Raw genomic sequence first — 288,358 nt, forward strand, 5'->3', positions numbered from 1 at the left:
ATCTATGCCTCCCCTGAACCCAAGGTGTTTGTATTCCGAGTGACTGATGACCTGATATTTCAAAAGAGATAAATATATGATTTTTATAATGAGGTAGCCCTCTGCGGTCACGATGTTATTAACACACGCTCGGTGGCAAGTGAAAAGCTTGGCCTTCATCACGTAACAAATTGCTCTCCGGGTGAAATTATTTTTAATGGTTCTCTTGATTTATAAGTACTAACTTTTAATGACAAGTCTCTCGTTACTGGTGGGAGAAATGGAAAGGATCATGATGCTGATGACTGTAATATTTGTTAACGCACAGTATGTGCCAAGCACTTCACTAAGCACTGGGGTAGATACGAGATAATCAGGCCCTACTTGGGGCTCCGTCTAAGTAGGAGGGAGAAGAATCCGGAGCTGCCAGAAAAGCAGCAGGACATCCTCTTCTGCCTGTTATTATCACTATTATTATTGTCAATGTTAATTGTGGACTTATTCATTATAACTGTGGTATTTGTTAAGCGCTTTCATTGCGCCAAGCACTGTACTGAGTACCGGAGTAGATACAAGCGGTGCTGGGCACGTAGTAGATGTTTAACAAATACCGTAATTATCAGTTAGGCTGCTCACAGTCGCCATACCACCTGGGACTCACTGTTTCCGTTAGAGGGAGAACTGGCGGTAAATGGCCATTCTGCAGTTGAGGAAACTAAGGCACAGAGAAGCAAAATGACTTGCCCGAGGTCCCACGGCAGACAGGCGGCAGAGCCGGGGTGAGAATCTAGGTTTTCTGACTAGCTGGTCTGTGGTTTTTCCGCTGGGCCCTGCCTGGCGATTGAGTTATCCCCGACTGCGTCTTCCATCCCTCCCCATCCCACCCCACCATTTCCTCCTAACGCATCTCAGAGTTTGGAGGGGAGCCCAGAACTCCCTGCTCTGTCCCTGCAGTGGAAGTCCCAAACCGTAGGTGCTTCTCACATTCTGTCTCCCTAGGGCTTAGTAAGCTCTCAGTAAGAATGACTGATTGGTTAGGTTGGGAGTTCCCCAAGGGGGACCTAATTCCCACCTGTGCATTCTCTCCCGGCACTTAATACCGTGCTCCGCACAGAGTGAGTTCCTAATAGACGCTACTGAATAAATGCTAATTCGGACTGAGTGGATTTGGGGTCTGTCGAAGAGAGCCAGGCCATTGGCTGCCTGAACGTAATCAAACAGTGGTGTTAACTGAGCCTTTGGGGAAGCAGCGTGGCTCAGTGTAAAGAGCCTGGGCTTCGGAGGCAGAGGTCATGAGTTCTACTCCCGGCTCTGCCACTTGTCAGCTGTGTGACTGTGGGCAAGTCACTTCACTTCTCTGGGCCTCAGTTACCTCATCTGTAAAATGGGGATTAACTGTGAGCCTCACCTGGGACGATCTGATTACCCTGTATCTCCCCCAGTGCTTAGAACAGTGCTCTGCACATAGTAAGCGCTTAACAAATACCAACATTATTATTACTGTGTGAAGCACTTACGGGCTTGGAAGAGTCAGTAGGCACACCCCCTACCCTCAGAGAGGTTGCAATCTAGTGGGGGACGCGGACCCGAGAAGGAATAAAACTAACCCCTGCAGTCAAGAGTTCTGTTTTCCAATATTACGCCCTGGTAAAAGTTACATTTGGTTTCACCCTGCAAGTCACGTCCTTTTATGTTACTTGCATTTCAACCTTCGCGTCTTCAGGGACACCGCACCCTGGACCACTGACATCAACTGCTTCTGGGTGGGCAGAAGCATCCAGGAGGCTGATTGCCTGCTAGGGGATCGGGGGCCACCTACCTCCGCCCCCTCAACAAACACACACCGTCCATCGTGGCTCAGTGGAAAGAGCATGGGCTTGGGAGTCGAGGTAATGGGTTCGAATCCCCGCTCTGCCACTTGTCAGCTGTGGGACTGTGGGCAAGTCACTTCACTTCCCCGTGCCTCAGTTACCTCATCTGTAAAATGGGGATTAAAACTGTGAGCCCCACGTGGGACAACCCGATCACCCTCTATCTACCCCAGCGCTTAGAAAAGTGCTCTGCACATAGTAAGCGCTTAACAAATACCAACGTTATTATTATCATGGGGAAGAAGGGGCAGCATCTGGGTTCAATCAGTTAATCAATAGTATTTATTGAGCACTTACTATGTGCAGAGCACAGTACTAAGCGCTCGGGAGAATAGAACAGAATTAGCAGACAAGTTCCCTGCCCAAAACGAGCTTACGCTCTGCCTCGTGCCTGGATCCGTGAGCAGTGATAATAATAATAATAATAACTGTGGTGTCTTGTAAAAACTTACTATATGTCAAACACCGTACTGAGCGCCAGGGTTGATACGGGATAATCAGGTTCCACATGGGGCTCACAGTGGGAGTAGGAGGGAGAACAGGTACTGAATCCCCATTTTGCCGATAAGGGAACCGAGGCACAGAGAGGTGAAGTGACTGGTCCAAGGGCACCCAGCAGAAGAATGGCAGAGCTGGGATTAGAACCCAGGTGCTCTGACTCCCAGGCTGGTGCTCTTTCCACTAGGCTACACTGCTTCCCAAGGAGGGAGGAGGGAAGGAGAGAGAAGTCTGGCTAAAGGGAGGCCCTGAAAGCAAAGGGATATTCTAATTACTCACTTTCTTCTTCATTTGAGAGGCCATATTGATTGAGGAAGATAGTTAACAGGAAACCTTTCTGCAGGCAGATGTCAAGGAAGTGGCCCAGAAGGCTGGGAAAGGAGAGAGATGAGCTCCCTGACAGTTCAGGCTGAACCAGCTTATCCAACAGGGTTATTTCTGGATGAGCAAGAAAATGAGCTGAGTGATTCAAACATGATAAGAAACCTATTTCTAAACATCCCAGGGAAGAGTCGATAGATGTCGGGAAAATTTCCAGCAGGAGCTTTATGATCGGAATAATGGTAGTGCTGTTCTCTCTGGGGCAGCATCCTGGCCAACCCACTTCGAGATTTCTCCAGGAGCTGGGCCAGACCTACCCCTCCCTCTTCTGCCTTTTTAGAAAGAGCTGAGATTCTGCCCGACGAAGCTCAGTAGATGAGATGAGGCTGGGACCGTCGTCCTCCCCTCTTCCTTCTCCTCCTCCTCCTCCTCCTCTTCCTCTTCCTCATACCCCAGGAGGGTCGGGGGGCTCTACAGCTTGGATGAACTTGTCCTCAGTGATCGTAGGCCCACGGCTGAAGTGGAAGACTTTGGAAATTCTGACTGTGTGGGTGGAGAGGTGGAGAGAAGAGAAGATGGAGGGACAGAGGGAGGGAGGGTAGGATGGAGGGATGATGGACGGAGAGATAGACGGATGGAGGGATAGAGGAACGGAAGGATGGAGGGACGGAGGGAGGGATGGTTGGATAGATAATAATGTTGGTATTTGTTAAGTGCTTACTCTGTGCAGAGCACTGTTCCAAGCGCTGGGGTAGATACAGGGTAATCAGATTGTCCCACGTGAGGTTCACAGTCTTAATCCCCATCTTACAGATGAGGGAACTGAGGCCCAGAGAAGTTAACTGACTTGCCCACAGTCACACAGCTGACGAGTGGCAGAGCCGGGATTCGAACCCACGACCTCTGACTCCCAAGTCCGTGCTCTTTCCCCTGAGCCACGCTGCTTCCCTCGAGGGAGGGAGGAAGGACTGACTCTTGCCACCTTCCTACTTTCTGAGTGGGGCAAAGTCATTCATTCATTCAATCAATCGTATTTATTGAGCACTCACTATGTGCAGAGCACTGTACTAAGTGCTTATAATAATGTTGGTATTTGTTAAGCGCTTACTATGTGCCAAGCACTGTTCTGAGCGCTGGGGGAGATACAAGGTAAACGGGTTGTCCCGTGTGGGGCTCACAGTCTTAATCCCCATTTTACAGATGAGGTCACTGAGTCACAGAGAAGTGAAGTGACCTCCCCAAAGTCACACAGCTGACAAGTGGCGGAGCCGGGATTAGAACCCACAGCCTCTGACTCCCAAGCCCGGGCTCTTTCCACTAAGCCACGCTGTTTCTCTAAGTGGCCTGCCCTCTGTGCCTTGGATGGACAGACCAAAAGATTGTTCACTTTAGATCCATCTAAGCCAGAAGCAGCAGGCTACACCACCCTAATGATGGTAGTATAATAGTACTTGTAGAGTAGTCCTCCTCCTCTTCCTCCTCCTCCTCCTCCTCCTCCAACCCAGTCCACGCACTTCGCTCCTTCAATGCTAACCTTCTCCCTGTACCTCAGTCTTGTCTCGCCACTGACCGCTCACCCACAACCTCGCTTCTCTCCTTCTACAGCCCAGCCCACATCTTCGCTCCTCCAGTGCAAACCTTCTCACTCTGCCTCCATCTCGTCTGTCTCGCCGCCGACCCCTCGCCCACAACCTGCCTCTGGCCTGGAACGCCCTCCCTCCTCAAATCTGACGGACAATGACTCTCCCCTCTTTCAAAGCCTTATTGAAGGCACATCTCCTCCAAGAGGCTTTCCCCGACTGAGCCCCTCTTTTCCTCTTCTCAAGCTCCATTCTGCATCACCCTGAGTTGCTCCCTTCATTTACCTGCCCATCCCCAGCCCCACAGCACTCATGTACCTATCTGTAATGTATTTATTTATATTAATGTCCGCCTCCCCCCTCTAGACTGTAAGCTCTTTGTGGGCAGGGAATGTGTGTGTTGATTGCTGTATTGTACTCCCCAAGCACTTAGTACAGTGCTTTTGATTCAATACCATTGAATGAATGAATGAGTGAAAGAGAGAATTTATTTATATTAAGTCCACCTCCCCCCTCTAGACCGTAAGCTCTTTGTGGGCAGGGAATGTGTCTGTTGATTGCTATATTGTACTCCCCAAGCACTTAGTACAGTGTTTCGATTAAATATCTATACAATTGAATGAATGAATGAATGAGTGAATATTAGTAGTATTTATTGAGCACCCATCGGGTACAATGCAGTATTCTAAGCATTTGGTAAAGCACGGAAGAAACCCAAGTCATTCCCTCCCCAAAAGGAGCTTACACTCTAATTCCAGCTTGTGAGCTTGTTGTGGGCAGAGAATGTGTTTGATGTTCATTCGTTCATTCATCCGATCGTATTTATTGAGTGCTGACTGTGTGCAGAGCACTGTACTAAGCGCTTGGAAGGTACAATTCGGCAACAGATAGAGACAATCCCTACCCAACAACGGGCTCACAGTCTAGAAGGGGGATTCGGACGACAAAACGAAACAAGTAGGCAGGCATCAATAGTATCCAAATGGATGAATAGAATTATAGATATATACACATCATTAATAAAATAAATAGAATAATAAATACGTACAAATATACACAAGTAATAATAATAAGACGTCTGCAGTCTAGCAGGCCCTCCACAAATCTCTCCTCTTCCTGGGGTTCTCTCCCTGGACTGTCCACCCCAGACAGCCCCTGGCCCCCTAGGTGAGTCCCCCCCACTCAGAAATCCCAAATTAGGATGCGCAGGAGTGGGTGATAGGCTCGTCTTGCATTCCAAGGCAGCTGAAAGACTCCTAGCAACAGCCCCGTGGAGCGCCGGGGAGCATCACCGATGAGCTGTTCCCTTGGCAACGCTCCGGAAGCGGCCGAACGACAGGTTGCCACTCCTGAGGCGGCCTGCCGGTGCCTCCCTGGTTCTCTCAGGTAGCCCGCCGGTGGCTGGCTCGGAGTGGTTTTCCATCTTTACAGTGAGTGGCAGCTGGCAAGAGGCCGGGGTCGCCCAAGGAAGAGAAGGAGAAGGAGGAGGAGTGGGAGAGGGGGGTTAGGAAAGCCAAACCGTAGCCGGGTTTCATGATTCTCGGGATGGTGCGGGCAGCGACGGACGGGGCCCGTCCCCTTCCCTCTCCCGTCGGGGTTGGGTCCACCTGACCGCGCTCGGGCAGGGGAGAGCACCGGAGGACCTACAGACAGTGGGCTCATTTTAAGGCCTGGTAAATTTTTCTCACGGAGAAGATCCGGGCATCTCTGCTTGGCAAGAAGCCCGATGCAACCTCAACTAGCAGTCCTGGGACGGTCAGCTACCCAGAGACAAGCCCGTCCTCCGGGAGCTGACGATCCGGGCTGAAAATGACCATGCGGGTAGACACGTTGAGAAAGACACAGAACACATATACTTTAAACCATGAGTGACACTGAATGGAGCCTGCAGAGAAACTTCAAGAGCAAAGCAGAGAAGCAGTGTGGCCTGGCGGATAGAGCAGGGACTCGGGAATGAGGACCTGGGTTCTAATTCCGGCCCCGCGGCTTACCTGCTGTGTGACCTTGGGCAAATCGCTTCACATCTCAGTGCTTAAATCGCCTCAGCTGCAAAATGGGGATTAAGAATGTGAACCTCATGTAGGACATGGACTCTGTCCAACCTATTACCTTGTATCTCCCCCAGTGTCTGGCACACAGTTAAATGCTTACAAAAAACCCCCTAAAAATGTTAATTTCAAACACTTGCAGGGCAAGAAACGTGTCTCGTTTCTGCTGTACTCTCCTAAACAACTAGTAAAGGGCTTTCCTGAAGTTGGCTGAGAACAGTATATAGTGGTGGTATTCGTTAAGTGTTTACTCTGTGCAAAGCACTGTTCCAAGCGCTGGGGGAGTTACAAGGTAATCAGGTTGTCCCACATGAGGCTCACAGTTAATCCCCATTTTACAGATGAGGTAACTGAGGCACAGAGAAGTGAAGTGACTTGCCCAAAGTCACACAGCCGGCAAGCGGCAGAGGCGGGATTCGCACCCATGACCTCTGACTCCCAAGCCCGGGCTCTTTCCACTGAGCCATGCTGCTTCAGTGTTTGCTATGTGCTAAGCATTATACTAATCGTGGGGCGCATACAAGATAATCAGATGAGACACAGTCCCTGTCCCACATGAGTCTCACTGATCGAGTCAGAAGGAAAACAGGTTTTGAATCTCCTTTCTCAAATGAGGAAACTGAGGCCCAGAGAATCCAGCCATCAATCAGTGGTATTTATCGAGCACTTAGTGTGTGGAGAACACTGTACTAAGGGCTTGGGAAAGTACAACAGATCTTTGTGATCCTTCACCACATGGAGCTTACAGGGGGAGACAGGCTTTTAAATAAATTAGGAATAGGAGAAATAATAAAGTGATGACTTGCCCAAATTAGAACCCAGGTTCTCTGACCTCCTGGCCTGTGCTCTTTCCACTAGGTCCCACCGCTTCCCTTCGTCAGGGGTTTGAACTACCTTCTTGGCCAGGGTGGGAGGCTTTGAGGGAACGGTCCTCCGAGAGGGCAGGCCGCCGGCCGTCATCGACTTCGTCTCCAGTTGAGATGAACGTCGCGACGTTTCTAAACTCACACCGTTTCAGCTTTACAACCCGTCCCGCTCGACTTTACAACGTCAGCCTCTGAGCTGGAACTAGTCCTAAGACCGCTTTGGAATTATCTGCTTCTCGTGGTTTCTCCCGGTTCATCCCCGGCTCCTTCAGGGGAAGAGAGAAGAGTGAGGACGTTTGGTTCCGAGCGGTGGGAGCCGTGCGTGAAGATCCTGGAGGGAGGGGGCAGATCTGGTGCGGAAGGATGAAGAAGACCGGACACCGCTGAGGGTGAAAGGAATGAAGAAGTGAAGGGCCCCGGGCCTTCCCGAAAAGCAGGATGGTGTAGTGGAAAGAGCACAGGCCTGGGAGTCAGAGGATGCGGGTTCTAATCCCGGTTCAGCCACTTGTCTGCCCTTGTGACCTTCACTTCACAAGTCACTTTGCTTCTCTGGGCCTCGGTTACCTCATCTGTAAAATGGGGGTTGAGACTGTGAGCCTCACGTGGGAGAGGGATTGTGTCCAACCCGATTTGCTTGTATCCACCTCAGAGCTTAGTACGGTGCCTGACACATAGTAAGTGCTTAACAGACACCATTATTATTGTTGTTGTTGTCTGCTGTGTGACCATGGGCAAGTCACTTTACTTCTCTGGGCCTCAGTTACCTCAGCTGTAAAATGGGGATTGAGACCGTGAGCCCCACGTGGGACAGGGATTGTAACGAACCCGATTTGCTTGTATCCACTACAGTGCCTGGCACATAGTAAGCGCTTAACAAATATCACAATTATTATAATCATTCCACCTGGGCCTCCTGGAAGTCTCGAAGGATGATCCCGCTCTCTCCGTCCTCGTGACTCTGCTAGGAACTTCTCCGGGGCCTTTCTCCCACTGGCTCCGGGCATTTCACGGACGTGATCTCATACCAGTGAAATAGAAGTGGGGATGGGGGCGGGGGACCCACAGGGATTGCGATGCTCATTTTACAGCTTAAGCAACTGAGACCCAGGTCGGGGTTGTGTTATGTCTGAGAAAAGCATTGCGTAACCACCACCACAAAGAGTCCCCGCTCTCGGCACGTTTCGTGCACGCGGGGCCGGGGTTAAAAACTGTTCCCACACACTCTCAGACTCCACCACGTCTGAGACTCTGAACCTATTTCATCTCTTTTGCCTGTGTTGTGTTTTCACGTTTCCGCACTCCCGAAGGGTCCGTCCCCACTCCCTTCTCCCCACGGTAAACTCTGAGATCGTGGGCCCCACGAGGGACAGGAACCTTGCCTGATTCTCTCCCAGTGCTTAGCAAAGTGCTCTGCACACCATCAGCGCTTGATAGTCGCGATTGAATGAATGAACGAATGAATGAACTACTATCACTCCCGGCTAAGCAAGGTCACGGGGACCTTCAGTGCCGGATTTTACTAGGTTCCCCAGCCTCGTCTCCGCACCAACTGTCGGGGCCATCTGCCTTTAGTCCCGAGCACCGTTCGGGCCAAGTCGATTGCTCTGACATAGCCGCGGAGGGGAAGGGATGGAAGCGATGCTTTTCCGCAGGCTGTCAGAGGTTCCTCCCGGCCGGCCTGCTGATGGAGAACTCCGTCGGCTGCCGGTCTGCCTCCGGAGCCGTCTGCCAGAGTTTCTAAAACCCAGGACCGGGGAGAGGGCGGGGGTTACCTGGGTGGCGCGGGGAGAGGACTCCTCTTGGGTATTTCCTTTCTTCTCGAGCCGACCTCTTCGCTCTGGAGACAAAGGGCCGGGTTCGGCCTGAACCTCAACTTTTTTTCCGAGAGCCAGAGAAATCTCATTAGGGAAATGAAGGGGAGAATTAGGTCACATCTATAGGACGCCAAGATTGGTTCCTCCTTTGCTTATTGCTTTCGCAGAGCAGGCTATTAAATTTAATATATAAGAAATAATCTGCTCTGTGCACTTGCTTGATCACTTTATTAACACAAAAGATAAATTTAAGCCACCGTCTCATGGCAAAAAAGGAATCATTTTACATTCACCTTCTAATTAAAATGAAAGAAGCCACTAGATACAAGGACACACCAACCCACTCAATTAATTAACATTTATTACAATCAGAAAACAATCCAATTCAATTAAAATGTTTCCACAAAAGTAGTTTAATGACTTTCCAAAAAATAAAGCACATCAGACCGCGGCATTTATTATGCTAAGACAGAGCTTAGTGAGGGGAGCCGAAATTACATTCTTGACATGTGCACCAGGATCTTTCTAATCCGCCACAGGGAGAAGAAAGGTTTCAGATTTGGAAGGCAATTCCGGATCTTTGACTTTAAGTAGCACCTTGAGCCTAAATCCCCAGAATTGCCTCAGAGCAGCCTCAGGAGGAACAGCACGGCCTAGCGGACGGAGCGTGGGACCTGGGAGTCAGAAGACCTGAGTTCCAATCCCGGCTCCGTCACACGTGCCTATGTGACCTTGGGCAAGTCATTTAACTTCTCTGTGCCTCAGTTACCTCATCTATAAAATGGGGACTCAGTACCTGTTCTCCCTCCTATAATAGACTGTGAGCGCCGAGTGGGCCAGGAACTGTTTTTCATCTGATTATCTTGTATCTTCCCCAAAGCTTAGAACAGTGTTTGACGCATAGTAAGTGGCTAACAAACACCACAATTGCTATTACTGTAAATAAGCACAAACCCACTTGCCAGCCTGTTTTTCCTCCAGAGATCCATGGTTAGTAAAATGAATGAAAGTACCATGTGCTATTACTTGCCCAGGGACTGAGTAGCCATTACCGAGGTTGCACCTACCTGGGACATCTTCAGAAGGTAAGTAAGGTGAAGTGTTGCTGTAGAGAGAGGCCACAAGGGATTTTCCAAAGATGGAGGTCATCCGGATCCCCTCAAAGATGGCTGTCGAACAGCTCTTCTAATAAGAAATATAATAATAATAATAGCTAATAATAATAATAATGTGCTTATTGTGGTGCTGAGTACTGTAGTAAGCTCTGAGATAAATACAAGATACTCGGGACAGACACAGTCCATATCTCATAGGGGCCTCAGGGTCTAGAGGGGAGGGAGAACAGGTATTTCATCATAATTTTACAGAGGAGGAAATTAAGGCAAAGAGAAGCCACACAGCAGGCAAGCGGCAGAGCTGGGATTAGAACCCTGGACCTCTGAGCCCTAGGACCACGCTCTTTTATCTAGGTTGCGCTGTTTCTCAAAGATGGCGGCCACATGGCTCCTTTCAAAGATGGCGGCCACACAGCTCCTTTCGAAGAAGGCTGTACCATTGCATGGCCCTCCTGCAAAATAGCGGTTCTGCAACTACTTTCAAATATGGCAGGGTGACAAAAGTGATCCATTAGCAGGACGTAACTTGGCATCTTAGCGTCGAGCTGCCTGGGGTTGAGGAGCAACCGAAGACACCTGTGTCAACAAAACGTTGCATTATTTAATTTAATAAGTTCATTACTTAACATTTGTGCGTGTGGCCAGTGGGAGTGACAGAGTCACATGGGGAGGAGGGGGTCCCGTTCCGGAGCCCCCGTCAGGGCAGCCGAATGTCTGTAGCCGGGACCCAGATCCACCCTGCTATTCATCAGGGCAGCTTCCCGTTTAGGAAGCTGCTCGATGCACGTTCGCTTCCAGCAGATCCTGCTCTAGACGGGGACCAGATGACGGTGGAGTTTTGTCTGGGAGAAGTACGAGCCACGATACACAGGGCTGTTTAGCAGACAGTGGTCCGGGGCTGCCGATTTGCAAGGGCCACTGTTTCTGAGCCTCACTTCTCCCGGCCAGCAGCCCAGCTCTCGCCTGTCTCCGAGCCCAGCCCCGGGAGCGGCGACGTCACCCCCTGACAAAGCAATCCCCCTCCTCACATCACTGAGCCCGGATCGAGTCCAGGGTCATGTCGGGCCTCAGAACCAGTGACTCCCAGGCTCCTGGCAGAAGGGTTGGGGTCCTCAGGCAGCAGCACCTCGAGTTCCACTCTGTAGATCGCCCACAAAATGCCAATTCGCCCAGGGCTGCTGGAATGTTCCATCGGCCCTCGTAGTAAAGATGCTCGACCATGGTAAGCAGAGCTAGTTTGGGGGAGATGGAGGAAGACAGGTGGTGTGGAGCGAGTTTCCTCTTCCAAAGCCTAGAACGGCCTCGGGAGCCCTGAGGGAGCTCAGTGAACACTCGCGGACCGACCGACTATTGACAAGCTGAAGCTTCGGGGTCACCACGGGCTCAGATCATCCGGCAGCCGAGCACGGCTGTCGGAAGGGCCGAGCTACGTGGCATCCCTTGTGAAATGGTGGCTTCACCCTATCCGCTGTTCGGATGGAGATATTTGAACCGGGACCTTAAGGTAGCGAGGCCACTTTCCGCACGGTAAGTCGGTCGTCAATCAGTCGACGGTATTTATCGAGCGCTTACCGTGTGCCGAGCGCTGTACTGAGCATCTGGGAGAGGACGGTAATACAACAGAGTCGGAGGAAATGTTCCCTGCCCACAACGAGCTTACCATCATCCTCGGGATGGTTTTAGCGGGAGGGGGGTAGAGGTCGGGAGGACCAGGTGTGGGGTTAGGAGAGACAGCCCGGGGACGACGACGCCTTTAGAGCTAAAGCAACATAATGGCCCAGTCAACGCGGAGCGGAGTGGAGCCAAACCCCGAGGATGCTCAGCAAAGCCAAACAGCACTCATTCATTTACTCAAATGGTCCCATTTTGGCAACAACACGCCTGCTTATGGCAAACGGAGTAATCTAAACGTGCTATAGGGAAGGCTAAATTGATAATTACGATGTTAACTGTTGGTGGGGAGGGAAAGAGGAAATCACCATGAATTGCCGCGGAGTTATCATCGGAACCAACGCCTGGCACATCCATCTCACGCTCAGTGGCTGACAGGATAGCGATCGGTCCCAGAGGCAATAACAGCTACTAACTTCTGCCTCAGCCCCTCCGTCTTCTCACCACTCACCTGGGAGGCATTTTCTGATGGCATCGATCCATCTCCATGCTGTCTTTCAGCACTTCATGGCCTCCCTCTCCATCCCAAATGACTAACCGGTGACTTCAACCTTGGGCACTTCCCCACTCCTCTCAAGAACCTCCGGCGGTCGCCCATCCAGCTCCACGTCAGACAAAAACTCCTTAGCTTCATTTTTAAAGCACCTTGCCTCTCCTACCTTATTTTCCTGATTTCTTACTACAAACCAGCCCACACACTTCGCTCCTCTAATGCTAACCTACTTAGTGTATCTAGATCTCATCTATGTCGCCACTGCCCTCTCGCTGACGCCCCGCCTCTGGTCTAGAACGCCCTCCCCCTTCATATTCAACAGAGGATTATTCTCCTCCACTTCAAAGCCTTATTAAAAGCATATTCCCTCCAAGAGGCCTTCCCTGACTAAACCCCCATTTCCTCTTCTCCCACTCCCTTCTGGGTCACTCTTGACCTTGGATTTGCACCCAATATTCACTCCTCGGGTCCACACACTTATGTATGCATCTCTAATGTTTTTATTTATTTATTTATTTATTTATTTATTTATTTATTTATTTATTTATTTATTTGTTTATTTATTTATTCAGATTGATGACCCTCTCCCCCTCTAAACTGTAAGCTCATTGTGGGCCGGAAACGTGTCTACCAACTGTTATACCGCATTCTCTTAAGTGCTTAATACAGTGCCCACCGCACACAAAGTGCTCAATAAATATGATTTATTGATTGGGCAGAGCCTTCTAGGGGTTGAAGGTGTTACTTTAAGGGCAGGGAGGAGCATTAGAGGACGCTGATGATGTCGCCCTTCTGCTCCTCAATAGCTACGAGTCCTTGACAGCCATTACTCCTCCTCATCACGAAGGACAGTGAAGAACAGTCAGGTGCTGCTAAGAGGAGCCAAATAAAGACACTCTTTCTTCTCCAAACCTCACGAGCATGTTCGCAGTCTGCAGTCAGAGAAACAGCTCTGATCTTAATGGCACAATTGAGAGAAGAACTTAGGGATAGGAAAGCCCTTTGAGATCCCTTGGTTGTGCCCTAGGATAATTCCATTGTAATAATCATAATTTTGGTGTGTATTAAGCACTTCCTCTGTGCCAAACGCTGGGCAAGTTAAAACATAAGCAGATCAGCCTCAGTACTGTCCCACATGAGGCTTACAGTCTAAGGGGGAGAGAGAAGGAGAACAGGAAGTTTTCTTTTATTGGTATTTGTTAAGCACTTACTAAGTGCCAGGCACTGTACTATTTGGTGGGGTAGATCCAGGCTAATCAGGATAGACATACTCCATGTCCCACCTGGGGCTCATAGTCTTAATCCCCATTTTACAGATGAGGTAACTGAGGCACAGACAAGTGAAGTGACTCGCTCAAGGTCACACAGCAGCCGAGTAGCAGACCTGGGATTAGAAGGCAGGTCCCCTGATTCCCAGACCTGTGCTCATCCCACTAGGCCACACTGCTCCTCCTGGTGTTTATTGGATATCTACCAAGAGCAAAGCCCTGTCGGTCCATCAGAGTTCATGTTTCCTACTGTGCATTTACACCATTAACGCCCCTCCCCACCCACTGCAGAAAGGAAGAGACAAAATAACGGAGGCGGAGTCCACTGGACTCCGTAGACCCCGGTGGAATGACAAGCGGCTCACCCCAAGGAATTCCACCTCTTCTCTCTGAGTAGCACCCTGAGATCATTCTGTGCTATTATAAGTATAAATCTCCTCTACACGGTCCATAATTTATCTAAACGTCTGTCTCCCCTGAAGACCGTAAGATGCCAGATCTACCAGCTCCGTTGTTTTGTATTTTCCCAAGCATTTAGTACAGTGCACACGCTAAGCTCTCAGTCAATCGATCAATTGTATTTATTGAGCATTTACTGTGTGCAGAGCATCGTACTAAGCGGTTGGGAGAGAGTAAAACAGAGTTGGTAGACATGCTCCCTGCCCACAGGGAGCTTACAGTCTAGAGGATGAGCTTACAGTCTAGTATAAATATCATTGATCGGGCGATCAATCAATCGCCCGATCAATGATATTTATTAAGTGCTTACTGTGTGCAGAGCACTGTACTGAGCGCTTGGGAGAGTACGATAAAACAGAATTAGCAGACTTGTGCCCTGCCATAATGACTGATGATTGAATCCTGGAGCTCCCCTGTGGAGATGGGAGGACAATGGCCCTGCATCAAGGGGAAACAGGAGGTTGGAATCCACAATGTATTTTCCCAAATAAGAGAAATGGAAACAGATCTAGTTTCCATGCTCAGGAGGGAAAGATGTCTATCTGATAGTCAAAGTCCTATAGGAAGAACTAGCTGGAAAGGCTTGGCATTCCGGCCTGGGCTTGGGATGGTTGCCGGATGGGAAAAAGTTTTCATTTCGGGGTAGGGGACCACACCTACTTGGTGGGAGGTGGAGGGGGATGGGATTGAGCTGTTGAAAGGTGGAATTATTTTTCAGAAATCCCCTTAAAGGCCTCAGCCACTCCCTTCACCCACATTTAGTACAGTGCTCCGTACACACAGTAAGCGCTCAATAAGTACCTCTGATTGATTGATTTTCCACAGTGGGGTCAAATCTAGAAGCAAAACTTCCACTTGGGCTGGACCGGTGGGCGGAGACAATTGGGGTTGGCGGGGGTGGGACAAGTGGAAGATTCCGCGGGCCAAGACGTTGAAAGGGAGGCTGGGGCGGGCGGAGGCAAATGATGTAGTTAATGGATAGATCCTGGACCTGGGAATCAGCAGGTCATGGGTTCTAATCCTGACTCTGTCACTTGTCTGCTGTGTGGCCTTGGGAAAGTCACTTCACTTCTCTGTGCCTCAGTTACCTCATCTGTGAAAGGGGGATTAAGGCTGTGAGCCCTGTGTGGGACAGGGACTGTGTCCAACCTGAGATGTTTCTATCCACCCCAGCACTTAGTGCAGTGCCTGGCATATAGTAAGTGCTTAACAAATATTATTATTATTATTATTATTAATAAACTGCTGGTCAGGTCAGTCAGCTTTCTCTTTGGAGACATCATGAGGAGGAAGAGGAGCATGAAGAGGAGCCAGGAAGCTGGCAGAGGCAATAAGCGATCCAGAAGGGTGTTCCTCTGGCAGTCAGAACGTCCTCCAAAGTTCACAAAGGTTAGAGAATTTGTACTGACCACAATATCCATCTCAGGGGTGAGAGAGCAGATTCTCAGTTTTCCCATTCACCGATTCGAGAAGCTTTAACTGATGACTTGCGATCTCTCCTTCCAACTGAGGTTCCCAACTCCTTGGGCAGCAGTGGCGTTTCTGCAATACATGAGACTGCTCGTTTAAGAGAAGGAATCAGGTGCTTGGTTTTGGAGAGAAAAATATGTCTTCCATCTGCTCCCCCCATATAAAATTACTCAGGAACCAACTAGAGCAAATTCAGGTTGGCCTCCTCGGGCCCCCCAGCCACCGCCCCACCACACACATCAGTTAATTCAAGGTGTGAAATTAATAGACTCTCCATAGCGGAGGTTAAAAGAAATCACTCCGCTGAGACGGTGTCAGACTTCGGCAGAATGGCAAAGCGGTTCGCCTCAAGTCGGGATCATATGTCAATGGCCAATCATGTCTCGGGCCCCAAATATTCAAGGAAGAAAATTATTATCTCACAGGCAGACACTTAACGAGCAGTTTAATGAAATCACAAGAGCTTGCACTTCGCCGAACAGTAACCAAATCGTGACGATCGGTAGAGCCCGGAGTCGGGGGTAGGTGGAGGGAGGATTTTCTCTTTCCCGTCCAATAATAGAGCAGAAGGGAGGAAAGGGTCTCCAGTTTTTTCCAGATGGAAATGTAGTGAGCCCCATTTTGTAGTATGAGCCCCCTGAGGGATGGGAACTGTGTCTAACCCCCCCCGTGTATTCTTTAACGGTACTTAGGGTGGTACTCCGCACAGAGTAAAGCTTAAATATTCTTAATCGTAGAGAGGCCGCCTGCTGAACAGAACAGGAGCAGTCTCTGTCCTGGCATCAGACCACTTGATGGAACTCCCTATGACAATGCACAGCGGGGGCCATCTTGATCGACCAATCAGTGGTATCTATTGAGCGCCTGAGTGCCGTGTGCTGAACTAAATGCTTGGGAGAGGACAACGGGAGCAAGATCCATGTTCCCTGCTCTCAAAAAGCTTGCATCTCCTCTCTCAGGGTTAACCCTGCAGGGGCCGTAAGCAGGTCAGCATGCTTTCTTCTGAGTCCCAGCGGCTCTATGACGACCAGCCTCTTCCCATCCCAGGGAGCTGTCTGCTTAGCAAGATGAACAAAGAGCCGAACTCTGGAGTTTGCCGAACCTCATCGCGGCTCTCCAGGGCAATCGGACTTTCAGCTCTGATGCGGCTTCATCCTCGGGTACGATTGACCCTTCCGCGGCTGAAACTCCGCCACTCACAGCCGGTCACCAGGCCGATCTATGCCCGGGCCCCCCAGTCAGTCATTTTGAAGGCCAAACGGCAGGCTCGTCGACCCCATCCCAGAGTCTCAATTTCGTCATGGCGCTCGACCCTCAAATCACCTACTTCTCTCTTATGAGAGAAGCCTGTTTTTTCCCTTCTCTCCACAGCCCACTCGGGAAGAGGGAGCTTGAGTCGAGGCAGTCAAACCACGCACACTTCGGTGCCGGTTTTGTTTAGAGGGGCCAGAGCAACCGGAGGCAGAACACCCGCACGATTCTTCTTACCAGCTTCGTCTGCCAGTCCTTGGATCTCTCACTGCTCCTCCTTCCCCACCTCAGAGCCGCCCAAAACGGGACCCGACTGGAAGCCCCGGCTGGGCCGATCTACCTCCTGGCAATTCTCTTCTGTGGAAAAGCACCAGCGGCCGCAAGATTTAGCCAGCTCTTTACCAGAGAGCCTCTTCCTCCAGTAGCCGGCGTATGTGTGGAAACGCCGGGTGTGCTTCTGAAGGGAAGGGGGCCAAGAGCCCGGCATTAAGTCCACTGCTCCCCAAAGAGCCACGAAGACGACGCCTGCAAATTACAGAGCGGGCACCGGTGGAAGAACCGAGGGGCCGCAAAGGGTGAAGCAGGACGTGCGGCGGAGGCTTTTGCCGTCACACGGCCCTGCAGACGGCCCTTGACGCGGGCACTTTCATCCATTCCGCCCTAATCAATTAGCATCTGTAGCTACTAGCGATGGCTATCGAGTCTCTCCCACCCAACGAGACCATTTGATCTCACCGTTATTGAAGTGTGTCTGCATGATCGGGGAGGACCCGGTTTATCCCATCTGCTTTCATATGGACGCTCTACTCGGGCCGTATGCTTCGAGGAAACAGATGAGATGAGACGCGAATCGGGGAGCAGATGAATGCCTCAGAGGTTTCTCGCTCTGCCACGCAGAAGAGCAAAGCATTTTATTTCATCCCCGCAGGTCACTGGGCCCGGCCGAGCCCTTTAAATAGTTCGAACACCAAAGCCACCTTGGCGGAGGCCCTAGCGTACTAGGGGTGGCCACCAGAGGACACCCTCACACCGTAAAAACCACTCAATAACCCAAGGTGGGGAAACATCGAAAATCGATACCAATAATTTTCGGAATTTCCACCCTCAGTATCTACGTCTTCTCTTTGGCTGTCCAGTCGTTTCCGACCCACAGCGCCGCCACGGACCCATCTCTCCCAGAACGCCCCAACTCCATCCGCAATCGTTCCGCTAGTGGATCCGTAGAGTTTTCTTGGGGGAAAGATAATAATGATGATGTTGGTATTGGTTAAGCGCTTACTACGTGCAGAGCACTGTTCTAAGCGCTGGGGGAGATACAGGGGAATGAGGTTGTCCCACGTGAGGCTCACAGTCTTCATCCCCATTTGACAGATGAGGGAACTGAGGCACAGAGAAGTGAAGTGACTTGCCCACTGTCACACAGCTGACAAGGGGCAGAGTCGGAATTCGAACCCATGACCTCTGACTCCCAAGCCCGGGCTCTTTCCACTGAGCCTCGCTGCTTCTCTAAGATGGAAGTGCTTTACCACTGCTTCCTTCGGAGCCAGTATCTATGTACCTATCCAGAAGTTATTGTAATGATTGTGTCCCCCTCTTCGCTGGAAGCTCCCGGTGAATTTCTGAATTCTGATTTTTTTCTTTTTTAATGGCATTTGTCAAGCGCTTACTCTGTGCCTACAAAAACATTCGGTCCACGCCTCCCCACTCCTCCAGAACCTCCAGCGGTTGTCCACTCCCCTCTGCATCAAACAACTTCTTACCATGGGCTTTAAAGCAGTCGTTCTTACCTTCCATCCCTGATTTTCTACTACAATAATAATAATAATAACGTTGGCATTTGTTAAGCGCTTACTATGTGCACGGCACTGTTCTAAGCGCTGGGATATACAGGGTGATCAGGTTGTCCCACATAAGGCTCACAGTCTTCATCCCCATTTTACAGATGAGGTAACTGAGGCACAGAGAAGTGAAGTGACTTGTCCACGGTCACACAGCTGACAAGTGGCAGAGCCGGGATTTGAACCCATGACCTCTGACTCCCAAGCCCGGGCTCGTTCCACTGAGCCACGAACCAACCCGTACACTTTGCCCCTCTACTGCCAACCTACTCGCTGAACCTCCTCGTCTATCTGGCCACCGACCTCTCGCCCATTCCCTGCCTCTGGTCTGGAACACCTTCCCTCTTCACGTCTGACAGACGATGACTCTCCCCACCTTCGAAGCCTTATCGATGGCATATCTCCTCCGAGAGGCCTTCCCTGACTAGGCCCTCACTTCTTTGTCTCCTACTCCCTTCTGCATCACCCCTGCCTTGGATTTGCAGCCTTTATTTACTCCTCCCTCAGCCCGACAGCACTTATGTACACAGCCATAATTTATTCATGTCTGCCTCCCCCTCTAGATTCCAAGCTCCTTGGGGGCAGGGAACGTGTCTACCAACTCCGTTATATTGTACTCTCCCAAGCACTTAGCACAGTGCTCTGCACACACTCCACGCTCAGTCAACACCACTGATTGATGTGCCAAGCGCTGTTCTAAGGGCTGAAATAGAAACTACTTAATCGGGCCAGAAACAGTCCCTGTTCCACATGGGGGTCTCGGTCTAGGTAGAAGGGAGAACAGGTATTGAATGCCATTTTTCAGGTGAGGAAACTGAGGCACAGAGAAATTAAGTGACTTGCCCAAAGTCACGCAGCAGGCAAATGGCAGAGTCGGGATTAGGATCCAAGTCCTCTGGCTCCCAAGCCCAAGCTTTATCCACTAGGCCACTCTGCTTCTCAAAATACCTGGATAACCTTAAATCTTCTTCTTCTAGGATTCAGGTTTCAAAATTTGGGAGGGTAGGAAACACTAGATGGAGCAGAGATACAAATCCCTTTTTTAGGACCAAATAAGGAATGGGGTAGCACATAGGGAACTTAACAGGGAGATACTGAAGACTCAATTTATCAGTCAATCGAAACAATCGTCTGTATTGAGCTCTTACTGTGTGCAGTGCACCGTACTAGGTGCTTGGGAGAGTACAATATAAAAGAGTCATTTCCTTTTTCACCGGGAGCTTCCAGTGAAGAGGGGGAGACAATCATTAAAATAATTATGGATATGTACATAGGTGCTTGCACGGAAGGAAGCAGTGGTAAAGCACTTCCATATTTTCACCAAGCAAATTCTACAAATCCACTACCAGAACGATTGCGGATGGAGTTGGGGTATTCTGGGAGAGATGTGTCCGTGGCGGCGTTGTGACTCGGAAACGACTCGACAGCCAAAGACAAGATATAGATACTGAGGGTGGAAGGAAATACAGTGTTCAGTTCCAACCACAGAGACAACGCAGAAAGGAAAGGGAGTAGGGGAGATTGTGGCTTAGTTGGGGAAGGATTCTTGGAGGAGATGTGATTTTAATTTCCATTTTGCCAAGAACGGTAAAGAGATCTCGCTGTCTGACCTTGATGAGGACGCCACCTCTTTCTGCCTCAGGAACAACTTGGAAATTAGCCAAGGGGCTTCTAGTTTTCTGGTCCTGGAAGATCATTTACTGCCATCTGCTTCAAGACCCTCCCTTCATTAAAATGTGAAAAACGAAATGAAGCAAGTCCAGAATTGGCTTTCAGTGTAATAAAACTAGTTTATTTACACAGTAATATGACTGCCACAAGAGTACACAGCAAAGTACCACAGCAAACCAGAGTGTAAAACCTCCTGATGATAGAAGGAGGCAATGAGTGAATACATTTATAAACACGTAAGAATGTGTAACTAGAGATATGAAGCATCAGTTAAAGCATGGAAAGAAAATTTCCAAATGAAGCTTACACAGAAAAGTGCGGGGCAAAATTCAAATATTAAAAAACTTCATTTTTGAGAGATTGGGGGAAAGATAATCCCAGTTATAAAAATATGGAAAGGGAAGGAATCACTCTTTCTTTACTGATCTTACACCTAAAATGACCTGCATAATTTCAAGAGAAAAATCAAAACCAAGCCAGTTCTGGCATAAAACTTTCTGAATCGGGTAAGGGTGAGTCCTCCTATTTGACATAGATTTTCCTGAAGTAGTGTATTTTTTTCTTTCAAATTTCCTCCCCTGAAATATAATATTTGAGCAAACTCACCACACACGCACACGCGCGCGCGCGCACACACACACACACACGTGACATGTACACCCCATGACAGGGACAGAGTGGATTTTCAGGAGTACAATAAAATTTGTAGTAATATATATATTTATAGTCTATATATTTCTTTTACATAAAAAAATTTCCAACTTCTTCTGAATCCCTGAAACCTTCTTGGATTAAAAAAAAAAATGCAGAGGGTGGGATGGAGGTGGCCGAGCCGAAATTAGACAAGGTTCTTCTGAGAAACAAAATGCACCAGGAAGGGAAAGGAAGAGTATATCATGCCCTCTACAGATTGCTCCCACTCTAAAAGCTTCCTGCGACCGAAGCAAACTCAGTTCAATCTCAAACAGCTGCTGGGAGTAATGTGGGCAGCTGGATAGCACCTTGAATATTCTGGGCACTTAATAAATATTAAATGATGAGGGATGATGAGTGGTTAAACACCTATGCGTGAAGGCTTATAAAAATGACTACAATACATTAAGAAATCTCCCAAGGGCTCTTTACACAAACCTATCCCAACCATTTCTCCCTCTGAAAATCCTTCCCATACAGCGCCAAAAAGAATGAAACTTACACAAGCCTGGCCTGGAAAATACCGCCAGGCCACTCTTACTTGGGAGGGGGCCGAGGCCGCGAGGCCACTCCTGTTTTGCCTAGAACTTAGACTTTACATTCTGCTCAGTGGTCTTCTCAAAATGGCTTTAAGACAAAGTCTTTTCTGAACCTGGGAGTTTCTCTCCATGAAGTTGCTCTGAACCGATCAAACTGAATGCAGCTAATTGCCCTCCTAGGGCACTGGCAGTAACCCTCTTGGAAGCATCGGAGCCAAAGCTCCCTTTAGCATCATGGTGAAAAATCTCCATTTCTTTGGTATAATCCCAAACTGCAGCCTGTAAATGCAAATTCCTCTGGGAACCCCACATGGAATCCTGTTTGGTCCTCTTAAACTCTCTGTACAATAAGAGCAGTAAATAGACTCAGAGCTGCAAAACACTTTTTAAAGGATCCAAGTCCGAACCCAAACTAGATAAAAACTAATCGCTAAGTTTTCTGGGAAGCAATCATTAGGCTGGGCAGGAATCGATTCTTAACCACTCGTGGAGGGGTATAAATGAAATGCTATTTCTTGAGAAAGAAAAAGAAAAGGAAAAGAAAAAAGGAATGGAAAGAAGGAAGGAAGGCAGGCAGGAAGGCAGGAAGGCAGGAAGGAAGGTAGGTTACTGGGGGGCGGAGTTGGACTGCCCCAGAGCAGCTGGAGTTGGAAGCCAACGTCTTCCTAAATGTTTTTACTTCTTCATCCGGACATCTGGATCGTTAAAATAACAGAGGCAAATCTCCATAACATCAAAGTTCTGGTAGATGGGCCTACACTTTCCAGATCCTTGTTTGGATTCTAGTCTGCTAATGGACTCAAAACTGGAGAAAACCTGGTAGAATTTCAGCCCTGAGGATGCCACTAGGCCAGTTAGCCTCTTTGCAGCCTAAGTTGTTAACAGCCCATTTCTCATCCCAGAAATATTCCCAGTTCAGGACTGGAGATCTGGTCCCGAACTCCTGGTCTTTTACCGTCTACTGGCCCAGAGAAAGCCCACCATAGTAGTTCTACAAAGACGGGGTTTTGGGACACAATTTTGAGATACCTGTCTTAATATTTCTAGGTTTGAAATCTCCTGATGCAATACGGCCACTACTCATTAGACCTGATTTTAGATGCTAAATTAGATTCTCTGAGTTTCTGAGGGACTAGCTTGAGGAACCATCTTGTTTTTCACGTGTCAACCCTTTGGACATCTATGGACGTGGTAGCCATAGACATCTTGGTTCTCCCAGACTTGACTCGAGAGTCTTCATGTTCTGGAGTCAAGGGGCCCCTAATTCTAGATTACTCCAGGACTTGGAGGAACCCATTTGATCTCCCCAGCAAGGGGCTGACTGGGCTTCGCAGGTTTGCACTTCTCACTTCTGGGTAACTAATCAGTTCCTAAATCCTAAGAAAGCATAGATTTGAAAAAGTTTATTTTTTTCCTTAAACCAACTCAATAACCTAACACCCTCTTGAACCCTCCTATTTAATGACGGCGGGAACACCATTAATTCTCTTCCAAGAGCAGACTTTGAGTCTGCCAAGGTACTCACCTCTCCACTCAGCCTCTGATCCAGGCTCTTCCCCACCCAGCCTTCTCCACTTCCTCCTCACCCAAACGGATCGGAGAGCTTTGGCTCGACTCTATTCAGCTTCAAGAAGCGACTCGCTTAAAGGCCTCTTCAGAGAGCGGCTTCATTTCTCCACCACCTTGACACGGATGGGCACATGTCCAGTGTTGTTAGTTATAAAAAACAATTGCGATTCTGTGGACTTGGAGCTGAAGACACTGCTTTAGACAAACGGAAAGTGCTCTACTTAAAAAAACTCTAACCCGAGAGTGTGTGCCAGTTGGGCGAATGAAAGCAAGGCCTCCATTACAACTCGCAGAAGATTTTTCATATTTGCCACTAGGTAATGGAACACCAATAGGTTGCTTTCTTCTGGAAATAATTTTTGGTGAGGACCAACGGGATGCAGTTCTCTGACAGGGTGCTGGCTCCCTTTTTTCTCAACTCGCACTGGCACCGCCCTGAGAGAAACTTGGTGGTGACCCTGCCCCTTATCTCTGGAAAGTCTCAGGTTTCTGCAAGTAGCCAGCTGGCATTCATTTCTGTCCCTTAAAGACAATATACAAAAACAAAAACGAACCCCCCTCAAAAAACCCTTCTGCAATAACAACAAAAACCTAAACAAAACAAGATTGGAATAATCACATCTAACTTAGAGAGGTGCTAAGTTTCCTCAGTGCTGCACAATAAAGAGCTAGGTAGTGAAAGTGTGGCCATGCTGATTATACTAGAGAGCTAAAATGAATACTGGATCAAAGTCATCACAAAAAAGGGAAACAAAATTACCCATCTAAAGAACAAAGAGGAAAAAGGCTGGGGGCCAGGTGCACTGAATATTCCACCTCATAACTGTGCATGTGCAAGTCGAAATGAAAGTGACAGTAAGAAATGCCCTCTCGATTCCACGAGCCGTCTGGTGGCCTCGAAGAGTGGGCTAGTGAAGGGGCCGCTGGTCTGGGTGCCGCCGAGGCAATATAGAGCTAGGCGAAGAGTTCTGCGCACCAGGGCTACGTTAAAGAAGAAAGGCAAAGCCAAACCATGCAGATAGAGTAAGCGCCTTCAGCGCAGCGGGTAGTAGGGCTGGTGATGAGGAAAACGGGCGGCTATTCAGAGAGCGGGTTCTGCTTCGGGGCCGGAAGCCCCCGAGTCTCAGGTTCTGTACTCCCACGAGCTGCGTAGGGTCACTACTAGTGCAATGTTTCTGTACAAGCTTCCCAGCACAGCCAATCTGAACTGGTTCTTAAAAAGCACCCTCGGCCAGGAGCCTCCCCCGTCCTCGGCCAGGAGCCGCCCCCGCCCCGCCCCCAGCCATGCTGACGGAGGTCACCAACAAGGCTCCCAAATGCCGACCCCCTTTCTGCTTCTCTATTTTTACTTTTTTTCTTTCTTTACAAAAGATAATTATCACAATAAAATACATTCTCCTTCTCCTTTCCTGATTCCCTCTCTGATACAGATGAATCAAACGAAAGGCTGTTAAAAAAATCACAAAAGTTTAGAAACATTTTTTTAAAGGCCACAGATGTGCTCTGTAATACTGCCACAGTCCATCCCGATTTCCACATTTCGCGGAGCTCGGCTGGGTGGGGGGACCCCCCCACAGGAAATGCTGTGGGGACTTTAGGGTCCTTTCTGTCCGGGAGGGCAGAATGTCTCTTGCCGACCTCCTGCCCTCTGGACTCTTCTTCTGTCTGAGGTCCCGGCCGCTGGTCCCAGCATCCGCACACAAAGTGGCTATTTTGTTTTCAAGGCTGAAGTAAACCGATTCCTCACAGTTTGGAGCAAAGACAGACGGACACATAGCGATACAAGTAAAAAGCACTGATCTCAGCGTGTTTAGGTGCCGGGAAAAGGGGGCGGCGAGGGTAAAGGGGGCGGGAGAGGGCGAGGTTTTCTACAGGTCTTGCTTCAGGTGAAGTTGCAACGTAAACACTGTAATATACAGCTTTAAAAAAATACATAGAAGAATTGCACATAGATCCATAGGAGTAAAGCACGGGCTCTAAACGAGGCCATAGGCTCTCTGCCATCCTCTTAACAAATCAAATTCCCTTCCGAACTTGGCCTTCGCGACTAGTTACCGGAGAAGTGGAGGCCGGTAATGCCGAGCGGTCGGGCAACTTGTCCGAGGAAGAGGCGTCTACTATACAGGCCAGGTGATTGATCCAGGGGAGGAGGACAGCAGCTGCAGCAAGAAGAGTCTTTCCCCTCTTGCCTTCACCTCGAGAGCCAGCCAAGCAGTTCTTCTCCCTGCGAACGGCTCTCAGAGCTCGGCTGAACGCCAGTCCCCTGCAAGAGCCCCGTCTGGAGCAGTCGGTGCGCTCGTTAACACTGGCTACCGAGAAAAGGAGAGATCTGATTATTGCTAAAGGGGAAGGAGAACCACGATCGGGGCCCTGCTCGCTGTGGCTGCTGAACACGATAGCTCCGGCGGCCCTCAGGGAGCTGTCGTTTAAAACAGCCGTTCCCCCCCGCCCTCGGCCCCCGGAGAACTGCACACACAGGATGGCCATCTCCACCGGACCCCGCCGGCAACGAGGAGGTCAGAGCAGAACAATGCCCTTACCCCACCGAGACGTCAGGGACCCCGATCTGACAACGCTCCTTAAGAGGCCACGAGGGGCCGATGACCGGAATCTCAAACGGCAAGGATCGTGTCTGGTTGCGGTGGGAAGAGGGGAGTGGTGGGGGAGCTGGATGAGATGGGGTTCCGGTCCTTTCAACCACCGGATCGAAGGCTAGTTTCGAATGGGACCTTTCATTTTTCTCTCCAACGTCTGCAATACATCGATGCAGCCTCTGGTCACACCATTATGATGACGCTAATAGTTCTACAGAACTACTAATCAGATATACATATTTCAGAGAAAGAAAGAAAAATGAACATTTTAATTGTCTCCTGGTTACCATCATTAGTTAACATTGTTTTGCTGCTATATACAGTAAACCTCTGATGCTGAAGTGGAAGGTACATCCAGCGTGAGTGGGATATTTAAATGCAGCTCACTGTACTCTTCTAAACAGAGTTATTCGCTTAGGTTGTTTTTCATATACACACACACACGTATGTGTATATATATATATATATATATGTATATTTATATATATATTCATAGAAATATTAGAGTGGAAGGTATTCAGCTGGAGGCACCTGTTTGCTCCTGCAATTTCATTTCAACAGCTGGAATTCTGAGGCTGAATAGGACTCCATTATCTTTCAAGTTGGAGACAACCAAATGGCTTCCCGCTTGCTCGGGGACGGTAGCCGCGAGAACTCGTCTCTTTTCGGCTCTCGCGCCAGTGGGCAGAATGGGGCGCTTCGGGGCAGCGGCTTTAACGGGGCTGGAGGATCTTCACCACGCAGCTGAGGGATTCCGTCGTGGCGAAGGCCAGATACTGGGCACAGAGCCAGTCTTCGAGGTTGATGCCACACTCCCTGTCCAAGGACTTCTCGGCAAACCTGATCGTCAGCAGGGTCCGCCTGATGTCCAGCCAGTTTTGGAGGACGGCACTTCTCTGCCCGGCGCCGGAGGAGGTGGAGAGTTTCTGGAACACATCCTCCCGAGGACCCCAGAGGAGACACTGCAGGATCCCCTTGGCGTCGGAAATGAGGATCCGCTCCGAAGGGTTGGGGTTCAGGAGGCAGCCGGCGAGCTGCTCCAGGCCCGGGGAGTAGGGGGAGCGGCGGGGGATCCGGGGGAGGTCGGCCCGGGTGTACTCTTTCTCCTTCAGCTCCGGATTCTCATCGAAAGGGTTGGGGAGGTGCAGCATTTCGTAAATGAGGATGCCCGTCTGGAACTCGTCGCACTTTTTATACTGCGTGGCCGTGATGATCTCCGGGGCCAGGCGGGACTGGTCCCGGAGGACCTCGGGATCGACCACGTGGCTCTTCTGCTTGGCCTGCGAGAAGTTGCTCACGATCAGCCGGTTGATCGGCGGCCCCAGGGAGGCGGCGGGGAGGCCGGGCTCCCCGGGCTCTCCGCTCTGGGGGCCTCTCCCGGGTCCGGGGCGGACGAGCAGCAGGTTTTCCAGCCGCAGGTCGCAGTGGGTCACGTGGTAGGGCTTCAGGTGCTCCAGGCCCGAGCAGAGCTGTAAAAGGAGCAGGCACACTTGCCTTTCGTACATCTCCGCGTCCTTCCCGTGCTGGGCGGCCCCCTCGCGGACGAAGTCGGCTACCGTGTGGTCTGGGACCTCCCGGGTGATGACCACCACGTGACTGCGCTGCTTGCTGGCGGCTCCTTGGCCGCTGGAGCCGGCTGCCTCCGCCGGCGCGTCCCTGCTCTTCGGCTCGGCTTCCCCCGCCTCCGCGTCGTCCTCCTCTTCCTCGTCCTCCCCCGCCTTCCCGGAGGCGTCGAGGTCTGCCCAGGGAAGAAGACGAGTGGGGACTTCGGCCAGGAAATGGCCACAGTCCTGCTGGATGTTAAAATTCACCGCCAGACTCTGACGGACGGCTAAGCTGTGATAATACTGCTGGGATTCTTTCTCTTTACTCTTGCAGATCTGGAAGAAAAAAAAGGAAAAGAAAAACCCGAATATGGTTAGCACGTTACATTCTCTTCAACGCCGATTTTACGTTGAACAAATGGAGATTGGCTCTATGCTCACCGGATGAGGAACGGGCTAAAGCGTTCTCCTAAGGTCACTCGTGAAAATCGCTCACCCATCCGCCCTACTGAACGGGGCTGGAACTTCCGCTTTTAAACAACTACTGAGCAATGTGAGAAGCAGCGTGTGGCCTGGTGAAAAGAGCACGGGCCTGGAAGTAAGAGGACCTGGGTTCTAATCCTGACTTGGCCACTTGTCTGCTGTGTGACCTTGGGCAAGTAACTTCATTTCTCTGGGCTTCAGTTCCCTCATCTGTAAAATGGGGATGAAGACCCTGAGCCCTGTTGGGGGACAGGGACTGTGTCCAACATGAATATCTTTTATCTTCCCCGAGTGCTTAGTACAGTGCCTGGCACACAGTAAACGCTTAACAGATACCATTAAAAAAAAAAAATCTGGCCACCGAGTAGGGTAAGAGTGATCACGCTGGGTTACCCGCTGATGTCAATTTAAAATCAGAGTCCCAAGAATAATAATAATAATGTTGGTATTTGTTAAGCGCTTACTATGTGCCGAGCACTGTTCTAAGCGCTGGGGTAGACATAGGGGAATCAGGTTGTCCCACGTGGGGCTCACAGTCTTAATCCCCATTTTACAGATGAGGGAACTGAGGCCCAGAGAAGTTAAGTGACTTGTCCCAAAGCAAGTCAAAGAAGGGAGCCTCTACTAGGGAGGCGGAAGGAGGGACGGACACCGGGGTCGGCTACGCACTCTCGTCCTGTGTGTGTTGCTGCGACCCTGCTCTCACCAGCGTCCCGAATGAGGGTGGCAGAAAGGTGAGCTCACGTGGCATCACAGGTGCCCAGACACCGATGTGGGGGCTGCCCAGAGTGACAACCTTGTAACTCAAGTCTTTAGTGGACCTCACCCAGATGCAGGACCTACCGTTGGTCAGGGGCATTCTCGTGTTTCTTCTGGAACACCGATTACCTACTTGATGGTGATAGCAATTATGCCCATGATCCTTACTGCCTGAGCCAGAACAACAATCGGTCGTATTTATTGAGCACTTACTGTGTGCAAAATACTGTACTAAGCAACTGGCAGAGTTCAATACCACAGAGTTGGCAGACACGTTCCCTGCCCACAAGGAGATTACAGTCCAGAGGGGGAGACCAAAACTAGAATAAATAAATTACCGACATGTGCGTAAGTGCCGCGGGGCTGAGGGTAGGGAGAATAAAGGGCACAAATACTAGTGCTGTGGAAACTGATAAGCTGATCCAGGGTTACTGAAAACTAAAGTCCTAGGCTAATATGTCCGCAGAAACTTTCGGTTCTATCTCATTAGGACTCATTTAAACCACAATACTTAAGTAATACGGCCTTACACAAAGTATTAGTGGTTACAAAGACCACATAAAGGTTTTAGGCCTAAAACACTAGTAATAGGCTCTTCCAGATACTGAACACTTTCTGTCACTGTCAGAACATCCTCCACCATTATATTTTGCCATTTTTCTGGGACAGAAGACTGAAAATTGGTGTTTTTTACGAACAAGTGATCCAATTCCTTAGTGTGATTATTACTCCAAGTTAATAATGCTGAGTCCTGGAAGATTAAATTCTCTCTGCTAGTGACCGTAAAGACCCAATGCCAAGAAATTATTTGCAATTACCCTTTTAGCTAGATGAATATTTTAATCAATTAATCAATGGTATTTGTTGAGTGCTCACTGCGTGCAGAGCACTGCACTAAGCTCTTGAGAGAGTACCACACAACAGAGCTGGTAGACATGTTCCCTGCCCATAATGAGCTTCGATTCATCATCTTCCTCATGATTCTGAGGAGATTCTCAAACTGGAAATAATGAAAGCTTCCCCTGCAAACAAATTTCTGGTGGTGTCTACTATGTGCATTTATCAGTCACACTTTAAGATGGAAAGCTTACAAAATGCATTTTCTAGATAATTTTCTTAAAAACAGAAAAATGCTTCTTTTTCTAAAGAGGCTCCTGCCTGACACCACCCGCCCCCCCCCCCCCCCCCCCGCCCCCCAATTAGAAGAGAGGTAGATTCTGATTTTACAGTCAGATGGATCTTTTTTTAACAACCAAAGGCAAGGGGAATCTCCCTCATTTTGTATATTTATACATATTCATTACTGTACAAGTGCCTTGGTGCCAGAGAAGCAGCGTGCCTTAGTGGATAATAATAATAATTGTATTTGTTAAGCGCTTACTATGTGCCAAGCACAGGCCTGGGAGTCCAAGGGACCTGGGTTCTTATCCCAGCTCTGCCACGTGTCTGCAGTGTGACCTTGGGCAAGTCACTTAACATCTCTGTGCCCCAGTCCCCTCATCTGTAAAATGGGGATTAAGAAGGTGAGCCCTATATGAGGCAAGGACTACGTCCAACCTGAATACTGTGCATCTACCCCAGTGCTTAGGACAGTGCCTGGCACATCGTTACCCCTTAACAAATACCATTAAAAAAAAATCCATCATGTCCATTTAGAAGATGAGAAGAATTCTGGATCACTTTGATTTGGGGGGCAAGGGGTGAAAAGTGACACATGGGCAAGGAAAAACAACAGGGTTCCTAATTGGTTTATACCCATCAAAACAGTTCCAATTAAACACACACATCTAAGGAGATTTCCATAATCGGATTTCTCATATGATGGGTATCTCATAAATCTTTATTACGGAGCCCGTTACGATGTTAATTTAGATAGCAGTATTAAATTCTAGGAAATAATGTTCTATGCACTTTGCAGGAGCCGTTTTTCAAATATTAATAACCGACTGTTTTAGTTTTTTAAAACTCAAACGTTCCCGACTTGGGTGACAGATTTCTAGCCCCAAAGAGTTGTCTCGGAAAGCAGGGCTCCCTCGGTGGTACAAATGACCCAACCTTGTACCCCAGGATCGTCCTCCGGTCTAATTCGTTGTCCACCCAGGAAACGACCAGAATGGCTTCCCTCCTTGGCATTCTTCCTTTACGTTCTCCCTTCCTCGCAAAAGCAGCCGAGCCCTTCTTCGCCACGGCGGCGATGCGGCATGGATGGACCACAGTCAGTCGGGGGATGCTGCCGAATGATTAAAGGATCCCCTCACGGAGAGAAACCGCCTGGACGGTGGTTTTGTTTCCTGATTTCTGGGAGCAGACCCCGAGTTACCGGTCTGGGTACTACTGTGTGTTGTTCTCTTTTGTCTCGGAAATTTAAGTAGATGTAATGTGATCTTTTAACCTTAGTTAAAAATTGGTGCTAATCTGAGCAGATTCATTCTACGCTTGACTACATTTTCTGAATGAGCACGAAGCTCAACTAGGCCTCCTAATTCAGCAACACTAGAGGGAGCTGTTATATCAAAATACCGTAGTGCTCTACTATAATTTAAATATAAATGTTCAATGAGAGGGGAAGAGAGAGAGGGGGAAAAAAAAAAACCCACCACCCTCCACATACCAAGGTTCCTTCTCCTTGCAAAATACGCCATAATGACCCCTCCTGGGTATGGTACAATAACATGACTCGGAGAAGCCGGCATGAAAGATTCCACCGAAGGTGTTGACCAAAGTACATAAACGGAAGAGAAAAGTGCGGAAAAGCAAGAGGCCAACCCTAGCCTGGAGAGGCGAGGAGGGGCTGCTTCCCAGGGTTCCATTTACAAAGAAAATCTCAAATACATTGAAAGCGGCAGCCAGGTTATTGGATAGCTAACCCGCTAAGCACACATTCACACAGTTACTATTTGTATAATGCACTGTCACGGCAATAGCGACGAGGAAAAATTGGGCATTTGGCCGAGTTAATAAAGAAGCAGGGGGGAGAAAGAACAACTCTCCGTACTTCGACATTTGTCCGGGTGCCTGACGGCTATCCGGACGGCCCCGTCACTGGGGTGTTGTCGTGACCCTGGATAAATGCTCGATTCTTAATTTCGGGCTGGTGGGCTCCTTTAAGTCTGACAAATCTTCAGGGAGAAAGTGGGGGGGGGGGGGGGGGGGGGGGGGGGGAAATGGACTTAAAGGAAGCCAGGCCAGATTACATTCGTCTGGAATCTTTTCAGATCTAGTTTAATGCCTCCACAATGGATTTAAAGAGATCCATTGTATTATTCACAAAACCAAGCTGATAGGAGGAGGAGGGCCATTTCCCTGCTTCTCCTGGGGCCTCCGAAAAGTTGAATTTCAAATATCCATTTTGGTGCAGGGGCTCGTTTCCCGTGTTGCTCATGGCAACTGCTCTGCATACCTTAGTGGCAAATTTGCCATTATAAGGCTTTTTATAGTTGTAATAATAACCCAGGCCTACACATCTAAGTTTTAAAAGTGGAATGTGCGTGCGTGTGGCTTCGGCTGTGAAGAGTCCCATTAGCTACCCGAGCAGGCGGGCAGGTGAGGTACTCCTGGGTTGGTGATAATCAAAATGAGGCGACAAGATGAAGCGGTAATGAATGGTACAGGCCTGTAGACTGTATTTTTAAGGCCTGCTCTGCCTGCCATCTGAGGGTGTCTGTGAATCTTGCTACCCTTCCACAGCTGTGGAGGGTGGGAGGGAGACCTATTTTCAGACAATAGAGGGGGCCCCCTCTGGCAAGCCAAGTTTAAGTGCTGAAAGGATGTTTGAGAGATAAAAAAATACGATCCCTTCCCCTCCCCTCCTGTTCTGCCTCCCTCCTCAAAACCACAAAGCGCTAGGGCCAAGGAAATCCCCGGTTTTGAATGGGGTGGCCAATGGGGTTGATAACTGGTGGGGCTAGGGAACGGGAGCGGGCAAAGGAAAAAATAATTGTGGGATCTGTTAGGCGCTTACTATGTGCCATACACTGTACTAAGTGCTGGGGGCGATACAAGCAAAGAGGGTTGGACACCGTCCCCGTCCTACATGGGGCTCATAGCCTTAATCCCCATTTTAAAGATGTAACTGAGGGACAGAGAAGTTACGTGACTTGCCCAAGGTCACACAGGAGACAAGTGGCAGAGCTGGGATTCGAAGTCAGGTCCTTCTGACTTTCAGGCCGGTGCTCTCTCCACTACGCCATGCTGCTTCTCTAAGGAAAGGCATTATCGATCAGTCAGTCAGTAAAACTAACGGTATTTATTGAGAGCTTACTGGATGCAGGGCACTGAACTAAGAGTTTAGGAAAGTACAATATAACAGAGTTGGCAGATGCGCTCCCTGCCCACAAGGAGTTTACGGTCTACTGCGGGAGGCAGACATTAAACTAGATTAGGGGATAGGGACAGAGTGCAAGGAGATTTACACAGGTGTTACGGGTTTGGGGTGATTACGAATAGAAATTCTCCTTCTCCCAAATGAGAATTAGACAACAGAGCTGTTCTGCCCCTGCAGTCCATCTTGCAATGCTCTCTACGGTCCTTTTCAAGTTTCTTTCCTCTCCCCCCAAAGATATCAACAATTTCCACAAGACCACAGTCTTCAAAAGCACTCTACATTCATGCTGATTTTTCCATCGCGGGGCCAGTTGGTCTCTCTAGCGTGCCTTCCGCTGACTTACATTTTACCAGCCGGGAATCTCATTTCTACCTCATCCTATGTGCTTTACTGGGCCTTAGTGAACCTTAAGTGAGATGGATATTGCGGGGAATGAATTGTACAGTGATGAAAATGAGAAACACTGAGGATCACAAATACTGTACCATCTGTGCATTACACAAAAGCACAACGGCAAATGATATACACTGTAGAATGAAAACCTGCTAATCCTAAATTGATATCTTGAATTTGGCCTGACCCGACGATAAGCGTCCAGTCTGATCACCGATTGGCCTCGTCATCCTAATCCGGCCTCGGAATAAATACTGCTCTGCTTTTTCGTCAGGGGGCCAAAACAAGGAGACTCGGTGCCGTTGCAACTCTACTCAGAATGGATTAAGTGTTCAATATATAAAATGCCGCCTGGGTCCAAACTACAAAGTACCCTGGGCTGTGATGATCTGCTGGGAGACCTGTCAGGGAGGCCATGCAATTTGGAGCTTAAATTACTGCAAAAATGTTCACCAACCCCAAGAAACCAGTTTCAGCGTCTGGAATAGAAATTGGAGAAGGCAACTCGATAAAATTTTACTATTTTATTTGCTATTTTGAGGTTTATGCCCCAAAGCTCTTTTCGGACCACATTCTGCATGATAACCCGTAACAATGCATTCCTGAGGCTGCATCTCGGGCACTAAAACAAGAACAAGCTGGGCACGCTCGAGGTCTTTCTATCTTTTTTTTTTTTATGGGCGAGGTAGGTAGGAGCAGGTTCTACCGATTTTTCAGGTGGCAAAGACTGAGCCCAGAGCGATTCAATAACCCACCGGGGGACCGAATCCATAATCCTCACTCCCAGGCCTCCTCCCACAGGGAAGTTGGGCTCCTCTGCTGTTCCCATGTGGCAGAGCCGTCTTGCAATGTGGAATCTCATTCTCCTAACCCAATATAATGTGAGGACGTGGGGCACTTTGGAATGCAATCAGCCCTGAAATGAGGTAGCTGCTGATCAAGGACGGCGCTGTGCTCTCTGTGTGTGCGTCTGTGTGTGTGCGTCTGTCGGTGGGGCAGCGGGTGGTTTCTGATGAATCACTTCCAGTTCGGTTTCGGTGCTAGGGGTGTTTATTGTGAATTATGGAAGGGGAAGTTTCTATCTTGTCACTAAATCAGTACTTAATTATCTCTGTCCGTTTGCTGGGCTAGTTAATTTCCACCAATCACATTTATTTCTACTGAAGCTCTTTTATTTCTCAGCATGCTCAAAATGAGATAAACTGAGGCTCTCCACTAAAAACTGCAGCATAAGAAACAGGCTCCACGGTTCCCCTTGTTGGAGACCTGCCTGCATTGCCAAAGAAGTCTGATATTTGTGACGATTCTGCAAATCTTCTTTTCCCCCGCAGAGAGCAGGCGCTAATTCCTTGGAGAACGATTAGGGGAGAAGCTAATAGCTTCCCCTCTCCCCGAAGCTTTTCTGGCTGGCACAGACAGCTGTGGCTAGACCATTCCGGCCCCTTGGAAGCCAGAAGGTGGACCCAAGAGGTGGACCCAAGATGGCAGCCCAGCTCCACCTCTTGGCCCTGCCAGAAGGACCCGGCCCCAGGCCTGGTTCCGGGGAGCCCGAGGATGAGCGGCCCGGCTCGGACGGACACCTTCCCTAACCGACGCTGCAGCTCATCGCCGTCATTAGTAAACGGCAAGTGACGCCGAGGAAAGGCCAAGCGTGAGCTGTGGCGACGCCGTCTCGCCTGCCTCAGCTGGCCGCCGCTGCTTCCCGATGATGGCAATGGGGGAGGGGTGGGAGGAGGAGGAGCCCGGGTAGGACTGGTGCATAACAGATCTGGGTGACTTTCTCACGGACGCTGGGGCCGAGAGGGGTTTCCGTTCGGCCCTGCGGTCCGGTGAGACGAGCAAAGCGCCGGTGCCGTAGGATGGGGAGGGGGAGGGAGGAGGAGAAAAAGCGTGAGATGGTGAAAAGACAGCATGGAGGATAAATCAATTCATGAGGCACCTTCTGTGAACAGAGCACTTTAGTAGGCATTTCAGAGTAAAATAGACGTAAGAGACAGTCTCAAATGCTCTTTCCCCCTTCCCCGCCCGGTCCCCCACACTTTTCCTTCCCCCTCCTCTTCTCTTCATTATCCCGCCATTTCTCTCCCCTCCAATACCACCCTCCGGACTCAGGACGAAAAGGTGGCACCCTTTGCTCCTTGGATAGGCACACCGGTTGGACTCTGATAAACTTCCGATCGGCTGGAAACAGATTTTATACAGAGAGAAAGAAAACGAACAGTCGCCTGTATTGGCCGGCTGCTGGTCTCTTCACCTGTCTCTGCAGAGGTAGGATTCATTGCTCCCTTCCATTTTAAATATTCTTCTAAAGTTGCGAAATCCATTGTGCATTTCTGAAAGGGTTCAGAGGCACCTTCATCAAAGGGACATTTATATGCGGAATTTAGTATAACACATCCTTCCTAAACCCTGCTGGCAACTCACAGTACATAACCACCTGCCACCTGTTCTTTGCAGATTACTTTTGCATCATTACAAGCAAAAAATCAATACCAGCCCATTGATTTGGTAACCAGACAAGATTGCCAGGCAATAATACATAAAGTTATTCAGGCCTAGTCCTCAATTGTTTTGAGACAACAGATAGTTCAATGAGCCTTCTTGTAATAGGCACCCATATTGTATTTGTGATCTTTGGGATAATAATGCACCAGGATGGATGGACCCACCATAACCCCGATTGATGTGGCAGCTCTTCAATGCCGCTCTCAACCTCAAAACCTCTTTACAAATTCAGTAGAATGTATTCTCAACTTATCAGCCTCCTCGCTCCACAGGTGGCTCTTCTGTTTAATTTGATAAGAAGCTGTGCTTTAACTCCTATTCAGGTAAGAGTATCTTCCGACTGCAAATGGAAAAGCTGTTAGGCCTGCAGAGTCCTGGAGCGAGCCTTAGTGGTGACCTACCAGTGGCAGAACCTGGTTCTAGCTCCACCCCTTAGACTATTGATAAAGAGTAACAGATGGATTCAAAATCACCAGTCTAGACTAGTCCCACTAGACCATTAAGTTCCTTCTGAGCAGGGAATGTGTTTACCAACTCTGTTATATTGTCCTTTCCCAAGTCCTTAGTAAGATACTCTGCACACAGTAAGTGCTCAACAAGTACAACTGATTGATTTATCACAGTTTCAAAGACAGGCTGATCCCACAGAAACTCCCCCAAGATGAAAGACAGTCAGTCAGTCGTATTTACTGAGCGCTTACAGTGTGCAGAGCACTGTACTAAGTGCTGGGGAGAGTGCAACGTTAACAATAAACAAATTTCCTGACCACAACTAGCTTGCAGTCTAGAGGGGAAGACAGACATACAAATATATAAATAAATTACCGATATGTACGTAAATGCTGCAGGGGAGGGGTGGCGAATAAAGAGAGCAAGTCAGGGCGACGCAGAAGGAGAGAGAAAGAATGGAGGGGTTAGTCAGGTAAGACCTCTTCGAGGAAGTGTGCATTCAAAAAGCTTTGAAGGCGGGGAGTGTAATGGTCTGTCTGATGTGAGGAGGGAGGGCCAGAGGCAGGACACGAGCGAGAGGGTGGCAGTGAGATAGACAAGACTGAAGTACAGTGAGAAGGTTAACATTAAAAGAGCGAAGTGTGCGAGCTGGATTGAGATAGGAGAGAAGCGGGGTGAGGTTGAGTGTGCAAACTGGGCTGAGATAGGAGAGTAGCGGGGTGAGGTAGGAGGGGGCAAGGTGATTGAGGGCTCTAAAGCCAATAATGAAGAGTTTTTGTTCATTTCGGAGGTGGATGGGCAACTCCTGGAGTTTCTTAAGGAGTGGGGAATCATGGCTCAGGACGAAAAGGTGGCACCCTTTGCTCCTTGGATAGGCATACCGGTTGGACTCTGATAAACTCCCAATCGGCTGGAAACAGATTTTATACAGAGAGAAAGCTTGGGCAAGCAATTTCTTTTCTGTTATTAGCCTCAGTTTCTTCATCCATAAAAGAGGATGATCAAGGAGGCCCTGCCAACTCTTGACAAATATTAGACTAGAGAAATGGTGTGACAAATTTGGTCCCATTACCATTGAGGGAATGAAAATTATATATACTGATGATGAGAGCGCTACAAAACATCAAATAGGGGATGGCAAGGGCCGGAAGTTAATGATGTAAGGATTAATAATCTATTTTAAACTTACAGGAAGCAGATGAGACGCACAGCCAGGAGCAGATGCAGGTTGGATTTTTGTTTTAATGGGGGTATTTTTTTTCAAGCGTCAGGGCATAATGAACAAGGCCTGCAGTGAAGGGCTGAAATGAACGATGGCACTTTTACTGCCATTCACCGACAAACACTGTGTCGTGTTTAACTTGACCGCTGTCTACCCTGGGTGTCGGTTAGGACTGAGAGAGTGTTTTAACCTCCTTCTTACCTTAACTGCGTAGTTGTTGAGCGGATCTTTTGCATACGAAGCTGGGTAGTAAACGGCATCGCCAGCCTCACAGCACGGCCTGTCACTGGACAGCCTGAAGTCTGACCAGCTGTCCACTCCAAACCGAAGTTGATCCTTTTGTCCGGCCATGAAAAGATCTTCACATTTGACTGCCAGTTTCTTCAGCGAATCTGTGTGGAGGCTTCGGATCTGTCCCATCATTTCCTCCCGGTTCTCGATTCCTCGGTAAAGTGCTTGCCTCTGTGGCTTCTGGATACTTTTGCCCCGCTGGCCCTGGGGGTCGCGTCTCCCTGTCAGGGACTCCGTGCTGTTGGAGAACCGATCCTTAATACTGATAGTGGTTAAGCTGCAAACGCTGTTGGCGGCTGAGGCGGAGGGTCTCGTTTTCCGCGGCTGTCTGTCCAAGGAATCGCCGGACTCGTGGTCCAATCCCTTGAGTTCCGAGCTGACTGAAGAGCCGACACTGCTGTCATCCCAGTTTGGGTCAATATCGTAGGTGGGGTTGGCCACGACGTACAAGGCATTCTCCAGGGACCTCTGGAGATCTTTGGGAATCGGTTCGGTGTTGGCTCTCATGATGGTTTTCTTCGGCAACGGCGGTGGTGTGGGCTGGCGATCTTTACTTGCTTCCCGTTCTGCCGTTCCTCCAAAAACGATGGCATCATCTAAAGCTCCCTTGGGTTGCCGGGGATGCTTGGGGGGTATCATGGCGGCTCTGGATTGCCCTGCATCACAAAAATACAAAGAAACATTTTAAAACCCTGTAGGTCAGGCAGAAAGGGAGAGAACGACTGGATGGTAGAGGTGGGTGCTTTTCCATCCGGGCCACTACCATCATACGGCACACCAGGTGCTGCTGGGCAAAGCCCTCTGGGTAAACTACGACAGCATTTGCTCCTCTGGCAGACAGGAGAATAATGGGTTTTCTTGTTTGCTTTAGATAACTGCTGGGTTTCTTCAGTGCCGAGAAGTTATTTACAGCCGAGGTGTGCGATGTTCCTGTAAACGTTTTAGTTCGTCCTTTGAGTCTATCAGCTATTTCCCACTTTTGCCGGAGGGGGTCCAGCGGTACCAGCTAAGGAAGGGGAGAGGTCAATTATCATTAGATTGGTCCTCTCAAAGAACAAACACAAAAATGGGATGAAAGGCATTAGCTGGGGAGCCAGCCATTCAGTTCTGGGGCGGGGGGTGGGGAAATGGCAAAAATATGATACCTGGGAGATGGGCTCTTGGTGGGTACAATCACGAGGGGCAGGCAACAACTGAATACAACCCCAGCTCTCATTAGACTTTGCCTGTAAAATCACACTCTGAGCCTATTCTAGGAAGCATGGTGGGGGTGAGTGTGGTCGGGGAGGTCTGCGGATGAAGCCGTTACAGTGGCATCTTCAATTCTGTGGGAATTGTAATAATTGAAATGAAACCAAAGCTGAGACGAGGAGTGGGAACTTCAGTGTCCTGACTACATTTCTATCGGGGGAGCCATATTCTGCTCTATTAACTTCCCTCTTTCATTTCCCTTGCATATTGTGCTTTGCTAAGGCCAATATTCAAGAGTTCTGAATGCAGCTGTGTGGAAAGTTACTTGGTTCCATTGGAAAGATGGATGGATTTGGAGGAAGAGTGTGAGAGGGGACAGACAAAGGAAGGGGAGATAGGCATTAGGAGCCCAAACTTGCACAAATCTCTGATTTAAAGTCAGATTAAAGAAACAACCTTTAAGCTCGCTGTGGGCAGGGAATGTGTCTGGCATACTGCACTCTCTCAACCGCTTAGTAAAGTGCTCTGCAACAGTAAGTGCTCAATAAATACCATCGAGTGACTGACAAACAACCTGTGCATGAGGCTGCTTCATATGAAACGAAAACCCACTGAATTTTCACCCTTGATTGTCCACTGAAATTCAGATATTTATCAACTTCTTAAGGGATGGAGGGAATAGAGATGTTTGTTTTGAAAGAAGGTCATCATACTCCCCCTGCACTTCCCCCCCACCCTTCAGAGCTCCTCGCTCTTCCAGACGGAAAACCCGATACGAAAAGAAAAAAAGAAATGATGTGATCAATCTGTCGTTCTTGTAGCCACCAAAAATCCCTCTTTAAATTAAAAAGAACATTTTTTGTGGAGTAAAAGTTGAGATTTTTGAGAAGTTATTTAATAGATTTGCTTCAATTCCTGTGAGATTTATCAATTACAAAGGAAAAGTAGGAAGCTAATTTCTGTAAAGCATCGTTGCTAGCAAAGAATAATCCACCTCCTCTTAAATGCAAAAATTCACATCTCGATGAACATAAAACATACCTAAGCAATGACAGCCTTTGGGACTGTTGGATAAGGATAACCAGGCTTCTTTGGGGACTATAAATGCTTTGTGAAAGCTTAAGAAAAAGAGGAGGCCTTTACATTCTAGTTTTAAAAATGAAACCATATCTTTTCTCGTGGACTCCATGAGCCAAATACTATTAATAATGACTCTGTAAGCTGAATGAAAGGCGGTGAATGCTCTAAAGGAGTGAAACAATGAACAGAAAAGGCTATTTTAACATCACACCCTATTAATAACGCCAAGGGCAGGCTTCAATACAAACGACGATTGTAACTGTAATAATATTACATTTCCCAGAACACCACTTGCTCCAAAGGTTCCAAAAGGGCTTTAGAAACTAAAACAACACACAAAGTGTTGAAAGAACTGCTTTGCCCATCACTAAAGTGAACAATATTTTAACAATATGCTGAGTTACACTTTGTACTATTGTTTAGAACTGGAAGCTAATAATAGCATCTCAGGGTTTCAACTGTGTGAGCCATCTAGGTGAGCAATCGATTGACCTAGAACTCAATTAACACATAAGATTCACAGTTCAACTCTCACAGTCTAAGATCAGCTCCTCCAACGATGAAGCACCCCGTAACATCTCCATGAGCGTGTCAGGACACTGGTTCACTGGTGATTGAATCGGGAAAGTAACGAAATGAAATCAGCTACACTCCTTCCTTTGCAGCTAAGTTTCCCTAAGATGTCTCCTTTTGCAGAAGAGCTTTTTAGTGAGAAGTGGCAGGATCAGACCTTATTCCCAAGAAGTCGGACAATGCTTCACGATAAATCATTTTATTTTTTAAGAAGAGACAATAAGATGATTTTTTTTTTCTTGACAGGCCCGGGAAACACATCAAAGCTATTTACCGCATCCTCAATATACCTAGCATAGTCTTTCAGTGAGGAAGAGGCTAAAGAAATTCACACCAAGCCACACCTGTTGCATGCCCCCTTCAAAGCAGAGTTTGGGGTGAGAGGTAATGGAGAGGTAAAACTGCTCTTCCCACCCATTTCCCCAAATAAAAATGTCTAAACGGGAAAGGAATGGGAGATTCAAATCCTTCTATCGTACCTCTTGCGGAGTCAAGGTGAAAGGAAATTAAGAGGGCCTGCTTCTGCTTCCTACTGATCCAATGTCCAGCTTTCTACTCCATCACTCAGAGTGCTTGCCTCACCTCAAATACTCAGAAGTGTGACCATGAGTTGCCCAGAAAAATACTGGCCCAAGTGACAGGAAGGGGGATGAATAGAGGCAGTTACCTCTTGCAAATCGCAGGAATACAATCACCCAACAGCAGGATGGAACTTGACAAAAAGACTTCCAGGAGCCAGGAAATAGTTGGGCACTTTTATACTCCAAACATTCCTCCGAATGTGCAAGAAGGTCAGGGAATTCTACCAAGTCTGAAAATATTTTCCCCCCACGAAGACAAGTCCTTCCATTTGAATTCCAACCATTTGAAGTGATGTTTTAAAAGTGTGGTATCTGAGGTGTTTTCGTTTTAAACTCTTAACCCTGTACATTCCTCTCATGCCTTTGAGGCCAGCTCTTTCAGCTCAGCTTTCAAAAGGCCTGTTGCAACACTGCATTCTCTACGTTTTTGTGGCACACTAGCTCTTTGTAGAAAAGGAATAATTCCGGCTCTAGATCTCTCTCTCGCTTGCCCTCTCAAAGCAGTGGGTATTGGAACCAGAGGTTTGCCCTTCTCCCTCACTTCACTGCTTCCACCTTATGTTACCTCTGCTATTTCCACCTTCTATTATTACCAGCATTTCTGTTACTGCCCCATATATTGTCTTGAATGGTACCTAGAGCTGAAGGAATTCGAGAGGAAGTATTTGATGGGCAAAGATTACCAGTTCAAATAAACCTCTGGGACTCAGTTATCAAAAGGGCCAGTTTCCTCAAGAATGGTAGAAGTGTATGATCAGTGAAATTGAAAAGAAATGGATAGCCATATAAATGCTAAGAAAAACACGACCCTCGTCCAGGTATAATCCATTCAGAGGCCTGTGGTGTGCTAAGAATTAGTTAACTAAGGGTGATCTGTGGTTACAGTGGGCGGGAGTGGTTTGGATAATTTAAAGCCTCGGATATGCCCCGAACCTCATTTTAACCAAGAGTTTCATCCTCCTTCCCACCAAGTTGTCAAGTAGAAAATGAACCAAGCTGAGTTTTGCCTCCTTACTTTTCATTTTATCATTCTCTGCAAAGATAGTAAGCAGAAAAATGGCTAACGGGCAGGCAGGAAGAGATGCAGAGGGCACTAATAAATCACAACCAGTGAAATGTACAAATGGACCTGACGGATCACGGATAGAGAAATAAAAATCAGAATAGTCTCTGATTACCTCACTCTTTACTTGAGAACTCAATCAATCAATGGTATTTATTAAGTGGTTACCTGTTGCAGAGCAGTGTACTAAGCGATTGGGAGAGTACTATACAAGAGAGCTGGCAAACACGTTCCCTTCCCATAACGAGCTAAGGTCTAGAGGAGATGAGTGGTTTTCATCTTCCAAAGTAGAACAGGGTACCAGTCAAATATTCCTAAAACATGGTTTAGCATTTATTCCAGCGTCATTCTTACACCTAACTACTGCTACTCAAATGCAAGCAAATGTCAAGTCAATAGGGCCCTCATTTCAACTTGAATTTCTTGGCTCTGTCTCCCTACTTAACCTTAGCCTTCCTCACCCTTGCTACATGTGGGTGTGTCCCAAGCTCAGGTCTGGAACATGCATATGTGACTGAATAAGCGCTGCTGGTTATGTGACTGCTTTCATGTTTCTGTTACTTATGGTACTAAAGCATAAGTATGGTCATGTGTGCGTTTTGAGTACTTTATAGGGTCCCTATGTGTATTTGCGCCTGTTCTACCTGTCCCATTAGATTTTCAATTTCTTACTTGGTAATTCTCCACACACTGGGCCATGAATACATCATCCACCCTTTTCTCTCAATGGTACATAGATTTCATTGACTTCTCATATTCTTATAGCTCCACCTTTATCCAGGACATTTCCACTTTAAACCGTAGAGGAGAAAAGATTAATTTCCTCAAATTAATAACTCTGAAGCCTGCTTCCCATATGTACATTCAGAGCATGGTACAAAATGCAAATTCGCGAGCACCTAAAAGGCTAAATTTTCATAAAGTTTTATTGAACACAACTTCCTTAAGTGTAGGAATGACTTATTTGGGGGAGTAAGCTGTCTGGAGGCAATTCCAATGTTCGTAGCCCCAAGAAATTTTAGTTTACAGAAACCTTATTTTAAACAAGCTGTAAAATTTGTATTCCTACTGGTAAAAATGTAAATCTCTATTAAGAGCACAGTCAATTAAGATTTATTCTTGATTGGAAGATTCTACTTTAAAATTGAAGCCCAAAATAACTTCCTCAACTTGAAAACCGTGGCTTTTAATCCTCAGATTTGAATCCAGTACCTCTTTTCCTTTTGGTCTATATTATTAATTTTGAGATGACCAAAACCCATATTCCCTGAATGGAGCCTTGAATGCCAAGTTGCAGCCCACAATTTATAAACTCCTGTGCCTGGCATTTATAATGGAATTATACTATAATTAGAAAAGCATGATGACATTCTTGTACAACTACTGTTTAAAATTCTCACGCTCTAAATCAGACTACAACTAAACAAACAAAATTCTGTAGACCGAAGTTACCCTGAACAGGGCACTGAGCCAAATCATGGTCTCTGAGGTTCTTTTCCTTCGATTTTCATCAGTCCAGGAAGGTCAGGATATGTTCTATATTAGTTAAGGGACATTGTTGCTCGTGGTGAAATTTACAAGGGAAAAAGAGGACAATCTTATAAAACTTCTCGACCTGGAAACCACTGGCTCTAGGCCAGAGTCAAAATGGACAGGCTGGTTTAATTGAACACTAAAGAAAATTTAGGTTGGAGAATTCAATGCCGTAAACTATTAAGAGCAGCCCTGCTTCCCCAATGCAAGGGACCAAACCATCCCTAGGAAACAGTGAATACAGTCCTCACATTTGGGAGGGAAGCCTATGGATTATGGTTGTGTTCAGTGAGATCTTCAAAAACTGAAGACATTTCTCTATGATTCTACAACTTTAAAACCCTCTTAAAATCATATACCCTTCAAGAGGCCTTTCCTGTCTACGCCCTCATTTCCCCTGTGCAATCTCCCCTCTCCATCAACTTGGCTGTGTACCCCTTAAGTACTTTTGATACTCGCCCCAGTCCCACACATATAGTCTTGCACTTATACTCTACTATTTACCCTTTGTGTCATTTATTTTAATGTCTGTCTCCCCATGTAGACTGTAAGCTGCCTGTGGGCAGGGATTGCCTCTACCAACTCTACTATATTCTACTCTGTCAAGCATTTAGGATAGTGTTCTACACACAGGAAACACTCGCTACCGTCGGTCGTTCAATGGCAAGCTGGATCCACCGATGTTGAGGTTACAGTGGCCACTGAAACAGATTGCACCTGCATTAAAAAATGTGAGAGGACTCAGTCTGATTTGTCCCACTGTGGGTAACCCTGACAAAAGTATACAGTCAAAATACATCACTTCAGTTTGATTCCTTGATACCTATACTTCCAGAGATACCGGGTGATTAAGATTCTTCTTCAAAAACTATTTACATGATAGAATTCTGCGCATCTTTATGAACCAAGGAGGGCAAAAGTCACCAGTTTATCATCTGTTAAGTTTCTGTTCTTTGTGGCCGAATGAAAAAGAACAAAATCAGATTATTTTAAAAAAACCACATTATCTTTAAAACTTCTGGTCTTGATGGAATGAATGTGTAAGAGATGGAAGTAATGACGGAGGGGTGAAGGACTAAGATGATATCTTATTACCCTCATCCCCGTCATCATTTGGATGAAACAGGCCTTATGAAATCAAGTTTTGGATTAACTACAGAGCAGGGATCTTTCAAACAGCTCACGTCCCTGCATCCGGAACAAAATTTCCACAGTTACAAGTTCAAAAGCTGATTTGTGGAGTTCTAAACCACACTGTTGGAAACAAATTCATATTCCAAAATGCAGCAGATTTTTATTAAATATGACTTTCCAAAACAACTAACCTTTCAAGAACCCAACCATCCACAGCTAAACAAAAATTGGTCTACCTTAAAATAGATGTGTCCAGGAAACAGTAGCCATGCTAACTGAAAAGAGGTTGCTAATCTAGGCAGAGAAATGGGGAAGATAATCCAATAGTTCTTCCGGGAAAATCCAATAGCTTTTATGGGAAAGGAAGTGATTCACATCGACTGAATTACAAATACTGACTGCATCTTTATAACAATGTGACGTGGTAACGCCTCAAAGGTGAAACGACTGAAAAACCGATATTCTGAACCAGGGACACTCTGGATTGATTATGTGCTGTGAATAAACATCTACCAATGGGAAGTTTAAAATTTAGGACATGTCAGAGCTGATAAAGAAAGGGAGGTCTAAAGAAACCTTCTTTGTGACATGCCAATCAAGCTAAGGAGCTTGAATCTGGGAGCTCTCCAAGGCCTCTACTCTAAGGGCTCTCTACATCCCTGAAAAGTCATTATGGGATCATTCAGAGTGCCTCCGTGCTGCTAAAGTATGTAGATGGCTCCAGCTTCATCAGAGACAAGGAGGCGAGGTACTCTGTAGAGATGGCACCTCTGAGGATGAAAGATAAAAAACTTGAAAACATGAGGATGTAGACTTTGTTCTAATTTTGGAAGTCAGAAGAGGGAGAAATGATAAAGCTCTCAAATGTGAAGGCGTGTACCTTCTGAGATCTAGAAGCGGGAAGGAGATGTTCAGGATATTGCACAGTCATTTTGTCAACAGATGTTACACCAAGGAAATGTAACAGGAGTTCTAAAATGTCAATGCCCTCAAGAAAAGAACTGAGAAAATGGACTCTGGAGACTCTGGAAAATGCCAAAGAATCTCACTGCGCTGCACTGTCAGCTCGTTGTGGGCAGGGAACGTGTCTACCAACTCTGTTATACTGTACTCTCCCAAACACTTAGTACAGCGCTCTGCACACAGTAAGCGCTCAAAAAATACCATTGATTGACTGGCAAGATTCTAAAAAGAATCCTTTAGGACTAGCTACTGAAGATTATTAGATGCATGCATTCTAAGAACTACAATGGACCACTGAAGCAAGAGAGGTCATATTTTGCTGCCCATCAGACATAAATGAAATGCAAAGGACCATCCAAGAAGATATCCATACCGTTCTTCTTCACATCACTTTGCCATTACCCATTTAGATAGCCTATGTTTAGATCCTTGCTCAAAAAGACTTTTTTTTAAATGGTACTCATTAAGCACTTACTATGTGCCAGACACTGTAGCACGTGCTGGGGTAGATGTGAGCTAATTAGGTTGGACACAGTCCTCGACCCACACGGGGCTCACAGTATGAATCCCCATTTCATAGATGAGGTAACTGCAGCACAGAGAAATCAAGTGACTTGCCCGAGGTCACACGGCAGACAAGTGGCAGAGCTGGGATTAGGACCCTGATCCTTCTGACTCCTAGGCCCGTGCTCAATCTGCTAGGTCATGCTGTTTCTCCATTAAAATAAATGACAGATAGGTACATAAATTCTGTGGGGCTGAGGGTGGGGTTGCTATCAAGCGCTTAAAGGGTACAAATCAAAGCGCAAAGGCAACACATAAGGAAGGAGGAGGAGGGGAAATGAGTGCTTAGTCAAGGAATAGACTTCATTGAATTGATGTCTCTTTCTAAGAAAGGATGATTTAAAAAGAAAAGGCAAGAGAGGCAGTTCTTAGATATGTGAGAAAAATGTAAGGGTGGCATTATGATTGATGCATGCATTTCTTTTACACTAGTTCGTACTTTGCAAAAACATCCCAAATCATCAACTTTAAATGATTAGAGCTAATGACTTTTTAAAAGGAAAATGCCATAAGGTATCATTAATATAGTTGAGATATTTTAATTTTGAATGAATGTTTCAATTATAATTCTCAATATATTATCTGGGGTCATGCAAACTGCACAATAATTTCATAAAATATGTTACCCAGGACTATGCCCTTCCAAAATTTTAGAGAATGGAACAAATCGTGGCAAAGTTCTCAACCATACTGATCTACTGCAATCAGAAAAACGGCACCATTAATTTTTTTTAAGGGAGATGAATTGCCAAATCATTTTTTCCTGGTCCTTTTACATAAGTCCTTGGAAAGCGAGAAATAAAACATTTTCTTTATGGAGTACCTACCTGTACATTGGTTTGTTATTGCTAGATGGTTCCCAGAGATTCAGTAAAAAGCATTTTCCACAAAATACGTAAAATTGCATTTCTATCTACCTTCAGAATTCCCTTAAAGGATTTTCCATTTCAAAGATTATTAGCTGATCTAAAAGACTGATTTTCGTTATGACGTTCACCCATCTGACTGGGATGAGGGGGAGAAAGATAAAGAGCTGAGAAATTAGCCTGAAGAAAGATAGTTTTAATAGTGTATATTTCAGCCGTTCTTAAACTGGAGCATAGGGAACGTCAACGGGCCGCGAGGATATCATCGTCATCAACGGTATTTATAAATAATAATTATGGCATTTGTTAAGCGCTTACTACGTGCCAGGCACTGTACTAAGTGCTGGGGTAGATACACGCAAATTGGGTTGGACACAGTCCCTGTCCCGTGTGGGGCTCACAGTCTTGAGCACTTACTCTGTGCGGAGCACTGTACGAGAGCTTGGGAGAGTACGAAACAGCAGAGTTGGTAGACATCCTCCCTGTCCACAAACAGCTTACAGTCTAGTGAAGGAGATGGGCGTCAATGGCCCCATCTGGGCTCACCCTGCTGCGGCTCCTGAACCTTGCCCTCTCCATGGGCTGTTTGCCATATCTAGATGGGAACCTTTACTTTTTCTTTCCATCTGATGCACAACAAGGAAGAACTGGAAAACTATCGATGGGAACTTGCCGCTTACCTAGGTTGCTATACGTTGCGCTACATGAGCTCGCATCAGAAGGATCGGAAGTTTCCTCCTTTTCTTCCTCCCGCTCTGGGGTCTGCGGAGGCGGGACTGGCAGGACCGAGGCATCGCCATTGCTTTCTTGCTTCAGTAGGGCAGCTCTTGAGACGCGAGGAGAAGGGATGCGAGGAGAAGGGATGCGAGGAGAAACCTTCTCCACTGATGCCTCATCTGACCCTTGACTGAAACAAATGAGACAACTGTCATTTCTGTTCCAATTTCAATATCTACCTGTCTTGTTTTTCCCAGTGCAACTGTGGCAGAGAAGCTCCGGGAGAGCAGAGAACTTTCCCCGTGTTGTCCCACCTGTACTGCAGTGGGTTAGAGCCGGGGCATGAATCCCTTTCTGAACATTTAACATTTGATGCTGTGCTTTGGCCCCACTCCTCTATGATTTCATTCTGTTCTGGAGGAGCAGCAGGAGGGAGCTTCTGAATGTCTGGAGGAGACAGTCTGTACTCTTGATTGATGATCAGGAGTACAGGGTCGAGAATATGATTCTATCTAGGAGAGTTAAAAATGGAATCAAATCGACCAATTTGGCTGCTGAAAGTGGAGAAAGGTGGTATTTGCAGGCATCACCCTCAAACCGCAGGTGAATGGACCAGGTCTGCTGGGAAGCTCCAAACACACTCTATGAGAAGGACAAGTTCTTTCTTATGTATTAAAAGCTTCTTTCTTTCCAGAATTCCCAACAGGGAATATTATCTGATTACCAGGCCATTACCAACCTCCCTTCCCCTTCCAATTCCCTTTCTACCCATACCTCTGACTCAGCCAATCCCCATAAGCATCTCTACCGTCCTGAATTCTTCCTGAACGTCTCCTCTTCAGCTGCTCTGTTCACAGTGCCTGGCTTGCATGGTGATGGCTAGCTAGATGAGGGGGAACGGGTGAATTTCACACTCCCAAAGATGCATTTTTTCTGGTTTCTCCACCCTAGCATAAGTGAATCGTAGCTCCTTGGACCTATCTCCTCACTCTCCTCTTTGGTTCCAACATGCTGACTGAATTTCAGTTTCTCTCCTTGCTGGCCATTAGTCCAAACTTCAGAGAAAACCTGTACTGCCTTCTGCTTCAGGAGCCCACAATCTATCTCGATCGCAGAGGCATGACCCAGGCACCACCGAGAACCAGAGAACTTACTTTAAGTGAGAATACGTGCGGGGAAATGGAGCTCTTCCCATGTACACTGGAAGACAACTCCATTCTTTGACCCTAGCCATAAGAGGTGCAGGAAGAAAGCCTGGTTGGCTTTGCTAATGGTCTAAAGGTGAAGCCCCAATCAATAAAGTTGTACCATTACGTGAGAGGAAATAAAGACACTACAGTAATTAACGGTTACATAAGCTACTTGAGGGCAGGGATCATATCTACTTACTCTATTGTACTTTCCCAAGTGGTTATGAGAAATAGTGTGACTTAGTGGAAGCAGCGAGGGACTGAGAGTCAGAAGACCTGGGTTATAAACCCGGCTCCACCACTTACCTGATGTGTAATCGAGGGCAAGTCACTTAATTTGTCTGTGCCTTGGTGACCTCATCTGTAAAATGGGAACTAAATCCCGATTCTCTCTCCCTTTTAGGCTTTGAGCCCCATGTAGGTTAGGGAACGTATCTGATCTGAATGTACCATTAACTACCTCAGTGCACAGTGCTTGGCACCTAATAAGTGCTGAACAAATACCACAATTGTTATAGTCACTTAACTTCTTGGTGCCTCAGTTTTCTCATCTGTAAAATGGGGATTAAAACTGTGAGCCTCACGTGGGACAAACTGATTACCCTGTATCTACCCCAGCGCTTAGAACAGTGCTCGGCATATAGTAAGCACTTAACAAATACCAACATTATTATCATTATCGTTATGGTTGCTCTGCACAGAGCAAGCGCTCAATAAATGCCAGTGATGGACTGATTGTGAATGGATTTAATGGTCATTTGCTGAGGAAGCATTTTTCCCATTTTAAACTCATTTTAATCTATGTAAGTTCAGAAACGGGACCTTTTAAATCACATCTCCTCCATGAGGCTTTCCCGTTTAATTTCTAAACCGTCCACATTATGCGGTCCCAACTGCTGCTGCTTCATTTCTGCGCCATCTTCATATTTGGGTATTCACAACCTCCCACAGCATATCTACACATTTTACATACCCTATTCCTTAAGCACTATCGCATATCCACTCTTCCTTCTTCCTCCTACCGGTAATTTTTTTTATGGTATTTGTTAAGCACTTATGCGCTAGGAACTATACTAAGCACTGGGGTAGATATAAGATAGGTTGGACAAAGTCCCTGTCACACACGGGGTTTGCAGTCTTAATCTCCATTTCCAGGTGAGGGAACTGAGTCACAGAGAATAATAATAATAACAATAATAATAATAATAGCATTTGTTAAGCACTTACTATGTGCCAGGCACTGTACTAATCATTGGGGTAGAAACAAGCAAATGGGGTTGGACACAGTCCCTGCTCTATATGGGGCTCACAGTCTTAATCCCCCTCTTATAGAAGAGGGAACTGAGGCACAGAGAAGCTAAGTGATTTGTCCTATGTCACATAGCAGATAAGTGACCGAGCTGGGATTAGAACCCAGGTCCCTCTGACTCCCAGGCCCATGGTCTACCCTTAGGCCATGCTAAAGTGTCTTGCCCAAGATCGTAGAGCAGACAAGTGGTGGAGCCTGAATTAGAACCCAGATCTAAGAAGCAGTGTGGCCTAGTGGATAGAGCATGGGCCTGGGAATCAGAAGGCCCTGGGTTCTAGTCCCAGCTCTCTCCCTCGTCTGCTTGGGCAAGTCACTTAAATCCTCTGTGCCTGTTACCTCATCTGTAAAAAGTGGGGATTAAGACTGTGAGCCCCATATGGAACATGGACTGTGTCCAACCTGACTCCCTTGTATCTACCTCAGCACTTAGAACAGTGCTTGGCACATAGTAAGCTCTTAACACAGGCACTTCAAAAAATGGTTCTTTTACTCTCAGCCTCTTTCCAATAAGCCATGCTGCTTCTCAGTGTCATAGTATATGCTTTCCTACTATTTGTAAACTCCTGGAAGGTAGGGATCATGTTTAATAGTTCTACTGTACCCTAACAAGTCAGGTTTTTAGTAGGATAAGTGCACAGACTAAGTACTCAAACACTATTGCTTGAGAAGCGGTGTGACTTAGTGGAAAAAACAGGACTCAAAACCCTTGTTATTGATATTATTATAAATATTGTTATTATGGCATTTGTGAAGCACTTACTGTGTGCCAGGCACTGTACTAAGTGGTGGGGGATACAAGCTAATCGGGTCGGACATCGTCCCTGTCCCCCATGTCTTAACTCCCATTTTCCAGGGGACGTGAGGCTCAGAGCAGTGAAGTGACTTACCCAAAGTCATCGGTTCTACTCCCAGGTCTGCCACTGACCTGCTGTGTGACTTTGGACAAATCATTTAATTTCACTCTGGACCTCAGTTCCCTCAACTGCCTCCCTCCCTCTTAGATTGTGTCCTGTGTGGAACACAGATTGGGTCAGATCCGATTACCTTGTATCTTCCCAGTGTTTAGCACATAGTAACACTTAATAAATGCCATTACTATGATTGATTTTAAAAGCTGTCTAGCCCACTTCCCAGTCTGCATATAAATGATCTGACATAACACATTTTTACCTATTTTTTTGGGGGGTGGGGGAAATGAATCTCAGTCACTATTAAATGTGACATATTTCCAAGGAGCGCTTTAATGATAATGACATTTTCATTTATCTATTGTATTACCCCAGCAAGGATGTTATTTCGTTATCACAAACTCCTGGGCATACATCAAGAGTTTCTGACTCTTCCCCATCTGTCTCGCAGCGGGAAGCACAGGTGAGTTTCAGGGAGAAGCGACGGGCAGCCAGCCATCATCCTCCTGGCTCTCCATGGCTTTGCCTATCTCACTAGCCTTTTCTGCCTTTCCGTTTCCAAGTTCCCCTGAGTGAGCTCTCTCTGGCAGTGGCTTCTACAGTAGCCTATGCATTTCCCATCATTTGATGGGCCCTTTTGTCATTTTGGTGTTTGTTGTTTTGTTGAAAAGCACATCTTGTCCATTGACTCGAGAGAGCCATTTTGAAGAGAAAGTCATTCCTCTAACCAGTCTCACTATGGTAATTTAATATATGTTTTGAGAGAGAGGGGAAAAAAATAAAGGTATCTCCAGGTCTATGGGAAATACAATATCAAAAGGCAAATTAGGGTTTCGCTGACCTGAAACTGACCAATGGACCTGTTAGTGTTTGGAAACACGTGCACAAGGGCTATTTTTCCCATTATGCAGGGACGCGAGCATCCATTCATGAGGAAATCACCGATTGATCTGTCCGTCGTCTTTGACGAAAATTGTTTCCTCCATAAAGAATACCTTATTTAATAAGCACACCTTTAAATGAGACTCATTGAAATGTGCCGCACTGTTAAATCAATCCAATTTGGATAGATTGAGGAACACAGACTGCTATCCCCAAGCAATCCCCACCTGCAAAGGCATTCGTGACAAACACAACGCAAAATTCTACTTAGCACATACACATGCTGCATCTCCTTCCACACTTGTGGGATTCCAAGCTGATTTACATAAACAACAACTATCTGTACACGTTAGTAAAGGTATACAATGTGAAATTTCAGAGAGGCAAAACTAGGAAATGCTTAGCACAGACATCGTGGATCACCGATTGATTCTATGCATGCAAAAAAACAAGTGCAAAGACTGTTCAAGTTCTGTGGGGCTGAGTTAATCTACGGCGTTTCTAATTTCAAAGCACTGCAGCAGCGTGACTAAGAGCACCTATGACAAAAGGATCATTTTAAAACCTGGGTTTTTTCCCCTTTTATCCCTCAGGGTCAGCTTTAGGCGTTCCCGGCAAGAATATTCTCTGGATCCCTAATCTTTCAATTTCTCCCTCAACCTTTTCTTGCCCTGCCCACAAATCAGCTGGTTGTGAAGCCCTGGTCTTGTGAGCCAGGGATTTATTGATCCCGACGAAAGAGCTTCTAGAGTTCCTCTATTTTCATTTTTCCTCAATTTTTAAACTTACCAGTCCACTTCAGTCCAGAAAAAAAAGGGAGTTCTCAGTAAGGAAATCATCGGGTTTTTTTAAAGCTCTGCTAATGTGAAATAATATCACAGGAAACACAGTTGGCATTAATCTGTGAAAGGCTAGGCAGGCTCATTCCCACGCACATGCGGCACAAACACTACAACTAAGTTCTGAAGTGCTTCACCACACAAGGTACAGTATTAAAGAGCAAGAGCAACTTTTTTTTAAAAAAAAGAAGAATGGACTCACCCACTGTACTCACTCACACAATTCCCCATTAAAGGAAATTCTCTCAGGACCTTCTTGAGTCTGTTAATCATGTTTTGAAACTCTGGTGAGCCATTGATCCCATTGACTTCTGCTGAGCTACAAGTTGTGCAAGTTGTGAGTAAGAGGCCTGATTTCTGCGCAATGATATCACCTACTGCACCTTAACCTTTACCTTAGGGGTTTGGTCTGGGAGTTGGGCCAAATACCTCAAGGAAACTAAACAAAGTTAAAACTGGTCTTCTTAACTCTCTGAGAACCTGAGCAGAGGGCGTGAAGGCTTAATTTTACAGAGTGGCTTCAGAGGATCACGCTAAGAGGTGGGCATAGTTATTAACTGACCAATTAAAATCATTTCCCGGTGTGAGGAACAGAGAACATATTGTTGATGAGAATAAAGCCAGGTATCTCCCTTCAGGTGGAAGCTAAGATTTTAAATTTGCATTTAAGGTGACAGTAATGTCTTTAAAGAATCAGAATTTTTAAAAATGCATCAGTGAAATGTCAAGTCTTGATGATTGAGGAAGAACAGTCCTTTGTATGATAGAAATCGTAAAACGAGAGAGAGGGGAAAAAAAAGGGAGAGGTTCTCAGAAGTTCAGGCTTCAATGTGCTAACATGCTGTGACTCAAAAATGAACAAAGAATTGAGCAATAGCATCATAGAAGGCTGACTCACTCACTTTACATGGAAGACAAACAGAAGAAAATGGAGGGGGTGACAACAAACCTTTACTATTAATTTAACCACAATCAGAATTTCTAGACATTTTCACTCAAAAGTCTGGGAATATAATATCTTCTATTAATTCTTGAGGACAACTTAAAACCGGTACAGCGGGTCCTCTGGGCAGAGATTCAGTTAAGAGACCCAAACAAGAACGCAATCCATGACTATAGCTCAGATAAGCTTTAAATGATGGCATTAACAAGGCAGCCACTCAAATTTCCCTTTTCTCAGGGAGGACTGGACTGGGGAATTTAGTGGACCTGGGTCCTGTCCTCAAGGTCCAACCTGTCTTACTGAACTGGGGGTAGGTCAGGTGCTTCAGCTTCCTTTTTCAAAAGTGGAATTCAGGGGTATGGGTGAATGGTATTGTATCTTCATGAAATTACATGATTTTTAGGGACAAAACTAGATAAATGGATGATACTATCGTTAGTTTGGCCTTCCAATGAAAAGAAACCTTTGTGTCTGATGGAGTTCTGGACATACTCAGTTTTAGTGAAAGGGGGGTGAAAAGTGTCAGAAAACTGAAAAACAACAAAGCGGTAAATCAGCGCCTCCAAAATGAGGAACCTGAAATGACAAACGGAACATTAAAAGGTAATCACGGCTGACTCGAGATATTCTGTTTATCAAACTCAAGTCGGGAGACTCACCGAGGTGAGAGCCAATTTAGGAGAGACGGGTTTTATACCAGAGCATTTTACAAACTTTCTAGTTCTCTTTCCAGCTCTGTCACTTACTCAAAGTGTGGGAATCCTGCTGATGATAACCAGAGGCAAACCACAAACATCTCTAGTTTGATAGATTAAGCTCTAACAAATGGTATAACACTCGTCTACCTTAGTTTTTCATTAGTTTTTATTTGAACTGTTCTGACAACTTTTGAGTGGATACTTCTAAGGTGCATGTCTCTCTCTGTCACTGTCTCATTCATTAGAATTGTGGAAATCTAGATGTTCCTTGGAAATAAATAGACCGCTCGGGATTAGTCCCTTACCTAAACAAATCCCCCCCAGAACTTTATCTCCCAACACCCTGCAATATTCATACATAATTCAAAAATGAAAAAGGTAGTCTCCTGTGGGAAGCTCACATGGCCTACTCAGGTGGCAAGATTAATCATTATATGATCAGATAGAACAATCCATGTTTGTTTGTGAATTCACTCAGGGCAGATTTTCATTAAAAATGCTGTTAACGTAGGCATTTTTTAAAAACTGGATCTAAGTCCACATTAGAAAAGGTTAAAAAGTCTTCTCTGTGGTTGAGTCCTCCCACAGCTTGGGCTCAATGAGACTCCAAATACAGTGATTTTCAGCTTCCACAGGGGCAGAATGAATAAAATGTGGCTGGGAAAGGAACTATGAACTTCACAGGGTATAACACTCTAAATTCAGTTTCAGCCTCTTTCTAACACTGACGATCATCTTGATAGCCAGAAAGATGGAAAAGACAACATAGATATAAAATTTCTTTTAAAACCCTGGAAATTACTCAGAAAGACCATGAGCATAATTTTCCAGCTTTGTTCTTGATTTCAAGAGCTGCACATCCCTGTGGGTGCATTCTGTGATGGGCTTTGGAAGAAATATCATATGCATGACACGCTGGAAACAGAGTTCAAAGTTATCAAATCCAACACCTTTGTAATCCACTGGAAAGAAAAGAAAATCTCAGTTTCCCCCATCCCTATGCCTCCAGGACCCCCGCCAATCTGACATTTCTTAATCCTTTCTTATTTTCCGGGTCATCAATTTGATTTCTCTATGCTTTCCAGTCATTGGCGTTCTTAGCTAAAAAAAAAAAGTGTCCTATCCACTGATCGCTATCTCTATGTCTTCAATTTTCCTCTAAGCCTTCTGTAGTCTGTAACTTCAAACTCTCTATCCATTCCACACACTGCAACTTGAATTACGATTAACCTTTAACTAAACTCCAATGAGTCCCTACAAACAAAATCTGAAATACCATGCAAAACAAAGCTGCCTCTTATAGTTACAAAAGAGGTGATATTTCTGGCCAGGGAAGATGGAAGCCATTTTTAAGATCTGAATCGGATGATGATTTTGGTATTGTCAGAGCTCCCCTTTTACAGTAAGGGACACCAAATTAAAAATTACCTTAAGGCATCAAGTTACCAAAAACAAGGCAAGAGATTAAACCCCATGCTGTCCCACATCACTGTCAGCACGCTCTTTGTGATGTTAAATAATGGAAAAATTAACTGCTGCCAGAAATGCTTTGGCTTCTAAAACACATGAAATATAAATCTCAGAACTGGGTTCACCTATTTTATAAAATGGAGGCAGTTTATTTTTGATGCTGATATTTGAAAAGGGATTATAGAGCCATTAGAAGGAGATGATTGTTTCCTGACATCTCTCACAGATACAGGCTAGGTAATACGGCAACATCATTATCTTTGTTTCACTAGAATGTGGTGAAATCCTGCTACACTCATTTTCTAGAAAGTGAATTTGAAAACAATAGGGGTGGAGGGGGTGGGAGGAGGGGGAAGAAAAAGCCCATAAACCCGGTTTTTCAAATAGTCACTCACCTCTTTGCAGGGGTGAGTGAACAGGTATCTTTTTTGGCGATCCTGGGTTTTTCCTCATACCATTTTGGCACTAGGCACATTAGGTATTTATCTTTTCTCCCACCCCCTTCTCTGCTGTCTGCCTGCTCTCTTGGTCTAGTGAGCTGTAAAGCCAGATAGCAGGCCAGAGTTCCTTTCTCCCTTTCCCCGCTCCAATTGTATTGCTGACTAATAGCATCTGCTCCCACTGCATCTGCTGCTCTCAAAAACCACTTCTCACACCCCCTTTCCTCCCACCTAGTTCCCATGGCAAAACAGAATGGAATCCATTCGGGAAATTCAGCTTTGTTCTCAATCGAAGAATTTCAGGTTTTGCAAGGAAAAATAAACTGAGATGACCAGTTGCCCAAGGTTGCAACAGACTAAGCTAGAGGGCAAAAAGCTTCTTTTTGCTGAGCTCTTGAGTGACCCTATTGTACATTCCAAGGGCTTAGTACAGTGCTCTGCACATAGTAAGCACTCAATAAATACTACTGAATGAATATACTGAAAGACTTCATCGATGATGGCGGATTCTCCCACCTGGCCTCAGGTGAGTTGGAACAGTTATTTTAGGACCTTCAAAACTGAATTCAAAGGGAAGTCTTTCTCTGATGGTAAAGCTTCCACCCCTGTATTCTTTGATACTGTCCTTATGTATTTTTGAGGGCTTTATACAGTATTTGCTCAAAATAATTTATTTTTGCTCTGACTGTGAGCAAATATTATAATGGTCTTAAGAGGTTCATTTTAGAGGGGAAAAAAGGTGGTTAAAATAAGGAACCCCCGGAAAAGCCCAAGAGATCAAAAGCTTTTAAATCCAAGTGCCCAACTGGGAAAAACAGCCCCCAAGAAATTTTCTCCAGGACTTTCAAAATAGGGAGCAATTCAGCCTTATTCTTAGAACTTTGTTGTTTATTTTCCTCCCTAGGTTAATGAAGCACCATCACAGAGGCACTGGGCTGTCTATGGAAGGTGATCCGCTTGTCTATGGCACTCAATATCACCTGACTGATCTAATCAATACATTACACTTGTGCTAAGCAATCAAGGACTGAAACTGTGGCCAAGTAGTCTGAGAAGAGGAGCCAGGGCCCTGGCTTTCTAATTTCAGCTCTGCCACTGACTCATTAACACGCCTGAGTTTCCAATTACTCATCTGGAAAATGGGTGTACTGACATTTACAGGAGTGTGGATTAATTAGGAAATACACATAAAGTGCTTTGAAGAGAGTTACGAACAACACAAATATTGAGTATTTTCAGCTTTATTAAAAGGGCAATAAATCCCTACCGAATCACTTCTGATACTGTACTTAGTTCAGCCTGATTTTAAAAGGGGTACCCTAAAATCCACAAGATTAAACAAGGGAACCTACACAGTTTATTTAAAGCCATCTAAATTTTGAGATTAACTGTATAAACATCTTAGAGTTCTAGTAACCTATAAAAGGAAGTAAACAGTGAGATTTCGGAAATACTAATTCCAGCTTCGAATCCTATTCATTCTGTGACTCCAGACAAGTCAATTAGCCTCTCTGAACTATAGTTCCTTATCTGTAAAATGGGGCTAGTTCTACCTTCTTCCCAGGGGCAAGGAAGGATTACAGAAAAGTACTTTGAAGATACCAAAAACCCATATAAATGCTAAATTCTGCACATCCTTTGATTCTCTGATTAGTAGTAAGATTATTTTTAATGTTATCATTTTCCTTCAAAACAGAATTCCAAAGCAAGGGCTCCATCCCTGGCTCGAACCAAACTCTAGAAATAATATGTCAGCCAGTGTAGATGTGCTCTCTTTCTAAATGCTGATAGAGCCAACCTCTTATTCTTTAATACCAAAAAACATGCAATTCACGAGGGCAACCAAGTTCTTCCAGCTTTTTTATAGTCCCTTTTCTTTATAGGAAATGAGAATTTGATCCTTATAGACGACTTTAGTCTTATGGATGAGACAATGACCTTGATAAGGCCTCTCTTTAATAAAGCAGATCGCCATGAAATTGGAGATGGAGCCTGGGAAAAATCCCCTACAATGAAGTTAAACAAACTCCCCTAGAAAGTTTGGTGAGAAAGTAGTTCCTGGGGAGGGTATAATACTCTACTAAAGACCGTCTGTTTAGGAGGCAAGCATTCCATAAAATTAAGTTTCTTGTGCCAGTTTTCCTTCTAAATGTTCACTTATGGGTTTGTCTGTTTTGGGAACTCTGAATTTGAACACCAAACCCATTTCGAAGCTTCTTTGATAAGTTAGATACTTCTCTTTGTAGTTTACCCTTATTTATCATTTATGAAAGTAAAGACTCCAACAATTTGGGGAATCGCATGCTTAGCCTAAAGGTGGTATTTTGTGCAAACAACTCACTGTAGGACCCCTCAGAGCCTTTTGAGAATGAAGCTCTTCATATGCTTGTAAGGTGCAGACATTGGTAAACGAGGCACTTCCAAAGAGAAACAAGATTATCAGCCATGTAAGCACCTGGTCGGGAACAAAGGACCTCACTTTTCTTTGAGAGTGAGATGACAACCCCGCCTTGGTGGCCTGATCAGTTTATTTTTGGTCAAGCTGCATATACTTCCAGAACTCATGTTAGCTGGATGGCTGCTTCCAAAAAAGGAAATAAATAATTGGGCATCACTACACGTATTTCATTCTGGCCTCCAAAATAAATAATGAGATGGAAATGACATTTGCTTGAGATCAACTGGAACCAGATCGGATTAGTGACCTGAAAGTGAAATTCCTTTCCCTTGAACGTCTAGGTTCTTCCATTTACCTCTGCTCCAATCCATTATTTTTAAAACCTCACTCCTTGTATAACCTTTGGTTTTAGGGTCTTAATTCACTTACATAAAATCTCTTATTTTCTCTCTTTCCCACTATGAATTCCCAGCTGTGGATGACAATTTTATGATTACACTGCCTTCAAGTAGGAAATGCAAACCTTGGCATTGGGTGAGGAAGTTTTCCTGTCAAAGTTACTACAAGTGAACATTAAGTGGGGGTACCTAAGTAATTGGAGACAATTAGTGAAAAACCAACCAAGTGTTCTGTGTCTTTCGAGATCCTCATGCCTTTAAAACAGAACAACCCCTCCTCTGGGATAAACATCTCAGATCCCCGATTCCTATTTCATTTGACTCCGGTCACCTGAGACAAAGAGTATCTCTGATAATAGTCCTAACACACAATTCTATACTCAGTCTATATAGTCGTAACACACGATTGCTTTTCTCTAACAAATGTGCTAGTGAACGGTTCAAAAACAACACTGCTTGGTCTGAAGACTCCTAATTTCAGAGAAGAGGCAAGACTGAATAGTGTCTGAATTCATTACTTCTTTAAAGCTGGAACAAAAGGGGGAAAACGAAAAACCCCCAACATACTTATAAAGGACAACTGAGTGGAATTTATTTAACTGCAGCTCTGTTTAGTGGGGTAGGGATAAATGCACTACAACCTAACTTAATGAAGAACTAAAGCAGTTTATTGATCTGTATGAACTATCTGGCCACTCAATTGTATGTAATCTTTACCAAGTGCTTAAACTGCCTCTTTTGTAAGTAAAATATGCTGCATATATGTACTCCATTTCAATCGGAGGGTACTATTACCTCTACCCTCTCTCCTCAAATGCCAACAGTAAAACCATTCCTCCTTGTGAAAATGTTCACTCTCAGGGCCAAGTCTGCACAAGGAGAACATTTTTTTTTTTTTGAAGGTCAATAATGAGTTGTTGGCCTGAACCTCCAGAAGGCAAGTTTAACCCTCATCAAGGATTACAGCGAGCAGACAAAACAAATTTTAGGGAGCCATGCACCACAGCCTCTAAGCCTACCCTGGGGAGCCTGAAATTGGCCCATCTGCCTAATAGAGATCGTTCTTCAACCTCTTTTTTATTCCACTGCCGTCTTGGCTGGCTTCAGGGCACTTTCCAGAACCCATGCAGGTGTGGGGGGACTGGCTGAAGGAGCCAACCCAGGGTCACCAGCATCTCTGCACATCGGTTTACAGTTGAGTGGACTACTGGGCCAATTTGGAACACAAGGCCATAGTGCAAGGCCAAACTCTGCCTTGACTCCCTGATCCCAGCCTAGGTTTCTCAGTCCCCCTTTCCTGCATGGTGAACAAAAGGACGAGGCACAGATTCCCCTATTATTAATGGCTGAGTCGAATATCATTAGCAACACTGAGGCCCAAGTAAATTTCACAAATTTTTTTGACTTGCACTAAATTTTCCCTGCACCCAACACATTATGATTAGCTTCTCTAATGGTGACAGACTGGGAATCACTTTTATTCTGGCTGGGACGAAGAGGGAAAAACTCATTTTTAGAGGAAATTAGATGGATATCAAAACACTCTAGCACTTTCCTGAGAAAAGTGGAGGCATTAGCAAATGCTCTGTGTCAGTTCCGATTTATACTTTTCCCAAAGAAACTAGTTTGGTAATTTCATCTTTTTTTCTTTTTTACTACGTATTTCCAAAACACTACGTAATCTGGCCCCATCTATCTACCTTGGTTGGCAGTCTCTTATTGAGAGTGGCTCAGGACTGAATAGCAGGCTTCCTTCAGGCCAGACTGAGGTGCCCTGGCTGCTTTATTTGCCAGGCCCCTGATAATAAAAATAATAATAACTGTGGTATTTTGTTAAGTGCTTACTATGTGTTAAATATTGTACTAAGCGCTGAGGTAGATCCAAGATAATCAAGTCAGACACAGCAGTAGGGGTTAGGAAGTTGGTGGCATGTGGGAGAATTGGGAGAATTGGGAGATCACCGTGGCCCAGAAAAATAACTTTATTATAGGCATCTCAACTCAGAGCTAATAATTCCTTAATTTTATGGGCACTAAAACCTCTCACTGATTTGAGAAGAAAGCACTTAGGTTTTCAACCATAAATGGTTATATCCCTACAAATGAGAATATAATCTACCTTCTTTTAATCTTGCATTCATTAAAGAAAAGCCCGATTACACTATGTCGTTGGTATAACTGTTAAATTAAGGGAACCAGCCACTACAAAAGAGCAAAAGAAATTCCAGCAAATTCATGTGGAAAAACCTCACTCCTGAGCTATGTTAATTGGAATATATCCCTATTTTCTCCTGCCAGATCGCCAGGCTGCACAGGTGATTTGCTTTGTACCATTAAGAGACAGTAACTAGGCCGGGAACAACATTTTCATAAAACTGAAAAACAATTACTCAAAAATTCATGGTAGCTAAAAAAAAAGGGGAGCATTACCATTATTTTTTTATTTTTCTTTCCTCTCCATGCCATCACTTCAAAAAATATATTTTCTGTCTAAAGATCCGGAGGTACCAACCCAGCACAGCATTAAAAGATCACGCTAATAGTTTCCTAATCCAGGAACACGGGTCCAAGAATGGATGTTGATCACCCTGTGCAGTTGGGAAATGTAAATAGCCATCATATAAACTGCAAACACTGTAGACATTTAGCCAATCAAAATGTACACTATACATTAACTCCCTATCTTTGGCAGTCCAGTTGACAGCCTATAAATAAAAGAGGAGACTACTCAGAGCTGATTACCTGAGAATTTTCTTGGGAATCTGAGGAGGAGAAGAATGGCTTCTTTTCTTCTTTTCAGTGCCAGTGTCTTGCGGGAGTTTTTCTTCTAAATCTCCTCTACTTATAATGGCTGGTTGCTCCACCCCGGTCTTGTTTTGGTCAGCGTTTGGTTCCATCTGTTCAGGTTCACATCTGTACATGAAAATGATGGACGGCTTCTCATTCGCCTCGGTCTTTGATTCCGTGAACCAATGATGGCGTTGGACAGGAGGTGGGGGAAGCATGTGGATGACCGTCCCATCCAGGCCAACCAACTTCCCTTTCTCTCTCTCTTTGTCTTTGTCTTCCTCCTCATCAGTTTTCCTGCGGCGGAAGAAGCTCTTAAATGATATCCAGCGCTTGGGCTTGGCGTCGGCTGCCCGTCTGCCCTCGGGGTGAAGAATCGATTCGGCCTCCGTTGACCTGGTGGGGCTGGTTGGCTTGGTCCAGTTGCTGAAGTGCCTCTGCAAAAGGTTGCTCGCGTGGTAAGGAGAAGAGGTGGAACGTGGCGGAGGAAAAGGAGGTGCCTGTTCTGTTTTGGGGCTGGCCGCGTAAGGGCTGGTAACTGGCTTGGAGGGGTTAGCGCCCACTGGCTTAGAAAGTGGATCTTTCTGGGTTTTAGGGGTAGGGCTCTCGGCAGGCTGGAGCACTTCAGTCTCGCTGCTGGGCTGCGACGTAAAGAGAGCACTGGGCCGTACTGGTGTGTTTTCAGTGGTGTCTGCATCTGGAGGAAGAGCATATAACTCGTCCACATTGCCAGCTTTGGGGCCAGACGGAGGGGTTTCGGGAGGAGACTGTGGGGGTTGGATGGAAGCCACGATCTGAGAAAGTACTGTGCTTGCTTTCTCCCTGTTGTTGCCGCCAGATGTCTGAGACTCCTGAGAGGATTCTATTTTGGTGAAAGACTCTTGAGTGGTTTTCTGGATTTTTGCAGGGGAGCCATGGCTCGAACCGTGACTTCTCTGTGGTGAAGCCTGACCTCTGCTGAGGCAATTGTTAAACTCTTGAACCTTCTGAGCCACAGACCCTAACTTGCGCTCTGGGCTATTCGAGAGCCCTTTAGTTGAGGGCAATTCAGGGGGTTTACTACCCACGCACTCGGACGCCTTGCTCTCTGTTTCTATTTCTTCGTAAGTGTGGCTTATTACACTCGTGGTTTTATCTTTGTTGGATAACTCTCCGCTGGTTCCCAGAAAACTTTTATAGATGGCTAGATTGTCATATGCATTTGGATTGATTACAATGGGAACTTTGATTGCGTTCTTAGAGCTCCGAGCGTAAGTCGGTTCATCGTGAATGATGATGGGAAAAGGAGGCATGCCGGCGTTATTGTAACTATTGAATTTTATCTCGGACAAATTGGGCGATTTAACTGGGATAGTCTTGGAAGAAATATTCGTGGCTGTGGGTGAAGTAGGGGCTGATTTATGGCAGCTCTTCCGTGGAGGAACCACTGGTCCTGAACCGCCACTAATTAATTCAACTTTAGGTATCTTTTGTCGCGGGCTGGTACTGGAAGTCCAGACTTCCTGGTATCGGATCGCACTAGATTTCTTTAAATGGGCGTTTGCTTGCCCCGCTGTTGAAGCGGGAGACGTGAGGGGGGAATTTGGGGAAGAGGATGGGCTTTTCACTTTGGGACTTTCCGTCTGCCTTTCCATATGCTCCTGGGTCATGGCCGCCGAGACATCCACTACGGTGTATGGCTTGCATATCGGCTGCTCCAGATTCACTACTCTGTAAGGCTTTGCTTGCTCCTCTGTGGGTACTAGATTTATCGTCACTGCTTGCCCGGCGACATCTATGGAGCTCTTGCTTTCCTGCTTCTCGGTCTGTAGGGCGATCTTGCCGTCTTTTTCCTCCAGTCTGAGAGCAAGGACTGCCTTATGGGTCTCTGGGAGTTTGGTAGGGCTTTTTGGAGTGTCCTTCACCTGCTGACTCTCAGAGAGACTTTCATAACCCGGCTCCATAGTCTTGATGCCCTTCATCTCTTTCGGGGTGCCGGGTGACAACCCCCCATTACACATTTTCTGCGATGAGCTACTGGCAGTCCCAGAGCGAGACTCTTCTGTCAGTGAAGAGTCGGGAGACGTGGAATCAGATGACACCATGCTCTGCAGGCTTTCCTGCCCATAAGGAATCACAGAGCCTGCTCCGTAACCGTTCAAAATCTCATCGTAGCTATCGTCATAGTCTACCGCGCAGATCCTTTGGAGTGACTTGTTTCGGAGAGGCACCGTGTTCCATTTCTTGCCCACAGAGAACTGCACGGGAGACAAGGTGTTCGCCCTGAAGTTGGCAAAGCGAGGCTGCCCTCGCATGCGGATCTCCATGGCAAGCAATTCTTCATCGCTTTCGTCCCAGCTTTCATGCTCCTCTTGCATGCCGCTAAAAAACGCATCGTCCTCACTCTCGTCCCCACTGGAAAACTCCGGGTAACAGAACCGACCCCCTTCGTTGCTGATCACTTCTGTGCTGCCGCTCAGAATGACGTGCTTACTCTGACTGTCCTTCATCCCACCCATCATGCAGCTGGGGGGAAGCTTCCTTTCCAGTGATCGTTTATAGCAATTGTTGATCCTTCCCAAGAATGTTTCTCTTGAGTTGATTTCATCTCCCATTAACTGAGGGGTGGTATCCAAACCGGCAATCTCCTTTAACACTTCAGTCAGTCCATTATTGTTATTTGCTACTTTACTTACACCTTCATTGTTGCCAGGAGGCCCATGGACGTGGCTAAATCCTTCAACGTCATCTTCATTATTATTGTTAAGTGGTTTTTTAGTCATGGCAGTCCTGTTTCGGTTCCACCCTAAAATTACTGGCTTGTTCTCACAGTGTTCTGGGGTGCTAATTTCACCGCATATATTCTGCCCATCTATCACCATCATGGTAGGTTTCACAGCTATGGTGGGCTTCTTTGCTACTGGGGGCCGGAAATTTCCCGTATTCCTAACCCGGTGGTTGTTACTGTGGTTGGCATTGGTTTTCACGTTGCTGTGGGTGACGGAGGTTTTCTCAGAAGATGGTGGCAGTTGGTGCAGACTTTTTGGTTTGAAGCAATTTTTGCATTCACCAGGTTTCCAAACGTGTTCAGTGAAGGTGTTACAAGCAGACATTTTTCACCAAGCTTCACAGCTGAGGTTCCAACTTTTCAGTGCATGGCACAATTCTTCATTCATTAGTTTTCTCTGTCCTCATGCATTATAGCAGCTCTTCTAAATATTAATCTGAGGGGGGGAGGAGGAAAGAGAGAAACATAAGAAAGAGTAAACCTCATGATATCTGACCATGATAAAAAACTTGTACACATTCTGATTGGCTGCTCTTAACATTTTTCATTGTAGCATTAAATAAAATTCAGTTTAATGGGTTTATCTCTTTATACAACTCAATCGTTTGAAAGGATAAACAATCACCTCCTGTCTACATCTTCTCTCAAAAGGTATCCCATTATGAACAGACTAATATTTTTTAAAGATAGATAGTGCATCTTACATCTTGTCCCTGAATGTTCCCTTCCAGGGATCCTCCTCCGGAGGAATCTGACCCCCTGCCTAATTCAAACTCTGCTTTCCTATGCCGCATAGACCTCAAAATTAGCTTTTAGAGCAGCTTATCCAGTAATAATAATGATAATGGCATTTGGAAAGCACGTACTATGCGCCAAGCACTGGGGTTGATAGAAGATCATCTGATCAGACCTAGTCCCTGTCCTACATGGCGGTCACAGTCTAAGTAGGAGGGAGAAAAGGTATCGAATCTCCATTTTACAGATGAGAAAACTAAGGCACTTGGAAGTGAAGTGACTTGCCCATGTCACACGGCAGGAAAACGGCAGAGCTGGGATTAGAACCCAAGTCTTCTGCTCTTTCCACTAGGTCACGTTGTTTCTGCAACTGGGAACCGCTTTCAAATAATAGAACCCTAGTCATTTATTTGTTGGAAAAACAGTATTCAAGATATCTTTTAGCACAGATTCTCCTTAAGGTGAAAAATGGAGCACATTTCTGAGCTGAAATGTCACAACTAGACATTAAATGCACTTTTCGTCAGTGAAAAGTTCAAGTTTGAAGGGGAGCAAATTTGATCAAGAAACATCTCATATATTATTAACCAAACGTCCCATGCTTCTGTAAATATAATTTATATTCATTTCAGCCGCTTCTTAGTATTATTGGAAAATTCTTCTCAACGGGTTTAAAAGAGGTTCTTCAAGAACTCTAAAAGAGAAAGTTAACCATCACACCAGTCCGTGACATGGGATGGAGAAAAGTTTCCTATTCTGAACCTCTTGCATTTTAGTCTTAGTGAAATTTCAGTGGAAAAAACAAATGTTTCCCCATTTAGTTTGTAACTCAATATAGTCAGTCAAAAGGATGGTTGTTAGGTTGATCAGTGGTTGTCATCATCAATGTGATTGTCACAGTGGGAGTCACCACAATCATTCCTGGCTTTTAATAGGTTCACATGCAGCAGAAATCCAGCTGTAAAACCGAGCACCCTATCTGACTGCTTTTTCTCTTTGCGTGCGCTGCGGTATTTCTCGATTCCTGCAGCAAGGAAAGCCATGTAGAGAACAGACACCCTTCCAAGGCACCAGATGGAGCTGTAGTCTAAGTCTACATGAGATTAATTCAACCAGGAAACACTAATGGGGCTAATTCCTATATTGACTATTTCTGCTTCGAGACCTGGCTTTGCTTCCAAAGCAGGGTCAAAATGCTTTGAATTCCAATAAGCTCCATAAAGCACAAGTTGTATCATTTGCAGTTTTGCCAAATCTCAAATCTGTGGTCTTGCAAAACTTTGTGAAATTTCTTTTCTGCAGCTTCATTCAACCCTTTGAAGTCTTCCCGAGCTCAACTCTGGCACACCCTTTGAACCAATCCACTTTCATTACAAAAGTTATTTTTGAGAACTGTGTCTCCTAAGGTGCAAAAACATGGTTGTACTAGAATCCACTTTGAATTTCTCTTCTTTGTAGGCTTGCTTGACAATACTGACAAGCAGTACCCAGATGAGGGGTGGTTTTTTTTTTATGAAAAAATATTTTTCAAGAGATATTTGAGATATTCTCCAAGCAAGTACTTGCACTGAATGAAAAAAGAAACCTTTTTTTAAAAAGGTTTTTTTTTTGGATTGGTTTACAGGCCTTCTCTAACTTGGCCGGAACACCATATTTTGAAACCCCATCAAAAATTTGCCAGTTTTTCAGGACTAAATTCCCTTCTGGCAAAATCTTTTCTACTAATAAAACAGTAAAAGTTGTTGGAGAGAACATATTTCTCTTCAAGTCATTACAAGTTTTTCATACCCTATTACTGGTTTTATCTTTCTCAACTACTGCCAAGACACTGAGGCTCCTCTATTTTCTTGCCATTTTAAGTGTTTCCACCAGATCAGATCAAAACAATGAAAAAATTAAAGCCATTAGACATTAGGTTTTCCTTTCAGGAAGAAACTCCTAAGTAGAAACTTCTGAAGCTTCACAATCAGAAGGCAGCCACCAAGACAAGGAGCAGAAGCATGTGGAGGTGGTATATTATGAGCCAGTCGGAGCCTTTATCCTAAAGGTATCCAAGAAGAGTTTGTTACTAGAGGTGGACTGGGAAGCGGATAGACAAGCATCCTCCTAAATAGGACTGCTATATGAGGCCATCACCGCCGACTGTAAAATACGTCACATCAGGTAAGAGTTAGTGGCAAACAAGTCAACCCAAAATGTTAATGCTTCAGTGACTCTAAACGCATAACTACCTAAGAACAATCCTATATATTACTTCGACTCCAGAGCTCTCTGCTTAAATTTTCAGTCTTATGTTGTCATAGAGAAGCAGCATGGCTCAGTGGAAAGAGCACGGGCTGGGGAGTCAGAGGTCATGGGTTCAAATCCCATCTCCACCGCTTGTCAATTTGGGCAAGTCGCTTCACTTCTCTGTGCCTCAGTTCCCTCATCTGTAAAATGGGGATTAAGACCGTGAGTCCCACGTGGGGCAACCGGGTCACCTTGTCTCGCCCCCAGTGCTTAGAATAATGCTTTGCACATAGTAAGCACTTAACAAATACCATTATTATTATTATTTAAAATCTGAGCCGTGAAAGGGATGGGATGGCTATCTAAAAAGGAAAAATCACACATGCACCTCTTCCAACTTTCCCTTTTGTCACGGTGAGGAATGCTGAGCCAATGCTCCACCCAGCTGCCAAACCCTTCAGAATATGATCGAGAGGGTGGAGAGAGGAAGTGAAAGTTTAGCTGCAGGAAGAAGGTCGGCAGGAGATAAAAGAGCAACTTTAATTGTGCACGAATGGGGTGTTCCATTGGCAGTACATCTTCTTTCAATGATGGAGCCGTTCCAGTAATAGTCAGGCTGAGACAGCGGACAGAAAACACAGTTCTTTATCAAAACAAGAAATGAATTAAAAATATCAGGAGATTTTGCCAGAGGTCAAAGTTGCTTGGTTTAGAAAATCATCCCAAGTTAAATCTATTCAAAGGCGAAAGTCTGCTTGCTCTGAATTAACGAGAGTTTCAACTAGAATTTACTGTCGCCGCTATAATTTATTCATTTTAGGATACACTTGCGTAACTGCCAATGCACTCCATAAGTGGTATATACTGAGTACTTACTCTGTGCAACCTGCACTAAGTGCTTGGGAGAGTACAATAAGGTTAGCAGACATGATCCATACCCTCAAAAAGCTTACAATCGAGTGGAGGAATTTTCAATCAGGTGGAAATGCACTATCGAAAAGCAGCACTGAGAATTACTCACAGATTAAAAGATGGATTGATAAAATCTATGAAAGGCTTAGGGCCAGAACTCTTCTCTTCTTTCTGCTGTTCTCTCCATCACTGCTAGTATGTTGGTACTGGGTAGAGCAGGATTAGGCTTAGGTAATGCACGAAGGGGAAAGGGGGACCGGGAGTTTATATCTAAGTTCAGAAAATAAAAATTTACATGGGTAAGAAAGGGGCAAAGGGAAACACTGAGCTCTAAACAAGAGATATGGACACATCAAAAACCCAGTGGGGTAGGGTAAGGAAAGAGTAAAGCAGAATCCCTGGTATGGCGAGAGGAAAAAATTTGTGGTAGACAAAATTGGAGTTATCTGCAGGAAGGAAAAACCAAAGAAAATGAATGGAAAGAAAGAAAACAGGCACAACTTTCCAATTAAATATAACCTATTTTCCTTTCTCCATTCTTCTTTTAATACAGAAATGAAGGCATGAATTAATGAAAGTTTGGGTTGACAGTCATGGTGCTGCCTGGCCTGGAGGTTGAATTATACAAACAACCTCACTGGCTTGTTTTTTGGGTTTGTTTGATGCTTTTCCCAGCCCTCCTCCTCTTCCCCCTTCTCTTGCCCCCGAGCCCACCATCAGAGTGCATGAAAGCTACTGACATGAATAAGAACATTACTCTTGGAAATGGACTAATTCTGGTTTTTCTGTTGCTCTACTTGAAATGTTTTAATAAGTGTGGATCTAGGGCCAACGTTTGCTTCAGAACTCCAGGCCCCCAAATTGTATTCACTTTTAAAAAATCAAAATGCTAGGCCCCGATACCCGGTGCCCTGGTCAATCTCTTTGTCTCTCTCCTTTCCTTTGAACATTACAAGCACGGTAGCTGTCCTAAAACAGCTACTGTATTCCACTCGACTCCCCTCCTAAAAGCCAAGAGGAACCATCCTTTTCTGCGGTAACACTGCCATTCACTTCTGTGAGTCTTGTGAACCTAGTGGTTTCAAGCCTTTGCAACCTACACAATCTACTCAAATGCACTGCCATTTTCAACTAATTAACCAAGATTTCCAACCTGGGGAAGAGAGTGAACATGTGAAAAGGAGATGTGATGACAAGCGTTTGTTTTCCCCCTCACACTGGAAACGTATTTTTCCTCAGTTTTGCTTTTTCTCCCCTTCGGCTTTATTCATGTGCTGAGATACAGAGACTGACAGAAACAGGCAGAGATCCATGCATTTCAGGCAGTCCCCCCCGCACCCCCGGACTTCCTTTGTTCTAAATGATTTCAGGCAGGCGAGTGTACCCTTTAGATGCTCGCTGAATCTCAATGAAGTCCTCCTACACGTATACTTTATACCAACATAATCCAGTTAAAAGGAATTTAATTGGTGTGCACCATTCCCTACAATTTCAACATTTTAAAAATGAATAGTCTCACTAAGTACCAGATGGTGACATGTACTAATTAATCAGGCCTATTCAATGAATGAGCATATTAAAATGAATGCACCTATTAGACATGTGTTGTCGAGGCTCTACCCTGAGAAAACCTCCCCTTAAATGAATGCCTGTGGAAGGTGTAGATTTACTGTGCAATATTCACAAGTGTCTCTTGCAATTATTTGCAGCAGCAATACCATAGCTCTTTCCTCCCGCTAGATCATCCGATACTTTGGCTGAGTGGCTTTCTTGCTACGCTCCCTCTATAAGCCTCCCAATCTATCAAGGCAATGCCCCACCCCCCCCTTCCCCAACCCCCTCAAATCCTAGGCATCATTTTCTATTGATGAAGGCTGGGAAAACCGAGAAGATTTTCAAGAACAAGCTGTTGATTGGAGGAAGGGACTACAACAGACAACACTGAACAAGAGTTTTATCCTCGTTTGCTCCTTTCCCAGTCTGTCGGACCAGTGAATCCCTATGTTTGCCAATATACCTAATGAGGCATTTTCACCCAGGATCCAGTTCAACATTTGGATTTTGAAACATTTCTATCTTAGTGGATAGGAAGATGGAGTTTATAGATGGATCCTAAAATGTTCCATCCGGTAAATCTAAAGAGAAACCACTCAGATTGATTTTTTAAATGTCATAACCCTCCTTCCACTTGTTTAATAGTACGTTGAATCATTTTAGGGACACGCTACATTTAACAGTATCTTCCTCTCGGATTATTATGAAATCGCTAAAGTGCTTTCACCTTCACCCAGAAACAAAATTCTCTGGTTGTTAGGGATAAAGAAAATGGAAGTAGGATCACTTCTACATAAGTGCCAGAATCATGAAAGTTAAAACAGCTGGTCCTGACCTATTACTGAATATAGAGAGAAGTACGAAGATGATACTTCCCTTTAATATCAGGAATCAGTTTCATTTACCGTGCCAAAAACCAACTTGGAGGAGCCTAACTGAAGTTAATCACGACACTTGTGAGCATGGAGGTTCCAAGAGGGACCATATGCTTGGAAGTACACAAGGCATATTTTGAAAAATCAAGGAAGTCAAAGTGGTAAATACATTTATTTCCCCAAAGGACCCAGAAGGACAAAAAATTTGCCAACTGTATATGGTGTGACCCGAGAACAGATCCTGTATAACACACCATCACTCACACAGGACTGCATAGCAAAAAGGGTTGTCTGGTTTATAGCAGGCAAACAACTAGAAAACAGGATGTGAGCCAAGAATAAGTAAAATTCAGAGTTTGGGCTAAATATTAAATCTCCCCTCCCACAGGTGATTTGATTCAATTGTTTCCTTTGGCTTTTGCCCATGTCCATTGATCCGTAGTTGGTTCACAATTTATTAACAATTTACCTAAGATGCTTTCATATTTCCTTTACTGTTTAATATGGTTTGATGATTTTCTAAGTGTTTTTATTTGTATATTATTTTCAGTTATTTAAATCCGAGAATGTCAAAGAAAATGTACAGCAGGACAATTTCCAAGCATCCTAAGAATGCCACGACTTGGCAAAACCTATGTTCTTATAATCAAAACATAAACAACAGTCCATGTTTGAGATGTCAGATTCCTGACTGGCTGAAAAGGAAGCAGTGATTTATAACAAACTAAGCATCCAAGACAGATTTAGTACTGCTTTCAATTGTAATCAACTGCTAAATGGCAAAGTACACAACTGTTGGGGACTCTACCTGCCTACTTCACCCCAGCAAAAAAGAAAGGAAAGACTAATAAGCTCCTTAATGAATATAAATGGACATTGGATCCAGCCAAGCTTTCTCTAAGTGTATATTTATAAAGCCAGGGCCTTTTTCATCATCATAAACAAATCCAGAAATAGACAGTTTTAACTTTCGCACCGCCAATGATATTAAAGTTTAGATAGCTTTGGAGTAGCATGAGATTCTAACTTACATAATAATAATAATAATAATAATGTTAAGCGCTTACTATGTGCCAGCACTGTTCTAACCAATGGGGGGGATTCAAGGTAATCAGGTGGGGCTCACAGTCTTTATCCCCATTTTTACAGATGAGGGAACTGAGGCACAGAGAAGTTAAGTGACTTACCCAAAGTTACACTGCTGACAAGTGGCGGAGCCATGATTAGAACCCATGACTTCTGACTCCATGCCACAGTTGATGAACAGATGAATTAAAGCAAAGGAAGGAATAGACTGTGAACCCCAAAATAGCAAATTGAGGGTGTATTTCCCGATATGGTGTGTCTGTAGTGGTGCTCTCCCTATCGGTGCTTCAATTTCTTCATCTTAACATGGGGTCAGTAAAACCTGTATCAACCCTCCAGAGATGTCTTGAAGTCTCAGGACAATGCAATGTTCCCAGAATTCTTTGGCAAAACACAATACAACTCTCTATAAAAAAAAAGTGTTCTCTAAAATAGCCTTTTCCATGACAACATATACACAAAACAGAAATGTAAGAGGAACTTCTGGAGTACACCAGACAGGAGGCTCAAAGAGTCTAGGAAAATATCATTAGCTTCGAAGGAGGGTCAAAATCATGCTGCCTTCATGTTGAAAATAAAGTGAAGAAAGAGGGGAAAAAGCTGCTTCAAGACCTTAAACTGCAATCAGCTCGAAATCTAAATAATTTTTGTGGATGTGGGGGAGGAAGGCAGGGGAGTAATCACTGGTTCAGTACTCTTCTGGAATTTATTCCAATTGCTGATTTACCAGAATCCGTGATTAATGAATAGCCTTTAGTTGCTTATTCCACAATGGATGACTTGTAACATTCAAAGTTGATACAATACCCAGAAGGCAATATGCAACAATAATGATAGCACATCAACATTATCATCACCATCTCGAATATAGTGCTTTTCCCCCTCAAAACACTTTTATGTGATAATGCTGAGAGTTAATGTTCTGACTTTTGGATAAGTTACTAGCTTTTCTAACATTACATTATTTGTACAGGGTACCCTAAGATAAAGAGGCTCCATTTGCTTTTTTATTGCTCAATTGCAACCTGCACAATGGAGTTAGAAGCTTTTTTTTGTATTTCACTGTCACCACAGACGAATGCATGACACAAGATTACCAAATTGTCTAGATTTATAGAGAGCCGGCTTACATTAGGTTAAACTGGTGCTTCCTGTTTTAGGTGCTATGATTCACATTTCCTAAAAACATATCTCAGTTACTCCAAATGACAGTGTAAATTAAGAATGATGATAATAATTAGAATTCGTATTATTATTATCGTAGTATTTGTTAAGCTCTTCGTCTATATCAAGCACTATTCTAAGCAATGGAGGAGTTGCAAGCTAATCGGGTCGGACAAAATCCCGATCCCAAATGGGACACGGGAGGGTAAGGAGGTAAAGTATGATGAATCATGTTGCCTTCTCTGTCTTCTGATTCATCCATGTACAACCCTGTTGCCTAGATGCCGAAATCTGGCTTCTGGGCAACGCAGCTTGATCCTTACAGTTGTTCAGAGCAGTAACTTGACTTCAATCAGTCAATCAATCAATAGCATTTACTGAGAGCTTACTAGGTGCAGAGCACTGTACAGAGCGCTTGGGAGAGTACAACAGAACTAAGAGACATGGTTCCCACCCATAACGAGCTTCCAGTCTAGACGGGAGCTGCGCTGCCATTCTCCAGTTGCTCCGGCCGGTCTGCTCTGGGCATGACTGTGGGCAAGTCATTTCACTTCTCTGTGCCTCAGTTACCTCATCTGTAAAATGGGGATTAAGACTGTGAGTCTCATGTGGGACAACCTGATGTCCCCGTATCTACCTCAGCACTTAGAACAGTGCTCTGCACATAGTAAGCGCTTAACAAATACCAACATCATTATTATTATTATCATGTTTATGTTTATTATGTTTATCAGTATCAGCATAGGGTTCCTTGTGGGTAAGGTTTTCCCAAGAGTTTAGTAGAGTGCTCTGCCCACAGGAGGAGCTCAATACATCCCACTGATTGATATCACTTTACACTTGTCAGCAGTGTAAAGTACTTTAGTAAGTACTAAAAAATACCATTTAAAAAAATCAACTTGCCCTCTCCTACCTCACCTCGCTGCTCTGCTACTACAACCCAGCCCACACACTTCGCTCCTCTAACACTAACCTCCTCACTGTACCCCGTTCTCATCTATCTCACTGCTTACTTCTCACCCGTGTCCTGCCTCTGGCCCGGAATGCCTCCCTCTTCATATCCGACAAACGATTACTCTCCTCACCGTCCATGTCTTATTGAAGGCACATCTCCTCCAAGAGATCCTACCTGACTAAGCCCTCATTTCCTCTTCTTCTACTCTCTTCTGCGCGCCCTAATTTTCTCCCTTTATTCACCCCCTCCAGACCCAAAGCACTTAATAATTATTATAAGTAATAAGTGGTAATAATTATTATTTTTATATAATTTATGTATTTACATTAACGTCTGCCTCACTCTCTAGCCCGTATGCTCACTGTGGGCGGGGAATGTGTCTACCAACTCCATTATTTTGTACTGCACCAAGGGCTTAGTGCAGTGCTTTGCACATAGTAAGCACTTAATAAATACGACTGATTGATTGAGACCTGTCCTCAAAGAGCTTACAGTCTACCAAAGACACAAAAGATGGATGGGAGGAATCTACTTTCGGGAACAACAGAGGAGCCTGAAGCTTCAGGACTGAAAACTCTTATGGAGGAACTGCTGGGAAAAAGACAAAGACAAAGACAAAGGCTGGGAGAAGTTTAGGGAGATCTTAATTCTCAGCCCACATTTTCCTCTCCTTCTTGCCCAACTCCTGGTAGTTCCTCGAGATTCATTCATTCATTCATTCATTCAATAGTATTTATTGAGCGCTTACTATGTGCAGAGCACTGTACTAAGCGGTTGGAATGTACAATTCGGCAACAGATAGAGACAATAGAGATCGGAAGACAGTCTTCACTGCACCAGAATCTCAATGTTCTGCAGTAGGGAAGTTAGACAGATCCCACCCTTCGGCGATCTAATTTCCCTAGTACAGAACACTTGGGATGCTGATCCAATGGAGATCTTAGTGAGGGGTTAAGCAATCTCAGAGGTATGACATTGGAATACTCTGTAAAGTGTAATTGGAAATCGATGTTTGCACATCAAAGCTTCCATCTACTCCTCTAAAGCCAAATAGAATGAGACATGGAATCAAGTGTCTTCTGTTGGAACATTTTTTGGAAGACATAAAATAAAAAATGTCAACCTCTCCAAAAGCACCATTAATAGAGTCTATAATAATTTGAGCCTTAGATTTAGATTTAGAAGCTCTATGTTTAGTTTATTGACTAACCCCCAGTTGCCAGGAGAGGGCAAGAAGGGAGATTCTTCTTGCCCCCAATCATGGGTAAACACTAGGATATTTCCCACTCACAGCTACGGATCCTGCCTGTATTAGCTTTGACTAGACTCTTACAGAGCAGCTTTCTTGCCCAGCTAGGCTTTTATGGGAGCCAGAAAATTAGGAAAGGTGAGGAGTAAAAAGGAGCCAAATCTCAAAACAATTAGATCATCTCCAATGTCATAAATACAATTTGTTAAACCCCGGGTTAACTCTTATATTAGAAATTTCGAGGTCAAAAGACCAGGCTGGATTTTACACTGGCTAGAGCAGACAACACCTGCTTACATTAAAGGAGAATGCAGAATCGGACTAAAAAACCATTGCTGCATCTTTGCTTATTAGAGCTATGTATTTACAATCCGCCTTACATCTTGATCATTAAAAATGGCAAGAATAAAAAAAAAGCATTTCTCTACTGTTTTATGCAAACAAGCACTCTCTTCAGAAAAGTTTCTAAACCTAAATACATCACTGCAAGTCTATAAACTCAGAGCCAGAATCCATTCATTTGAGGATAATTCTTCAATCCCAACTGGGATGGGGCAATTTTTTCTCTGTGTTGTTTAAAACAGTGCCTAATTCCATGCACTAAAGACTACATGTCCAAATGACATGCAAAATGCACTTAAACCTGTGTAAATGAGATTACACGATTAAAACATAAATGAACAAAATTTTTCCAAGAGGAAGTCTGAGAAGCATTTTCCTTTTATCCATCTCCTCCCCTTTCTCTCTAACAATCAGATTTCCGCCCTATTTGAAAAAAAGATTTATTTATATTAATCCTAAAAGGACAGGCAGGACATGACTTCCATTACAGTACTTTCAAACATACGGAAATCCAAGTTACCACCCTAAGAGTAATAAAAGGGTAAGAAGGAAGTTGAAAGTGAACTCGGCTGAGAGAAAATGTGCTAAGCAGCCCAGTTTCTAGGTTTATCTAACTGAGAAGCACTGGAGAGACAGCAGTCCTGGGAATCATAAAGAGAATAAAGCACATTATTTACCCCGACATTGTCACTTACCACTATCTTTCCACATATATCTCCTACAGATCTCCACAAGATTCCTTTATTACCTTCGTCCCCCACTCCCACACTCCTGACAGAACACAAGAGACACAAGAAGTATTTTTGATACAAGGATAACCGGCTACATCGCAAGTAGCTATTTCCTTACTGGGTCCCAGCAGATTGGAAAACCAGGGAACAAGCATTGAAAAGTTTATTTCCATATGAAGAAAATGGTGAATTGAAACTAACACTAAAATATTAATTCTAGAATGTCATTGTTACTTATTTTTTTTTTTCAGTAAAATAAATGAGAATCTATCATTCCTTAAAATGAGGAAATGACTGCTTAGGAAATGGTTGTTGTTGCTGTTGCTGTCTTATACCGTCGAGTCGTGTCCGACCCATAGCGACAGCGTGCACACATCTCTCCCAGAATGCTCCACCTCCATCTGCAATCGATCCGGTAATGTAGCCATAGTTCTCTAAACCACATAATTGCCTTTGACAGTAGAGGCACCTTAGAAGGAACAAGCTCTCTACAAAGCCCTCAACTACAGAACCTCAACCCTTTCTTAAAGGGACTATAAGTCTTTAGGCTATAAGTGTCAGCCCTAACCATCTCTCTGTACACTGCAAGACAAAATGTTTGGTAGAGTCACTTATAACAGCGGGAAATGAGAGGTCTGAGAGTCACCACTTCATTTTATATAGACCACCCACCAGGCATGAAATGGCAAGGGCTTCTGACCACAACTGATTTGTGTTGAATTGAAAACTGATGAAGATTGATCAAAGATATTATATTCCAACTATCAGGATTGGATCGAATACGAAGTACTCCTGTATAGACTGGGGAGTCTCACATTAAAATAAGCATGCTCCACTTCTCAAAATCTAGAGGCCCTGATCAATGTTATTTGTTGAGCACCTTCTGTATCCAGAGCACTGCTCTAAGCACTTGGGAGAGTACATTAAACATAGTTGGCAGACACATTCCCTGCTCACAACAAGCTTACAGTCTAGTACCCTGATGTTGGTGCATAAAAACAAAACCAGAAAACCTAATTCATTTGGGGTGGGAAGGCACAGAGTCTGAATTACAGAGGTAATTTTTTCATACAATATTACTACAGTATTGTGGGTGCAAATGAATGTTTCTCTAACGTGTGTGTGCATACATACACTATCTGGGATCTCTACTGATCTGCCTCTTTCTCTGACAAGCTCTTTAAAACTGTCTGTAAAGCTGCTGGGTTGAAAGGAAGTGTTTTCTTTAGCTCTCCCTTTGATGAGCCCTTTCCAGCATCTACAGCTTCTCCTGCCACTTGTTAACCAGAGTTTATGCTAACCACAGTGTACATCAAAAGCATCTCACTCTTGAACAGAACCTGCCTTCCCTTAGCAGGAGTAAAGAAGGAAAATATAGGAAGAGAGGGGGTAAGAACCAGATGTGAATTTTCACAAATCCTGGTTTTGGGGGTTTTTTGGGGGGTGGGGGAGGGGTTGGGGGAGGTTCCACATTATGGAAATTGTGCTTTTGGATTTTTAAAATCTGTTTTCGTATTGTTGTCACCTTGTTGTTGCATACTCATCAGAATGGTTGTGTTTCGGGCTGTAAACTCCAAGAAGGCATAAACAATGGACAAATACATAACTTTTCTGTGCCCAACATAGAACCATGTACATACAAGTACTTAGTAAATGATATTTGGTTCATTAAAACTTTGTGACCAAAAACAAATATGATGTTGCTGACAAGGAGATTTTTTATCAAAGTGTGAGTGGAGTTTACCAAGGTATGACGGATATGACTGACAAAATCTCCCTCGCTGTGTCCATGTTAGACGGACCCTTTGCTGCATGTTACTTTTGGTGCCTTTCTCTGTCTCTGTGTCATTATCTTACTGAAGCTTCTGCTTTAGGACAGTTACCCCATTGCTGATTGCTGCACAACAGGCTGATCACTCTTCAGTGGCTGTCTCCTGGCTATTTACTATTTAGGGGAATAGGTGAAGATTTTTCATCATTGTGCCCTTAATAGTAATAATAATATTAATAAGGATGGTATTTGTTAAGTGTTTACTATGTGCCAAGCACTGTCCTAAGCGCTGGGATAGATACAAGGTAATCAGGTTGTCCCATATGGGGCTCACAGTCTTAATCCTCATTTTACAAAAGAGGTAACTGAGGCACAGAGAAGATCACATAGAGGACGTGGGTTCTAATCCCGTTTCCTCCACTTGTCTGCTGACTCCCAAGCCCGTGCTCTTTCCACTAAGCCAGGCTGCTTCTCTACTTCAAAGCACTTCTTCTCTCTACCTTTTCTTTAATTAGCCCATTTAAGTTTACTTTAGAGCAGCTGTTGGGGCATCCTGTTATCCATTCTCTTCCAACCAGTGAAGGTGTGATGTGATGAGCCTTTGCTTTAATGTTCCCGGTCCGTCTGCCTACCAGGATTTCACTGTTTGTGATCCTATCTTGCCAACTGATTTTTTCATATTCTGCATAAGTGGCTGTTGTTGGAATTCCTCCAGAATCAAATATGACATCTGCGGCAGGTCCCTATACACTTTCAATTCTGTCCAGGTTTTGACGTCATGCTGGCACCACACTGCTCCTAGATGCTGATGACTGTGGCTTGCAAGTACATATCAAGAAGACATACAAGTCAATGTATCATGAACTTTTTCTTAGATACAGCAAGGTTGAATAGATTGACAATTAGTCCTTAGAAGACTGAGGTTTTGTAATAATAATAATAGTAATGTTGCTATTTGTTAAGCGCTATGTGCAGAGCACTGTTCTAAGTGGTGGGGTAGATACAGGGTAATCAGTCTGTCCCTCGTGAGGCTCACAGTCTTAATCCCCATTTTACAGATGAGGTAACTGAGGCACAGAGAAGTTAAGTGACTTGCCCACAGTCACCCAGCTGACAAGTGGAGGAGCTAGAATTCGAACCCATGACCTCTGACTCCCAAGCCCGGGCTTTTTCCACTGAGCCACGCTGCTTAAATCTGGCAAATCCTAACCACAAGGCGATCAACATCCGTGACAGAGAGTAGAATGTTGCCACTGAATTCTGTTACCCAGGTAGAAAGTTTTAGAATGATTTCTAGATTGTTTGGATCACTTACGGATGCAAATTACACACCTGATGACGTACAGGCTGTAACAGAAGGGCTCTGATTTGGCCTTTCAGTAGTACTTTTAAGGTTAGTATTGATTCTTTTTTTTTTTAAGAAGCAAATTCCAGCCCAGAGCACAAGTGGACGAAATCCTGCGTTCCATGAAATCAGCAGAGATTCATGAACAATACCCAGAAAGAAGCCATCCAGGTTTCTGACAGGTAGCATGATGCGGTCGATCGCGTCAGTCAGCCATGAAATGGTACACGATCTGAGCAAAATAATGACTAATGGTTGATTTAATCCTAACTTCATAAGGATTACTATTACGAAGATTGGCAAAAGCTAACTGTATGGAAAAAATTTCCTCAGCTCCTGATCATGTTTTAAGAATAGGTCAGTGTGCTGAGCCCGTTGTTGGGCAGGGATTGTCTCTATCTGTTGCCGAACTGTAAATTGCAAGCGCTTAGTAAAGTGCTCTGCGCACAGTAAGCCCTCAATAAATATGATTGAATGAATGAATGAATGGAAGTACCTCAATGGGTTCCTTTGCTTCTGAAGCAAAATTAAAATGTGTTAGGTTTTGTAGGATGTCTCTAGTTTTCTTCTCTCAGTTTCCATTGCTAGTTCTTTAACATTCTTCAAAATAACAATGGGACATGTACCTCTAGGTTCTAATTTGGATTCATTATTATTTGGGTAGCCTGTAGAGAAATGAAGCATCATTCCTTGTTCTACAATTAAATATTTGCAAGGTTTTTTTCCCCTCCTCTCATGGTAAAAAAATTAAATTTGCTTTTTATTTGCAAACCCACCTTTTAACATACAGTTTGGTTTTCCAATGAGCTAAATATATCCACATGCAGAATAAAACACAGCCTCATAAGAACAGTCAAAAAACAACTGGTGGTATGACACCATCGGAAAAAAAAATGCTTCGCAGACTCTTTTAAAATGTTGGAAAAAATATCTGTGTTGTGCCAGTCCTACAATGGGCTGGCGGCCTGAAAAAAAATTCATTTCCTGAGAAAATGCTCCAAAATGTGAAGAAGAAAATTGCTTGCCATCTTCAATGACACAAAGAATAAGTAAATCCCATCTATAATATTATGCAATAATTCTCAGTACTTCCATGGTGCTCTCCATCTTCAAATCACTTTATACAAATTAGCTAATTAATAGACCTTGAACTTTGTGGTTATAGTACAATGCCAGTATCTGTACATCATACTTTCTATTAATAAACCAAGATTTATCTTAATATTAGTAGAATCATTGATAAATTCTTCCTTGGCTCAGTCAGCTTTCAGTTGCAAACATTTTTTTCTGCTCACTGAGAACAGAAAGTGTAGATCAACATTTCCAAACAATGAAGAATGAATAAACAAATCCACAGATGTTAGCCATTTAAATATGTGACAACAACAAAATATGAATGGGGTTTTTTTGCTTTTCCGGTGGAACAGGGTGGAAAAATGAACAAGGGAAAGGTAGGGCAAGATGATGTAGATGTAAAAAAAAGACAAAGCAGTGTTTTTTAATGAGAACAACGGCAGCTACAGCCGTTCACCTTCATGGGCAATTTGACCAATGACAGATAGTGACCCCTGTGAAATGCTTTCATGCCAAGTGAGATGGTTTGAAAGATATACAAGCTTTAGAGTGAAATAATTAGTTTATCAAAGATCAAGCACACCTCATTTGAGGTTTGTTTATTCGATTTACAAAATCGGTGCCCTTTGCCTGGAGATCTCCAGGCACACATTCCAAATCAAAACATTTCTAGAGCCCTAGCAACATAACATCACCAATACTATTGGGTATGGTGAGCTGAAAAGAAAAATTTTACATCATAATTCCCTGTTGTTGCTGCACAACAAGAGCAGTAAGTGCCCTGAAAACTTAATCTGCACAGCTCTGCAAAACATTTATTCATTCTGAGCCGCAGGAAAAAACACCGGATTGGAGCCAAGAGGCTAGCTACTATCTTAACCTTCTTTACATCACTTTCCTCAGCTGTACATTGGGGCTGCTCTTTCTTGCTCCTCTTACCCGACAGGAAAATTAAAAATATTAAGTGAACAAAAGTGCTATATAAGGGTAAAATGATATCATAAAATTTTAGAGGTGCTGCATCAGGCGATCAGAGGTATTTATTGAATGCTTACTGAGTGCAAAGTACTGTACTGAGCAGTTGGAAGGTGAAGCAAAACAAGGCACAAGTTAACAAAATATTTAACCTTGCTTATCTAGTTTTTAGAAACTTTTACGCGGTCGATATGGGATCCAAAATAATACAATTGTAGATGGTCTCTACATTAAAAGCACTTATGTTTTCGGCAAGATCTGTACTCCAGAGGTGAAAGGATAAGATAGAAATCAAGTTTTATATTAAATATCTTCATCATTTGGGAGCAACCCAGATGGCTTACAGTGTGTGTATGGATATTCTGAAATGGAGGCCGGCTGATTTCAATTAGTTTTGAAGTGAGACAAATGAGAGTTGGGAGCTGTTTCACCAGGCCCAGGAGACTTATGGAATTTATTTTTTTTTAAACAAATACACCATCAGTTTAGAAATCTTATACAACCTAACTTACAGGATGCCTTGGAAAACACAGCCCACAGGGAAGTATCTACATTTTCCATACTCATAATGAAAAGACAGAATGTGGGTGGAGATGGGGAACACTTTTCATTTGTAATAACGAGAGAGTTCATTGAAAATACAATCGGGTAACCTGGCTTATGTTTGAAAGGGAATGGAAAGTGAAAATAGGGCATCCTATTCTTGTTTCAGAAAGGATCCTGGGGAGATTTTTTTTTTTCCAGCAAGTATGAATAGCCCTGTAATAACTTACAGTAGTTACAGCGCAAACACAAAGGGCCTACGAAGATTAGAACGTGAGCAATTGTTTTTATTTTTCAAGAGAAGTGTGCTCTGCCTATTTATTTTACCTTTACACTGCTCTCAATGCTAGCTGTACGCATTCTTGATGATTTTTCAATATAGTGTGCTCAGTAAAAGGATACAAATAAGTCCTTGAGAATGCTGCCGCTCTGGCACATCTTTGGTCTCAAAGGATTCAGTGACTTGCTCTGAGCAAGTCACAACAAAGAATGGAATCAATTCCCTTCTCTGAAATATAAAGTGAGGAAGTGAAATTTAATTTCTTTTCTGAATCATGGGGACTCTAGTGGATGTTCAGAAAAGTCATTTGCCCCAAGCTTTTCAGAAAGATCAAAAGGTCTGTCTTCCAACATGAAGCCAAGCAGAAAATGGAAACTTCAAAAAAAAATCCATTTAATCTAGAATTTTCTTTTATAAAAAAAATAGACCTCACAGAATTCCTCCCCTCTATTACTCTCAGCCTCCACGTCGCCCGATATTTCCATCGGTAGAGTGGGGCCTCTTTCGGACAGATTTCATGGGGGCCTCACTGGGGGGGTTGAGATGGCCTCTGTGGGATGTGAGAAAGCAAATGGATGGAGCCTCCACACTGAGGCTGTTGCAGCAGCAGAAGGCTAGAGTGATGGCAGGGTAAGTGCTACTGTGGTAAGGAGTGGTAATTTTGACTAGAACTCATGAGCAGCTTTTGCTAATTGACCCTTTTTAAATGATGTAATTTATAGTCTTTCCAGATGTCAGAGAAAGAAGTTATCTTACAAGTGAGGGAACCGTTTTTCTCCATCTTAAAGCATTTTATTATTTGGTTAGGTGTAAAGGGTTGGCCCCCTCAACAATGTTGAGGGGCCCACAGGGTGAGGAAAGGCCCTCAGTGACCTTCAGTTTACTAAGGATTGTTTACTACCAATCCTTAATTTACAGTATTTATATTTATTATTATGGACCAAGCACTGGGGTTGAGACAAGATAGTCTCAGTGGGATACGAGAATGCTGACCTTATTTCAGATTAGCGCTAGACTGTAAGCTCACTGTGGGCAGGGAATGTGACTACCAACTCTTACATTGTACTCTCCCACACACTCAGTACAGTGTCCTGCACACAGGAAATGCTCAATAAATGCGACTGATGGATAAGAAGCAGAACACATTTCTTCATACACGTATCTCCCTTCGGGAAGTGCCAATGATGTCTATTTAAGGGTGCTCCCATTCCCTTTAAACACCAAGTGCATGATTCGTTCTCCAGGAAGCAGTTATTCACATCTTTTCTGGACACAATATTTATTCCGGTAAAGAAAAGAGCAATCAAGTATGAAATGTTTAGGGATATTTCGAGGTTCGTAAAATCACTAGTCAATAATGCAAATTTTATAAGCAGAGGGCCAAACAGTATAATGAGGTAAAAGAGGCATTGAAGTAGACGAGAACTACCATTTATGGTGGAATTACATGGAATTACATGGATCAATTACACTGATGTGTTTATAAAAATGAATAGAGGAAAATGTACTCCATTCAGCAAAATCTTAGAGTGCTCTCTGAGTTTCCTAAAGCTTTTCCTAGATGATTCCTATTCCAAACTAAAGTAGTAGTGCAGCATCAGTTGCTATGAATGAGGTTTTTGTACAAAACTCTCTGAATATTTGAATACAGAATCTTCCGAGTGATCGCACTGCTTCTCTCTATAAGAAATTCCAAGTACCAATAGCAGTGTAGTCATCTTAAAAATAATTCCTTTAGGATCAGACTAATAGTCCGCCTTTCAATAGGGGTCTTTGCCTACTGCCTTAAGGAAATAATTCTGATCCCACAATACACCAAACCAAATGATTAGTGCTTTACGACAGAGAAAAATGATTTCCTCACTTGGGAGATAACTTGCTTCTTGGACTTCTGGAACGTCCATAAATTACACCATTTAAAAAGGCTCAAATAGCAAAAGCTGCTAATGAATTCTATCCAAAAGTAATGCCAGATTATCACTAATTAGGGGAAAACTGCCTGCAGATAAAGTGGAGAATTGAATAACCTCTCAGCCCCATCCTTACAAGAGACCATCCAAATGGTGAAAGGGACTGGAGTTACCCAATCTGGAGGAATTTGAACACTACAATAAGCCTTGATTGGACTGTTCTTAGCAAAGAACTGGGAGGTGAGAGAAACACGTTTTAACCCAGGACTCTTCAACTGACTGTACACCATACTTAGAGTACATCATTTAATCACCTGTGTTCCCATTTCTTCCACTACATTTCTATGCAGAGTTGCAGAAGATTAGCTAGTGACTATATAACTCTTTGCAAGGAGAAAAAATGACCTGACAAAATAAGTGCACTTTAAGGGTTCACTGATAAAGTTGTTTTTGTCTTTCACCCAAGCCTTATTCAACTTGGCTTTATTGTGCAGGATTATCTGTATGATCTCCATAGTCTCAGATAGAAGTATTTTTAAACACACCTTTGTCCTAAAGCATTAAGGGCCCCATCAGTTAAAATGAGCAGGCCTTTCTTACTTCTGTCAAGGTCATTAGCATCTTTCACCTAGATGTTTAAAATATCAGAGTCTAACTTCTCTTAAAGCTTTAACGGCTTTAATAAAGGCTTTTCTCCACCCCTGTTGTCTGTGTGATTTCTCAAACCCTGCTCTTCGCCAATTTAAAACAAACAAAATAAGGAACCAAGATGTGAGTCCCTATTTGTTGATTTAAATCCTGACAGTTCAAACTATAACACATATTTACACTTAATTCTCGTAAAATGTGGGGGTTCCATTCTTAATGAATCCCACAATAAAGAAAATAAATGTCATGGTAAAACTAAGTTCGATTGATCCGTATTTAGTCATTGTGACCTATGAGATTAGGGGAACGGGAGGTGTCAGGTAACTAGTATCAGCAATACAGAAACGGGACCATTTGGCTACATTGAATGCAAGTTCAATAAAATTATCAGATTGTTTCTTTCCTACTCCTCCATGGTACTTTTTAAGCATTTACTCCGAGCCAGCTGCTTTACTAAGTGCTGAGGTAGATACAAACTAATCAGGCTGGACACAGCCCATGTCCCATGTGAAGCTCACATTCATAATCCCCAATTTACAGATGAGGTAACTGAGGCACAATGAGGTGAAGTGACTTGTCCAAGGCCACACAGCAGACAAATAACTTCCAGGCCTGTGTTCCTCCTACTAAGAAATGCTGTTTTCTCATTCTCTTATGGTCTAGTGTCCTACCGTGCCCAACCTATTTTGTTGGGTACATGTTTACCAACTCTATTGCATTCTACTTTCCCAAGCACTTACTAAAGTGCTCTACACACAGTAAGTGCTTATTAATCATAATGTTGGTATTTGTTAAGTGCTTACTCTGTGCCAAGAACTGTTCTAAGTGCTAGGGGAGATATAAGGTAATCAAGTAGTCCCAGGTGGGACTCACAGTCTTAACCCCCATTTTACAGATAAGGCAACTGAGGCACAGAGAAGTTAAGTGACTTGCCCAAAGTCGCACAGCTGACAAATGGTGGAGCTGGGATTAGAACCCACAACCTCTGACTCCCAAGCCCATGCTCTTTCCACTGAGCCACGCTGCTTCTCTAAATATTATTGCTTGACTGACTGATGCTTCATTCAGCATAACCAGCCACCAATTCATTTGACTTCTAAGAAAAATCTGACCTGCTGTGTTGAAAATTCAGACAACTAAGGTCTCTCTGATTTCATAAACTACTGCTATATATGATGTTTTCGAGGGCTTATTTCTAAACACAGAGCTTTCGGTCAAATAGAAGGTCAACTACAGAACTACTGTACTAACTGCCTGTTAGGGTAGCCTATTGTCCTCTAATGTAGTGAGTTATTTTACCTGTTAAAGAAGATAGAGTCACTGGGGTTTATACTATCTGCATTAGTTTTATCCTGATCTACTATTTTAATGCATTAAATGATGTTGGAATAATGTACAGTAAAGAATGTGGCAATATGAAGGGAGTCACTGCTTTGAAAGAGGCTGTTCTATTTGTAGAATGTAAAGTCAAGACTCATCCATCTTCTTGTCAAAAGCTATCAGTAAAAGAGGTAGTTACACATCTCAAGTTCCCCCTCATTTCAGTCAGAGGATACTTCTTTTTTTAAAAATGCTATAGCATGAAATATTTCTGAATTTGATTCCAGAAGTGGGCATGCTATATAAGCAGGGATGTCAAAGATGAGCTACTTCCTAAGCAATGGTAAGACTTGATTTTCAATAGAAATGACTTAAACAACTACATGGAATGGACTGAGATTCCTCACTTGTTGAAGAGAATTGAGAAAACAAAAATTGAACATTGTTTTTTCATCTTCAGGACTCACAATCAGAAAAACTGAAAATTCCTCTGAAGAGTTTCAGGCTTTGAGGTGAGTGAGGTTTTGATGTGTAAGATAATTAATAGAGTAAATGAAAGGAGATTCCCATTTCCAAATAATTGGGGCATTTTATAAATGGTATTTTACAACAGAAGACTATCCAAGGAGCCAAACAGTGCCTTGCTCAATGTTAGAAAAGTTCATGTACATTAGATATCCATGCTTAATATTTTGTTCTAAGTACTTAATTCAAAACAAAAAAAATCAATCCTTAATTTGGTCTAAATGAAGGTTATTGAAAATAAAAGGGAAAGTGGTGGTAATATGGAAGTGCAGTGACATTACCACTAAAAGACTGTAAGTGTATCATTGGTTTTATTCTCCATCAGTCCCAGTTAATTATTTTGAAATAATTTAAGAAATACAAGATCATATTTTGACTCAAGAAACCTAAAGCTTGATTATTTCAACCACCACATTCTGATCTAGAAAGCCCCTAGTTACTTGAGATGCTAGTAGAAGTAGATAGTCACACTCCCCTTCATCAAGAAGAGACCTTTACGATAAGGCTTCAAAACTGACATGCAGGCCTCAGATCCATAAAACACACATATAATTGTTTCTATAATATTAAGTCATCCCGAAACTTTGAAACATGGTCAGGCAGTCAGCTGCTCTAGACTATCTCTTGAGTAGATGATAGGATTTTCTTCTTCATCATATGTTTCTATTTGCTTTTTATGCAATGATAAAAAGACTCGGCACCCAAAATTTATTGAGATCTGTTTAATGCATCTAAATACTGAGCGAAACTTCACTGCTAGAGAGTTGGATTCATAAAACAGCCATAATGACAGCAGGATGGTTCATAATGCAATGTGATGGTCCTAGGAATAATGTTTTTATAAATCATCATAGTATTCTTTTTTAATTGTATTAGTTAAGTGCTTACTATGTGTCAAGCACTGTTCTAAGCTAACAAAAGTAGATAAAATGTGCCTAAGCACTAGGGGTAGATACAAGCTAATCAGGATGGACACAGTTCATGTCTCACAGGAGCCCACAATCTTAAACCCCATTTTATAAATGAGGGAACTGAGACAGAAAGAAATTAAGTGATTTGCCCAGGGTCCCACAGCAGACCTGTGGCGGAGCCAGGATTAGAACCCAGGTACTCCGAGTGCTAGGTCTGTGCTCTTTCTACTGGGTCACAATCTTTCTTGTGGTCTAATGGAAAAGATTTAGAAGCTCATCTGGAAAATGTGAGGATGCTTTCACATTCATTCATATTTATTGAGCGCTTACTCTGTGCAGAGCCCTGTATTAGTGCTTGGGAGAGTACAGTGTAACAACAGATACATTCCCTGCCAACAATGAGCTTACAGTCTAGAGCAGGAGACAATCATTAATATAAATAAATACATGACAGATATGCTCATAAGTGCTGTGGGGCTGGCAGTCGGGGTGGGGGGCGATGAATAAAGGGAGTGAGTCACGGTGACGTAGAAGGGAGGAAGAAGAGGAAAAGAGGGCCTAATCAGGGAAGGCCTCTTGGAGGAGATGTGCCTTCATGAATGAAAGATCATAAATGCTGATATTAGGTAAAACCTATAGTCCATCCAAGGCAGTATTCTGCCTCCAACATTAGCAACAAGATGTTTTTCATGGTACTTGTTAAGTGCTTACTGTGTGCCGGTAACTGAACTAAGTACTAGGGTAGATACGAGATAGGTTGGACACAATCCCTGCCCGACACAGGCTTACAGTCTAAAGTGGAGAGAGGAAGATTTAATCCCCATTTCACAGATGAGGCAATTGAGACACAGAGAATTTAAGTCACTTGTCTAAGGTCACCCAGCAGGTGAATGGCAGAGTCAGGATTAGAATCCAGATCTTCCTACTCCCAGGCCCGAGCTTGTTCCGCTAGACCAGGCTGCTTCCCCAGAATTCCTCGAAGAACAGCACGAAGCTGCCCTCTGACACCCAGCACCATGGTTAAGGATGTGCCGGTTAAAATCCCTAACCTCACTCACTGCATGATATTTGAACCTTCCGATATTTTCTTCCTGAAAAACCTCCTGGGGTAAACAAATTCCATATGCCTACCAACTGTTGTGTAAAGAAGGGCTTTCTTCTGTGCATTTGAAACAGACACCAATAAAAATGTAATAGTAAAACAAGAAGTACAGAGCTTAAAAACATTATTTCCTGAGAGCTGGGTATTATCTCCAGATTTTCTGTAATAAGTAAACAGATAACCCTAACCCACCCCCAGGAAGCAGAGAAGCGTAGGTAAGATATATTGACTGAGGCTCCTGAATGAGCTGAAAAGCTCTCCATAAATTCTGTCTCTGCAATTACACTGAGGCAAGGGCATAGAGCCTATCAAGCCCAACATGTCTTGATTTTTAAAACTTCTTTCCTGGCACAGCAGAGTTAGGGCCTTCCTTCCCCTTTTTATCAAGGAAGGGCTTCAAAGGCCAATCATTTTCTTTGGTAAATGACCGAACACTTCCCTTTTGGCTAGGGAAGTGTGCTTGCAATCTCTTTACAGGCTAAGTGATGACTTAACTGTCCCCAGTTATATAAAGGATTATTATGAGATCATTGACCATTTTTCCACTTCTACAGAAGAATGGGAAGGAATGGCCTTAAATTTCAGGAGGAGAATTCTGTTCGGGGTAGGGAACTGTGCCTTGACTTCAAGAGTGATTAGCCACTGTTATAGACTCTGAGGGAGGTAGAAGGTTCTTCAATCTTTAAAATCAAGACAGAAAACCTTTTGCCCCGGACGGTTTGTTTTGCTTCTACAATGGTTTCACAGAACATACAAACCAGAATCTATTTAGATCATTTCAAAACTGGAGAAATTCAGGGTAGAAAAAAAAGTCAGACTCCTTGATTTTGTGCTTTGGAATCATTATTACCTGAAAGTAAATTAAGTGCACTTATAAAAAGACAAATGAATGGCAGTGCATTGTTAACTATTATTGATTCTCCCCATCAATCAATGGTATTTACTGAGTGATTGTGGAAAGAGCCTGGGCTTGGGAGTCAGAGGTCATGGGTTCGAATCCCGGCTCTGCCACTTGTCAGCTGTGTGACTGTGGGCAAGTCACTTCATTTCTCTGAGCCTCAGTTCCCTCATCTGTAAAATGGGGATTAAAACTGTGAGCCCCACGTGGGACCACCTGATCGCCCTGTATCTCCCCAGCGCTTAGAACAGTGCTCTGCACATAGTAAGCGCTTAACAAATACCAACATTATTATTAATAGTACCATATTAAGCACTTGGGAGATTACAATATAACAGAGTTGATAGACACATTCCCTGCCCACAAGGAGCTTACAATCTAAGGACTATAATCTATACAGTCCTTCTGGAGGACTATAAAGAAATGTAAATTCGAAAGAGGTGAAATTCAGTTCTGTAGGAGAGTACTGGCAAACCCTTATAAACATAGCAATTCATCACTATCCTCTAGTTTATATTTCATCTGCCCCATGTTCACATTCTTCAACTTCAAGAACAACCTTTCAAAAAGTGGAAACTGAGCTCAGGATTTGAAAATGTTCAATAATTGATAACTCATTATTCCAAAAAGTCCTAAAGAAATGATAGTGATCCCTAACTTGAAAAGATATATCAAACGTTTATTCATCCACATTTTCTTTTCTTTTATAACATGGTCCGAGGGATATCCTAAAAAATTAAAACTCTTCTGGAAATTATGAGCAATTACAAACCACTAATTTGGTCCCATCTTAACTCTTCTATATGCCCTCCGCCTTAAAGCATAAGGCTGAGAATATCTTTTTGGCAGAAATACCCAAATAACAAGGTCAAGACTTGCCAGGTTAGGATCTTTTCACTGCATAACAGGTATATATTAGACTAAAAATTCCATCAGGTCAACTACCTCTGTTTTTGTCATATCTCACTGTCAGCCTCTGCCCGCTAAATGGTAGGTAGACTCAGAACTATCTTCCCTGAACCCCTAAATTCAAAGCCCATCTAGAAGTCTGGCCTAGGGGATTGGAGCCAGGGCACAGTGAGTAGAGCAAAACATCCTGGACACTTGTTTTTTTCCCAGCGAATCTCAGGGAATTGGTGATTTTCAAAAAGAGCGAGTCATAGGTCTTGTGAGTCAGAGGTCCTGGGTTCTAATCCCGGCTCCACCACTTGTCTGCTGTATGACCTTGAGCAAGTCACTTAACTTCTCTGTGCCTCAGTTACCTCAACTGTAAAATGGGGATTAAGACTGTGAGCCTCACGCGGGACAACCGGATTTCCTTGTATCTACCCCAGTGCTTAGAACAGTATTTGGCACACAGTAAGCGCTTAACAAATGCCATCATTATTATTATTATGTTATATCATACTCTCCCAAATGCTTAGTACAATGCTCTACACAGTAAGAGCTCAATAAATATGATTGACTGACCGACTCTCCTGGAGGAGATGTATCTTCAATAAGACTTTGAGGGTGGAGAGAGTAACTGTCTGTCGGATATGAGGAGGGAGGGCGTTCCAGGCAACAGCCAGATCGTGGGCGAGAGGTTGGTGGCGAGGCAGACGAGATCGAGGCACAGTGAGACAGTTAGCATTAGTGGAGTGAAATATGTGGGCTGGATTGTAGTAGGAGAGTAGCAAAGAGAAGCAGAAGGGGTCAAGGTGATGAGGGCTTAATACCATAAGAAGTCAATCATATTTATTGAGCGCTTACTGTGTGCAGAGCATTGTATTAAGCACTTGGGAGAGTACAATGTAAGAGAATTGGTAGACATTTTCCATGCCCGCATTGAGCTTACAGTCAAATGCTATGTAACTGGTTGGTTGACCCAGCAAATAAAACTGAAAAGCAGTCAAAAAAATAGGAGATTTGGGTTTAGTCCTCTACTGACAAAAGTGAGTCTTAATGTTTCAGGGAAGAGTGGCCAACAGCAGGAATAGAACAGAACAGAACTCCTTACATTTGGCTGTGAGGAAATCATCAGTGAACTTGGAGACTGTGGGATCAGTAAAGTGCAGAGGATTAAAAACCTAACTGCAGCGTAAGCTCGTTGTAGGCATGGAATGTGTCTACCAACTTTGTTGCATTCTACTCTCCCAAGCGCTTAGTACAGTGCTCGGAACACAGTAAGCACTCAAGAAATATGATAAACTGACTGGTCAAGAAGAGAGTAAGTGAAGACAGCACGTGTTTAAAACTCATGCAAGGAACCTGTACAGGAATAAGAGCAGGGAAATGGGAGATTCTCAGAAGGCTTTTTTAAAAAATAGGAGAGATTTTGGCAATGTTTGAAGCAGAAGGGAAAAAAGTCTTCGGAGTTTGAAACGATGATGACAGGGGTAAAGGAATGTTTTTAGGAGTGAGAGGAGATGGGGTGAGAGGCGCTTGTAGAGGGGTAGATTTAGAGAAAAGGAGGGAGACCTCCTCTTGGAGGAACAACTAGGATGGAAGAGAAAGAGGAGGCGGAGGAGGTTGCAGAGGAGAGAGGCGGGGTTAGAGTGGATGGAGGGGATGCAGGATCTTGGGGAAGTTCAAGTACGTCCATTACTCAGATCACCTACATTAAAGTTTTAAAAATTAAAAAACTCCCAGAGAGCTCCTGGAAGACCACTGGAAGCCTAAAGTCCAGCCCTCTGACTATAGAGAAAGGACTGTTCAAATTAGCATTCAAACTAGGCATCACTTACATTTTTTTGGAGCAAGAGAAGTTAAAGCTAAGTAAAAACATGTTGACCGAAAGCCCTATTGTCATGAAATGTCACATACCATTAGAACGAATCCCAAATAATAACCTGTACATAGTACATGTAACTCTGTACATAGTACTAAGCACTTGGGAGAGAAGTATACAACAAGAGTTGGCAGAAATATTCCCTGCCCACAATGAGCTTACACTCTAGAAGGGGAGGCAGATATTAATATAAATAATTTATAATATATAATTTAAAGATATGTACATAAGTGCTGTGGGGAAAAAAGAGAGAAATCAAACTACAGAAAACCTACAACTTAACTTGGGCCCCACAGGACACTAATGGAAAGCAGGACTTCTGTCCTCATTTCTTAAATCAGAATTCTCTGTGTGGCCAACTGAGCCATGGCAATTTTCAAATTATCCTCATGAAAATGAAGATAATACTCGATTAACTGATACATTTGGGCACAGAAGGAAAGAAGACAGTTCTTTCACGGTCCAAGTATTCTAAGCCTACGTATGTATTCGTGACAGCACAGGTCACTTTCATAAACTCACTACTGCTCATTTCTTTTCTATCAGTGGGTAAAATTTCCTGGTGACACAGAACAGTACAGTAATCTAGTCAAGTCACATCAACACAACAGTCACCATTAGCATCTCTGTATTTCTTCCCATCCTCACTACTTAGGTTTATATGCATGGGGGATTTATACCCATTTATTTCATCATGACATATTCGTGCTATCTGCTATATCCTTGTCCTTCTTATTTTGTTATCTGTAAATAATTTAAGTCTGTCTGTCCCCTCCATTAGCTGGTAAAATCCTAGACAGTGGAGACTATGTCTTCTGCTCTCTCAGGTCAGTGACCTGTACATTTTATACTATCGTGATATCAATACGCTTAGTACAGTGCCTGGCACATAGTAAGCGCTTCATAAATACCACGGTTATTATTATTAGCACTGATTGATTAATCCGGAAGCCTGCCTGATTCTTAACTGAAACCTTCAAAAAACTATAAAGTTGTTGGTGATAGTGGAATAAGTTGGACCACAGCATTAAAATATAAAGGAAAAGCAACACATTATCCCAGGGAGAGGGTAAAAATAAAAACGGCCCGACATTAAATCGGTGGGGGAGGAAGGTTTTTTAATCTGTTAAATTCATACAGGGTTATTAGCCGCACACGATTTGATTATGACAACTTGGCTCCCGATTGGCGAAAGGCAGACTAAGCTGACATTATTACCGAGGCAAGACAGTTATAGTTACCAAATATTCCCCGTGCTCCAGACTAGATGACTGCGACGCTCTTTTAACAAGCAACTTGGAAAAACACTGAATGCTGGATGCTGATCTCAAGCATAACGCAGCCACTTTCTATGCAGACTAGTTCGTTTTGCTCTGCAATGGCAGCTTGTTCCTTTCCTAATGCAATTAAACACAGGTGATAATTTTCAAAGCTTTTACAGGTCCGGGACCCTGTAATCTGACAGATTTCTGTTCAGTGTTCTCTCGCGGTAGTCGTGAACTCCTCGCCTTGCTCCAGAAATTCTACCTTCCACAGACAGTGGCAGGGCACTGTTAATGGAATGTACATATCAGAAGATCTTATTCCCAAACACCGTAATGGCTTTTAATGAACCCAGGGGATATGTTCTGTGGTTCAGGGGATTTAATGTATATTAATTTAAATATAGCTCTCCAAAGTATTTTCATTACTATAAATACAGTGGAATGTCTGTGCAGCCTAGGGTACACAAGAGGTTGGAAAATAACCTCCAGTATGCTTTCTTTCGGGATGCGCTGTTTTAGGTGACTGTACGGACCAACTGATAATGAATAAACTAGGCATAGTGGGAAGAAACAAAGATCCGGCTAAAAAAAAAGAAAGAGTTCCCTAAAACAAATTGCCAGTGATATACTGCCATTGTATGGTCGCTTGCAAATGTCCCTGAACTGTATATTAGAGTTACCAACCACTGCTAGAGATCTCAAGCTGAGAGAGTCCCTCATTAGAAACCAGGATTTACTGAGTGTGGATGTCAGAATTTACTATCCCCACTGAGCTCGTTCTTAGCCACCTCCTTTTATTCTAATCCATTTTGTAGCTCTCCAGGTTATTACTGTCCAATCTGAATGGCTCTGCAGTTCCGCATTTCCATATCAGAGTTAAGAGGGATGTTAATAATGCTGACCCCATAATACACATCTCTGTTGCTCTTATTCTAATACTTGGTGGGAAATAAATGAGTGCTTTTATGTTGCAGGAAATGATCAGCACAACTGGAAAGCTGTAGATCTCGAGAATTAAAAGAAGTCTCAGTGTCTCAGACGTATGAAACAAACCAGCCCTAATTATAGCCAGCTGGAGAGAGCTCCATTTTCAGTGATGCTCAAATCATTAGCCAAATACTGACTGACGCCCTGCTGCACAGACACCAGTAGATGCCTAAACCTTTACTCCCTCAAAATGCAATTTTTTGCTGGGCAATATTACAAGACTAAAAAAAAAAGGCTCCACAACTCTTACTCGAGATGGATTCTCAACCTATGGAGATGGAGTCTATTTATGCTTTATTCAACCGACACATTATCGATGCCATTCGACTTGGTAGAAAAAAAACTTCCCCGTGGTTCATTAAAAATGCTTAAATGCTCACATTTTAATAATGAATCTCCTTATCTTAAATATCATAAATCCATTACTTAAGTGTTTATTAGAGCTCCGAACCTCCACTATTTATGCATATCCACAGCTGTGCTACCAGCCACGACTGCATTAATAACTTAATTAGGTCTAAACCCGCTAAATATGAAGATGCCTGGTTCCTGCTTTAATCAATACGCGTTTCCTTGAAGTATTTTTGACATGAGCTTTCGATTTGTGTAAAAGGTCCTTTTAGCAATGAATTTGGAGAAGCTTTCCATAGCAGAGTTATATGAAGAAGCTCATAGCTGTAGACTCCAGAAGGATAATTCAAAATCACTGGGGTCCTAATTAGCGCAAAGATGGCTGAAAATACTCAGAGGTTGCAATCACCAAATACCTACTACTGCATTTGTAAAATGATACTTCTCATTTCAGCTAGAAAAAAACCACCACCATGTGTCCTTTGGAAAGGATTTCAAAAATTAAAACCCTGTTTTACAGACAGATTCATAAATGCTCCTTTAATCTTATTTTCTTTTTTTTTTTTGTTGTTGTTGGTTATTACTAAATAAGCTTGCTGGTTACCAGAATGAGAAAAGAAACAAATACTTCAAACCTGCACATTCATCCAGAGGGAATACTGTATTGAAATAGTAAGAGAACAAGAATGACAGGAGAACAAGAAGGCTGGGTAACTGAAGGTTTCTCAATGGAAGATGGCATTGAAGTAGTTAACAGAATTGGCTCACAACAAAGGATAATTAGTTTTAAATGGGTAACAGGTGATCGCTCACATCTCTGGTATGGCATTGTTTTCAATCTCCCTGCGTATTAAAAAATGGCATTGTCTGGAAATGAGAAGTTGAAAATCACAAAATAGTTTAGATTCTGGCATATTTTGTGAAAGCCCTAGTGCTTACAGAATTGATTATTATCAACCCTGGATTTATGTTGCTCTATATTTGTAAAACAGAAAATTGAAGATCGACAGGTACTTGCAACAAGTCAATTTCAGTAATTACTCACATTGCCCATGCACCTTATTCCTCTCGCGAAATAGAGTCGTACAAAAACCCAGCTAGGCCCAACAGCCCGGCATTTTCAACAAACGACCTCATTGACAACTTCTTAGGCAGCACCGATTGTGTCCAACATTCTGAAAATGTTTCCTAATTTTAGAGAAATAATTAGATCTGTTCATTACGCAAGGCAGCAAGCCCAGCTGTTGGTAACGACGGTGTTGCCATTTGTTTTCGGGGAATTATCCTAAGGAGGGTTCCCTGCAGTTCTGTATCTCAAATGTATGCCTTTTTTTTTTTGAAGGCAGCCTTCTTAGTTCCCCTTGCTCCTCAAATAGTAGCAAACAAGCCAAACTGGGATCATATTTTACTATGTGAATCAATTTAGAACTGGGCAAAGAAGGAGAAGGAATGCTCCTCTGATTTATAATTCGTAAACGGGAAAGATATTCTAAGTTCTTGTTTTGTCTATTTGGATGCCATGTCTCTATGGCAACCGCATACACAACATTTTCCTCCCTACTCAACTTCATTCTTTAATTATTTATTTCCTTCTGCAATTGGAGGAAAATGCCCTATTCAGTCCCTGGAAATCAATCAATGACTTTCTTAATTGGCGGCATTTGAAGTGTCGGGTAGAACAGTTCTTTTTCTGGAAGAGCGGCCTCCGCCAACACCGAGGTACGTGATGGGAGCTCTGGGGGAGGAGAAAAACACTTGAACTGCACAGAAAGTCTGTGCTCAGGCAACACTCAGCTATTCTTCTGAAACAAAGTAGTGAATATGCCCAAGGATAGCCTCAGAGCTGGCAGGAGAGAATACAGGAAGTCCTCCAATCCACCCTTCTACATCGTCCTCGCACTTGGAACACGTCTACCAACTCTGGTATAGCGTACTCTCTCAAGAGCTTGGTTCGGTGCGCCGAGCTCAGTAAGCGTTCAATAATCACCATCGATTGACTCATTCGAAGCTCCTATTTCCTTAAATTCAAGGTTTGGAAGCTTTCTTTGAAGAAGGTGGGCAGACCTGTCATTCCTTTCCAACTTTCCACGTGAGGGGAAAGACATCGAATGCCCAGAGTGTGAAACTGTTCACCCAAAGTGAAGTAGAATCTACAAGCAAATTCCTTTTAGCTCCCAATTGTGAAATACATGGAAATGCATGAAATGCACGGAATGGCTAATTTGCACGGAGACACTGGATAAGCCTAGCTGAACCTGGTCGTGGGTTCTAATCCCGACTCTGCCACTTGTCAGCTGTGTGACTTTGGGCAAGTCACTTCACTTCTCTGTACCTCAGTTACCTCATCTGTAAAATGGGGATTAAGACTGTGAGCCCCATGTGGGACAGCCTGAGTACCCTGTATCACTCTCACTGCTTAAAACAGTGCTTGACACATAGTGAGTACTTAACAAATACCATCATTATTATTGTTAACAGAATGGAATGTGGAACATATGACAGGTATAAGAAATAAAGGAAGAGAGCTCCACCAAGTTCCATCGCTTTTGAGACTAACGTAATTAGCACAAGATTCCGGGGATGGCAGACAGAAGTGATCCTTTATTGGATTTTAGCTGACTATCAAATTAACAATTTCTCAGTGTCCTCGAGGGGCAAGTGGATCAATCAGCATTCTTCAGGGCTCTGGATACTTCAAGTTTGCAATTCTCTCTTCGGCCAGCGATAAGAGATGAGTGATGAAATCTTTTCAGGCTTTGTTTTTCAAGAGGTAAGACTCCATTGCCCATTGTGGAAGAAAAGTCAATGGATTATATTGATTTCCTTCAGTGGATAGGACTTTTCACTCAAATTACTGTATTAGCCTGACAACCTAAACAAGCTATAAACAAACTCTTTCAAAATGGCAAGTATTCTAGGGCTTACTACTAATTTTCGTGAATTACCTGACATGGACACGAGCGGTGAAGAAGACTAGATACCTACAGGAGGGAACCGGTAACAAAAAAAGAACGATTAGAGGTAGAAAGTAGAAGCAAAATATTTCCATAATCCATGCGTGATACAAACTTAGCCACCTGTGAACTGTGTGAATGCTGATGTTCCAAAATACACAGCAGTGAAGAAGTATTTACATTTCAGTGAACACACTCAAGACTACCTCTTCCCTGTGAAATAACCAGGGACGGCTTATCAAGGCACTGAACTGCTTTTAAGAGCATATTTAATTTGAAACTAGATCATTCATAAATGCCCAAACTTCAATGGGATTGCCCACTAATATCTCAAATCATCCCACATTCTGTAGTGAAAAAGCAAGGTTTTAAATTTAACCCTCCAAATGTCTGAGGCATACCGATCCCAAAATAGTGGTAGGTATAACGTGTGTGTGTGTATGTGTATAGGGATGAGGCAAGCATTTTTTGAAGACGACAGTCCTCCTGATGGTGAAACCCTAGCCAAGTGTCTAGGGTGGCTGGTGGGACTGATTTGCAAGGGATAATCCACTTCTACAATGCATGCATGGAAAGATAGCCCCTTCTAAACTGAGCCCATCTTGATTCCCAATCTTTGAAAGCCACAGCTCAAGGAAAATTAGCAATATGGCGTACTGGACAGCGCATGGGCCTGGGAGTCAGAATGCCATGGGTTCTAATTCCAGCTCCGCCACGTGCCTGCTGAGTGACTTTGGGCAAGTCACTTAACTTCTCTGTGCCTCAGGTATCTCATCTGTAAAATGGGGATTGAGACTGAGCCCCACGTGGGACAGGGACTGTGTCCAACCTTATTTGCTTGTTTCCACGCCAGCGCTTAGTACAGTGTCTGGAACATAGTAAGTGCTTAACAAATATCATAATTATTATCTCCCAACTCCTTCCCACCACGTCAGTCTTCCAGGTACAAAGTCTCCCAACAGTCCACTGCTATAATAATAATTATGGTATTTGTTAAGCGCTTACTATGTGCAGAGCACTGTTCTAAGCGCTGGGGTAGATACAGGGTAATCAGGTTGTCCCACGTGAGGCTCACAGTCTTAATCCCCATTTTACAGATGAGGTAACTGAGGCACAGAGAAGTGAAGTGACTTGCCCACAGTCACACAGCTGACAACTGGCAGAGCCAACATTCGAACCCACGCCCTCTGACCCCCAAGCCCGTGCTCTTTCCACTGAGCCACGCTGCTTCTTTAAGTTATATATATAGAACGATTTCTATATATAGAAGTTATATATCACATCATTTGAGACTGCGCTCTACTAAGTGTTTAAGTCTCTGTTCTGCTCTCCCGGCTTGTATGTGTCCTCCTTAGTTCACAGTTCAGCAGTTGATTAGCAGTATTGCGATTAACTATTCTCCTCCCACATTGGCCCGACGAGAATGGGTTGCAGTGAGCTTCGCTTTAATGCTAGTGAGATGAGTTCATTCCTTTACCTTATCAAGCATAACTTTATGCCCCCCATTAGATGAACAAAGAAGTTAAGTGACTTGCCCTAGGTCACACAGCAGACAAGTGGTAGAGCCAAGATTAGAACCCAGGTCTTTCTGACTCCCAGACCACGCTACGACAGTCAACCGAAAGCTGATCAGAGTGTTCATACCCAGAATTCTGTTTAAAAGCCAAACTACGAAATGGTTTTCATTTTTGTGAAGTTGAACTTACGAGATGCAATGTATACTGTGAAAGAAAAAAAAAGGGTTTTAAAAAGGATTTGTAGATGCCTTGCTTAGTCCAAAAATGACATTTTGGAAGTAAATAGTCTGCTAGAACCACTAAGTGAAGACAGAGAAGTCCCAGCCCGACCAAAATAGTTGCCCCCTTGCTTTGCTCGGCAATAGCATGTTGGGCAGGGAATGTGTCTGCTTACTGTTGTACTGTACTCTCCAAAGCACTTAGTACAGTGCTCCGCACACAGTAAGTGCTCAATAAATATGACTGACAGCCTGACTTCACGTAAACAGGACTGGCTTCTGATGGCAAATCAGGTAAGACACGGGGGTGTGCTCCCGCAAGCCTGGCCCTCCGAGACGGTGGCTGCCCAGATTAATGACCGTCTTCCCCACTAGATTGTAAGCTCGTTGTCGGCAGGGAATGGGTCTATTAAATTACGACATCGTTCTCCCCTAAGCGCTTAGTACAGTGATCTGCGTACAGTAAGGGCTCAATAAACACGATTGATTGACTGAGTTAAAAGGGCCAAGAGGAGGGGTTGAGGCAGCTCTCTAGTCCCTGGCCCTGAGGGCAGGTGTAGTTAGATTTATTTCTGGTCCTCATTGGGCAGGGGAGTCTGGGGGCACTTGGGTTTCCTCTCATCCCCACCTAGGGATTCTATTCGGAATGGCCGCGTGGCCTAGTGGATAGAGCAAGGGGCTGGGAGTCAGAAGGACCTGAGTTCTAATCCTGGCTTTGCCATTTGTCTGCTATGCAACTGTGGTCGTCACTTCACTGCTCTCTGCCTCAGTTACCTCATCCGTAAAATGGGGATTAAGACTGTGAGCGCCATGTGGGACGTGGACTGTGTCCCATCTGATTAGCTTGTATCTACACCTGCATTTAGTACAGTGTCTGGCACATAGTTAGTGCATACTAATTGTAGTATTTGTCAAGTGCTTAGTTTATTCCAGGCACTGTATTAAGCACTGGGGTAGATACAAGCTAATGAGATTGGGCAAAGTCCAGGTCCCACATGGAGTTTACAGTCTTAATCCTATTCACAATACCATTAAAAAAAAAACCCCAAAGCAAACCAAAACCAGTTGTGTGGCCCCCCTCTCACCCCTCACCCCATGCAGTAGCCTGACCCCAGAGGATTCTGTCTGGGGTTCGGCTCACGGCAGCACTTCTGATGCACTTTCCAAAAGGTAGTTCATTCAGCCGTATTTATTGAGCACTTACTGCGTGCAGAGCACCGTATAAATGCTTGGAAAGTACAATTCGGCAATAAAGAGAGACAATCCCTGCCCAGTACGCCACCCTGGGTGGAGAGGGTGAGGATGAGGTAAAGGGGCGCTTGGCCTCCGAATCCTGTGGGAAGAAACGGGGCCTGGATCGCTCTGCCCACCCACTCCCCCGCCAGAGTCCAGAGTCCTGAACAGGACCGCTTTGGTGTGGGGCAAGAGGGGAATCGGCCGGATGGCTGGGAAGAGGATGAGGAAATATCTGCGGGCAGCTCCGGCCAAGTGCCACAAGGGCAAAGATGGAGGAGATTCTCCTTTTATACTTTTTGCTCCTCCATTTCTTCCCTCTATTCCTCCCCTTCCCCTCCTCTCTTTTTTTCCTGCCTCACCTAAGGCTTCAAAACCTCATCACACTGCTCAAAAGTTTTTTTTTAAAAAAGCTTTCCTGCAAAATGTTGTTTAGGATACCATTACACTTCACGAGGCGGAGTGCTGTAATGTTAGTCAGATGGGGGTAGCCGCGAAGTTTTAACTTGGGCAAAACAAGGCATGATTATTGCTCAATTTGAAGAACATATATGAAATGTATTTGCACTTTTCCAGGCGCTTAGTACACTGTTTCACATAAAGCAGATGTTCTGCCCAAAGTTAATTATTTTCATTTGGTTGAGCTAAACCCTCTCCACCTCATCTTAAATTCCATTTCCACAGATCATCATTTCACAAGCACAAAGAAAGAAATTGCTGCCACCCCCCTCACATGTTAAGAAACTAAAGTACATATTTACTACCTCTGAAATTGGTTAATTTTGTATATGCTTACCAAAATAAATGAGCTAAAGGCAAGAGCACTGAAAAAGGAGTAAGCAGTAACTTCCCACAGAAGCAAATACAAGTTTCCTGGAGGGCTCATAACAATGCTTTGTTATGGATTACGAGTCACACTCTCACACTGATTAATTTTTGAAGCGTTAAGAAAATATGCCCGAAGCTAAAACCTTTTATGTTAGATCTCCCCACCCTAAAAGAAGGTGGATAGAGAGCTGAAAAAAATTGTAGTATAATGGCTAAATAAATATGGGTAATATTATTTCCATCTCTTATCCATTGCCCTATTTAAATTCACTCATAGGGCTTTAGCCCTTAAATTCAAAATATGAGAGTGATTCTTCGAACCTTAAGAGTGACAGTTTCAGCGGCACGCTCGTGACGGTTTCATTAGTATCCACGAACGTAAAACCTACATGGGCATCTTTAGAAGCTTTATTCTTGACCTGAAGAATATCTCGAACCTCCTTCAAATACGATGTTTGCTAGCTTCTGCCCCATGTCAAATTAATGACTACTTTTAGAGCTATTTCAGAAGACATGACCATGAAATCCCCCAAAACTTGGCATAAAGGCAAAAAAGTTTGGAGAGAGAGCTGCTCTAGGTTACCTAAAGTTATCCCCACTGAATTATACACTTTCCTCCGGATCCTGAAGAAAACAGTGGTTTTGTATTTAAAGAAAGTGGAATTCTTTCAGGAATACAGAATTTCTGGGGCAGGGAGCCTTTTAGATTGGTGAAGCTTGATCACACTGCCATAGACGACTTGTTTTCCATCAAGACGAGGACCATCATATCCCGACTGGATTATTGCATCAGCATCCTTTCTGATCTCCCAACCTCCTGCCTCTCCCCACTTCAGTCTATACTTCACTCTGCTGCCCGGATTACCTTTCTACAGAAAGGTTCCGGGCACGTCACTCCCCTCCTCAAAAATCTCCAGTGGTCGCCTATCAACCTTCTATGAAGCAAAAACTCTTCACTGTTGGCTTCAAAGCTGTCCATCCCCTTGCCCCCTCTTACCTCACCTCCCTTCTCTCCTTCTCCAGCCCAGCCCGCACGCTCCGCTCCTCTGCCGCCGCTCACCTCCTCACTGTGTCTCTTTCTCGCCTGTTCCACCGTTGACCCCTGGCCCACATCCTACCTCTGGCCTGGAATGCTTTCCCTCCTCACATCCGCCAAACTAGCTCTCTTCCCCATTTCAAAGCTCTACTGAGAACTCACCTCCTCCATGAGGCCTTCCCAGACTGAGCCCCCTTTTCCTCTGCCCCTCCTACCCTCCCCATCGCTCCTACTCCCTCCCTCTGCTCTACCCCTCCTCGCCCTACAGCACTGGTGTATATTGATACATATTTATTATTCCATTTACTTTACTATTGATGTGCATATATCTATAATTCCATTTGTCTGTTTTGATTCTCTTGATGCCTGTCTACTTGTTTTGTTTTGTTGTCTGTCTCCCCCCTTCTAGACTGTGAGCCCGTTGTTGGGTAAGGAATGCCTCTATCTGTTGCCGAATTGTACTTTCCAAGCGCTTAGTACAGTGCTCTGCACACAGTAAGCGCTCAATAAATACGACTGAATGAATGAAAGTACAATTCAGCAATAGAGACGATCCCTGCCCACAGCGGGCATCTGATCTGATCATCTTGAATCTATCCCACAGAGTAATCAATCCATCAAAGGTTCATTCATTCAACAGTATTTATTGAGCGCTTACTATGTGCAGAGCACTGTACTAAGCGCTTGGAATGTACAAATCGGTAAGAGATAGAGACAGTCCCTGCCCTTTGACGGTCTTACAGTCTAATCGGACGGGCTTACAGTTGAGAGCTTACTGTGTGCAGAACACTATTCTAAGCGCTTGGGAGGGTATAATACAACAGAGTTGTTAACCCATTCCCTGGCCTCGAGGAGCTTGCAGACTAAACTACAATACAATAGCTATTACTAATTAAAATTATTCACCTGATTGTTCAAGGAAACCCTCGAGTATCCAATAATATTTTGCACTTCCTTTTAGGTTCATTATCTTCGTTAGGCCTTGAACATAAACGTTATACTGACTGACCACGAATGAAAAATTTGGTTGTTTTAAATTTAACTGAAGAGAAGGCCAAAATTACAACTTTGGAAAAACAGTATTATCTCAAGGAGCATGCTGAGCAGCATGTGGAAAGAGAACAGGTCTGGGAGTCAGAAGACCTGGGTTCTAATGCCGGTGATGCCACTTGCTTGCTGAGGGATCTTGGGCAAGTCACTTAACTTCCCTATGTCTCAGATTCCTCAACTGTAAAATGGGGATTCTCCCCGCTACTTAGATTATGAGCCCCATGTGGCACAGGGATTGTCTCCAACCTTATTAACTTATCCCACTGCTTAGGACAGTGCTTGACACATGGTAAGCCTTTAACAAATATAACGAAAATACTAATATTGAGATGGTGAAGGTTGCTCATTATTATGCTAGAGGACAAAAGATATGATTCTGGAACTGCATTTTTAAACCCGAGGATGGAATCTATAGCTGCTAAGGGTGAATGAGCGAGCAGAAATCAAGAACGATAACCCCAACCGCCCCTGACCTCTCCCCCTCCCCCCCCCCAAATATTTAAAGTTTTCAAAGTCTCCATTACTGGAGTGAATAGCTATAAAATTTTATTTCCCATCAAGCATCCCTTATATAAAACATAACTTTATATAAATGCCAGGTCCCCAGTGGCCTTTCGGATCACACCATTAGATTCTACTTCCAGCAGCTACACGTTTTATGTGTTCCTTCCTCTGAATGTGCCAAGCCAAGGAGAGGAAACAAAAGCTGGGGTTCATTCCAGGAGAAATGAGCTCCATGGCTTCCTCCCATTTATATGGCCTGGCATTTCTAGAAGTTAATGCCCTAAAGAACCCAGCCAGAATCTTTAGTTTCTTTGGGAAACATCTTTGAGAAAGAACAAGACTTCAACTCGCCCGACATCATCATTAACAGTATTATGAGTATTAAACAGTATTAAACAGAGCGCTTACTGTGTGCACAGCACTGTATTAAGCACTTGGGAGAGTACAGTACAATAAAGTTGGCAGACATTCCCTGCCCACAATAAGCTTGCAGTCTAGAGGGGGAGACGGACTTTAATATGAATAAATGTTATAATATATAATGTGCATATATGCTGTGGGGTTGAAAGTGGGGCAAATATCAAATGCCTAGAGGTCACAGATCCACGTGCCTAGATGATGCAAAAAATAATAATAATAACGATGGCATTTGTTAAGCGCTTATTATGTGCCCGAGCACTATTTTAAGCGCTGGGGTAGATACAAGGTAATTAGGTTGTCCCACGTGGGGCTCCCAGTCTTAATCCCCATTTTACAGTTGAGGTAACTGAGGCACAGAGAAGTTAAGTGACTTGCTCATGGTCACAGAGCAGACAAGCGGTGGAGCCGGGATTAGAATCCACGACTTCTGACTCCCAAACCCGTGCTCCTTCCACAGAGCCACAATGCTTCAAGCCATGCTGCATATCTCCTCCAGCCCCCTCCCTCTAGTTTCTTTTAATGGTGATACTTCAGGATCTATTGTTTCCCAATTTAACTCACTGAGGATAATCAGCTCGCACAGTCCAGGCGTGGCTCAGCCCTCCTCCACCTCTCATTGTTATGAGACCCTGGTGACTTTCCTCTGGGCTAACAGAAGCACTGATTCTGGCCTTCCTTCCTGATGATAAATTTGGTTTTCTTATTCTCCTGGATTACCCATTAATTTGACATTTTATTCCTCATTTGCTCTTTCCTCGATGAGTCATTGGGAAAAAATGCATTGCTCACCCCCAGAAGAATGCACTAAGTCAAAGCAGATAGAATCTAGCTCAACTTCTGGCTTTTCCCCAAGAGGAATCCTTTATAGGTGGTCCTTACGCTCTTCCTGGGAAGGGCACTTTGTCTACCAACTCTGTTATATTGTACTCTCCCAAGCACTTACTGCAGTTCTCCGTACCCAGGAAGCACTCAATAAATACCATCGATCGATTCCCACACCCAGAGAGAGAGCCTCCCTTCCCCTCCCACCCCCCCATCCATGCTCACCCCACCATGGTTTCCCCAACTCCGGGCTGAACCTCCTCATCCAAAAACTTTGGCTTCTTATATACCCCTAGCGTGTACATTTGATCTTTTGCAAAGTTAGAGAATTTCTTCCATATGGCATCCTCAATCTCTCTGTCATCTACTCTACCAGGGAAAATTTCTGCTGCAATTATCTTTTAGTAGTAAAGGAAAATCTAATTTGAGAGCAGATGCAAACCCTCAGAAGTGATTTTCCCCAGACAAAAGTCCTTCACACACAAAAAAAAGGCATTTTAAAATGTCTGTGGAATGATAACTTAATTGTATTCTTACAGCGCACAATGCAAGCTTCAAGTAAAATTATGTCACTTTAGGCAGCAAATGTACAACACAGTTATAACACACTCACATACACACACAACCAACAAAAAAAAATAAAAATATTCAAAATCTCCACTGCTGTCTGGAGCATATCGATTGCTCTTCTACTTTCTACTTAACATGACTTCAGGTAAAAACCACATAAAAGCCTGTATTCAAATGAATACAAAATACATCACTACAGTCAGTTTTTCATTCTCCAGGAGATGACGAAGGTAAAAAGCTTTGGATGGATCATAACTTGTCATCTATGTTTTTATGATCTCTGATTGATTCTCCAGAATTCTGCAGTTGGGTGGTTCCCAACAACTTTTTTTTTCTTTTCTCTTCTTAAAGATAAAGTTGTAATAATAAGTCAATTCATAGAAGAAATAATAAGAAGGGAAAAAGGAGACCAAAATAAAGGATGGGGAAAGCAAAAAGCACAATGATAAGGAGGTTGTAAGGAAGAAAGGGATAAGAACAGCAAAAATACTACTTTACTCCTTTGCATAGGAAACTTTTTGCCCTCATATAAGGCAAATGTCAACATCTTCAATCTTGGAAATTAAAGGGAATTCCTTAGATGTGAAATAACACATAGGATTCAGAATTTTTTCCCCCAAAAGGGAGGCTAAACCTCTTCCATGACCGTATTTCATTTGCACCTATATTCAGAAACCTGAATATCATCCTTTCCCGCCTGGATTACTGTATCAGCCTCCATACTGAACTTGGAGCCTCCTGCCTCTCCCCACACCAGAACATACCGCCCGGATCATTTTTCTGTAAAAATGCTCAGGACACGTCATCGGCCTCCTAAAAAAAATTCCCATGAGTTGCCCAGCCACCTCCACATCAAACAAAAACTCCTCACCACTGGCCCATTAGCACTCCCATCACTAATTCCCCTCCTACCTCACCTTTCTTTTCTTCTTCTACAACCCAGCCCCCACACACTTTGCTCCTCAAATGCTAACCTTCGCACAGTGCCTCTATCTTAATAATAATAATAATGTTGGTATCTGTTAAGCGCTTACTATGTGCAGAGCACTGTTCATTCATTCATTCAATAGTATTTATTGAGCGCTTACTATGTGCAGAGCACTGTACTAAGCGCTTGGGATGAACAAGTCGGCAACAGATAGAGACAGTCCCTGCCGTTTGACGGGCTTACGGTCTAATCGGGGGAGACGGACAGACGAGAACAATGGCACTAAACAGCGTCAAGAGGAAGAACATCTCGTAAAAACAATGGCAACTAAATAGAATCAAGGCGATGTACAATTCATTAACAAAATAAATAGGGTAACGAAAATATATACAGTCGAGCGGACGGGTACAGTGCTGTGGGGATGGGAAGGGAGAGGTGGAGGAGCAGAGGGAAAAGGGGAAAATGAGGCTTTAGCTGCGGAGAGGTAAAGGGGGGATGGCAGAGGGAGTAGAGGGGAAGAGGAGCTCAGTCTGGGAACGCCTCTTGGAGGAGGTGATTTTTAAGTAAGGTTTTGAAGAGGGAAAGAGAATCAGTTTGGCGGAGGTGAGGAGGGAGGGTGTTCCAGGACCGCGGGAGGACGTGACCCAGGGGTCGACGGCGGGATGGGCGAGACCGAGGGACGGCGAGGAGGTGGGCGGCAGAGGAGCGGAGCGTGCGGGGTGGGCGGTAGAAAGAGAGAAGGGAGGAGAGGTAGGAAGGGCAAGGTGATGGAGAGCCTTGAAGCCTAGAGTGAGGAGTTTTTGTTTGGAGCGGAGGTCGATAGGCAACCACTGGAGTTGTTTAAGAAGGGGAGTGACATGCCCAGATCGTTTCTGCAGGAAGATGAGCCGGGCAGCGGAGTGAAGAATAGACCGGAGCGGGGCGAGAGAGGAGGAAGGGAGGTCAGAGAGAAGGCTGACACAGTAGTCTAGCCGGGATATAACGAGAGCCCGTAATAGTAAGGTAGCCGTTTGGGTGGAGAGGAAATGGCGGATCTTGGCGATATTGTAGAGATGAAACCGGCAGGTCTCGGTAACGGATAGGATGTGTGGGGTGAACGAGAGGGACGAGTCAAGGATGACACCGAGACTGCGGGCCTGCGGGACGGGAAGGATGGTCGTGCCATCCACGGTGATAGAGAAGTCTGGGAGCGGACCGGGTTTGGGAGGGAAGATGAGGAGCTCAGTCTTGCTCATGTCGAGTTTTAGGTGGCGGGCCGACATCCAGGTGGAGACGTCCCGGAGGCGGGAGGAGATGCGAGCCCGAAGGGAGGGGGAGAGGACAGGGGCGGAGATGTAGATCTGCGTGTCATCTGCGTAGAGATGGTAGTCAAAGCCGTGAGAGCGGATGAGTTCACCGAGGGAGTGAGTGTAAATGGAGAACAGAAGAGGGCCAAGAACTGACCCTTGAGGAACTCCAACAGTTAAAGGATGGGAGGGGGAGGAGGCTCCGGCGTAGGAGACCGAGAATGATCGGCCAGAGAGGTAAGAGGAGAACCAGGAGAGGACAGAGTCCGTGAAGCCAAGGTGAGATAAGGTATGGAGGAGGAGGGGATGGTCGACAGTGTCAAAGGCAGCAGAGAGGTCAAGGAGGATCAGAATGGAGTAGGAGCCATTGGATTTGGCAAGAAGGAGGTCATGGGTGACCTTAGAGAGAGCAGTCTCGGTAGAGTGGAGGGGACGGAAGCCAGATTGGAGGGGTCTAGGAGAGAATGGGAGTTAAGGAATTCTAGGCATCGATTGTAGACGACTCGTTCTAGGATTTTGGAAAGGAAGGGTAGTAGGGAGATAGGACGATAACTGGAGGGGGAAGTGGGGTCAAGAGTGGGTTTTTTTAGGATGGGGGAGACGTGGGCATGTTTGAAGGCAGAGGGGAAGGAGCCCTTGGAGATTGAAGCGCTGGGGTAAATACAGGGCAATCAGGTTGTCCCATGTGAGGCTCACAGTTAATCCCCATTTTACAGATGAGGTAACTGAGGTACAGAGAAGTCAGTGACTTGCCCACAGTCACACAGCTGAGAAGTGGCAGAGCCGGGCGTCGAACCCATGACCCCTGACTCCGAAGCCCAGGCTCCTTCCACTGAGCCACGCCGCTATCTTGCCTGTCTCACTGCCAACCCCCTAGTCCAGCAGTGACCCCTAGTCCACTGCCTCTGGCCTGGAATGTCCTCCCTCCCCAAAACAGACAGACATTTTCTCTCTCCCTGTTCAAAGCCTTATTGAAGGCACATCTTCTCTAAGAGGCCTTCCTTAAGCCCCACTTTTCCTCATCTCCCACTCCCTCTGCATCACCCTGACTTGCTCCCTTCACTCTTCCCTGCTCCCAGCTCCACAGCACTTCTGTACCTATCTGTAATTTTCTTTATTTGTATTGATGTCTGCCTCCCCCACTCCATACTGTAAGCTCTCTGTGGGCAGGGAATGTCACTGTTTATTATTGTATTGTACTTTCCCAAGCACTTAGTACAGTGCTCTGCACTGCAAAGGCTCAATAAATATGATTGAATAAATGAATGAAGAAGTGGATGTTATATCAATTGAATCAACTGCTAAGGAATCTGCTACAGGAATAGTTTTCCTTCAGCAGGTCCCTTTCTAAAAATGATACTGTAATTATAGATCAGAGGTCTGCCCGGACCAAAATTGTAGGGCCAGGCTACAATGCAGAGTCGGTGCTGATTTTGTACCTCCTCTCTTTTTCTTGTTTGGGGGATTTTTAATAGCATTTCTCTGGTGCTTTCTATGTGCAAGGCACTGTACTAAAGTGCTGGGGAGACACAAGCAAGTCAGGTTGGACAAAATCCCTGTCCCACGTGGGGCTCACAGACTTAATCCCCAATTTACAGATGAGGGAACTGAAACACAGAGAAGTGAAGTGACTTGCCCAAGGTCTCACAGCAGACAAGTGGCAGAGCTGGGATCAGAGCCCAGGTCCTCTGACTCTTAGGCCTGTGCTCTATCCACTAGGTCACTCTGCTTCACGCTGCTGCTCTCCCCTTCTTCTAGCCTTGCTGGTTGCCAGGTTTCTAGCACTGGAACTCTGACTCTGCATTTATAATAATAGTAATAATAATGATATTTGTTAAGCACTTACTATGTGGCAAGCACTGTTCTAAGCACTGAGGTAGACACAAGGTAATCAGGTTGTCCCTCATGGGATTTACAGTCTTAAATCCCCGTTGTACAGATGAGGTAACTGACACACGGAGAAGTTAAGTTACTTGTCCCAAATCACATAGCTGATAAGTGGCCTCAGCTTCTGACTCCCAAGTGCAGACTCTTTCCACTAAGTCATGTTTCTCTCGTGGAGAACCCATCTCCAGTGGGTTCTGAAACGTCCTCTCTCTGCCTTAAAATAAGGGCATTATTCCTTCACCATCTCACGTGATCAGGACTCAAATGACACAAAAGGCCCAGAGAGGATCATTACAATGATGCTAGAAATTTCACCCTAAACTCAGTGAAAATGGGTTTTAATTTTTTTTTTATTATCCCTTGGTCAGTTGAATACATTCAAACCAATGCTGACCTCCCTAACAGACAGGGGAGAAGTCCTTTTCACCTCTTGATTATGGGTGGAGCTTTTTGGGAAAATATAACTATAACTAAGAAAACTTGGGAAAACTCAAAAATAGTCTTCAAACATATGAAAAACCTATTTTTTGGAAACTGGCAACCGCCATCTGCAATGAGGAAATGGCTTTAAACCATAAAGAGGAAAATAATTTAAATTGTAGCAGGAAGGATTAAGATAAAGACATATTAAATCATACATCTTAATGTGCTTTGGAGACAGCACAGTAGCAGAATCAGGGACCTCCTTCCAACACTGCGCATCTGCTTAGACAGAGCTGGACGTGATGTTGGAAGAAGCAATGTGCTTGCGTTTGACATCGGACATGGGGTGGCTACAAAAATGCAAATTTTTTCAAGAACCCAACACCTGCATTAGAGGAGAACTGACTGTACTTCTGACTGACAGAGACGATTGAAGAGAGGTTGTGGAATTTCTTTTCCATATATCTGCAACTGAGGTGTCATTTCTTTCTTTAAGGAAGTCTTAAGGGAACTAAGATGAATCAGCTCCTGGACTGGAAAATCGCTTTAAATATTAGATTTCCTCTAACTAACCAAATAGTGGGTTTTTGGAAATGTCTTTCTGTTAATTGAACATGGACAGCTTGTGTCATTAAGATAAATTGGCTCCCTTGGGTTCATTATTTGTTTTTAATGTGGTCAGTGACGGTTTTGTTTCCTATAATTAAACAGTCACAAGAAATTTTTCATGGTTATGGGGGAACAAAGGAAATAAATTAGCTTCAAAGCAAGAATCACTGAGGGCTTTTTTCTTTTTTCCTTCACCAGTAATCTTTCCCACAACTTTGCCCACAATTTTAAGGGCACACGGACTCTTGTGGAGTCACTTTTGGATAGTGTCGAGTGACACAGGAGAAATGATTGTGTTTACGCTTTAGGTTTATGTGGGTTAGGAGTGGCTCATTTAGGAAAATAAGCTAAAGTGGAAGAATTATTCTGTGCTTTAACATAAATAGGAACATTTGGGGAAGAAGATGGAAATAAAAGTAAGATGAATTATAATGGTGTCAAAGAAATCATCTCTTTCCAGGTTAAGAGAAGCGCTAGCTTTTATTGAAATTACGAGCATTGTGGTCCTACACTGCCTCTAGGTCAAAAAGAAAGTCACACCATGGCTGTTTCCTAACAGGGTTTCATAAATTTGTATAAACTGGGGAAAATGCTCCCTGATTATTTAATGCACACTGAATTCAGGATTGCTTCAATAACATTCCTTGTGGATATAACATTTTGACCAAAGGTTATGCCCCATATTTTTAACTGTATAAATTGGGTTGCCATTTAGAGGCTAAGTGTTGCATCTAGCCAAACCATTCCTCAGACCAGATTTTGACTTTGCACTTTTATACAATTCTCCTTTTATTTTCTCTAACTTTTTACTATGGGAAGAGGGAGAAAAATGCAATTGCGCTGTGGTCCCAAAAGACGAACATAATCTGATATTTGATTCTAGCCTAAACAACTGTGTTTTACCAACTGGCCTTTTAACTCTTCAGCATTCTTTGGAATATATTCTCACCTCTCGATTATTCTCTCGTGTAAACTATCTAAAGCTTTTCTTTCTCTTTCTTGCTCATGTTGCTTGCCTTTTGGCCAGGGCATGCATGGTCACGGTGAAACTTAAACCGCCCAATTTTGCTTCTTGTCTGGAGCTAAGGAAGAGAATTAAAGGAAAAGAAGGTTGGAATAGGTCTAAAACAAAGATTTGGGGGTTATCTATGAATTGTCCATTTTATTTCCATGGAAACGTGAAAGCTGTTTGGTAATGGAAAGAAAAGGAGTCAGGTACAGGGTTGGGAAACTACCAAGGTACAAAATCTGAACCAGCTCTCTTTAGAAGGAAAGACAGGGCAACACTAAATCCAGTGACAAATGTCATGTAATTCTGTGGGTCTATATGGGAGTGGAGACTATTCCCCCGTTTGCACTGACACTTTGTGCTGTCCATGAAGACCTCATTGGCATGGCTAAGGTGTGTGTTGGTAATGCAAGGGAGGTGGTGAGGCAACTGAGACTTGCTCTAATTGATTCTGGCTTCTAAGATGCTTCCCACATGATTTTCTCAGATGTGTACAGGCCTTGCTTTGTCAGTGGCCATCTGATTTGGGGAAGACTATGAAAGGTGATAAGGAAGGAGCACAAGTTCTCCCGCCTGGGCCCCTGGAGGGAATACTGCTGGGCTTCCTGGAATCCTAAAGGGGAGAAAAATCATGTTGCCTAGAAAAGAGTCCAGGCTTGGAAGTCTGAGGGCCTGGGTTCTAATCCTGGCTCTGCCACTTGTCTGCTGTGTGATTTTGGGCAAGTCACTTCACTTCTCCTTGCCACAGTTCCCTCATCTGCAAAATGGAGATATAGTACTATTATGCTATTGATCCCTGTCTACTTATTTTGTTATCTGTCTCCTCCCTTCTAGACTGTGAGCCCATAGTTGGGTACGGATTGTCTCTATCTGTTGCTGAATTGCACTTTCCAAGCACTTAGTACAGTGCTCTGCACACAGTAAGCGCTCAATAAATACGATTAAGTGAATACCTCTGCTCTCTCGTTATTTGGACTCTAAGCCCTATGCGGGACCTGATTATCTTGTACCTTCCCCAGTGCTTACTACAGTGCTTGGCACATAGTATGCAACTAACAAATACCACGATTATTGTGATTAATTATTATTATTAGAAAAGAGTTCACTCATCTGGTTAATCCATCAATGGTACTTACCGAGCACTTACTGTGTGCACACCACTATATATTAAGCGCTTGGGAGAGGACAGAGTTGGGAGACACATTCCCTGTCCACAAGAAGCTTACAGTCTAGAGGGGGAGACAGACATTAATATAAACACATAAATGACGGATAGGTACATAAACGCCGTGGGGCTAAGGGCAAGGTGAATAGCAAGTGCTTGCAGGGTACAAATCAGTGCATAGTCGATGCAGAAGGGAGAGAGAATAGGGGAAAATAGGGTATCATTGAGGAAGACCTCTCGGAAGAGATGTGATTTGAAGGTGGGGAAAATGGTGGCCTGGTGTACGTGGAGGGGGAGGGAGTTTCTTCAGGTCAGAGGGAGGATGTGATCCCATAATGAAATAAGGGTTATATAAAACTTCAGTAGAACTAGCCAGATTTGTAGAGAACAGTTAGATCACTGTTGGAGAAGATACAGGAATGCTGGTTATTTTCCACACTATGAACCCGTGGACAGTACGGATTTGAGAATTCTGGGCTTTAATTTCTTCCAATACTATCTGTGGGGCCAATACTGCTTTCTTCAGGTCTCGGTTTGTTTCTGTAGGACAACGGAGCCAGGATGTAGATGGAGTTTCAAAATGAACTGATTGTTACGAAGCGGGGTGGCCGAATGAGAGTTGGAAGACTTGGGTCCCAATCCTGGTTCTGCCACTTGTGTGCTCTGTGATCTTGGGAAAAATGGGAATTCAAAACCTGTTCTCTCTCCTCCTTAGATTGTGAGCCCCATGTGGGTACTGACTATCTTGTTCTTACCCCAGAGTTTAATATAATGCTTGGCACATATTAAGCACTTAAATACCACGATTACTATCACGCTCTTCTTGGACAGCTGGTAGTTGCAATGGGATGGCTCCATTTTCCCCACAGTTATAGAAACAGAGAGATTATAAAATTGTGATCTTGTTGTGAACATGACTGAAACTATGATTTCTATTATTTCTACCCAGAAAACCATGATAGGAATATATTTTGTTTGGAGATAGTTAAAGGAAAGAGACCAAGAAAGAAAAATAAGTAGGAAATCTGGGAAGAGGATTAAGAAAAAAATGGAGTGAAAAAATTTATAAGGAGAGACTGTAAGCTCACTGTGGGTAGGAAACACGTTTACTAATTCTGTTGTACTGTACTCTCCCAAGTGCTTATACAGTGCTCTGCACATAGTAAGTACTCAATAAATACCAGTGATCGATTGATAAGATTCATTCAATCTTTTTTACTGAGTGCTTACTTTGAGCAAAGCACTGTACTAAGCAGGTGGGAGAGTAGAATTTAACAACAAACAGATACAATCCCTGCCTGCAATGAGCTCACAGTCTAGAGAGGGAGACAGACATTAATATGCATAAATAAATTAATATCACATATATACATGTGTGCTGTGGGAATGGGAGGGAGGATGAATGAAGGGAGCAGGTAACGGTGATGCAGAAGTGAGTGGGAGAAGAGGAAAAGGAGGGTTTAGTCAGGGAAGGCCTCTTGGAGGAGATGTACCTTCAATAAGACTTTGAAGGTGAAGAGGGTAATTCTCTGTCAGATATAACAGAGGCAGGACATGGGTGAGAGTTCGGCAGTGAGATAGATGAGATTGTGATGCAGGGAGAAGGTTGGCATTAGAGGAGCAAAGTGTGCAGGTTGGGTTGCAGTAGGAGAGTAGCAAGGTGAGGTAAGAGGGGCAAGGTGATTGAGTGCTTTAAAGCCAATGGAAAGGACTTTCCGTTGGATACACAGGTGGATGGGCAACCACTGGAGGTTCTTGAGTGGGCAAATACGGCCTGAACGTTTTTGTAGAAAGATGATTTGGGCAGCAGAGTTAAGTATGAACAGGAGTGGGGAGAGACAGGAGACAGGTCAGTGAGCAGCTGATACAGTAATCAAGGCGGGATAGGAGATCATCCGTGTCATTAATGGGACAACGGCCAGGTGGTGGAAATGGAATTTATTATTTCTACAGAAGGAAAGCCCAGGCAGTGGCCTAAATGGAGGTGGTCAACAAAAATGCCTATATACGAGCAACGAAATTATATAGAATTCTTGGTCAAACATACCTAGTGCTCCCATGGCAATAACTGCTTTTATCTGAGCTTTAAACCTGGCAGTAGTAAGGGCCAAAAGGCAAATATCTTTTTGCTAGAAGTTATAAAATGAATGGAATTATCAATAATTTACCTGTCGTTCGGCAACTAGAAACACAACTATTCAAGAAAGGAAAAACTTTAAAATCTGTTTAGGTCATTTCACCCATTCTTATTCTATTTATAAAAAGATAGAAGAATCAGGGTTACCATTTAGGTGTGAAGCACTTGACACATTTCCAGTTCCAAAACTGGCTTTAGCAGCCGGCTCTAAAGTCTTGAAAATATTTGCAGTGATTTGAATTTATCCAAGATGAATTTCCTTTCTTCTCTGTCTTTTTCTTTGTGAAGTAGGATCAGGTCAGCAATGTTTCTGCAAGAGAAAATGATAAAAAATGGTAACTGCACTGTAAGGTAAACAACTCTCAAAGGCTGATCATTGCCATTTTCCTTCTTTCTGTGCTCTCCCAACCTCTGAAACGCTGGATGAAACATTTCACTTGAAATCTATGCTTAATTCATTTGGCACGAGCCTTTCTTTCCTAGTTGGAGGGTTTGGGAAACAGCACTGCAGGTATGCAAAGGGAGAATTCAGAATTCTCCATCCTATACTCAAGTATCAAGTGACCGCCAAGAACAACGATAGCAACAGGGCACTTGTTGCTTTCTGAAGAGTTTCTCCACGTGAGTCTCACTGGCATCCCAAAGGCCGTTGTGTAGCTAGACACGCTCAAACAACATTACTTTTATCAGGCAACCTAGATTGCTGCACTGTGGGATTTTTTGGCATTTCAAAAATAGAATCAGACAAGCCACCCTCGGCGTATTCGATTTAAGATTTTTTCCCTACCTCACCCCTGGCCTTCTGAATCAAAAATGTAGATACCCAAATTATGTAAAACTTTTTCTATCCACCGTCCCACCTGAGGTCTGAAATTTTAAGCCGGTGAATCGCGCAGATGTCAGATTGACGAAAAACACATCTCTAACAATCTCAAAGCCTCAAGCCCCTTAACGTTCCTCCTATAAACTCATCCTCTAGGGCGTAATCTTCTTGTGGGCAGGAACCATGTTCAACTCTATTGTATTGGCACTCTCCCATGCACTTAGTACCATCCGCTGCACACACTGATTGATTTGTGCCACTTTCAGTTTTCAGTAGTGGCACTTTTCAGGCCCTGCTGATCTCGAAACATCTCCCCTAATGACCGGAATAGATCCTGGGGCTACGTTTGCTAGAAGGGTCCAACAGCTTTCTCTGTTAGGTATTATCACTTTGGTATTTTCTGTGTCATTTTTCTTCCCGGTCAGAATAGGTACCTGTTGTATTATATGTGCTTTTTGCTACCCCCAGGATACTGACTGTAGCAATTTAGGTTTCTTTTAGCACCACACTTGGCTCCTGTTCCCTACTTCGGTGAATAAGTCCAGAAAGTTTCATCTTTTAAAATTTTCAGGTCATCAATAATTTTGGTGGCGAGAACAAAACTGTCAAATTGAACGAATAAAGTGCCGTCCTACAAAAACACTGATTTGGAGCATAACTTGAGGTGACTGTGGTCCAGCAGTTACTAATGGAGCCTCTCAAATCCCTACTTTTGCTGTTGGGACAATGAAACAGAAGTTATGGCTCTACAGTAGCTGAAACATGTCACCAAATAGACGAATAAGGTTACAATAAAAATGACAGACATCTGAGGCTCTAGGGAAAGGGATATCTGTTGCAGTACACCTTCTTGTTCTGTATTTATTTCTTAGCAAACACTAATGAAAACCTTAATCAGTCAATCAACCAACGGCATTTACTGAATGCTCACTGTGTGCAGAATGCCACACTAAATGCTTAACTCAATACAGCCTTTTATGTTCCCCGCTTTCTAGGTATGGAAACCCACCGAAAAGTGACAATAGTAGAATTGGTAATAGCCACCTTGTCTCCTCCTACCTCACACCTGGCTACTCTCCTACTACAACCCAGCCTGCACACTTCACTCCTCTAATGCTAACCTGCTCGCTGTACCTCCATCTTGTCTATCTTGCTGCCAACCTCTCACCCATGTCCTGCCTCTGGCCAGGAATGCCCTCCCTCCTCATCTCCAACAGACAATTACTCTTCCCCCCACCTTTAAAGCATTATTGAAGGCCCATCTCCTCCAAGAGGCCTTCCCTGACTGAGCCCTCCTTTCCTCTTCTCCCATTCGCTTCTGCATCACCCTGACTTGCTCCCTTTATTCATCTCCCCTCCCAGACCCACAGCACTTACGTAGATATCTGTCATTTACTTATATTAATTTTTGTCTTCCCCCCTAGACTGGAAGCTCATTGTAGACAGGGAATGTGTTTATTACTACATTGTACTCTCTCAAGCGCTTAGTACAGTGTTCTGCACACAATAGGTGCTCAGTAAATTCACCTAACATATTTATTGCACATCTGAGTACAGTGCTCTATACTAAGCACTTGGGATGATATAACAGAAGTACGAGTCACGCTGTCTGTGCAAAAGGAGTTTAAATGATCAAAACCCTCGAAAGAGGAAAGAACAAGATGCATTCGCTTGTTTTTTAATCTCCAACGGAGTAAAGAAAAGCATAATTCAATTATATATTTTTATGGTATTTATTAAGCACTAACTATATGCCAGGCACTATACTAAGCAATGGGGTAGATAAAGGCTAATCAGGTTGGACACAGTCCATGTCCCCCTGGGGCTCTCAGTGTTAATCCCCACTTCCCAGATGAGGTAACTGAGGCACAGAGAAGTGAAGTAACTTGGCCAAGGTCACAGAGCAGACAAATGGCGGATCCAGGATTAGAACTCAGGCCCTCCTCCCTCCAAGGGCCATGCTCTATCCACTAGACCACGCTGCTTCTCTTCTCTACATTCTCTTTTTGGTTGATTTTCACTCTAACACACGCTCTAGCTTAAACCAAGATTTATGTTTATTTTAAGTCTTTTCCGCACGTCAGAGAAACAAGTCACTTCTCCTTTTTTTCTGGATAATATCCCAGTGTGTTGAGCAAACATCACGAAGACAGAGGCAGGAAAAGCATTCCCTGTCTGTACATCTAAATGCAGAAACAGCACTGCCCACATATTATGCAACAACATTCAATTCAACCTTGCCTACATCATCTCAGAGCTCCTCCATTGGGCAGTGTTTTATGCTACTCTTAGAGAAAAACTCCATTGTATGTCTGAAGAGGGAATGAAGGAAAAAGTACGCTCCAGTTTCTAGAACATTAACTGCATAATCTCCCTTCTGAAACTCATCTTCAACTAACCATATAGACTATTCCAATGCATTTGGGAACAACCAACAGACCTGCGGGCTGTAAATGTCACAACATTGCTGACGGGGGGAAAAAAATGCCAGATGGAGGGAAATTTGTATTCAGCCTCACAAGGATTCTTTGCTTTGAATGGGGTGAAAAGATCCATGTTATTAAGCTGCTTGAGAAGACTGATGAATCTAATCATATTTTAAATGTTCCTTTGGAGTCGAAATCATACTGATGCAAGGTAAACTATCGGCAGGCTGGATGGGCATTTTTCCTGCCTACAGTCAATAATACACAGTGCCTTCTAGAAGCTTCTTTCTTCCCTGGTGTCATCAAGATTAACTTGAGTGGACAAATGAGCTAGAGTGGAGGACAAACTTCAGTGGGAAGACTAACAGACTAGCAGGCAATTATCTAGCCACGACTGAATCTGATTGTAGTCCAGAGAATTTAAGATCGTCACTCCTGGGTCACCATAAATACATCTATAAAGTCCTATCTACCTGAACCTTTTCTGTATTTTTAAACAATTTTGAACCTGAGTTGTGATCACTTGGCTTTTTTTCTCACTCCAGTAAAGTTTTCACTTAGCAAGTAGGCCGATAGAATCAACAAGTTACTTGCAAGGCAATGGGGCTTTATTAGAGGGCCGAATTCTACCCAGTTTAATTTAAGAAATCCATGGGATATTGCCAGGGTTCAATCAATCATATTCATTGAACGCTTACTGGGCACAGAGTACTGTAATAAGAGCTTGAGAGAGTACAATATAACAGAGTTGGTAGGCACGTTCTCTGCCCACAAAAGATTTTACAGTCTAGAATAACTGATGATTGAAAAATAGGCAATCAATCAATCAACGGTATTTACTGAGCACTTACTGTGTGCAGAATATGTACTAAGCACTTGGGAGAGTACAAGACTATAAGCTCGTTGTGGGAGAGGAATGTCATTGATTATTGTTGCATTGAACTTTCCCAAGCACTTAGTAGTGCTCTGCACACGGTAAGCGTTCAATAAATACGGTTGAATGAATTCAACAGAGTTAGTCTCCGAATCTGTGAAAGAAAAGCATTAAAGGAATGCTAAATTTCTCTCTTTAAATGTGGTGCTGGTCCACAGATCCTGTAGTGTATCCTGCTTCCCTCAGAAAATGTTAAGGGTCTTATTAGACAACTGCTTGACCCCAATCAATCAGTCACATACTCGTTCCCCCCATATTTTCTTCCCATCTTTCCCATCCCCTTTATTCTCTCCAACTACCTCCAGCCTCTCATGTTGGAGAGAGTTAAAAAAAAAAAATCATCTTTTCTTCTTTTCTTAATGCCCAAGAGATTTTATGACTTGGCAAATGTCACACAAGAAATTAATGGGAAAGTAGATTAAGTTTTGCTGCTTTCAAATATGTGATTTTAGAAATGGAAATGGATGTGTACACAGTAGGTTCCAGATATGTTACCATACATATCTGCCTATGTTTTAGCCACTCTCGTCATCTATGACTATCTCAGAATTAGAAGAACTTTAAGACCTTTTATAGGGTTTTATAACTTAATCGAATGAAAAAACCACACCCAATAAATGTTAAATGGCATAAAGTCGAATCCATAGGCAGATTACATACCATCACAATGGTATTTTGGCAGAAACATAATGAATCAGAGGGACAGAATGGGCCTGGAAAAGTAGACTCTACACAAGAAAGCATCATTCAGCACGAATCTAATTGACATTTTACGAGTCTGTGTTTGAAATGCTAACAGAGCATCAGATGCTATTTTAAAGAATTAATAAATGGAATGTGTCCTATATACTCACCTGAAAATCACAAAGGCTGAAGTCCTTGATGTAGACACTAGAAACGCTATTTGGAGTGTAAGCTCACCAAGGAGAGATTATGTCTTCTTCTGTATTTTGAAGAGCTCTTGTTACTTTATTGACACTCCTGCTCATTATTATTAGCACCAACGTTGCCATTAGATAGGAGCAGACTTAGCATCCTCTTCCTTTGGGTTGTATTCAGGGGGACTCCAGAGGAATTAAAAAGTGGCTGGGTTACCATAGTCCATTTTGTCACTAGTTTCTGAACTGATACTGCAGATTGGCTACTTGCTGTGATTTCTGCTAAATGAGTTGATTACTACGAATGCGACTGAGGCTGCCAACGACTGAATGCAGTCAGGGTGCCACTAAAAAAAGAAAATCGTACACCCACGGAATTAAATCCTGGTATATAAATAAAACTACCCATGGGGGAGTATTAGGCAGCGACCCCTCACTCTTTCAGGCCCTCATTCGTAAAGTAGCAATTAAATCTAGTAAATGGTACCTGAGTGGCGCAAAAGAGCAAATCTACTACCCATGGGGCAAACTCCATAGGAGTTTCCTGAGTCCTCAAAAGGTGTTTTGGTGTTATTCTCCATTTAATGGACTGCGAAACAGGCAAAAGGGATTTAGACTGCCACAAAATTGGGAATCAAACTGGAGCTGGAACCAGGAATATAATGCTCATTTCGTGATTCTCTGTCTAAAGCCCTATCCGCTAGATCAAACTGTTTGGTCATTGGCTTTCTGTTTTCTTCCAAATTAGCGACCTAAATCTGAACCATTTTACCTCATTGTTAATCATGCAGCCATCTCATTTCCCTCCTTTCCCATTCTGGATGCCATTAAAAATGTATAAGCTATCATCACAATTAATAAAATAATTAGCCCTTCTAATGCTTTTAAAACATGGGGTTTTAACTTGTCCTTTCTAATTAGCACTGTGTACCAAGGAGACTAATAAAATATCATTATGTAAATGAGGATACAGCTGACTTCCCGAGAAGAGTTCTGTAATGCATTCAGCAAAATGTGGTTGTGGGACATTATCCCAACTGGCCTTTGACCTTTGAAGACCTAGATTTTAATCCAAGCTTTATTGGACTATCACGCATTCTGGCACGATTCAGAACTTTTACAGACAACAACCAGGGCTTGAAGAGCAAGGATTTTACATTTTAGAATTAGGGGGACTGGACGTAGGTGCAGCCCCTTCGACCCTGTGAATTATGAGCTCCTCATTTCCTGTCCTAACATACCTTTCCCTTATCTGTCCATTTGACCACAAAAAAGGACCCATTTAAATACCTCCAGAGGCATTTCCTGACGAATCTTTCACATGCCTGGTCAAGCTACTTTAGCACTCTTTTGAATCTCTATTCATTTGTTCCTTGTAGTTTTAATCACCTGCATCCATCCTCTTTCTTCTCCTCTGTTATATTTTAAGCTCTCAGAAGGCAAAAATCTTATCATTTACTCCTACTTATTTTCTCAAGAGCTCTGGCCAGTGCTCTACCCAGAGAAGGTGCTCAAATCACCAAGAGCATTTCTCATTCATTCATCCAATCATATTTAACTGAGCCTTTACTGTGTGCAGAGCACTGAACTAAGCACTTGGGAGAGTACAATATTATAATAAACAGCCACATTCCCCACCCACAGCGAGTTTACAATCTACAGACAAGCTTGTAGACCTTCCTCATTCCCATGAGTCTAGTGCAATGTCATATCCTCACAGAAAGGAACTGAATGATTCACAAATATGAGCATGACATTAAGAAGATATAATACCTTTAGGAACATTTAGATGGAGCTTTAATTCAGTTCACTATGCTCCTCGTATGTTGGGTAGCAGGTTGTGTCAAACCACCATGACCTCACAACCCCAAGGGGACAAAATGTGGAGCAAGGAAGCGAGGAGCAGGGGGAGCCTTCAGGACACACCTTCGATGACTGACAGAACAGAAAAGGAAGGGTCTTGGCCCAAGAGTCATAGTCAGTCAGCTGTATTTGAGTGATTACTGTGTGAGGGTCACTGAAAAGCGCTTGAGAGACTGCACTATAACAATATCAGACACAATCCCCGTCCACGATGAGTTTACAGTCCCCAGGTCCAGATTAACACAGTCAGGCAATTGTATCTATTGAACGCTTACTGCGTAAAAAGCAATGTATTAAGCACTTGGAAGAGTACAACAGAACAACTCAACAGGCACATTCCCTGCCAACAATGAGCTTACAGCCTAGAGTGGGAGAGAGACATTAATATAAATTACAGGTATGTACATCTGCTACAAGTCAAAACACACCTATGCTGGGCAGCAGCGGCACGGGAGAGAGTAGAGGGCAGAGACTCATGTTTACTGTGCGGAAGGAGGCAGTGGTAAACCACTACCAGATTTTGACCAAGAAAACTCTACGGTACACTACCGGAACGAATGCAGTGGAAGTGGGGCCTTCTGGGAGAGACTTGCCCATGGCGTCGCTACGGTCGGAGACGACTTGACAGCGTAAGACAAGAGTCAATGTACGTAAGTGCTGGGGGGCCCGGGGGCTCATCATGGGCCTGGTGTGGGGCGGAGGGGAGGAGATGGAGAGAGCTGAGCACCTCTAACACGGCCCCCAGCTGCCCGAGCTACCACCCTGCCCATCCCTGCCCAAAGTCGCCCTCAACCATGGCCAGATGGGGCATGTTCCCCCCCCCCACAAATTACCCCCTTATTTGGCAGGACTCCCTACCCTCCTTGCAGCTCTGTTCCTCTGCTGGGGACAGTCCTTACGTGTGCTTGGGAAATGGAGCAGCCAGAACTTGGGAGGGAGGATATGGGAGTGGGAAGTCCTAGAATCAAATCGATTCAATTCCCAGCTTTTAACTAAAACTTTGAAAAATGAACACAATCAAAATGACACTGTAGATCTAGAGAAATAGATAAGAGTTAAAAGGCAAATGCAAAGGAGAAGATATATAAGCAAGGGTATGAAATTGTGTATTTGTATGTAAATGGATTCTGGCAGGCTTACTGGTGTGATTTTATTCATGTGTGGGTTAGTCTAATCCCTTCCCCAGTGTAAATGTTGATCGTTATTTGCTATAATGTGGCATTTGGTTCTTGCAGTGTCTGCTATTTTGGATTCTTCCTCTTGACACAAAATCCTTGGCCCTAAAAAAGCCATGTCATTCCCGAGTGTCACATGCCAGACTGATCTTTTGTCACCCAGCTGTAAACAACTGGGTTACGTTGTCTGAGGATGGGCCGCCGTCAGTTTTCATTTCATCCAGCCTCTTCGTTTACCATCCCCACATTTAACTACGCCAAACGCCAAACAACAGCTTGGGTGTCTAGCTTTCATCCATTTTCCTCAAATGTTCTGCAGGTGAAAGGGTATTGTGATGAGCATTGCTATCATCTGGTTGACCGACTACTTTCCAGGATCTCATTTGCCATCCCGTCTTACACTTGATGTTCAGTATGCCATAAATCTAGGCATCATCATCATTCGCAATAGCATACATAGGGCACGTAATATTGAGAGCCTGTAGAGCACTATTCCACTTGCTTTAGGAATATAGAGAAAAGCAGTTAGGCCTAGTAGATAGAGCCAAGTCCTGGGAGTCAGAAAGAACTGGGTTCTAATCCTGGCTCTGCCACTTGTCTGCTGTGTGACCTCGGGCAAGTCGCTTCACTTCTCTGTGCCTCAGTTTCCTCAACTGTAAAATGGGAACTCTCCCCACTACTTAGACTGTGAGCCCCATGTGGGACAGGGATTGTGTCCAACCTGATTAGGTTGTATCTACCCCAGTGCTTAGTATAGTGTCTAGCAACAGTAAGTGCTTAACAAAACAAATGAAATAAAATACAAACACACACAAGACTTGGACCTTGCAACCATAAGGAAGACCGGATGCTTGACACTTGATTCTTCTTTTTTAAAAATGGCATTTAAGTGCTTACTATGTGTCAAGTACTGTTCTAAGTGGTGGGATAGATACAAATTAATCAGGTTGGACACACTCCCTCATGGGGCTCACAGCCTAAGTAGGCAGAACAGGTATTGAATTCCCATTTTACATTTGAAGATTCCAGTACCTCACTAGCACACTCCCACATGACAGACCAGCCTTCTTGATTTGACTTTTCCTTTGTCTACATTTTCCTTTGAGGGTCGCAAAATTCAGCGACTGTGCATTTTCACTGATTGGATGGCCATATTCTGAATGCAGGACAATGCAACTTCAAAAACTTCAGCCCAAGTGTTAGAACATAGAAACTCAGTGATTCTGTAAATTGTTATAATCATATAACTCTTTAATCAACCCATCCTCAGCCCCACAGCGCTTTGGTACATAGCCATAATTTATTTATATTGTCTGTCTTCCCCTCTAGACTGTAAGCTCCTTGTGGGCGGGGAACATGTCTATTAACTCTCTTATATGTACTCACCCAAATGCTTAGTACAGTGCTCTGCACCCAGTAAGTGCTCAATAAATACCACTGATTGATTTGCATGCCATATTGAGAAAAGTCTTTTAAAGCACAATCACCAAACTTGACACAGACAGGATTAGTCAGGCACTAGGACAGGAGATAGACCTGAGGTTCATAATTGATCTCGAGCTAACTAGGGCAAGCCATTATTAAAAAAGAAATATAATGTTAGGGTATATAAATAGTATATAATGTCAGATGCTGGAAGTAATATTTTACTATTATTTGCATTGGTCTTTCTGTTTCAAGTCTCCAAACTTTAAGGGAGTGTCAACACGGGAGAGCATCTAGACTGTAAACTGGGGATTTGGGATGATTAAAAATTTCACATGAAATTTTCTTAATTTCACGCTTGGAATTTTACAGATCTATAAATCCTGAGAGCCAACAAGGAACTATTAATACAATATCATACTTTTGCTATTATTTACTTTTATTGAATCACAACATTCACAGACAGCTGAAGAGTTGAAGCTGAATGCTTGCTGAGGCAAAACATCACCCAAACTTAAACTCATCTGGGATCATCTCAGTACTTTAATAGTACTTGATGAGCACCTACATTGTGTATAACTCCCGTTGCCTAGCCCACACTCTCCCTCCTGCCTGAAACTCCCTCCCACTTCATATCTGACAGTCCACCACTCTCTCGACTTTCAAATTCCTCCTAAATTCACATCTCCAAAAGGCCTTCCCACACTAAGCCTTGCATTTCCCCATACGCCCTCCCTTCCATGTCAAATCTGGCTGTGCACCTTTTTAAGCACCTTGATACTCACTCCATTCCCACAATACTTATGTAAATAATCTTATACTCTACCATTGTCTCTCTCCCTAATCCACTTTAATGTCCAGTCTCCCCCTGTAGTCTGTATATTCCTTGTGGGCAGGAATCACACCTGTCAACTGCTGTAATGTACTTTCCCAAGTACCGATTACAATGCTCTGCCCAGAGTAAGCACTCAATAAATACCACTGATTGACTGATTAGAGCCCTATAGTTGGGAGAATGCCATGAAAGTAGTAGCCATGACCCCTGCCTCAGGATCTTAAAATCTACTGTGAGAGGCAGACTTTTAGATGGATTGCAAAGAGGAGGAAGCAACAGAGCACGAAAAACAGAATAACTATGGTATTTGTGGTATGTGGTATAGTATTGAGAAGCAGCGTGGCTCAGTGGAAAGAGCCCGGGCTTGGGCATCAGAGGCCATGGGTTCGAATTCTGCCTCTGCCACTTGTCAGCTGTGGAACTGTGGGCAAGTCACTTAACTTCTCTGTGCCTCAGTTCCCTCATCTGTAAAATGGGGATTAAGACTGTGAGCCTCACGTGGGACAACCTGATGACCCTTTATCTACCCCAGCGCTTAGAACAGTGCTCTGCACATAGTAAGCGTTTAACAAATACCAACATTATTATTATTATAATTAGTTAGGCGCTTACTATGTACGGATATGTACTGTACGCCAATGTTCCAGGAGGGTGTGAGCCTCCAAGTATTAAGGTGGCTAGGGAGTGCTGAAGGGATTATTGGAGGGATACAGGGCGATGTAATTAGGAATTAACTGGGGAAAGTCTCTGGAGGAGAAAAACTGCTATCCAAATGGGGAGAACGGTGGTCTGTCAGATGTGAAAGAGCAGGGAGCGGAGAGGCCATGAGCAAGTGGTTTGCGGACGCACTGTGAGTCGGCTATCTTGAGAGAAATAAAATATGTGAGTTGGGGTGTGGGGGGAGAAGAGTGGATAAGCAGGAGGGAGAGACTTGATTGAATGCCTCAAGGCCAACAGTCAATAGTTTCTGCGCACAGTAAGTGCTCAATAAACACCATTGATTGATTGATGCAGACAGGAATGGGCAACCATTAGAGGTTTGTGAGGAGCAGGGTGATGCAAGCAGAACGAGGTTTCAGAAAAATGATTTGGGCAACAAGAGTGAAGTGTGGTCTGAAGAGGTTTTTCTGGTTTAGTTTATCTGGGTTGGGGGGGGGAGGTGGAGAAAGAAACACTCTCCCAATCCATTCACTGCCACTCACTGCAGTCAGGCAGTTAATTTTAAACTTTATCCCCCTTAGGCAACTGCATAGAGACCTTGAGGAAATGCTCCTTCTTGGCTTCAAAGCCTTCTCCCGTGGGTCTACCTTGGCTAACATTTCCTTTCATCTCTTGTTAATCTTCTCTCCTTTCCTTCCCCTCCGGCCAAGTTATCTATGACTCTCACTGTTGGCTCTACCCTCTCCCACTCTGTTTGGAATAAACTCCTATACTATCTGCCAAACTCTCCCAGCTCACCTTGGATTTCACTTCTTCCACTTAATATAAAGAGACTTCGTGGAAGGGAGCTGCAGAAATGGTATCTGATAAGCACTTACTACGCATCAATCATTGTTGCACTAATCTAAGCACTGGGGTAGGCACAAGCTAATTAGGTTAGACACTGTCCCAGTCCTGCATGGAGCTCACAGTCTAAGTAAGAGGGAGAAGGGGTATTTTCTCCCCATTTTGCAATTGAGGGAAGTGAGGCACAGAGAAGTTAAGTGACTTGCCCAAGATCATGCAGCATGCAATCAGCAGAGCCGGAATTAGAACCCAGGACTTTCGACTTCCAGGCTCATGTTCTTTCCACTAGGCTATAATGCTTCTCTGGCACTACTAACAGAAGCCAACCTCACTAAAGATTGAACTAGTAGTTGTGGGGGGAATAAAAGGACTTCCCTCTTTCAAACCCAAGTTCTGGGATGGCTGATTAAACACAGCAGAGATCCTGTGTCCCAACTCTGCTGCACTCTACTTTCCCAAATGTTTAATACAGTACTTTATATGTAATTAAGTGCTCAACAGGTACCACTGACTGATGGCAGAAAACACCTTTCTGCCTCATTTTCATTAAAATCTCATGTCTGTGATATTCACTAAACATTTGGTGACATAACTTAGAATCCAAAAGTACTTATAAGGTTGACACACTGTGCAACTCGGGGATTTCTTTCTTATTTGAGATAAAAAAAACAACAACAAACCTCCTGGTTTGTTTACTGCCCCTTCAGGCATCCTCTATTCTTTTAAAATTAAGAAGCTAATTTCAGCTTAAAAGGGAAAATGTACCAAATATTAATGAACTAGGAGCTGCTCCACTGAATAGCTTAAGCAGCCAGTCTTAAATTTTTTTGTCAAGGTTAAAAAAAAAAAATAAAAGTCTGTGAATGCTTCTTGAGATAGATTTCCCAGACTTACTTAATCAATAGTATTCTTTTCTTGAAGCAGGCAGTGCTCTGTTTCTATGGCAACCATTTTTTTTTTGCTTTGTTTTGTATGTTTTTAAAGGGGAGGAAGGAATTTTTAGTCAAATTTGGTTTAGATAGTTGGGCAATTTGAGTTCACATTGGGGAATTTGGCTCAGGAAAGAGTTGGATACTGATCCAAGATATGCAGCATACACTTTTATTGCTTTTTTCCTCTCTAATATTCTGTAAAACTTCTGGGTGAACCAAGCTTTCTATCTGGAAGAGGTGAGTTTTACATTTCAGATCCTCATCCTGAAAACAGTGCTATATATTACTAAAAAACCTGTAACAGATTCCATTTTTCCAAAGGCAAAAGCCTGCCTCTTTTTACCCAAGTTAGAAATCTGTACTTCAAATGCATGAGGTAAGACTCATTTTGTCATATAAACTCTCAAGGAGCAAACTTGACCCAAGCCTATCTTTACATGCCCGGTCATAAAGAGCACAACTGTATGGTTACTTACATAAATTTGGAATGTCATGGAAAAATGCTTTTCTTTTCTTGCCTCTTGGAATGCTGTGTGTTTGCCTTTATTAGGAATAAATATTACTCTAGACTGACTTTTAAGGAATGATGTGGAAACTCAGAGAGAGAGGACTTGAGTTGAACTCATCTGACTAGTATACATAGAAAAATAAATGAAATCTGTTCTGCATTTTTCTTCCAAAAAGCTGCCCTTTTTTGACATGGGGAGATGATTTGGAATTTAATTTCCCAGTACTTGACCTTTGCAGTTTTTCTTTATTTCTTTGTTTCGAAATCTAGCTTTGGCAACATTGATCTGTGGGGAGGGAGGCCCAAGGAAAGGGTGTGTGAGAATGTCAGGTTCCCAGAAAGAGTCCCACGACAGCCATAACTAGACTCTAATCTGGAATCTTCTTGCAGGCAGGGAAGGTGTCTACCAACTCTCTTATCTTGTAGTCTCCCAAGTGCTTAGTGCAGTGGTCTGCACACAGTAAGCACTCAATAAATAACGGTGACTGATTATCGCCAATGTATAGTTCAGAAATACACAAATTAGGCACAGACTTTATCTGCCATTTACATGCTCTGAAAACAAATATGGGGCATCTAGTTTACATAAGCCATACTTTTTTCATTCATTCCTTTCTCCTTTTCTCTGTCTTTGTCCCAACCTGTCTCCTTGATACCAGTGTTTTGGTCCAGAAGAACTCAAGAGCTAACCCTGAAGAGGAAGAAGCCTTTGTTTGCAACAGATACAAAGGAAATGCGAGGATCAATATCAAGATCTCCCAGCTGTACCTTAGAGAAAGCTTATTCTAAGAATTTGACTACCATCTCTACCTAGATGATTTCCAAATCCCTTTCCTCTCCCGCCTCACATTTTCTCCTGTCTTCAGGACATCTCTACTTGAATGTCTCATTGACATCTCAAGCTTAACGGATCGGATCCGAAACAGAACCCTTGACCCGAAACAGAACTCCTTATCTTCCCCTCGAAATCCTGTCCTCCCCGTGACTTTCCCATTACTGTAGACAACGCCACCTCCTTCCTGACTGACATGCCTGTGATTTTGACATCACAATTGCCTCGTCTCTTTCATTCAACCCAGGTATTTAATCTATTACAAAATCCTGTCAGTTCTACCATCAAGACATCACTAAAATCTGCCCTTTCCTCTCTATCCACACTGCTACTATACTGATCCGAGGACTCTCCTATACCACCCTGACTACTCATTGGCCTCTTCACTGATTCATTTGTTCAATCGTATTTATTAATAATATTTATGGTACTTGTTAAACGCTTACTATGTGGCAAGCACTATTCTAAGTTCTGTGGTAGATACAAGTTAATCAGGGTGGACACAGTTCATGTCCCATATGGGACTCACACCCTTAATCCCCATTTTACAGATGAGGTAACTGAGGCCCAGAGAAGTGAAGTGACTTGTCGAAGGTCACACAGCAGATGTATGGTGGATCTAGGATTAGAACCCAGGTCCTTCTGACAATCAGACCCGTGCTCCATCCACTTCGCCATGCCACTTATCGAGTGCTTACTGTGTGCAAAGCACTGTACTAAGGCCTTGTCTCCCTGCCTCCTGCCTCTTCCCACTCGGGTCTATACTTCACTCTGTTGGCTGGATCATTTTTCTAAAAAAAAAGTTGAGCCCGGGTTTCCCCCCTCCTCAAGAACCACCAGTAATTGCCCATCCACTTACTTACTAATGGCTTTAAAGCACTCAATCAGCCTAACCCCTCCTACCTTACTTGGCTGATTCATACTACAACCTATCCCGCACTTGTCGCTCCTCCAGTATCAGCCTATTCACAGTATCTCCATCTTGATTATCTCATCACCCACCCTTTGCCCGTATCCCCCCTCTGGTCTGGAACTCTCTCCATATATGACAGATCTCACCACTCTTCCCACCTTCAAAGCCTTACTAAAATGACGTCTCCTCGAAGAGTCCTTCCCCTACTCAGCCCTCATTCCTCCTACTCCCTCTCCCTCCCTTGTCACCTATACACCTGAATTTGCTTGCTTGCTCTGACTCTCTGGCCTGTGCTCCATCCACTTAGCCAGGCCGCTTATTGAGCACTTTCTTTGTGAAAAGCACTATACCGTGGACGTGTTCCCTGCCCACAGTGAGCTTACTAGTCTAGAATTCTTAATAATACTATACCACTTTAATACTATATTATTATACTCAACATATGGCAAGGTGAAATGGTGCACAAATGAGGGCAAACAGCAGCGTGGCTCAGTGGAGAGAGCCCGGACTTGGGAGTCATAGGTCATGGATTCTAATCCCGGCTCTGCCGCTTGTCAGCTAGGTGACTTTGGGCAAGTCACTTCGCTTCTCTGTGCCTCAGTTCCCTCATCTCTAAAATGGGGATTAAGGCTGTGAGCCCCACATGGGACAATCTGATCACCTTGTATCCCCCCCGCCAACGCTTAGAACAGTGCTTTGCTCAGAGTAAGTGCTTAACAAATACCATCATTATAGCTCTCATAATATCCCAGCTGGATTATTGTGTCAGCCTTCTCTCTGATCTACCTTCCTCCTGTCTCTCCCCACTCCCGTCTATTCTTCATTCCGGTGCCCGGCTCATCTTCCTGCAGAGATGCTCTGGGCGTGTCACTCCCCTCCTTAAAATCCTCCAGTGGTTGCCTATCAATCTCCGCACGAAACAAAAACTCCTCACTCTGGGCTTCAAGGTTCTCCATCCCCTTGCCCCCTCCTCCCTCACCTCCCTTCTCTCTTTCTACTGCCCACCCTGCACGCTCCGCTCCTCTGCCGCTCACCTCCTCACCATCTCGGGATCACGCCTGTCCCGCCGTCGACTCCTGGGCCACGTCCTCCCGCTGTCCAGGAATGCCCTCCCTCCTCACCTCTGCCAAACTAACTCTCTTCCTCTCTTCAAAGCCCCACTGAGAGCTCACCTCCTCCAAGAGGCCTTCCCAGACTGAGCTTCCCCTTTTCCCTCTGCTCCCTCTGCTCCCCCTCCGCCCTCTGCTCCCTCCTCCTTCCCCCCTTCACCTCCCTTCAGCTAAGCCCCCTTTCCCCCCTTTCCTTCTGCTCCTCTTCCCTCCCTTCCCCTCCCCTCAGCATTGTGTTCATTTGTATATATTTTTATTACCCTATTTATTTTGTTAATGAGGTGTACATTCCCTTGATTCTATTTATCGTGATTAAGTTGTCTTGTTTTTGTGTGTCTCCCCCGATTAGACTGTAAGCCCGTCAATGGGCAGGGATTGTCTCTATGTGTTGCCGAATTGTACATTCCAAGTGCTTAGTACAGTGCTCTGCACATAGTAAGCGCTCAATAAATACTATTGAATGAATATATAATAGTGTCTCAAAATAGCAGGGCATGGGGAGATTATTCAATAAGAGATAGGCCAGTCTAGCAAGAAGCAATAGGAAAGGGCGTGCTCTCCTCAATTTCCCCTCCTCCATCCCCTGCTCTCCTGGCACGGAACTCCCTCCCTCTCCAAATTCCACAAATTACAACTCTCCCCTTAATCACAGCCTTCTTGAAATTCCATTTCTGCAAAAAAGCTTTCACCAATTAGTTGCTTGCCCTCAACTCATATAAACCCATCACCTTCTTTAGGCCTTTTGTAATAATTTATATTCATCCTCACCACATACGTGTGTTTATTCAATTGTACACACAATTACATGTACATAATTTTATGCCTGTCTTCTCCATTACTGTACAAGCTTCTTGTGGGCAGGGAGCATGAGAATTGTTTGTTCTATATTTCCCAGGCACTTAATGCCCAGAAGTCATTCAACAAATGCTATTACTACTACTTCAGGAAGATCAAGATGCTGAGAGGAAAATAAGAAAACCACAATAAACACTGTGCATGGCAAATTCATCAGCAGGGTGAAGGGTGGGTGGGGGATCTTCAATCAATCAATTCTATATATTGAGTAAAGTGCTTAGGACAGTACAACCCAACAGAGTCAGTAAACATGTGGAATGGATCCAGTCATGAGAGTATGTACTCTTGAATGCACTTTCACTATCAACCAACGAATCCATGATATTGATTGAGCGCTTACTGTGTGCAGAGCCCTGTGGTTGGGAGAGTACAAACCAACGGAGTTGGTAGCCATGCTCCCTGTCCACAAGCAGCTTACAGTCTCCAGGAGGAATTTACAGTCTAGAAGATTATCACTATCACTTGAGTACCAAGGAGAGAGATAGAGGAAGGTTGGGAGGGAGGGAGAGAGACAGACAGAAAGAACAGAGGGAGAGAGGGAAAGAGGGTAAGGGGGACAGAGGGATAAGGAGAGAGGGAAGCAGCATGGCAAAGTGGAAAGAGCACGGGTCTGGGAGTCGGAAGCCCTGGATTGTAATCCCGGCTCTGCCAATTGTTAGTTGTGTCACCTTGGGCAAATCACTTATCTTCTCTATGCCTCGGTTTCCTCACCTGAAAAAATGGGGATTGGATACCTGTTCACCCTCACGCTTAAGACTGTGAGTCCCATGCAGGACAGGGACTGTGTCCGATCAAAGTGATTTGTACCTCTCCCAGCATTTTGAACAGTGTTTGACCCACAATAAGCGCTTAACAAGTACCATCAAACAGAGGGGAAAAGGGACAGAGGGAGAGAGGTACAGAGAGAGGGAGAGAGGAAGCCCACGAACCGAGGTGGCAGGTTTATTGCCGGGTGAAGCAATGACATCATGTGAATGGATAATGCCTGTGAGTGAGGTCGTCTTCTCTTTCATGAGCCCTAAATGGATTCGGGAAAGCAGAAGGGGTCAAGATGGGTGAAAATATGGATGAGAAAGCGAAGAACCATAGGTAGAATTATTTTGAAGGTTTTCATTTTCAAAATTTGATTAATGGAAAATAGGACAGATAGAACTTTGGTTGTGATTCACTCACAGGAATTAGGTTTTTAATAAACTGTGCAAATCTGTGCATCACTTTCAGTGTACTGTGACAGTCCATTAAAGCCGATGAAAGTTAGGCTGTCATTCCCAGCATTCCAATCAATACTGCTTTTAATGCAGGGATTCCAGAGCAGAGAATTTATGCTCAACAACAATGGAGGAAAATGGAAATGATTATTTTGCTTTAGTTTTTAAGATCTGAAATGTCAAATGACAGCCTCATATTAAAAACCATTAGCCTATATGAGAAAATTTATGCTTACTGCAAAATCTCTTTTCTTAATTTACTACATTGATTATGGATAAATCATATCTTCCCATCAGCTTCTGAATTAAAATTTCTACTGAACTCTTCCCACCGGGAAAATGAAATGGTTGTAATACGCACCCATCTTCCTTGTTTCAATACTGAGGGAAGATTGAAATAGCCATAATCGGAGAAGCAGAGTGGCCTAGTGGAAAGAGCAAGGGCCGAGCAGTTAGAGGACCTGGGTTCTAAACCTGGCTCTGCCATTTGCCTGCTCTGTGACCTTGGGCAAGTCACTTTACTTCTCTGGGCCTCAGTTTACTGGAGAAACCTGCTCTCCCTGCCCCTTAGACTTTGAGTCCCATGTGGGAGAGGGACTGTGTCCGACCTGTTTACCTTGTACCTACTTCAGTGCAGAATACAATACTTGACACACAGCAAGTGCTTAAAAAATACCGCTATTACTATGACTATCATTATTAACAGCAACTGAATATATGAACACGACTAGCATAAAAGTGCAGAAATGATAATGGAGGATGTGACCTGGAAAGAAGAAAAATTAACCAGGGAAAGCCTCCTGGAGGAGGTTGGATTTCAGAAGGGGTTCTGGGCAGGGATTGTCTCTCTTTGTTGCTGAATTGTACTTTCCAAGCGCTTAGTACAGTGTTCTGCACACAGTAAGGGCTCAATAAATACGACTGAATGACTGAATAACTGCTCATTCCACTGCCCTATGATCTTTATTGAATACTTACTGTGTGCAGGATACTGTACTATGGGCTTGGAGGCACAAAATACAGTAGAGGTGGGAGAATGGGAGAAACTGCCCTTATTATCGAATAGCTTCTAGGCAGGCAAAAAATGGGCAGAGGCTAAACTGGGGTGGGGACAACATTTGGGGAGTCTGGAAGCTCCCTGTGGCAGGGGTCATGTTCGCCTACTCTGCTGTACTGTACTTTCCCAAGCACTTAATTTGGTTTTCTGCCAACAGTATTAGCGTCATCAAATGCCGGCGAGTTGTTTCCGATTTATAGCGGATCTCTGGACATATTTTCTCCAGAAGGTCCTATCTTCTGCCATTATCCGTAACCCTGCTAACGGTTCTTCCGGTATTGTCCTCATGGTTTCTACCCATCTAGCTGCCTGTCTGCAGCTTTTCCTAGCATTAGCACCTTCTCCAGAGAATCAGTCCTCCTGATGATGTGTCCGAAATACGCTAATCTAAGTCAAGTCATTTGGCCTTCCAAAGACAGTAAGCACTCAGTAAATACCATTGATTGATTGACTGCCCCTGTCTTCCTCCTCCCTCCCCCACATCACCGTCTGGTCCAGGCTCCTGGTTCTGGGGCTTCGGACAGCAAGGACTCGGAACTCATTCATTTATTCATTCAATCGTATTTATTGAGCGCTTACTGTGCGCAGGGAAGCAGCCACTGGCAATGACATTAGCTGTCTCAAAAACAAAACAACCAGAAAAATCTCCCAAGAGTGTTTTAATAGTACACCACTCATTCATTCAATTGTATTTATTGAGCCCATGCTGTGTGCAAAGCAATAGACTAAGCACTCGGCAGAGTACAATATAACAACAAAGAGACACATTCCTGCCCAAGCTTACTTGAGTCAAGCTGGAAAGTGTCAAAGAAGTTAAACTTTCCCTTATTTCAGAGGGGAGTAGGGGCAGTGAGGTGAAATCCCTCTCCGGGCACAACTTGGACTCGGTTCCTGAAAAACTGTCTTAAATCAAAGTGCGGTAACTCGGAAAAAAATCATAAAAAAACCCCCAACAGAAACAGAATAGGAGGGAACAATTCCCTTTATAACATTTGGTTCCTATGAGAAAATTGGTTCCGAGTTACTGCACTTCCGACTTTAGACAGTTTTTCAGGAACCGGGTCCAAGTTCTGCCCGGAGAGGGATTTCTCCCCACCATCTCTGCTCCTCTCTGAAGTAGAAAACCTTGAGAATTTAACTTCGTTGACACTTTCCAGCTTGACTGAGGATGGTGTATTATTTAAAACACTCTTGGGAAAATTTTGATTTTGCAATAATGCAATTTTCTAAAAAACGGGTGTTTGTTCAGAGCCTACTATAAACCAAGCATTGTACGTTACGTGCTGGGGTGCACACAGGGTTGAACACAGTTCATGTCCCACACTGGGGGGTAGATTGTAAACTCAATGTGGGGAGGAAATGTGTCTACCAACTCTGATATACTGTTCTTTCCCAAATGCTTAGTAGAGTGCTCTCCACAGACATTAGGCACTCGAGTAGTGCGACTGATTGGTGGGGGCTCACAGTCTTAATTCCCATTTTACAGATGAGGTGACAGGCACAGGGAAGTTAAGTAACTTGCCCAAGGTCACAGAGCTGACAAGTGGCGGAGCTGGTATTAGAACCCAGGTCCTCTAACTCCCAGGCTCGTACTCTTTCCAGGAGATTAAATTCCTGTACATGGGACACTGCTTAGTCTTTTGACATCAAATGAAATGACTTGAAATGTTCAGTGGGTTTGGCTGGAAGATTTCCCAACTGCAGAAAGGAAGGGAACGTATTCCACCCTGCAATGAAGCGGGTGAGATTTCTGAAGTGAGAATACTTGAAACAGAAATCACTATTCTCAATTATGATTTGAGGCCACTACATCTAAGGAGTTTATGTCAGGAGGAACGAACCAAGCGAACCCCCCTCGTAACCACCAGGTAAGAGTGATAGAAAAATCAGTATGATTACCTCCCCTCAAAACAGTCAGACAGGTATTCACCTGACGTGAAAATACGAATAAAGGTACTACTGAGTGCAGTACTGAGTTCCTACTGTGTGCAAAACACTGGACTAAACCCAACAGAAAGCAGGGAGTCATTCTCTGCGCACAAGGAGTTTTCAATCTAATGGGGGAGATCAGAGCATTCTGTTTTCTTGCTAGATAGCATTTAACATTCCCCATGAATTTAATCTGGACACCTCTGAATGGCCCGGCATTTTCGATCAGGATTCATTTAAAATATGGAAAGCAATTGGTTCTGTAACTATCCCTCGATATTGGCAATTTAATTTGTTTTAATGCAGCATCCAACCCCTGTAATTCAGTCAAATACAATGATGCAAAATGAAGTGTGGGACCGCATTAATCATATCACTCGATAACAATATAACACTTAATAAAACCCAATCAATGTTTCTTTATATCCCCCTATGGAGTAAATAACTCTCAAGCTAATCCGTTTAACAGGGAAATAACAAATCAAATAAACTCATTAAGTTTCTCGTGTGTTTAGATCACAGAAGACACTATAGCTTGACTGCATTTTCCTAACATCCAGAACAGTATCTGCCAAGTAAGCATCATTACGAAAGTCTGAACTTTCCAACTTTCCAGGCTTTAAGTTGGTTTTTCTACCGAGAGGCACATAAATATTGACAACTACTAAGTCCATCACTTTGGAGAAGGCTGAATTTTCAAAAGGGCACACCAGATTAGGTGGGAAAATTCTGAACTTTGATTTTCTATTCTTTGTGGAAAAACTGCCTGGCGTTTGCGTTTTTATTTATCGATTTGATTTCTTAATTATGTTTTTAGTTATCTCCATTCTAAGACTGAATCCCGTGTGGATCAGGGACAGCATCTGATCTGATTAATTCATTCAATAGTATTTATTGAGCGCTTACTATGTGCAGAGCACTGTACTAAGCGCTTGGAATGAACAAGTCGGCAACAGATAGAGACAGTCCCTGCCGTTTGACGGGCTTACAGTCTAATCGGGGGAGACGGACAGACGAGAACAATGGCAATAAATAGAGTCAAGGGGAAGAACATCTCGTAAAAACAATGGCAACTAAATAGAATCAAGGCGATGTACAATTCATTAACAAAATAAATAGGGTAATGGAAATATATACAGTTGAGCGGACGAGTACAGTGCTGTGGGGATGGGAAGGGAGAGGTGGAGGAGCAGAGGGAAAGGGGGAAAAGAGGGTTATCTGATTGTATTGTTATCGCCCCCCCCCCCCCCCCCAGTGCTTGACACTGTAAGTGCTTAACGGACACCTGACTTATCATTATGTTCATTCAATCATTCATTCGGTTGTATTTGCTGAGCGCTTACTGTGTGCAGAGCACTGTACTAAGCGCTTGGGAAGGCTCAATCCAACAATAAACAGTCGTACTCCCTGCCCACACCGAGCTTACAGTCTAGAGTGAGGGAGACAGACATCGATACAAACAAATTATGTTTTAACCTACATAATTGGCACTCCCCATGGCTGCGATGGTCACTGGACAAAGGAGTCCATTTCGATTCAGGAGTAACCCGGTCCCCGAAGTGCTGGGGAGATAGTTCTCCAGGACCACGGTGATTCATCCTGCGTCCCAACTCCCCCCTTTTTCAGGCCCTTCTACTAGCAGCAAGAGTCTGGGCCGAGGAAGAAGTCCAGGAAGGCTTCTTGCCTGCCTGCCATCGCCCATGGTTTTTTGGGCCCTGGGGCTCTAGGCAATTCATTCATTCAAAAGTATTTATTGAGCGCTTACTATGTGCAGAGCACTGTACTAAGCGCTTGGAATGAACAAGTCGGCAACAGATAGAGACAGTCCCTGCCCTTTGACGGGCTTACAGTCTAATCGATGGCAATGCAGACTAATATGAGGTAAAATCAGCAGTATCACTGGAAAGCTTGACAGATCCCATGATACTTCTCCTGTAAGCTCCTCGTAGGCAGGAAATGTATCTAATAATAATAATAATATTGGTACCTGTTAAGCGCTTACTATGTGCAGAGCACTGTTCTAAGCGCTGGGGGAGATACAGGGTCATCAGGTTGTCCCACGTGAGGCTCAGAGTTAATCCCCACTTTACAGGTGAGGTAACTGAGGCACAGAGAAGTGAAGTGACTTGCCCACAGTCACACAGCTGACAAGTGGCAGAGCCGGGAGTCGAACCCATGATCTCTGACTCCGAAGACCAGGCTCTTTCCACTGAGCCACGCTGCTTCCTCTGCCAAGAGCTTAGTATGGTGCTCTACATCCAGTAAGCGCTCAATAAATATCACCGATTGACTGATTGAAAGATTGGCTGCATTGCATGATGCCACTGGAAACCTCCTCCATGAGAAGCATCCGAAACGTTCTAGAGGCCCTGGGCAAGCCTGCCACTTTCCTGGACACCCCCTAGAACTCTTCCTTGACGCTGCTATTCTTTTGTGAAGAGAAGCAGCGTGGCCCAGTGGAAAGAGCACAGGCCTGAGAGTCAGAGGTTGTGGGTTCTAATCCAGGGTCTGCCACATGTCTGCTGTGTGATCTTGGGCAAGTCCCTTCACTTCTCTGGGCCTCAGTTACCTCATCTATAAAATGGGGATCAAGATTGTGAGCCCCATGAGGGACACGGACTATGTCCCAACTGATTACCTTGTATCTACCCCAGTGCTTAGAACAGTGCTTGGCACACAGTAAGTGCTTAACAAATACTACATTTATCATTATTATTATTATTATTTTGGGGGTAAGAGACCACATAAATTGTAAGACAGATTCCTGCATCCCCATTACTAGCTAATGGGCTGGAAAGATGTCAAAAGAATGGTATGTTCCCCAGGGTCCTTCATTTTTTAGGGAGGAGAGACAATAAGTCACAGGATGAAGATTGGGGGATAGGGAGACAAAAAGGTGGGGTGGGGAAGAGAACATTCTTTGAAAAACACCGTTATAGTGGAAATATATCACATTCTGCAATTTCATCACCCAACAATTATGACATTTGTTAAGTGCTTCCTTATGGGTCAAGTACTGTTCTAAGCACTGGGGTAGATACAAGTTAATCAGGTTGGACACAGACCTGCTGTGTGACTTTGCTCGAGTCACTTAACTTCTCTGTGCCTCAGTTCCCTCATCTGCAAAATGGGGATTCAAAACCTGTTCTCCCTCCTACTTAGACTGTGAGTCCCATGGGGGACTTTTACTCCAGTGCTTAGTATAGTGCTCGGCACAAAGTGCTTAACAAATACAATTATTAAGTAACTTGCCCAAAGTCACAGAGCAATCAGAGCTGGGATTAGAACCCAGGTCCTCTGACTCCCAGACTTGTGCTCTTTCCACTAGACCACACTGCCTCCTGTCATTAGAATGGATTTAGAATTTACAGTAGTTGAATTCCCATTATGTTTGAGAACATAAGGTCACTCTTGCCCTGGTTCCCCCTTGCCCTAAAGCCCTGCTGAGAGCTCATTTTTCCAACCCAGTCACACTCAAGCAGACCCCCAGGAAACGGAGGGGAAGGAGGAAGCTCTTTACGGTCAAAGGGGAGAAGAGGGGGTAAGAGTAAAGGGAGCGAGTCAGGGTGAGGCAGAAGGCTCAGAGAGATCAGGAAAAGTGGGGATTAATCTGGGAAGGCCTTTTGGAGGACATGTGCCTTAAGTGAGAGTCTGAAGGGGGACAGTCATTGTCTGGCGGATTTGAAGAGGGGAAGGTGTTCCCCGGCGGGGTGCTCCCATACTGTCTGCCAGTTGCTAAGAGTTGGCAACAACTGGAAGTTTTGGGTGAAAGAGATGGTACCACCATATCTATATCTCTACACATTGGGCTTTTTGAACTCCAGCCTTATGAGGGGGATAGTAGTTTTGCCAACAAGACTGCAAAATTCCAACGTCCCATTTGCTATTTATAGCAACCGCCAGCTCAACAAAAATTTAAAAAGGCTTCGTGTATCGAAAACATGCCTTCAAAAATCACAAGATTGCGCCACATTCTGTATGCCAAGGGACTGATTTAGTTTGAGTGAAACACCAACCCGGAAGTCAGCTTGGCCCACAGCCATGCGAGCCCTGTTAAAGAATTCCTTTCCCCACAGCCATAAAAGACCGAACTCGTAAAGTACAGGAAGCGGGGCAGTCATCTCTGTAAACTCTAAGCCCCTCAAACTCCCTCTAAACATCACAAGGAAGATCATTTGATGAAAACAGGGAGAGAAGAAGCTAGCATTAGTTCTTATCATCTACAAAGCCGAAACCTCTCCCATATTACAACGGGTAGTGTCTAAAAACGGTTCGTATGCCAAGAGGTTAGAGTTTCCAGTTTTCAAGGGACGTTCAAATTCAGCAAAATAGAAAACTAATTCAATATATTTTCTTCATTCCTTTCCTCTAAAAGAGCATCGACGTAGCAGTTTCTTTTAAAAAAAAAATCCACTGGGTCCCTTTGTTCTGTTGTCCGCTACAATCTGAAACCCAGACATTCAACAGGGAGAATTAAAACTGGTTTTTCAGAGAATGCTTTGTAATATTTCCCTAAATCCTGTGGGTGGGTTTATAGTCCTGGTAATGGAAATTCTGACTGAAAGGCAGAGTCCTGTAAGACGACAGATGTACATGAAAAAGAGTAACAGCAGCACGATAGCTGAATGCTTAAAAGGAATCTGAAGAAAAACAAAAAGTTTCTATTGATAGAACAGATTTTTCCCTTTCCATTGAAACCAAAATTTCAGTAAAGTTCAGCCCTGAAATTTGGTTCCATTCCCCCTACTCCACCCTTTGCTGTTTTCTTCTTCTTATTAGAACCATCTGGGAGAGCCTCCCCTTTTAGTTTTTTAGGTCTGTGGATCTGGCAGCTGCAGTTTATCATCTGTTTAAAGGACGTTAAGACAAAAGTTAAGTCAGAAGGTCTTTTGAAGGATAAAGAAAATTTCCAGTATCATCAGAGAAAGCATGATCATACAATGTGTCTGGGACACGGCTTGTTTTCAGGGAAAATGCCAAGTGGAAAGTTTTTAAAAGGGAAAAAAAACAGTAGTGTCTGTTTTCCAGGGAAGTTTTAGGAATTCCGCCCCCCCCTTCCCCCGCCAACACACAGACCTTATCCTCAACCCACTGTTTACTGAGGGATGCTGAGGGAAACTAATTTATGTTTACTTTTAGTAATAATAATGATAATCGGCTTAGCACTTACTATAGCACTGTATTCAGCGCTGAGGTATATAAAAGATAATCATGTCAAACACAGACCTTGGCCTACATGGGACTCGGGGTCTAAAAAACATTTACAGTTTGAGAATAGAGTGTTAGTGATCTGGAGGCAAAGAAGTGCATTCAGGCTGCTCTCTGCAACAGCTCTGATGGGGAAGCCAGGAAGGAGGAAAGAGAACAAAAATATGATGGAAAAAATGTGTCCAAATGTTCGAGATTAGTCACAGTGAGGGAGCGATATAATTACAAAATCCTTATAATCATCCAGGCTACCCACTCCATGTATTTCAATATCTGTTCGTGTGTTTTTATGCTATTGGTTTTGAATCTAATTTGAAATTTTGCCTGGCTTACCTGTAATTTCATAGGCAGAGTGGCTCTTATGGCAAATATTTTAATACAGGCAAAAAGATGCTACCAGAAATAGAGTTTGAGGCTGCTAATTAATCGAACGAAGTTCAAACCTCGGGGCCCACTGCCCTCTCCAATGTGATAAAATTCAGGATATTTAAACCTGATTGCACTTGAGGCAAAAACAATCAAGGGATTTATAAGTCAGTTTCTAGAGTCATTAACAGTTCTGGGTCAATAGCTTTCATAACACAGGCCTGTACGTCACTGGACAAAACACCGTGCCAACTGGTTAATTAAATTCACCCTCCAAATCTCAGATAAACTGCTTCCAGTGCACTAAAATATTTTCGGTGCTCTTATCTGAACTCTTAATATGCTCACATTTGCATAAGATTCAAACTCCCTCAAATAGTTCATTCTTTCTAGGTAGGCTCAAAAACGGCACTGGATTTCAGCCCTGAAAAGGCAACGAAAGGATTATCTTCCCTCCCTGTGCGGTAGGGACTGTCTTTCACACATCTTTTCGGCCACACCTGTATAAGGTTCAGAGGCAGGAACGTCATCTCGAAACCCAAGGGACAACTACATAGGCTCCATTATAAAACCTCATTAGTCAACATTCACTTTTGGTATAAGAGTCAATCCTTTTCTGGGTGTGACCGAGGCCTTAATTTCCCAAATGCCGAGTCATGGAATTCTACAAAACTAAAAATAAAGCTTCTGATGAATGAAGCATTATACTCCTCTGCATACGCTCTCCAAAAGCATAAAGAATGAGGCCATCCATCTGGTCTTCGACAATGAAGTCATCACATCATGGCATCTGGGGGGTGCAGTGTATCCTCCTCTGAAAACCACACATATAATTCCCAGTAATGCAAGCTTCCATATATTCTTCCATTCTAGAACGGTCTGATTGTCCTTCTGGTGGGTCATTCGGGCCACCCCTCTGCCCTCTAGCAGGGTCAATTTCAATAAGCCTTAAATCCTAGCAGAAGCTAGTCCTTTATGTAGCTCAAGATTTAAAAAAAGTCTCAACTCGGGAATTTCTGATACCAGGAACAGGACGTGATGAATATGTGCTTTAATTTCTCTCTTCAGTGAAGGCAAAGGTTAGTCAATCTTATTAGTGAGCCTTTAGAACTAGATTGTTACAATCAGGGGGGAAAATGAAAATCCAGTCGATTTACATTCTCTTCAGATAATGAGGATTTGACTTTAAACATTTTGCTGCCTAAAATGCAATAGCATTTAAGAATAATGACCCTATGACGGACGGAATCATTCTCTTGCATAATTGAAGAATACGAGTTATTCCAAATGGTATTTCGATATAAAAGAAATTATTGAAACACAATGACCTTGGCAATTGGGAATAAGATGAAGATGTGCCCAGGCTCTCCCTCGCATTACACTGTTGAGCGAATGGGAACGGAGTCTATTGTTTGCAGAAAAGATTTCATTTAATACAAAGACAGGCTCACCTTGGTGGATCTTACGGAAGCCAATGGAGTCAGCTGTCCTGCAGCGCTAAATTCATGAGATAACCCTAGTGTCTATGGTAAAGGCCTAATCTGAAATAATAATGATTATGGTATTTGTTATGAGAAGCAGCGTGGCTTGGTGGAAAGTGCCCGGGCTTGGGAGTCAGAGGTCATGGGTTTGAAACCCGGCTCTGCCCCTTGTCAGCTGGGTGACTGTGGGCAAGTCACTTCACTTCTCTGTGCCTCAGTTACCTTATCTGTAAAACGGGGATTAAGACTGTGAGCCTCACGTGGGACAACCTGATTACCCTGTATCTACCCCAGCGCTTAGTACAGTGCTCTGCACAAAGTAAGTGCTTAAGAAATACCAACATTATTATTAAGCATTTACAAGTGCTGAAGTGGACACAAGCAAATCCAGTTGGACACAGTCCATGTCCCACACAGGGCTCATATTCTTCATCCCCATTTTACAGATGAGGTAACTGAGGTACAGAGAAGTGAATGGCTTGCCCTAGGACACACAGCAGAGAAGTGGCGGAGCCGGGATCAGAACCCATTACCTTCTGACTCCCGGACCTGTGTTATATCTACAACTCCGTGCTGAAACAGACTGTCAGTTCCTCGTGGGCAGGGAATCGGTCTACCGACTCTTTTATAGTATCCTCTAGACTGTAAGCTCGTTTAGTCCGGGAACGTGTCTGTTATATTGCCGTGTTGTCCTGGCCCAAGCATTTAGTACGGTGCTCTGCACATAGTAAGTACTCAATAAGTGACTGATACTCTCCCTAGCGCTTAGTACAGTGCTCTGCACACAGTAAGCACTTGATAAATACGATTAACTGTAGGATAATGCTAAAAGATAACAGGACTGTCCACAGAGGTGAACTCCTTCTGGGAGATACCGGGAGAGTTCAATGGGTTCCACCAAATTATAGAGCCTTGGTGCGACTCCTAAACCTGCAGTTATTGAGCGATCTGTAGTATTTACTGAGTTCTTACGGTACGCAGAGCACTGTACTACGTGCAAGGGAAAGTTCGATTCAGTAGAGTTGGTAGACGTGATCCCTGCCTACGGGGAGCTTACAGTCTACAGGGAAAGGCAGATATTTAAATAAATGAAGTGTTATCGGGTTGCATCATACACTAGAGAAGCAGCGTGGCTCAGTGGCAAGAGCCCGGGGTTGGGAGTCAGAGGCCGTGGGTTTTAATCCCGGCTCCACCACTTGCCTGCCGTGTGACCTTGGGCAAGTCACTTCACTTCTCCGGGCCTCAGTTCCCTCATCTGTAAAATGGGGATGAAGACTGTGAGGGTCACGTAGGACAACTTCATTCCCCTGTCTCTACCCCAGCGCTTAAAACAGTGCTCTGCACGTAGTAAGCGCTTAACAAATACCAACATTATTACAGATGTGCGTCTAGGTCATCTCCCTTGAGTCCTTGTCTCTGGCTTACTTGTTTCCAGAGGCATGGCCACCCTCTCTACGGCTACACCGCTGACATGGATGGGAAGCCACGAATCCCAAGCTAGGAGAGGCTGAAGCCAGTGAATGGCCAGATGAAAAAGGCTCACAGGGAGTAAAGGCCGTTCAGCTATTTTACGTACTACTTCGTTCTTACTTTAGAACTTTTTACTCACCCCGCTCTGTCCACTCTCCTCCCTCTTCATGTCAGGAGTTTGGGAAGAATGGGAAGAATTAAGGTGGAGGGATTTGAAAGGAACAGAGATGAAAAAAAAATCAAGAAATTCTAGGCAATTTAGCTACAGAAAAAAGGCGGGGGGTGGGGCGGGTATAGGGTGGTCGGCAGTAGTTACTACCTGAAACAGTTTGCATTCCTTGAAATCAATTGATAAATCAATCAATGGCGTTTATTGGCTTTTTAATGGGTGTGGGGCGCTTGGGAGAGTACAATACAATGGAGTTCATTCATTTAATCATATTTACTGAGTGCTTACTGTGTGCAGAGCACTGTACTAAGCGCTCGGCAAGTACAATTCAGGAACACATAGAGACAACAACGGGCTCACAGGCTGGTAGAACCGTTCCCTGCCCACCAGGAGCAGCATGGCCTAGAGGAAAGATCATGGGCCTGGGAGTCAGGGGACCAGGATTCTAATCCTGGCCCCAACACTTGCCTGCTGTGTGACCTTGGGCAAGTCACTTAACTTCTCTGTGCTTCAGTTACTCCATTTGTAAAATGGGGATTAAGATTGTGAGCCCCATGAGAGACAGGGACTGTGTCCAGCCTGATTATCTTGTAACTACTCCAGTGCCTACCACACAGAAAGCACTTAACAAATACCCAAAAAGAAAAGCTTGCAACCCAGAGGGGAGACAGGTATTAATATAAATTACAAATACGTATACAAGTTCTGTGGGGTGGAGGGTGGGTGAATATCCAGAGCTTGAAGGGTAATCCCAGCTCTGCCACTTGTCAGCTATGTGACTGTGGGCAAGTCACTTCACTTCTCTGTGCCTCAGTTACCTCATCTGCAAAATGGGGGTGAAGACTGTGAGCCTCACGTGGGACAACCTGATTACCCTGTATCTACCCCAGCGCTTAGAACAGTGCTCTGCACACAGTAAGCGCTAAACAAATACCAACATTATTATTATTATTACAAATCCAAGTACAGGTGATGCAAAAGAGGAAAAGAGGGCTTAGGAAAAGCTAAGGAGGAGGAGATGAGATTTTAATAAGGCTTTTTTGGTGGGGAGAGTAAATTGTCCATGGGATATGAAAGGTGAAGCAGTTCCAGTCCAAGGGCATAATGTGGGTGAGGGGTCTGCGGTGAGAAAGACAAAATCAAGGTTAGTGTTGGAGGAGTTCAGTATACAGGCTGTGTTGTAGTAGGAAATCAGAAAGGAGAGGTAGGAGGGGGCAAGGTGATTGAATGCTTTAAAGCCGAGGGTAAGGATTTTCTTTTGATGTGGGAACCACTGAAGGTTTTGAGGCGTGGGGAGATGTGGACTGAAAGCCTTTTTTTAGAAAATACGACCTGGGCAGCAGAGAGAAGTGAGGACTGGAGTGGAGAGAGACAAGAGGCAGTGAGGTCACCGTGGAGGCTGATGCAATAGTCGAGGTGGGACTATAGAGAAGACCTATTTTGCTTCTTGGAGTATTTGAGGCAGGGTTTTAGCGGTATTACTGAAATGGTCCCTCTAACTTGGTCTCGGAAATTCTTTAGGGCTCAGGTCTGCCACCCTAGTTTTCAGTAGCTAAGTTTTCATTCGTGAAACTTTAAGATAAGAATAATTATGGTATTTTTTAAGCACTTACTGTGTGCCGGGCACTGTACTAAGTGCTGGAGTGGATCCAAGCAAATCAGACTGGACACTGGCCCTGTCCCACATAGGGTTCACAGTCTCAAACCCCATTTTACAGATGAGGTAACTGAAGCACAGAGAAGTGAAGTGACTTTCCCAAGATCACAAACCAGACAAGTGGCGGAGCTGGGATTAGAACCCATGACCTTCTGACTTCCAGACCCGTGCTCTATCCACTACTCCATGCTATGATACGTTCTACTATTACTCATATTCAATTCCACATCTAGATGTAATTCCAAAAAATCCAGCTCTTAAAAGATTTTTCACACAAACAAAATAACTGTGGCATTTATTAAGTGCTTACTATGTCAGGTACCGTTCTAAGCGCTAAGGGAGATAGAAAATCATCGTCAGACACAGTTCCTGTCCCTCAGGGGGCTTCCAGTCTTAAGTATGAACAGGTATAAAATCAACTTTACATCAACTTTCGGTCTTAAGCCCTCATTTTCTTCTCCCTTCTGAGCTTGACTGAGAGCAAGCCTTAGACATGAATAAAGCACAGGGATTCTGGAGGTGGTTCTCCAAAGCTCTAAGCACGTAGTTCTGAGCTCGTTGTGGGCAGGGAATGTTGCCATTTGTTGTTATATTGTACTTTCCCAAGTGCTTAGCACAGTGCTCTGTACACAGTAAGCTCTCAACAAATACGACTGAATGAATGATAGTTAAAAACGATGACCCTGAAAGGAACGACAGGGCCGAGTCCTAACCGTGAGCAGACAGGCAACGGCTACAAAATCAAAAAAGCCCTCTGGAAATGTTGGTCTGCGTAAATCCAGAATTAACATACAGTTCTGGCCTCAAGCTTCAACTCCACTTCAAACAAAAGGTTACAGATAAACTAGCATGTCCTCGAGTGCTTCGGAGTGTAAAAAAGACAAGGGCACGGGGCTGGGGATGTCTTCTCGTCCCTGCCTTGGTAAATACCAATTTCCTGATTTCATCTTAGCAATCAGTAAAAACATGATATGAAACGGCATGTTCTTTTCAGCCAGAACACTGACGATGCACTCCAAACAGGTCCGTGGGCTGCTTCTGTTAGCGCTCAGTAGTTGTCATTTACCGACTGACCTGAACCCATGTTTATGACTGTAGGATCAAGGTTATCATAAAAAAATCCCTTTGAAATGTAGTATTCAAGGAAATCGACAGACTGGGATGCACACACTAGTCTCATTAGGGAATCTGCTCACACACACACAAACATCACCAGATGACTCTCTCTATGAGGACCACTGCTGCTCTGTATCTGATCAACAGAAAAATACCACGCATAAAGGAAACTGGCAGACATGAAGCCTACAGCCATGATAGCGGATCCCACCAGTCGATATCTGCGTTCTTTCAAAACCCAATTTTGGGAAGCACGTGTCTCTCTACTCTTCCCTATGCCACCATAAAAATGGCCCCGGTAGCCCAACTAGACTCAGACCCTACACTATTACTGTAAGACGTGAACATTTCCCCAGGGGAGGGAGGGAGCTGTCGATTTCTCTCACACATGCAGGGTACATCATGTGATTGCGACTTAAATTTCTTAAGACCCAAATATAAACTGTTGCAGAAAAAAACATCTGCAAACAAAGTAATTTGTATTAACAATTATAAGCCCGCGTAAGTATAAACGTGCATCTGTTTCATTCCATTAGGCTACTAGTTTCTTGGGGGCAGGAACGTATAAGCTCATCTCCTCCAAGAGGCCTTCCCAGACTGAGCTCCCCTTTTCCCTCTGCTCCCTCTACCCCCCTCTTCACCTCTCTGCAGCTAAACCCTCTCTCCCCACTTTCCCTCTGCTCCTCCCCCTCTCCCTTCCCATCCGCTCAGGACTGTACTCGTCCGCTCAACTGTATATGTTTTCATTACCCTATTTATTTTGTTAATGAGATGTACATCACCTTGATTCTATTTATTTGCTATTGTTTTAATGAGATGTTCATCCCCTCGATGCTATTTATTGCTATTGTTCTTGTCTGTCCGTCTCTCCCGATTAGACTGTGAGCCCGTCAAAGGGCAGGGACCGTCTCTATCTGTTAGCGATTTGTCCATTCCAAGCGCTTAGTACAGTGCTCTGCACTTAGTAGGCGCTCAATAAAGACTATTGAATGAATGAATGAATGAATGAATAACGGAGTACTTAAATGATAACACGGATCGGGCAAGATGAAAGATTAAATACATTTACCCAGAGCGAACAGTCCTGCTCTTTATTCATTGGTCATTTTAACCCCACTCACCCACACTAATAGAGATTTGCTTTGGGGGATATCGCCAAGTGTAAAAAGCATCCAATCTGATGCATGATGTTAAATAAACGCACCTGCTGCCAAGAAATGGCATAGTATTAGGATAGTGGCCCCACCCATCACATAATTCACAAGCCTCCACCTCAACCTGTCTTGTACCACCATCACAGCATGGAGCAACTGCACTGCATGGCCTCCATGAATCGTAGAACCTTGGGTAGTCTCTAGCGGTTAATCCTCTTGGACTCTGAGTTGCGAGGAGCCTGCGATTCTGCTCCTCCAGCCTCCCTGCTTTGCGTTTTTATTTTGCGCATCTGTCCTCGTCTTTTCACGTCCTAGAAAGACCATAGGCCTTGGAGTCGGACGATCTGGGTTCTAATTTCAACTGCTGCTGGGTGACCTTGAGCGAGTCACTCAACTTCTCTGTGCCTCAGTTTCCTCAGCAGTAAAATGGGGATTCGATGCCTGTTCTCCTTACTACTTAGACTCTGAGCCCACGTGGGACAGGAACTCTGTCTGACCCAATTAACTTGTATCTACCCCAGGGCTTAGAACAGTGCTTGTTATATAATCAGTGCTTAACAGATACAGTAATAAAAAAAGATGATGATGATGATATTTTAGTGCTTTGAGGTTCCAACATTCATTATGTGTTTGTGGTCAGTCCCCTTCCCCCCACATACTTATATCTTGAGACTTGTGTATTCTTTCCCAGCACCTAGTAGAGTGCTTCTCACTCAGTAAGTGTTTAATAAAAACTATTAATAATTATGGTAATGGTTACACACTTACTATGTGCCAAGCAATGTTCTAAGCACTGGGGTAGATGCAAGGTAATCAGGTTGTCCCACGTGGGGCTCATGCTTTTAATCCCCATTTTGCAGATGAGGTAACTGAGGCACAGAGAATAATAATAATGTTGGTATTTGTTAAGCGCTTACTAGGTGCCGAGCACTGTTCTAAGCACTGGGGGAGATACAGGGTAATCAGGTTGACCCACGTGGGGCTCACACACTTTTAATCCCCATTTTACAGATGAGGGAACTGAGGCACAGAGAAGTTAAGTCACTTGCCCACAGTCACACAGCTGACAAGGGGCAGAGCCGGGAGTCGAACTCATGACCTCTGACTCCGAACCCCAGGCTCTTTCCACTAAGCCACACTGCCCAAGATCACATAGCTGACAAGTGGCCGAGCCGGGATTAGAACCCATGTCCTCTGACTCCCAAGCCCGCGCTCTTTCCACTAAGCCACGCTGCTTCTGTTACTACTATATGGGTCTTGGCTAGTTATGCTTTTGAAAATAGGGAAAATTATGTCAATCATGTCTTACATTCACTCGTGATGAATAAAAAAGTCTCTGCAAAATTTCATCTAACACTTTTAGAAATGAAATGAAATGAAATGTGCAAGATCCAGATTGTGAAAAATAAAGTGAGCTAATTCAGAATGGCTGAGATTAACTCAACTGAGTGAAACACTCATAAAATAATCATTATCAATTAATATTTACTGAAGTTTCCCTGAATAAGTGGCACTAATCTACACTGTGGTCATAAAGGCCTTCTGGTTTAAGATGACTCGAGAGAGGAGTGGATTTTAATGTTTTCTCAGCTTCAAAGTAGGATATGAGAATTTCTTGATCATAAGAGTTCATTTGCAGGTGGTCTTGTATAGCAGAGTTGAATCCATATTTTTAAAATTTATAACAAATAGCCAGGGAGATGTGTTTTTTAAGATGACTACTAACTCTAAATAATTCCATATCTGCCCGTCTGATGTAGAATGGGTGATATCCTCTCACTCCACAAAATACCAATCAAATCAAAAGAAGGGAGAAATTTCAGATGGAAAAAAAAGTCTCCAAGGAGTACTCAAGTGAGAATTATGCCAATTGTTTCCTTTTATTAAATTTGGAAGTGTTCTGAAGATGAACACTGCCTTTAGTTAAGTGAGTTCAATTAACTCTCACTTCTTTTGGAACTCAAATGTTTTGTTACCTCAGTCTTATTATTAAAGACTCACAGTTTCCTGGTGCATTTACACAGAAACTATTTTCTGAGTGGGTTACAATGAATTTATTTAGTCTAGCAAACAGACTCGGCCATAAAACAAAACACTGCCTCAAGAGGGCAGGCCAGTAAATATCAGCAATGCTTTTTTTTTTTTTAATGGTATTTGTTAAGTGCTTACTATGTGCCAAGCACCGTTCTTAGTGCTGGGGTAGATACAAGGTCATCGGGTTGTTCCCCGTGGGGCTCACAGTCTTCATCCCCGTTTTACAGATGAGGGAATTGAGGCCCAGAGAAGTGAAGTGACTTGCCCAAGGTCACACGGCAGGCAAGTGGTGGAGCCGGGATTAAAACCCACGGCCTCTGACTCCCAAGCCCGGGCTCTCACCACTGAGCCACGCTGCTTCTCTTACCTGTTCCCAGGGGGTGGGGGACACAGAAGGGTTACTGACTAGGTCACGGCCAGAACTGGAAAATTCCAGCAGGAGATTAGACTGATGATCCCAGTTATATCCAGAGAGAGAACTCTGTTTCAACAGGAAACCAAATTGCCAAAATGACAACTATGAATTCACGGCGTGTGGCTTAGTAGAAAGAGCACCGGCCTGGGAGGCAGAGGACCTGGGTTCTAATCCCAGCTTTGCCAACTTGTCTGCAGGGTGACCTGGGGCAAGTCACTTCACTATGCCTTATTTCATCATCTGGAAAATCGGGATTCAATTCCGGTTCTTCCTCCTATTTAGACGTTGAGCCCCACGTGGGATGGGAGCTGTGTCCGACTTGAATATCTAGAATCTCACCCGGGGATTGGTACAGTGTATGACACAGAGTAAGTGCTGAACAAATATCACAGTTATTGTTACCATTATTATCGATGATGATGATGATAATAATAATGGGGCCTTCTTGCTGGGGGAATGCAGGGATAAGACCCAACAGTTCCTTTTTCACTGGGTGGAAACCACCTATTACTCTTTTCAAAGCATCTCCTCTCTCCGGGAAGGGAGATCAGATCCCAGTTTGGCAGAGGGTTCTCAGAGATGGCCAGGGAGGTTCTTCCAAAAGCCAGGAGGAAGGTCTTGTTCCTCTTCCCCGTGTATCATCCAACTCCCCGAGTCCAGCCTTCCTTTATGCCCCCTTTCTGGAACTGGGGTCTCCCTAGGAACTCAGCAGTGGTGAGCAGGAAGGATTTTAGAAAATCAACATAGGAAGTAAGAGAATAAATGAGGTACCACAAAGGAAAGAAAAGAGAAATGAGGGGAAGCAATGAAAAAGGAGAGGCAAAAATAAACTGGGGTGGAAAAGAGAGCCAAAGAGAATAATATGGGAGATCATACTCCAAAGAAAAGGATGGGAGAAGTAAAAAGAAATGAAATGGAAAAAGAAAACAAAGAAAGAAAAATATGGAGGCAACAGAGGGACAGGAAGCAAGGAGGAACGGAAAGTTTTGGCAACACAGACATGGAATTCTAAATGACAGAACGGTGGGTATCTCAGAGAAACTGGGGGATGGGTAGGAGCCTGATCATGGTTTGGTTTTCCTGGAGGGTAAATTTAAGAATCACGCATTCATGTTTAATACGTTATTAGTTTGGTATTTTCCCTATTTGGAAATCCTACCATTAAAAGTCTTGCCCTCGAGAGGTCTGACCCTCTGGCCCGACGTAATGAGACAGTTTCAATTATGTGTTGTGCCATGAACAGAGGAATGTTAAGAGATTACTCCTGTTTTATTTGGGGAAATGGACTTTTTTTTAAAGCTTTGAAGCACAATCCTTGTTGGCTCGAGAATTAATTTAGCACTCCACATCGATGTCCAACCACATATCAGAACACTGTTCTTTTAAAATAGATGCTCCGAGATAGTGGGATACCAGTAAGGCCATCTATCAAAGTATTTACATAGTGATGATGGGATTAAGGATGAATCGACTGTGTCATGGAGAGGGTACATGGCTTCTGCTTCGTTAGCAGGATGAGAAGTGTCTGTCTCCCCCCACCTAGACTGTAAGGTCTTTGGGAGCAGGGATCAAGTCTATCAACTGTATAGCACTGTACTCTCCCAAGTCCTTGTGCGGTGCTCGGCACACAGTAAGTGCTTAATAAATAGCCCTGATTGACTGAAATACCTCAGGGATTTGGGCTATTCTCGTATCGATTTCTTTTAGATGTTTTAGGATCTAAAAAAAACTGGAGCAGGAATAACTGATCTTTGGTCATATGAGATCTCATTTTTCTCACTTTATATTTGAGAAACAAGATAGAGTTCCCTGTCTAACTGCCTTCTGCAAGTCCAACCTTGAGAGTTTAAGAGGGTCTCGATGACCGGCTACACTGAAGTATGCTACAGGAAAGAAAAGGCAGAAACATTCCTCATATGATGCTCAACATGACACTAGTCTCTGAGGGAGAAGTAGAAGATAGGAAGAAATATGGGAAGTGTAAAAACACACTTCTCCCAAAGATTTTAGGGAAAAAAATAATGATATGTGGTAAGCACTTACTACATGCCGGGCACTGAAATAACTGTGGTATTTTTTAAGTGCTTTCGGGCACTGTAATAAATGCTGGGATAGATACAAGTTCCCATCTCATATTGGGTTCACATTTTCTATCCCCATTTTAGAGTTGAGGCAAGAAGTGAAGTGATTTGCCTGAAGTCACGCAGCAGATAAGTGGCGGAGCTGGGATTTTTAGCGGGGGAAAACAAGCTTGAAGGCTGAACAGTTGCAATTTGAATAGGATCTTCCGAGTCCAGTGGCGCAGAGGGAATGAGGACTTGAGGAGTGTGCTGACACAGAGGAGGAAGCCCAGACATTTCCTATTTAATCATTAAAGTTTTCGACCAAGGTGCTCCTGGTCATCCAAAACGATAGCAGAAATAGTGCCTGCAGAGATCACCATCACATTCGATCCACTGACAGACTTCAAAATTCAACTGAGTCTGAAGGGAACAAAATTGAGTTTAATCAGGAGTAAAAATGCAGCTCAGAGAATTCCAGTCTGTGTTCACCATTAAAACGAGAACCTGATTTGGAGGCATTTGGCATGATGGGTAGTGTTGGTTTAAAATGAAGCCTAACATATACATGGTAGGTGAAAGGCACCCTGGAGCAGTTCAGGCTTGATGGGAGCTCTGGGGAAGCTTTTCTGTCGTTCACAAAAAGCACCAGGAGCCTCATAGCAGCTCCTTAAAATCAATGACATTTCCACTGCTTCTGACGGCTGACAAGTACAACATTCTAATTTTGGATTAACTACAGGGTGAAAAATGAAAACCTATCCATATATAAACACGTGATTCTCCTGGGAAAACTAATCCAGTCGCTCGAGTTTTCTGACTATACAGGGCACTAAGCATATCAGAACATTTTTTTTTACACAAGGGGGCTTCAATGCATTAGGAGGTCTCTAGAAACATTTAAAATCTGGAGTCAAAGGGGATCTTACAACAGACCGGAGATCTACAAAAGATCGAAGGGGAAAAAGCCCTCAAGATCTCTGCCTCGCAATCTCAGAATTAACGGTCTCTGCCTTAGAAAATGTGCTTGGTCCTAAAGGCAGCATGCCAAAAAGCCTTTGAGGAATAGCAGTAGCTTCAAACATCCTTGGAGCAGCAGGGTGGCTTCGTGGAAAGAGTCGGGCCTGGGAGTCAGGGGACCTGGGTTCTAATCCCAGCTTCGCACTTGCTTGGTGTATGACTTTGGACATGTCACTTCTCTTCTCTGTGCCTCAGTTTCCACAACTGTAAAATGGGGATTCAATACTTGTTCTCCCTCCTACTTAGAATGTTATCCCCTTGTGGGACGGGGACTCTGGTGTAATTAAGCTGTATCTACTCCAGGGTTTAGAATAGTGCTTGACACATGGTAAACATTTAAATACAATATTAATAATAATGGTAGTAATGATAATAATTCTTGTCCAAAAACCACTTGGTTCCTGGTCCTCCATTTTTGGCGTAGGTGGTAGATTTTCTCAAGGAAACTAAAAGCACTGAGCAAATATAGTTTAGTACGCTGCTTTAGAAACTCGAGCCTACAGTTCTGCCAAATGGATCCATGATTTTTTTCCTCTTTCAAGACTTTTATTTTTAGCTTTTAAATGATACCCCTACAGGCTTCTCCTTGAGCTCTATAGAAGACTTCTGTGTTCAAATAGCCAAATAAAGTCTTGTCAATGATATAAAGTTTTTGTAAGAGAAAGAATTCTCACCAGAAATGGAAACTAGAGCATATTACCTGTTGCTACATTGAAGGAGGGATGACTTCTCAACTGTAAGCTCCTCGTGGGCAGGGGTCGAGTCTACCAACTCCGTTGTATTGTACTCTTCCAAGCACTTAGAACAGTGCTCTGCACACAGGAAGCGCTCAATAAATACCATCGATTAACTCTGGGAGGGTCTTCACAAGGGAGCTTTTTCCTTCTAAAATGGGAAGAGTTCTCCAATATCACTCTCTCTCTTGTATCTCACACTGGAGTATTTTGTTATATTTCAGCTCCTGCAGGGTGGTGATAGCTTGCTTAAAATAACTATCATTTCCTGTAACCTAGACTTTTGGGCACACCAGAAGACCAGACTGCTAGGGAGATTACAAATCATAAGTTAAATTGCTCCAAACTTTTTCCAAATGAAGAAAACTCAAGAAGACGACGGCTGAGATTTTTTAAAACCAAGCTCCTGCTCTCAACAGGTGGAGTTTTAAATGTTTCTGGCAGCCACATACGTCGAGCTAAATAAAACAGCTGCAGGCTGGGAAGGAGCTGTACTTTGTACTAAGACATAAACAGACAAGGAGACCACGCAATGCGTATTGTCAGTCTAAACTCCACTTCGCTACTTGCCCTCAACACCAGAGTCTATTGGCCATCTAGCTGAAACTTTTAAATGGCAACTGCAGATTTGAAAATAAAACAGTCTCCTTATAAAAACAAAAAGTCGCCATACCCCAGTTAGTTGAGCTGTATTACAGGATTCTTTCATGAAGCGAGACAAGGAAACCAAGTCAAAGGGCCAGATTCCTCTTCTGTGAGTCTTATTATCTCTGTCACACACAGGGCTCTTTTCAGGGTCTAAAAGAGCTCCTTTGCACTCCATCCTGTCTCAAAGAGACATGAAATTCTAGCCTTACCTTGTAGAGCTTGTACTTTTTGTCTTTATGACAAATAATAACTTATGACTACATCTTAGCATCCCTGAGGCAATATATGACAAACCAGAGCTAACCGACAGAAAACAGATTTCAGCTACAAGCTTCTCAAGTGATCTATGAAATGAAAAAAAATTAGGCAGTCACCATTTATTGATTAGGGTTTGTTTTTTTAGCAAGTGTGCCACTGAAAATAAATCAACTCATTAGTCAGAATGAGAATTCCGAGAGAATGTGTCTGTTCATTTACTGGATGGGGGGGAAGGGGTATTTGGGTGGCATTCCAGTCAGATTCAACAGCCTAAATATAGTACAATGGTCAGCCTATGTCCACAGGAGAAAGGTCCCTTCTGTTGACCCTCGGTACCTCTGGGTCAGAACCTAAGTGCAACTAGAACAACAAGGGGCTCTAAACCATTGACAAAGATGTTATTTGCAGCTTGGGTTAGTTCACTGCCTACTAGTAGCAGTAGGAAATGATAAATTGGAGTAGCAGTATTGTAGAAAGAATGAACGACATGTCATTTCGGGTGAGGTCACTGTCGTGGCAAAGTCCTGTGGATCAGCGGCCTTCCATTCAAATCTTCTACTAAGTCCTTCTTATTGCTTTACTTCCCCATGCTGAGGCATACACATTCGAGAGGTAAACCAACTCTTCTCTAATCACCTCGTGGATGTGGTGTAACTTGACGCATATGGTTATACTGGTTATACTTGACACAAATGTCAAGGCGTGAGTACACTTGCCTGACTTGATTCTATTTATTGCTATTGTTCTTGTCTGTCCGTCTCCCCCGATTAGACTGTAAGCCCGTCAAAAGGCAGGGACTGTCTCTATCTGTTACTGATTTGTACATTCCAAGCGCTCAGTACAGTGCTCTGCACATAGTAAGTGCTCAATAAATACTATTGAATGAATGAAAGAATGAATGAAAACACGAGGTTCTTCAGAAACATAACTATCATTTACAGGATCTCTCAAATGAGTTTGAGAATTCTGGGAACTTATGTAGATATCAGTAATTCATTTATCTATTTATATTAATGTCTTTCTCCTCCTCTCAGACTGTAAGCCCGTCGTGGGCCGGAAATGTGTCTGTTATATTGTTCTATCGTCCGCACCCAAGCTCTTAATAATAATAATAATGATGTTGGTATTTGTTAAGCGCTTACCATGTGCAGAGTACTGTTCTAAGCGCTGTGGTAGATAGAGGGTAATCAGGCTGTCCCACTTGAGGCTCTCAGTCTTAATTCCCATTTTACAGATGAGGTAACTGAGGCCCAGAGAAGTGGTGACTTGCCCACAGTCACACAGCTGACAAGTGGCAGAGCCGGGACTCGAACCCATGACCTCTGACTCCCAAGCCCGGGCTCTTTCCACTGAGCCACGCTGCTTCTCTGTGCTCTGTACCCAGTAAACGCTCAATAAAAATGATTGATTGGAACTTTTTTTAAGACTTGGTCGGAGTTCAGTCTCCACAAATCCACTGCATTTTAGTTTAAATGAAAAGGAACGCTAACTGGAAATCAATGAAACAATTAAGACTCTCTCCTGAACATTTCTAAAAACAGCTTCATCTCTAGAAATAAAACTGTATTAAGCATTTTGGATATTCTTTTGAAATCCTAGATAATCTTGGAACCGCCGGGAATTTTAACAGAACAACACCTGCCCCCAAACCGGGTCTGTTTGCTTAATGGTATTTATTCCATGCCTATTATGTGCCAATCACTCTACTAAGCATTAGGTTAAATACAATCAATTCTTCTGTAACATGTTTCATTGTGCAATTTGGACAGAATGCTACCGAGGAATTATGGAATGTCACTTCCCCAATGTGTGCCTGGACAGAATGTGACATTTGAGTTGGCCAGAATAGATGTGGCACAAAAAAATTGGTTATAACTGAGGCAAACATCAAGGGGTGAGTATGCTAGCGTGATCGTTCCAAAACACGAGGTCCTTCAGCAACACTACTCTCCTTTACAGAATCTGTAAAGAATAATCAGTTTAGACACACCCTCTACCATACAAGGTACTGCTTGCAATTTAAGAGGGGGAGATAGATCCATAGAAAAATACGAATGAACGATGAACCGTAAATTCTGAGCAACCAATAGAGCAAACCAAACGATCCAAATTGATCTCACTGAACTCTTTTTCCCTCTGCTCCCTCTACCCCCTTCACCTCTCCGCAGCTAAACCCTCTTCTCCCCCCTTTTCCTCTCCTCCTCCCCCTCTCCCATCCCACCCCTTCAGCACTGTGCTCGTCCGCTCGACTGCATATATCTTTATCACCCTATTTATTTTGTTTATTTTGTTTAATTAGATGTACATCACCCTGATTCTATTTAGTTGCCATTGTTTTTATGAGATGTTCTTCCCCTCGACTCTATTTATTGCCATTGTTCTTGTCTGCCTGTCTCCCCCGATTAGACTGTGAGCCCGTCAAAGGGCAGGGACTGTCTCTCTCTGTTGCCGACTTGTACATTCCAAGCGCTTAGTACAGTGCTCTGCACCTAGTAAGTGCTCAATAAATACTATTGAATGAATGAATGAAAGATTTCTGAGAAGAGAATCCTGCTCAGGTCCCTCATTGTTCCAGGCAACACTCCTTGGTCATGAACTGCTTCGACCTTCCCAACACGCTCCTGATGTTCCAGAGACTCTATCAAAAAATCAATCAATGGTATTTATTGAACACTTACTGTGTGCAGAGCCCTGTATCAGTTGCTTGGTAGAGTACAATATAACAATAAACAGACACGTTCCCTGCCCGCAATGAACTTAGAGTCTAGAGGGACTCTAAAACCATGAGGCGATCTTATCCTCTTCCTCCTTTCCTTCTGCTAGGCTTGGGTGGTCTCTCAATTTTCCAGCTCTATCTCCTGTTTCTCAGAGGCTACAACATGCAAGGGCTCCCAACTCATCTCTCCCTTCAACTGATTCTCATTCCAAAAATGTGCCTGCGAGGAGAGTAATTTCGGCATTTAAGTTAAAACAAGAGAAATGACATAGTTACATTATAAAGCACAATTTACCTTAAAGCCAAGGTCTCCGGTCAGGAAGATGCTCCCATCTCCGTCATGTCCAGGACTGCCTGACTCACAGTTACTTGGGAAAGGGAAGCCGTGAAGCTTAGTGGATAAAGCACAGACCCGGGAGTCGAAAGACCTGGGTTCCAATCCCGGCTCTGTCGTTTGTCTTCTGTGTGACCCTGGGCAAGTCACTTCACTTCTCCGTGCCTCAGTTACCTCACCTGTAAAATGGGGATTAAGACTGTGAGCACATGTGGAACACGGACTGTGTTCAATCTGATCAGTTTATATCTACCCCAGCATTTAGTTCAGCGTCTGGAACACAGTAAGCACTTTAAAAAAAACACACCATAAAGGGCGACTTATTCCACTTTATTCTGAATTGAGGGATAATGCCAATCTTAAATTCATTCACCAAAGTAGTGTTTGAAGCAGTATTTATTTAGCACCTAATTCTGTGTGGTGCACTGTATAACCACTTGGGAAGTACATATCAAAGAAGTAGACCCTAACCCTATTTTTAATTATTAAAAGGGGCTTACACCCTAACAGGAGAGGCGAACATAAGAATATATAAAACTGGAGGGAATAGTCACAGTAAATAAGGACTTATAGTCATGAGTGCTAAGGAGGGTGTAAATAAGTTTGTTAAGTGCTAGGCCCTGAAGCAAATCCTTTGCTGTTCTGATTCCCCCTTCTTTACCAAAGATCTCGAGTGCCTCAAGGCAGAAAATATGGAAGAAAGAGGGGAATTTTACATTTGGAAAAGTCAAGTGCAAGAACAGATACTTCCTGGATACTTCTTTCATGGGGAAGATATAAGTCCCTTCCCTTCCACATATACCAGACCACCACTCTCCCCACCTTCAAAGCATTATTCCGGTCACATCTCCTTCAAGAGGCCTTCTCTGATTAAGCCTTCTTTTCCCAAACTCCCTCTCCCTTCTGGGTCATCTACGCACTTGAAGCCATATCCTCTGGGCACTTGATATTCATCCCATCCTCAGCGCCACGGCACTTACGTTCGTTCTGTAAATTATTTATTTGTATTAATACCTCTCCCTCTCTAGACCTTAAAGTCATGGTGGGTAGGAAATGTGTCTATCAACTCTGTAGTACTCTCCCAAGTTCATAGTCCAGGGCTCTGTACACAGTAAGCGCTCAGTTGATATCACTAACTGACTGATTAACTGTGAAGGTCATTTATAACAGTGGCTGTTGCCTGACCTGATGTCAGGCGCGCTTGGTAAGCTTGCAGCCCGAGCTTCTTTCCTGTTCACTTGGTGGTTTCCTGTCTTCACCAAGTACAGTAATAGAATAAAATAACTGAAGTATCTCCTAAGTGCTTAAACCCCAAACATCAAGCTAAACCTGGGGGCGATAAAGTACAATTGGATCAGTTACCGTCTCTGTCCCAGGTGGGGCACATCATCTAAGAGGGAATGAGAACTTGCATTTACTCCTCCTTTTACAGATGAGGAAACTGAGGCACAGTTAACTGTCTTGCTCAAGGTCACCCAGGAGGCAAGTGGGAGAGCCAGGATTAGAATCCAGCCCGGGCACTTTCCACTAGGCCACGCTGCCTCTCAATGCGGTATGGTTCTCTGTACAAGAAAGTAATTCAACACCGTATTTATATCGTAAGTAATAATAATAATAATAATAATGTTGGTATTTATTAAGCGCTTACTATGTGCAGAGCACTGTTCTAAGCGCTGGGGTAGACACAGGGGAATCAGGTTGTCCCACGTGGGGCTCACAGTCTTAATCCCCATTTTACAGATGAGGGAACTGAGGCACAGAGAAGTTAAGTGACTCGCCCACAGTCACACAGCTGACAAGTGGCAGAGCTGGGATTCGAACTCATGAGCCCTGACTCCAAAGCCCGTGCTCTTTCCACTGCGCCACGCTGCTTCTCTGTAAGTAATGTTCCAAACTTACTCGGGGGCTGGATTCCTCTAGGACTATAATGCAGGCAAGGGACAATATTTGTTCTTCAAGAAACAAGAAGCAATGGAGAAGCTTGGGAGAGGTGAGGGGAAGAAACATATAAGGCTTCTTTGCCCCAACAAAATCAAGGTACTCCCTTCTTACTGTTTTAGGATAACACAGAGAGTCTTTGTTCTTTTTTGGCTGAGCTCTTGTTCTCAGCAATGGCTTCGAGAGGCTTTATAACATCTATCTCCTAGGTAGGCCGGAGAGGGGTTAACGGGAGAAGACCAGAAATTCTCCAAACCCCTCTAAACCGACAGGGTAGTGTTGGGTTCAGACAAGCAGCCAGGAGAAACATCTCAAGCAATGGCTAGAATCTGGAATGTACATTTTGAACAGCTTGACCCCTCAGTTTACAGAATAGCTTAGGGGTACTACGTTTCTCTGGCATTTTCGCCTCGGCAGCCTGCTCCTGTCATCCAGGCCTCTGGCTTCAAGGCCAAAATATGCTGGGAGAATGATCTAAACTCTTCCCAGGTTCATGCTTTGCCCATCAATTTCACCTCGGTTAAGAGAATGGCAAAACAGAGAATGTCTAAATAGGAGCGTCAGAAGCTCTGGTCGTTGATACCTCACTTCAGGACAGTCATATATTCAATTCACTTCCTTCAAGTTAAATTACGCTTGGTAGATAAACGTGAACACAAACACCTTCCCTGTAAATTTGATGACTTCACTATAAAAACTATCATCAAAGTGATAGTTCCAAATGCTTTACCTAAGTTAATCATCTCCCCAGTTTATTATTTTCATCCTCGGCCCTTTCTCTCACCTGATCTCCTTTTATGATGTCCCTGCCACTTTTCCTGTCAGGCTTCAAACAGGACAATAAAAAAATAAATTAATCACGCTTATGAATCATACTTAAAGGTGGCCACACCTACCGCTGATCCTAATGCCTTTTCTAATGAGCATGGAAAACTGGGACAGAGATTAATATCCACGCAATTTCTACTTTGCTTCAAGGGAAGATGAGTGGCCTATTGGAAGGAACGCAAGCCTGACAGTCGGAGGTTCTAATCCCAGTTCCTCACCTTACCTTCTGGGGGACCTTGGGTGATTCACTCAATTTTTCTGGGCCTCAGTTCCCTCATCTGCAAAATGGGGATTCAGTAGCCATTTTTCTTCCTGCTTAGACTGGGAGCCCCACGTGGGACCTGATTATCTCCTATCTACCTCTGCACTTAGGACAGTGCTGGCAGTTAGTAAAGGCTTAACGGACACTGCAGTTGTTATTCATTCTGAGATAAAATCAGGCTTTATATGTAAAGGTTGCAGAAAAAGATCCAGTGGTCATAGCGGACCAAAGTACCAACACATTTAGCCTTAAAAAGTGAGTACGAGGGTAGGATTGAAGCCCCCGCTCATTCTGCACTAATCAGACCTTCCTAGGGAACTGACTCCAACAGCGGAAAGATACGATCTAACATATTATTAGATTGAAGATTCCTTATGAGCAGGAATGGGGTTTCTTAAAAGTAATCGTAGCGGCATTTAGTGAGTGTCCATTTGGTGAGATGCAATATTCTAGGTGCTTGGAAGTAGAGAATTATTAAGCGACTCGTTCCCTGAACAGAAGGAGCTTAGCTTCTAATGGGAGAGACAAACATTTATAAACTAGAATGGTCAAAACAAATAAATTACACATAATCATGAATACTAAGGAAGGTGTAAAGTTTTAAAGTACTAGAGCTGGCTGAAGGAATGATATGGCTCACCTACATCTATTTTTTTTTACGGTATTTGTTAAGCTCTGACTCTGTGTCAAGTACTATGCTAAGCCCTGGGGAAGATATAAGTCAATCAGCTCTGACTCTGTGTCAAGTACTATGCTAAGCCCTGGGGAAGATATAAGTCAATCAGGCTGGATACGGTCCCTGTCCCACATGGGGCTCACAGCCAAGTAGGAGAGAGAACAGGTACTCAATCCCCATTTTGCAGCTAAGGAAACTGAGGCACGGAGAAGTTAAGTGACTTGCCTGAGGTCATACAGCAGGCAAGTGACAGAGGCAGAACTGGAACCCCGAGCCTCTGGCTCCTAGGTCCCTCTTTCATCTACTAAGCCACGCTGATTCTATTCTACTCTCCCCAGCACTTAGTAAGTACAGTGCTCCCCGCCAACTGCCTTCAGTAAATACTACCGATTGAAAGAAACAGTTGCAAGAATGGAAATTACTAAAATAACTAATAGACCCACACAGTCACCAGCTTTCATCCCTGGATGTGGAGAAATACGAAACCCGTTACTCGGGTCTTGTGGGGAAATATCCAGCCGTGGACTGAATTCGTTCAGTAGCATTTATCAAGCGCTTACTACGTGCAGAGCGCCGTCGAAGCTTTGAACGTGGCCCATCGAATGAATTATTCCAACCCACGGAGTTCACTGAGTTATGAATTATTCCAACCCACTAAGTTCACTGTGGGCAGGGAATGTGTCTACCCACTCTGTTGTATTGTACTCTCCCAAGGGCTTAGTACAGTGCTTTGCACACAGTAAGTGCTCAACAAATACCATTGATTAGTATAACACAAGCAGCTGGCCTCCCACCTACGATGGGCTCCTAAGTAACTCCGAATCTACCCGAGATCCCATCCGTTCTCCCTGCCTGCCCTGGCTTCCAGGGACGCCCGTCGTAGTGAGGGCCAGCAGAGTGGCTTAGTGGAAAGGGCCCGGGCTTGGGAATCAGAGGATGTGGGTTCTAATCCCAGCTCTGCCACTTGTCTGCTCTGTGACCTTGGGCAAGTCATGTAACTTCTCTGTGCCTCAGTTACCTCACCTGTAAAATGGGGAGTAAGACTGTAAGTCCCATGTGGGACAACCTGATTACCTTGTATCTACTTCAGTGCTTAGAACAGTGCTTGGCACACAGTAGGCGCTTAATGATTTGGGAAGCAGCGTGGCTCAGTGGAAAGAACCTGGGCTTCGGAGTCAGAGGTCATGGGCTCTAATCCCGGCTCCGCCACTTGTCAGCTGTGTGACTGTGGGCAAGTCACTTCACTTCTCTGTGCCTCAGTTCTCTCATCTGTAAAATGGGGATTAACTGTGAGCCTCACGTGGGTCAACCTGATTCCCTTGTGTCTACCCCAGCACTTAGAACAGTGCTCTGTACATAGTAAGCGCTTAACAAATACCAACATTTTTATTATTATTACCCTGTATCTACCCCAGCGCTTAGAACAGTGCTCTGCACATAGTAAGCGCTTAACAAATACCAACATTATTATTCATTCATTCAGTTGCATGTATTGAGCGCTTACTGTTTGCAAAGCACTGTGCTAAGCGCTCGGGAGAGTACAAAAGAACAATAATGGGACACATTCCCTGCCTGTAACGAGCTTACACTCTAGGTGTGCTGGAACTGTTGGGTGCATCTTTAACAGGCTCAGAGCTAGTTAGGAACCTCAGTGGGAGGGAGTACGGCCTTTTATATTTCCTTTTCCATCTGTCTGTTCCCCTTCCTCTCGCCCACCTCTCATCTCTCTCTCACCCTTTCTCCCTCCCACCAGGAGAAGTGGGGCCCACTCAAGACTTAGAAAAACTAGGTAAACATCTCAGAAGCTATTTGGATTCACACCCTTCCCTCCCTCAGCACCCCCAGGACTTATGTACATATCTGTAATTTACTTATTCTTGGAGATTTAAAAATGTGAGCCCCACGTGGGACAATCTGATTACCCTGGATCTACCCCAGCTCTTAGAACAGTGAAGCAGCGTGGCTCGGCGGAAAGAGCCCGGGCTTGGGAGTCAGAGGTCATGAGTTCGAATCCCAGCTCTGCCACTAGTCAGCTGCGTGACTTTGGGCAAGTCACTAAACTTCTCTGTGCCTCAGTTACCTCATCTGTAAAATGGGGATTAACTGTGAGCCTCACGTGGGACAACCCGATTACCCTGTATCTCCCCCAGTGCTTAGAACAGTGCTCTGCACATAGTAAGCGCTTAACACCAACAGTGCTCTGCACAAAGTGCTTAACAAATACCATTATTATTATTATACATATTAATATCTGTCTCCCTCTCTGGACTGTAACCTTGTTTTGGGCAGGGAACGTGCCTACCGACATTGACAGCGTACTCTCCCAAGCACTTCATACGGTGCTCTGCCCAATGTAGTTGCTCAATAATTACGAGTGATGTTGACGAAGGTCTGCACACAGTAAGCCCTCAGCAAATACAATCGTTGGATTGACAGATAGATACGCTAAAATAATTCACCCACCTCTGTATTACACATTCCAGCCACCTCATTTTTAAGGCCTGCCAAGATGGTGACACTTTCCCTATCCTCCAAAAGAAAGCCACAGTTTTCAAATGGCATTTCTTTAAAAATTCCTTTTCTAAAGTTCTAGAATAATAATATTATTTACAACACTGCAGCGTATGAAGCAGTAAATAGCTTTTGTGGTTGATTAAACACTTCAACTTCACTTCACATACTCTAGTGCCATAGGCATTATCCTTTAATTAAATGCTTGTTTACGTTGCACGAGGATCAATTTCTGGTCCTGCATCACCCAGGCACAACTAGGACTCGAATATTGTTAAATGACTGGAGGTTGATTCTGTCATATCAGGAAAAGCTATTAATATTGAAACTTGGATCCAACAACATCACACCACACCAATGTTCTACCATTCTTTCTTGTACAAAATACTCGAGACAGAAAAGCAAAAATGACGCAAACTTTAGAACCCATTCGAACGGAAACGTTTCATTCGATTCATTCATTCGCTCCTATTTATTGAGCGCTCGCTGCGTGCCGAGCACTGTACTAGGTGCTTGGAAAGTACAATTCAGCAATACACACCTCAAATGACTTTTGAGCCGCCGTGTGCAACAGACGAATGGCTCTGCTGGCAACCGAGTACAACACCCAAGAAGGAAAATGTTCCTGCCATTATCGATCAATGGAATTTATTGAGCGCTTACTATGTGTGGAGCACTGTACCAAGCACTTGGGAGAGTACAATAGAACTGAGTGAGCTGACATTCTCCCTGCCCACAACGGGCTTAAAGTCTAGAGGGGGAGACAGATATTAAAATAAATATGTAATTTATAATATATAAATTAAAGATATATAAGTGCTGCCGGGGTGGGGGTGGGGCAAATGTCAGATGCCCAAAGGTCACAGATCCAAGTGCGTAGACAACGCCGAAGGGAGAGGGAGCTGGGGAAAAGAGGGCTCAAGTGGAGAAGGCCTCTTGAGGGTGAAGAGACATTATTATTCTGACTTAAAAGCAACACATCTGCCCGTAAGAGTGGAGTGAGTGGGAAGGGAAATGGATATTTAATACTACTTGTTTATGAATGGCCTCTAAATGAATGACAAAATAAGGAAGACTTCTCCGACATTCAGAAGTTTTTTCCAACTCAACCTGAAAGAGGAGAAGGTTGGTAGAAAGTACCACTAACCCTGACAATTTGTCCTAAAGACTGTGCAGGTCACAGAAAGTTCAGTCACTACTTTTGACTCTTTTAATTCAGGCAACAGGTGGTAGATGCACATATTTCCGCATAGACAGGAGCGTCTTCCAAAGGGCATAATTTGAGAGAACTTGGTTAAGTCAAAATAAAAGATGTAAAGGAATCAGAGAATGAAAAAAAAAATCTGCTCCCGAAAGCTTTTAAATAATGACAAAACAGTCATGTTTGGGTGGTCCTAAATGTTTAAGATCTACGTATATCTATTAAATTAGATGTCGGATCCCAGATTACAAGCGATGCAATTTCAAGGGATGCAATTTGATCATGGATCAGTCAAATCAGTATGGCGTAGAGGATAGAGCATGGGGCTGGGAGTCAGAAAGTCATGGGTTCTATTCCCAGCTCTGACACTTGTCTGCTGTGGACCTTGGACAAGTCACTTAACTTCTCTGTGCATCAATTACCTCATCTGTAAAATGGGGACTGAGACTGTGAGCCCCACATGGGACAGAGACTGTGTCCAACTTGATTTGCTTGTATCCACCCCGGCGCTTACTATAGTGCCTGGAACATAATGAGCACTTAACAAATACCATAACTATTACTTTATTTGACAGAACACGGGCCTGGGATTCAGAAGGTCATAGGTTCTAATCCCAGCTCTGCCACTTGTCCACTGTATCACCTTGGGCAAGTCACTTCACCTCTCTGTGCCTCAGTTTCTTAACTGCAAAATAGAATTAAGATTGTGAGTTCTATATGGGACAGGGACTGTGCCCAACCCAATTATCTTATATCAATCCCAGTGCTTAGAACAGTGCCTGGCACATACTGAGTGCTTAACAAATACCATAATTATTATTATTACTTTTGATTCTTTCCTTCAGCGGAGCTGGAAAAACAAATGGCCTCAAACAGTGACTTACTTTGTTCAATGATTTAAACCCCAAACTTCATTTAAAGGTTCACAGAAAGCAGAAGCAGCAGCAGCCTGGCCAGTGGAAACAGCTCAGGCCTGGGAGTCAGAGGATCTGGGTTCTAATCCCAGCTCCATTTGTCGTCTGGGTGACCTTGGGCAGGTCACTTCACTTCTCTGTGCCTGTTCCCTTTTTTATGGTTATTTAAGTGCTTACTATGTGCAAGGCACTGCACTAAATGCTGGGGTGGATACAAGGAAGTGAGGTTGGACACAGTCCCTGTCCCACATGGGGCTCACCATCTCAATCCCCATTTTACAGACAAGGCAACTGAGGTCCAGACAAGTGTGACTTGCCCAAGGTCACACAGCAGACACGTAGCGGCGTTGGGATTAGAACCCAGGTCCTTTCGATTCCCGGCCCATGCTCTATCCACTAGGGCATGCTACTTCATCTGTAAAATGGGGATTAAGATTGTGAGCCCCATGAGGGATATAGACTATGTCCAACCCGATGAGCTTTCATCTACCCTGGGGCTTAATACGGTGCCTGGCACATAGTAAGCACTTAACAAAGGCGATTTTTTAAAAAGGATAATCTAATATGCTCTTGGAAATTGTTTCCCACCAAGATAGTGCAACCCATTTTCGCATGTATAAAATACACCTCTCATCATGTTGTCACACTTTTCTGCATAATGTAAAATCTGTTTAAAATTTGGTCTTGCCAGAACCTTTCATTTCAGAGCAATCTCTCCCAACTTGGTAATGATTCGGAACGAGGCAATGCCTGGAATTCTGGAATAAATATTGGAGAGAAAGTACTGCTCCTCTGGTGGAGATATTTCCAGACAGAAAAAAGTCAATTACTTGCTACCTGGTTAAGAACACTAGTCTACAAGGAAGAAAGCGAGACAGAAATGGAGTTTCTGGGATCCTGCTGCTAAATCTGGCTGTAATTTAAAACTAGAAAATCTCTGTCAAAGCAGGCTTGTCAATGTCTTTATGCTGTTCTTTCCTGTCACTTCTGCTAGAGTCTTCTCAAAAAAAACGGCTGAGACTCTTGGGAGGAAAAAAAGCTGGGGATAGAAATCAAGGGAAGTTTCTGGAAGAGTCGAATTCGATGGAAAACTCTGAACGGGAAGGATGGTGTCAGAGAGTGGGATTAAGGGGAGTGATCCCTGGAGAGAAGATAAAAGGGATTCCTTTTATTGCCTATCCTACTCAGAGGAATGGTGAAACTTTGCTATTTTGCTTAAAAGCAATGGGAAATCTGGAATATAGAGTAAGACGAGAGGGACGCTGCTGTGAATATTTTGTGACCACACGTCTTTCAAGAATTTTTAAAGTACCTGAAGTTTGATAAGAGTACCTTCGATGTCATTTATGGTAACAGATTATTTTCAATTAAAAAGGACAAAATATTCAGGTGCTGTATGGATTTTCAATGACTTTCAAATTCCCAACAGTAAATAGCAAAAATGTCTAAGAAGGATTTAGAAGAGTGCCCTTTGACCATTTCTTCCCCAAGTGGGTGACAATGTAAACGCAACGGCTACTGCTCACTCTAGGAAGAATGCAGAATTGGACATGATAATGAAACGATTAAAATAGAGGGGGACATTTCTGTTATTATAATTTTTCATTGTGTTTGAGTGCTTACTGTGTGCAATGGACTGAACTAAGCGCTTGGGAGAATACAATATAACATCAAACACATTCCCTGCCCACAACAAGCTCACAGTCTATGCAGTAATACCCCTGTAGACTGGAAGCTCCTTGTGGCCAGGGATTGTCTACCAACTCTCTTATATTGTACTTTCCCGGGCTCCTAATCCTGGCTCCACCACCTACCCACTGTGTGACCCTGAGTAAGTCACCTAGCTTTTCCGTGCCATCTGCAAAATGGGGATTAAGACTGTGAGCCCCACGTGGGACATTGACGGTGCACAACCTGATTATCTTCTACCTACCCCAGTCCTTAGTAGAGTGCCTGGTTCATGGGAAGCACTTCACAGATGCCATAAAAAAGGGCTTAGTACAGTGCTCTGCACATAATAAGCACTTAATAAACACCACTGACCCACAGTATTATCATCCTCATCATTATTCTTGGATAAAAAGGGAGTGAGCCAAAAGGGCAGAAAATAATGCTGGAAATGAGGCCCTTGGACCAGTTAGGGTTGGACCAGTTAAGGAGAGGCATGTCTAGCCACCGAGCTCTCACAGGGTCGTAGACACTGTACTTGACGCTAAGGGCAAGGCTTGGCACTTAAAACCAAAACTCTATTAGCCTGGGCAAGAGAGCTGGGTGAGCCAATAAACCTACTGGCCTTGGAACAACAGCCTCCAGGTACAATAATTATAATGATCGTAACAATTCCTGCTTACACCGCTAATGATATCGTAGCCCCATATCGCTTCAATTAAGAATAATCCAAAAATGAGCCTAATTAATCTAAAAGGAAGGTAAATGTTAATTTTACTTGGGAGGAACAAAGAGGTTAAGTTTTAATTTGCCATTAAATTTGGTCATTAAACAGAAAATGGCGAAAGCATTGGCCAAGTAATCTCGTGAACTCAGGGTCATTTTGAACTAACCAAACGGAGCACAGCTTTCTAACATTCTAGCTGAGGGGCTGAGGGGTGGGAGAACAGACAGAAGAGGGACACCGGGGTGGAAGAGGGGTGGGGCAAGGGCATGAAGAAGGAGAGGAAATGAGAAGAAATGGACAGTTAAGATTCAAGCTATTCAATTGACACGCAATCCTTAAATAACAGAAGCCGCGTGGCTCAGTGAAAAGAGCCTGGGTTCTTTTCCCGGCTCTACCACCGGCCTGTTGAGTGACCCTGGGCAAGTCACTTAACTTCTCTGTCCTTCAGTTTCCTCCTCTATAAAATGGGGATTCGCTCTCTGTTCTCCCTCATACTTAGACTGTGAGCTCATTGTGGGACCAGATTGCCTTGTTTCTACCCCAGAGAAGCAGCGTGGCTCAATGGAAGGAGCGTGGGCTTGGGAGTCAGAGGTCACGGGTTCTAATCCCGGCTCTGTCGCTAGTCAGCTGTGTGACCTTGGGCAAGTCACTTAACTTCTCTGTGCCTCAGTTACCTCATCTGTCAAATGGGGATAAAAAAACTGTGAGCCCCACGTGGGACAACCTGATCACCTTGTATCCCCTAGCGCTTAGAACAGTGCTTTGCACATAGAAAGCGCTTAACAAATACCACAATTTATTTTTAATTTATTCAATGCTTGGTACACAGTAAGTGCTTAAAAAACATAGTTATCGTTATTATTATTGTTTTTATTATTATTGAAACAGGGATTTAGAAAACCCCTTTCTGTATCGAACACAGTATGATGACTGAGGAAACCGTCATGTGTATGTCTGTGCATAAATCAAGACACGTGACCTACAGCGTGAGTTTTCCTTAACATGATGTCTGTTGAAAACATTACCCTCTGCCATGCACTGTTGTGGAATTGAGTGTATTTGTAATATTTAGGGGCTAAATCCAGATTATCTCTATAGTTTGTTAATTGCTCGATATCAAATCCCTGCTCTTGAAATCACCCAATTACACACAAGAGAGAGAACAAAAAGTTAACAACTAGTTGTAAGAGACAATTAAAACCTTTGTAGGGTGCATAGGAATAAGCAATTAAACTAATGGAGAGGAGCTGCAATTCCAGTTAAGAGACCTAGAATACTGATTGCTCATTCCTTGGGGTCTTCCTTTGTCCTGTGTGTCAGTGGAAACTACTCTCCGACCCAAGCACTTTTCCCAAAAGGTCATCTGAGATATCTCGAAAATCAGATTGATGTCAACGGGAATCCCCGTGTGCCATCTTTTTTTTTAGGGCGCAAGTCCTCTAGGATGGTATTACTGAGCGGGCTCGGCTGTGGGCGTGCTGCCTGCTTTGATTTTGATGCGTTCTAAGACACCACGATCTTACTGGAGAAAGGAAACTCATTCATTCATTCATTCAATAGTATTTATTGAGGGCTTACTATATGCACAGCACTGTACTAAGCGCTTGGAATGTACATTTCGGCAACAAAGACACACAGTTGGAGTGCTGCCAATTTCACTGGATGCGGAGGTCCACCGGATGAGGTCTGCGTAGCCCAAGAAAAAGCAGGTTAATGGGTCCTGCCTGTTTCCTCCCGGCGCCAACTACCAGCATCCTTGTTTTTAAAGCAATGAAAGGAAAATTGGTAACTAATTTTTTTTTTTTGTGGTAGATAAGAGCAAGGCCACAGTCCAGCGGATCCCTTTCTCAGACACATCTCTAGTCCAAGCAGTTAACAGCACCAAACTAGAGCAGTGAGGTCAATCAGTGATAGTTACTGAGCACTTATTGTGTGCAGAGCAGCGTACTGAGTGCTTTTTTGTTTAAAAAGTACTTATTAAGTGCTTACTATGCGCCAGGCACTGCCCCACGTGAGACTCAAAGATTTATCCCCATTTTACAGGTGAGGTAACTGAGGCACAGGAAAGTTAAGTGACCCGCCTAAGGTCACACAGCAGACAAGTGACGGAGTCAGGATTAGCACCCTGGTCCTGCTGACTTCCCAGGACGGTGCTCTTTTCACTAAGGCACTCTGCTTCCCTACACTTGGGAGAGAACACACAATAGAGCTGGGTGACCCGTTCCCTGCCCGCAAGGAGCTTATAGACCAGAGGAGGAGACAGATACGCCTCCAGAGGAATGAATTACGGACAAGGACACAAGGGCTGTGGTGAATGCCGTGTGAAAATTCGACCCCCACGGTTGCTGGTAGGTTGTCCGGAATCTGATGACAAGAAGTTAGTAGCAGGATTGGGAATGGAAAAGGCACCAACACATTCCCCCCCAGATGTGAGTCCTGAGAAGCCTTGGAGATGGAATTTATGCTGTACCTTTCTCTAATTGTTTGTTTTGTCTTAGTTTTGAAACTGCTGTTGTTTGGTTAGCCCCGAGCATTTAGCTGGTCCCTCGCAGAAACATCCTCAACTGATTTTCAACAGGAAATGTTTTCCCTGGAAATACACTTGCCTTTTTTAGACATGACCGTTGTGTCCTCATAGTACACTCCGATCATGAATAAGTCATTGAGCAGCTTTGGGTGTTGGTTTCCTAACCTTTAAATTGGGGATTGTTTCGCCTGCCTCAGGTATTACAAGGCGCTTGGAGTTTCTTGAAGAAAAATGTTATAGATGTTGAATGTTTTAAAATTAAAATGTGGTGTTTACCCACTTTAACTTTCTCCATTCTTCAAAATATAGTTGTGGTAATATCGTTTACTGTGCGCAAAGCATTCTATTAAGCGCTGCAAGAGAATATCGATATATATCTGTAACTTCTCTATTTATTTTTCTATTTATTTATATTAGTGTCTGTCTCCCCCTCTAGTCTGTGAGCTCATTGTGGGCAGGAATGTGTCTGTTTGTTGTTACACTGTACTCGCCCAAGGGCTTGGTACAGCTCTTTGCGCACAGTTCCCGGCTCTGCCACTTGTCTGCTGTGTGACCTGGGGCAAGTCATTTTGCTTCTCTGTGCCTCAGTTCCCTCATCTGTAAAATGGGGACTGAGACTGTGAGCCCCACACGGGACAGGGACTCTGTCCGATCTGAGTTGCTTGTATCCACTCTACCACTTAGAATAGTGCCTGGCACATAATAAGCACTTAAGAAATACCATAATTATTATTATTATTTTCAGGTAATTTTTTTTATTTCTTGTATTCATCCAAAACAGGAGAGGAAAGGAGACCCATCTCTAGGTCAAAAGAAGCTTGGATCAAAAATAATTTCTGCTAGGAGACCAAAGTTTAGAATTTTAACCAGTACATCCATGATTCATTTTTCCTACCCTTTCCTACCCCTATTACCATGCTTCCTTTACCCTTGTGGCTAGCTCTTAAAAGCTGAATCCCATAGGAGTTTGGAAGACAATTTATTGCAGAGCCAGTGAGGTATCAAATTTAATTCAGTGCCTATACCCCATGTAGAGTGAAGTCTAGAGATAATATTGAGTAAACACAGACAAAGCACGTTCTTGGAAAATTCTTTCCTTCATGTGGAAATAGGCTGGAGCAGCAGAGCTCTCAAGTGTTCACGTGGATGGGAGAAATGGGCAGGGAGAGGGAAACTGAAGACCTCCCTGCTGTTAATGACCTCGTAAAACTCACATTTTCTTTGTGAATTACAGGTCCCAACTTTCGGACTGGTTGGGTTTTAAAGGGTGTTGGTGGGGTTTCCCAATTCATTTTCTCTAAATAACATTCAGATCAAATTTGCTCAGTTTATTCATGAGAAGATGATTTCTCTCATTGCCAGAATAATCCCACCTAGGATATGAAAAACCAGCTGGGCTTTTCCTACCTCTTTTCCATGATAGCTTTCACTCTCTCTGATCTAGATTTGGTAATGAGAATTTAAGCAATTATTTGAGGGATTATGAGGCATAACATGAAATCTGGGTAGTTTTCTCATTGCTCAAACAGTTTAAAAGAAGCTAAGGGGAATAAAAAGTTGCTTTTCCTCCTAAATTGACATTCATAAAGCCGGGAAGAAGAGAGACACAGTTACAGGTGAAGAGACAAAGGATGCTGTGCAAATGCATTCATGACAGCAAGTATAATGTAAAAATTAAACCCAAATCCACTTTACAGAGATTGACTTTTAAAAACCACCAACTAATTATTTAACATCGGAGTGTTAATGAGTGCTGTGCACACAGTGAGAGCTCAATAAATACCACCGACTGATTGTAATGAGAAGCAGCATGGCCAATTCATTCAATCATATTTAAGGAGTGCTTACACTGTGCAGGGCACTGTACTAAGCGCTTGGAATGTACAATTCAGCAACAGATAGAGACAATCCCTGCCCAACTCCGGGCTCAGAGTCTTAAAAGGGGGAGACAGGCAGCAAAACAAAACAAGTAGTAAGGCATAAATACCATCAAAATAGATAGAATCGTAGATATATACATATCATTAATAAAATAGAGTCATAAATAATATATACAAATATACACAAGTGCTTGTGGGAAGGGAGAGCAGAGGGAGGGATTAGGGGGAATGAGGAGGGGAGCAGAGGAAAAGGGAGGGCTCGGTCTGGGAAGATCTCCTGGAGGAGGTGAGCTCTCAGTAGGGCTTTGAAGAGGGGAAGAGATGGAAAGAGCAGGGGCCTGGGAGTCAAAGGACCTGAGTTCTAATCTTGCTTCCTGTGTGATTTTGGAAAAGTAGCTTGGCTTCCCTGTGCAACAGTTTCCTGAACTGTAAAATGGGGATTAAATACCTGCTTTCCTTGGTACCTACACTGTGAGGCCTAGGTGCGACAAGTACTGTGTCAGTCCTGATTCATTCATTCATTCAACAGTATTTATTGAGTGCTTACTATGTGCACAGCACTGTACTAGGCACTTGGAATGTACACTTCGACAACAGATAGAGACAATCCCTACCTAATGATGGTGTTACAGTCTAATCAATGAGAAACAGCGTGGCCTAGTGGCAAGAGCACAGGCTTGGGAGTCAGAGGATGTGGGTTCTAATCCCGGTTCCACCAACTGTCAACTGTATGACCTTGGCCAAGTCACTTCACTTCTCTGGGCCTCAGTTACCTCATCTGTAATATGGGGATTAAGACTGTGAGCCCCACAAGGGCTAATGACCTTGTATCTATCCCAGCACTTAGAACAGTGCTTGGCACATAGTAAGTGCTTAACAAATACCATTATTATTATTATTATTATGAACTTGCATCTGCCCCAGGGCTTAGAGCAGTGCTTGATGCAGAGTAAGTGCTTAACAAATCCCACAGTAATCATAACAGTAATGCATATTCAGGGCTTCATTATAGGATATTCACAGTTGCAACTCAAATTCGAACCCCGAAAATTCTCCAGAGAATACAAAATATATAATCTTCTCATCTTCTAAGCCTTTCATGCAATTTCTCTGGAGTACTTAACCTGTTTGTGTGTTCTCCTCCTTGTGCTGTCCCCCGCCCCTCTTTACTTATCCTGCTCCCGCTCCACCCCGATACATCCTTGGTTATTAGAGGATGACATCATGAACTCCTACATTAGTCTCTTGTCCATTTTAATAAGGGAAAGGCCACAAACCATCAATAATAAATACTTTCAACTATCATCTTACCTATTAATGAACAACTTTTGACATCTATCTCCTGTTCAAAGAAAGGATCGGGTCTAGAAAATGAATGATAATTGTTTTCAATAATTCATAAGCTTCATCAGTCCTACTCAGACGTAAAGATAATTAGAAATTCCATATTGCATACTTGGATTTCTAAACAACAGCTACCAAAAAAATACTCTTGGCAATTTATAAGCTATCTGGCCATTCCGGGCAACAGATAGCCAACACAGAAGGGCTGACCGCGTAGTGGCTAGAGCGCGGGCCTGGGAATCAGAAGGTCATGGGTTCTGATCCCAGTTCTGCCAGCTGCCTGCTGTGTGACCTTGGGGGAGTCACTTCACTTCTCTGGGCCTCAGTTACCTCATTTGTAAAATGGGGATTGAGACTTGAGCCCCATATGGGACAGGCATTCTATCCAACCTTATCTGCTTGTATCCACCCCAGCCCTTAGTACACTGCCTGGCACAAGGCCATAATTATTATTATTATCACTACAAGAAGTCATGGCTAATTTACCTTCATTAGCCAAGGAATTCTGGGTATGTGTTTCCAAGTCGTGTATGAATGTATATAACTTATCAATCAGTGGTATTTACCGTGCGCTTACTATGTGAAGAGCCCTGGCCTAACTGTTTGGGAGAGTACAATACAACAAAATTAGCAGATACGTTCCCTGCCCATAATGACATTCCAGTCTAGAGGGGGAGATAGACATTAATAAGAATAGGTTATTCACAATATATATTTTAAAGATATGTACGTAAGTGCTGTGGGTTTGGGGGTGGGGCAAATATCAAAAAGTTCAAAGGTCACAGATCCAAGTGCGTAGATGACGCAGAAAGGAGAGGGAGCTGGGGAAAAGGTTAATCAGGAACGGCCTCTTGGATAAAAATGCTGGTATTTGTTAAGCACTTACTATGCGCACAGCACTGTTCTAAGCACTGAGGTAGATACAGGGTAATCAAGTTGTCCCACGTGAGGCTCACAGTTAATCCCCATTTTACAGATGAGGGAACCTAGACCCAGAGAAGTTAAGTGACTCGCCCACAGTCACACAGCTGACGAGTGGCGGAGCCGGGATTCGAACCCATGACCGCTGACTCCCAAGCTCGGGCTCTTTCCACTGAGCCACGCTGCTTCCCTGAGCCACGTGGCCTTAATGATGCTTTGAAGGGGGAAGAGAGTGGTGATCTGGCGTATATGGAGGGGGAAGGAGTGCCAGAAGAGGAAGGAGAGGATATGGGAAAGGGATCGGTGGCGAGGTAGACGAGATCGGGGCACAGTGAATAAGCTGGCGCTAGAGGAGCAGAGTGTGCAGGCTGGGTGGTGGTAGGAGATCAGTGAGGTGGGCTAGGCTGGGGTGAGCTGACTGAGTGTTTTAGAGCCGACGGTAAAGAGTTTCTGTTTGATGCGGATGTAGATGGGCAGCCACTGGACGTTTCTGAGACTGGGGAGACATGGACTGAATGTTTTTGTTGATAAATGGTCTGGAGAGGGGAGAGACAGGAGGCTGGGAGGTCAGCGAGGAGGCAGATGCAGTAGTCAAGACAGGATCGGGATCGGCACGGTAGCAGTTTGGATGGAAAAGCAGCCTGGCGTAGTGGACAGAGCACGGGCCTGGGAGTCGGAAGGTCATGGGCTCTAATCCCAGCTCTGCCCCGTGTCTGCTGTGTGACTTTGGGCAAGTCGCTTTACATCTCTGCGCCTCAGTCACTTCATCTGTAAAATGGGGATTGCAGTGCTTGGCACATAGTAAGCACTTTACAAATACCACAATTATATTAGGAAAGGGTAGATTTTAGCAATGTCGTGAAGGTAGAACTCACAGGAGTTGGTGAAATAATGAATATGAGGGGGGAATGACAGAGACGAATCAAGGACAACGCCAAGACTATAGGCTTGTGAGATAGAGAGGATAGTGGTGCTGTCTACAGCGATGACAAAGACAGGGGGAGGACAGGTTTTGAGTGGGAAGGTAAGGAGTTTAGTTTTGGACATGTTTAATTTGAGGTGTTGGCAGAACATCCAGGTAGATCCAAGAACTGCTGTCCCATGAGTGTTAAAATTGAAAAGCGAGGTGTAGAAAAGTTACAAAATCAAGTATTTGATTGTTCACATACAATTAAGTAGGAGTCATAAATTTATTTAGAAAAGAAAAGAGCAGAGAAGCAAATCTCTCAGAAGACAGAAGACAGGATGTGGGACAACCTGATTCCCCTGTGTTTACCCCAGCGCTTAGAACAGTGCTCTGCACATAGTAAGCGCTTAACAAATACCAACATTATTATTATTATTAAGCTTAAAAGGTAGTTTCAAAACCAAACCAGAACTTCTTCTAGGAAGGACTACTAAGTATTAGCTTGTATTTACCTCAGCGCTTAGAACAATGCTTGGCACACAGAAAACACTTGACAAATACCATCATTATTATTTACCGGGCAAGGAGGGCACAAAACAGCATGGCCGGTAGAAACCTGTAATTAGAAACCTTCTTCTTAGATAGCATCAATTCACGGTACCTACATTCTTTTCTCTTCACAATCCATCAAAAGGGAACATTTGTCAGGCTAATGAAAGGCCAGGAAGATTTCCCCTGTAACCCAGGATCTTCCAGACAAGTAACCTAAACCCACGACAAATCACTCTGGAGCCAGGATATTTTTTTATATCACTTTTAATTCCACAAAGAAAAAGGGTTAAGGGGCTAGCGTTTAGGCACAGGGATCTCTAGGTTTATAGAACACATGCCTTCTCTTATTTTCACCAGACACACGGTGAAATGGCATCTCTATCTGGGACATTTTTCCTTTTAGGCAGCAGCTTGTTGTGTGGGAGGTTTAAAAACCCTGTCGGTGACAAACAACCTCATGCTTTAGGCAGTCTATCAAAACATAAACCCTTTCATGTTAACAAAACCCTAAGAAATTCCAAGTATTAAAGGTAAGAAACTGCTGATACCGTCTATTGATTTTTTTGAGATTAATCTATCTCCAAATGTGCTATCGCTTACAGTGTGGAATTGGACAAACATTTAAAATGAGTCATGAAGAAAAAGACCCACACACATATGCAAAAATCCAACCCTAAACAACTAATCGTACCTCACCCCAGAAGTAATGAGGATTATCACTACTTCCTAGTAATAACTAAAGCTACTTAGCCCCATGTGGGACTTGATAATATTGTACCTACCACAGCGGTTAGTACAGTGCTTGGGACCTAATAAGCACATAACTCATGCCACAGTTATAATCATCATCAAAAGGTCATTGCTCACCACTTCTTGGCAGAGTTCAAAACAGAGGTCTGAGGTAAAACTGTAAGTTCAGGTTAAATGGATCCCGGCGTGTTTCAAGAGTACTGTTCGGAGAAGTGTGAATTGGCTATCGGGGAAAGGGCCAAATTTAAACTCCGGCTAGCTAAAAACAGAAAAACAACCAATCTGATCTTTGAAAATTCCTCTGTCACTAAAAAGATAAGAACCAGAGAGAAGTCCTAAATTACCTCACAGATCTTTCAGGGTCTCTTCTCTTAACCCTCAGGACAAACACTAAAATAACACCCAAATGAGAGCAATGGATAAATCAACAGCTTCACATTTAAAGTTTGCAAGCAAAGTCCATATCATGCCTTACTAATTCAGGTATTAATTGGGTGCCTGCCAACAAGAATGGAATACTGGAAAGCCTGCAAGCACTTGCACATTTCTCCCAAATTACAGTTATTCTACATTGCAGCCAGAATACTTTACATGATTTATACCTAACTGAGACTAGCTAGAACGATTTTACTGTAGACCCAAGCCATCTTTAATAACAACCTCAAACCGAGACCAAAATGCTGTTAGAAAATGACTGTCGAATAAAAATAAAGATGAAAACTCAAGGATATACTCACATTTTCATTTCCCTTTCTCGGGCGCTAGATTTCAATACTAACTGGTAAGCAAAATTTGGAAGAAATGAGGACTCTTTGGTCCAAGCGCTTTTCAGCAACAGTCCAAAATGACTTCAGGGAAGCGATATAAGAACCACAAACAGTAACTCCCACTCACTCACAGCTTCCTAGCGGCCACCACTCCGCCGTCCCAACGGAGATGACTCTAGTCCAGTAATGGAATATAATGGGAGCATTTACTTTCCATTAATGTGGCGGAAGATTGCTTCATATTCTATCGGTGCCGAAAAGGACTGAGACACACAGACATTTCAGTCTATAGAATTCAATTTATTATTACATACTTTCAAATGTTTGAAAGGTGCAGCAAAAACACTTTTGAATTTCACAATGTCGGCACGACGTCGGTCTCCTGTTAGAGCGAACGTTTCTACTGCTTTTACAGAAGCCTTAGATGGGGGGAAAACAATCGATGTGGTAACACAAAAATGGGTTTGGTAAAACCTATAGATTGTTTACTAAAATAAGTTGCACCCTAAGTTGAGTTAGTTACCTTGGGTTCTGAACAGTGTTAACAGCAGAAATGGCCAAGGATTTGAGAAGCACCAAATCTAAAGAGACACCAAATGAGATAACTCACTATAAAGCATACTCCTTACTTCTCCGTCTCTAACCCACTGCTCATTCCTTTCTTCCCAGTTCCATTCTGCCCCAGATTCAATGCCCTTTCATTAAGTCACTTCCTCCAAGAGGTTTTCTCTGACTAATGCCTACGTTTTGGGCATATCACCTCATCTACAAAAGCACTCTTATTGTTTACATAGCTGTTTACTTTGACTCTGTTATTTATAGGTGTGGAATACATTTTGAGGAAAACTGAAAGACGTAAAAAGCTGAATCACTTTACAAGCAAAGAAGCATTCTCTTGGAGAACTGAAAGAACAATCCTGGCTTTGCCTAAAAGCTAGTCAAATTCTTGAAAACCCTTGTGTCAAACAGACGGTAAACTCCTTGTGGGCAGGCACTGTATCTCCCAACTCAGTTGTAATTGTAATAATAATAATGTTGGTATTTGTTAAGCGCTTAACTATGTGCAGACCGCTGTTCTAAGCGCTGGGGTAGATACAGGGTGATCAGGTTGTCCCACGTGGGGCTCACAGTTTTAATCCCCATTTTACAGATGAGGTAACTGAGGCACAGAGAAGTAAAGTGACTTGCCCACAGTCACACAGCTGACAAGTGGCAGAGCTGGGATTCTTACCCATGACAATTGTACCCTCCCACGCGCTTAGTACAGAGCTCTGCCCACAGTAAGCACTCAATAAATGCCATTAACTGAGTGATTGAAATATTGCATTCATCAGAAAATTGTTTCAATGGTAAATGAGGGGAGAGGAATTTTTAAAATTATATTTGTTGAGCGCTATGTGCCAAGCACTGCTCTAAGCACTGGGGTGGATACAGGTTTATCACATTGAACACAGTCCCTGTCCTACCTGGGGCTCACGGTCTAAGCGACTTGTTCATCCCAAGCGCTTAGTACAGTGATCTACACATAGTAAGCGCTCAATAAATACTATTGAATGAATTGAATGAACTGGGGGGAAGAGGATTTAATCCCCATTTTACAAATGAGGCAACTGAGGCACAGAAGTGAAGTTACTAGCCCTAGGTCACATAGAAGACATCTGGTAGAGCCAGAATTAGAACCCAGGTCCTCTGACTCCCAGGCCCATTCTCTCTCCTCTAGGCCACACTGCTTCTCAATAATTGAAATAGTATTTGCTTGTCAAATTAAATTCAAGCTTGTGGAAGACAAAATATGCCTTCTAAAGTTTCTTCCAAGCTTTTTTCATAATCTATTCCCATAATACTTACTGGTGGTCATTTGCATCTCATAGGCAACCAATTTAAGCCTCTGCTTAAAGTCAATTTCCAATAACCTGTTGCTTTTTTAACCATTGAAAGTGATTCTCTTTGCAATGTTAATGAACACCTAATTGCAGTAGTGCCGTGTGATGCCATCATTCTTCTTGAAACACACTTTAGACAGCATCCAGTGCTTATAACAGTGCTTGGCACGTAGTAAGCACTTAACTACCCTTATTATTATTATTTCAGGCAGAGCTTCACTGAGTTATAGCTAATTCGCAACTATGAAATAAATACAATCCCCTATTTTTCAGCCATATGCTATCCAAATGACACTTCAGGACAAAACAACCTGGTAGGGATGTTTCAGAAGGACAAAATGAGTGTACTGAGGTGTAGCAGGGTGAAGAGAGCAGATAGTTAAGAAGGGGAGTGTTGGTGGACTGCCTTGAAGCCAACTGTAATGAGTTTCTTACTACTGCTGCCAGAAATGGGAAGCCCCTTCCCCGGAGCTTAGCATAGTCCATGCACTGAATTTCCCTACCATTACTATTATCTATTTAGCATGGGAAGCAGTGTGGTGTCGGGGATAAAAGCACAGTCCTGGGAGCCAGAGGATCAGAGTTCTAATCCTGGCTCTGCCACTTGTGTGCTGTGTGACTTCGGGCAAGTCGCAACTCCTCTGTGCCTCAGTTTCCTGAACTGCAGAATGGGGATTCAATACCTGTTCTCTCTCCTCCTGGACTGTGAGCTCCATGTGGGAAGAGACTTGTATCTGGCCTGATTAATCTGTATCTGCCCCAGCGCCTAGAACAGTGCTTGACACAGTAAGCAGTTAAATACTCTAAAAACCAAAAAGACAAACAGAACACAGAAGATTGTTGGATTTTAGCTCATAGTCTTGGGTTGCTGAATAGGCTGTGAAAGGGTTTTTTTTACTGTATTTTCATATGTAATACCAAAACAATCTAATTTAAAAATATTTCACTATCGGTACATATTTACAGTTATTTGACCATGTGACTATATTGTGTTCATCACTGTTTTTTAATATCATTTTGGGGAGATCTTGGGAATGCATTAATGCCTTTGTGTTATTTCCTAGGGGAAAGTAAACTTGTTTCAATACTCTTTCAGTTAACGCTCTATATTCATGGAACCAATTAAGCGTGCTAACTGGGGTAGGGTAGTATTTAAACCCAAAGGCCTAACAAAAATCCTATTCAAAGAAACAAAATTAGAGGGAAAACTATAAGCAAGCTTTGGAAGAGTACAATGAAATATACAAGTCCAAACATGGATTAAGCATTCCTTCGAGAACCAAAATACTTCAGAATCTTTAAATGTTTGAGTGGGTGGACAGTGGTGGTAAAAAAAAAAAAAAGGAGATATGTCCTCTGACCTAATTATCCAAACAAACTTGGACCAGACTATGGGAAAGTTTGTCCTATTAGCTACAAACTATACCATCAAGGGAAGAGGGGAGGGGGTTCTTCTTTGCAAAAACATGATCACTTCTCACAATAAAAACAGTCCAACTGGGGACCAGATCCATGGAACATTTCAGAGCATTTCATTTCCCAGGATAAACTCATGTTGAAGTTCTTTGAATTTTTATTTTATTCCAGTGGCAGTCTAAAATTTAGATTTAAAATAGGAAAAACACATTCCATTTCTCATCTAGATAGCTCGGGCTAGGTTCTTCAAAAAGGAAAGTAGAATTAAACATCTCAAAGTAGGTTGCCCACTCGACTATCTCCCAGGTCATCCCTCAAGATTGGCTGGAAGGAGACCTGATTGGCAGTAAAAACTCTTTGGTTTATGCCAGGAACCCCGTGGGCTTGCCATGAGGGGAGGCGGTGTGGCGTGGTGGAAGCATGCCGTTCTTGAAGCCGGAGGACCTGGGCCTGAGCCCAAACCCTGCCCCCCGGTCTCCCGTGTGATGGTGGGCATGTCACTTAACCTCTGTGTACCTCAGTTTCTTCATCTGTAAAATGGGGATGATAATATCTAGCATTCTACCTACCATAGGGTTGTTGTGAGGGCAAAAATGGGGTAAGTACTGAAAGCGCACTTTGAAAATAAAACTGCTCTATAAAAATGGAGGCAAATCACTTCATTTCTCTGAGTCTCAGCCTCCTCATCTGCAAAATGGGGATTCTCCCTCCTACTTATTAATTGCATTTTTTACTACATGTCCAACACTGTTCTATGCGCTGGGGCAGATACAAGTTCATTAGTGTGGCCTAGTAAAAAGAGCATGGGCCTAGGAATGGGAGGACATGGGTTCCAACCCCTTCTCCGCCACTTACTCACTGTGGGACCATGGGCAAGTCACTTACCTTATCTGGGCCTCAATTCCCTCATCTGCAAAATGGGGATTCAATACCTATTCTCCCGCTTAGACTGAGATCCTCATGTGACACCTGATTATCTGGCATCTACCCCAGTGCTTAGAATTGCCTGGCACATAGTAAGCACTTAAATACTATCACTATCGTTATCAATATTATTGGTTGAACATCCCTGTCCCACATGGGACTCACAGTCTAAGTAGGAGGGAGAAGAGATACTGAACCCCCATTTTACAGTTGAGGAAAGTGTGATCCAGAGAGGTTTCAGTGACTTGCCCAAGGTCACACAGCAGGCAGGTGGGTTCCAGGCCCATGGTCTGGTCATAAAGGCACAACACAAAAGCATTCCACATGCCCCCGCCCCTCCTCGCTCCCTTGTGACGGGCAGATGCAGCAATAATGGCAGGTTGGAAGTTACCTAGTTGCAGGAATCCTTTTATCATTTCATCTCTGTCCTTGGAAACTGAGGGAATGGACTTTGCTCCAGGCCTGTCAGTGATTTGTTTGTGCCAATTATGGCCTGTTGAAAACTTACCAGTGGCTGCACAGAACTATTAGTTGTCTGGCTGTCAATAATTTGTCAGAGAACTGCACCATTAAAGTGCTCTTCGACTGTCCAGTATAATATTAATCACCCTGAGGATGCTCAATAAATATTGGATAATGCTGGAGGATGATGGAGAGTTCAAATCATTTGGAAGGGTTCTCCACTAGTTTTTTAATGGTATTTATTAAGTGCTGACTATGTGGCAAGCACTGTCCTAAGTGCAGGGGTAGATACAAGTGTGTCAGGTGGGACGCACTCCCTGACTCACAAAGTCCAAACTGGAGGGAGGAGGATTTAATCCCCATTTTACAGATTCCCGAGTTTCCCAAAGGCTCTATCTTCAATCAACCCGGATTGACATTATAGACAATGAAGCTGACAGTAAACACAGCTAGAGTAAGGCCCAGCGAATACCTGAAGTCTGAGATTATTATTATTATTATTTTTAATAGCAATAGCAATTCTGAGACATTTAGTCATCGGCCCAGCATAACAAATTTAACTGCCGTCTTATAATTTCCACTCCAATGAAGACAATAAAAAAATTCCTGACGCCAATACAAGGAGAAGAAAAACTATCTCTCAGGAACCAAGTCTACCGCCCTCACCTACTCCCTTAACAGAAGAAGGATGTAAGTTGGTTATCGGAAACTCCGGCGCAGGTGTCTGTCAGCATTCACCTTGTTCCTCTCCCATCCCTACGATGATAAAAGAAGGGCTGAGGAGAAAGCTGGCCTGAAAGCCAGTTGGAGCACTGGGGGAGAAGCCACAGAGAGGCAGGCCCAGGCAGGCAGACACCGAGCTGTGGGAAAGTTTTTTGTTTTTTTTTTTAAATGGTATTTGTAAGGCACTATTTATATGTCAAACACTCCTCTAAGTGCTGGGGTAAATACAAGTGAATTGGGTTGGACTCATTCCCTGTCCCTCAGGGAGGTCACAGTCTGAGTTGGGGAATGCAGGTCACTGGCCTTCTCAGTCTGCATCTGGTTCAAAGAGAGGGGACAAGAAGTGGCTCATATCTTATATGGCTTTGAAGGTGGTGAAAGTGGGGGTCTCTCTCAGATATGAGCCCTCCACTCTTGCCGCCTTCCAAGCCCTATTAAAATCAAATCTGCTCCAAGAAATCTTCCCTAACCCCTTATTTCCTGACCATATTCACCCTCTTATGTCTTCTAAGCTCTTGGGTGTGTACCCCTTAATCACCCCCAGCTCCACAGAACCTATGTATGTACCTTTATAAACTGCTATTTCTCCCATCTGCTACTTATTTTAGTGTCTTCCTCTCTAAATAGTAAGCTCCTTGAGGGCAAGGTCTATGCCTTCTAACTTTGTTTTAGCATACTCTCCCAAGTGCTTGGCAAAGTTCTCTACACACAAAAACACCACTGATTGATTTATTGAGAGGAACTGCAGCCAAAATTATGTTGTGAAGGTAGAACTGACAGGATTTTGTGACAGACCAAATGTGTGGGTTGGATAAGAGAGACGAATTGAGGATAATGCCAAGGTTACGGTCTTGTGAGACGTGGAGGATGATGCTGTCTACAGTGATGGGAAAGTCAAGGGAAAGGCAGGGTTTTGATGGGAAGATGAGGGGTCCTGCTTTGGACATGCTAAGTTTGAGGTGCAAATGGGACATCCAAGGAGAGATGTTCTGAAGGCAGGAGGAAATGCGAGACAGCAGGGTAGGTGAGCGATTGGGGGAGCCAACGTAGATTCCATCTGGGGATCATCTGGATAGAGATGGTAGTTGAAGACATGGAAACAAATTAGTTTTCCAAGGGAGTGGGTGTAGATGGAGAATAGAAGGAGACCCAGAAGTGAGGCTTGAGGCATACCCACAGGCGAAAGGTGAGAGCCAAGAGGGATCAATGAAAAAAACTGAGGAACAATCAGAGAGACAGAAGGAGAACCAGAACAATGATAACAAAGAAGTAATAATTTTGGTATTTGTTAAGTGCTTACTGTGTACCAAGCACTGTACTAAGCTCTTGGATGGATACAAGCAAATTGGGTTAGACCCAGTCCCTGTCCCAAGTGGGTCTCACAGCCTCAATCCCCATTTTACAGATGAGGTAACTGAGGCCCAGAGAAGTGAAGTGACTTGAACGAAGGAGGGAGATGGATGAAAGGCCGTGGAGGCTGTGAGCGCAACCAACTTGCTCATGCAGTTTGGAGAAGAATAATAGAAGGGAGTTGGGAGTATAAATGGAGAGTGTTTTGGGGTTAGGGGAGGGGTTTTTTAGGGTAGGAGATGCTTGAGCATATTTGAAGCAGCTATTGGAGAGTGAGTGGTTGAAGACGGCAGTCAGGGAGGGAAGAAGAGAGGGGGCAATCGTTTTGATACTAGGAAGAGACAGGGTCAGAGATGCAGGGGGTAGGATTGACGAGGTGAGAACTCTGTTCTTGAGATACTGCTGGAAGGACAGGAGAGACGAATATGAGGCAGAAGGAGGAAGAGACTGGAGAGAAGCAGAGGAGAGGTGAGGGCGACAACATCTAACAGTTTCAATTAAATCAATGAAGTATGTGGCAAGGCCATTAAGGACAAGAGATGGGGTGGGAGGGAGTTAAAAGCCTGAAACAGCTATCGTGAACAATGGGCATGAGGGTCAATAGGACGAAGTATTTCTGCCACTCCAATCCACAAAGTTTTTATACATAGCCATGGGTAACAACTCCATAGGGGTGATTTGGAGTTTGGGAGGTATAATGGCTCATAGTGTCATTTTAGCTGGGCTCTCTGTGTTGCTTATGCCAAATCCGTAATAAGGGTGTCCATTCAGGGCTAAAAAAAAACCCAGTATGGTGTCACTCTGCCCTGTCAGCTCTTTGAAGCCTGCCCCTCCTCTCCATAAAATTCTTACCTCTTTTACACACACACACACCCCGCACACATCCCACCCTGCCCCATCCAACTAAATCAATCCTGAAAAGTTGGCACTTATGTAGACAGATGAAGATACGTCATGAAGAAGAAGATATGTGAGATGAAGATATGCTGAAAAAGGTTTAATATTTGAAACCAACACCTGACTCGAGGGCTCCGAAGAGACAAGAGCAAGAAATCATTTCAATATATGGTAATATTACACTGGTCTCGAGAGCAAAATCTGAGAGCCAGTCAATTCCCTTGGAGGACTCGGTGTGTTTGGGCTGTATTATGAACAAGTTCTTCAATAAACTTTTATTATACAGACATTTTGAGGGAAGTGCTCCAAAACACTTCACTCTAGTAATCATGTGGATTTTTCTTTAAGTCCTTTAAATAAGTATTCAACATTTTGCTTGTACTAGTGAATTTCGACTGTCAGCTATCCAAATAACGTCTATTTCCCCCAAAGCTTAACTAATGTATATGCAGAACCATCAAGCTAGACAGTAACCTTTTCAGTGGGCTTCAGTCAGATGTTTAAAGATTTACAGGATATTCTGAAGTGACCTGATAGTTTCTGCTTTGATGACAGTGAAAGCTGCCACATGCAGTAGAATGAATCATCAGATGCACTTCTTTTCCAAAAGCAAACCAAAAATCAAGTGGATTAATGCTTGAAATTTCACCTCTTGTCCAATGTGTAAGCGTGTCCACCACCTCCTTATCCCTCCCTGTTAACTTCTAACTCACAGAATCAACTCTGATCTGGGTAGGAAGAGCTCAGAGACATTAAAAAAATGCTTCTCCAAATGAACATGGCCCACTTTTGAATAATTTAATCATTCAGATTTCCTTTGAGCATAATTAACGGTGTAGAGGAGTACGCCATATCAATGAGAAGCAGCATGGTCTACATAATAGAGCCTGGGACTGGGAGACAGAAAGACAAAATTCCAGCTCTGCCATCTGTCTGCTGGGTTACCTTGGGCAAGTCTTTTCCCTTCTCTGTGACTCAGTTACCTCATCTGTAAAATGGGGATTAAGACTGTGAACTCTAGATGGGATAATGGACTGTGTCGAACATGTATAATTTGTATCTACCCAGCACTTTATACAGCGCACACGTAAGCACTTAAATATAAAAAAGATTTGATCATACAGTGGTCTACATCCTACTGAAAATAATGAAAGGAAACGTCAGAGGCTTATAAAGACTTCTGAACACCTAAATACGTTTCCGCACAAAAAGACCCTTTCTAAAGTTTGAAAAAATGCCATTTTAATTTCTGGGCAGGAGACTAAATTCAATTTCAAGTTAAAACCAAAAAAAGAGCCCTGGTTCTCAGCATTTAAAGCACTCTTTCTTGTTTGTTTTTTTAAACAGTTCAAGCTAAGTGCTTATTTTGTGCCAAGCTCTGTAGGACACAGTCGCTGTCCCACTTGGGGCTCCCAATCTAAGTAGGCAGGAATAATAATAATGTTGGTATTTGTTAAGCGCTTACTATGTGCCGAGCACTGTTCTAAGCGCTGGGGTAGACATAGGAGAATCAGGTTGTCCCACGTGGGGCTCACAGTCTTAATCCCCATTTTACAGATGAGGGAACTGAGGCACAGAGAAGTTAAGTGACTTGCCCAGAGTCACACAGCCGACAAGTGGCAGAGCTGGGATTTGAACTCATGAGCCCTGACTCCAAAGCCCGTGCTCTTTCCACTGAGCCACGCTGCTTCTCCTATTAGCTTCTGCTAATAGGATTTAACCCCCATTTTACAGATGAGGAAACTGAGGCACAGAAAAGTTAACTAACTTGCCCAAGGTGTCACAGCAGACAAGTGGTGGCGCTGGGATAAGGACTCTGGTCCTTGGATTCCCAGGACTATACTCTTTCTACTAGGGCAAGCTGCTTCCCATTTTCAGATTCTTTTCGAAGCCAAACCAAACATTTCCTATATATGTATATTTATTTTTATACATTAATTATTATATTTCGTTTGGACATATTTATCCAACCTGATTAACCTGTATTTACTCTGCTAGAACAGTGCTCGGCACACAGTAAGGTCTTAACAAATACCATCATCGTCATCATCGTCTGTTTGTTCTCTTCTCTCAATTGTTCCATTTTCTGAGCTCATCAGTTCTTCCACGCTGTATGTTTCCACTGGGGTTAGGATGCACTAGTGGGGGGAGGCCACATTTTTCCATCAACATGCATCTACCTGGACAGAGCGTGATTCCAATGCCAGCTCAGGGCACCCACGGCCGCCACCGAACACCAAAGGATCACTGCAACCTAAGATTGCCCTAACACGAAGTTCTGTAAGGATGGAAACTCTGCGTTCAAGAAGAACTGCCCATACTCGTGTAACATTAGCCCGTGAATTTTTTTTAATATTCATTAAGCACTTACTATGTGCCAAGCACCGTACTAAGCACTGGGTGGGATACGAGCAGATCAGGTTGGAAACAGTCCTTGTCCCACACGGGGATCACAGGCTTTTTCCCCATTTTGCAGATGAGGTAACTGAGGCACAGAAAAGTGAAGTGACTTGCCCGGGGTCACACAGCAGACACGTGGTAGAACCAGGATTAATAATAATAATTATAGCATTTGTTAAGCGCTTACTACGTGCAAAGCACTGTTCCAAGTGCTGGGGTGGATACAAGGTAATGAGGCTGTCCCACGTGGAGCTCACAGTCTTAGTCCCCATTTTACAGATGAGGTCACTGAGGCAAAGAGAAGTGAAACGACTTACCCAAATTCACACAGCTGAGAAGCGGCAGATCGGGGATGAGAAGCAGCGTGGCTCAGTGGAAAGAGCAGGGGTTTTGGAGTCAGGGCTCATGAGTTCAAATCCCGGCTCGGCCACTTGTCAGCTGTGTGACTGTGTGACTGTGGGCAAGTCACTTAACTTCTCTGGGCCTCAGTTCCCTCATCTGTAAAATGGAGATTAAGACTGTGAGCCCCATGTGGGACAACCTGATTCCCCTATGTCTACCCCAGGGCTTAGAACAGTGCTCGGCACATAGTAAGCGCTTAACAAATACCAACATTATTATTATTATTATTATTAACCCACAACCACTGATTTACAAGCCCAGGCTCTTTCCACTGAGCCACGCTGCTTCTCAGCGTGGATTAGAACCCAAGTCCTTCTGACACACAGGTCTGGGCTCTTTCCAGTAAGTCATACTGTTTCCATTCATTCCTTCGTTCATTCAATTGCATTTATTGAACATTTACTCTGTGCAGAGCACTGTAGTAAGCACCTGGGAGTGTACAATACAGCAATAAACAAGACATATTCCCCGCCACAATGAGCTTACTGTCCAGAGGGGGAGTCAGACAACCCCACCCACAAAGTGTGTTTAAAAAAACCCCAAAAAAGCAAACAGAAAAAACTACTGAAGAATCAAGTCCCGATCAAGGAACGTTCCCTTTTCTATAAACACGATGGTGCATTCCAAGTAAATTTTCTTGGTGGACGAAATCCATTGGTGGAGGGTGAAGGAAGATGGGGGAGAAAAAGACCATATCTTCCCAGCTGAACTCTGAGCAAAAAGAGTTTAAGAGAAGATGAGGTGGCTCAGTGGTTAAGGCGATGGATTGCTAATCCACTGTGCTCTGCACACGTGGGTTCGAATCCCATCCTGGTCATTAAAGCTTTATTTTAGGGAAGCAGCGTGGCTCAGTGGAAAGAGCCCGGGTTTAGGAGTCATAGGTCATGGGTTCGAATTCTGGATCCGCCACTTGTCAGCTGTGTGACTGTGGGCAAGTCACTTAACTTCTTTGTGCCTCAGTTACCTCATCTGTAAAATGGGGATTAAGACTGTGAGCCTCACATGGGACAACCTGATTACCCTGGATCTATCCCAGCGCTTAGAACAGTGCTCTGCACATAGTAAGCACTTAATAAATACCAACATTATTATTATTATTTTCAAACTCTATGCAATCATTCAGTGGTGAGCATTGAGTGCTTACTATGTGCAGAGGACTGAACTAAGCGGTTGGGAGAGCACTATACAACGGAGTTAGCAGATAATGCTCCCTGCCCTCAAGGCTGGAATTACAAGCACAGCAAAGAATAAAGGGAGTGTAACCCAACTGATTCCCGCAAGGGTTTTCTTTCTTTTTTAACCTTGCATTATTCCTGAACATTAGGAAAGCAAAGGCAAATGATATATATCCAGAGTAAAAACCTGTCAATACAAAGCAAGGTGATAAATGTAACCTTTATACTTAACTACTCTATTTTAATGACCTGCATAAAGAGACAATAATTCCAGCAAGGAAAAGGAGTTGAAATCTATGAATATCTAATCTGCCTGCTCAAAAGGAGTCAAATGGAATCTTTGCTGGGTGACTGAACATACTTTTTTGAGGAAATTGAAAAAGGAAAGCAACAGTCGCCATACCGTTTGTAAAAGTTAATCGTAGGCAGGTCGTGGACATCCGAGCTGTGCCTTGAGCCGCAGAGCGGGAAGTCAAAAATGGCAGTGGGGAAAACTGTTGCCTTCCTGCACCAACACCGATTAATCAGTTATTAAATCTACCCTTTCGGAACAATAAAATCATCGTCGCAGAACAAAACTGTCGCCGTTTCAATGTCATCTCTTTGGAAAATAAACATCTCCTTGCTTTTGTCTCAGAATTTAAATAATGGCAGGGGCCCATTAATCTGTACTCCTGACACACCTTAACTCATTTTATCAACTTAGAATTTGTTTCTGTTCTGTAATCTCAAAAAAAAAAATTTATGGGAAGGTATTTAATCTTGCGGAGTTGACACTGACAGTCCCTTGGGGGAGAAGGCGAGACTGAAGCATCTGTTAAGAGTCAATTTTCTCACCTGCTAATTGCTTTTTGGGGCAGGCCCTGACCTGGGAAGGAATAGGAGGTTGGAAACAGGCAAACGATCAACTTACAAAATTACTAGTGAACATTTTCCCCCATCAATGTAAACAGCATACTGGGAATGGAAGAGGGAAAAAGGCACAAAATTCATCCATTCGAGACGTCTAAAACCATGAATCAGTCAATTGATGGTATTTATTGAGTGCTTACTGTGTGCAGAGCACTGTACTAAGCACTTCGGAAAGTACAACAGAGTTGGTAGAGGTGATCCCTGCCCACAACGAGCTTACATTCTACAGAGCAGCTTACAGTTACAGTTCATTCAATTCATTCATTCAATAGTATTTATTGAGCGCTTACTATGTGCAGAGCACTGTACTAAGCGCTTGGAATGAACAAGTCGGCAACAGATAGAGACGGTCCCTGCCGTTTGACGGGCTTACGGTCTAATCGGGGGAGACGGACAGACGAGAACAGTGGCAATAAATAGAGTCAAGGGGAAGAACATCTCGTAAAAACAATGGCAACTAAATAGAATCAAGGCGATGTACATTTCATTAACAAAATAAATAGGGTAATAAATATATACAGTTGAGCAGACGAGTACAGTGCTGAGGGGATGGGAAGGGAGAGGAGGAGGAGCAGAGGGAAATGGGGGGAAAAGAGGGTTAAGCTGCGGAGAGGTGAAGGGGGGTGGTAGAGGGAGTAGAGGGAGAAGAGGAGCTCAGTCTGGGAAGGCCTCTTGGAGGAGGTGAGTTTTAAGTAGGGTTTTGAAAAAGTACAGTTGAGAAGCAGTGTGGCCTAGCGGATAGTGCACAGGGCCTGGGAGTCAGAGAGACCTGAGTTCTAATTCTAGCTTTGCCACTTTGTCTGCTGTGTGACCTTGGGCAAGTCACTTAGCTTCTCTGTACCTAGTTACCTCATTTGTAAAATGGGGGTTAAGACTATGAGCCCCATGTGGGACATGGACCATGTCCAACCTGATTAGCTTGTATCTACTCCAGCGTTTAGTACAGTGCCTGGCACATAATAAGCGCTTAACCAGTACCATAAAAAAGCCTATGACTAATAGCACCTGCCTGAAATGACAGCTGAGTCACAAATCAAGTTAGAATATTTATCAGTCTTTTCTTTTCCAGAAACCATTGGTCAGAAACTCAGGGATCAACTTCTAAAAGCCGAGTTATTAATACAGAGGGTGAAAATAAATTTCCCACCATGTTGCTCATTAATCTCTCATCTGAATAAACTCTCATCCTCCTGGAAGGAAACAGGCAAAAAAGAAACTGCCCCCAGGGTGATTTCTAGGGTTTCAGAGAAAAGAGCGGGCACAAAACCACTTGCTGAATTACTGTGTCTCAGAGGAACCACTAAAGGAGCAGAGTTCTAATAAAGATCAATATCTAAGGTTAACGTGCCTGGAAAAGGGGACATCCGAGGCTTGTAAAAGAAAAAAAAGGCTGTAATAACTAGAATAGAAGATAACAGAACTCATAAATGAACTCTGTGTACCCGACCGAATGCTCTGGTATAACGCTTGCTTTACTCACTGATTGAATGACACTTTTCAAATACCCCTGAGATGGAAAAAAATTCCATTCAAAAGATGTTTATTAAAAAGAAAAATAAACCAGTTACAGGATTTTGCCAGGCTAAGCAATTCTTCTAAGCACAAAATAAATTACATTTTATAAAAGAGAAAACAGCTTCACTGGCTATAATCATTAAATTCTTAGATCTTTTTATTTGTTTTCTTTTCTTCAGTGAGCCAGAAACACTTATTTCTGAAATTTGAAGGCAAATCTAGAGCATTCTAAGAATAACCAGTTGCTGGTTTTTTTAAAGCGAGGTTCAAATAGCTCTTAGTAAACTAGATTGGCTCACCATCCTTTTTAATGTATGATCTGTACTTTTTCAATGCTGAAGTACTCTTAGTCCCCCTTAAATTACTGAAACAAGATGTTTCTGTAGTGGAGCTGACTTGTTACTTTTCATCCTCTTCTTTTGGGTAAACTTTTCCACAAAGCCTTTCTGTAATCCATTAATTATTCATTTGAAAGAGCGTGGAAAAGGAAGTCATAGAATCATCAGGACCACAGCCAAAAGCCTCACATCTATTGCTTCCCCTTGATCTTCCAGGAGCCCTGCTGTCCTAATTGCAGTAGTCAGCTAGAAAAAGTCCTTTATAAATCCATGATGGATATTATAGCTATTACTGCATATATGGTAGCTCTTGGGTCTTGGGTCTAAAGTAGGGAAAAGAAGAGTTTAGATCTACAGATCACAGATCTACATCTCTGCCCCTGTCCTCTCCCCCTCCCTTCTGGCTCATATCTCCTCCTGCCTCCAAGACGTCTCTACCTGGATGTCTGCCCGCCACCTAAAACTCAACATGGCCAAAACTGAGCTCCTCATCTTCCCTCTCAAGCCCTGTCCTCTTCATTACTTCCCTATAACTGTGGAGGGCAAGACCATCCTTCCCGTCTCTCAAGCCTGCAACCTCAGTGTCATCCTTGACTCGGCTCTCTCGTTCACCACACATATCCAATCCATCACCACAACCTGCCAGTCTCACCTTTATAATATCGCCAAGATGCGCCCTTTCCTCACCACCCAAACGTCTATCCAACCCCGGCTGGATTATTATGTCAGCCTTCTCTCTGATCTCCCTTCCTCCTGTCTCTCCCCACTCCAGTCTATTCTTCATTCCGCTGCCGGGCTCCTCTTCCTGCAGAAATGCTCTGGGCGTGTCACTCCCCTTCTTAAAAACCTCCCGCGGTTGCCTATCAACCTCCGCACGAAACAAAAACTTCTTACTTTAGGCTTCAGGGCTCTCCATCACCTTGCCCCCTCCTACTTCTCCTCCCTTCTCTCTCTCTACTGCCAACCCCGCACGCTCCGCTCCTCTGCCGCCCACCTCCTCACCGTCCCCCGTTCTCGCCTATCCCGCCGTCGACCCCTGGGCCACGTCCTCCCGCTGTCCTGCAATGCCCTCTCTCCTCACCGCCGCCAAACTAATTCTCTTCCCCTCTTCAAAACCCTACTTAGAGCTCACCTCCTCCAAGAGGCCTTCCCAGATTGAGCTTCCCCTTTTCCCTCTGCTCCCTCTGCTCCCCCCTACCCTCCCTTCACCTCTCCTCAGCTAAGTCCTCTTTTCCCCCCTTTCCCTCTGCTCCTCCCCCTCTCCCTTCCCCTCCCCTCAGCACTGTGCTCGTTCCCTCAATGGTATATATTTTCATTAGTCTATTTATTTTGTTAATGAGATGTACATCACCTTGATTCTATTTATTGCTATTGTTTTAATGAGATGTTCATCCCCTTGACTCTATTTATTGCTATTGTTTTTGTCTGTCTGTCTGTCTCCCCCGATTAGACTGTAAGCCTATCAATGGGCAGGGACTGTTACTATCTGTTGCCGATTTGTACATTCCAAGCATTTAGTACAGTGCTCTGCATATAGTAAGCGCTCAATAAATACTATTGAATGAATGAACAAGAACAAATGAATCCCTTTGAAGAGAGACAGCATGACCTGATGGGAAGAGCAGAGGACTGGAGCCTGCAAAGTCGAGCTCTAAACCCAATTTGGCCTCTGGTCTGTGGCGTGACTTTGGGCAGGCTGGTCCATCTTTCTGCACCTCAGTTTCCTCTAAAATGGGGGTAAGATACCTCCTTTCCCTCCTTCTTTGACTGTGAGCACTATGTATTGTATTGTACAGTGTTTGTTTTATGGTGCTTGTTAAGCGCTCACTATGTACCAAACACTGTTCTAAGCACTAGGGTACAGTGCTCTGCACAAAGTGGGGAACACACCTACAATTCTGATATACTGTACTCTCCCAAGTGCTTAGTACCCGGGAGCTCTGCACACAGTGAGCATTCAATAAATGATTGCTCGATTGAGAACTCAATAAATACCACTGATAGTCTAATGGGACAGGGTTGGTGTTCGATCTGATCATCTGCGATATATCACATTGAATGGCACAAAGAAAGCGCTTAATGAACACCAGAGCTAATTTGGAAAAAAGACCCACAGATAAGTCGAGTGTGTTTCTTTAATAAAACTTCAGGAAATGTCTTATGTGCGATTTTCCCAAATGAAAAATCAACACATATTAGCTGACTGGAAAGGAGCAGAGAGCTATTTTTATTCTGTTTATTCATAGATTATTTAAACCTAACATCTGTGTTAGCGTTTGATTGAATATTTTATCACGCTCCTTCAAGAAACCCATTTTGCTATTATTGAAGACTTTATAATTCTCACAGACATACTTGAAAAATTACTTCATCCAAAGCCCTCTCTTAATTCTCTTTCCTTTCCTTTTGGAATTTCAAGATAACCCTTGTATAAATAAGTCAATCAGGTCCTCCGCTTGGGTCACAAAATCAATTCACTTTCATAAAATATTTATGACACAAACCTTATATTGTTGTGAAGTTGAAGGAACAGGCAGACTGGGGAGATGGATGGAAAAAAAAGGCATTCAGCAGGGATGAAAAAACTGAACAATAAGCTTCCTGAAACGAGTCAACGTTCACTATTAATGACTATCAATCAATCAATCGATGGTATTTATTAAGTGCTGACTACATATCATGAACTGAATGGTTGGAGGAGTACAAATCAACAGTGTTAGCAGGATGTTCCCTGCCCATAACAGGTTTACAGTCTAGAGGGGGAGACAGACATTAACTTTAAATAAGAAATTTATAATATATAGTCTGAAAAACTCTAGCTGGTGGATATTCTGGACCATCTCTACAATGGGCTGAGGGGTTAAAGGGGAACACTTGGACATCTAGTAAGGGCATTCCAACAGACACTACATGGATTCAGATTTGCAGTCGCACGGATTGGGACTTTCCATCATTTTCAGATACTTTGGATGATGGGGGTTACTGAGTGAGGCCATTTCTAAGCCCCATACCCTGCAGTCATCTCTTGTGGTTATGTAAAATGTCAGTGTTGACGTTAGACACGCGGATCACTTCCTCCTGCACTGGCTTTAAAAAAAAAAAATTACTCTCATTAATCTAAAAGTTACTACTATTCATTCATTCAGACATTCAGTAGTATTTACTGAGCACTTACTGTGTGCAGAGCACTGTACTAAGCATTTGGAAGGGTACAATACAACAATGAACAGACATATTCCCTGCCCACAGTGAGCTTACCGTCAGGAGGGAGGGGGGAGAGAGACAACAATACAAATGAATAAATTACAGATATGTACTACTAAACAGTTACAAACATTATCGAATGAACGTTAGTTTTGCCTTTCATATAGCCAACTTCTGATTCTCCATGGCAACAAGGGGCAGGGAACCAGTGCTAAGAACAGGGTCTGGCCTTTGCTCTTCTAATGCTAGCCTCATTGAGAGGCAGCTTGACTCAGTGGAATGAGCCTGGGCTTGGGAGTCAGAGGTCATGGGTTCTAATCCCGGCTCTGCCACTTGTCAGCTGTATGACTTTGGGCAAGTCACTTAACTTCTCTGTGACTCAGTCACCTCACCTGGAAAATGGGGATTACGACTGTGAGCCCCATGTGGGACAACCTGATTACCTTGTATCCCCCCCAGCGCTTAGAACAGTGCTTGGCACATAGGAAGAGCTTAACAAATGCCGTTATTATTATTATTAGTATTATTATTATCACTATTATTATATATCTCACCAATGACCTCTCACCCACATCCTGCCTCTGCCCTGAAACAACCTCCCTCCACCAAACAATCACTCTTCCCACTTCAAAGCCTTACTGAAGACACATCTCCTCCAAGAGGCCTTCCCTGATCAAGTTGTCTTTTCCTTTCCTTCAACTCCTTTCTGCGTCACCCTGACTCGCTCCCTTAATTCATCCCCCTCCTCCGAGTCCCAAAGCACTTATATACACATCTGTAATTTATTTATTAATATTAATGCCCATCTTCCCCTCAAGACTGTGAGCTCACTGTGGGCAGGGAATGTGTCTGTTATATCGTACTATCCCAAACGCTTAGTACGGTTCTCTGCACACAGTAAGCGCTTGGTAAATATGACTGACTGACAAAATGGATAAATGAGATCTCCAGAAAACCTCTAAACTGTTTAAGCAATTACTTTCAAACTCCTCTGTCACCAAATCTTTTTACCAGAGGTGTTCTAAAAGTAGCAGAATCAAGCTGGAATCTACTCTCTGTTCCAGCCCTCTAATAGGTTTGCTAATGAAGAGCAAAAAACCCCACAGCTGGCAAGGAAGGAGCAGCAACACTTAGTCTCGATAACCTAGGATCATTCATTCTATGCAATTAATGTACTGGGCTATTAACTGTGTGCTAAGCGCTTGGCAGAATACAAGACAACAGAATTGACAGACATGATCCCGGCCCACAAGGAGCCTACAATCCAAATAAAGAGCTTTCAGATAACCAAGAGGTGTCCATAACTGATTTAGATGAATTTTGTTTGGTCAGTATACTCTACTGATTGAAACAAGCCATAATTCCTAGTATGGACAATTGAATAGAATGAGTGGAAATGGATAAGGCTGGCAAGGGCCATATGGTTCCATAAAGGGTGGCTTTAGGATCCAAATTAGGAATTATAAAAGGAATAAACAATCAAAATTTAAATAAATCAGAATTTCAAATCAGTACTTTTTTTTAGATAACCATTAGAAGCATCTGGGAAATGCTGGAGGATTCAGGATTTTTTTAACCACCTAATTTAAAAATAGAATTTTAAAAGGGGAGGAACAAAGGGGACTTGTTTGTAGAAACATCACAAATGTCTGAATAGCACAAACTCTCTACATAGAAATTCCTCAACAAGGGATGAGATAGGAATGAGTAAAAATAATTTAAGCAAAATAATTTCTTCTTAGTGTGTGAAAACTGTTTGTTAAAACAAAATACTTGACAACATTCACATATATGTCAGGAGAAGCAGCGTGGCTCAGTGGAAAGAGCACGGGCTTTGGAGTCAGGGCTCATGAGTTCGAATCCCAGCTCTGCCACTTGTCGGCTGTGTGACTGTGGGCAAGTCACTTAACTTCTCCGTGCCTCAGTTCCCTCATCTGTAAAATGGGGATTAAGACTGTGAGCCCCACGTGGGACAACCTGATTCCCCTATGTCTACCCCAGCGCTTAGAACAGTGCTCGGCACATAGTAAGCGCTTAATAAATACCAACATTATTATGTCATACTTTTTTAACTGGTGGTTTTATATAACAAACTTTTGTACATATGAATGGTCACACTTATCTGGAAACCAAAAATTGTTTTATATGAAGACTAAGATTCCTGAAAGATTCCTAATGCTTCAAAAAGTTTGGCAGTCACTGTCACCTGCCAAATCAAATATGAGATTTTCTCCCAAACGATATCCCAGAATAGCTGAGATCAATTTGTATTTAATGCCATCTAGAAGTGGCAATACAAAAAAAAAAACTATTGATAGAAGAATGTCTTCTCATTAAGGTACAGTCAGCAACTTCACAGAGAATTAATCATATTGAAAAGGATCACTGTTTGGACATAGGCTGTTATTCGTTTTACATAATGAGCTGCTGCGTGGCAAAACTCGTCTCATTAGTGTAGAGAGATGCATTACCCTAACATTAAGTAAAGACTCACTAAGCAAGCACTGTAGTAAGCATCTGTTAACTAATGACAAAGAAAACTGAGTACCCTTTGAGGCCAATTTCCACCCAGCTGTACACATCTATGAGAGCGCAAACACAAGCATAACTACTCACTAATTGTCAACCCAAAATAACGGACTGAAGCAACTCAGTCTGTAACAGTACTTCCCGGCAATCGAGTTCTAAGTCTTCGACATTTCTGGCACAAAGAAGAAACACAACTGTACTGTGGGCTGCTTAAGATTTAGTTTAGATTTGGTGGGAGCCAGAAAGATCATCAAGATACTGACTAGTTCAGATTAAAAGCCGTTTACAATCCTTCTTCATTTAATACACTTTAGGGATACCTTTCATTTGCTTCCCTGTGGATACTATTTTGGTCACTGACTGAGGACAGATAAAGTCAAAACACTTTGGGAACAGGTCAACCATCTACATAGTTTGATCTCTGGCCACCGTCAGGCTTGGGGAGAGGGACCCCAACCACATTACTTTGCAGGAAGATTCTTGCTTCCCCGAGACTGTAATATCGCAAGAAATGAGTGCAAATAGTGCCCTTAACAAGGATTCAGAACATGCCCAGGAGGAGTTTATAGAACTCTAACCCTGGTACCAAAAGTCTCATATATGCCCAGTATCTTAAAACTCCATTTTCTCACACACGCCGGGGCTGAGGTTAGTTCTGACACTTGGTGCAAACTGACGAAAATACATTTCTGATCATGCCTCACTCCGAAATTCACTCCAGGCAGTGAATGAAAATATGAGGCTATGGAAGTAGGAAGATAAAATGTTCAAAGAAATCAAGTGCAAAAATTATATTTAGAGCTGAAAGAATAAGTCCTGTACAACCCAAGATATTTTAGAAAAAAGGACAATTATTTGAAGAAAACTTCATAAAGCAGTAGAGACATTATGTAATTTTCCATGTTCAGAGAGCTTATTCACCAAAATATACATAAACATGATCAAAAACAGTTTAGAGTTTTCGCAAGGAAAAGAAGAATTCAATGTAGTAAATAAAGAGTTCTGCACAAAATTAAATTCATACTCAGGAATTGGACATTTTTCTGTGGTTCAGCTTCCTCATCTGTAAAATGGGGTTTAAATACCTTTTACTAGAGTGTAAGTCCCCCAACTAGATTGTAAGTTCCTTGTGGGAAAGGATCAAATCTCCAAACCCAATTGTACTCTCTCAGGTGCCTAGTACAGCACCTTGCAGAGACTAAATGTTCAATGAAAGCCACTGATTGACTAAACAATTTTGAGATTGAATCAAAAACAGTGCACAGGTATGAAAATCTGAGATTAATATTGGATTTGGAAATAGTTCATTCATTCATTCAACTGTGCTTATTAAGCGCTTATTGTGCACAGCACTGTACTAAGCACTTGGGAGGGTACAACAAGAGACACCTTCCTTGCCCACATGAGCTTACAGTCTAGAGGGTAACAGATAACATATTACCTTTTTTACATTAAAGCAATTTAGAAAAAAATGGATTAGAAAAGTTACTTTTCTAGGCATCCTACTGTTATTTTGGAGCATTTAAAAAATATAATTACAAGCTTACTTTATGGGAGCCGAGTTTAAAGAGAAAATTTTCCAAAATATGTTCTAGAAAAGCCACTTGCATTAGCACATAGAAATCCAAGGCCGGCAGAAAGGGAATAAGGAGAGGGTAACAGAATTCAGGCGTTGGAGAATTTTGATGATGATGAAGCAATCGCTATAAAGCGCTGGTGAATTCATCTTCATCTTCCACTGAAATAAAGTTGTCTTTCTGAATATGTGAAACATGTAAAGTATCAGTTGACACTGACAGGATCCAGCCTTCCAGGGAGGCCTCATTTTAAATAGCTTAAAAGATTCTTCACTAAAAATTGACAACCAAAACCCACGGTCTCAAACTAAAGTGCAGATTTATTTTCAGATGGATTATAAGTAATAATAGTCTCGAGTGTGTTCAAAGAAGCTACTTTGCTACCAGATCTGTCTGCCACTTGACAGGCTGTTTTTTCATAATGCTTGGACAGCTGGGCAGTTTTGCACATATCAGCTTGTTTACAAAATGTTTCCACGGGAAACAATGCTGTTTGGTACCATTAGAGGTTCTTCTAAGACTAGTTTCATAATTTTACATATTCAAGTATTTTAGATTCGCCCTCTAAAATAGAGTCTCAGATTGAGGCTCAATCTGACTGCATTGCAGCAATACAACTAATTTAAAAAAAAAAAAACTTTTCAAAAAGATTTTGTACAGGATCTATTTCTAAAACAGATGACAGACTACTATTCCACCTAACTGAACATTTGGTGCATAATTCATCTTTAAGATAGTGTTCAGATATCCTTTGGGATCTAAAACACTTAAACCCATATACTGTAAACTCTCAGTAGTCAGGGATCATGTCTACTAATTCTGTTGTTTGATATGATGGTTGACTGATCAAACGGTATAATAATGCTACCAAATACAGCATATACGCATAATAAGCTGTAGCGATAAAGCAACATACTTCATGCTATGCAAAGCAACACAGCAAAATCCTCCTCGGAACACTCCAATGCTAAGCTTTATAGTTTTAAATAAGTATCGCCTCCCTCTTTTAACTAGTCTAAATGAAGTATCTTGTTTAGGGTGTGCCGCCCTCATCAACTAAAGGAGGAAACTTACGGCAAGTAGGATAACTGACAAAAATACGCACATGTCTAAAATGTCCACATGCTACTCAAGATTAAAATATGCAGAGATTGTAAAGATCACCTTGTATTTTAAATAACCTACCTCCTAATAAAATCCAGAAGGAAGGACAAATCAACTCTAAATCAGCAAAATTCCCCTAGGATGTGACTTAAAAAAGAATAATTGTCTCAGAAAGGACCTCACCTTGATGATGGCTTGTTACACAGATCCTCACAGAAAAGAAGGTGCCGTCGGGGCAGTCATCTAAATCAAACAGAAAAATAAAGTCCTTTAAGATTTATAAATATGTGGATGCCCAACAACAGGAGAGATATTAGTAAACACTCTTAGGCATTTTGTGGGATTTCAAATCCTTTTCCTAATGCTTAAACTTTAGTAATTGCAAAAAACCCTTTTGGTAGTAGCAGAACTGACTATTTTGTGGCCTAGATTTCGTCTTCTTCCTGCCTCCTCTAGATTTGTCTTCTTGGGGGTAAAGAGAGGAGGTAGTGGTGATGGTAAGAGCCAGGACCTGGATCAGTTCCCATCTCGTCTCCTTCCCAGTGGCAGCACAAAGGCAGAAGTGTAGCAGCAGGAGGGAAGAGGACAGAGTGAGATATCTAAAGGCCCAGAGCCTGCTCCATTAATAGTACTCGGGCAAAGATTCTGGAAGCAAGTCCGTGTGGCCTAGTGGAAAGAGTTTGGGCCTGGGTTCTAATCCCAGCTCTACAACTTGCCTCCCATGGACCTCGGAGAAGTCACTTCACTTCTCTGGGCTTCAGTTTCCTCATCTGTAAAACAGCATTTACATCTCCCTCCTACTTAAACTGTAAACCCAATGTGGGACAGGGATTGTGCCCAACCTGACTGTATTGAATCCACCCCAGTACTTCATATAATGCTTGGCACATAAGTGCTTAAACCTTTGGGCATTTAGTACAATGATATAGTGGGTAGAGACCTGGGAGTCAGAAGGTCATGGGCTCTAATCCCAGCTCTGCCAACTGCTGTGTGACCTTGGGCAAGTCACTTCATTTCCCTGTGTCGCAGTTACCTCATCTGTCAAAAGGGGATTGAGACTGTGAGCCCGTCGTGGAACGGGGACTGTGTCCAACCCAATCTTCTTGCATCCACCCCAGGGCTTACTATATTGTGCTTAACAAATAATTATTATTATTTAGTAGTCACCCCACTTTCAGCCCCACAGCAAATACGTAGATATCATTTATATTAATGTCTGTCTCCCCCTCTAGAGTGGAAGCTTGTCGTGGGCAGGGAACGTGTCTACCAACTCTGTACTCTCTCAAGTGCTCAGGACAGTGCTCTGCGCACAGTAAGTGTTCAATAAATACCAACGATTGCTAATGATTTCCAGGCACTGCTGGGGACAACCCAAGGTACCTCAAAGTGAGAGCAGGGTAAGGGCAGGGCTGGAGTTGCCCAGGAAGCAGGGCCCCAAGCCTACTGTCACTCAGGAACCTGGCTTGAGAGTCCTTCATTTAGCCTTCAGGTTGGATTATTATGAATTTAGTGGCTAGTCTCTCCCCTTCCTTACTTGGCAGCTCCAGGGAGGAGGAATGGGCAGGGGTCCTGTCAGAGATCAGAGTACAGATAGCAGAGGAGACAGAGTTGCCCCAAGCCCCGTATTGGATTCCATCTGCTGTGCCTGGCATAAATGTGCTGCTCAGATCCTTCTCTCACTTATTCATTAATTCATTCGATCGTATTTATTGAGTGCTTACTCTTATCCCACATTGATTAGGGTATCACCCTCCTGGCTGACCTCCCAGCCTCCTGTCTCTCCACATTCCAATCCCTAATTTAATTCACTCTGAAGCCCGGATCATTTTTCTACAAAACCTTTCAGTCCATGTTTCCCCACTTATCAAGAACTTCCAGTGGTTTCCCATCTACCTCCACATCAAACAGAAACTCACCATGGGCTTTAAAGCACTCAATCCCCTTGCCCCCTCCTACCTTCCCTTGCTGCTTTCCTACTATGGCCCAGTCCACATACTTTGCTCCTCACTGTACCTCGAGCTCATTTACCTCACCGCCACCTGAAACGCCCTCCCTCTTCATATCCGACAGTCCACTCTCCCCACCTTCAAAACTTTTTAATTTTTTTTTACTTTTTTATAGTATCTGTTAAGCACTTACCATGTGCCAGGCCCTGTTAATAAATAATAATAATGACAGTATTTGTTAAGCACTTACTATGTTTCCAGCACTGTTATAAGTGCTGGAGTAGATACAAGCTAATCAGGTTGGACACAGTCCCTGTCCCACACGGGGCTCGCAGTCTTAATTCCCATTTTACAGATGAGATAACTGAGGTACAGAGAAGTTGTGACTTGCCTAAGGTCAAAAGACAGACACGAGGTGAAGCCGGGATTAGAGCCCAGGTCCTTCTGACTGTTCTAAGCGCTGGGGTAGATGCAAGGTAATCAGTTTGGACAGAGTCCGTGTTCCACCTGGGATTCACAGTCTTAATCCCCATTTTACAGATGAGGCAACAGGGGCACCGAAAAATTAAGTGACTTGCCCAAGGTGACACGGCCGACAGTGGAGGAACTGGGATTCAAACCCACATCCTCTGACTCCTGCCTAGGCCATGCTGCTTCCCCTAGTAATTTGCGTACAGTCACCTACACTAACAAAGTTGCTCTGTCACATATTGCATTGCTTGGGAGGGGTCACAGGGTTGATAATAGCCTTAAAACTGTGCCGACTACTTTATTTAAAGTGTCAAGGAAAAAAATCCCTATCCATATGAAAATCTCAACCGTTCATTTTATCATAATCCTCTATATTGTAAATTTCATGAAGGCAGAGATCATGGATACTAATTCTACCGTACTTAGAACGGTGCTCTGCAGACACATACTAATCATTTAATAAATTGTACTGATAAATTTCATTTTATTTGGATAGCTTTTTCAGTAGAAGGTCAGGAATGACAGAAAACTAAGGGGAACCAGAAAGGGATCTGAAAAAGTAGTATTTTTAAAAGCACAACAGAAACATTGTCTCTGCACCTGAGCATTTTAATTCCACAGCAAATAATACCGTTGAGTGAAATAGGAAGTAATTACGAATAAATAAAAGAACTAAAGGGGGTATGAAGGACAGGAACCTAAGATGACTTTCTTGATTAGCAATCATTGTCTATTTCTAGTTAGAATTTCAATATTCCAAGGGTTAGGCTGAACTGTGCTCTGTCCTTAGAAACCGGCATTTTAAGTTGGATTTTAGAGCTTTCTGAAAAAGCAATTCAAATGATTCTAGTGGAGGGTGAGGGCGAGAGACATAATTCAGGCCCCTCTGAAAAGGGTCCACGCTTGCCTTTAATGCTTCTAAAAAAATCCCAAATGTTTAGTTTGATCCCAACTTTTAAGCAAAGTACACTGAGGCACAACTCAACCTGAACCTTTTTTGGACTCTCCTGAAATAACAGAGGACATTTTAAGAAACTACTTGAGAGGGTGAGCAGAAAAAGGGGAAGTTGGTGGGGGGGAAGCGAGTCACCAAGATGAGAGTATCATACCGACTAACAGCATACCAATTGCTTACTATCACAACAATTCACCCAAGGTGAATCAGCCAAAGAGATGATGAAAGTATATTTTCTCTGCTGCCCGGGGAAGCCTGCATTGTTTGACAAAAGCGTGAATCATTAACTCTGGCATGTAGAAGAGGGACCTGAATCACTCTAAATACTTGACATACTTCAAGGGCTCTTAGGAGCAAAAGAAAAGAAATCCATAGGTGCTTTCCCCAAATTACAAAACGGTAGGATCATTTATCATCTCACTGGTTTTCATTTGCTTTGTTTGGGTTTTCCTGAATCGCATTATCCAAGCCTGAATAAATCCAACCTTGGAGGGGTCCACTCATTCCCGTTTGACAGTCTGGGAGGGAAAGCGGCCATTGAGATAAAAGATGACAGACAGGAGGAGTTTGATGGCACGGTAATTTGGTGCCACCTTCCCTGCGTATCGAAATTTGTAGGTCCATCACAGCCATTAAGTGAAATTAGTTTCATGATGTCAGCCAAGAACTTCATGGGCAACAGTTTTATGTTATTAAAAAAAAACCCCACCATCCTCAATCTGTTTGATTTTGTGTTTGCTCATTAGAGGCCACTCAGTGAAGCGGCAGAGAGCTTTTAATTGCACTCTTGCCCTATCAATTTTTATTATAACCGTAAGATTACCCAGACTATAACACATTCCAGTTCTCCTCTATCTCTGGATGTCTAAAATGATTTAGTTGGAGAAACTAGATACCTTAGACAGAGTTCTGATGCAAATCACAGGGCTCTAAGAGATTGACCCCAATGGATGTCTGTCCTCATTACAAAAATCAATTAATCAGGGGTCAAAAGGAATGTCAGTCTGGTCTAAACTAGGGGAACTCTACATGACCTCAAAACTGGAAAGGTCTTTTGGAGTGCTGGCAAAGTGATGTGGATGACTAGGACCAAGAGGATAGCTAAGAATGATTCCTGCACAAAATAACAAGGCAATTAAATAGTAGAGTTTTCTAAGTTTTACTCAAAGTATTGGTACTGATCAGTACTCAGCAGTCACTTCTTAAGCAAAAAGGACAAGCACATCCCAGTTCTAGGATGGGGAGATCCCCAGAGTTGGTGAATCCACGAGAAGCAGCGTGGCCTAGTAGAAAGAGCACGGCCTGGGAGACAGAGCACCTGGGTTCTAATCCCGGCCCTGCCACTAACCTGCTGCGTGTGACCCTGAGCAAGTCATTTACCTGCTCTGTGGCTTGGATTAACTCGTCTGCCAAATAAGGGGTTCAATTCCTGTTCTCCCTCCTACTTAGACTCTGAGCCCCATGTGGGGCCTGGTTATAATAATAATAATGTTGGTATTTGTTAAGCGCTTACTATGTGCAGAGCACTGTTCTAAGTGCTGGGGTAGATACAAGGTAATCAGGTTGTCCCACATGAGGCTCACAGTCTTAATCCCCATTTTACAGATGAGGTAACTGAGGCACAGAGAAGTTAAGTGACTTGCCAACAGTCACACAGCTGACAAGTGGCAGAGCCAGGATTCGAACCCATGGTCTCTGACTCCCAAGCCCGTGTTCTTTCCACTGAGCCACGCTGCTTCTCTGATTATCGTGTATCTACCCCAGCGGATAGTACAGTGCTTGACAGATAGCGCTTAAATATCATAACCATCATCACTGTGTTTATGCTCTTAATTTTTCACTGACTACCAATGAGTCACTAGACTTTCCTCAATACATTTTTCTGTGTGAGATTTGAGATTGAAAATACATTTTATAAAAATGGCTTTTAAAAACCAGATCATCAGGAATCAAAGCATTAAATTGAGCAGGTGTTGTTCATCAACATGTCGAACAGAAAATACTCTTTTCAATATGAAAGATCTCTGAAACATGAACTATATTTAGTGGAGCAGTGGGCAAAGGCTGGTTTGGCAAATTCTGGCTGTGGGCAGGAAATGTGCCTAACTCCCGTTATATTGCAGTCTCCCAAGCATTTAGTACAGTGCTTTCCACACAAAATGTACTCAATCAATACCACTGATTCACTGAAATCAAATTGGGTTCATTGGGAAGCAGTGTGGTCTAATGGAAAAAGCAACAGGACCAAAAATGAATCAGAGGACCTGGATTTTAATCCTGGCTCCACCACTTCCTATGTGACCTTAGGCAAGTCACTTCTCTATGGCTCAGTTTCTTCATCTGTAAAATGGAGGTTCATTACCTGTTTTCCTTCTGACTTAAATTTTAAGCCCCTCGAGGGACAGGGCCTGTTTCTGACCTACTAGTTTGTATGTGCCCCAGTGCTTGGTATAGTGAATAACACATAGTAAGGGTTTAAATACCACTGTTATTTAATATAATTCTTCCATTTTTAATTTTTTTTTAATGTCGCAGCAGAACTTCCGGTCTCGGAAAAGAGAAAATTATTGGAAAGAAGTACACAATACTCTGGACTGCAACCAATCATTAATAAAATCCTTATAAGAATGGTCCAAGCAGGCAGTGCAGTAACAGATAAATTACTCCCTCTTACTTTCCCATCACTGTAGACAGCACTACCATCCTTCCTCTCTCACAAACCCGTAACCTTGGCATTATCCTCAACTCTTCTCTCTCACTCAACCCAAATATTCAATGTCACTAAATCCTGTCGGTTCGACCTTCACGACAATGCTAAAATCCTCCCTTTCCTCTCCGTTCAAAATGCTACCACGTTAATCCAAGCATCTATCCAATCCCGCCTTGATTACTGCATCAGCCTCTTTGCTGACCTCCCTGCCTCCTGTCTCTCCCAACTCCAGTCCAAACTTCACTCTGATGCCCGGATCATTTTTCTACAAAAATATTCGCTCAATATTTCCTCCAGTGGTTGGCCATCCACTACCGGCATCAGAGAGAAACTCCTTACCGTCGGCTATGAATCATTAAATCCCCTTACCCTCACCTGCCAAACCTGACAGCTTTCGTACTTCGCTCTTCTAGTCACGGTCTGCTCACCGTACCTCAATCTCATCCTTCTTGTCACCAACCTCTTGCCCATGCCCTGCCTCTGACCTGGAATGCCCTCCTTCTTTTTAGAGAAGCAGCGTGGCTCAGTGGAAAGAGCACGGGCTTGGGAGTCAGAGGTCATGGGTTCGAATCCCGGCTCCACCACTTGTCAGCTGTGTGACTTTGGGCAAGTCACTTAGCTTCTCTGGGCCTCAGTTACCTCATCTGGAAAATGGGGATTAAGACTCTGAGCCCCACGTGGGACAACCTGATCATCTTGTAGTCCCCCTGCACTTAGAACAGTGCTTTGCACATAGTAAGTGCTTAACAAATATCATTATTATTATTATTATTATAACCGACATCCCATCAGTCTCGCCACCTTCAGAGCTTTATTGAAGGCACATCTCATCCAAGAGGCCTTTCCCGACTAAACCCTCATTTCCTCTTCTCCCTCTCTCTTCTGTGCTATTCCTGCCCTTGTATTTAAACCCTTTATTCACCCCCATCCTCCAGCCCCGAGAGCACTTATGTACATATCTGTAATTCATCTATATTAAATGTCTGTTCCCCCTCTAGACTGAATTCTTGCACAGGAAATACCTCTACTGACTTTGCTATACTGTACTCTCCCAAGGGCTTAGTATGGTGCTCTGCACACAGTAAGTGCTCACTAAGTACAATTGATTGGCTAATTCCACAGGAGACATTCATGCAGTTTACTGCCCCAAAGTGGCATGAAGAAACTGTCAGTGAGTTCAAGTAGATATTCATGAGAGGAGGAACCATCACACTGTTTCTTAAACATTCTCTGGTACCAACGCAGGAGACTGATTACTGAGCAAGATGGACCAGAGAATACAATCAAGCCTTACTGGCTCACAGAACTCATAAAAAACACCATTAAAAATGGAAACAAGAAATCAATCCACCCTCACTCAAAACCCATGATGTTACCTTATGTTTTCACGTTCCCAACGTATATCCCGCTAAGTTGACTGATGACAACCCTTTGGATTCAGACTGTTCTCAGCGTTGGGGTAGATACAGGGTAATCAGGTTGTCCCACGTGAGGCGCACAGTCTTAATCCCCATTTTACAGATGAGGTAACTGAGGCACAGAGAAGTTAAGTGACTTGCCCACAGTCACACAGCTGACTTTGAACCCATGACCTCTGACTCCCTACCCTGTAATAATAATAATAATAATGGTGGTATTTGTTAAGCGCTTACTATGTGCTGAGCACTGTTCTAAGCGCTGGGGTAGACACAGGGGAATCAGGTTGTCCCACGTGGGGCTCACAGTCTTAATCCCCATTTTACAGATGAGGTAACTGAGGCACGGAGAAGTTAAGTGACTTGCCCACAGTCACACAGCCGACAAGTGGCAGAGCTGGGATTCGAACTCATGAGCCCTGACTCCAAAGCCCATGCTCTTTCCACTGAGCCACGCTGCTTCTCCTGTATCTACCCCAACGCTTAGAACAGTGCTCTGCACATAGTAAGTGCTTATCAAATATCAACATTATTATTATTATTATTATTACAACACTGCTTCTTAAATAGGGTTCCAGTTTCTCTCACTTTGGGTGAGCCGTGACACATTTTTCTTTCATTTTTCTACGATCTACAGCTACAATTCAGAATTATGTACCTTGAATTCAGCCCTATCACGCTGGGTAGCTCTACTCCTGGGTCCAAACAAAATGTTTTGTTCTCCAATGCGGACACATCAACCCATCAAGGGTATTTATTGAGCGCTTACCATGTGCCGAGCGCTGTACTAGGCACCTGGGAGAGTACAATACAGTAAAGTTGGCAGACACGATCCCTGTGAAAAGGGATCTTACAGACACATGTTTATGTGGGTCTAAAATACGGTTAAGTGAAATAGTTACGAAGCAAGGTAACGTAATTCAGAAATCCTCAGTTCAGGAGGTCAATACAAATTAAGGGCTCGTGGGGAGGGAGAGAGAAAGGAATAAGAAGAGAAAGAGATTGTGACTGGCAGATTTAATTGCTGGTTTTGCTGGGGGCATTAGATACCTCTAATTAGTTTCACTTGGTATTTTAATTATGGATAGAGGAGCAGTCAGTTTTTAACTCACTGGAATTTTGTAGGTTTAGAGAACAAATTTCTTCCTAGTGAAATCTCCTTATAGCAAAGGGTTTGGAATATTCTGAAAAATGCCCGCAAAAACAATCGCTTGCTCTATCCAATGATTATCATGACTCTGAATTACATTAGTGCCTTTGTTTCCTCTCACTTCAATAAGGTTCTCACTGCAGGCCATATCTGCTATATTGAGGTTTCATTTGCAGTCTCCTTTCAATTCAGCAGTGAAATGAGATCTCGAGTCCAGGCCGGATGTTCTAAGCATTGATGAAAGATAAAAACCACATCTAAATCCAGCTCCCCTACAATACTATTGCTTTCCTGGCAAGATACCTAGATTTTCAGGATTTCTGAAGACTAGCAGGTTCAAGTAAAATTTGCTTCTTAAGAGTAAGAAAGAATTGTTTGTGTGTACACAGGCTCAGGTAGAACCGGAACAGGCTTTAAAGGCATTCGAATCAGTTCCCTCCCCATTACCTTACTGTGCTGATCTTCTACTAAGATCCAATCCACACACTTTGCTCCTCCAACGCCAACCTCCTTTCCGGACCTCGCTCTCGTCTACCCCACCACCGACCCCCTCAGGTATGTTCATTCATTCAATAGTATTTATTGAGCGCATACTATGTACAGAGCACTGAACTAAGTGCTTGGAATGTACAAATCGGTAACAGAGACTGTCCCTGCCCTTTGATGGGCTTACAGTCTAATCGGGGGAGACGGACAGACAAGAACAATAACAAATAAATAGAATCAAGGCGCTGTACATCTCATTAACAAAATAAATAGGGTAATGAAGATATATACAGTTGAGCGGACCAGTACAGCGCTGAGGGGATGGGAAGGGAGAGGGGGAGGAGCAGAGGGAAAAGGGGAAAAAGAGGGTTTAGCTCCGGAGAGGTGAAGGGCGGGGTAGAGGGAGCAGAGGGAAAAGGGGAAGCTCAGTCTGGGAAGGCCTCTTGGAGGAGGTGAGGTTTAAGTAGGGTTTTGAAGAGGGGAAGAGAATTAGTTTGGCAGAGGTGAGGAGGGAGGGCATTCCAGGACCGTGGGAGGATGTGGCCCAGGGGTCGACGGCGGGATAGGCGAGAACAGGGGACGGTGAGGAGGTGGGCGGCAGAGGAGCGGAGCGTGCGGGGTGGGCAGTGGAAAGAGATAAGGGAGGAGAGGTAGGAGGGGGCAAGGTGAGGGAGAGCCTCGAAGCCTAGAGTGAGAAGGTGTCCTCCCTCTGGCCTGGTATCCGACAGACCCTCATTCTCCCCACCTTCAAAGCCCTTCTAAAATCACATCTCCTCCAAGAGGACTTTCCTAAGCACTCATTTCCTCTACCTGCCTTCCCCTCTGCTAGACTGTGAGCTCGTTGTGGGCAGGGAATGCATCTATTTTCTGTTATTCTTTACTCCCCCAAATGCTTAGTGGAATGCTCTGCACACAGAAAGCCCCCAATAGATAAGACTGACCGAATGCCCGTGCACTTAGATGTGTAACACATAAGCACTTTGATATCCCCGTGTCATGGCCCTTATGTTCAAATCCTTATACTCTACTCTCCCCGATCTCTAGCTTATTTTAATGTTTGCCTCCCCCTGTAGATTGCAAGCATCTCGTGGGAAGAAACTGTGTCTACCTGTCTATTCTATTGTACTTTCCCAAGTGATTAGTACAGCGCTCTGCATTCAGTGCTTAATAAATACTAGTGATGGAGCAGTTCCCAAGTGACGCATTCATAAGCAATGGACAACAGGGTATTCGTCCTCAAGTATGGGATGGATTAGGGGAAAGAGCAGAGACCTGAGTTCTAGTCCTAGCTCTGTCACGAGCCTCCTGTGACCCTGGGCTAATCGCTTTACCAATCTGGGCCTGAGTTTCCTCATTCTGTACAATGTGGGTCCACGTGACGTCCACGTAAGCCAGAGAAAGTGTCTGATCTGCTAACCTTCCATTTATCCCAGCTTAATAATGCCGCAAGACACACAGAGCATAAATGCCACGAGAGGCAGCATGACCTAGTGGAAAGAACGTGAGCCTGGGAATCAGGAAACCTGGATTCTAACTGCAGCCGTGTGACCTGGGGTAAGTCACTTGACGTCATTATGCCTCAGTTACCTCGTGTAAAAACGGGACTAGAATACTTGTTCTTCCTCTCTCTTGACTATAAGCCCCATTTGGGATGGGGACTTTATTGGATCTTCTTATATTGTTTCTACCCCAGTGCACGGTACAGTGCTTGGCACCTAAAAAGTTTCTAAACAGCACAATCCTTATTAGTAATACTGCAATTATTATCACCTCTTAGGCAAGTTTCTGGAAGTATCACAGGGCCACAAGGGGAATGGAGGGGGATAGATGGATTTTAACGCAACTTTTAAATCTAGGGGAAATGAGCTAATTTTAAACTCTGACATATTCATCTATTTCACATCCTTAGTAAAATAAGCAATCAGCACTGTGAGGAATGAAAAATCTACGATAAAATGATAAGATGATAGGATCGTACGACAGAGCACACATTTATTAGGAAAAATCATGCCAAGCTGTAGGCAGCACCATTTCTGGACTTGGATTTGCACCCAATTATCACATCCTCTCAATCCCCCACACACTTATGTACATAGACATAACATTTATATTAATGTCTCTCTCCCCCGCTAGACTGTAAGCTCACTGTGGGCTGGGAACGTGTCTACTAACTCGTACATCGTACTCTTCTAAGCGCTTAGTACAGAGCCCTGCACACAGTAAGTGTTCAATAAACACCACTGATTGATTGACTGATTGGTCTAATGGAATGGCCAAAATCATCAGACCCTGGTTCTGGTCCTGGCTCTGCCTCTTGCCTGCTGTGCTACCTAGGACAAGTTACTTAACTTCGCTGTGCTTCGTTTACTTGATCTGTAATATGTAAAATAAATATTAAACATGTATTGCAATTATTCACATTATTATGATAATCAATGATACAAAAATAAACAGTAAAATAAAATGTCCTTCTCTTTCGCAGACTGAGAGCCCCGTGTGAGGAAGCGACTGTGTCCCTCCTCCAGGATTAAACACAGTTCTTGGCACAGAGTGCGCACTTAATAAATACCACTATTATGAATTATTCAATACTTTTTGTACCTGCTAAAATTGACAACTTGGTGAATGAAGGAAATGATTGGGTTTTTCTTCTTGGTAAAATTAAACAATTAGTGGATTAAGGACATGTAAGGAATCGATCAATCAGTGGCATTGATTAAGCACTTACTATGTGCAGAGCATTGTGCCAAGTGCTTGGGAGAGGACAATATAACAGAGTTATCAATTGTGTTCCCTGCCCACATGAGATTATAGTCTAGAGGGGGAGACATTAATATAAGCAATGCAATTTATTTTAATTGTAGTAATCTTAATTTGAAAAATATAAATCAGTTTAGCTATTAGCATAGTCAAATGACTGAAACTAGATTCCAAGCACTTAGTACAGTGCTCTGCACACAGTAAGCGTTCAATAGACTGTGAGTCCATTGTTGGGTAGGGGTTGTCTCTATTTGTTGCTGAATTTTACTTTCCATGCGCTTAGTACAGTGCTCTGCTCACAGTAAGCACTCAATAAATATGATTGAATGCATATTTATTCATTTTTATTCATAAATATGATTGAATAAATGAAAACTGCGAAGTAAAAGTAATAATACTAATGTTGGTATTTGTTAAGTGCTATGTGCGGAGCACTGTTCTAAGCACTGGGGTAGATACAGGGTAATCGGGTTGTCCCACGTGAGGCTCACAGTTAATCCCCATTTTACGGATGAGGTAACTGAGGCACAGAGAAGTGAAGTGATGGTCAACAGGAATTTTACAGTGGGTCAAATTTTATTTCTCCTAATCTAAAAGTCACTAGTTTATTAAAAAGTAGATGGTATGAAATGTGTTGTGCCTGGATATGTAAAATTGTAGCAAATGAGAAGATGGACATGGAGAAGGGAACACATGACAAAAATCCCCTTTTTTCAAACACCAGGGAGCAAATGAAATTCAACATGGATGGATACAAGTTAGAATAACAGAGAAAATAGCAAAAAGTAAAATGAATAGCTGGTTAATTCCTGAAAGAAATTAACTTAGAAAACAGTAATTTCTCCAAAAGATATACTTTTAAAAGACAGTAAATTCTGCAAAAGAATCACATTTTCCATTATCCATAAACAGTAAGTGTTATGGTGCATGGTTGATTATATGCCAGAGAACTAAGTGTGAACAAAATTATAACTAAGTGGAGCTGGGTTGTAAAGGAAAGCAAGTGTAAAAAGAAAATGGAGGCGACAAAGAAAGGCCAAGTTATACGGTGTCTACCTTGTAATACTATAAAATTCACAAACTTCCCTCCCTGGTGTTAAATTAGAGAAGCAGCTTGGCTTAGTAGATAGAGCAGGGGCCTGGGAGTGAGAAGGACCTGAGTTTTAATTCTACCCCACCACTTGTCCGCTGTGTGACCTTGGGCAAGTCACTTCACTTCTCTGTGTCTCTGTTATCTCACCTGTATAATGGGGATTATGACTGTAAACCCCAGGTGGGACATGGACTGTCTAACCTGATTAGCTTATATCTACCTCAGTGCTTAGTACAGTCCCTGGAAGAGGAAGTACTTGATAAATATCATAAAAAAAAAATCTCTAGAGTAAAATCCCTATATTCCTGGGAGAGGCATGGGGGTAGGGAGGAATCAATGGTACTTATTGAGCACTTCCTGAGTGCTGAGCACTGTACCACGTGCTTGGGAGAATACAACAGAGTTGGTAGACACATTTCTTGCCCACCAGAGGAATTCCCCCTTCTCGGACGTCGTACCTCCCCACCTTCGAGACCGTCCTAAAACCCCACTTACTCCAACAAACCAACCCAGACTAACAACAACATTAATAATAATAATAATAATGGTCGTTTTTTGTTAAGTATTTACGACGTGTCAAGCACCATATTAAGCACTAGGGTAGGCACCAGATGATCAGGTTGGACACAGTCCCTGTCAAATATGGGGTTCAGAGTGTAAGGGGAAGGCAGAATAGTAGAAAAGCAGCATGGCGCAGTGGATAGGGAACAGGTTTGGGAGTCAAAAGGTCATGGGTTCTAATTTTGGCTCTGCCACGTGTCTGCTGTGACCTAGGAAGCAGCGTGACTCAGTGGAAAGCGCGCGGGCTTGGGAGTCAGAGGTCGTGGGTTCTAATCTCAACTCTGCCGCTTGTCAGCTGTGTGACTTTGGGCCTCAGTTACCTCATCTGTAAATTGGGGATTAAGAAGACTGTGAGCCCCAGGAGGGACAACTTGATCATCTTGTAACGCCCCCCAGCACTTAGAACAGTGCTATGCACATAGTAAGCGCTTTAACAAATGCCATCATCATCATCATTTCACTTCTCTGAGCTTGGGTTACCTCATCTGTAAAATGGGGATTGAGACTGTGAGCCCCACATGGAAGAGGGACTGGGTCCATTTTAGACTGTTAGCCTGTTGTTGGGCAGGGATTGTCTCTGTTGCCAAACTGTACACTCCAAGCGATTGGTACAGTGCTCTGTACACAGTAAGCACTCAATAAATACGACTGAATGAATGAATTTGCTTGTATTCACTCCAGTGCTCAGTACAGTGCCCGGCACTTAGCGAGCGCTTAACAAATACCATTACCATTATTATTATTACTATCATTATTAGGTATTTACTGAACAGATTCCAAAACTTATCAACCCTTCAGCCACTTCTTAAAGTTATGTATTTATTCCTGCCCATCCTCAGCACCTGTGTCAAGTTATTCAGTGGAAGAGTCAATTTTCTTCACTTTATTCCCACCTTTGTAGTCTCTCCCAGTGCTTAGCATGGTCTCTAGACTGTAAACTCACTGAGGGCAGGGAACCTGTCTACCAGCTCTGTTGTACTGTACTCTCCCAAGTGCTTAGTACAGTGTTCTGTGCATGGTAAGCACTCAGTAAATACCACTGATGATGGCACAGTGCTCTGCAGACAGTGATGCTTAACATTATTACTGTTACTTCGAGTCCATCACGGGTGGCTATTTCTAGACCTGTTTTCTCCAGGAGACTGTGATCGCCTTGTGTGCAGAGCATGTGTCTTCTGCTTCTCTTGGTCCTTTCCAAATGCTTACCTTGTATTCTGAAGTGCTCAATAGAGCCCTTTTTTAATAAACACACACAAATTACTTTCGTTCCTTCCACTCTGAATCACACACATGCACACGCACGATCTTTGCTACCCTTTGACACCTTTATTCCCTCCCTTGGATAACCCATTCAATTTCCCATATCACCCAAGGTATCACCCTGCATGCCAGGTTCTTTAATTTCTGCGTCTTTACTTAATTTCTTTTCTTCTGGCTTTCCAGTTAATTTTGCATGACTTCGAAACGAAATCAAATTGAACAGGTCTAGTTTGCTACACAGGCTCATTAAGGCAAGGAAGGCACTGGACTGCAACAAGAAAACAGAACCATCACTTAAAAATCATAAACATCCGGGTCCCTACTATCAGGCGATGATAGTGTTTAAAAAATAGTTCCTCTGCCTGAGTCATTTTCTTCTATTTCGCTTTAGGATTGCATTTTTCGAGGCATATTTTTACAGCTTCTTTACCAACTCTTTCATTTATGGATTTCTTTCCTGTTGTCTCCTGTCTGAAACACCTTCCATCTTCTCAACTGCCACTCGTTTGCTGTGTGACCTTGGGCGAGTCACTTCACTTCTCTGCACCTCAGTTACTGCGTCTGTTAAATGGAGATTAAAGACTATGAGCCCTAGGTGGGGCAGAGACCGTGTCTGACCTTGGTTCTACCCCAGCTCTTAGAACAGAATTCATTCATTCATTCAATAGTATTTATTGAGCGCTTACTATGTGCAGAGCACTGTAATAACAATAATAATGTTGGTATTTGTTAAGCGCTTACTATGTGCCGAGCACTGTTCTAAGCGCTGGGGTAGACATAGGGGAATAAGGTTGTCCCACGTGGGGCTCACAGTCTTAATCCCCATTTTACAGATGAGGGAACTGAGGCGCAGAGAAGTGAAGTGACTTGCCCACAGTCACACAGCCGACAAGTGGCAGAGCTGGGATTCGAACTCATGAGCCCTGACTCCAAAGCCCGTGCTCTTTCCACTGAGCCACGCTGCTTCTCCGCTTCTTCTCTGCTGCACTGTACTAAGCGCTTGGAATTATTACTATTACCGGTTGTAAAATGGGAATTAAGTCGTGAGCCCCGGTGGGACGTGGACAGTGTCCAACCTGATTAACCTGTTTCTACCCCAGACCTTAGTACTGTTCCTGCCATACAGTAAAGGTTTAACAGATACTCTGAAAACAGAAACAAAAACCACCAAAACACACTTCCTCTCCTTCAAAAGAATCTCAAATCCCACTCCTCATTATCACATGTTCTGTCCGAGCCTCCCCCAGTTTGTGGCACTCCACTTTACGGAATGTAGATCGTTATGAGCAGGGAATGTGCCCGCTAATTGCGTTATACTGTACTCCCCCAAGCGCTTAGTACGGCGCTTGACTGATTGATTGCTTCTTCCCTTCAAGGCGCTCCTCTTCTAAGGCTTCTAAAAAAGCAGACCCATGCTAATTAAGTCACAGAGAATGTTCCCCTCTCACAACTCTTAACGAATCATCACTCTGCCATTCATATACTATATTTAGCTACAACACACCCACACACATACTTCTCTTAGAAAGAAATGTATATAACCATTTGCCTTACGACCTACGAAATTCAGCTTCTCAGAGGGAGGTGTTCCGTGCCTGCCACTGGGGGCCGTGATCTGACGGCACGCCGATCAATAACGATGGATTTTCTATTTCGCTACGGAAAACAGGTCACTCTATTTCTTATGCGTCTCTCCTGTAAATATTTAACATGCTATTTTGCTTCCTCTAACATAAAACCGGCAATGCAAATAGTAAGCCGGGGCTATGTGAAATGACCCTGGGAACTTCTGCTTCTGAAATTCACTCTGGGAATTAATAGCCCAGTTGCCAGGTACCTTGCTATTTCAACCTATTATCTGTGACGCTACCCACGGCATCTAGTTAGGGTTTTAATATACAGAGTTGAATTATAGCTTGGAACCTTGAAAATACAGAGAAAATGCAAGATTATTTGCATTTATTGTTCTTCCCTTGGCCCAGCGCCCTAACGTATTTTTAATCCCACTACGCACGGTGGATTTTTAGCACTGGCATTTCATGTCGGTATTTTCGGAAGGCCAATAACCCCGCACACATTTACTGGAAGAAAGCAAACTCTAGAACAGGATGGGAGAACGGGCTCCTCTGCAAACCTTTCTATCCCTCGATTGTGAAGCAAATAAGTCAGGCGACATTGGAATGCTCTTATCAAATGTTTCTGCCAACAGGGCTCTCTCTGGGTCACAGTGAAATCGCCTCCAACTCCACTGCTTAGACTCCGTCACCCACTGAGACCAAAGGTAAAGATCATATTCTCACCTGAGTACTAACACATTTACCGAAATGGGCTCTGCAAATCCTAAACTACGCTTCGCTTGCTCTCCTAACACGGCCACTAGATATTTGCTAGGTGAGAGACAGTGCCAGTCCCTCAGAACTCTGAAATTCGTTTGCCTTTTAATAATAATCATGTTGGTATTTGTTAAGAGCTTACTATGTGCAGAGCACTGGTCTAAGCGCTGGGGTAGATACAGGATAATCAGGTTGTCCCACGTGAGGCTCACAGTTAATCCTCATTTTAATGAGGTAACTGAGGCACAGAGAAGTGAAGTGACTTGCCCACAGTCACACAGCTGACAAGTGGCGCAAGTGGCACTAAGCCAAACAAACCAGAGAAGCAGCATGGCTCAGTGGGAAGAGCCCGGGCTTGGGAGTCAGAGGTCATGAGTTCGAATCCCGGCTCTGCCACTTGTCAGCTGTGTGACTGTGGGCAAGTCACTTCACTTCTCTGTGCCTCAGTTACCCCATCTGTAAAATGGGGATTAACTGTGAGCCTCACGTGGGACAACCTGATTACCCTGTATCTACCCCAGCGCTTAGAACAGTGCTCGGCACATAGTAAGCGCTTCACAAATACCAACATTATTATTATTATTATTTACTGAGCACTTCCGATATGCAGAGCACTACACTAAGAACCGGCATGGCTTAGTGGACAGAGCACAGGCCTGGGAGTTGGAAGGACCTGGGTTCTAATCCCGGCTCTGCTGCGTGTCTGCTGTGTGGCCTTGGGCAAGTCTTAACCCTCCCAGTCAGGTTTTCAGTAGGTGCCTCAGCGATATTTCCACTACTTGTTCTCTCCTCTGCATAGGATGGTCTAGTAGCAAGAGCACGGGTTTGGGAGTCACGTGGGTTCTAATCCCAGCTCTGCCACTCGTCTGCTGTGTGACCTTGGACAAGTCACTTCTCTGTGCCTCAGTTACCTCACCAGTAAAACGGGGATTAAGACTGTGACCTCTCTGTGGCACAGGGACTGTGTCCAACCTGATTGCCTTGTATCTACTCCCAGGCTTAGTTCAGTACCTGGAAATAGTAAATGTTTGACAAATACCACAGCTATTATTATTGTTGTTATTATTACCATACAGCAGAGTTGGTGGTCATGGCTCAGAGGAAAGAGCCCGGGCGTGGGAGTCAGAAGTCATGGGTTCGAATCCGGGCTCTGCCGCTTGTCAGCTGTGTGACTTTGGGCAAGTCACTTCACTTCCCTGTGCCTCAGTTACCTCATCTGTAAAAGGGGGATTAAAACTGTGAGCCCCACGTGGGACAATTTGATCACCTTGTATCCCCCAGCACTTAAAACAGTGCTTTGCACATAGTAAGCGCTTAACAAATACCGCCATTATTATTATGTTCCCTGACCACAAGGTGTATCGTAGAAAGAGCACGGGCCTGGGAGTCAGAGGACCTGGGTTCTAATCCCTCTTCTGCCACCTAGCTGAGATATGACCTTGGGCAAGTCACTTCACCTCTCCGTGGCTCAGTTACCTCATCTGTAAAATGGGGATTAAGACCGGGAGCCCCATATGGGACAGGGACTGTGTCCAACCTGATTGCCTTGTACCTACCCCAGTGCTAGTACAGTGCCTGGCACATAGTAAGCACCGCTTTTCCTCACCTCCCACTCCCTTCTGCGTCACCCTGACTTGCTCCCATTGTTCTTTCCCCCTCTCCCAGCGCCACAGCACTTATGCATATATCTGTAATTTTGTATACATCTGTAATTTTATTTATTCATATAGATGTGTGTCTCACCCCCTCTAGACTGTGAGCCCATTGTGGGCAGGGACTCCCACTCTTTATTGTTGTACAGCGTCATGCACACGGTAAGAGTTTAATAAGTACAACTGAATGAATAAATGAATGGAAAAAAAGGGGCTGACAGTCTAGACAGGGAGGCAGATATTCATATAAATAAATAATTCATAGCTATGACATGTACATTTAGAGAGACTCTGCCTAAAGGGCAGGCGTCCCAGAATCTGGTGAAATCACAAGCTCTATTTACAGCAGATGGTACATAATGGTCTGTTCAGTACGGTAACAAAGAAAGGCTGCCCGTCTTTCTTACAGGCAGTCTGAGGTGATGCCATCATTTTCCACACTGGAAAAAAAAACCAGCCCTGTGTAATTTGAATACCATCTCAAAGATGTGGCATTTCTACAAAATGGACCTCCACACGGTTCAGAAAACTGACAAACTGTCCACCCAAAAGCTCCTAGAATACACGGTCTAGCTGATGCTCAAAATCTGCCTTAGAAAATGTGAGTCACACTGCAAAAGACCAAAACGGATAGGTAGGGAAAGAATCTAAATAACGGAATTCTCGGTTGAAAAAAAAAGCATCTCAAATATTCATCAAACCGACAACCAATCAAAATATATTCAACTAAAGCCTTATGTGTTCGGCTCTAGACCAGGGCTATTTGGCAATAATGATGTCATCCCCGATTCCATGAGCTACTGCCATCACTGATGGAGGTCAAGACTAAATAAAGGAAGTTGGCAAATCTGTGAGCAAACTGCACCCTCGCCGGCTCCCCGATGACCCATCGACTGTTCCAGGAATGGGAAATAGGGCAATTTTGCACTGCCTCAAATTCCCAGAACAGTTGGAGGACATATAGGTTGCCAAGAAGCAGTGCGCCCTAACGGAAGGAACCCGGGGCTGGGAGTCAGAGGACCCGGTTGGTTCTTAATCCCAGCTCCGCCATTTGACTGCCGTGTGACCCTGGGCAAGTCACTTCACTTCTCTGGGCCTATAAAGATGAGGTAATTGAGGTACAGAGGAGTTAAGAGAGTTGCCCAAAGCCACATATAAAACAATAACTCGACTGTCAACCACAGTTCCTCCTGACCCCTCCCAAAGGGGTATTTTGAGCGACGCTTACTGCTCTCCCCAGAACTTCCCAGAAGCAAAGGAGTTGCTCTCTGGGGATGGGCCATCCTCGGTCAGCTGCTGAGAGAGGCAAAGACGTCTCTCTCGGGATGGCCTAGTGGAAAGGACACGGGCCTGGAAGTCAGAAGACATGGGGTCTAATCCTGGTTCAGCCACTTAACTACTGTGTGACCTCGGGTGAGTCACTGAGCTACTGTGCCTCAGTTACCTCATCTGAAAAATGGAGATTAAATCCTCCAACTTAGTCTGCGAGCCCCTCGTGGGAAAGGACCTGTGTCCAACCTGATTATCATTATCTAACCCCGCATCTGGAACGTAGTAAGCGCTTAACAAGTGCCATACAAAATAAAGTGGCGGGGCTATGATTAGAACCTAAATTTCTTTGATTCCCAGGCTCGTGCTCTATCCACTGGGCTACGAAGCTTCTCTGTATCAAAAAATATCAATCATAGTAGACTCTCAACGACCACTCTGACCCATCGATTCCCATCAAATCAATGCTTTAATGGAATGTGCCCAATCAATGGTATTTATTGAGTGCTTACTGTGTGCAAAGAACTGTACTAAGCACTTGAGAGAGTACAATGCAACAGAGTTGGTAGATTCTATCTGCATTCAGCACCCAGCGTTATTGGAAGAAAAGGGGCTGGGATGGTGAGCTCCCAAGTACTTTCCACATTACAGTGCTCTGCATACAGTAAATAACAGTAATGATTATGGTATTTGTTAAGTGATTAATTATGTGCCAGGCACCGTACTAAGTGCTGGGGTGGATACAAGCAGATAGGGTTGGACACAGTCCTTGTCTCACGTGGGGCTCACGGTCTCAATCCCCATTTTACAGATGAGGAAACTGAGGCTCAGAGAAGTGAAGTGAGTTGCCCAAGACTACACAGCAGAGAAGTGGCGGAGCTGGGATTAGAACCCATGACCTGATTCCCAAGCCTGTGCTCTATCCACTACACCATGCTAGCACCGATTGTCCTCTAATAGAGAAGACACACTCGAAACACCTCATTAAGGAACATCTGTGAGACAATAATCAATCCATGGAATTTACTGAGGGTTTACCGTTTGCAGAGCACTGTACTAAGCGCTTGGGTACTCACCCACTCCCACTCTCTTTCTTGCAACACCACCAGACGCTGAATCCAAACAGGCTTGCATTTTGGGATGAATATTCCCCAGTTTTCTACCAGAGTCCTAGCCAAAACTCACAGGGAAAGCTCATGTTTTGGCAAAACTGAGCGTATTAGAGGATTACATTACTCACGGTGGGATTCTAATTTTGTCCCGTACATGCAGTTGAAAAGATATACGTGCGAGGACAACCCACGTCTGTGTTCCGAAAGGGTTCCTTTTCCCATTTTTGCATTTCCACTAACTGCACTTGTCATTTTCTAATATGCCTCTTGGTGTCCTAATCGCCCTGAAATCTCTACTCGAAGAGACCAATCCCTCTCCTGAGTACAGCATATCAGGCTGATGGGCCGGGTGCTACTGACTCCCCCAAATCCATCAGTGGTATTTATCAAGTGCTTACCGTTTGCAGAGCACTGTATTAAGCGCCTGTGAAAGTACAATAAAATAGAGTTGGCAGACATGATCCCTGCCCACATGGACTTTATCATCTACAGGGAAACACAGACATTAAAATAAATTACAATTTGTTGGTATAGAGCACCGCCTGAGGTTACATCGGCTCTGTTACGAAAACATTTATTCTGTCATCCTGGCTTGAAAACATCTCTTTCCAGCTGTCTATAGAGCAGCGCCGGGGATGACGCCAGGATAGCCATTCTCTTCACGTGACTCTTCCGGCAATGCCGTGTGGCGATGAGCGAAACTTCGTCGGGAGAAACTTCAGGGTGCACTGCCATCAAATACTCGTATTTTGTGAACAGGGAGTATAAGGAAGAGAGATTAACTACTAGGAGGGAATGACTCTCTTAATATCGCACAGCAGGAACAAAGTCATAAATAGAACCAAGGAGTTTTAAATTTTATTAGACAACAAAATGCCTCACTTCAGCTTCACAATTTTTCCATTCGGGGCGCGCTGGATCGATCTGACCAAATATTAAGTTTTGCCTTTGTATCTGAAAGGCAACCTGAGCGCAAGAGAAAAATGAACACATCAAATCCTGCAATGATGTGATACAGCCAATGTTTAAAATATGGACAAAATGAAATAAGGCCCAACATTCAAGTCTTGAAAAATACAGTACTACACTAAAGTAATGGAACTTTAATTACAGAACCACAATTTCAGTACATAAACCATTCACTGTTTTAGTTGCTTGATGTTACAAATTAGAACCTTGTCCGGTAATGACCCCTCTAGATTGTAAACTCATTGTGGGCAGGGAACAATGTATCTACCCACTCTGTTGTATTGTACTCTCCCAAGCATTTAGTACAGTGCTCTGCACACAGTAACCACGATTAGCTCCCGACTTGAGCAGAAGCAGAAACCAGGAACAATTCAAAATATTTTCCCTCTAATTATAAATTGTGGTATTTGTTAAGCCCTTACTATGTGCCAGGCACTGTTCTAAGCGCTGGTGTGGATACAAGCAAATAGGGTTGGACTCAGTCCCTGTCCCACATGGGGCTCAAAGTCTCATCCCCATTTTACAGATGAGGGAATTGAGGCCCCAGGAAGTGAAGTGACTTGTCCGTGGTCACACAGCAGACAAGTGGTGGAGCCGGGATTAGAACCCATGGCCTTCTGACTCCCAGGCCTGTGCTCTATCCACTACACCAGTTCCTTTTAGGCAGGGACCCTGTCTACCGATTGTTATACTGGACTCTCCCAAGGGCTTACTCATTCATTCAATCATATTTATTGAGCGCTTACTGTGTGCAGAGCACTGTACTAAGCGCTTGGAAAGTACAATTCAGCAACAAAGAGAAACAAACCTTACTCAACAACAGGCTCAGTACGGTGCTCCGTACACTATAAATGTAAACACGATCGAGTGATTCTTCCAAGTTACGTGTGCTTTGGGTCAGATTCTAATCCCGGCTCCGCCACTCGTCAGCTGTGTGACTTTGGTCAAATCGCTTAGCTTCTCTGTGCCTCAGTTATTTCATTTGTAAAATGGGGTTTAAGACTGTGGGACAACCTGCTGACCTTGTATCTACCCCAGAGCTGAGAACAGTGTTTGGCGCATAGTAAGTGCTTAACAAATATCATAATTATTATTAATTATTATTATTATTGCTAAAGATTTCCTTAATGATCCAGTCACCACATCTGTCACATCCTTCCCTACCCTACCAGGGCTTTCCAATGGAGCTAGGTGCTCTCCCCATGACAATGGGTCCTACTGCTCAGGGAACAATGGGGGATTTCAAACAGAAGTCACTGTGGGAGACACACAGATGTGTGTGGGTGGCAGAAATAGCTACCAAAACAGATTTCACCGGTTTTGAAACATCACACCTGAACAAACCTCTCTGTGTTGCTCGTGTTGTAATACTTAATGATTCCGACGGCGGCATTAAATTTTAACTTTAACGATTACTCCGAAGGGAAGTGGGCTGGCTAAAAGTCCAGCTGCATGACCTGTGGCGGAGATGCTTACTCTTCCTATCTCACAGCGTCTTTGGTCGGAAAATACAGACCATCCCTACCTTCCTCTTGAGACAGTTGAAAATCTCAGTTACTGTAAAATCATCAACGGTATTTATTGAGCGCTTACTAAGGGCAGGGCACTGTGCCAAGCATTCAATCATATTTACTGAGCGCTGACTATGTGCAGAGCACTGTACTAAGCACTTGGGAGATTACAAGCACTTGGAGAAGCTGCAGGGCTCAGTGGAAAGAGTTCGGGCTTGGGAGTCAGAGGTCGTGGGTTCGAATCCCAGCTCTGCCACTTGTCAGCTGTGTGACCGTGGGCAAGTCACTTCACTTCTCTGGGTCTCAGTTCCCTCATCTGTAAAATAGGGATTAAGACTGTGAGCCTCGAATGGGACAACCTGATTACCCTGTATCTACCCCTGGGCTTAGAACAGTGCTCTGCATATAGTAAGGGCTTAACAAACACCAACATTATTATTACAATACGACAGAGTTGGCAGACTCAATCGCTGCCCAAAATGAGCTTACAATATAGAGGGGGAGACAGACATTACATATATAATTCATATGTAATTTAAAGATATGTTACATAAGTGCTGTGGGGTGGAGGGTTACCTGAGCTCTCTGGAGTTTTTTTAGCCAATCATGCATTCATTCCTTCAATCACATTTATTGAGCGCTTACTGCACACACAGCACTAGACTAAGTGCTTGGGAGAGTACAATATAACAATAAACAGTCACATTTACCGCCCAAAATGATCTTACAGTCTAGAGGGGGCAGACAGATATCAATGCGAATGAATAAAATTACGGACATGTCCACAAATGCTGTGGAGCTGGGAGGGTGGGGGAGAGCAAGGGGAGCAAGTAATAATAATAATAATAATGTTGGTATTTGTTAAGCGCTTACTATGTGCCGAGCACTGTTCTAAGCACTGGGATAGACACAGGGGAATCAGGTTGTCCCACGTGGGGCTCACAGTCTTAATCTCAATTTTACAGATGAGGTAACTGAGGCACCGAGAAGTTAAGTGACTTGCCCAAAGTCACACAGCTGACAAGTGGCCGAGCCGGGATTCGAACCCATGACCTCTGACTCCAAAGCCCATGCTTTTTCCACTGAGCCATGCTGCTGTGGGATATGAGGAAAAGTGGGGCTTAGCCTGGGAAGGGCCTCTTGGAGGAGATGTGCCTTCAATAAACTTTAGAGCAGGGGGGTAAGGGGTGGAGAATAATCATCTGTCAGATTTGAGGAGGGAGGGCATTCCAGGCCAGAGGCGGGATGTGGGCTAGGGGTCGGCGGTGAGACAGGCGAGATCGGAGCACAGTGAGAAGATTCGCATTAGAGGAGGGAAGTGCGTGGGCTGAATTTTAGAAGGAGAGAAGTGAGGCGAGGTAGGAGGCGGCAAGGTGATGGAGAGCTTTAAAGTCAATGGTGAGGAGTTTTTCTTTGATGCAGAAGTGAATAGGCAACCACTGGAGTTTTTTGAGGAGCAGGGTGAAACGACCTGACTGTTTTGGTAGAAGAATGATCCGGGCAGTACAGTGAAGTATGCACTGGAGTGGGGAGAGATAGAAGGCAGAGAGGCAGGTAGGATAGGATGAGTGATTGTATTAATGTTGGAGCAGTCTGGATGGAGAAGAAAGGGTCGGTTTTAGTGATGTTGCGAAGAAGACAAGGATATCGCCAAGGTTATGGGCTTGTGAGACTAGGATGGTGGTGCTGTTTACAGTGATGGGAAAGTCAGGGGGTGGATGGGGTTTCGGTGGGAAGATAAGGAGATTTGTTTTGGACATCTTAAGTTTGAGGTGAACAGAGGACATCCGAGCAGAGAGGTCTTGAAGGCAGGAGGAGAGAGGGAGAGAGATCAGGGCTGGAGATATATATTTGCGCATCATCCGCAAAGAGGTGGTAGTTGAAGCCATGAGACCAAATGAATACTCCAAGGGAGTGGGTGTAGATGGAGGATAGCAGGGACCCCGGAATTGAACCTTGAGGGACCCCCACAAGGGGTGGGAGGCAGAGGAGGAGCCCGCTAAGAAGACTGAGAATGAACAGCCAGAGAGATGAAGAGAACCAGGAGAGGGCAGAGTCGGTGAAGCCCAGGTTGGATAATGTTTCCAGGAGAAGGGGGTGGTCCACAGTGTCAAAGGCAGCTGAAGGGTCGAGGAGGATTAGGATGGAATAGAGGCTGTTGGATTTGGGGAGAAGGAGATCATTGGTGACCTCTGAGAGGGAGGAGTCTTTGAAGGGGACGGAAGCCAGATTGGAGGGGGTCAAGGAGAGAATTGGAGGAAGAAGGACTTGAGACGGTGGGAGTAGACAACTCGCTCAAGGATTCTGGAGAGGATTGGTGGGGGGAGTTGGGGCGATAACTGGAGGGAGCTGTGGGGGCAAGGGAGGGTTTCCATCTGTGGACTTGAGTCCAATGTACCCACAAGAATATTATGAAATGGGAGATCATTACAGTGAATGACACCGGATGAGGAAAAGATTTTATTATCACTATTTTCAAACCAACTTAATTTTCCTACGTATGTTGCATTCTGGCTGACGAGTTGATGAAATGGCTCTTTGGCTACTTATCTTGGAAAGAAAATGTTAAAAAAAAAAACCCTTGGCTAAACTGCATACGCACATGGATTTTCCTTAAACTTACCAGAGAAAAATGGGAAATCAACGTGTTTATGTTAGCTGATTTGCTCTGAAGACACTGTTGAGAAATACTGAAGAGGGATGAGGGGGAGGGAAGAGAAAAACCTAATCAGACTTGAATGCCGATAGTATAAGAGAAGCAGCAGTGGCCTGGGAGAAAAAGTCAATCAATTTATTGAGTACTTATTGTGTGCAGGACACTGTACCAACTGCTTAGGAGAGTAGAAGACAACAGTGTTACAGTCACATTCCCCGCCCACAACGAGCTTACAGTCTAAAAAGGAAGACAGATAATATAAATAAGTAAATTACAGACATATACATAAGTGCTCTGGGGCTGGGAGCGGGGATGGTGACTAAATGGAGCAAGTCAGGGTGATGCAGAAGGGTGTGGGAAAAGAGGAAATGAGGGCTTGGTCTTGGAAGGCCTCTCAGAGGAGATGTGCCTTCAATAAGACTTGGAAGGGGGAGAGAGTAATTGTCTGTCAGATATGAATTCATTCATTCATTCAATAGTATTTATTGAGCGCCTACTATGTGCAGAGCACTGTATTAAGTGCTTGGAATATACAATTCGGCAACAGATAGAGACAATCCCTGCCCAATGATGGGCTCACAGTCTAATCGGGGGAGACAGACGGACAAAAACAAGACAACGTAATCACGATAAATAGAATCAAGAGGATGTACACCTCATTAACAAAATAAAAAGGGTAGTAAAAATATATACAAATGAGCACAGTGCTGAGGGGAGGGGAAGGGAGAGGGGGAGGAGCAGAGGGAAAGGGGGTTTAGCTGAAGGGAGGTGAAGTGGGGAAGAGGGAGGGAGCAGAGGGAGTGTGTTTCAGGCCCGCAGCAGGCCATGGGCAAGATAGGGCTTGGACAGTCAGAGGACCTAGGTCCTCTGCCACTTGCCTGCTCTGTGATCTTGGGCAAATCCCTTATCTTCTTGGTGCCTCGGTTTCCTCAACTGTAAAAAATGAAGATTTAATACCTGTTCTCCCTCCTACTTAAACTGGGAGCCCCGTGTGGAACATGGACTGTGTCCAAACTGATTATCTTGTATTTACCTCAACGCTAAGACCAGTGCTTGACACAGAGTAAGCACTTAATTCCATTATTATTATACGTTTGAGATCATAATAGATGGTTGCGAGTAGATTTTGGGGGGATCATATTTTCACATTTTAGCTATACTTTCTCTGCAGCCAGCCTCTTCTTTCAATCATGTTCTCATCAGAGGAGATGGCCAAGATGCTTCTTCTCCCTTCCAAATGTATTGATGGTTTGATAATTCTAACGCCCGACATGACATATTTAAGCTTTGAAGTTCCTCTGAAATATAATTTGGCAAATGGAAACTTAAGCATTAACTATTCTCCCTCCTCCAACGCTAAAAACATTTTATTTCCTTTCGCTGCAAATGTGCACAGCACAGAGACAACCTTTAAGAAACTTCTATGTAACTACAGAATCGTTTACAACTGCAATACCAAATTATGCATTATGAGAATGTGAAAAAAAATATATCACATCATGCATCTTGGATAAATTATCTTATCTGTCAATGCGGAGACCGATTCTAGAACAACCGTAATTTCTCCAACAGCTGTTTTCATTTCCAGATCAACTCTATTGTGACTCCTTTATGCATCACCAGCAAACCCTGCCAATAGCTTAGGCAGCAACTGCTTTCAACAACATTTGTCATAAGCTGTAAAACTGTGACTCTGCTGACCTTGCAAAGAGCTCCTTCTCTACTGGCATTTCAAATTTACTGGAATTACATTTTGACTTTTTCTTAGATCGTGAGCCTCCCTGAGGGATATGGACTGGAGCTAATTCTCATCTCTCTCCCAGTGTTTAATACAGTGCTCTGCACAAAGTAACTTCATTAATATTATTAAGATTACATGGCCCAAATACCCCTAAAAAACGAGCGAACGCCCTCCCCTTGATTTTCCCATCACTGTAGACAGCACCACCATCCTTCCTGTTTCACAAGCCCACAACCTTGGAATTATCCTCGAGTCTTTCTTCTTCAGCCCACAAATTTAATGTCACTAAATCCTGCCCGCTCCACCTTCCCAACATCGCTAAAATCCACTCTTTCCTCTCCATTCAAATTGCTACCACATTAATGCAAGCACTTATTCTATTCTGCCTCCATTACTCCATCAGCCTCCCTGCTGATCGCCCTGCCTCCTGTCTCTCGCACTCCGCTTCGTATTTCAAATTGCTGTCCAGATCATTTTAATACAAAAACAACGTTCAGTCCATGCTTCCCCACTCCTCAAGAAACCCCAGCAGTTGCCCCTCCACCTCTGCATCAAACAAAAACTCTTCACCATTGGCTTTAAAGCACTCGATCACCTTGCCTCAGCCTATTTCACCTCTCTACTCTCCTACTACAACCCAACCCACAAACTTCACTCCTCTAATGCTAACCTTCTCACTATATCCTCAATCTCATCTATCTTACCGCTGACCTCTAGCCTGCGTCCACCCACGTCCTGCCTCTGGCCTGGAACGCCCTCCCTCCTGACAGACAATTATTCTCCTTCCCTTCAAAGCCTTATTGAAGGCACGACTCCTCCAAGAGGCCTTCCCACACTAAGCCCTTCTTTCCACTTCTCCCACTCTCTTCTGTGTCACCCTGACTTGCTCCCTTTATTCATCCCCACATCACTTATGTACAAATCCGTAACGTATTTATACATTTGAATGTCTCCCTCCCCCTCTAGACTGTAAGCTTGTTGCGGGCAGGGAATGTGTCCATTTATTGTTATACTGTACTCTCCCAAGTGCTTAGTGCAGTGTTCTGCACCCAGTAAATGCTCTAATATGATTGAATGAATGAAAGAAAATCAATAACTGTTACTTTAGAGGATACTACAAACATGTATTTACCCTGTATCGATCAATTCTGCAGGACCAGAAAAGTGGATTCGGATTAAACTGTTCCTCCTCCTAGAGATGAACATAAAGAACTCTCCTTTTTGAAATCCTTTACCTTAGAGAGATTCTTGACCAAAAGTTCATTGGAAATGATATGCTCACAACTTCTACACTCATTCAAATGTTCATAACAAATGTGTGCCACTTTTTCCCCAAACTGTTACACCCTTAAAGAGAATGCTGTTATTTTGGCAACGCAAATTTAAATCTTGTTGAAGCCAAAGAAAATCTCCAAAGAATTGTCCCAGAAACCACCCACCACTGCGACTACCCAACAGTAGCTGCATTTGTTAAGCAATGACAGGGCACTTAGTGTTTTTACATTCATAGATTCCTGATTACTGTTTGCAAAATGAAACTTCCCACATCTTAAATTTCTCTCTAAGGAACACACTATTTTGACAATTTTTAATGGTATTTATTAAGAGCTTATCATGTGCCAAGGACTGTACTAAATGTTGGACAAGATACAAGGTAATCAGGTTGGGCACAGTCCCTGATCCACCTGGAGTTTACAGTCTAAATTGAAGGGAGGAAGATTAAACCCCCATTTTACAGAGGAGCTACCTGAGGCACAGAGAAGTTGAAAGGCATACCCAAGGTCAAACAGCAGCAAGATAATCAGGTGGGCCACACAGTCCTGTCCCACATGGGGCTCCCAGTCTAAGTGGGAGAGAGAATGGGTAGGTAGAAGATCATCAGATCAAACAGAGTCCCTTCCGACTTGTGGGCGGGAGAATTGGTATTGAATCCCCATGTTCCAGATGAGGAACCTGAGGCACACAGAAGTTAAGTGACTTTAGGTAAGTCACTTGCCCAAGGGCAAATGTGGCAAAGCAAGGATTAGAACCTGAGACCTCTGACTTCCAGGTCCATGCTCTTTCTGACCTAAGAACTACTCAGGGTGCTCTTTGGGATGGACAGGCTTAGCAGGAGTCCTGAAAAATAGCTTGATAACAAAGGGGTGTGAAGACAATTAGCATTTGCCTTGGCAAACACCTGCTCGCTTATGGTGCTCTGGCATAACATCAGCATTATGCCTTGATCGATTTGATTGTATCTGGGTCTTGAGTGTAAAAAAAAATTTAAAAATTATAAAAACATCTTTGGACTGTGCTGGATCCCAGCTTGTTTTTAATGGTATTTTTAAAGTACTAACTATACACCAAGCACTGTACTAATTGCTGGGGTACATGCAAAATACCCAGGTTGGATTTAGCCCCTGTCCCATTTGGGCCTCAGAGTCTTCGAGAAGCAGCGTGGCTCAGTGGAACGAGCCCGGGCTTTGGAGTCAGAGGTCATGGGTTCGAATCCCAGCTCGGCCATTTGTCAGCTGTGTGACTGTGGGCAAGTCACTTAACTTCTCTGTGCCTCAGTTACCTCATCTGTAAAATGGGGATTAAGACTGTGAGCCCCACATGGGACAACCTGATTCCCCTGTGTCTACCCCAGCGCTTAGAACGGTGCTTTGCACATAGTAAGCACTTAACAAATACCAACATTATTATTATTATTATTACCTAGGAGGGAAGAGGATTTAATCTCCAATTTACAGATGAGGAAACGGAGGCCCAAGGTCACAGAGTAGATAAGTGGTAGAGCTGGGATTAGAATCAAGGGCCTCAATTCCCAGGTGCGTGCTCTTTCCGCTAGGCCACGCCGCTTCTTGGGGACACTGCACACTCCCTGTCCCAGCTGGAGCATAACTAATAGGAAAGAGCCATTACAAATGGCCCTGCCAACAGCCAGCAGCTCTATGACTCAATCCTCTCTGTGGGTTCTCGGTCCTAAGGAGTCAGGGCCAAAGACTCGCCCATCGTTCCCCACAGTGATAATAATAATAACTGTGGCATTTGTTAAGTGCTTACTGTGTGTCAAGCACTGTACTAAGCACTGGGGTGGATAGGAGCAAATAGGGTTGGACACAGTCCCTGTACCACATGGGGCTCACAGTCTCAATCTCCATTTTACAGATGAGGTAACTGAGGCACGGAGAAGTGAAGTGTCTTGCCCAAGGTCGCATGGCAGACAAGGGAACCGGATTAGAACCCATGACCTTCTGACTCCCAGGCCCGTGCTCAATCCAACATCAATCTACATACATCAGACTTCTCTATGGCTGGTGTAATTCAGTAGAAACAAGCAAGTCCAAAGGTTTTCCAAATCACTCTAGAGACTGGAGACTCCGTTTGAATTCTGATTAAAATCTGGAGAGACTGCAACCTACACAAAACTTCCACTTGATTACGAATGATAAATTCACTCGATGACTCAACCGATGAAAATGATCCGGAACTTGAATGACTTCTGTCCCTGGAACAGCAACATTCCGGCAGTATTAGTCCTATTGTTAAAAATATTTTGCTACAAAGCTTTGATGTTTTATAAACTGAATGCCCCAGTTGTCAAACATTTCTCGTGTCATCAATAAACTAGTTCAAAGGGAGCATCCCTATGATTTAATGATTGAGCTCACAGTTCATTGGGTTAGACATTGTTTGTAAATCGCTGACCCAAAAACACAAAGAATTGCTCAAAGCCTCTTTAATAGGCTAGGCCCGCTGAAAAGAGACTTATAGACTGCTATTCTGCTATGATGATAGAAATCGATTAGAAAACAAGGGGTGGTCTGGGCAAGTCTTTTGTACATGACCTTTATAAGAGTTTATTCTCAACGAGCCATATTAACCTAGTTAACTAAACAAGGCAGCCCTAAATTAGCAAATATTTACAAAATTCCATTTTAAATACTCCATTTGGAGCTTAGACTGTAAGCTCATTATGGGCAGGGAACGTTCCCACCAACTCTGTACTTGCCTAAGTGATTACACTACAGTATTCTGCACAGAATAAGCACCCAATAAATACCACTGATTGACTAACTGGGTGTCCTCATCGCCCAACTCTGTACAACTCTGCAAGAGAAACCTCATTATGACATCACCACGAAGGCCTAATTACATTCCTACTCATCTAGTCTGCAAAAACACACTTGGCTGTTGGAAATGAAATCAAATAAAAATGAGCCTGCCTCCCTCTCCTGAAGAGAAAAAAAAAATACCAAGCCTCATCATCGCATTAAAAATGCTCAAGAGCCACGCTGTAATACATACTCGAAAAGATTGGGTTTTTCCATGCCAAAGTGTACACGAAACTAGCTTCCTTCGAAAATAATTTGGTAATGCTGAAATTCCCTCACTTCGGTTGGAAACAGCTAACAGAGCGGCTATCAACCCACCTCACATTTTGTTTAAGGCGAAACAGATGGATCTGTTGCACAAATCCAAAACAATTACGCAAGGAGAAAGGTAATTCTATTACCTGTTAACTGTGAATAAGTGTCTCCCTCTTCTCTTATACCAGCCTAGTTTAATGGGTATGCTTTTCTCTTTCAGCAGGTAGAAATAGAAAACAACTAAGCTTATTGCTCCAGGATGGATTTTATTGGCAGCTGCTATGTATTTAGGTTCTTTAGCAGTAAAACTGAGGTTAAATATCTCTAATATCCCAAAAAAGAAATGACCAGGATCAGTCAAACTGCTTTTCAGAATTCTTCTAGGCAGGTGTAGGGGGAATTAATAAGTACAAATGAATGACTGAATGAAGGACTGAATTACGAGCAACCAAGACAGATTCTCTCTCCTATCCCGACAGGCAAAATCAGTCTCTCCAAAAAGGTTGGACAAGATCGATGATGGGTTGGATTATGGAGAAGGGACCCCTCGGGCCTAGTAATTCTCAAGTTTCTTAAGCGCTTATTATGTGTCAGGCACTGTACTAAGTGCTGGGGTAGATATAAGGTAATTGGGTTGGTCACAGTCCCTTGTCCCACATAGGGCTCACAGACATAGTCCCCATTTTAGAGATGAGGTAACTGAGACATACAGAAGTGAAGTGACTGGCCCAGGGTCACACAGATAATGGGTGGAGCTAGGATTAGAACCCAGGTCCTTCTGACTCCCAGGCCCGTGTTCTATCCACTAGGTCACACTGCCCAAGGCGGGAGAGAATCGGGACAGACTTGGAGGACACCTCAGGCCCTTCCCATCCGCTCCACTGAGGTTCCGACCGAAGCAGAGGACCCGGCTTGCAAGTCGGTGTTCAGGATGGGGAAGTGAAGCAGGCCGGTCGAGACCTTGGAAGGCCTTTCAGGTCCAGAAGCTCCAGATTGTCCCAATTATGGTCGTTTGGGACCTGGGGCACTGGAGACGATACCGAATTTACGGTAGTCTTTGTGCATCAGTGAGCGAAGAACCACCTACGGCATCTCGTGGGGATGCCAGGCTCAGCAGGAACCCTGAAAATAGCTGGCTAATGTGGGTGGCGGAGGCCAGAGCAGCTAGCGAGGCAGCTGCCCTGGCAAGCGTGGTGTTGGGGCACAGCATTAGCCCTCTGCTGCTGTTACTAGAGCCAGAAACGGGCTCTGTGTGTAGTAAAATCCTTGCAGGCAACTCGCATGCCTGCCTATCAATCGATCAGTGGTATTTATAGAGCACTTACTGCGCACAGAGGACTATACGAGGCCCTTGGTTGACCACCTACCTCCGTATCAAATGAAAACTGCTCACCATTGGCTTTGAAGCACTCCATCAAACTCTCCTACCTCACCTCGCTTCTCTCCTTCTGCAAACCAGCCCGCACGCTTCGCTCTTCTAGGGCTAACCTTCTCACTGTGTCTCCATCTCGCCAGTCTCACCGCCGACCCCTGGCCCACGTTCCCGCCTCTGGCCTGGATCGCCCTCACTTCTCAAATCCAACAGACAATTACTCCCCCCGCCAGCTTCAAAGCCTTATTGAAGGCACATCTCCTCCGGGAGGCCTTCCCAGATTAAGCCCCACTTTTTCTCATCTCCCACTCCCTTCTGCATCTCCCTGACTTGCTCCCTTGACTCTTCCCCTTATCAAGTCAGAGCACTTGTGTACACATCTGCAAGTTTATTTATTTGTATTGATCTCTCTTTCCCCACCCTCCCCGATCTAGACTATAAATCATTGTGGGAAGAGAATGTCACAGTTTATTGTACTTTCCTTAGTGCTTAACACAGTGCTCTGCACACAGTAAGTGCACGATAAATACTACTGAATGAATGAGAGCACAAAACAACAGAGTTGGAAGATGGGACCCCTGTCCACAAGGAGCTTGAATTGTACAGAGGGAGATAAACATTTAAATAAATTACAGCTAGGGGGAATAGTCCAGTATAAATCCGATAGGGCTTGGGTATTAAAGAGAAGCAGCCTGGCCTAGAGAAAGAGCATGGGCCTGGGAGTCAGAGGACCTGGGTTCTAAACCCGGCTCCGCAGTGTACTTGCTACGTGACCTTAGTCAAGTCAGTTAACCTCTCTGTGCCACAGTTACCCCGTGTGTAAAATGGAGATTAAGCCTGTGAGCCCCGATCAGTCCATCATGTTAATTGAGTGTCTTCTGTGTGTAGAGCACTGGAATAAGTTCTTGGGACAGTACAGCAATATAACAGAGTTGGTAGGCACGTTCCCCGCCCACAACAAGCTTACAGTCTCAAAGGAAGCAGACATTAATATGAATAAATAAATTACAGATATGTACATGAGTACTGGGGGCCTGAAGGAGGAGTGCGTAAAGGGAGAAAATACAAGGGCAAGCCTGGAACAAAATGTGTCTAACCCAGTGCCTGGCACATAGCATGTAACAAATACTATTTTAAAAAGCGCTTATGGGGTACAGAGGGATCTGAGTTCTAATCCCGGCTCCACCTCACGTCTGCTGTGTGACCCTGGGCAAATCACTTAACTTCTCTGAACCTCAGTTACCTCATGTGTAAAATGGGGATTAAGACTGTGAGCCCCATGTGGGACATGGACCGTGTCGAACCTGATTAACTTGTATCTACCCCAGAGTTTAGAACAGTGTTTGACCCAAACAAGTACCACTATTATTATCATTATTATTATTCTTATTACACAGTCTAGTGCATAGTTAATAATAATAATTATTATTATTATTATTATTATGGTACTTGTTAAGCACTTACTATGTACTAAGCATGTACTAAGGTAGATACGAAGTATTAGGTTGTCCCAAATGGGGCTCATGGTCTTAATCCCCATTTTACAGAAGAAGTAACTAAAGTACACAGAAGTGACTTGTCCAAGGTCACACAGCAGACAATGGTGGGGCTGGGATTTCAACCGACATCTTCTGACTCCCAAACCCATGCTCTTGCTACTAGACCATGCTACGCAGAGGAGAGAGTAAATAGTGGCAATATCGCTGAGACACCTAGCGAAAACCTGACCGGCAGGGTTACGAGAAAGTACAAAGAGTGTGTTTGTTAAGTGTTGTACTCTACTCTCCCAAGTGCTTAGTACAGTGCTCTGCGCACAGTGAGCACTTAATAAATAGGACTGAATGAATGACAGAGGGCTGGGCAAACCACTAGGCGTAACACAAACAATTCTTTCACGCAGGTTCTGGGGCCCAAAGACTCCTGAGCCTGGACTGAGGCTCACCTGTCATTTCAATCAATCATATTTACTGAGCACTGGGTGTGGAGCACTGTACTAGGACCTTGGGAAGTTACAAAATAACAGAGTTGGTTCATTCCTGGCCCACAGTGAGCTTAACATTCTAGAGGGGGAGAATGGAAGGCTCCATTATTATCATCATCCACAATATAGAGAAGCAGCGTGGCTCAGTGGCAAGAACCCGGGCTAGGGAGTCAGAGGACGTGGGTTCTAATCCTGCTTCCGCTACTTGTCTGCTGTGTGACCTTGGCCAAGTCACTTAACTTCTCTGTACCTCAGTTACCTCATCCGTAAAATGGGGATTAAAAGTGTGAGTCCCACGTGGGGCAACCTGATTACCCTGTATCTACCCCAGCGCTTAGAACAGTGCTTAGTGTTACCCCAGCTGTGTCCTGAGCTTGTCTATCTCTCTGCAGATCCCTTTTCCATGCCCTTAGAACAGTGATTAGACTGTAAGGCCGTCAATGGGCAGGGACTGCCTCTATCTGTTACCGATTTGTACATTCCAAGTGCTTAGTACAGTGCTCTGCACACAGTAAGTGCTCAAAAAATACTATTGAATGAATAGTATTAAGTTTAAGCTTGGCACTTAAACAAATAACATCATAATCATCACCATCATCGATACTCAATATCTTATTGCTGGTGCCCTGTGATTATTCACTCATTCATCCAATTCATTCAATCATTTACTGAGGGCTTACTGTGTGCAGAGCACTGTACTAAGTGCTTGGAAAGCAACCTTATTGCAGGCTACCATGTAAAAAAAGAGTAGAAGATGAGGCTTTCATGGGGATTTTGATAGGAAATCTGCTCCACTGCTCTTCCTTTCAAGAAAAATAAAAGAGGGGCTTGCATCCTGTGCTCTGTGCTTCATAAATACCACCGAATTGATTGGGAGCCAAATTATCTTTCTGGAAATTTACTTTGGGCTGATGTCTCTTGGCCCTTCCTTTAAGGTCTGACAGAAATTTTCTGCCTAGTTTCCCAGGATTTTAAAAAGAAGTAATGGTAGTTACTGGCCTGGAGAGATATAAATGCATCATTAGTAGAAACAGATATATTTGTGTACATTTGTACATATATATGGAATACAAGCATTCTCCAGCTGGAAAGACATGGATGAGATCATACCCATGTTTCCAAGTCTGGAGTTGTTATCCATCTTTAAAGAGGTTGGGAACAGATTAGGGAAAAAAAAATTCAGGACCAAAGTCTATGCTATAAGGTACTAAACGAATTCATCGTCATCATCGATATTATTTACCCAGTGCTTACTATGAGCAGAGCACTAATAAGTGCTTGAGAGAATACAAGTTCACTCCCTTATTTAGGCTGTGAGCTCCAGGTGGGACAGGGACTGTGTCCAACCTAATTAACTTGTATCTTTCCCGGGTTTTAGAAGAGTGTTTGACACACAGTAAGCACTTAAATACCATATTAAAAAAAATAAAACAGAATTAGCAATCATGTTCCCGGCCCACAGTAAGCTTACAGTCTCGAGGGGGAGACAGACATTAATATAAATAATTTATAAAAAATAATTTAAAGATATGTACATAATAATGTTGGTATTTGTTAAGCACTTACTATGTGCAGAGCACTTTTCAAAGCACTGGGGCAGATACAGGGTAATCAGGTAGTCCCGTGTAAGGCTCACAGTCTTAATCCCCATTTTACAGATGAGGTAACTGAGGCACAGAGAAGTTAAGTGACTTGCCCACAGTCACACTGCTGACAAGTGGCAGAGCCTGGATTTGAACCCATGAGCTGACTCCCAAGCCCGGGCTCTTTCCACTGAGCCACGCCATTTCTCTACATCAGTCTTATGGGATAGGGGGTGGGCAAATAAATGCCCAAAGGTCACAGATCCAATTGCATAGACAATGGAGAAGGGAGAGCAAGGAAAAGAGGGTTTAATCAGGGAAGGCCTCCTGGAAGAGATGTGACCTTAACAACGGTTTGAAGGTGGAAAGAGTGGTGGTCTGGGATCTATGGAGGGGGAGGGAGTTCCAGGCCAGGGGAAGGGTATGGAAAAGGGATCTGCTGAGAAATAAACAAGCTCAGGACACAGCAAGAAAGCTAGTGCTAGAGGAGCAGAGGGTGCAGGCTGGACTGAAATAGATCAGTGAGGTGAGGTAGGCTGGGATGAGCTTTAAAGCCGGTGATAAGGAGTTTGTGTTTGATGCGGAGGTGAACTGGCATGACTAAACTCTTTTGGTATAATGTAAGCACATCCTCTGGAAGGTTGGGTACTTACTTCCTTCCCCACTGACTCTTTCATCCCAAATAAAATATAAAGACAGATGCTTCACCTAGGGAACTTCATTTCCAGAAACAGATGCAATCTAACTCTATGGCACCAAGGCTCAGATTGCTTATGCTTTTCTGTTTCATACCCAGGAAGAAAAATTTACTTGAGAAATCGGCTCAACTGGGTCACCTCCAAACCATATGACAGCCATATAACTTTAAGCCTCCTGTCCTACTATTTTGGAGTTAAATGATTAAGGGTCAAAATACAAAATCAATGCATTCACACAGTGCGTTTTTTAAAGGAGAGAGGTCTAAATTTCTAGGCTAAGTGGCAATTGTCCACATTGCTGTGTTTTTTTTGTAAATCAGAAGCCATTATATTATAGATTATTGGTGAAGTCAAAGGACCACAAGCAATGAAAGTCTGGGCACAAGTTCAGAAGAAAAAGGCCAGGATGGAGAGGGTCATAGTTGACCAGAATATGAATATGAATCAGCAATACACTGCTATCAAAAAAGCAAGGGAACGACACAAGAATTATCAGAACAAGTAAGCCATTCAAGAAATGGGAATGTCTACCTCACTCTGAAATTATCAAGATCTTTATTCAAGAATAATGACCAGTTTTGGTCACCACATTTGTAAAATGATTAGAGAAAATGTCTAGAAAAAGTAAGAATATTTACAAGTCCTTGAAGAAAGGTTAAGAGCCCAGAGAAGAATGGGTAACAAATGTTTGCAAGTACATGAAGAGTCATTAAAGGAAGGATGTAAAGCAGTGTTTTTCCATATCCATGAGAACTAAAAAAAAAAAAAAATGGATTTCAAGCAGGAAAAATTTTGGTTAGAGAAAAGGGAAAACTTTAGAGAGGGCAACCAGTGGAGATTTTAAGGAAGGAAAAGCCTATTTTATTCATCAGCCTGAAGGCAAGTGGCTAGACCCAAGGTAAAAAATAAAATAAATGGTGGTATTTGTTAAGCACTTACTATGTGCAAAGCACTGTTCTAAGCGCTGGGGGATACAAGGTGATCAGGTTGTCCCACATGGGGCTCACAGTTTTAATCCCCATTTTACAGATGAGGCAACTGAGGCACAGAGAAGTTAAGTGACTAACTTGTCAACCCTTCCAATTGCAAAATTTTTCATTCACTTGACACGAAAACATAAGCATAGCCATTACAGAGCTTGGCCAACTGTCCAACCAACCCTCTATTTTGTCTCCAACAGTGCTAATGGGGTGGGTGCTACACACGCTCAACCTTACTTTCCTTCAAACATTCAGTGATATTTATTGAATGCTTACTATGTGCAGGGCACTCTACTAAGCACCTGAGAGAGCACAATACAACAGAGTTGGTAGTCACGTTCCCTGCCCATAAGGAGCTAAGTGTTTCGATGGGGAAGGCAGTCATTAAAATAAATTACAGATCTGTACATAAGTGCTGCGGGGCAAAGGAATTGATGTCATAGAAGGTCAGTGACAATACAGTAATTATTCCTGACATTCTTTCATTCATCCTCTTTCCCATCCCCACAGCATATATGTATATATCTGTAATTTATTTATATACGTATAATGTCTGTCTCCCTCTCTAGACTGTGATCTCATGGTGGGCAGGGAATGTGTCTGTTGTTGTATTGTACTCTCCCAAGTGTTTAGTACACAGTAAGTGCTCAATAAACACAAATGAATGAATGATTAGATGGAATTTGGTGGGTCTGGAATGGAGCACTGGTAAAAGGATAAGTGCCGAGGCACCCGTTCTGGCTTGAATTATTTCAAGGGGATTTTGGGCTGCATTTCCCAGTAGCCCAGAGACTGAACTGTGGGTGTGCCAGGCAGCCTGTTGACCTTCAACAGCAATCGGGATCCTGCACTAAGCTGGCATGATGCCAGGTGGGCCTTAGGGGGTGCGGAGGTACTGGAGAGGACGGAGAAGAACATAACACGTTCTTTTGGTTTCCCGCTTCTTTGACTGGCAGGATGGGGTTCCCGGGCCACACTTGGGACTTGTGATGTGCCCTTCATCCACACTGAAGTCATGTGGGTGTCTCAGCCAATTGAAAGACCTTACTTTCACCCCATCCCTTTTTCTCTCTCCCATTGGGCTCAATGTCTAGCCTTATTGGAATGGCCAGCAATGTTCGAATTCCATGGCCCTACATCTGTTCTGGTACGAGTCAATTTTAACCCTCAGGCCTGTACCTTTCTACATCACTCTCGAACTCAGTTCATTTTTTATCCTGAACTCCTCTTCGATCTTTTCTTCCAATGCTTTTAACTAAAAATAGTGCTCTTTCTTGTGTTTGTGATCATTTCCGCTGAGCTGAGTTCACATCCAGGGTACTGCTAACTTAAAGATCCCCACCACATTACTTACATTGTTCTGATGTTCTAATTGTACTTGTAGGTGAAAACTGGAATTGAAAAGAATATATAAATATATTTATATATATATACACACTTTGCATATCAATATAAAATGTTTTAGTTTGGTGAGGAGGGTTTCCTCTCTAAAAAATTATTGTTTCCTTCCCCCTGCTCCTTACCCCCTCAAACACACACGCACACACATACACTGAGTCCTTTAGGTCTACTGGGAAATCCACCATTTGGAACAGCCCCAAGCCAGTCCAGCCCTAGATATGCAGGGCCACGGGCCTCGTCATTAATTCATAGATTGTCATGACCTCATCACGGCCAAAACTAACATCCCAGGTCACACTATAACTGTGCCCACAGAAAAAGGACAATTTCAGTCACAGGTCTCCCATAGCTTTATCCCTGTTTTACCCCATTTCTGACTCTTTGAAGGTTTCGACTATTTGGAGGAACAAAACTATTTCAAAAGATAGACAAAATGCTTAAAGATATAAATCTAAAAATTCCAATTCAGTGGTAATAAAATGGAGATGGAAGCAGGGCCTATGGGAAAGAGCAGAGGACTGGGTGGCAGGAGACCCAGGTTTTGGATCCAGCTCGACCACTGGCCTGTCATGTGACCTCGGCAAGTCACATTCTTTCTGGGATCTCGAGTTTCCTCATTTGTAAAATGGGTAGCAAATAGATTATGAACCTCTAAACTTTTATCTACCCTGGCACTTAGTAAATGCTTAATGTCGTACCGTAAATAATAAACATTACAAAACAGCGTATTTTCCAACGCTGCCATTCAATTCAGTTAATGTTAAGAATACCCAAGCACCAAGCATTTCCTAGAAAGAAGGAAGGAATGTTAAAAATTGGAGCTAAAAGTCCAGGCAAAACAAGTCCAAAAATTAACACAAATTGAAGTACCTTGATTTAAAACTATAAAGCTGTGCAAATACCTACTAAGCCAAAGGCAATCTTTCAGCCATGACCCATGAGGCTCTTTCCAGCACATGGACCAGAAGCAAAAACCTCCTCTAAGTCTGTTTCCTTTCATTCTCCCCTACCTCACGTTGTGTGGCCAAATTTCTGAGTTTAACCGAACTTTCTTGTTGAGAGAAACTGGAGCCATTTCTGCTTTGTGTAAGTGCAGGGATGAACCTTTGCGGTGCAATGCTTCTTTTTTGATCAGAATACCACATTATACAAGGCAGGCACAATTAGGGCAAATTTAAATGAGCAGCCAAAATTACCACTGACAATTATAGAATGGGTAGTTAATTTCTTGGGCATCCCCACGGTTTCTCACAGCGTTTAAAAAAGTCCAGCTAATTACAAATCTGAAACTCCAAGAAATCAAAAGGTCTTTGCCAAACCCAGAGGTGCAGATTAAAACACTCTGCTGTAAAAATTCAGTGGAACACAGACGAGAAAACTTTTCCAAATTTAGAACAGTTCTGTCCCCAAATAGGTCAAGCTATAACGAATATCAACCCTTGAAAAATATCCCAATAAAGTTAGAAGCAAGGATTACTGAGGCTATGTTTGGACTTGCTGAAGGCTAATGAATACACAACAAACAACAGCAAAGCCTGAGAGAATTAGAATTATTTACTTTAAAAGGAAGAATGTCTGAAGGAGTAAGTGGAAAGCCGACTGTTCTGTGTGTTTTCAAACCCTGCAACAGTCAAAATGTTTATCAGATAAACAGGCCACAATAAGAAGTGTCCTTGTCAGTCACGAAGACTACGAAGTAAGATTTCTAAGATGATACACATTTTAAGAAGAAACAGGAGAGCAAAAAGGCCTTATGGCTCAGTACTTTCTCTTCCATGAAAATCTTAATTAGAAGGCAGTTCAGACAACATTTCTTCTTTGGCATTACTTCCGGCAAAGAATTACCCTTCTTTTTCAACATGTCTCTACTTCTTAAAAAGGCTGTCATCTTTACCTAAGCATCTAAAATTGAAATATCACTCTAATGGACACTCCACAGCAGTCAGAGAATGCTCATTACCTGCATGGGGGAAAGGTTCTTTATGTAATTGGGCTTGCTGGCTCTGATTTTGGGTTGGTTTTTTTTCCTGTCAACACAAAATTTTGACTAGCTTATCAAACTAGCCATTTGAACCTTATATGTTTTCCAAGATTATTCTTTACCTTTTGAAATGAGTTAGACTGTATTAGTAAAGGGGAAAAAATAAAACAGGAAATGGCAAAAAGCATAAATTTCAGATTGGCCAATGCTACAAAGGTGAAATATTTTCACACTGGTTTTCTTGAAAGATTTTATTGCTATAGGGTGGGTTTTTAATAAACCATTGATAAAAAAAGTTTTAGGACTCCACCAAAAGAGATCACAGAGCTTTCAGGAGGAAGAAACCTCTCTATCACCTGAAACTTAACCTATCAATGGTATTTACTGAGTGCTTACTTTGTGCAAAGCACTATACTAACTGCTCGAGAAAGCACAATACAACAGAATTGGCAGACGTAATCCCTGCCCACAGGGGACTTCCAGTCTACAGAAGAAAGATATTAAAAGAAATTACAGACAAGGGAAAAAGTAGACTTTAAGGGTATTTACATAACTGCTGGAATATAGGTATATCCTAGTGCTTAAGGAATATACAATCAAGTGCATAGTTGAGGGAGCGCCAATAGGGGAAATGAGGGCTTAGTCAGGGAAGGCCTCTTGGAGGAGGTGTGATTTTAAAAGGGTTTTGACGGTGGGAAGATTGGTGGACTTTTGTTCGTAAAGGGGGAGGGAGTTCCAGGCTCCTGGGAGGACACCGGCAAAGCGGTGGGATAGAAGAGATCAAGGTACAAAGAGTAATTTAGCAATAGAGGAGCAGGGTGTGCAGGCTGGGTTGTAGGCGACTGGTGAGGAAAGGTATGAGAGAGAGAGCTGATCGAATTCCTTAAAGCCAATGGTAAGGAGTTTCTTTTCGATGCAGAGGTAGACTGACCAACATCCGGGGTTTATGAGGGGAGGGGAGTTCAAGACTGAATCGTTTTTCAGAAAAATGATCCAATCACTAGAGAGAAGTATGGACTGGAAAGGAAAAAAAACCAGAGGCAGGGAGGTCAGTGAGGAGGATGATGTGGGGAACGCAGGAGATGATAGGTCATTTGACCAGCATGGAGGCAGTTTGAATGGAGAGGAAAGGGGGGATTCTAGAGATGCTGCGAACATTTCACGATAGACTGAATATGTGGGTCAACTGCGTCGACTAATAAAGTCGTTCATATATACGGTGGCCATTGCTGGCACTCAGCAATGATGGCATTTATTAAGCACTCACTATGTGCCATGCATTATGCTAAGAGCTGGGGTGAATACGAGATCATCATATCAGGCGCCTTCCCACATGAAATTTACAGTCTGAGAGGAAGAACTGGTAGTGTCTGCTGGGTGACCTTGGGCAAGTCACTTAACTTCTCTGTGCCTCAGTTCCCTCATCTGTAAAATGGAGATTAAGACTGTGAGCCCCACATGGGACAACCTGATAACCTTGTATCTACCCCAGTGCTTAGAACAGTGTTTGGCACCTAGTAAGTGCTTAACAAATACCATAATTATTATTAATATTTTATCCCCACTTTGCATATGAGGAAACTGGGGGACATACATAGAAAGTGGCTTGATTGCCCAAAGTCACATAGCAAGGCAAGGGGTTGGGCTGGGACTAGAACCCGGATTTTCTGCTTCCTAGTCCTGTGTTCTTTTCATTAGGCCAAAAATCTGGACACCCCTTTGCATCAGCTTCCCCCACCCCCCGCCATATCGTAGGTACGTAAACGAAAATTACCAAAAATAAAATCTTGTACAGATCTTGTGGGAATGACTAATGTTATATTTTTGCCTATTCCTGGCGATGTATTTTTTTTTCTTTTTTGGAAACTGTGAAGACAAGCAATGCTATTGATTGATCATTTACTTTGTGCAGAACCCTGTACTAAGCGCTTGGGAGAGTACAGTGCAACAGAATTGGTAGACATGACCCCTACCCAGAAAGAGTTTACAGTCTATGGGGACAGGTTATATCTCGTTATATCCCGGCTAGACTACTGTGTCAGCCTTCTCTCTGACCTCCCTTCCTCCTCTCTCGCCCCGCTCCAGTCTGTTCTTCACTCCGCTGCCCGGCTCATCTTCCTGCAGAAACGATCTGGGCATGTCACTCCCCTTCTTAAACAACTCCAGTGGTTGCCTATCAACCTCTGCTCCAAACAAAAACTCCTCACTCTAGGCTTCGAGGCTCTCCATCACCTTGCCCCTTCCTACCTCTCCTCCCTTCTCTCTTTCTACCACCCACCCCGCACGCTCCGCTCCTCCACCGCCCACCTCCTCACCGTCCCTCGGTCTCGCCTATCCCGCCGTCGACCCCCGGGTCACGTCCTCCCGCGGTCCCGGAACGCCCTCCCTCCTCACCTCCGCCAAACTGATTCTCTTTCCCTCTTCAAAACCCTACTTAAAACTCACCTCCTCCAAGAGGCCTTCCCAGACTGAGCTCCTCTTCTCCCTCTACTCCCTCTGCCACCCCCCCTTTACCTCTCCGCAGCTAAACCCTCTTTTTCCCCTTTTCCCTCTGCTCCTCCACCTCTCCCTTCCCATCCCCACAGCACCGTACTCGTCCGCTCAACTGTATATATTTCCATTACCCTATTTATTTTGTTAATGAATTGTACATCGCCTCGATTCTATTTAGTTGCCATTGTTTTTACGAGATCTTCTTCCCCTCGACTCTATTTATTGCCATCGTTCTAGTCTGTCCGTCTCCCCCGATTAGACCGTAAGCCCGTCAAACGGCAGGGACTGTCTCTATCTGTTGCCGACTTGTTCATCCCAAGCGCTTAGTACAGTGCTCTGCACATAGTAAGAGCTCAATAAATACTATTGAATGAATGAATGAATGAAAGGTGGCTCAGTCTCTAGGGAGGAACTTACCATCTCAAGGGGAATACTCTCATTTTTATTGTGATGCACGCAAGAAACATGGTGTGGGAGTCTGCAACACCCATACAAACACACACACAGTTGCTATATAAGTATAGTTGCCGGGCATTTAAAGATTAAGTATTTCCAATACAAAGTTGTTTAGAGTGGTATACATACTAGACAGAGGGCAGGCCACCTGAAAACCAGTCGTGTCTCAGCAACAATGACTGAATGTACAGGAAAGACTATCACAATGCACGGTTTTCTTTCTTTTAATGGACTCTTGATTTCTCTCAACCATTGGAGAAGAAAAAACTCATTGCTCTGAAGACTACATTAGTAGAGGAAAAAATAAGCCTGAAAATAAGTTTAATTTAGGCAACCTTCTATCATCAAGAGGCAGTCTAATTCCAGAGACCTCTTAAATTAAGAGTCAACAGAGACATAAAACTAAATTACATTTACCCATTGTAGACCAATGAGCAAAGGAAGGCCTTTCTGAAGCCAAAGAGTTCATATGCCTCCAAACATACCTAACTTACAGGACGTGATTAAAAGCTGGTATATTACTTCATGATAAAGCCGTTATCTCTCTTAGAGATCAGATACTCATCATTTCGCTGTACCCAATTCTACAACGTGCAAGAGAAGTGAGGAATACCAGTTGGTTCTATTGTCTTAAGACTGTGTGAGTTGGCAGTTACTGTAATTCAAAGCAGCAGACGAGAAAATGAAAGGAAGCTAATTTTTCAGGCAGCTCTTCCTTTTCAAAGTTGGTTTGTGGAACCATTTCTTTAATTTGGCATTATGACTCTGCTTTAGTTTATGATCCAAGACATGTCCCACTTATGCAGAACCCCAGGCACTTGAGAGCTGGAGTGAAGAGGAATAAAGGAGTAAAACAAATGAACTTCCCCCTCTTTTACTGAAACGAATATGCCATTTTTATTTTGGAGCTCTGGCTAGGTAAGCAGCTAGCACGACCATACTTAAATACAGTTTTGGTTGTTGTGCCTAGTTTCAACTTCCAGTGAGCTTGCTTATGCATTTTCATATACTCTTGATTCCAAACAGACAAATAGAAATGATCCATAATGTAAACAGCAAAGAACAACTACAGAGGACATAAGAAAAATGATGTGTTTAAAACAGAGGAAAGGAAGCCTATTCAGGGCTTAAATGATAAAGTGATCTTAAGACACTTTATTTTCTAAAAAGCAGCCTTCTTATTTACCCAACACCCAATAAGCTTCATCAGCTGGTATGTTTCTGGAAAAGCATTTCATTTGTTAATTATACCAGGGATCTGACGAAGAGGAAAAAATTATGGCAAAGAAAAAGGCAGTGAACTCAGCTGAACCTATTTCACTGATCCTAAGAACAAGAAAAATGATCAAATAATTCTCACATTCCAACAAGCTGAAACATAATTATAAGGAACAGCTCATAAACTCGTAATGACTCAAGTCCCACAAATACTGAGGAATCTTTCTGGCCATATTCAATATCTGAAAAAGATTTGGGCAACAACTTATTCCAAGTGTCTACTCTGAGGTTAAGAACCTGTTCTTTACATGCCATGGCATTCTTAGCCTCGTATTCCCTCATTAATACCAATTCATATCAAAGAACAATCTCTAAATATGAATTTTATCCAATACCAGTGGGATGCTCAGCTAATTCTTACAAGGCCTCAAATGAGAAAAGAAAGGCCCTGATAGAAGAGGTTACTCTTCACCAAACTCCAGAAAATTAGAGAAATCCTGATATGAGAAGTAGGGTGGCTTAGTGGAGAGGGCACAGGAGTCAGAGGACCTGGGCTCTGATCCCGGCTCTGCCACAGGTCTGCTGTGTGATCTTGGGCAAGTTCGCTTAGTTTCTCTGTGCCCCAGTTACCTCATCTGCAAAATGGGGATTAAGACTGTAAGCCCTACATGGGGCAGGGACTGTGGCCAACCTGATTTTCTTGTATCTACCCCAGAGCTCAATATATTGCCTGGCACATAGTAAGTGCTTAAATACCATAAAAAAACGCACGCATAGCTCCGCAAGGTTTTAAGTTTGTCCTTTCTGCTTCTCCAGCATGAACATTCCCTTCATTTGACAAGCATCTCTCCAGTGTGAATTTAGAGATACAGTGGAACAACTGTCAGCTTTGCCCCAACATGTCCAACCTCCAGTACTCTGAATATCCTAAGCAATCTTCACACAAAACAAAAAAAAGATTCAGAATTCAAGTCGTGTTAGTCCTTTAAACACCTAGTGGATTATATTTTTGAGGATTCCAAACGTAAAGCAGGAATATTTGAACCATTTCGTACTCAATGGCAACTTTCAGCTAAATTATAAATCTAACACATACTTATTTTATACCTTTTGAATTTTCCAAATTCCCGGCTCTTTTAATTTGGGAAAGAAAAAACATTTGTGTTTAAACAGAGGTCTCCATACAGGTGTAAGCAGAATTAATTTATTTTCAGTCAATCACAGCTGTAGTTAATTTATCATTCCCTTCCAAGATGTAGGCCCTAACGTTCTCACTACACACCATCTCACTCTTCTTAATAACACGAACAGTTTTGTTTACAGTAAAAATCTGTCCAAGCTCTTTCTGCTCAGTTTCTTCCATCCGCTACTACGTGATAAAACAGCCCTATATGTTTTTCGCTTTCTTTTCAAATGTATCCGCAGTGGCTGATGCTTCTTCCCAAGAATGTATGGCATGACATTTAAATGATAGGATCTTAGTGAACCATTATGCGAGAACATACAGTTAAATAATCTACAACTATTGAATTCAATTCTCCTGGGGGTTAAAGTTACTCCCTAAGCACATTAAACAATCAATCAAATTTTTGAGTGCATACTGTGTGCAGAGCACTGCTAAGAGCTTGGGAGGGTACATACAGTGCAACAGAGTTGGCAGACACATTCCCTGCCCATAAGGAATTTATAGTCTAGAGGGGAAGACAGACATTAAACAAGACACATTCCCTGCCTTCAAGGAACTTAGAGTCTGGGTGGCGGGGAGACAGACATTAAACTAAATTACAGATATGTACATTAAGCGCAAGGGTGATGCAGAAGTGAAAGGGAGTCAGGGAAATGAAGGTTTAGTCGGGGAAGGTGATTTTAATAAGGCTTTGAGAGTGGGGGGGGGGGAGAGTGATCATCTGTCAGAAATGAAAGGGGCGGGGGGTTCCAGACCAGAAGCAGGACAAGGACGAGGGGTCGATGATGAGATAGACATGAATGAGGTACAGTGAGTAGGTTGGTGAAGCCAAGTGTGCGGGCTCACTTGTAGTAGGAAATCAGCGAGATGCTTTCGGGAAAGACTGAATCAACTCTCCTAGTGCTTTTCAAGGTACTCCCTTAAACACTTTGAGGAGAGTGGAAATACTTTCAGACAGCTGAGGGTATCTCGTCATGCACTGTGCACCCGCTGAAGCCACGCACCAAACTTTCCTAGTAATTTGAAAAAGTTAAAGTTCCTCCCAAAGTGCTTATCGGGAAGCAGCTTTGGCACCAGAGGAACTGGGTTCATAGAGTATAAGCGAAGTGTACATTACGAGATGGTGAGAAAAGCCAGAGTTACTGATACATGCGGCATAAGGGGGAGGTCGGGAGGGAACTCACTCTTTCCTCCAGTTAGCTTAGGAAGACTTCCTTTAGGATTATTTAAATGAGATAATAATTATTATGGCATTCGTTAAGTGCTTACTATGTGCCAGACACTGTACTAAGCGCTGGGGTGGGTACAAGCAAATTGGGTTGGATACAGTCCCTGTCCCACATGGGGCTCACAGTTTCCATCCCCATTTTATAGATGAGGTAACGGAGGCATAGAGAAGTGGCATGACTCGCCCAAGGTCACACAGCAGACAAGAGGCAAAGCTGGGATTAAAACCCACAACTTTCTGACTCCCAGTCCATTGTTCTATCCACTATGCCATGCTGCTTCTCATAATAATTATGGTATTTGTTAATTGCTTACTGTATGCCAAGCACTATTCTAAGCACTGGGGTAGATACGAGGTATTCAGGTTGTCCCACTTGAGGGTCACGGTTAATCCCCATTTTACAGATGAGATAACTGTGGCACAAAGAAGTTAAGAGGTTTGCCCAAGGTCACACAGCAGACAAGTGGCAGAGCCAGGATTATCACCCATGTCCTCCGACTCCCAAGCTTGTGCTCTTTCCACTAAGCCTCGAGGGGGTCTAAGTGAGCCTGATTCTCTTCCTTCCTCCTTCTCTTCAGTCATTTCCAGTCAATCAATTGATCCAGGGTATTCATTCAGTGCTTACTCTGAGCAGAGCACCTTAGTCAGCACTTGGAAGAGTGCAATACAACAGAATTAGCAGACACGTTCCCTGCCCATAATGAGCTTACAGTCAGCCTCGTTTTCCCTTTGGGGCTTGGAGATCCTTTGCTTTCCCTTTGGGATCAGTGGGTGGATTAGGATGGGGAGAGGGTTTCCAGGATCAGTTTATTGCACGCTTACTGAGTGCAGAACACTTTAAAGGATTCAAATTGTAGCAATTACCCCTCATGAAACTGTTCAGTTCCCAAGATGAAAACACTAAATGATAGAAAATTCTTAATTCCCATACCTCCTTACTCATCTTCTCTCTCCCACACCTCCACTCTGCAAATCTGTCCTGTTCCCCACAAACACCTCCAATCTTTTGATCCCATCCAATTTTCTCAACTCAACATGCCCCATTTAGCCTCCATACCCAAACTACCTTCCCTCGGCAATCAAACTGACGCTCTCATCACCACCCTCTCTAATGAACTCAAGTCCCTCGCTCCTCTACCCTTTATCGAACTTGTACCACCAACCCACAGCCCAAATCACCTCCACAGTCTGCTTCCTTCACTCCCGTACACAAGCCGCAGAGTGCTGCTGGCGGAAATCTACACATCGGGCCGACTTCATCCACTTCAATTTCATCCTTGCGTGTGTTAACTCTGCCCTCTACTCTCTCCGGCAAAATTATTTTTCCACCTTATTGATCTCTATGCCCACTGCCCTCGCCGGTTGTTCCAGACATTTAACTCCCTCCTCAAACCCCCTGCTCGTACTCCACTGCCCCCACCTCTTGCCCCAATGACCTGGACACCTACTTTATTGAGAAAATCAGAACAATCAGAAGAGATCTCCCTAAAATCTCCCTGCCCACCTCCAGCACCTCCTCCGTCCTCTCCATCCTTCAATTCTCCCATCTTTACCAGGAGTAGCTCAAGAGGAGATCTGCCTTCTCGCAAAATCCACCCCCTCCACCTGCACCTTCGATCCGATCATTTATCAAAACACTTGCCTCGTCCCTTATTCCCTCCCTCACCACCACCAACGGTTCTCTCTCCAGTGGTTTCTTTCCCGTGCTTTCAAATATGCCCATGTCTCCCCTATTCTAAAAAAAACCCACTTGACCCCAGAGCTCCCTCCAGTTATTGCCCCATCTCCCTCCTACCTTTCTCTCCAAACTCCTTGAGCGAGTTGTATATATCTGCAGTCTCAGTTGTTCTCCTCCAATTCCCTCCTTGACCACCCCCCAATATGACTTTCATTCCCATCATTCCACAGAAACTGTCCTCTCAAAGGTCACAAATGATCTCCCTCTTGCTAAATCCAACATCCTCTGCTCCATCCTAATCCGACTCAACCACTCAGCTGCTTTCGACACTGTCTACCACCCACTTCTCCTGGAAACGCTAACCAATCTTGGCTTTACTGGATCTCCTCCTCTCTAGCCACTCATCCTCAGTCTCTTTCACAGGATCCTTCTCTGCCTTCCATCCCCTAATTGTGGTTGTCCCTCAAAGTTCAGTTCTGGGTCCCCTTCTATTCTCCATCTCCATCCACTCCCTTGGAGAATTCATTCGCTCACATGGCCTCATCTACCACCTATATGCAGATGATTTCCAAATCTACATTTCCGGTCCTGATTTCTTTCCCTCTGTACAGTCTCCCATTTTCTCCTGCCTTCATTTCTACTGGGATGTCCTACCCTCACCTCACATTTAATACATCAAAAACAGAGCTCCTTATCTTCCCACCCAAACCCTATCCTTCCCCAGACTTTCCCATCACTGTAGATGGCACCACCATCCTTCCCGTCTCACAAGCCCATAACTTTGGCATTATCCTTGACTCCTATCTCTCATTCAACACACATAGTCAATCTACTGCTAAATCTTGCTGTTTCAATCTCCATAACATCTCTAAAATCTGTATTTTCTTCTCCAATAACTTATACTATCCTGCTTTGACTATTTTATCAGACTCCCTGCTACGGTCCCTGGCTTCTCTCTCTCTCCCTACTCCAGTCCATAGTTCACTTTGCTGCACGGATCACTTTTCTACAAAAACGTTCAGGCCGTATATCCTCTCTCTTCAAGAACCTCCAGTGGTTGCCCATCCGCCTCCGCATCAAATAGAAACTCCTTACCATCGGCTTTAAAGCACTTTGACATCTTGTCCCCTCCTACCTTACCTCCCGATTTTCCTCTACAACCCAGCCTGTACCCTTGGCTCCTCTAATGCCAACCTAATCATTGTACCTCAATCTCATCTGTCTCACCATTGACCTCTCGCCCAAGTCCTGCCTCTGGTCTGGAACACCCTCCCTCTTTATATACAACAATTACTCTCTCTACCTTTGAAGCCTGATTGAAGACACATCTCCTCCAAGAGGCCTTTCTAAGCCCCCCGTTCCTCTTCTCCCACTCCCTTCTGTGCCACCCTGACTTGCTCTCTTTATTCATCCCCTCTCCCAGCCCCACGGCACTTATGTGCCTATCTGTCATTCATCTATTTAAGATTAATGCCTGTCTCCCTCTCTAGTCTATAAGCTCATCGTGGCAGAGACTGCACCTTACATTGCACTCTCCCAGGTACTTAGCACAGTGTTCTGTACACAGTAAGCAACAATACTGATTTCAGAGAAATAGCTTGGCTGGCCTGACCCATTCATTGTCTTAAATCCCCACCCCGCTACATGCTCTCCTAAGTCAACCTATTCATCATCAAAAGAACCCTCTGGAAAAACTGTTGTACTCCTAGCAACTAGTGACTTCCCAGCATTTGCGATAAACAACTGAGTATTTTCAGGATATCTAGGTGGGGTACTAAAATGCTGCCTTTCACTGAAACCTAGCTTTAAAGGCGTAAAGTCAAAATGAAACTACTACGTAGTCTCTATGGGTTATTCATTCATCGAATCAAATTTATTGAGCATTTGCTGTGTACAGAGCACTGTACTAAGCACTTGGGAGAGTACAATTCAACAATGAACAGAAACGATCCTCGCCCACAACGAACTTGAGCTTATAGTCTAGAGGTCTATTCAAACAAAAGGCCCACTTAGTTCTGCTTATGCTGGTGGCTTCCTTTACTGCATTTTACAGGGTTAAAACTGCTTTTCCTTTAGCCTCACAACTTCCATAAAATTATCTGGAATCAACCAACCAATGGTATTTATTGAGCATTTGCTGCGTGCAGAGCACTGCATTAAGCACTTGTGAAGAAATACAACAGAAAACCCCCTCTGCGTGGCTCAGTGGAAAGAGCCCGGGCTTGGGAGTCAGAGGTCATGGGTTCGAATCCCAGCTCTGCCTCTTGTCAGCTGTGTGACTGTGGGAAAGTCACTTAACTTTTCTGTGCCTGTTACCTCATATGTAAAATGGGGGTTAACTGTGAGCCTCACGTGGGACAACCTGATTACCCTGTATCTACCCCAGCTCTTAGAACAGTGCTCTGCACATAGTAAGCGCTTAACAAATACCAACATTATCATTATTATTATTCTCCTTCTCATCCAAGCCCACACATTTTGCTCCTCTAACACTAACCTACTGAATGCTCTTCAACCTCGTCGTGTTCTACCTGTTTCTTCATCCCCAACACACCGCCACTCTCCCCATCTTCAAAGGCCTAAAACAAAATCTCCTCCAGGGAGCCTTCCTTGACCAACCTCACCTCCCCACCCTATTCTCCCTCCTTTCTGTATTGCCTTAAGCATTTTGATATTTAACTCACCCCCACCACACTGATGAACATATCCTTACACTTTGCTGCCTCCCCTATCCGTGATTTATTTGACATCTCTCTCCTTCGATAGACTGTAAACTCCTAGCAGGCAGGGATCGTATCTACCAACTCTAGAGTATTCGCCCCAGCATTTACAGCAGTGCTCTGCACACAGTAAGGACTGACTAAATACCACTGACTGATTGAAAATGTTGTATTGTACTCTCCCAAGCACTTAGAACAGTGCTCTGCACATAGTAAGCTCTCATTCAATACCGGTTCATTCAATATTCAATACCTGCTTCCAGAAGGGAATCCGGAGACAACCTTAAAATTTTAAAAATCTCTTTTCTAGTTTAGTCTAGGGGAGAATCTCAGGCTCCGAGGAACTCAGAAGTCCCAGGTAGGGGAGTGCAGGCAGATGCAAGGCGGAGGGTATGACCGACCCTATCTCAGTCTTCCTGTTCATCGACATCAATCAATCCATGGTATTTCAATCAACCGTATTTATTGAACGCTTACTAGTGTTTCAAGTATTGTACCAAACACTGGGGAGAGTACAATAAAACAGTGTTGTTAGACTGTTTCCTGCCCACAAGGAGCTTACAGTCTAGAGATAATGGTAGTTTTTACGCATCTTCTACTGCCAAGCACTGTATTAAGCCTTGGGGTAAATACAAGTTAATCAGGTCAGACATGGTCCCTGCTTCATACGAGGCACACAGTCTAACTAGAAAGAATGAGTATTGAATCATCATTTTACAGCTGAGGAAAGAGAGAAGTGAAGTGACTCACCCAAAGTTACCAGCAGGCAAGTGGAGAAGCCGGCCTATTCAACAACCTTCCTAGGTTCTTCTTCTGTCAGGTGATTCTGTCAATTTAGGCAAGTTGACAGCACTGGGAACTTCTCCTCATTATTTCTACAATCAAAGGATGTCAGGGGAGAGAAGAAAAGAAAGTTTTCCCTGGCAGCTGAATAAGGAAAAAGACTTCTAAGGCCTAACTAATTATTCAAGTAAATGGAACAGAATTACTGAAAGCTTCGATGATACGAATGATAGGTAGGGTGCACTGCTCCCTCGGCTTCTTAGGAAAAATGGATTATGAAAAGTATTGATGAGATTAAGGGAATTTTAAATTGCTATTAGCATAACGTCCCTTCTTTGGAACCCTGTCAGAGGACCTACTCCTTTCTTTTTCACCAGAATTCTTTCCAACTTGGTTATCTGAGGTTTGAATTAAATGAAGGTTTATTAAATTCTGAGCAGTAGCATTGCTTATTTATAAGGAACTTTTCGTGAAGCAGTGCAAAATCCTTTATAGACTTTTCATTTATTCTCATGTCTTTGAGATAGATTTGGGGCAACCAAGAAGCAACGTGCTCCAAGTCACAAGACATCAGCTGGATTCGGCGAGTAACAGCCCGAATTTCCCAACTTCTATTCCAGCACGACAGAAAATGCCCTTTCTACATCAGAGAAAGTGCCAAGGGGATTTCCAGTTTGTAATCTTTAGATTGGATTACTGCTACTCAAGTTGAGGTTAGTGAAGACAACTCAGAACTTCATCTGGTAAAAATGCAACAGAATATTGACTCCGACTACTAGGTACATGATTCAGCTAGTCTCCAATTTGAAGTCTTCCCTGGTTCTGAAGTCAACTGCAGTTCAGGTCACTACTTAGAACAAATACAATATTCCTAACTTTCCACGAATTCCTGAATTTGAATTTCATGCTACCATAAAGTCTCTTTTCATGGAGGGCCTTCATTTCTGCAATGCCTTTACCAACCTGGTTTAATAGAACGGCAGTTTAATCTTTAGGGTACGCAGCAAAACATTCTTCTTGTTTCCCTCTTCCCTTCTCACCCAATTTGGCCTCAGTTGTTCGAACCCTGCAGTTTTATATAAGAGGGGAGAGGGAGTCGGTCTGTTATTGCATTTGCTCGGGGATAGGGAGTCGGTCTGTTACCGCATTTGCTCCTTTAATTACCCGGTGCAGTGTTCTATCATTTATGTGCCTACTCGGGGACGTTGCCTACGAACCGTCACTTAACGACAAATGTACGAAAAGGGAATTCTTTACCCAAACTCAGTCAATCTCTCCATCGTATCTATTGAGCGCTTACTGTGTGCAGAGCACTGTACTAAGTGTTTGGGAGAGTACAATAACAACTGAGTCGGTAGACACGCTCCCTGCTCACAATGAGCTTTACTATGCTAGACGACGTACATTATTTTAACTTTTCCAATAACTCTTTTAAACTTGTGGTATTCCAGCACAAAATAGTGATTTTAATCGTGGACCCCGACTTTCATAATTGCATCCTAATTTTTTAATGGAAAAAAAATCTAATAACTAAATGATAACCATGAAAATTCTATGACTGCATGTGACGGGAGCAGTTCACACAAGTTCCATCAGGAGAAGCAGACTGGGGAGTAGGCGTAAATGTGGAAGCTTGGAGAGGAGCTCCAAGTTGGATTTAAAATGATAAGGTCTTATTTTAGCAAAGCTAAGGTGAAGATGGAGAGTCAATATTGAATTTTCCACCTGTCTGGGAGAAGACGCCAAAAAGCCAAAGGGGAAAAATGTAATGTAACAAAAAGAAAAGACAAAAAAACCACACACACACACACACGAAAACCTAAACCCCAAACAGCTGTGGTACATTGCAGAAATTGAAAGTCAGGTATTCTCTAGGGGATTTCGGTGGCAGAGAAGAACACACTTGAGGGAGCAGGCCAAACAAATGAAGGGGGTTGGGGGGAAGGGGAAGAAGAGGGAAAGAAAGTTTAACTGCAAAAGGGCAAGTTCGGAAGAAAAGAAAGAACAGGTACCAGTTCGATATATCCTGCTTGTTTGGGTTTTCACGATTATAAAATCAAAACCAAATTGAAACTATCCTCCCCTGTAACAGATCATAATTTGGCTTGTCCAAATTTACTGACTAGATCTAGCTAAGGAAATAATTGGCTGTATTTCAGAGAAACAGTGAAAATACAGGTCCCGCTTCCCATAAACAGCACATTTTGGATCTAAAAACAAATCTCTCCTTAAACAAAACAACAATCACATTAGACTTTATCCGTGAGCAATCGAAATGATGCAAAACTTGCCAAATCATGAAAGTGCCCGTACCTATTTGGCAGATGTGAGAGCTGTTAAAAATAATTGTAGGTAACTCGACAAATAAAAGATGCAGTCTTAGGCATTTATATTAAATGGCACAGAGACCAACGGTTTACAGAAAAAGAGACTGCTCTCTAGGAACATGTTTTTCAGTGTGAAATGCAGGACATGCTTATTTATGATAGTAACACTTCTTTATGAGCTTTTGAGAATACTTTTCAACATAAATGTTTAGAGAAGGTTAAATAGGGGCATGGCTGTAGAAATTCCCTTTTGCAGACAAATCAAAACCAGTCTTCACGGAGAAAAATACAAACGGACAAAAAGAGAGTAAAAAAACCCCCCAAAACAACAAAAAACAATGCACTCAAAATCAGGAGCTCAATAAAGTCTATTGTTTGACCGATATATTAAGACCATGTTGAACTTCCCATCAGAAGGAAGTTCTGGGCAAGACAAGCTACTGTTATTTTCCAGACAACCACAGAGGGAGTCTGCGTCTGACACAGTTTGTAAGTTTTCAGCATATCCAGCACTGTTATCGAAGCATGAAGCCTTGCTCACCCTATTAACGACATCCCTAAGTTTAGGCCTCTGGCTCCTATCCTCTTGAAGCCTAAGAAGCTCCCTAAAACGGCGTCAGTGACTAACCGAGTCCCGGTGGAAAAGTGCCAGACACTTCGAAAGTAATTAGGGTGAATCGAGATATCCAGAGATGCTCCGATAAACCGGCGTGAAACACCTATCTCAGATTGCACATGGAAAGTTTTGTGTCTGCGGAAAATTCACTTCTAACATTACTGCACTGAGCAAATCAGTCAACGGTATTTACTGGATGCTTATTGCGTCCAAAGCAACGTACCAAGCCCTTGCGGGAGTACAACAGAGTTGGTAGACTAAGCCCACTAGAGGCTTACATTCCAGAGGGAAACAGACATTAAACTCAATTACGGATATGTACTTAAGTGCTGGGAGGCTGAGAATGGAGTGAAAATCCAAAAGCAAAAGGAGGTTTTCTGAAATAAACTTCTTCATTGGTGGGAGGGTGGAGGCGGGGCGAGGATGGAAGGGGACAGAAAGCTTGAACCGGACACAATCATTTCCCGACAACTAAAACTAAAACCTTTACACTAACGGCAGTTTATCTGACAAATATGATGAGCCTTTCCCAAACCTTAGGTCGAAATGATTTTCTGGAATGTCCTCCATGGACACGGCTTCCTTTTTTGCTCATCCTTAAATGACTTAGGTGTTTCTAGACCAGAGACTATACATAAGTCGATATCTAATCGCACCACATTTAAGTGGCAAGGGAAGATCACGAAAGTCGCTTCTTTTTCTAAGCGAAGCCAAAAGGGATGAAATCATAGTTTTGCTTTAACTCCTGACTGCTCGATTTCTAGCTCCCAAACAACTTCATTCCAAAGACCTCAAGCCCTTGAGTTTCAAGACAAAAGGTTATTCTCTTCCTATCTTGTTTTCTTCGTCCTCTGCCACCTTCAACCTCTTGGCGGGCCCCAAAATCTCTACTAAAGCTCGTTAAGAGGTGGTCCTTGGAAACACCCGGGGAGTGGAGAGGAATTCCGGAGTCCTACCAACGAGAAGCGGAGCATGTGAAGTCAGAGATAAAAATAAACACCAACTAGCCGAGCGCTCGCAAACCAGAGTCAAATTCGTCGCCAGCGCCCGGCTCCACCGCTCGTCTGTTGGGTGACCTTGGGCCAGTCACTTAACTTCTCTATGCCTCAGTTCCCTCATCTGGAAAATGGGGATAAAGACCGTGAGCCCCACGTTGACAACCTGATTACCTTGTAATTACCCCAGCGCTTAGAACGGTGCTTGGCACATAGTAAGCGCTTAACAGATATCATTATTATTATTATTCTCGGGGGGGTGGGGGGAATTCATTGACTCTCAGAGAGGAATGAATATCCCCCTGATGCTATCTCGCATCACATACCATCAGATATCACTCACCACTCGCCTGCTGGGTGACCTTGGGCACGTCCCTTCGCTTCTCTGTGCCTCAGTTCCCTCATCTGTCAAATGGGGATGGAGACCCTGAGCCCCACTTGGGACGGGGGCTGTGTCCCACCCGATTGGCTTGCATCCACCCAGACGCTCGGTACAGTGCCTGGCTCACAGTAAGCGCTTTAACAAATACCATCACCATTATTATTGTCATGAGAGAGGTTCATTTCTCTGAGCAAGCAGACTGCGGGGGAGGGGGAGGGGGCGGGGGGGGGGGGGGTGGGTAATGAACTTGTCCCGGCCCGAGGCTGCTGCCTCGGAGGGGGTGTCGGTTTGGTGAGTGGCTCCAGTGGGGAGAGGGAGCGAGGGGGGATGGAGGGGAAGTGGAATGGGGGTGGGAAATGGGATGGGGGGGAATGGGATGGGGGGGAATGGGATGGGGGGTGGGAAGTGGGATGGGGGTGGGGGATGGGATGGGGATGGGGGTGGGAAGTGGGATGGGGAGATGGGATGGGGGGACGGGGGATGGGATGGGGTGGGAGGGGGGAATGGGATGGAGTGGGATCGAGGATGGGTTGGGGTGGGAGATGGGAAGAGGGTGGAAGATGGGATGGGGTGGGAGTTGGGATGGGGTGGGAGTTGGGATGGGGCGTGGGGGATGGGACGGGGGGTGGGAGATGGGATGGCGGGTGGGAGATGGGATGGCGGGTGGGAGATGGGATGGCGGGTGGGAGATGGGATGAGGGGTGGGAGATGGGATGAGGGTGGGAATTGGGATGGGGATGGGAGATGGGATGGGGGTGGGAGTTGGGATGGGGGTGGGAGTTGGGATGGGGGGGAGATGGGATTGGGGGGGAGATGGGATTGGGGGGGGAGATGGGATGGGGGTGGGAGATGGGATGGGGGGTGGGAGATGGGATGGGGGTGGGAGATGGGATGGGGGTGGGGGATGGGATGGGGGAATGGGATGGGGGTGGGGAATAGGGTGGGGGAACGGGATGGGATGGGGGGATGGAATAGGGGTGGGAGATGGGATGGGGTGGGAGATGGGATGGGAGGCGGGAGGTGCGATGGGGGTGGGAGATGGGATGGGGAATGGGATGGGATGGGGGTGGGAGATGGGGCCGGGGTGGAGAGGGTGAGGAATGGGCTTCCCCAGTCCGGATCCCAACTTTTCCCTGGAGAGGGGGGCGGTGGTCCAGCGCAGCTCTGGCCGGCGGCGGGACCCCCGGGGAGGGGCGGGGGGGGGAGGGAGGCTCCTCTGCGGGCGGAGGTGGGGGTCGCACACAACGGGGCAGGGCGAGGGGGGTCCGGCCAGTCCCGCCCCGTGCCCCGGGGCCGAGGGGCCTGGGTGGGGCCGGGAGCCGGGGACCCTCCGGGATCGTAGGGCGGGGGAGGGATCCGGGGGGGGGGCCAGGGTGTGTGTGTGGGGGGGCAGAGACGGGCAGAGACACAGAGAGACACCGAGAGAGACAGAGAGACAGGACCGGCCCCAAGCAGCCCCTTACCTGCGGGGAGCCGGCGCCGTCCCGGTCCCCTCCACCATCACCACCACGTCCTCTCCGACCGAGGGAATCAATCCCGATCCGCCCGGGACCAACTGACACCGCCCGACAACAACTAAGTAACTCGGCGGCGCCGCCGCCTCCTCCTCCTCCTCCTCCTCCTTCCCTCCCCGCGCGCGCTCGCGCCGGGCGCGCCCCCGCCCGGCTGCCTTCCCCGGCCGCGCGCGCGCCCGCCGCGCGTCCCCGAGCCTCCCCCTCCCCGCCCGGCGGAGGAGAGCGCTGATTGGACGAGGACGGAAAGGGGGCGTGGCCTGGCCTTCCGCGCCCCGTCCTCTCTCCCCAGTCCCCCGTCGCTGTAGTAGTTTGGGGCGCGGAAGGCCGGGAAGCCTCCGCCTCCTCCACCTGGAGACGGGGATCTTCCTCCTCTGGGGCCCGAATCGTTTCCATTCTCTCCTCTTGACGGAGACGACGGCTCCTCCGCTTCCTCCATCCCTCGCCCGCCCCGCCAGCCCCGCGCGACCCCAAGAAACTACAACTCCCAGCAGCCTCCGCGGCCCACGTCGGCCCACCCCGGCGCGGAAGGCGGCCGAATAAAATAGTCCCGCTTAGTTTGTCTTTACAGGAGGGCGAGTCGTCTTTCTGCCCCGTTTCCCGTCGTCTGGATTTGGGAGCCCGCGGGAGAAGGCTCGTCTTGGGGCGACGCGAGAGAGAGGAGGGGAGAGGAGAAGGGAGGGAAGGCGGAAGGATCCGTGCGTGCGGGTGGCAGGCGGCGGCGTGAGGAGGGAGAAGGCGCCCGAGAGGGGCTGAGGCGGTGCCTGCGGGTCGGGGGGCTCCCCCCTCGGCCCGTCCTTTGGCAGGTCAGTGAGGGGGGAGGTTTCGGGGCGCGGGGAGGAGGAGGACGAGGCGACGGAGACGTGTCCGGGCGGCCCCTTCACCCCTTTCTCGTCGTCCATTTGGGTCGGGGGCGGCCCACCCACGGAGGTGGGGCCACTTCCGGTGAGGGAGGTGGCGGGCAATGGCGGCGGGGGGGGACCCGGCCCTGCTGAGGGGACACGGCCCTGCCGGGGGCCGACACGACCCTGCCGGGGGCCGACACGACCCTGCCGGGGGCCGACACGACCCTGCCGGGGGCCGCCACGACCCTGCCGGGGGCCGCCCCGTCCCCTCGCTCCACACCAGGCCCTGCTCAGACGGCTCGGGGGAAGGAGCCCGGGCTGCGAGGCAGAGGTCGTGGGTTCCCTTCCCCGCCCCAGCTGGATGACTTGGGGCCGGTCCTTTCCCTGGGCCTCAGTGGCCTCATCGGGAAAATGGGGGTGAAGACTGGGAGCCCCACGTGCCACAGCCTGATGACCCTGGATCGACCCCAGCGCTTAGAACAGTGCTCTGCACAGAGTAAGCGCTTAACAAATACCAACATTATTATTAAAAGCATGGGCTTGGGAGGGAGAGGTCATGGGTTGCAAGCCCCGCCACTTGGCAGCTGGGTGACTTGGGGCCGGTCCTTTCCCTGGGCCTCAGTGGCCTCATCGGGAAAATGGGGGTGAAGACTGGGAACCCCACGTGCCACAGCCTGATGACCCTGGATCGACCCCAGCGCTTAGAACAGTGCTCTGCACAGAGTAAGCGCTTAACAAATACCACCATTATTATTATTATTATTCACTCATCTGGAAAATGGGGATGAAGACTGGGAGCGTCACGTGGGACAACCTGATGACCCTGTATCTCCCCCAGCGCTTAGAACAGTGCTCGGCACATAGCGCTTAACGGATACCAACATTATTATTATTATTGCTATTCACTCATCTGGAAAATGGGGATGAAGACTGGGAACCCCACATGCGACAACCTGATTACCTTGTATCTGCCCCAGAGCTTACAACAGTGCTCTGCACATAGTAAGCGCTTAACAAATATTATTATTAATAAAAGCATGGGCTTGGGAGTCAGAGATCATGAGTTCCAATCCCCGCCCCAGCTGGCTGACTTTGGGCCAGTCCTTTCCCTGGGCCTCAGTGGCCTTATCTGGGAAATGGGGATGAAGACTGGGAGCCCCACATGGGACAACCTGATTACCTTGTATCTCGCCAGCGCTTAGAACAGTGCTTTGCACATAGTAAGCGCTCAACAAATACCACCATTATTATTATTCTCTGGGCCTCAGTGACCTCATCTGGAAAATGGGGATGAAGACTGGGAGCCCCACGTGCAACAACCTGATCACCTTGTATTCCCCCAGCACTTACAGCAGTGCTTTGCACATAGTAAGCGCTTAACAAATACCAACATTATTATTATTATGAACAGCATAGGTTTGGGAGTGAGAGGTCATGGGTTCCCATCCCCACCCCAGCTGGGTGACTTGAGGCCAGTCCCTTCCCTGGGCCTCAGTGACCTCATCTGGAAAATGGGGATGAAGACTGGGAACCCCACGTGCAACAACCTGATCACCTTGTATCCCCCCAGCGCTTACAGCAGTGCTTTGCACATAGTAAGCGCTTAAATATCAACATGTATTATTATCATTATTATTATAAGCAAGGGCTTGGGAGTCAGAGGTAATGGGTTCTAATCCCCGCCCTGCCGCTTGCCAGCTGGGTGACTTGGGGCCAGTCACTGCACTTCTCTGGGCCTCAGTGACCTCATCTGGAAAATGGGGATTAAAAACTGGGAGTCCCACATGGAACAACCTGATTACCTTGTATCCCTCCAGCGCTTAGAACAGTGCTTGACACATAGTAAGCGCTTAACAGATGCCATCATCATCATTATTAGTATTATTATTATTAAGAGCATGGGCTTGGGAGGCAGAGGTTATGGGTTCTTGCCAGCTGGGTGACTTTGGGCCAGTCACTTCACTTCTTTGGGCCTCAGTGACCTCATCTCTAAAACGGGGATTAAAAACTCTGAGCCACACAAGGGACAACCTGATCACCTTGAGCCCCCCAACACATAGAACAGTGCTCGGCACATAGTAAGTGCTTAAATACCACCATTATTATTATTATTAAAGAGCACGGGCTTGGGAGGCAGAGGTCATGGGTTCATTCATTCAATAGTATTTATTGAGCGCTTACTATGCGCAGAGCACTGTACTAAGCGTCTGAAAGGTACAGTTCAGCAACAGATAGTCGATCCCTGCCCGGTGATGTGCTCACAGTCTAAATGGGGGAGACAGACAACAAAACAATAATAATAATAATGTTGGTATTTGTTAAGCGCTTACTATGTGCAGAGCACTGTTCTAAGCGCCAGGGTAGACACGGGAATCAAGTTGTCCCACGTGAGGTTCACAGTCTTAATCCCCATTTTACAGATGAGATAACTGAGGCACAGAAAAGTGAAGTGACAAAAGAGGACAAAACAAAGCAAGTCAACATCATTGAGATAAATGGGTTCAGGGGGATATATACCTCATTAACAAAATAAATAGGGTAATAAATAATATATACAAATGAGCACAGTGCTGAGGGGAGGGAAAGGGGGAAGAGCAGAAGGGAGCAGAAGGCAAAGGGGGGATCAGTCTGGGAAGGCCTCCTGGAGGAGGTGAGCTCTCAGTAGGACTTTGAAGGGGGGGAAAAGAGTTTGGGTTCTAATCCCGCCTCTGCCGCTTGTCAGCAGTGTGGGCAAGTCACTTCTCTGTGCTTCAGTGACCTCATCTGGAAAATGGGGATTGATAATAATGTTGGTATTCGTTATGCACTTACTATGTGCCTAGCAGTGGTCTAAGCTCTGGGCTAGATACAAGGTAATGAGGTTGTCCCACATGGGGGCTCGCAGTCTTCATCCTCGTTGGGCAGATGATGTAGGTCACTGAGGCACAGAGAAATTAAGTGACTTGCACAAAGTCACACAGCAAAGTGATGGAGCCGGGATTAGAACCCAAGGCCGCCGACTCCCAAGCCCGGGCTCTTGCCACTAAGCCACGCCGTGAGCCCCACGTGGGGCAACCCGATCACCTTGTATCCTCCCCAGCGCTTAAAACAGTGCTTTGCACATAGTAAGCGCTTAACAAATACCATCATCATTATGATTATTCTTGTCAGGAGACTGTTTCGGGGGAGTGTTCTGATTATAGGGAAGCTAAGTGGACTGCATTTTCCCCTGTCAAGTGCTTAGCACAGTGCTCTGTGCACAGTAAGTTCATTCATTCAGTCCATTGTGTGCTCATTGTGTGCAGAGCACTGGACTTAAGCACTTGGAAAGTACAGATAGAGACGATAATAATAATGATATTTGTAAAGCGCTACTATGTGCCAAGCACTTGTCTAAGCGCTGGGGAGGATACAAGGTGATCAGGTTATCCCAAGTGGGGCCCAGTGTCTTCATCCCCATTTTACAGATGAGGGAACTGAGGCACAGAGAAGGGAAGTGACTTGCCTGAAGTCACGCAGCTGACAAGCGACAGAGCTGGGATTAGAACCCATGACCTCTGACTCCCCAGCCCGGGCTCTTTCCACTGAGCCTCGCTGCTTCTCTACCCAATCTGTTCCCAACAACGGGCTCACAGCCTAGAAGGGGGGAGACAGACAGCCAAGCCTGTAGACACCACTACCATCAAAAATAGATAAGTAGAACGACAGATAAATGCACATCATTAATAAAATAAGGAGAGCATAAATATGTATAAATAAATACAGGTGCTGTGGGGAGGGGAAGGGAGTAGAGCAGAGGGGGGAGGAGGAGCAGAGGGGAAAGGGAGGGCTCAGTCTGGGAAGGCCTCCTGGAATGCTTAATAAATACGATGGAATGAATAAATGTATTGGAGCGGTTAAATCCTTGGTATGTTCCAGTACATTTTCGCCCTCTCCAGTTTACTCTTGTAAGACTTAATAAATATGGTATTTGTTAAGCACTTACTAGGTGTCAAGCACTACAGGTTGTCCCACGTGGGGCTCACAGTCTTAATCCCCATTTTCCGGGTGAGGTAACTGAGGCCCAGAGAAGTTAAGTGGCTTGTCCAAAATCACACAGCAGACAAGTGGCAGAGTTGGGATTAGACCCCACGAACTCTGACTCCCAAGCCCGTGCTCTTGCTACTAAGCTTGTCCAATCGAGCCATCAGTCGTAGTTGAGCGTTTCCTTTGTGCGGAGCCCTGGACTAAGCGCTTGGAAGAGGGCAGTGTAACAGAGTTGCTAGGCACGTTCCCTGTCCACATCGAACGTACAGTCTTCGAGGAGATACGGATGTTAATGTAAATAAATTGCGAATGTGTACATTAGGGCTGTGGGGCTGAAGGAGGGGTGAATCAGGGGTTCAAATCCAAGTTCAGGGGTGACACAGAAGGGAGTGGAAAAGGGGGAAGTGAGGGCTTAGTTGGGGAAGGCCTCTTGGAGCAAATGTGCTTTAATAATAATAATAATTGTGCTGGTATTTAAGCGCTTACTATGTGCCGAGCACTGTTCTAAGCACTGGGGTAGACACAAGGGAATCAGGTTGCCCCACGTGGAGCTCACAGTCTTAATCCCCATTTTACAGATGAGGGAACTGAGGCCCCAGAGAAGTGAAGTGACTTGCCCAAAGTCACACGGCTGACAAGTGGCAGAGCCAGGATTAGAACCCAAGACCTCTAAATACGGCCTTGAATGTGGGGCGAGCAATCGTCTGTTCACCCCATATTTTAGTTTTATCCCTTTATGGTGGATAGGGAGTCAACTCACCATGAGTTTCCTAGAGTTTAGAGAACTCAAATACCTAGCTGTAATTCCAGTTTGACTCTTTAAAATGGTGTTTTTTCCCCCTGTATTCATTCATGCAGCATCAAGTTATGATTTTCTGCCCAAGTGCAACTTCTAGATGAGAAAAGGATTCTGGTAACTAATACAAGGCCTTGGTATCCAATGCATTCTCCAACAACTAGTACTTCTGAATGAATGGTGTAAAGCAATGTGCTCTATGATCTGTCGAGGCTCTCTTGTCTCTCCTATTGGATCGTACTTTCCCAGGGACTCAACACAGTGCACTGCACACAGTAAGCACTCAGTAAATACCACTGATTGATTCCGTGGTTAAGGACGGAAGCTGGATCCCATTGTATAAAAGAATGGCAGGTCTCGAAATGGGAAAATGTAGATCTAAATTAGTGACCTCTCGTCAAAAGTGCCTTTAACAATAATAATAATAATTGTGGTATTATTTAAGCGCTTACCCTTTTGCCAAGGACTGGAGGAAGTACAAGATAATCAGGTCCCACAGTCTGAGGAGGTAGACCAAGCTATGACTCCCTTAGTTGGGGCTTCGTGGAGTTTTTCCTCCTTATCTAAGTCTGCTCTCCCCATCTTTCCTCCTTCCTTGAACTTTTAAGGGCCCCAAATTAGTCTGGTAGTTGATAGGTAAATATTATGGGGAAATGAGTTCTGTATTTGAATTTGATGGATGGCTACTTCACCTTCAATTCTTTTATAGAGAAGCAGCGTGGCTCAGTGGAAAGAGCACGGGCTTTGGAGTCAGGGCTCATGAGTTCGAATCCCAGCTCTGCCACTTGTCGGCTGTGTGACTGTGGGCAAGTCACTTAACTTCTCCGTGCCTCAGTTCCCTCATCTGTAAAATGGGGATTAAGACTGTGAGCCCCACGTGGGACAACCTGATTCCCCTATGTCTACCCCAGCGCTTAGAACAGTGCTCGGCACATAGTAAGCGCTTAACAAATACCAACATTATTATTATTATTTATCATTTACTGTGATTTTTAGCGCTTCTTGTTTGTCCAGGGTGCCTGATGCAGTTGCCCATTTTGGGGGGGCCTCCTCCTATCGTGTTAAAGAAATTTGGGAAAGGAGAAAAAGAGTGCAGAAAAAATAGTTTTCTTTCTCTCTTGCTTTGTTTTCCCTTTTACATTCATACCCCAATTACCATTTTGAACGAAACCATCTCTGGGGGAAGAAGTGGTAGTTTCATCCTGTGGCTCTTAGTTTTCGCTCCTGACTTTGATCAATTAATCACTCATCTTTATTGAGCGCTTACTATATGCAGGGCACTGTACCGAGCACTTGGAAGAGTACAGTACAACAGAATGAGAAGACTTTCCTGGCCCATAACAAAACTTCAAAGCCGATCGCTTTGTGCAGGGAGCTCCTATTCAATAAGAGTTTACTATTGTAAACCTCCCTAGTGCTTAGTACGGAGCCCTGGTACAGTAAGTGCTTAATTAATACCATTGATTGGTAGATTTTAATTACCTCTCGTTTTGACCGATCAGCAGATTCATTCAATAGTATTTATTGAGCGCTTACTATGTGCAGAGCACTGTACTAAGCGCTTGGGATGAACAAGTCGGCAACAGATAGAGACAGTCCCTGCCGTTTGACGGGCTTACGGTCTAATCGGGGGAGACGGACAGACAAGAACGATGGCACTAAACAGCGTCAAGGGGAAGAACATCTCGTAAAAACCGATGGCAACTAAATAGAATCGAGGCGATGTACAATTCATTAACAAAATAAATAGGGTAACGAAAATATATACAGTTGAGCGGACGAGTACAGTGCTGTGGGGATGGGAAGAGAGAGGTGGAGGAGCAGAGGGAAAAGGGGAAAATGAGGCTTTAGCTGCGGAGAGGTAAAGGGGGGATGGCAGAGGGAGTAGAGGGGGAAGAGGAGCTCAGTCTGGGAACGCCTCTTGGAGGAGGTGATTTTTAAGTAAGGTTTTGAAGAGGGAAAGAGAATCAGTTTGGCGGAGGTGAGGAGGGAGGGCGTTCCGGGACCGTGGGAGGGCGTGACCCGGGGGTCGACGGCGGGATAGGCGAGACCGAGGGACGGCGAGGAGGTGGGCGGCGGAGGAGCGGAGCGTGCGGGGTGGGCGGTAGAAAGAGAGAAGGGAGGAGAGGTAGGAAGGGGCAAGGTGATGGAGAGCCTTGAAGCCTAGAGTGAGGAGTTTTTGTTTGGAGCGGAGGTCGATAGGCAACCACTGGAGTTGTTTAAGAAGGGGAGTGACATGCCCAGATCGTTTCTGCGGGAAGATGAGCCGGGCAGCGGAGTGAAGAATAGACCGGAGCGGGGCGAGAGAGGAGGAAGGGAGGTCAGAGAGAAGGCTGACACGGTAGTCTAGCCGGGATATAACGAGAGCCCATAATAGTAAGGTAGCCGTTTGGGTGGAGAGGAAAGGGCGGATCTTGGCGATATTGTAGAGGTGAAACCGGCAGGTCTCGGTAACGGATAGGATGTGTGGGGTGAACGAGAGGGACGAGTCAAGGATGACACCGAGATTGCGGGCCTGCGGGACGGGAAGGATGGTCGTGCCATCCACGGTGATAGAGAAGTCTGGGAGCGGACCGGGTTTGGGAGGGAAGATGAGGAGCTCGGTCTTGCTCATGTTGAGTTTTAGGTGGCGGGCCGACATCCAGGTGGAGACGTCCCAGAGGCAGGAGGAGATGCGAGCCCGAAGGGAGGGGGAGAGGACAGGGGCGGAGATGTAGATCTGCGTGTCATCTGCGTAGAGATGGTAGTCAAAGCCGTGAGAGCGGATGAGTTCACCGAGGGAGTGAGTGTAAATGGAGAACAGAAGAGGGCCAAGAACTGACCCTTGAGGAACTCCAACAGTTAAAGGATGGGAGGGGGAGGAGGCTCCAGCGTAGGAGACCGAGAATGATCGGCCAGAGAGGTAAGAGGAGAACCAGGAGAGGACAGAGTCCGTGAAGCCAAGGTGAGATAAGGTCACCCACCCAAATTTCTTCCTAATACTTACTTGTCTGTTTTTAATTGTTGTAAAGGTGAGAGAGCAACCAATGTCTTTGTTGCTCTTTGACTGATAGCTCAGTAATCCTGTTGAGGAATTTGCATTACTTTAAGTTTTTTCAACAGCTGTTTCATTTGAAGTACCTTAGAAAAAATGCTCTACAGCCAAATGTTAACATAATGAAAAATGCATCCTTGTTTTCCTTTCTGTTGCGATATTAGAATGATTATCTTTAAAAATCCTCTGAAATTGATTTTGTTTAATAAAGTGCAAGAGCAATGAAGTGGCGTATACAGGAAATCAAAAAACCAATAGTAGTAAAGTCTGGATTATTGCTGAAAGGTAACTCAAATGTCAATTAATAGACGATAACAATTTATTTCACAATATTCACTGTAGTAAAACTTTATTTGGTGAAGAGGAAGTAGGAAGTAGTCAATACTTCATTAACAAAGAACGGAAAAATTATAACTTTACTCCGACAGATGGAATAATCATCGAATTATGGAAAAATTGGCAAAAAAGAATATAAAATGGAGAAAATAATGTTAGCATGTGGACCGATATAGTAGCATTACCTTTTGGGCCCTAGGAGGAAAGCGAAGGAGTGCGTTAAATTAGCCTTTATGAACCTGAGCAAGGTGTAATACAATAGAGATAAGAACAAATTGCTGTACTGGGAATTCTTGGGGACTTGAAGAACGTTATGCTCCCTAAAAAAAAGAAAAATACAAAGCATATATCCAAGAGAAGGTTTTTGAGAAGTGGAAGTTAGTCGGCAGTGCTGTCAAAGAAGTATGACTGCATATGGGGGAAAGAAGAGGGAAGAAACCATGAAATCGGAACCCTTTTGCTTCTTTCTGAGAAAATTACTTGGCAGTTTTCAGTGTAATGCACTTGATGGCTTTTTCTTTGCAAGTTTTATTAAAGAAGCATAAGCAACTATAGTGGAGAAGACATGTGACTTAGTGGCTAGAGCACGGACCTGGGAGGCAGGAGGATCTGGATTCAAATCCTGACTCCACCTCTTGCCTGCTGTGTGACTCTGGACAAGTCACTTCATTTCTCTGCGCCTGACTTACCTCATTCGTAAAATGGGGATTAAGACTGACAAGCCCCACGTTGGACAGGGACAGTGTCCGACGTGATCAGCTCGTGTCTGCGTGGCTCAGTAGAAAGAGCCCGGGCTTGGGAGTCAGCGGTCATGGGTTTGAATCCTGACTCTGCCACTTGTCAGCTGTGTGACTGTGGACAAGTCACTTCACTTCTCTGAGCCTCAGTTACCTCCTCTGTAAAATGGGGATTAACTGTGAGCCTCACATGCGACAACCTGATGACCCTTTATCTCCCCCAGTGCTTAGAACAGTGCTCTGCACATAGTAAGAGCTTAACAAATACCAACATCATTATTATTATTACCCCAGTGCTTACTCCAGTGCCTGGCACATCGTAACCCCGTAACAAATACCATGAAAAAGAAAATCGGAGGATGAACTCGGCAGAAATAGGCTGGTTTATTTCTTTGGGGCAACTCTAAATTTTTGATTGAAATTCCATTACTTGCTGCTAGAGAACTGTAGATCTCTGTATTAACAGAGGGCTCAGGTTACATAACCATCTCTGTCCTAAAGCACCGTTGGTTGTACTGCAGTGGAACCCACAGCAGTAAGAAGCATGAGTCAGTGACAGAGAAATCTGCATTCCAGCTGTTGGGATAACTCAACACTTATTACCTCACTTGAATTAAAATTTATTTCACGCTGACAGTGTCCTAGATGCCGTAGGCGATAAGTGAAAGGCTTAATTCCTTTTGTCTGTCTGTCTTGAAAGACCAACATTCTTCAGCTGTTCCCTCTTCTCCTTTTGCATCTGAAAGGCTTGAACGGTGAGATTTAAGGTTCTTTTGCCTTTATAGATGTTTCCAGGCCTTAACTGCTTTATAGTCCATGCCTCTAGTGATCCTTGGGAGTATCCAAATGAAAATCAGAGGCTGGGACCTCAACCTCTACTTCTTCAATTTGGGTAGAGTAGTCTGGCTTCTGAGCTTTCTAGCCTTTCTTTCCTTCAGACTAACCCCTCCCCTGCAAAAAAAAAAAAATCATGTCACCAACTCACTCCTTCTGGCTTCAGGGGTGACCTTTAAGCACCAGAACCTCATGAGCAGCCTGAAAGACTTTGGGATGATTGTCTGCCACCTACCCATTCAATAATAATAATAATTATGGTATTTGTTAAGCACTTACTATGTGCAGAGCACCGTTCTAAGCACTGGGGTAGATACGGGGTAATAAGATTGTCCCATGTGGGGCTCACATTTTTTAATCCCTATTTTTACAGATGAGGTAACTGAGGCCCAGAGAAGTTAAGTGACTTGTCCAAGGTCACACAGCAGACAAGTGGCGGAGGCGGAATTAGAACTCACGACCTCTGGCTCCCAAGCCCGTGCTCTTTCCGCTAAGCCACGCTGCTTCTCTGATTCAAGGCAATCAGCACTATTGAGTACTTGCTCTGTGCAGAGCACTGTACTAAGGGCTTGGGAGAGTTCAGTATGACACAGTGGATAGAGCACGGGCCTGGGAGTCAGAAGGTCATGGATTCTAATCCCAACTCCACCACTTGTCAGCTGGGTGACCCTCGGCAAGTCGCTTAACTTCTCTGTGCCTCAGTCATCTCATCTGTAAAATGGGGATTAAGAGTGTGAGCCCCATGGGGGACAGGCACCGTGTCCAACCCGATTACCTTGTACAGTGCCTGGCCTATAGTAAGCGCTTAAAAATACCATTATTATAATTATTGGTGTTGTTCAGTAGAGTTAATAGGCATGATGCCTGCCCTCAAATTTACAGTCTAGCAGGGAGGATCCTCTAAAATAAATTACAGGTAGGAGGAAGCAGTAGAGAATATGCTCTCACTCATCATCCCTGGTGGTATTTTTCATTGTTCCTGGTGAATGGGTGACTGCTTATTTCCATGGCTACTTTGCTGATTTCTGGACAGGCGGGGGAGGCAATAGTTTTGTATTAGAAAATGTAAATCGTGTAATAAAGTCAGGCTTATAAGTGAGGTAGAGTTCTTTTTCAAATCTTTGCTAGTCATTTATATTATGCTATCAATAAGCAGTGACTTAGACCACCTACTTCCTTATAGAGCAAAAGTAATGACTTATGTATTTAGACATTGGAGGAATGTGTAAATCTCTGGATCATTCTTGAGCGTGGAGATAAGCTCATAGTAACTGGTATTTGCTAAGCACTTACTCTGCACTAAGCAGTGGGGTAAATAATAATAATGATGTTGGTATTTGTTAAGCACTTACTGTGTGCAGAGCATTGTTTTAAGCACTGGGGTAGATACAGGGTAATCAGGTTGTCCCACAAATACCAGGCAATCAGGTTGGCCAGAGTCCCTGTCCTACATAGGGCTCATACTCTAAGTAGGAGGGAGGAACGGATATGTAACGGAGACACAGAGAAGCAGTCTTCTGACCCCCTCCAATTTTCTAGCGTCATCATGCCCCATTTAGTCTCCATATCCAAACTACCTTCTCTTGACACACAAATTAATGCCACAACATTTCCCTCTCCACTAAACTTAATTCCCTCCCTCCCCTGTCGGTCCACGACTCTCATGCCATTAAACCACAGTCCTGGGTCACCGCCATAGTACATTTGTCCTTCTCCTGTGCATGAGCTGCTCCAATGCTGATAGAATTCCTTGTCTTATCCCGCCTTTACTGCTCTAGCCTCCTCAGTGATCATCCTGCCCTTTGTCTCTCCCCACTCCTGGCCTTACTTCACTCTGCTGCCCGGATCATTTCTTAACGAAAACACTCACTTCATGTCTTGCCCGCTCCTCAGAAACTTCTAGTGGTTGCCCATCCACCTCCACATCGAACAGAAACTCCTTTCCTTAAGCTTTAAAGCTCTCGATCAGCTCTGCCCCCGTACTTACCCTCAGTCAGTGAATCGATGGTGTTTCCTGAGTGCTTACTTTGTCCACAGCACTGTTCTAATAAGTGCTTGGGAGAGTGGAATACAACAGTTGGTAGACATGTGCCCACCCCACAACGAGCTAACGGTATAGAGGGGGAGACAGAAATGAATATAAATAAATTAGAGATAGGTATGTAAGTGCTGTGGGGCTGAGGGTGGAGTGCTTCTAGGGTAGAGGTCCAAGTGCAGAGATGCAGAAGGGGGAGGGAATCTTGGAAAAGAGAATATAATCAGGGAAGGCGTCTTGGAGGAGGTCATGTTAAATAAGGCTCTGAAGGTGGGGAGAGTAGTGGTCTGGTGTATATTTGGAGGGGAGGGGAGTTCCAGGCCAGAAGGAGCCATCTTCAACTGTTTGCTCTCCACTGGCTTCTTCTCCACTGTTTTCCAACATGCCCGTCTCTCCCTGTCCTAAAAAACCCTCCCTTGACCCCACGGCTTCCTCCAGTTATCGCCCCATCTCCCTCCTTCCATTCCTTTCCAAACTCCTTGAGTTAGTTTTTACACCCACCCCCGTCTCAAATTCCTCTCCTACAATTCTCTCCTTGACCCCTTCCAATCTGACTTCTGTCCCCTTCACTCCACAGAAACCGCCCTCTCAAAGGTCACGAATGATCTCCTTCTTGCCAAATCCAACAGCCTCTACTCCATCCTAATCATCTTCAACTTCTCAGCTGCCTCTGACACTGCCGACCACCCCCTTCTCCTGGAAACATTATCCAACCTCGGCTTCACTGACACCGTTCTCTCTGACTGCTCCTTCTCAGCCTCTTTCACAGGCTCCTCCTCTGCCTCCCACCCCCTAACTGTGGGGTGTTTCAAAGTTCAGTTCTGGGTCCCCTTCTGTTCTCCTTCTACATCCATCCCCTTGGAGAGAACTCATTCGCTCCCTGGCTTCAACTGCCACCTCTATGCCGATGATACATCGTCAGTCCAGATCTCACTCCCTCTCTGCACTCTCACATTTCCTTCTGCCTTCAAGACATCACCGACTGGACGTCCTCCGATCACCTCAAGGTTACCTTATCCAAAACAAAACTCCTTATCTTCCCACCCAAACCCTGTCCTCCCCGTGACTTTTCCATCACTGTAGTCGGCACCACCTTCCTTCCTGTCACACCCATAACTTTGGCATCATCCTTGACTCCTCTCTCTCATTCAACCCACATATTCAATCTATCACTAAACCCTGACGGTTTCACCTTCACAACATTGCCAAAGTCCGCTCTTTCCTCTCCATCCAAAGTGCTAAAACGTTAATACAGTTACTTATCCCATCCCGCCTCGATTACTTCGTCAGCCTCCTTGCTGACCTCCCAGCCTCCTGTCTGTCCCCACTCCAGTCCACACTTTACTGTGCTTCCCGGCTCCTTTTTCCACAAAACCTTTCAGTGTATGTTTCCCCACTCCTCAAGAAACTCCAGTGGTTGCCCATCTACCTCCGCATCAAACAAAAACTCCTCCCCATTGGCTTTAAAGTTCTCCACCGCCTTGCCCCCTCCTACCTCACCTCGGTACTCTCCTCTACAACTCAGCCCTCACATTGCTCCGCTAATGCTAACCTTCTGTGGCCTGGAATGCCGTCCATCCTCAAATCCTACAGACAGTTACTCTCATCCCCACCCCCAAAGCTTTATTGGAGGCACATCTCCTCCAAGAGGCCTTCCCATCTAAGCCCTCCTTTCCTCTTCTCCCACTCCCTTCTGCATCGCCCTGATTTACTCCCTTTATTCACCCCCCTCCCAGCCCCACGGCACTTACGTACATTTCTGTCATTTATATTAATATCTGTCTCCCCCTCTAGACTGTAAACTCATGTGGGCAGGGAATGTGTCTGCTTGTTGTTGTACTCTCCCAAGAGCTTAGTACGGTGCTCTGCACATAGTAAGCGCTCAATAAATACGATGGGATGAATGAAACGAATCAATGTGGGAAAGGGGTCAGCCGCAAGATAGACAAGATCGAGGTACAATGAGCCAGCTGGCATTAGAGGAATGAAATGTGCAGGCTGGGTTATACTAGATCAGTGAGGTAAGGTTCGAGGGGACGAGCTGATTGAGTGCTTTCAAACTGATAATAAAGGAGTTTCATGTTTGATGCGGTGGAAGATAGGCAGTAACTGGAGGTTCTTGAGCGGGGCTTTATTCTCTTAAGCGATTAGGTGCAGATTAAAAATCCAGAGCTCGATTCTAACTCTGGCCTGGAGATTCTCATACACGGGGTTGTATAGGAAAAGGTGAAGAGTGTTATATTTACAGGGTAGTCCCAATATGCGTTTGTTTATAATCCTTTTGACCCTTCGTGCCGCTTCTGGATTACGGATGTTAAAGCAAGAGGGATGGAGCCATCAGATGCCCGGGATGTCCGTGGGCCGTCTCCAGCCTGCCCACGCTTTGAGCTTGGCGATGAGGGACAAGGACTGGATTGGCGGCAGGATTTCGAGCCCCATGGCATCAGCCTAGGGCAACTAAGCTTCAGGAACTGCAGAGCCGCAAACCGAAGCCATCCCGTGGCCGAGGGCCACGGATCGAAACGGCTGGCGGGTGTCTGGGGGTGGAAGGAAGGAAGTGGCAGCCGCAGATGAGACAGCTGGCGGTGGCGGGGGAGTGGGTACCGGGAGCCACGGCCCGGCCCTTGCGGACAGGGGCATCGCAGCGGCCAAAAGGGGCCGGACCTGGGGTTTCCTGCAGCTCGGCACAGCTCAGGTAAGCCAATCCTGAGCCCCATGGCGGGCAAAGGAGAGCCGCCGGAGACTCTGGGGATCGCAGTTCGCTCATCTTGTTACTAATATAAGTCAACAGGTGTATAACCCAATTTTTCTCTGTGGTATTCATTAAATACTTCCTGTGTGTCAAATACTGTTTTAAACACTGGGGTAGATATGAGTTAATCAGGTCGGACACAGTCCCCGTCCTACCTGGGGCTCACAGTCTAAGTAGGAGGGGGAGCAGGTATTAATAGTGAGAATTGTGGTATTTAAGTGCTTACTATGCGCCAGGCACTGTACTAAGTGCTGGGGTAGATGCAAGGTCATCAAGTTGGGCACAGTCCCTGTCCCACATGGAGCTCACGGTCTTAATCCCCATTTTAGAGCTGAGGAAACTGAGTCACAGAGAAATGACTTGCCCAAGGCCACAAAGCAGACCAGTGGTGGAGCTGGGCTTAGAACCCATAACCTTCTGGCTCCCAAATCCGTGCTTTATCCGCTACACCGTATTGAATCCCCATATTGAAGTTGAGGAAACTGTATTTATTCCCCTTGATTCTATTTATTCCCCTTGATTCTATTTATTGCTATTGTTCTTGTCTGTCCGTCTCCCCCCGATTAGACCGTAAGCCCGTCAGACGGCAGGGACTGTCTCTATCTGTTACCGATTGGTACATTCCAAGGGCCTAGTACAGTGCTCTGCACATAGTAAGCGCTCAATAAATACTAGTGAATGAATGAATGAAATGAAATGACTTGCCCAAGGTCACACAGCAGGCAAGCGGTGGAGCCGGAATTAGAATCCAGTTTCTCCGGCTCCAAGGCCCACTAGGCCATGCTGCTTCCCCAACTGTGAATAGTAACAGTAATGATATTTTTTAAGCTTCTACTAAGCCCTTGGGAAGTACAGAAGAAGCACAAGACACGTTCTTGCTCCACAAGGATCTTCTGCTTTTAGTGGGAGAAACAAATAATCAGAATAAATAAAATTGTTCAAGCAAATATGCATATACCCATCTAAGTACTGAGAATATAAATACGTGCATAAATGGAAAAGGTGGCTGAGAGGTTGAAAAGTTTCAGTGTTGATAATTAGTGGGGAAAACTTGTTGGAGGAGTGGGATTTTATAATAATAATCCTGGTATTTGTTAAGCGCTTACTATGTGCCGAGCACTGTTCTAAGCGCTGGGGTAGACACAGGGAAATCAGGTTGTCCCACTTGGGCTCACAGTCTTAATCCCCATTTTACAGAGGAGGTAACTGAGGCACAGAGAAGTTAAGTGACTCGCCCAGAGTCACACAGCTGACAAGTGGCCGAGCCGGGATTCGAACCCATGACCTCTGACTCCAAAGCCCGTGCTCTTTCCACTGAGCCATGCTGATGGGAAGGTAGAGAGGGTTGAGGTCTGGCAGACATCTGGGTGAAGGCGATTCTGGGCTCTGGGGACAATGTGAGCAAGGGGTCAAAGGTAGGCAAAAGAACTGTGGGACGTTGTCAGGAGGTGTGCTTGGAAGGACAGAGGGGTAGTGGATGAAAGAAGAGCTCATAAGTAAGGTGGAGAAAGCTGGTGTGGAATTTGTTTTTTAAGATGGTATTTATTAAGTGCCTACTATGTGCCAGGCACTGTATTAAGCCCTGGGGTCGATTCAAGCTAACCAGGTTGGGCATAATTCATGTACCATATGGGGCTCCCAGTCTTAATCCCCATTTAGGCACTGGCCTCCTAAGCCAGGGATTGTGCGTTCGCGTCCCATCTGGGGTGCCTTGGTAATATTTTATATTTTCATTACCCTATTTACTTTATTAATGAGATGTACATCACCTTGATTCTATTTATTGCTATTGTTTTAATGAGATATTCATCCCCTTGATTGTATTTATTGCTATTGTTTTTGTTTTTGTCTGTCCGTCTCCCCCGATTAGACTGTAAACCCGTCAGTGGGCAGGGACTGTCTCTATCTGTTGCCGATTTGTACATTCCAAGCGCTTAGTACAGTGCTCTGCACATAGTAAGCTCTCAATAAATACTATCGAATGAATGAAGGTAGCTGAGGCACAGAGGAAGTGAAGTGACTTCCCCAAGGTCACACATCCCAGCCTGCACACTTTGCTTCTCTGCTGCTAATCGTCCCGCTCTGCCTCGGTCTTGTCTATCTCGCCTCCGACCACGCACCCACATCCTGCCTCAGGCCTAGAACATCCTCCTTCCTCATATTTGACAGACAGTGACTCCCCCCCGCCTCCCAGTCAAAACCTTATTAAAGACACACCTCCTCTAAAAGGTCTTCCCTTACTAAGATCTCCTTTCCTCTCCTCTCGCGTCGTTCTGTGTCACCCTGACTTGCTCCCTTTATTCAGCTCCCCTCCCAGCTCCACCACACTCTGGTACATATCTGTAATTTATTTATTCATATTAATGTCTGTTTATTGTTGTATTGTACTCTCCCAAGTATAGTGCTCCACACACAGTAACTACTCAATAAATATGATTGAGTGAATGAATGGATGACGTGGGTGAGGGATCAGCGGCAAGATAGATGAAATTTAGGTTGAGAACATTAGCATTAGAGGAGAGAAGGAGGTGGGTTGGGCTGTAGTAGGAAATCAGAGAAGTAAGGTAGGAGTAGGGCAGAGATTTGAGTGTGTTAAAGCAATGGTAAAAAGTTTCTGTTTCATACTGTACTTTCCCAAGTGCTCAGTACAGTGCTCTGCACACAGTAAGTGCTCAATAAATAGGAGCGATTGATTGCGTGATGTGGAGGTGAATGGACAGCCACTGGAGGTTCTTGAGGAGTGGGGAAACATGGAAAGAATGGTTTTGTAGAAAAATGATTCATTCATTGTCATATTTGAGTGCTTACTGCGTGCAGAACACTGTACTAAGTTCTTGGAAAGTACAATTCAGCAACAAATAGAGACAATCCGTACCCAGCGATCCGGGCAGCCGAATGATGGAGGGACTGGAGTTGGGAGAGACGGGAGGCAGGGGGGTCAGAGAAGAGTCTGATGCAGTAATCGAGATGGGATAGGATAAGTGCGTGGATTAACGCCGTAGCAGGTTGGATGGAGAGCAAAGAGGATATTGACGATGTCGTGAAGGTTAAACCCATTGGATTTGGTGACATTAAATATGTGGGTTGAAAGAGATATGAGTCGAGGATAAATGCCGACGTTACAGGCTTGTGAGACAGAGGATGACGGTGCTGTCTACAGTGATGGGAAATTCAGGAATAGGACAGGGTTTTGGTGGGAATATGAGGAATTCCGTTTTGGGCATGTTAAGTTTGAGGTGGAGACAGGACTTCCAGGTAGAGATGGGAAAACAGTGGGTTTCTGTTTCCGGCAAAAAATACCTATTCCTTAACCTGATTAGTTCTTCAATTGCATTTCTTCTTCTTCTTCTGTATTATTTTCTGATTCCTTTCCCCCAGCCAATCAGTAATGTTTATTGAGCACCTCCTGGGTACTGAAGGCTTGGGAGAGTCCGATGGAATTAGTAGGCCTCATCCCTGCCCTCAAGAAGCTACAGTCTCCATCCAAACTGCTTCTCTGCTGTTCCGGGCACTTAATTCATTCGTCTACTCGAAGAGGCCTTCCCTGACTAAGGACCTCCTTTCCTCTTCTTCCACTCCCTTCTGGGTCGCCCTCACTTGCTTCCTTTATTCACCCCCATCCCAGCCCCACAGCACTTATACACAGATCTGTAATGTATTTATTCATATTAATGTCTTGTCTCCCCCTCTAGACTGTAAGCTCATCGTGGGTATGTACGTACCCGTTCACTGTTATATTTTACTCTCTCAAGCACTTAGTACAGTCCCCTGCACAGAGTAAACGCTCAGTAGATACGACTGAATGAATGAAAGAAACCCCAGTGTCTGCCCATCTACCTCATTAATCATATTTACTGAGTGCTTACTCTGTGTGAAGCACTGTCCTGAGCACTTGGGAGAGTACAATATAACAGAGTCGGTAGACTTGTTCTTGGCTCACAGTGAGCTTACTGTCAGGGGAGGGGAGGCAGACGTAAATGTAAATTGAAAAATTATGGACATGAACATAAGTCCCCTGAGTTGAATAAAGGGTGCACATCAAAGTGTAAGGACTTTGCCGAAGGGAATTGAAGAAGAAATGAGAGCTTAGCCCATACCAAACAGAAACTCCTTGCGGTTGACTTTGAAGCTCTCATTTTGCCCCCTCCTACCGTAGCTCACTGATTTCCTCTTACAGCACACCCGACCCGCTCCACTCCTCTAACGCCAACTTGCTCAGTGTTGCTTGATCTCGTCAACCTCGCCACTCACCCCTTACCCACATCCTCCCTTTAGACTGGTGTGCCCTCCGCCTGCACCTATGCCAGACCATCACTCTCCCCACCTCCAAAGCCTCAAGGTCACTGCTCCTTCAAGAGCCTTTCCCCGATTAAACCCTCTTCTCTCTGACTCCCTACTATGTCGTCTGTGCGTCTGGATCTGCGCTTTTTAAGCGTATAAACATTGCCTCCATTCTCAGCCCCACAGCATTTATACCATTTATTTATACTAATGTCTGTGTTCCACTCTAAACTGGAACTTCCTTGTGGGCAGGGATCACATCAACCGACTCTGTTATAATGTACATTCCCAAGAGCTTAGTAATAATAGTGGTCTTGGTTAAGCACTTACTTACTGTGCCAAGCACTGTACTAAGCGCTGGGGAAGGTACAAGATAATCAGGCCAGACACGGTCCCTGTCCCACATGGAGCTCACAGTGTAAGTAGGAGGGAGGACGGGTATTGAATCCCCATTTTACAGATGAGGTAACTGAGGCACAGTGAAGTGACTTGCCGAGGTCACACAGCGGACAGGGGAGCCAGGATTAGAACCTAGGTCCTTCTGACTCCTAGGCCCGTGCTCTCTCCCTGCAGAGTTGAGTACAGTGCTCTGCTCAATAAATACCATTGATTGATCGATTTCAGTTTGATTCCTCTGCACCAAAAAGTTGCAGACCCTGATTGTCCCATCTCTTTTCTCACCACGTGGATCCCTGTCTTGGTTTAGCGGCATCAACTGCTGGGCCGAAGTTACTGGCCATTATTGCTTTCAGAGTAGGTAATTGAGCAGACCTTTGCTTCTGAGACCACCGAGGAGGAGGAATTTAAGAGAGAGGGCTGGGATTAGTCTTCCAATAGAAAGTCCTCCTCCCTGCCGGGCAGGGGCTGGATCTTTTGAATTCCACTTCAGCTTCGCCTCTCTCACTTCTCCCCGTCCCTGTGAATGCATATAGATTGGGGAAGGTCTGGGTGTATGAATCAGCCGTGAATACAATATTAATTAGAACACCAAACAGGGTGTGCATGGAAAAACCTGTGTATGCAAAGAAAATCTGTCTGCACCGAATTCAAGTGAGAGGACAGCTTGATTTTCGTGGTCCTCGAAATCCATTCCAGGCAGGAAATCTCCTTCCAAGTCGAAGGCGGGATGAGGCCCACCCACTTCCTGCATACCTCTGCGTGGCACTTAGGCCTCCCCGTATTTAGAGAAACCCACAGAGTCCCCAAAAAAGCAAGACAGAGAAGCGGCAGGAATGCCAATCTTAAAACAGACCGTACAGGTTTGTGATATTTCTGTGGAGATGGATAGCGTGTGCCATGCCGCGTTGAAGTTCAGCAAGCCCTGAAAGGATCGGGTCTGGGTTTGGGGATCGTTCTAATCGATGGCTAGGCAAGGAGGGGGACTCGCGGGGGCCATGGAGATAGGCCAGAGAGGTAGTTTCAGCCGGTTCCGAATGCGGCATGTCGTCTTCCCAGCCTGGCTGGCAGTGGTGGGCATATTATTCTCAAATCCTCACAGCTGAGCAACACCTGCTGACATTTTCTAGATCTGACTGCTCGAAAGCTGGAGACTGCAAAGCTGTGGGTAGAAGAGTCTTGGCTTCCCAACTGGCCCCGTATGCCAGAATCAGGATTTTCTGAACATCAAGGCAGTGCGCAGAAGGATATGTAATTATTCACGCATTTGCTTGCCCTGCGGCTAAAGTGGGGTACTGTGCACGTGGAGTGTTGGAAGTTGTTTTCTACCGTGGGTTTATTTTACAAATACATTATGATGCTGTGGCAGGAAGCATAGAGAAAATCTGCCCTTGAGTACAAAATGAAAATATCATTGGATCCTATATATCGATGTTTTCATCTTCAGCAGTTTGAATTTGATGCTTTCCCAGCAGCGTGCTCAAAGCCACTGTTGTTTTCTAATAGAGTAGGCCAAAATACACTGGATTTTGAGGGTCAAAGAAAGAAGACTTGTCATCTTGGCGCCAGATTATTTTGAATAGAATTTAGAATACGTGGTTCAAGTGAAAGGTGCTTGATGGTTACAGTATCTCATTTGCGCACATCCATCGGCGATGTTTTTAGGTGGGTAGCAGTTGGGATAAACTTGTCGGGCAACACTCCTGCCGAAAATCATGAAGTCATTCCCGGTAATTACCGATTTTAGATAAGCTGGTTTTCAGGGGGGGAGGCCTTTCAAGGACCTGTTTATCGGAAAGACGTTCCTAACCCACTTCAAATAACTCAACACTTTGAACTATTAAGTTTATTCGTAGAGCCTTAGTTAACAGCACCGGGATTGAAATATGGCAGCTCTAACTGGAAAGACACTCTGGGTATTGCTGTGTAAATGAGAATGCAGGAGGCTTAAAGGTTCAGCATAGAGGAAAAAGAACAGAAATATTCAGTGCCCAGAAAATGCCAAGTTTCTCGCTAAAATATTAGTTATCTTACCTCTTAGCATAAGAGGTCTTATACCGTTTCTGAATGAAATAATTTTTTTAAAGCTTCATCTATTTATTGAGCGAGCGCAGATTTACCGGTTACTCATAACCGTTCTGGGGTCAGTGATGTTGGCGGCTCATGAGTATTTATAAATGCCTGCTTCTGGGTATGACTAAGTTTCTGAAATTCATAATCCTACAGTTGCCCCCGCAGGCTCTTTTTTGAGATTTTTAAAGTGGGGCTTAACTGACCCTATTATATAGCCGGTAGAAGAATATGGAGGGTGTTGATATGATTGTTATGTAGCCCTGTAGTAATATTCTAAGTCACGGTGACAGTAATGACATCTTTTTTAAAATAGCGGGGAATGAAAAACTTTTCTAGTGAATTGCCAGTTTAGGAACTACATTATGTAAATATTGTGGAATGGTTTTTAGACTGACTTCTGAACGGGGACAGGAGTTTGTTTTCTTTTGTCAAAAAGCATCAGCTGCTGTCCACTTATTCCCAGCAAAACAAAGTCCCGGCACAATTCTGACTTGCAAGGACTCTTCCCCCGAGAGGTTAATTAAAGGGTCTTTGCAGCCGTTCACGGTACTGATGATGAAGGGCTGTTTTTTTGATCCAATATGAGTAAAGAACTTAGATCAGAACTCTCTTGTCTTCCGCCGTCACTGATTGCAGACTTCTTTGTGGTGATATTTTGGTAAAGGCATCTCACTCCCTACTCTGAAAGTGGGCAAAGGAGGGAGGTTTGGCAATCTTTGCATTGATTCAAATGGCCTAACTTTAGCGTGATATGTGGTTTAAATCTCTCTAGACCGATGCCCAAACTGATCATTGAGAGTTGAAACTTTATTTGATTGTGGCTTTTCTGCAGAGGACACCACTGCTGTATGAAACTGGCTAGAGTGATCAGAGAGGCCAGAGGTGTGACTGAGGCATGAGGCAGAAATAGCCAGGGTGGTTGGAAAGGAGTCGGGGGAGGTGAGAGTGGAGAGCATCTGAGAAGGGGCTTCTGCACATCGACCAAAGACCGAATAGAAGAAGGGCAGGGACTCCCCTCCATCTCGGTCTGGCCCAGCTCCTCTCTTCTCCGCCACTTCTCATTACACATCTTTCTCCTTCCTTTGTTTCCTGTTCTTGCCCCGGTGCGGGCCGCAGAGGTGGTATGTCAGAGCTTCGACTCCGCCATCTGCAAATTGGCATGGTGAAGGCAGAGTGAACTGACTGCCCAGCAGCTGTTGTTCATTCATTCATTCATTCAATAGTATTTATTGAGCACTTACTATGTGCAGAGCACTGTACTAAGCGCTTGGGATGAACAAGTCGGCAACAGATAGAGACAGTCCCTGCCGTTTGACGGGCTTACAGTCTAATCGGGGGAGACGGACAGACGAGAACGATGGCAGTAAATAGAGTCGAGGGGAAGAACGTCTCGTAAAAACAATGGCAACTAAATAGAATCGAGGCGATGTACAATTCATTAACAAAATAAATAGGGTAATGGAAATATATACAGTCGAGCGGACGAGTACAGTGCTGTGGGGAGGGGAAGGGAGAGGTGGAGGAGCAGAGGGAAAGGGGGAAAAGAGGGTTTAGCTGCGGAGAGGTGAAGGGGGGTGGTAGAGGGAGTAGAGGGAGAAGAGGAGCTCAGTCTGGGAAGGCCTCTTGGAGGAGGTGAGTTTTAAGTAGGGTTTTGAAGAGGGGAAGAGAATCAGTTTGGCAGAGGTGAGGAGGGAGGGCGTTCCGGGATCGCGGGAGGACGTGGCCCGGGGGTCGACGGCGGGATAGGCGAGACCGAGGGACGGTGAGGAGGTGGGCGGCGGAGGAGCGGAGTGTGTGGGGTGGGTGGTAGAAAGAAGGGAGGAGAGGTAGGAAGGGGCAAGGTGATGTAGAGCCTCGAAGCCTAGAGTGAGGAGTTTTTGTTTGGAGCGGAGGTTGATAGGCAACCACTGGAGGTGTTTAAGAAGGAGAGTGACATGCCCAGATCGTTTCTGCAGGAAGATGAGCTGGGCAGCGGAGTGAAGAATAGACCGGAGCGGGGCGAGAGAGGAGGAAGGGAGGTCAGAGAGAAGGCCGACACAGTAGTCTAGCCGGGATATAACGAGAGCCCGTAGTAGTAAGGTAGCCGTTTGGGTGGAGAGGAAAGGGCGGATCTTGGCGATATTGTAGAGGTGATACCGGCAGGTCTTGGTAACGGATAGGATGTGTGGGGTGAACGAGAGAGACGAGTCAAGGATGACACCGAGATTGCGGGCCCGAGAGACGGGAAGGATGGTCGTGCCATCCACGGTGATAGAGAAGTCTGGGAGAGGACCGGGTTTGGGCCTGAAGATGAGCTCAGTCTTGCTCATGTCGAGTTTTAGGTGGTGGGCCGACATCCAGGTGGAGACGTCCCGGAGGCGGGAGGAGATGCGAGCCCGAAGGGAGGGGGAGAGGACAGGGGCGGAGATGTAGATCTGCGTGTCATCTGCCTAGAGATGGTAGTCAAAGCCAAGAGAGCGAATGAGTTTACCGAGGGAGTGAGTGTAAATGGAGAACAGGAGAGGGCCAAGAACTGACCCTTGAGGAACTCCAACAGTTAAAGGATGGGAGGGGGAAGACGCTCCGGCGAAGGAGACTGAGAATGACCGGCCAGAGAGGTGAGAGGAGAACCGGGAGAGGATGGAGTCCGTGAAGCCGAGGTGAGATAAGGTATGGAGGAGGAGGGATGGTCGACGGTGTCAAAGGCAGCAGAGAGGTCAAGGAGGATCAGAATGGAGTAGGAGCCATTGGATTTGACAAGAAGGAGGTCACGGGTGACCTTAGAGAGAGCAGTCTCGGTAAAGTGGAGGGGACGGAAGCCAGATTGGAGGGGGTCTAGGAGAGAATGGGAGTTAAGGAATTCTAAGCATCGATTGTAGACGACTCGTTCTAGGATTTTGGAAAGGATTTTGTTGTGTCAAGCGGGGCTGATGGATTCATTCCTTCAGTCATTCGGTCGTACTTATTTAGTGCTTACTGTACTAAGTGCCTGGGAGAGTACAAAACAACAATAAACGGACATGTTCCCCGCCCGCAATGAGCTTACAGTCTAG

General features: G+C 44.3%; 2 protein-coding genes, 2 long non-coding RNA genes and 1 other non-coding gene across 9 annotated transcripts in view; 3 read left to right on the forward strand and 2 right to left on the reverse strand.

Moving 5' to 3' along the window:
• Window positions 1-20,307: 20,307 nt before the first annotated feature.
• PEAK1 (pseudopodium enriched atypical kinase 1) lies at window positions 20,308-160,156 on the reverse strand. 2 transcript variants are annotated; one of them, XM_029064423.2, is made up of 7 exons: window positions 159,986-160,156; window positions 116,124-116,286; window positions 62,062-65,309; window positions 53,175-53,291; window positions 47,808-48,034; window positions 37,490-38,235; window positions 20,308-27,488 (listed from the first exon to the last, which is right to left on the reverse strand). In XM_029064423.2, exons 3-7 carry the CDS (start codon window positions 65,196-65,198, stop codon window positions 26,322-26,324), a joined length of 5,394 nt encoding a protein of 1,797 aa, XP_028920256.1. In that variant the 5' UTR covers window positions 65,199-65,309; window positions 116,124-116,286; window positions 159,986-160,156; the 3' UTR covers window positions 20,308-26,321. The 2 variants fall into 2 exon arrangements, with proteins under 2 accessions (XP_028920256.1, XP_007662564.1); XM_007664374.4 differs by lacking the exon at window positions 53,175-53,291.
• A 31,433-nt stretch (window positions 160,157-191,589) lies between these two features.
• Window positions 191,590-191,671, forward strand: TRNAS-GCU. Its single transcript has one exon. It is a non-coding gene; the product is annotated as a tRNA-Ser (tRNA).
• Window positions 191,672-191,805: 134 nt separating this feature from the next.
• On the reverse strand, window positions 191,806-263,300 carry LOC114812142. The gene is made up of 3 exons (XR_003759777.2): window positions 263,155-263,300; window positions 203,387-203,451; window positions 191,806-191,818 (listed from the first exon to the last, which is right to left on the reverse strand). It is a non-coding gene; the product is annotated as an uncharacterized LOC114812142 (long non-coding RNA).
• LOC103169844 lies at window positions 219,565-258,457 on the forward strand. 2 transcript variants are annotated; one of them, XR_003759779.2, is made up of 3 exons: window positions 219,565-219,684; window positions 220,225-220,296; window positions 257,899-258,457. It is a non-coding gene; the product is annotated as an uncharacterized LOC103169844 (long non-coding RNA). The 2 variants fall into 2 exon arrangements; XR_003759778.2 differs by lacking the exon at window positions 257,899-258,457 and adding an exon at window positions 234,412-234,901.
• Window positions 263,301-263,796: 496 nt separating the features above from the next.
• Window positions 263,797-288,358, forward strand: part of HMG20A (high mobility group 20A) — a 55,878-nt gene continuing 31,316 nt past the window's right edge. The window contains exon 1 of one of the 3 annotated variants that reach the window (XM_039912275.1): window positions 263,797-264,008. The gene's annotated coding sequence lies outside the window, so the exon portion shown is untranslated. Of the gene's footprint in view, window positions 264,009-276,696; window positions 276,832-288,358 lie in introns of those variants that run through there. The other 2 variants (XM_001505859.4, XM_029065373.2) reach the window with 2 other exon arrangements.

The sequence above is a fragment of the Ornithorhynchus anatinus genome, chromosome 5, assembly GCF_004115215.2.
Source record: "Ornithorhynchus anatinus isolate Pmale09 chromosome 5, mOrnAna1.pri.v4, whole genome shotgun sequence".
NCBI classification, from domain to species: Eukaryota; Metazoa; Chordata; class Mammalia; order Monotremata; family Ornithorhynchidae; genus Ornithorhynchus; species Ornithorhynchus anatinus.

Excerpts from the sequence above, each read along its gene's own strand:
- PEAK1 (XM_029064423.2), bottom strand. The coding sequence starts at position 65,198 with ATGTCTGCTTGTAACACCTTCACTGAACACGTTTGGAAACCTGGTGAA. Across the intron at positions 38,236-47,807 it reads CGCAACGTATAGCAACCTAG|GGCAATCCAGAGCCGCCATG; the intron begins GTAAGCGGCAAG and ends TTTGTGATGCAG. Across the intron at positions 27,489-37,489 it reads TCAACAACTACGCAGTTAAG|ATCTGCAAGAGTAAAGAGAA; the intron begins GTAAGAAGGAGG and ends TTTTTCTTCCAG.